At 39.0% G+C, this 208,517-nt stretch overlaps 19 protein-coding genes and 1 pseudogene across 25 annotated transcripts; 10 read left to right on the top strand and 10 right to left on the bottom strand.

The window, feature by feature from the left end:
- Nucleotides 1-2,382: 2,382 nt before the first annotated feature.
- LOC145895884 (excitatory amino acid transporter-like) lies at nucleotides 2,383-11,085 on the bottom strand. The gene is made up of 17 exons (XM_082984664.1): nucleotides 10,941-11,085; nucleotides 10,634-10,783; nucleotides 10,222-10,438; nucleotides 9,184-9,226; nucleotides 9,010-9,127; nucleotides 8,825-8,954; nucleotides 8,573-8,666; nucleotides 8,381-8,520; nucleotides 7,901-8,095; nucleotides 7,393-7,527; nucleotides 7,191-7,327; nucleotides 4,762-5,025; nucleotides 4,508-4,618; nucleotides 3,740-3,862; nucleotides 3,560-3,682; nucleotides 2,945-3,067; nucleotides 2,383-2,531 (listed from the first exon to the last, which is right to left on the bottom strand). Exons 1-17 carry the CDS (start codon nucleotides 11,083-11,085, stop codon nucleotides 2,383-2,385), a joined length of 2,397 nt encoding a protein of 798 aa, XP_082840790.1.
- Nucleotides 11,086-13,226: 2,141 nt separating this feature from the next.
- LOC145896186 (NADPH oxidase 2-like) lies at nucleotides 13,227-21,741 on the top strand. Its single transcript, XM_082985067.1, has 13 exons — nucleotides 13,227-13,345; nucleotides 13,641-13,847; nucleotides 14,198-14,282; nucleotides 14,351-14,526; nucleotides 15,147-15,328; nucleotides 15,583-15,712; nucleotides 15,770-15,862; nucleotides 16,184-16,318; nucleotides 16,608-16,709; nucleotides 17,244-17,389; nucleotides 17,791-17,983; nucleotides 18,823-18,996; nucleotides 19,690-21,741. Exons 1-13 carry the CDS (start codon nucleotides 13,286-13,288, stop codon nucleotides 19,756-19,758), a joined length of 1,752 nt encoding a protein of 583 aa, XP_082841193.1. The 5' UTR covers nucleotides 13,227-13,285; the 3' UTR covers nucleotides 19,759-21,741.
- A 4-nt stretch (nucleotides 21,742-21,745) lies between these two features.
- Nucleotides 21,746-26,715, top strand: LOC145896187 (putative serine protease K12H4.7). Its single transcript, XM_082985068.1, has 8 exons — nucleotides 21,746-21,958; nucleotides 22,553-22,734; nucleotides 22,937-23,073; nucleotides 23,289-23,384; nucleotides 23,703-23,943; nucleotides 24,617-24,772; nucleotides 25,212-25,559; nucleotides 25,756-26,715. The coding sequence occupies exons 1-8, from the start codon at nucleotides 21,767-21,769 to the stop codon at nucleotides 25,934-25,936; spliced, it is 1,533 nt and encodes a 510-aa protein (XP_082841194.1). The 5' UTR covers nucleotides 21,746-21,766; the 3' UTR covers nucleotides 25,937-26,715.
- Nucleotides 26,716-27,020: 305 nt separating this feature from the next.
- LOC145896121 (kelch-like protein 12) lies at nucleotides 27,021-34,252 on the bottom strand. Of its 2 annotated transcripts, none has more exons than XM_082984976.1 (12): nucleotides 33,723-34,252; nucleotides 33,486-33,609; nucleotides 33,067-33,220; nucleotides 32,528-32,745; nucleotides 31,884-32,027; nucleotides 31,401-31,515; nucleotides 30,726-30,838; nucleotides 29,967-30,168; nucleotides 29,165-29,308; nucleotides 28,931-29,095; nucleotides 28,284-28,428; nucleotides 27,021-27,693 (listed from the first exon to the last, which is right to left on the bottom strand). In XM_082984976.1, exons 1-12 carry the CDS (start codon nucleotides 33,806-33,808, stop codon nucleotides 27,570-27,572), a joined length of 1,734 nt encoding a protein of 577 aa, XP_082841102.1. In that variant the 5' UTR covers nucleotides 33,809-34,252; the 3' UTR covers nucleotides 27,021-27,569. The 2 variants fall into 2 exon arrangements, with proteins under 2 accessions (XP_082841102.1, XP_082841103.1); XM_082984977.1 differs by having other exon boundaries at nucleotides 31,410-31,515.
- A 533-nt stretch (nucleotides 34,253-34,785) lies between these two features.
- On the bottom strand, nucleotides 34,786-36,219 carry LOC145895882 (putative MFS-type transporter C09D4.1). Its single transcript, XM_082984663.1, has one exon. It carries the CDS (start codon nucleotides 36,217-36,219, stop codon nucleotides 34,786-34,788), a length of 1,434 nt encoding a protein of 477 aa, XP_082840789.1.
- A 2,732-nt stretch (nucleotides 36,220-38,951) lies between these two features.
- LOC145895881 (choline/ethanolamine transporter flvcr2a-like) lies at nucleotides 38,952-40,888 on the top strand (annotated as a pseudogene).
- A 1,888-nt stretch (nucleotides 40,889-42,776) lies between these two features.
- On the bottom strand, nucleotides 42,777-43,784 carry LOC145895880 (choline/ethanolamine transporter FLVCR1-like). The gene has a single exon (XM_082984662.1). The coding sequence runs from the start codon at nucleotides 43,782-43,784 to the stop codon at nucleotides 42,777-42,779; it is 1,008 nt and encodes a 335-aa protein (XP_082840788.1).
- Nucleotides 43,785-45,424: 1,640 nt separating this feature from the next.
- On the bottom strand, nucleotides 45,425-48,465 carry LOC145895133 (akirin-2-like). Of its 2 annotated transcripts, none has more exons than XM_082983895.1 (6): nucleotides 48,082-48,465; nucleotides 47,537-47,638; nucleotides 47,041-47,132; nucleotides 46,420-46,507; nucleotides 46,072-46,143; nucleotides 45,425-45,806 (listed from the first exon to the last, which is right to left on the bottom strand). In XM_082983895.1, exons 1-6 carry the CDS (start codon nucleotides 48,353-48,355, stop codon nucleotides 45,796-45,798), a joined length of 639 nt encoding a protein of 212 aa, XP_082840021.1. In that variant the 5' UTR covers nucleotides 48,356-48,465; the 3' UTR covers nucleotides 45,425-45,795. The 2 variants fall into 2 exon arrangements, with proteins under 2 accessions (XP_082840021.1, XP_082840022.1); XM_082983896.1 differs by having other exon boundaries at nucleotides 47,041-47,120.
- A 5,981-nt stretch (nucleotides 48,466-54,446) lies between these two features.
- On the top strand, nucleotides 54,447-61,033 carry LOC145894663 (uncharacterized). 3 transcript variants are annotated; one of them, XM_082983295.1, is made up of 19 exons: nucleotides 54,447-54,583; nucleotides 54,760-54,929; nucleotides 55,431-56,164; nucleotides 56,618-56,704; nucleotides 56,882-57,100; nucleotides 57,170-57,238; nucleotides 57,310-57,340; nucleotides 57,562-57,617; nucleotides 57,680-57,716; nucleotides 57,846-57,936; nucleotides 58,001-58,034; nucleotides 58,184-58,223; nucleotides 58,375-58,430; nucleotides 58,509-58,548; nucleotides 58,740-58,788; nucleotides 58,844-58,898; nucleotides 59,094-59,162; nucleotides 59,387-59,458; nucleotides 59,825-61,033. In XM_082983295.1, exons 1-19 carry the CDS (start codon nucleotides 54,566-54,568, stop codon nucleotides 60,622-60,624), a joined length of 2,727 nt encoding a protein of 908 aa, XP_082839421.1. In that variant the 5' UTR covers nucleotides 54,447-54,565; the 3' UTR covers nucleotides 60,625-61,033. The 3 variants fall into 3 exon arrangements, with proteins under 3 accessions (XP_082839421.1, XP_082839420.1, XP_082839422.1); XM_082983294.1 differs by having other exon boundaries at nucleotides 57,307-57,340; XM_082983296.1 differs by lacking the exon at nucleotides 54,447-54,583 and having other exon boundaries at nucleotides 54,766-54,929; nucleotides 55,431-55,668; nucleotides 56,019-56,164; nucleotides 57,307-57,340.
- Nucleotides 61,034-61,265: 232 nt separating this feature from the next.
- LOC145894664 (uncharacterized) lies at nucleotides 61,266-67,954 on the bottom strand. Its single transcript, XM_082983297.1, has 16 exons — nucleotides 67,563-67,954; nucleotides 67,332-67,439; nucleotides 67,057-67,171; nucleotides 66,370-66,471; nucleotides 65,963-65,996; nucleotides 65,788-65,896; nucleotides 65,688-65,728; nucleotides 65,045-65,167; nucleotides 64,778-64,866; nucleotides 64,422-64,611; nucleotides 64,171-64,296; nucleotides 63,608-63,826; nucleotides 63,063-63,293; nucleotides 62,673-62,779; nucleotides 62,130-62,279; nucleotides 61,266-61,955 (listed from the first exon to the last, which is right to left on the bottom strand). Exons 1-16 carry the CDS (start codon nucleotides 67,745-67,747, stop codon nucleotides 61,722-61,724), a joined length of 2,163 nt encoding a protein of 720 aa, XP_082839423.1. The 5' UTR covers nucleotides 67,748-67,954; the 3' UTR covers nucleotides 61,266-61,721.
- A 5,715-nt stretch (nucleotides 67,955-73,669) lies between these two features.
- LOC145895365 (uncharacterized) lies at nucleotides 73,670-74,718 on the top strand. The gene is made up of 3 exons (XM_082984161.1): nucleotides 73,670-73,788; nucleotides 73,850-73,998; nucleotides 74,355-74,718. The coding sequence occupies exons 1-3, from the start codon at nucleotides 73,720-73,722 to the stop codon at nucleotides 74,629-74,631; spliced, it is 495 nt and encodes a 164-aa protein (XP_082840287.1). The 5' UTR covers nucleotides 73,670-73,719; the 3' UTR covers nucleotides 74,632-74,718.
- Nucleotides 74,719-79,621: 4,903 nt separating this feature from the next.
- On the top strand, nucleotides 79,622-81,628 carry LOC145896137 (uncharacterized). The gene is made up of 4 exons (XM_082984997.1): nucleotides 79,622-80,047; nucleotides 80,210-80,337; nucleotides 80,399-80,547; nucleotides 80,903-81,628. The coding sequence occupies exons 2-4, from the start codon at nucleotides 80,269-80,271 to the stop codon at nucleotides 81,177-81,179; spliced, it is 495 nt and encodes a 164-aa protein (XP_082841123.1). The 5' UTR covers nucleotides 79,622-80,047; nucleotides 80,210-80,268; the 3' UTR covers nucleotides 81,180-81,628.
- A 4,791-nt stretch (nucleotides 81,629-86,419) lies between these two features.
- LOC145896135 (baculoviral IAP repeat-containing protein 7-like) lies at nucleotides 86,420-96,301 on the top strand. The gene is made up of 17 exons (XM_082984996.1): nucleotides 86,420-86,795; nucleotides 86,860-86,992; nucleotides 87,428-87,604; nucleotides 88,315-88,427; nucleotides 88,519-88,562; nucleotides 88,874-88,934; nucleotides 89,021-89,061; nucleotides 89,398-89,483; nucleotides 89,841-90,026; nucleotides 90,381-90,495; nucleotides 90,901-91,054; nucleotides 91,971-92,070; nucleotides 92,724-92,913; nucleotides 93,141-93,253; nucleotides 93,936-94,060; nucleotides 94,560-94,592; nucleotides 94,896-96,301. Exons 1-17 carry the CDS (start codon nucleotides 86,636-86,638, stop codon nucleotides 95,087-95,089), a joined length of 2,025 nt encoding a protein of 674 aa, XP_082841122.1. The 5' UTR covers nucleotides 86,420-86,635; the 3' UTR covers nucleotides 95,090-96,301.
- Nucleotides 96,302-96,725: 424 nt separating this feature from the next.
- Nucleotides 96,726-100,377, bottom strand: LOC145896134 (uncharacterized). 2 transcript variants are annotated; one of them, XM_082984994.1, is made up of 3 exons: nucleotides 100,296-100,377; nucleotides 99,971-100,036; nucleotides 96,726-99,760 (listed from the first exon to the last, which is right to left on the bottom strand). In XM_082984994.1, the coding sequence occupies exons 1-3, from the start codon at nucleotides 100,312-100,314 to the stop codon at nucleotides 97,206-97,208; spliced, it is 2,640 nt and encodes an 879-aa protein (XP_082841120.1). In that variant the 5' UTR covers nucleotides 100,315-100,377; the 3' UTR covers nucleotides 96,726-97,205. The 2 variants fall into 2 exon arrangements, with proteins under 2 accessions (XP_082841120.1, XP_082841121.1); XM_082984995.1 differs by lacking the exons at nucleotides 99,971-100,036; nucleotides 100,296-100,377 and having other exon boundaries at nucleotides 96,726-99,436; nucleotides 99,583-99,707.
- Nucleotides 100,378-103,614: 3,237 nt separating this feature from the next.
- On the top strand, nucleotides 103,615-110,202 carry LOC145895879 (sodium- and chloride-dependent betaine transporter-like). Its single transcript, XM_082984661.1, has 14 exons — nucleotides 103,615-103,673; nucleotides 103,736-103,842; nucleotides 104,412-104,542; nucleotides 104,675-104,801; nucleotides 104,948-105,101; nucleotides 105,250-105,385; nucleotides 105,784-105,918; nucleotides 106,208-106,311; nucleotides 106,768-106,892; nucleotides 107,095-107,207; nucleotides 108,467-108,604; nucleotides 108,961-109,164; nucleotides 109,498-109,665; nucleotides 110,113-110,202. Exons 1-14 carry the CDS (start codon nucleotides 103,615-103,617, stop codon nucleotides 110,200-110,202), a joined length of 1,791 nt encoding a protein of 596 aa, XP_082840787.1.
- A 2,707-nt stretch (nucleotides 110,203-112,909) lies between these two features.
- LOC145894183 (uncharacterized) lies at nucleotides 112,910-116,326 on the top strand. Its single transcript, XM_082982674.1, has one exon. It carries the CDS (start codon nucleotides 112,923-112,925, stop codon nucleotides 116,109-116,111), a length of 3,189 nt encoding a protein of 1,062 aa, XP_082838800.1. The 5' UTR covers nucleotides 112,910-112,922; the 3' UTR covers nucleotides 116,112-116,326.
- A 25-nt stretch (nucleotides 116,327-116,351) lies between these two features.
- On the bottom strand, nucleotides 116,352-151,429 carry LOC145894182 (voltage-dependent T-type calcium channel subunit alpha-1H-like). Of its 2 annotated transcripts, XM_082982672.1 has the most exons (45): nucleotides 151,322-151,429; nucleotides 142,417-142,712; nucleotides 140,929-141,047; nucleotides 140,544-140,677; nucleotides 139,533-139,633; nucleotides 139,022-139,223; nucleotides 137,196-137,401; nucleotides 136,911-137,032; nucleotides 136,622-136,714; nucleotides 135,108-135,325; nucleotides 134,053-134,406; nucleotides 132,794-133,011; nucleotides 132,199-132,398; nucleotides 131,817-131,960; nucleotides 130,509-130,660; nucleotides 130,089-130,280; nucleotides 129,713-129,830; nucleotides 129,017-129,172; nucleotides 128,428-128,577; nucleotides 128,017-128,122; nucleotides 127,592-127,890; nucleotides 127,287-127,392; nucleotides 126,913-127,020; nucleotides 126,704-126,777; nucleotides 126,521-126,633; nucleotides 126,109-126,232; nucleotides 125,929-126,044; nucleotides 125,514-125,651; nucleotides 124,965-125,091; nucleotides 124,394-124,497; nucleotides 123,839-123,953; nucleotides 123,328-123,483; nucleotides 122,673-122,862; nucleotides 122,387-122,532; nucleotides 122,037-122,146; nucleotides 121,642-121,781; nucleotides 121,297-121,446; nucleotides 120,835-120,956; nucleotides 119,284-119,430; nucleotides 118,590-118,706; nucleotides 118,410-118,532; nucleotides 118,266-118,344; nucleotides 117,773-117,837; nucleotides 117,090-117,526; nucleotides 116,352-116,882 (listed from the first exon to the last, which is right to left on the bottom strand). In XM_082982672.1, the coding sequence occupies exons 1-45, from the start codon at nucleotides 151,381-151,383 to the stop codon at nucleotides 116,807-116,809; spliced, it is 6,825 nt and encodes a 2,274-aa protein (XP_082838798.1). In that variant the 5' UTR covers nucleotides 151,384-151,429; the 3' UTR covers nucleotides 116,352-116,806. The 2 variants fall into 2 exon arrangements, with proteins under 2 accessions (XP_082838798.1, XP_082838799.1); XM_082982673.1 differs by lacking the exon at nucleotides 128,428-128,577.
- An 11,758-nt stretch (nucleotides 151,430-163,187) lies between these two features.
- LOC145894824 (uncharacterized) lies at nucleotides 163,188-174,010 on the top strand. Its single transcript, XM_082983474.1, has 21 exons — nucleotides 163,188-163,324; nucleotides 165,469-165,514; nucleotides 166,157-166,260; nucleotides 166,503-166,676; nucleotides 166,881-166,991; nucleotides 167,300-167,521; nucleotides 167,673-167,888; nucleotides 168,505-168,663; nucleotides 169,029-169,160; nucleotides 169,455-169,560; nucleotides 170,202-170,233; nucleotides 170,631-170,756; nucleotides 170,820-171,125; nucleotides 171,367-171,666; nucleotides 171,758-171,875; nucleotides 172,028-172,359; nucleotides 172,479-172,604; nucleotides 173,103-173,165; nucleotides 173,225-173,344; nucleotides 173,715-173,750; nucleotides 173,811-174,010. The coding sequence occupies exons 1-20, from the start codon at nucleotides 163,261-163,263 to the stop codon at nucleotides 173,717-173,719; spliced, it is 2,862 nt and encodes a 953-aa protein (XP_082839600.1). The 5' UTR covers nucleotides 163,188-163,260; the 3' UTR covers nucleotides 173,720-173,750; nucleotides 173,811-174,010.
- A 2,898-nt stretch (nucleotides 174,011-176,908) lies between these two features.
- LOC145895297 (cathepsin D-like) lies at nucleotides 176,909-179,559 on the bottom strand. The gene is made up of 9 exons (XM_082984085.1): nucleotides 179,438-179,559; nucleotides 179,086-179,230; nucleotides 178,902-179,025; nucleotides 178,734-178,840; nucleotides 178,494-178,678; nucleotides 178,219-178,315; nucleotides 177,888-178,061; nucleotides 177,709-177,813; nucleotides 176,909-177,252 (listed from the first exon to the last, which is right to left on the bottom strand). The coding sequence occupies exons 1-9, from the start codon at nucleotides 179,491-179,493 to the stop codon at nucleotides 177,091-177,093; spliced, it is 1,155 nt and encodes a 384-aa protein (XP_082840211.1). The 5' UTR covers nucleotides 179,494-179,559; the 3' UTR covers nucleotides 176,909-177,090.
- Nucleotides 179,560-182,783: 3,224 nt separating this feature from the next.
- Nucleotides 182,784-186,321, bottom strand: LOC145895878 (uncharacterized). The gene is made up of 5 exons (XM_082984660.1): nucleotides 184,972-186,321; nucleotides 184,400-184,599; nucleotides 184,293-184,329; nucleotides 183,015-183,687; nucleotides 182,784-182,860 (listed from the first exon to the last, which is right to left on the bottom strand). The coding sequence occupies exons 1-5, from the start codon at nucleotides 186,319-186,321 to the stop codon at nucleotides 182,784-182,786; spliced, it is 2,337 nt and encodes a 778-aa protein (XP_082840786.1).
- Nucleotides 186,322-208,517: the final 22,196 nt, after the last annotated feature.

Here is a 208,517-nt window from a genome sequence, read left to right as displayed (position 1 = left end):
GCGTGATCGGTTTTTAAATGCTCGTGCAACTATGTGCCGCTATGTGGAGCTATGTGCAACTATGTGGAACTATGTGTCGATATGTGCAACTATGTGGAGCTATGTGCAAGTGGAGCTATGTGCAACTATGTGGAGCTATGTGCAACTATGTGAAGCTATGTGGAGCTATGTGTAACTATGTGTCGCTATGTGCAACTATGTGGAGCTATGTGTCGCTATGTGCAAGTATGTGGAGCTATGTGCAACTATGTGGAGCTATGTGGAGCTATGTGCAACTATGTGGAGCTATGTGGAGCTATGTGCAACTATGTGGAGCTATGTACTCGTTGCCTCCAACCCTACTTTACATCAACTGCTAATTATTTGATTATATTGGATAAGAAAATTACTTTCGCTTCAGGCTGTACTTCAGCAGTTGATGTAAAGTAGGGTTGGAGGCAACGAGTACATAGCTCCACATACTTGCACATAGCTCCACGTAGCTTCACGTAGCGACACATAGCTTCACGTAGCGACACATAGCTTCACATAGTTGCACATAGCGACACATAGCTTCACATAGTTGCACATAGCTCCACATTGTTGCACATAGCGACACATAGCGACACATAGCTCCACATAGTTGCACATAGCGACACATAACTTAACATGCTTACACATAGCGACACATAGCTCCACATAGTTGCACATAGCGACACATAACTTCACACGCTTACACATAGCGACACATAGCTCCACATAGTTGCACATAGCGACACATAACTTCACATGCTTACACATAGCGACACATAGCTCCACATAGTTGCACATAGCGACACATAACTTCACATGCTTGCACATAGCGACACATAGCTCCACATAGTTGTACATAGCGACACATAACTTCACATGCTTACACATAGCGACACATAGTTGCACGAGCACATTTTAGAAGGACCGTACTTTCAGCGGAAGATACTTTTACACCGGGTCACAAAGTTTTTCCAAACTTGATCCACACATAAGCCTATGTAACATAGAAATCTGTGCGAATATTAACGCTACGATTTCGTGTAGTATTTCAACTCAAATTTATAAACAAAAGTAACAGGTGGTGGCTCTGTTTACGCCTAATCATTAAAATTCTCACATATTTCTGTTTTACACAGACTTATATGTGGGTCAAGTTTAGAAAAACTTTGTGACCCGGTGAAGTAGTATTTTCCCGGCATGTTCGACAACCTAGTTTTTCCGTACTTTGTTGGGAAGTTTGCGATTATTATCATTATTTCTGATCATGGACATAGAGTCACGAATACAATGCGCAAAGCTCATAGCATTGTAACGTAATGAAAAATGTCACCAATGCAAAAATTCATAGTAGGAAAACATCAAGGCTTATGTGTGGCTCTAACCAGAGCCTAACTGCACATAGGTTACAATTAAAGACCATAAAACTTAATCAAATACCCTCTACATATTGCTATAGTATCTTGTTGATTGCAAAAAATCTTTCGTAATACTGTTATATGAGGTTGTCATCTTTTCTCTTTTGGCATTTTGACATTTTGGTCGAAGCTCTTGACCGACGTTGACAGTAGCCACGCAGACGACCACTTTGATTCAAAAGTCTCTGTAATTTTGTGCTTGTACTTTTTCGCAAATGTCAAACTGCTATTTTGCCCGTTTGCTGTTGATTCAGTCAACTATACAAACAACACCTGTAGGCGAATTGGCAACACCAGTACCAGTCTTTTTGTGATAAAGATTGCCAGTAAATGTGGTTGTTAAGAAAATTATCACATGAAACGGTGGCGTCACATCATCAGTCTCGCGTTCGTCATAGAGAGGTTTTTGGTGGTTGATATCTGTCGTCTCACCGTAGCAGTTATGCCCGTCTCCAAGCTGTCCTTGGTAGCAGGAGAATCGGAATCTTCCTTATAGGTTCAGGCAAGTTGCGTTAGCATGGCAAGTGTGCGATTGTCAGTCAAATTCCATTCACGTCCATAGCACAAGTTATTGCACACGTTGGTAAAATATTCGGTTAGTTGTATGGAATTTGTGTGCAAAGTCTGATAAGTTTGGTGTATATTTGCCAACTCATATAATTTATTTTTATAATTTTAAATGTGTTTGATGCATATGGACACCATCAATTCCTGATCCAGGACTCAGAAGAGTGTACCAGGATTCAGATTCATTGAATCACAGTGACAAATTAAAGACAGTGACAAATTTAACTGCATGAAGGATAAACAAAAGTCCCCTTGGCATCCGTGGTGTATCCGGTATAATATTTGTGGCAAAATGGCGTCACCACATATACCAATGCCCACACCAACCTCACAAGGACCACTTTTTATTTCGTTAGTTCAATTTAATGAAAAACTTCGCCCAAATTCCTCAGTTAGTTGCAAAACCCTTCCCACCTTCACAGTATGTTCCATTTCCTGCAAAGCCGTCAAGGCAGACGCAAGTGTAGTTTCCTTGTGTGTTGACGCATGTGGCGTTATCGTGACAACCGTGGTTGTTCATTATGCATTCGTTTAAGTCTGAAAGACACGCAATATCAGGGTTTACATGCTATGTCCGCGCTTGACTTAATAACAACCCCATTTCAATCAATCGATGACATTTGCTAATAGCCTCATTTCGCTTCAAATGTTATTGCAATTTCAATTCAACGGATAACACCACATGGTGTTAATAAGTCTCTATTAAAGTCAGGGCAATCGAGGAGGGGTATCGTATTGCATGGTCCCATTTAAATTATGATATAATTTTACAGCGTGGAAGTTAATTTATCGTGAAAAGAGTACACAGCCATGCAAGTGCATTTTTTAAAAATCGTTTAGGCACCTTACATCTATACCTATACATTGAATAGTCAAGTAAATTTTTTTGGATAAACGCAAATTTGCTTGCTTTAGTTCAAGCCTTATCGGGATATTTTGTAATGTCTTACCACTGCAGTCGCGACCATTTCCTGTAAAGCCGGACTTGCAATAACAGGAGTATGTACCGAGTTCATTGGTACACGCAGCGTGTTGATGACAGTTGTGCGATCCATCTGAGCATTCGTCAATATCTGAAACGTATAAGACTGATTGTACAAAATTTACAATGATACGATTATTTTTTCGTTTTGCAACTGGTCCCCTGTCAATACAGACACCTTTCACCATTTTTGGTGAGGACTAAACCTTGAAAACAATTAAATGAATTGTCAACGTTTTTTTTAGGCAATACAAAATAAGGTCAAAATTTAAGTTTTCATCTTGAATTGCAGGCAAAGCAGTAATTATTTGCGTTATCGCATAACGTTACCGCAGCGCGAAACCAGTAGTGTGTCGCATCGATACCATTTTACCCACTAAAATCATACAATTTCAATTTTTTTAGTAAATTTGGGCATGAAGGCATAGTAAGCATTTCCGTTTACATAAGCACAGAGAAAGAGTTTCAACGCATACTAAACTACATTTAAAACCCATGAAACATAATAGTCAGAAAACGTTATAATTACGCAAAGGTAAAATATATAAAATATCGCTGCGGCCTTAATATAAATAGTTTGTACCTGTGCACTGAGATCCCATTTTAGTGAAACCAGTTTGACACTGGCAAGAATAACTCCCGACGGTGTTGGAGCATGTCGCATGCAATTGACAAATGCTTGGTGAGTTTTGGCACTCGTTAATGTCTATAGAAAACCAACACGTTGATATACAGTGATATGCAAATCTATGCAGGGACTTACCAACACAAGCGACACCGTCCCCACTGAAGCCAGTCTTGCATGAACAGGAAAACGAACCTATACGATTTGTGCATGTGGCGTTTTCGTTGCAAATGTGAGTACCTGATGAGCACTCGTTGATATCTGTGAAAGAACGTATTGGATAAAGTGACTATTGAATAAATTGTTTTGATAAAACATGAAATATTTGGCTACAGACAGTGAGCAAAACAATAACATTATTGAAATCACTAAACGGAAGGTCAAGAAAGTTAAATTTTTACACTCATAACAACGTTGTTGTATATGTATGTGTGATTAGGCCATCGCACCAACGTCAGAACGTAACGCTACTACATTATGATGATTTCCCTATTATGGTCTCAACCGCAACGGTGCAGTTTCACATTCCTTCGTATGAAGTAATGGGGACTGTGACTTGCTGTAGGGGATGAATCTTATATGTGGACTTGACGAAATCATAAAGTTGTCTCTCCACGTAATTCCTTACAACTTTATCATTGTTTTCTATCAGAATGACAACAGAACACAAAACAAATTACAGGCATTGAAGACCTATGTGCGCATGTACATCTATTCCTTATTTCCCCTTGTGTGTTTATTAGAATTGACGGGATTTAGAACCTCAATTCTCTCCTATGTCAGGATTGTCGAGTCCAAATATTAACCCATACATATTTTAAAAGGATTAACACAAAATTGATGTTAATTCAGCAAGCACAAAACCTCTAAGGCTGGACATTTGTTTTCTGCTGTTTTAAATGTTACCTTGGCACGTTGAACCGTTCATGGCAAATCCTGAAAGACAAACACAGGCTGAACTGTTCCACGACGAGTTCTCGGGACATCCACGTTGCTTTGCCTCGCAAACTAGACCGTCTAAAATTAGTTCAAACCATTACAAATCATCGCTATTTCTTCATGCCGCGGGCAAAAAAAAAACCCGTTTTCAACAGCAGGCAACTCTGTAAACGCGTAAACCCTTAAAACCAAACCGTCTATTTAACGCATAAGTTACTCACCAAACCTAGCAGTCCAGTTAAGAACCACCCCTGTTTGCCACCAGGTCGGCGGAAGTTCGCCTTTGGTCACCACTGCAGCAAAGCCGCATTTGCCAGTGGTGTTTACTTCAGCTTGAAAAGTGTCTGAAAACATAGGTTCCCCCAAAACTGCCGTCTCAATTAGCGAGGGAATTTGACAGAACGCTTTCTCGAAAATGACCGTGATGTATTTTGAATCGCTCCGTTTGTTGTCGCCCACATTTACGCTGCCGCTGCATGTCCCTGCTAAAAGTAAAATATTTATTTGTGCAATTATTCAAAGCGGCAAAAAATAAGCATCCTTATATCTTGGAATCCACTAAAAAAGACGAACGAAACGAAACCGTTTTCGCACTAAAGCGTTTTGTTTTAATACCCACAGTTCATAAAAACATTTTATTTATTTCGGTTTTCTATTCTCAAGATTTCTCTGTAATAGTCCATCAAATATTAAGAACGAATTTTAATCACAGGTACTTCCTGTGTAGAGCTGTATCCCTCACATTGCGGTTGCCATATAACTGAAAGGATGAAAAAAAAACATTTAAGTTCAACCCGCACAAATTTGCAGTCCCGCGAAATAATTTGAACACAGTTTGCGGTGCACAACTTTGAGACACAATAATTGGCGCCATTGTGGGATTAAGTGCAACTTACCTAGAGCAAAATTGCGGTTGTCCAGCAGGAAATACACGACAAAAAAACACAAGATTTTCATGACTCGGCAACAATCAATCGACTTTAAGTTAACGTTGTACCTGTGCTAACATTCAAGAAAATCAAAAAATGTAACGGGAAACAAAATTTTCTTCGAGATACAAAGCATCTATCAACAAGTAAGTTTGCCCATTTCAACACATGTTTCTCAATTTTTCAATCCAATTGCCACAAGTACAAAACAATCTTGAGTCGGTTGCTGTATTAAACGGGCAAATATTACAATGCTTTGTTCTATTGGAAAAGATTTACTTACACGATCGTTGATATTTACACGAGATATGCAAAGCAGCGGTTTGTGGTGATCTATCGATCTATTTAAGTACGCAAGCAGGTCACATGCAGTGCTGTATGGAGCCAAGACATTAGTAACTACACCTGGCCAATGACCGCCCGTTTTCTGTTAATTATAATGATGCACTTCTTTTTAAAAAGTTGTTGCTGCCGCTGCATCTCACGTTTCGGTGAATATTACTACCTTTTACTTCGATCGGCAACCGCTCTGGTCTAACTGCGTTCCTATGGTAAGTCCCATATTAACCATTCTGACCAGCGTTTTACGCAACCATCAATAAGTTACTTGTTTCTTAGGAGAAAGCTCGTGGTTGCCTCGGATAAGGGTGACATACGCGAATTTAGAAGACAAAAGCTGGTGGGTTCACTTTTCATAAAGTTGGCTGCGTCTCGGATGCACGTTCAATACCGTACGTGACGTATATATGTATGGTGCAAATACATCCGTAACGTGACATGACAAATTTTCGGTTCTGCTGTTCACGCTGGTTTCGGGATATTACACTTTGCACGCTAGCGATCATCCGGTACTTAATCACTCAAATTTTAGAAACGAAATCGTTTTGTTTTTAAACCCATATTTTGTAAAACGTTTTGTTTCACCTCCGTTTTTTCAAAAAAAAGGACGAGTTTCATTCACAAGTACTTCATGTGTAGCGGTATCCCAACGACGGTTTCGGCCTATTACATTTTGTGCTTAAGCGATCACACGGCATTTAAAGCATCTACATTTGTCACTTCATTAAGGTTAAGCTTTCAGAAAAAAAACGAATCACTCAAACTTCCTCCTGATCTTGATATCGAATATGCTGTGCGAGATAAAGTTCCGGTGTCTTAGCAAAACTTAAAACTATGACTTAACATAGGCCGGTTTGTCACCAAACGCTAAAACAATCTTGTTGGCTGCCATTCTTGATGCAAGATCGCATTTTACGCATTTTTGTTACATTGTTTGTGTTATGTCACCAGATGAATGAAGCCAGGAAACACTTCATTACGTATATATTTCAAACGGGGCCTAATGTAAAAGTTAGTTCTGAAGGAAACTCTGGAATTAACAATAAAACCACTAGCGCGATAAAAAACAGTATGCAGGGCATAAAGTGAGATATGAGTGTCATTAAGGCGAAATAAACACTTCTGTTGAAAGATCTCCATGACGCTGATCGTCTGCCACAAGTATTTTTGGATATCCGACAAGTAAGCATATGTACGATCGGTCGCCACAATAGCGGAACTGACATATTCCTGTAGGTTTATGACATTTTTTCCGATACACAGTAATTTAGATATGAAGAACAAAATACATTTATGTTGGCTGTGGAATTTCACCACACGTTAAAACAGAGACAAAATAACCAAACACCCATTCTTCCTTGAACAGGTTTTTGGTCACAAACCACCCTCTCGATCCTCATCTTCACCCAATGCTTCAAGCAGCTCATTGTTGACGTCAGCAATGTCCCGATTTAGATGAGAAATGACGCAAACTCCAGTGACGTCACCGAGAATGTTTACAATGCCACGAATCCGTTCTCTTATAACAATGACGAAAAAACGTATAGAATTGTATACTAACACTTTAACGAGTAAAATACTTACAAAAACCAGTCGATTGTATAAAGTAACCCGATGGTTTCCACCGGTAACCCGACTGATTGAAGGACGAAGAGCACGACCACAATACCGCTACCTGGAATGGTCGCTGCACCAACCGACGCCAATGAACCTGTGATGCTTAAAGATAGGACAACTGAGTGAGGATTTCGCCGCGGAAACATTAACACCAGTATTACGGACTCTGTGTAAGCTGCAAACAGATGGCCAATGTTTCGACCTAAACGGTTTTCAGACGACTTTGCCGAAACAAACGACCAAGCAAAGACTTCCACTTTGTGGTGACTATACAATCACCGTCATCAGTATTATGGACGTAAATGAGTTAGACGTGCACTTTAGTCAATATTGTCAGTTAATCAGCACCACGCGTTTAAATCAAACGACCGAATTTCTGCTTGCATTAATTGTTTGTTTCTTGTGCCGTTTTTCACAGTTAATGTCGGGAAAATAATCATAATGAAGCATGTATTTCGCGTGTAAACACACGTACCAGACGGTGAGGATTTGACCCACTGATAGTGAAATCCCGTTAAGTTGAGCTACGGTAACTGCCACAACGCTTTGGAACAGAGCTGTCCCGTCCATGTTAATTGTGGCTCCGAGAGGAAGAACAAGACGAGTGAATCGCTTGTCGATCTTCAGGTTTTCTTCCGTGCAATGCATGGTGACAGGTAAGGTTGCGGCACTGTTGTTACAAGAAAACCTAGTATAAGGGGGGTTTGCAACTGTACACGAAAGAAACTGGTGCCATAAAAAATCGCTTCACGAATGTAAGGTTAACAGTAATGCATTGATACATTCCAATTATTTTAAGAGTTGATGAAGGAAAAATTTGCCGACAAACGGTTATAATATCAACACAAATAATATCGACATCTCAACAATAATATCAAAATGTCTTCAAGTTAATTCAATCACAGCAAGATTTCACGACATTTTATGTTTTTAATTTCTATGATCGCATTCTCACCTTGAGGTTGTCCCGATCATGGTTAGAATTGCTTGAAGAGAGCCTGTATACAATCTAAGTGGATTTTGTCTGGTAGCAATCCAGTATATAGCGGAATAAACCAACATGGATTGTATCAAAAGGCCGATGATAACAGTGGTCTGAAAAGCAAAAAAGTTGAGGAGTGCGTTCAACAGAGGACGGCATCCTCACCATGTAGAGACCGAGGGTCCTCATTGTGAAAAGCATGTCACCAACTTGGAGTAAGTTTCCAGCTATAAGACTGCAAATTCCAATCGGTGCAAACCTAAGTTGTATTTAGATATTACTTTTCATCGACTTGAGCAGTCTGTTTGCTACCACTTTACTTCAATTACTGTTTTTCTATCATAAGGCAAAACTTGGTTGTTGCTTTTTGTGTAGCAACAGCCGATGAGCAATGATGAAACAGAATAGTTATCTTACCACATAATGTTCATCATAATGACCATGAAAACATTGAAAAGTTCGTTAAAGAAACGATTCAAAATTTCCCCTTCAGGTTTCTTTCGTTTTCCAAGCGCGATTCCCAACATGACGCAAAATGTTATCAAACCTTCAAAAACATGAGTAAATGTGTTTCATAATTTCATAGTTTTTTGTGGAAATACCCAAAGCATTTGATCCGTTTGTGGTTTCTAACGTTTTGATCGTTTTTGTGGTGAAATTTGATGAGGAATTGAAAGAACTGTTGGAAGATTGTTTGACCGAGGTTACTTTTGTCGTGTCCTGTAAATATTCTATTTTGTATTTTCTGATCAAAAACTTAGCTTGGAATTACTTACAACTCGAAACCACGCTTCCACCAAGTTTTTCGGAAACAAGTTCCTGAATAGAAAGAATTTCGGATATATTATTATGTTATAAGGTTCACAAGGCTCAGCCAAGCTGGATCAGCCACTTTTCCCGACAAGTCAGAGCGAGAAAAATCAAGCTCCCGATGAGGTTTGAACTCACGACCCTGGGCTAACCAGGCCCAACGCTCTACCGACTGAGCTACAGGAGCTCAGTGGCTTTACGGGGTATATTGTGGCCAGCGCAGTGGGGCGATCCTGCTTTGCTATGTGAAAGCATGGTATTAATTATTATCAAGTTATTAACGTTTTTGCGTGTGGCACAAACGATGAGGAAGTTAAAGCAGATGTCAAAGAAGTCATTAAACCTTAAAAAAATATTGCTGTTGACAGCAAAATGCTAAGTTCTCTGGATATCATTTTTTTCAATTGCTTTTAGCCTTCCGTTGTTTACAAAGTTTTTCTTGTTTCGTCCAAGTAGGTCCAGAATGTTTTTGTTTACCGCCCTATGTGCAGAAAACATCGCACGAATTTGTCAATCGGAAATGGAGATTCTGCGCATCCTGTTATTGTTCGACTGGTTTGTGCGGTGTTTTCGTCGTGGTCTATGCATAGGAGGCCCGGGTTTTTAGCGACTATAATGTTTTTGTTGCCGCCAGGTGGCATATTGTAACTTAATAATCTGTTCTTCTGGCATATATAAATCGTAACTTTATTCACCGAGGTTTCGCCTGTTATTCAACAAGGCTTCCTCAAGGTAATGAGTGATTTTAGCGACTGTTGACAAATGCTAAGTAACAAACTTGCGCAAGACACACGTGCTCCTTGACACCTTTTGTTCTATAATATTCACGGTATTAATGCTGTTGAAGGAGTCTTTATCCTTCGTATCATTGACTCCTACCACTAGAAGTGTGCTACGGCCAAGAATGCGATAAAATCTTTTATATTATGAAAATCACAACACAAAGAAACGTTTGCCTAGGGCGAGGATATGACATAGGCTACTGTTTATTTTACTAACATTACCTAATTAAATCCAACACTGTGTCCATGGCGGAAAATTTGGAGCTGGCATTCGTTTTTACCGAATTCTCCGTGTGAGTCGTTGAGTTTGTAACACCTGGCTGAATTGCCAACACCAAAGCAAGTCCAATGCTTACGGCGCAGAAGGTGGTGGAGAGGTAATAAATAATAATGTGCAGCCCAATCCGACCGCTCTTTCGTCCAGATAAATCAACTACTCCTGAATTTAACAATAAAGCAAAGATCATCTTTACACTGTCTTTGCTTCTAGTTACAAGTACCGTTACATGCTTTTAGCACTGGAATTTGCCTTACATTTTATCAGACTAAACTTCTATATTTTAGGTCAATTTGTGTTTAAAAATTTAGCTTCATACGGTTGCAATGTACCAATACGGTGTCAGATAAAGCTTACCCGTAATAACGCTGGTGGTTATAAGAGGTATGACCAGCATTTTCAACAACCGAAGAAATATTTCTCCCGGGAAAGCGATCAACGTTTTGGCGTCATTCGATAAATTTGCTTGCCGCAAACCAAGTCCAAAAACAACTCCCAAAAACACTCCTGTAAAATGAAATCACGTCAAACATTATTGAAACCATGAAAGATAGTTTCCAAAGCTAACCTGCTGTTAGGGTCATGGTTATTGCATTTTTAATAAAAGCTATTTGCTTTTACTGCATCCAATGTTATTAAATAATTTTTACAACAAAGCCCTCACCTGACATTGTAAGAGCCACAAGCAACGTGTTCTTTTTTATTTTTTCACGGAAACAAAAGAAACCACGATTGTTTTTGTCGTTTCTTTTAATCTCGCTCGGTGGTTCAAGACACATTACAACTTCATTGTTCCTTTTTGCTGCCATAGTAACGACGAAAAGTGAACAGACGTCCGATATTACAAAGTCCTATAGTCTTAAGCCTAATCATACGCACGCAAAAAGTGTGTATAGTGGTTAATACGCAACGACCTGGTTCCTAGCAGGCAACTGTAACTCTTTTACGCACAAGGTAATGCTGCCTCATTTTCATTAACCGGGTTTTCTGCTTCACAACCACTTTGGGATTGCTTATCGCTACAAAGTTTCAAGATCCTTGCATCCTGCCGTCCACTGTAAACAGAAATGCGCACACCTCTATCTTCCAACCGCATGGCAAGCGCTAAATATTTTCTTGAATCTAAACAGGTTTTGTTTTCTCCGTAAGGTTGCACTTAGTTTGGTGCCCAACGGATAACGGTGATTGTAGGGGAGACCGGGGATAGCTCGGACGGTTTTGGGAAAATTGCTCATATTTTTTTTAAATTATGAACCACATTCTTAAATTTTATTTTGTTGTAAGTAGTAAAGCATTGCTCAAAAAACAAAAGGTTTTTTGTTCGTTTTTGCTCACAAAAATGTTTATTCAGCCCATTTTTTAAACAGGTCTCAAATGTCCGAAGTCACCCCGGTACCGGGGTAACATCGGACGTGACTGGGGATATCTCGGACAGCAAGTTTTTAATAGACGTTTTTTTTGTTTATTTAACAAATAACTGAAATCAAACTTGGCGCAATATCAGCATTGGGGCATTAGCGCATAAAATATCATTCAAGCTTTCAGGAATCGGGGCGTGGCCACTTATCGTTTCGACCCTTCCACACGTTCATGCTTTGGGTAAATCGTGTACGTTTAACGGCAGCACGGATATCATAGATTTTAGAGTCAACAAACGATTTTTTATCTTTGGGACTTTTTCTTACTGCCAAAATTCAATCATTTCATCCAGCCTCTGTGTATTCTCTTCTATGACCGATCATTTTTCATAAAACTCAAAAATTGTTGCCTTTTCGCGATATTTTGCCATGATGTCCGAAGTATCCCCGACCACGTGACGACATAGAAATTCTTAAACTATGGCCGTATTTTTAAAGGTTACACAAAATCATCATTGGCCTATCCAAGAATACATATTTGATTATGCAATCAACCCAAAATTACTGTATTTTGATTAACTGTGACAGATATATAACCTTCCACATACAAATTGAAAAACTTGGTTTCACTGATAAATTGACTTTTTCGATTATAACTTTTTAGGCAGACATGATTTAATTCCAACGTTCCTGTTAACGTTTGATGGAGACATAAAGCTTTTGTTAAAGTGTCTTAACAATACCTAATTGTGACGTAAAATACCTGGTCCGAGGTATCCCCGTGTCCGAGGTATCCCCGGTCTCCCCTATATAGTCACCACAAAGTGGAAGTCTTTGCTTGGCCGTTTGGTCGGCAAAGTCGTCTTCTGATAGTCACACCAGCTGCACTGATAAGATCTTATAGGTCCAAACAGTGGCCATCTGCATGTAGCTTACACAATAAATAGGTTTCTACATTAAATTTATCAAGGTATTTAAGATAACTGCGGCGATTTATCGCAAGAAAATCGTCTAAATTATTTTTCCTTCACCATTGCATCACAAGATTTGCAATCTACCTCGAGCCTGTCCGAAAATTAAACCGAGTTATTAATATTTTCTCTGGATACCATTTTTTTTTTCAACTGCTCCTAGCCTAACATTGTTACAAAGGAAGCGCGTTTTTGTTCTTTCGCCCAAATAGGTCTAGCATGTTTTTGTTTACCGCCCTATGTGCAGAAAATATCGCACGAATTTGTCAATCGGAAATGGAGATTCTGCGCATCCTGTTTTTGTTTGACTGGTTTGTAGATCGCCTTTGATGTGGTCTGGACTCGGCAGCTATCCAAGTGATTGAAAACTGTATTCTTTGCCCAATAAATATCTCTCAAACCAAATCATGCTTATTTTGTGAAAAAAAACAACTACGCAGATGTACAATATACAAAGAAATAAAACCACATAGGTTATCGAGTCAGCAGGCGCCCATAATATGCTATTCTCAAACTTGGCCTTGTCTTGTCTCAACCTATCGTTACGCATGAGTGAATAAAATACGAAAAACTTTTCAGTTTGTTTGTAAACTAGTGTGGGTTGAAAATCCAAACCCGCGATTTGCTTAGTTGTTGGCAAGGGTTGGACATAACTTTTTTGCTTCAAGTTTACTGTAAAAATGGTTGGTGGAAGAGTTAGTGGATATATCGTCAATGAACTGCCGAAAAACATCGTTTTCGTAAGTTACATATTGTGCGAAATACAATCAACTAACTTATACATTAGCTTAGTCTATGTTTATTGAAGTCCAGTTAAAAATAAGTTGAATGAAAAACAAAGGTTTATGGAAACAATGCCAATGCCACTGCCTCCTACTACCTGAGTATGCCTTTATGACATGCATAATGAATAAACAATTTTAAAGGGCAAACTGACCATAGAGATTGGGTGGGGCAGGGACATCTGTCCAAATGCCCCCTGGGTATTTTAATGGAACAGATCTATACAGCATGAAACTGATTTTTTTATTGCAGCTGATATGGCTTGGAATAAACATCTTTCTGTTTGTGTACTTCTACCAAGTGTACAATAACACCATAAAGTTTCATTACACGTTCATATTACTTGGACCGGCTTTGCCTCTTGCTCGGGCTCCAGCTGCTGTATTGAATTTCAACTGCCTCCTTGTGCTCTTGCCAATCTGCAGAAACCTGCTTTCTCTTTCAAGAAAGGCATGCATGGTACGTTAAATAAAATATGTGTTTTGTGTAGCCACATGCATGCCACTTACGTATCATGTCGTTAAAACGAATACAAAAGAAACTGTAATACGTTTAGAAATTAGTTTAGCACTGTAGTTATTAGCTGCACTGTTATGACCTTACAGATCAAAGTAGCTTGTATACTACTGTATTGTCATTTTCTACTTGGCTATTGAGTACAATACATTATATGCATCACAAGCTGCTGCACCAATAGTTGTTTCTGTGGCAATGTAATAAATTTGTACAAATTTATAAAGCAACTCTTCAGTTGAATCAGTTTATTTAGTTTGGTATGTAAATCATCAGTGCATAACATTTTTTTTTAGTGTTGTCCCAGAAGGATTCGCAGAATTTTGGACAAAAACATCAAGTTTCATAGACTTTGTGCCTACATGATTGTTCTCATGACAAGTAAACATGAATTAGTTCATTTTGCAAATACTGCTTGCTTACTAACACTGTACATATATACATTGCAGTGGTTCACTACTATGCACACTGTTTCAATGTTGAGTACATGTCAACAGTGTATGACATCACAATCCATGTTAATGACACTCCAGCAGTAAAGCAATTAAAGCTTCTCAAACAACACTTGAACACTCTTGGTAATAAACCAAACGAGAGTTACCTCAATCCCATTCGAAGCAGAGTGGTAGGTTGATGTGGACTGTTTGGCATATTGGCTTTGTTTGTATACTGGTGGGTGATCACAAATAGTTGAGGGTAGTAGTAATGTTGCCATGTTATTCATTGTACACAATGTTTACATTTATGTGCCTTGCTTTAATTTAAATTTTCTTGCAACTTTTAATTATGTAACTTTGTAACACACTGTGCAACAATACAAATTACTACTGATGCTGCCAGTCAAGTTTTATTGCTGTCAAATGGCTCTTCTGGCAATAGTTTTGTTATATCAACGTTTTATCCTGCTGCATGGTGACTGAAACTCTGATATAACAAAATTATTGCCAGAAGAGCCATATTGCAGCAACAACAAAACGAGAAAAGTTTTAAGCGAGATTAAGCTCGCGAAAGCTCGTGCAAATAAAGTTTTTCATAAGTTAGTCTGTCCAAAACAGTGCACCAGTAATTACTAAAGTTATAGACCTGAAACTGACACGGCGCATTGAAGAAATTGAATTATTTCTTTTCTGTAACTAAAACTGAACATCTGACTCTCTTAAGATTAACTATATATGTATATTTTTTTGCAAAACGGACGAGAAAACTATCGCTTCTTGCCTATTTATAAACAAACTTTGGTTGTAGTGGCCAGTTGGTGCAGTGTTCTTACTAACCGGCGGGTGGACTGGAGTTGTCATCACACTTAGTTTATTCTTCATGGTCACGTCGTCAGTTGAGTTTATTCGGAGGTCCTACTTTGAGGTATTTTGGTACACCCACCACCTCTTCATCATCTTCTATGCATTTCTAGTTATCCATGGCATTGGGTAAGCCTCACCTACACTGTTATTTATTATTTTATATGTGACTTAATTAAAGCATGTTTAAGCTTTTATAAGTGATTTTTTTATATATTATAATTCTTTTATCAAACTGCAGTAGGTCACTGTGTTGTCATCGCAGTAAATTACTGTACATAAAAACTAGATAGGAATGCTGAAAAAGTTTATAGTTTGATTTGTTGTAATATGTTACACAATGATTTACTGCATCTTAACTTCTACAATTGTTTGTGGTTTAGGATGCAAGTACGAGGTCAAGTCAACACAAACGCACACGATCCGCGCTTTTGTTCCACCGTTCCTCCACAAAACTGGTTGAATTATAAAAACTGTACCACAACTCCCCAGTTTGCTGGCAGTTCCCCAATGGTAAACACCTTGTTTTGCTGCCCAGTTAACCATTAGTCATGTGTTGTGATTTTATAGACTTGGAAATGGGTTATTGCTGGAATGGTGTTGTATATTATTGAGCGAATTATCAGACTTGTCAGATACTCCCAGGAAGTTAAAATTCTGAAGGTAAATTTGTCAAACAGTCTTTAGAAATTTTATCTTACAAAAAAGGTTGTTTTCCTTGCAAACATAATTGCAACCCAAGAGGCACATCAGGGCAAGTTTTTATTATTCCATCTGTTTTTCATGTGTCTGATGGCAAAATATTTAATGTCATAAATTCACTTATGTCAATAATCACAAACAATATATATGTAGGTGACTTATAAACATGTGGTTTAAATAATTTAGATTTTAACATTTATTGAGATTTTTCATTGGTGTAGTTTCATAGAAAACTATAATACTATTGCTTTATGTAAAGTTCCAACTTGATTTTACTTTTAGGTCATAAAACATCCTTCGAAAGTTATAGAAATTCAAATGCGTAAGAAGGGTTTCTTTGCCGAAGTGGGACAGTATGTGTTTGTTATGTGCCCTGATCTATCCAAGCTGGAGTGGCATCCGTTTACCCTCACGTCTGTAAGTTATCGTACAAAATAGACATTAGTAATGTCCATTGCAGAGCAAACAATGTTACATCCGTCGAAATTAGCATTAGAAAGCTTGTAAAAAAAAATTGATTTTAAGAAATTCAAAAAATCTCACTGGCCTGCTCAGCTTACCATGTCAAATTACTAATGCACATTTTCCCTTTTTCACCCACGCAAATTATCATACCATTTCCATCCTGCAGTTGAAAAACATTTGCCACAGCCCAAATACTAAACTGACCACGTTAGTTAACCTGCTTTTGTTGTTACTTCAACAGGCACCAGAAGAAGATTACTTCAGTGTTCACGTTCGTATTGTTGGGGATTGGACTCGAGGATTGAATTCAGTGGTCGGTGCCGATAGTTCTGACGGAAGTGAGGTTAGGAAATGGACTGTTATGATGTTCGCACGCTGTTTAAAATGTCAGATTCCGAAGTCACGTTGTTGGCAATGGTTGTTAAGTTGGCTCGACCAAAGTTCGGTTCGGTGCTGCACGCTTATTTGATGCTTGGTGTTTAAAATGCTTTGCTATGTAAATCATTTGGAGCGAATAATTGAAGAGAGAAAAAAGTTCTTTTCAGGCTAATATGCTGTTATTAACAATCGAAACCTAATGTTGTTTATAAGCCACCTCCTGGTATATTTTTTTTGCTGTTTTTTTGTTTTTCGTTTGCAACTTTTAAACGTTACCTATAGTCTGACTTGTCGGAAAAGTGGCTGATCCAGCTTGGCTGCAATGCCTTGGCTGCGAAGCCTGTGAACCTTATGATCAGAATATTAGAGCTGTGATCGCCTAATATAAAGGGCCTGCACAATGGGGCGATCCTGCCTTGCAATGCGAAAGCATGGTATTATTTCAAAGTAACGTATTTATACTTTTCAACGCTATAACAAACCTATACAAACACTGCAGGTGCTGCCGTCTTGGAAAATGCCTCGTATAGCAATAGACGGTCCGTTTGGTACAGCCAGTGAGGACGTGTTCACCTATCCTGTTGCCGTATGCGTTGGGTCGGGAATTGGAGTTACTCCATTCGCCTCTCTGCTTAAATCAGTGTGGTAGGTTCACATATTGTTTAGGTTTGTTTGCATATGTGTTTGCTGTACGTTAATGTTTGGATCCTTGTTAAAACCTTGATTTGTGATCCTGGAAATCATTCCCCGTTCTGTTGCGATTGATCTGACAATTTCCACCTTATGTATAATTATATCTCAATCACGGGAACGTTTATTTGTATTTGAAAAGGACAATGACAATGCTTTTCAAAGCAAAATAAATTGGTCTTAAAATTAAACACCAAGCTGACTGATTATAACCTGGACGAACATTTTCGTAATTGTTTTATCCTTAGTAAAATGTACAGATACCTGCTATTATCGGATCACCGTTGCTCAAACAATATCTATAGCTAACTATTGTCCAATAAATACAATTAATTTCCCCATTTATCTTCCTAAAGGTACAAAAACCTCGACCCTGAGAAAGAATTGACGTTGAAAAAAGTTTACTTTTTCTGGATTTGTCCCGAGACTCACGCGTTTGAATGGTTCGGAGATATGCTCTCACACTTAGAACACCAGCTGTCGGAAACAGGACGGCAAGACTTGATCGAATACAACATTTATCTTACTAGAGGATGGGACGCCAAGCAGGTGAGTGATGACGCACTTTCCGGTCTGTGCTGCAGTATACACTTCCCCTATAGCCGGCGCTGTGCTAAAGTAAACTTTGTGTTTATTGGATGTAAATTACTCCAATGTATGAAAGACTACAACACTGCCGATACGGGTACAAGGCTATGGAAATTCTATTTATGTTAAGGAATCGCTGGTGCACTGTTTTGGACAGACTGACTTATAAAAAAACTTTATTTGCACGAGCTTTGGCGAGCTTAATCTCGCTTCATCACCATTTGCAGCACCTGATGAAGCGAGATTAAGCTCGCGAAAGCTCGTGCAAATAAAGTTTTTCATAAGTCAGTCTGTCCAAAACAGTGCACCAGCAATTACTAAAGTTATAGACCTGAAACTGACACGGCGCATTGAAGAAATTGAATTATTTCTTTTCTGTAACTAAAACTGAACATCTGACTCTCTTAAGATTAACTATATATGTATATTTTTTTTGCAAAACGGACGATCTTCAAGGCATTTTCGTTTCTGTTTAATAGTAACAAGTTAACATAGATGACGTTCATGTGTTCCGTAATTGTGACAGTGGAAATCGTCTGTACTCTTTCCAACGTGGAAACTTCAAAACAATAAGCTTGTTGGAAGATGGACTTTTATAGAACAGATATGCCAACATAGATGTGGGATGGGATAGCAGACAAAACAAAACAGTGAAACTTTCTAAACCCGCTGTTCAATGATCCTGATTTTGGCGCTTTGCAAACTAAGGGTTTCCGGCCTCTGTCTTAAACAAAGAAGTAGCGACCCACCCAACCCAAAACTTCCTCCTAATTTAACATCCTTCCTTCGATTCTACCAAGGCGAAAGCGATTGCCGCTCATGAAGAGGACGAACGTGACGTCATTACCGGTTTGGAGCAAAAAACACACTTCGGTCGACCAAACTGGGACGAATTGTTCGGGAAAATAGCCCGAGATCATCCGAATCAACACATTGGAGTGTTTTTCTGTGGAGTTGCAGCCCTTTCAGGACAGGTCGGTTTGCTTGTGCGGCGTATGAAGGAGTTACTCATTCTATTTATTCTTACCTAGTAATCTTAAGGCGTTATCTTTGATTGTTTCGCTTCTGTGAACACTGATTTTAACCAGGTTTGGGTACGAAAATATATGAAAAGTTTGGTTAGTATAAGTGGTTCTGCGTTCGTTTTAGTGGCCGCTTTATCATACAGTTGTCAAGAAAACACAGATAGCCCGCGAAGTGTAGCATTTCAACTCGGCCAACTAGGGTGTTTGCGTTGCTTTATTGCGCTTGTAGTTGATGCTGGAAGTTGATGCCGTTTGTCAAAACTGCCTTCACAAAGACAGTGCGTGGTTTCAAACATTGAAACCAGATAACTCTCGCGAACAAAGGCTGTTTTCTGTTAAAGTCAATGCTGTAACACATCGGTACCCAAAGCCAGCTTCGCGTAACCCCCTAATAACAAAACATTTTGGGTTCCATGAGCTACTATCTGTTTGTAATCCAAAACTTTTGGAAATGCCCCTTGAGGGGTTTCTTGTTAGTTTGAAGTACCCTTAAACAGGGTCCCGCCTACAAAGTAGTTCGAAAATTACTGTTTTAACACAAACGCATTTGAAGAACAGTCGGTTTCCACATGGTGGCATTATTTTTTTGTGACATGAAGATGTTTTTTTATTTTAAGATGTAAAATCAAGCTTTTTTCACAGTTGCACAAGATGTCTAACAAGCATTCCGGCAACGGTGTCTACTTCCACTATAACAAGGAAAACTTCTAACATTTTGAAAGTTTACCCACAGTGCACCTGGAGAAAAATCCAAATATCGGTTGGTTGAGTTTATCTGAATCCATTGTTTTTGGCCCAAAGCCGCCGAAAGAAGCGTCATGTATCCCCCCCCCCCAAAAAGAAATATTTTAAAATTTCTATGATGCATATTTTGAATGTTCCAGGTGGCGTGGTTTCGTGCCTTTTCCCTCCACAATTCGTAACTAACGCAGGTACTCGTTTCTCTCTTACCGATTTCAACGTACTTCTGTATGCAGATCTCATATTTATATCAACGTATTTACCCAACTGTGCAGTTTCGCTTTCTCTTTGCACTTGTACTTACCCCGTTTCAACGTTCCAGCCATAATGGGCAACTAAAACTTGCGTCAATGTGACATCCAAACATATAAAAAACAGGAAACCTTATACCCAGGGCTCACTGATATTGCAGCCAAACTAGATTAAAAACCACTGGCATCTAGTCGCCCGATACAGTCTTGTAGTGCGAAGACATGAAATAATTCTGCTTTTCCTCGCGCTTACAGCATAAATCAGGAATTAACATTGCATTTTAAGTGTTTTAAACTCACAGCGAAAAGCATGAATTGTCTATTTCAATCCATCAGTATGTTATTATTTTTTTGTCCTGCACGTTGTAGCTTAATCGATTACCTGCACTTTCCAATCAGTGTGATTACCAACCCTGCCGTTAAGTTTCCCAACATATCGTCTGTTAAAACCGAAAAAAAAATTCTTCAGGCCCCCCCAAAAAAACCATATTCGATTACGACCCCCTATTCAACTTCCGTGTTTATGCACGAATTGTTTCTGTAGGGTTTTTCCACGTGAAGCGCTAAAAGACGCGCGATGATTAATTGCCGCATCCGCAACCGCTTCCATGCCGACCGTTCCCAACTTGTGTCGTGATTAACTGCAACCTGTGTGTGTTGAATTCCAACGCGCTATTCTGCCATCTCCTTGTTTGTCCTTAGTTCTGACTGATGTTTAATTCAACGTGTTTCGGAAACGATTACCGTGCAGTTCCTAACGGTTTTTAATGGTTATTTATTTCATAAACCTGCCATGGTTCCTGCGCATAGTAAAACTTCTTTGTATTCTGTTACCGTGTGCATTCTTTCAAACCCTAGTGGGAAAACCTGGTGACAAACAAGCGCATATTAACCCGCTTTTAGATTGTGTATTATAAAGCCAAACCAAGCATTTTAATCCAATCAATGTCACCATAGTCGGTAAGAAGCTTTCCTAGCACTTATAATCATGCAAATATATAATTTATATTTCAGTATCTTTGTAGCATGAATAATTTGCGTTAACCACACATCACGCAAACGTTGCTTGGTTGTCTGCATAAAAACCAGACTCATAACTCGACGAGTATTTCCTCGAGGTAAAATATATTCACACAGCATTATTTCGTTGTAAATTGCCACCAAAACACTGTTTTATTGCGTTTGTTCTGTATCAAGTGTTGACGTTATTTTAGTCATTCCACCGTTCAGGAAGTCTGAAGCACCGAACAATTTCATCTTTTCCTCGTACAGTAATTTTTTGAGATTTGTTTCATTTTAACATTTTCCGACCACTTCCTTGTGCGAATCCAAGTGTTCAACGTGATGTCCGTTCCCTCGACGCCCACGCATCACCACAGTGCACTCTCTTGCCGAATTGCCGACAGTGTATTTGCAAACTCATTAGTGACATTTAACGACTTTGGATCCAGTTGTAAAGCGTTCCCTGTGTCGCTGTTACGTAATGGTACGAATATCACATGATGTGTGCCCCTTTTTCCTTTATTGCCTTGTTTTTTCAAATCACTGTATCTCGTATTATCATTGAAACATGGCGTCGTTGTTGTACGAACAAGGCGGTTTATGGTTATTAGTTAAGCATTTGTTGTAAATGAAACTGGCATACGATGGTCGTGCTTATACGTAAACGCCATATATAACTTTTTCGAATGTGTTATTCCAGGATAGTAGGGTTTGGTAATAAAGCCATGAGATCCTTTGCAATACTGCTGCTTGCCGCCTGTGCATTTGTTGAGCAAAGTGAATGTCTCTCTAATATTCGTTTGAGGCGGTTTGAAGAAAGTTTAAAGACGATGACGCAGCAAGGTTCTTCGTATGATCTGTGGATTGAACAAAGGTTGGACAACTTCCACAGCACAGATTATCGGACTTGGATGCAGGCAAGTAGATTACTCACATTTCAATATTTTTATTCTTTTCTAGTATTTTTTGTCTTGAAGGAAGTTTGTTTTGCATAAACTTTCACGGTTAGCTACATATAAAAGTACCTATTTGGTGCTTGAAAGTGTGATTGTTTGGAAAATACCCTCTCAGTTTCGCTTGTTACGTCCTGTTTAGTGTGATTCTTGTTGTGACGGTCATATTTTATATTCGGTCGGTAAACATATTTCCCCCACGAAATCACGCACAAGTTAGGTATCGCTGTAGAGGGGTTTTAAAGGGCTTTCCAACGGTGGTAGGATTATTTTTACTGTCGGCCTATGAAAAAAGTTATAGCTGATTTGTGACAATGCTTAATAATATCCGTTAAAAAAATCGTTTTTTACATTTTTATAAATTTTATGTCAATCTATGCATCTTTCCCAAACATTATCGAAATCCCACGAGTAACGGCAGAATTAAGTGCGTCTGAAGTTTTGTCAGCTGGAAAAAATAAATAAAACGATAGTGCAACAAATTTCGACTTACTGAAAACAGCTCCTGTTGGCTTGCTGAAAACTGCTTCTCCCAAAACAACCTATTTTGTCCGGCAGAGATATTTCATGGGAGACCAGTATTCGCAGTCGAACGGGCCGGTATTTTTAAATATCGGGGGAGAGGGACCGGCAAACCCAATTTGGATGAGTGAGGGTCATTGGATTGTTATGGCACAACAGGTAAAGGCGTTGTGCTTCATGATAGAACATCGCTACTACGGAAAAAGTCAGCCGACATTGTAAGTGCGAAGTTTACGTTCATTATTAAAAGTTAAATTAGAAAATTCCAAACGGTTTTGGACAGCAAGTTTGATTTTGCAATACACAATTTCAGTAGTGGTATTTCTTTTACTGTTGTAACTTTACAAAAACACTGATGTAACTGCCATCAAATAATGCAGTATTTGATTCCTTATAATAATAACAGTGATTTTGTCATAGCGACGTGAGTTCGGACAACTTGTCGTACTTGAGCAGTGAACAAGCATTGGCAGATATTTCAAATTTCATCGTTAAAATGACAGAAAAACATAACCTTCAAGGCAGAAAGTGGATCGTGTTTGGCGGATCTTATTCCGGTAATTTATTGGTTCTGTTACCATTAAAACTCGGTTAGTCCGTACCTTTGCCTAATTTTGTGCTTCCTTAACAAACAGCTAATATTTCATTCTTCGCCAATTCCGACTGAAAGTCGATTTTATTAAAATTTGTATCCGGATTTTGGCGGATTTCCCTGCTTTAGATCTGCTGCAATCGGTTGAAAGTTTCTGACAGTCAACATTTTATTTTCCAGGCGCTCTGGCGATTTGGGCACGACTGAAGTATCCACACCTTATATCAGGAGCTGTATCTGCCAGTGCTCCTCTTCATGCCTTGGTCGACTTCTCTGGTAAGATTTGCCCTCTACTATGGTCCTCCATAGAGCCAAAGGTTAACTAGAAAACGTAGGGGAAAGGCTCGCCATGATACTGGTTAAAAGTTGCTCATTAAGTACAGTTAGCACTGATGATGAACACAGCGTTGTTTGAAACGTCTGCTCTATGTTTAGCATACTAGGCTTTAGCTTTCTTGTTCAAATTACTTAACTCCTAAATTGTTTGCACCAAAAAAAAATATTTTCCGTAAGATGCAAAAGTGGCAAAAAAATATATTGTATCCTGTAGAATATGGTAAAAAAAAGGTGTATAAGCATTCATCCACTTTGCAGGTTATTTGGAAGTGGTTGAAGACTCATTAGCACACATGGGCAACCAGGAATGTGTTGATAATCTTGCACGAGCTTCAGCACTTATAGCAACACACCTGAAGAGCCCAGCAGGGCGCAAGGTGCTCGGTACATCCTTCCGTCTCTGTTCTACCCTCCCTGATGATGAAAGAGATGACGCTTTCCTGCATGAATCGTTGGCTGGCAATGTTATGGATGTGGTGCAGTATAACAGAGACAACAGGTGATGCATACTGCTATGGGTAATATGTAAAATGGAAAAAAATGTTTTATGACTTTCATTTAGCGTTTTTTACGGCCCTTTTAGTTGATAATGAATGCTGTAACGCAAAAAGAGTAATAAAAAATAAACATGCAATCTGTTGTAGCACTAAGTTTGAAACACTCTAATTCCGGACCCCCTTACTGAAAGCGGCACATTTTTGTTTCACTCGGTATATTGCACATTTATCAAACAAATATACTACACAGCGATGCCGATTCTCACCATTATGTTACAACAACTGCTGCGCTGCGTAACAATCCACGAGACGCTTGTGTTTGTCATGGCATAGTATAATGTGTGTCGTTTTTCTGACAATACTTTTTAATTTAAACGAAATCCAGTTTGCCCCTGTTTGTTTGTGAGGGGCGACATGTCACCCCTAAATCGACGCCTATGAAACAGAGGAATGAAAAATAAACATGCAATCTTTGGGTCTTATTCAAATCGTTACAACCCTTTTCCTATAACTTCATACTACCCCTCTTCACTAAAAACATCTTTGCTGGGACAAACACATTCACAATATTCGCGTTGTAAATTTGTCAACCTTTTTACTCAACTCTTTAACATTGGTTTTAGTATATTATACATTTTTATGCTTACGTGTGACAATCTTATACATTTCAAACAGACGATTTGAAGGTGGTGGAAAAAGTCTGACGATAAAGGATGTTTGTTCAATTATGAATGATGCCAGCACGGGTGACGAAATGGCTCGGTATGCCGCACTTAACTCTAAACAACTGGATATGTCCGGATCACCGTGCCTAGATGCAAGCTACGATCAGTGAGTCCAACTGCTCCTGTAGTGAATATTTGAAAAGCATTTGGGACCCAATAACGAATTTAGCGAGCTGCAGACAGGACCACTGTTACGACATAATATAAGTCTCATTAGTGCTTGACCCAAGTGGAAATCTTGCTTGGCTATTTACGTGGCAAGATCGTCGTAAGTCATCATGGCTGCACTGGTAAGACTTATTGGGGCGAAAGAGTTGCCCTTTCTGCAGCGCACTAAACAAGTGAATATTTGTGTTGTTTAAAAATACCTTGTGATGTTATGGCAACAATTAGACAGAAAGTATTCACACGAAAAGAGCAATTGTAACACGCTTCACGACCATCACAATAGAACTTTAACTGGTTTGGAAGCGCTGTTTCAAACCTTTGTAACAATGAATTTGTTTAAGCGCCCAATACGTAATTATGTACATCTTTTTTAACAGTTATATCACATCAATGAGGAATACCACTTGGGCGTCTGCATCAGGGGCGAGACAGTGGGTTTATCAAACCTGCTCCGAATTCGGATGGTATCAAACCACAGACTCCAACCACCAACCCTTTGTCGGCTTCAACATCAAGTACTCCCTCGAACAATGTCAGGCAATATACGGCATCTCGGCTGATCACGTGACAGAAGCAGTGAACCGTAGCAATGAAATGTACGGTGGTCGTGCGGTGGCTGAGGTCGTAACCAACGTAACTTTGTACAACGGGGGAGTGGATCCTTGGAGCAATGTAAGCTTCGTGGAACGTGAGGGAGTGAAATCAGTCAGGGAACAGCCGATGAGGTTTGTGAAACTGTCGTTGAGAAAGAAATTTAGATCAGCTTTAAAACTAGCAGTTTATTTTTTGTAACAGTTGGTATTCGCATCTTGAAACCTGTTACTAGAATCAAGCACCAAGCTCTTATATGGAGCCATAAACAGTTTTCCCAGCAATAGTTACGCTAGATTATTTCCTAACTACCTTTTTTGATGTCTCTAGATTCGGAAAAGTTCTGGTCATGCAGAAATCGGTCAAGGAGCCTTTGCCAAGCTTCATCCCCCTGTTTGTTCCTGGTACAGCTCACTGTGCAATTATGTACCCATCATCTGAGGACGACCCACAACAACTGACCACGGCTAGGTTGGAAGTGGAGAAAGCAGTGCGCGATTGGATTTCCTAAACGTCCGCATCGCAAATACACACCCATGTGCAATAATATCAATGTAAAATTTTCAAACAATTCTCTTCAGACCGTTCTATTCCACGTATTCATGACGCAAATTCAATTGACCGTTGACCATAGGCGCCTAGTTTATATTTTTCCAGGGGACCCCCCGGACTAGGCGCCTATGCCGGTGACGCTTTCCTTTGATGAAAGCAGTGCGCGATTGGGTTTCCTAAACTTTTTAATTCCGACAAGTTCGTGTCGCAAAAACACATTCCAGTGCAATAATATGCTAAAGCGTATAATCTAAAATAAGCGTATAATCCTTTCAGACCTTTCTGGACCTCGTCACGTATACAGTAGCAATTAACCCGTGACCGTTTTTTCGTCGAATTATACAGCGTGTGATGCTGTAGCAATTCGGCCAGACCTTTTGAGAACTTTTATGTCGTAAACATACTTGTACAATTTTTTTATGAACAACATCGTGTCACTAAACTAAACGTATTTTTTTACTCCAATGAAAGTGTAGCAAATGATAACAAGCGAGCTACAGTGGCGATTATTAATTATTCTTTGTAATTGATATTGGAAATCGTTCCCCACTCTGTTACAACCGCTGACGATTTCCACCTCTTACACTTTATATTACGAGAAATATACGTTTTCATGTTGCTTGTGACATGGTTATCATTATTGCACTTTCCGACCAGTGCATCTTCTTCTTTGCCAAACTTTCATCATAATTTTGGTCACTGTTTGTTCAACGATCGCCATCAAATAAAACACTGTCCATCAAAACATTCTTGTAAAATCTGCAGCACTATGTTTTGTATAGGATGTTGTTTGACAAACTCACCTCCGAAGTCGATCACTTAGAACCGCGACGAATTTGGCTTTCTGCAATATTGTTCTAATTTGCTTCCGCTAGTGGGCGCTCATGTATTAGTTTTTTGTGCCATAATACGGCTTGGTCAAATAAGGAATTTTTATGGCAGCGAGCCTTAGTCGGAGAAGTACAACAATATATATATTTCAAAGATCTTGCCTCGCCCGGCAATAAAACGGTGTGGACAGAATGACGCAGTGAATGTTTACGGAGATCAAATCAAACCATTTGTATTTTGCGCACAAAGCAACTACGCGGAGAAAAAATAAATACAAGAACAAAAAGGCATGGACACCGATAAAACCGTAAAGGTTATCGAGTCAGGTGCCCAAGTGAGTGTGTCACATCGAGTCAGTGAAGCTTCTTTGCATTAGTAACAGTGCAAGAAACGCATGTATTGTGGTTAAACAGAAGGCACATCACTACGACTGAACATTTCCCCGTTTCAACAGTTCGCAGGTAAGTGCATGGAACTTATAGTTCTCTTGTAAAAAAATAAAAAATGCAAAACATACATGAAGACGTCGTAAAAAACTCAATCAAGTGAAACTGGTTAGGTTTATATCACAGAAGGTTTTGTGTACCGTGCAAAATGTGCTTTAACGTTGCAATGTGTCATTGTCTCGAACGTGTTCGCATTTGCTTCTTGCTCAAGGAAACACAAACTGTCAAGCTAAAGGTTTATTGGAAGCAATCCAAGATGTTGGCACTGGTATTGAGATCTGATTGGTGGTATTGAGACAAACAGTTTACTTGGCATCAAGTTGCGACAAAGGAAAAAAGGCAGTTTGCTTTGCGAAGGTCGAAGTCGGCAACCGACCAATCAGATGTCCGAGGATCGTAAACTTCAACCGACTTGATCGCGTTTGACTTTTCTTGAACGCTGACAAAGACAAAAAATAAATATAAACACAAATATATTAAATAAAAACTAAATAAATCCAAACAACAATAAGAATTCTGTAAGCTGCAGACCGATGGCCACTGTTTCTTACTGTTAAAAAACACTTCACGATTTTGCGTGTCATCCTATAAGGTCTCGTCAGTGCAGCTTGGTGTGACTTTTCTAGACGACTTTGCCGACCAAATGGTCAGGCAAAGACTTCCATTTTGTGGTGACTACAATCACCATCATCGGTTGGGCACCAAATTTCATTTGCTTAACGATGAGGTGCTCCTTACGCGATTCGGGGAATTATTTCCCATTCTGTTACAATGCCCCTGACGGTTTCCACCCTTTGTATAATTATACCACAATCACGAACATTTTCATGCTAAAAGCAGTCGGACTTTGTATATAAAACAAATTCTATATCTTGCTTTTAAAAGAAAATGTCCTTTACAGAAAAATATATTAGTCTTTTAGACCAAGACTGACTGATTTTAGCCTGGAAATTAACAATTCCGTGATTGTGATATAAAGATAATCATATTGTGTACTTTTAATACACACGTTTTGTTGGAGAAACTCACCCGCCCGCCACGTAAATCTTCCCATTCACAACACAAGCTGAGTGTCGTGACCTTGGAATGTTCAAAGGGGCGACGAACGTCCAATCGTCGGTATTGGGGTCGTACGATTCCACTGTTGCGAGCTGTTTGCTTCCATTGAAACCTCCTTTAAAATCACCGAGGTTTTAGTTTAAGCTTGTGTGAAGAAAAGACCAAGTTTCACCGCATGGAAAACTAACAAGGGAGAGAGTTAAACGTCATTTCGTTCGCCAAGCAAGTTTTAATCGCTACAATCCTGATGAAACCCCACTATATGACAGGAGAAATTTATGTAGAATTCACGTGGATTTTGTGTATGGTCAGTTCCTCAATATTATAGAAGAACACCCCTCAGATTAAGTAAGTGGCGTTTAAATTAAAGATATTGATCGGCAAGGTAGCGGTACTTAATTCTCTTGTTTGATTAAAAACTGATGATGCCGATGAAGGCGAAATTGGTGTTTATATTTTTAGTGATAAATTAGCTCACTTCAATTTGAAACATTTAGTTCAAACAACTTATTTCTCCTATTATATCATTTTATCCTATCAATATTATACGTTAATTTTATATTCAATTAACTTGACACATTAAGGTTGGTAACAATCCGTCAAGAACAACAGCTTACCGATGGCAAAAATGCGGCCTTCGAGTTCAACGGCCGCCAGTCCGTCTCTCTTCTCATTCATGCAGGAAAATTCGCACCATTCCTCCTTGCCTTCGTCGTACTTCTCGCAGCTCGAATAAGGGGATTTCCCGTTACTACCACTACCGCCGATGCAGCATATATCCCCTAAAGAGATACAGTACCATTAGCCAATGTACAAAAAACTCGTAAGGTTCTGGTGGTAGTTTAATTTACCGTTGAGGTTTACAGCTGCGTGATATGCTCTTTTCTTCGTCATGTTCGTTGGCAAATTGCTCCACTTGTCAGCAAACAAGTCGTATCTCTCGCACGAAGAATAGAAGTTGTTGTAACTTCTTCCACCGCACACGTACAACGAATCTATCCGAATAAGGTTACATAAAAACTCAAGCAACGATCTTGTCTGGTGATGGCTAACTCAATCATTTCGTTCAGAAGGGATCCTGATGTGGTTTTGTTTGTTGAGATGCGTATGATGAAGTGGAAACTTCTCCGGCAAAAGGTATTGCCACGTATTCTTGCTTTTACGTATTTCAATACAAACTATAAGTTGCGGCATTTTTTTAGTTTATTTAGTTTTGTTCAACAATATAAAGATCAGCAAAGTGGAGCCAATAATATGAATTGTGCAGACAGACAAGGTGGAAGTCTTTGCTTGGCCGTTTAGTCAGCAACGTCGTCTGAAAGTCACACCAGCTGCACTGATGAGACCTTTTAGGTCGAAACAGTGGCCATCTGTCTGCAGCTTACACAATATAAAGATTATATCAACGTTGTCTTAAAATGAAACGATGCTTCTAGAAACCAATATTTTGCATTAAAGACCAAATATTAACAATTTTAAAGAACTGTTCCTCTGGCATAAAGTTGCGAGATTTTTATCACAACCGATGTTTCGTCAACCATCCGGTGAGACTTCTCCAGGGTTGTGTGGCAACAAGTTATCATGTACATAGACATATGCCAGAAGAACTGTTCATTAAATTCACCTCTCAGCAAGAATAGCACTACTACTTACCGTCAACGACAGTGGCCGTACAAGCTCTTCTTGGTTCGTTCAAATTTTCCAAAGACATCCAAGAGTTCGGGTGTTCCAAGTCGATCGTCTCCACTTGTTTGTGGGATGCGGTGAAGAATGTATGATAGTAGGAACCACCGACAGCGTAAATCTTCCTTCCGTGTTTCACAGCCGATCCAGAGTATCTTGGGTGGGAGAAGCCCTAAAAATATATGTATAATAAAGTCGGATTGCAGGTAACTGATTTGACCATTATTTGTTCTTGATTCGTGGCTGGCTTATAAAAGAAGGTATACAAAGTAGATGATGTGTTTGTAAACCAAAATATTACTCTAACTGAGGAGTTTACAACTGAGGAGTTGATAGCACAAGTAGAAGAAGAGGGCTGGAATAACAAGATTCGTGAGTGTGAATCTCAAGCCCATCCGTTACTCGGGTGGTTGTCTGGATCATTCCATGGCTACGAAGTCACCATAACCAACTATTGACCACCAAATTTCAGCAAATGAAGACATTTTGGGAAAAAGAACCATAATAATCGTTGTAAGTTGCAGACGGATCGACGTTGACCAAAAGGTACCACAAATTGGAAATCTGTGTGACTGCTACTGTTAAAGCTAGCGCAGCGCCAAAGTCAGCAGCTGCACTGGTGAGACCTTAGGTCGAAACAGTGTGTACATCCTGTCTGCAGCTCTCCAGATATTTTCGTTTACTTTTGTGAGAGTGGAACGCAAAATTTGACAAAATAAACACACTAACCGGTAAAGAGCGATCCAGACCAGATTGTGGGTCGTAAATACGACATTCCGAGCTGCCTTCCCTTCCTCCGATCAGGACAAAGCTCGGTTGATCTATGATCCCGTCAAACACATCTGTAATATCAAATTTTTAGTTACGTTTCTTTTCTGGAACAGAATGACTTATCTGGGCAGTTGGACAATATAACAATGACAAGTGATCTAAGATGAAAAAAAAACGGTTTTTACACCAGCATTTATGGTTTAGTTTAGGCATTAATTTGCTTGCAGTTAAAGGGCTGATACTGTACTTTTCACACTTTTGAAACGCAACCACTAGGTTTACAGGCTACCTTGGCCACAAAATACCCCGTAAAACCGAGCTTGTCGCTCCTACTTCTTGGGGGGAAAGTGGCTTATCCGGCTAGGCTGCATTTGCCTGGGCTGCGAAGCCTGTCTAAACCTAATGATCTTAATACGACAGCTGTGATCGCCAAGTAAGGACATGCGCAATGGGGCGATCCTTATCCTGCCAATAATGCCATTGCATGAAACATTACTGTGTTCTACAACACAATATACATGCTAAAACAAACATGCTAAAATATACATGCTAAAATTGATGCTAAAACAAACAGTACAGCTTTCAAACAAGTCCGAGTTAACGCCATACACACAGCTATACTCATACAAATACCTGTTGGGCTTGGAGATGGTTTGTTTACGATTTTGCCTCTTTCCAAATGCTGGATTCTCTCTCCCAATGAGTCAACCAACCTGTTTGAACAATCGATGTTGTTTCGCACAAGATCCTGTGTGGAAAACAACCGTATCCTATTACCTCATTTCCATGTAAATGCGAAAAACTTCACGCCTGGCTATGTTCTGTTCACCGAAACCTTATTAAGACTAATGTAGCACACAAACTGTATGTTACATTGGTTATTTCATGTAAAACATCTACGCAGCTAAAAAAATTTACTTTTCCGCTCTTAATTCGCTTTAACCAACATGGTCTTGTACAGAAATCACTTTTTATCACAAATAAATTCGGAAAAGTTTTTATTGTTATTATAATATAGGACAAAACAGCACCTGTTACATTGAATGTTTGCCAAATTTGGCAGTGCTCTGGCTGTTAAGTAACGCGTTCAACAATAAGTGGATACTTGACTTTTACCTCGACTCTTATATCATTGAGCTCCTCGTCAGTGACCAGAGACAATTCAATAAGTTCAAAGAGACTCGGAAAAAGTTCTTCCCTAGCGGAAAGATCCTCTTGGACCCAACGTACTATTCCCGTGAACATATCGTACTCAGAACACTGCGAACCACAGAATCACATAGCGACTTTACCACACTGCTAAGGTAATTAGTGTTTCAAATTTTGTGAAGTTGCAATAGAATTGTCGCAAATTCTAATGTTTTAATACAGTACAGGTGACATGGGCTATGGTATTAAATCAGGCAAGAACTAACTAGGGGCGCGCCGGCCAAATAAATCTTGCATTCGGGTCAGGTGTTGGGATAAACAAAACACTGTTCATACTGGCGTTGAATATTATTTTGGGGCACATTTTTGCAGCTTTTCGGTTACAACTTTTGAACGTTAATTACTGCCAATAGATTAGAGCTCACATTGCCTTATTCGATAATTTGTGGCCAATGAGGCGAAAAGTTTGCCCTCTCTAGTAATAAACGTATGTCGTTCAACCTCACAAATGTGTATAATTGGAAAACTCGTGTACTTCTGACACAAACTTGTCACCCTTCTACAACCTGGTGCAAATGCAACAGCTTCAGTGCAGCATAAAATAAACAAACCTCTCTGTTTTCGTCCTTTATGAATGCGGCGATATCGTCTACTTCGAGGTTTCCGAAATCGTCATGGTTGAACAGTGACACCAAGTCGTCAGAAAAGGCACGAGTGCATTTTTCCAAAACCTCAGGAAGGTTATAGCGTTTGGCGTAGGAGCGAATCCTCAAGGAGTTCTCAACCGTTACTATGCCAAGCAGAAACTCAGTGCAATCAAATTTTAGGTCTGTGAAATAAGGTTAACTTTATCGGCTTGCTCGATACCACAGTACTTTCGTGTTGTTATGATGATGGCTATTTTAGTGGTATATGTGTATATCTTAAGTAAGGACTGATTTTAGCCAGCATAAATAAACGTTTCCGTGCTGCTTGTGATTTTTCCGTGCTGCAGAGTGAACCATTTGTTCAGAATGGGCTTTATAAAAGAACGGGAAATGACTCCCAGAATCAACTAACAAGATTATATGTATACAGATATGATGACTATGCTGTAATCGTGAAATCGTTTGATATGGAAGAAGCAGTTAGTTGCTAGTTACATAAATACCATCAATTTGTGTGTATTCGGCGTCTTCCAGTAGATAGAAAACGTTTTCTTCCGTGATTTTGACGTACCCTGTGTAGATGTACTCGAGAATATTTGCCATGCGTTCATGAGATATGTGATCCATCACTACAACGTCAGCATATCTTTCGCGCATCTGTTTTAATGCAATTTACATGACTGCATTAGGCCTACTTAAATCTTTTGTAAAGAGGTTTTACGACACTAATCATCCTTTATGTTAAAGAATCGACTATTCGACACTTGATACCGTACACATTGTGTTTTCTACAAAAAAGCAAGACATAAGTGCTCAATTGGATGTGCTGTCTAACACTCTTAAATAAAAAAATTCAGTATTTGCGATGATTATCGAACGAAGGCACAGGCAGAATATTTGAGATATAAACACAGTTGCGTACCTCCGCGCGAAACATCGTTTTGAAGTATTCGGAAAATGTGCTCAGCAGGCATTTATGCACAGGATAATCCTTTCCTTTGCACCGAAGTTTGCCGTCGCATAAAATCTGTCGGGTTTTACGATCACTGCAAGATCATTTAAACACTCATTTACAGCCAGAATGAAGGTCGTATATTGGTTTAACGGGGCATGATAAATGACTGTGGGTGTGGCGATGCTTATGACTGGGTATACTTACTCATTGAGGTAGTCAAGAAATTTGACCCCTCTTTCCCGTTTTACGGCTTGTTTGTATTCCACAATATCTTCGTCGTCTTCAAACATCTTGCTCTGTGAATTTTTGTTCTGGCTTAGGTTACACACAGTGCCTTTACTCCATTAAACATGCTATATTATCAAACATTATTACAGTTAAATGCTCCTAGGGTAGTAGTATGTTGTTCACAAAAAGGGTTGTGATATGGAAAGGATATTCAAAACCATTCTAGTAAATGTATTAAGTATTCAGAACGCAACGGCGTACCAATAGGTCGTTTTCAGTGCAAAGCAGCATAAGGACATTGAAAGACATTGTTATAAAATGCCTGCAGCCTACACCACCATGATGAACCATGCACTTGATTGCTGATTTATTGTAAATATACAGCTGCCAGACTTTCAGTAAACTACCGTATTCCGTAATTATTCACATTTAATGAAACCACTGCAATCTTTACAAAAATCTTACTTACATATGCTGCCCATAAACTGTATAACTTGACAAAATGTGCGGAACCACTTTTTGCAGCGAACTGAGTGTTTATCAGAAAATACACCGAGAAGCGTTTTTCCCTTCGCATCGAAGCTGTTCCGCAAGAGCGCTCAAGCGAACTTTTCAGGTGGCAAATGAGCACAATGGAAATGTTATCACAGCAATAAACTATTTTGCAAATATCTATCATAGATAGGAGAATTTTGACAGAAACTATTTCTAGCTAGTTTAAAACTGAATTTTTTAGAAAGAAGAAACGACACCATGTCTATTTCTCCACGAAATGAGCAACGAGTATTTGCAAAATACATTTTGTATATATCCGCGTGGGTAGCGCATACCACGCCTCACAAATATTTACACAAAAAACACGAAATTGGAAACGTTGTGCAAGAAAAAATAATATGACGAGTAAACATGGTGAGGATGGTAGATGAAACGACCGTTAAAATACAATCTACGTAAGCCAGAGGGATAGTTCTTTCATAATTACAATTCCTGACAGCAACCGTAGCACTGCCCCCATCAGAATGGATGATATGACAGTATTTTAATTATCAGAAGCGGACGAAGATGATTGGATGAGCCTTCGTGACTCGTCAACTTCTTCCAACGAATTGTTATTGTTCCTGTTATTGTTTTTTTCACCCCACGATTGAGATTTCGGTTCTTTTAAAAAGCACGACAACACGGCCCCCATGAGCATACAGGCAGCCTGGAACAATATCGTGGCGTTGCTTCCCAAATGCTTGAACACGACCCTCCCCACCTCTCCGTATATGATTCCGATCGGTATCATGACCCCGGCGAACCAAAGAGTGACGAATGTTTCATCCATAGGCTGGGTACTCTCAGTGGTCAGCCCGTACAACGAAACCATGGCAAGCTGTGAGAACGCACCCATGGCAACATTGCAAACGTAGACGGGGACGAGATTGCCGAAAATTACTCCCATGGCCGTTCCGCTGGCGGAAAGGAATACAAGCCAAGATGCGATGATGCCAAATAACCTGAACTTTTTGTATCGGTTTATCAACATGGCGGCGGGAACGGTTCCCAATATGCAGCCAGACCCGTAAAAAGCTATTACGTTACCACCTATTATGTCGCGATCGACATGAAGCATCATCGCTATCTTCTTCAAGATCTCGGACATTAAGGTAAATTGGATCGTTTGCGCCTGGAATATTGCACTGAAGACTACACAGACGACTAGGAAGTTTTTTGAACTCAATACCCTGTAACTTTGAGACCAATACTTGTTCGATTCTTCAGCCTTGTCGTGTCGTTTTAGGTGTTGCGAAGTACTGGGAGGGTTTGGCGGCGTATCGCTTGCTATGAGACACAGAGTGAGGCATATAACGAGCGAAATAACGAAGCAAGCGCTGAACATTGTCAGTAGCGTGTCTCTGTTCATTTTCACACTTTGTGTATCACTCTTGGATATATGGAAAGTCAGGAGGTTAGTCGGCAAGGTCGCACCGAAAATGTACCCTGTGAAAAGACCCATCAGGTTAAGACTCATGGCTGTTCCCAATTCATTCTCCGGGAACCACACCACGGCAAAGATGGACGGCGTGGCCATTAAAATATTAGCTGATAATCCGGTCAACGTTTGGCCAACAACGCTCAGCCAAAATAACTTCGTGTTCATCAAGGAAATTGCGATGCAGGCGAAAGCACCGTTGAAAGAGAGGGCGCACAATAGAGCTAAAGTTCTGAACCTTACGATTCGACGGAAGGTCAGCCATGTTAGGGGCAGTGCAAAGGCAACGGGTGCCACGTCATACGCCACAGTCATCCAATCAACCTGCGCGTACGACTCATCGAAGAAGTTTACGTAAAAGTTGCTGATTTGACCGAAACAGGCGAAACACAGACCGGAGAGCATTTGCAGCAGGGTAAGTAGAACCAGGATCACCCATCTCCGCTGGGAAAGCTTTGGGTTGCTCGACTTGCATTGCTCCAAATCCTCAGAATTCATATTACAAAATTTTCGAAAAAATCTTACTGGTATCGTCACTGCAAAAATAACAGCATTTATATTAAGTTGTTGTGAAAAGACAAGCTTAAAGGGGGAAGTAATGATTAAAGATTATTTCAATTGCCAGCCTTGGTGAATTAAATAAGCACATCGGGTATACAGTAAAGATACGGTTACTGATGAAACACCGCCAGCGAGATTCTGGAAAATGGAACTTCTCTTGCCCATAAAATTTTTCTCCAAACTGTTACTAATATTTTCAAGCCCCATACAAAACGAACAAGGAGCTCTTTTGAAGAGAGTCACCTTTTATTGAGAACGTAACTCGTATAGCCGACAGGGTCAACCAAACTACAACTTAAACGCTCACTTTATCACAGCCAACATCAAATAACTGCCATTTCAAATTGACCAAACATGCAAAAATCAACTTCAGCAGTCCTTCATTAGCTACTGCCATGTTGTCAATGGTGGGGGTGACAGTGTCCTGTCCATACTTGAACCAAAACCCCGTCTATATCTGTCCGAGAGATCGTGCTATTTTGTGGCTATCCATTATATGACGAAAATCGACGTGTGGCACTTGGTGAACCCCCAGTGTTATTCGAGAACCAAACACGATAATTTTTACTTCGCTAGTCAGCGACTGAAAACGTAATTACAGAACGGTTGTCCTACATGTTTAAATCTCAACCGTCCATTAATGTTTCCAGGTATTCGATATTGCATACATTCGATTTACACCCTTATTGTAGTTTCTACGAATTTTACTATGTTTATGTACATGATATCTTGTTGCCACATAACTCTGAAGAAGTCTCACCGGATGGTTGACGAAACGTCGGTTGTGATGAAAATCTCGTAACTTTATGCCAGAGGAACAGTTCCTGAACATTACAATGCCTGGCAGCAAGAACAGCACTATAACAAAAAATCAGTAATTTCAACTTTACTGGATCATGAAACCAAGCTATAGGGTATACCCTGGCAGGCTGTCGACCTATTATATGTATAGTTGCTTAGTATAAACAGAAAAATTCAACCTGGCAGACAGCTCTTACGATGATAAGCAATGTGGAGCCAATAATATGAATTGTGTATAAGCTGCTCTTCCGATGTTTAAAATCAGAAAAATATATTTCGCCCTGAAAAGCCATCATTTTGTTGATATGTCGGCCAGATTATTTTTTTTTTCTGTTTATGCGTAGCATTATAAAGTTAGGTACTTTGTACATATATGTGTGTTTTGCGTTAACGATGATGTCGATTCACGATCACACGACGTGGCAAGTTCGTGGGTCACGACGACCGATAACCTCGGGGGCAGAGTGGTTTGCGTGGCCGAAATCCGTGTCAGTTCGCAGTTTTATGAACGAAATCGGTTTGAAACGATCTATTTGCGGAGTTGCCTGTTGTACTCATATAGGCCGAAAGTTCGTTTTGATCGCACGTTTTGATTACCTAACATGTAATCCAATGCAGGGGGGTAATTTCAAATAATAATGCAGTTACTGGCTTCGAAAAACATAACGCAAGTCCTAAAGTTATTGAAATGTCAACCAAAATAAGAAGCTGTAATTTGCAGTGGCATCCAAACGTTGACTTAAACGCCACGAAAACACAGTAACCACCCTTGTATTGCTCGGTGATGCTCGGTGATGCTCGGTGATCCTCGGTGATGCTCGGTGATGCTCGGTGATGCTCGGTGATGCCGGTGATGCTAGGTGATGCTAGGTGATGCTCGGTGATGCTCGGTGATGCTCGGTGATGCTCGGTGATGCCGGTGATGCTAGGTGATGCTAGGTGATGCTCGGTGATTCTCGGTGATGCTCGGTGATTCTCGGTGATGCTCGGTGATACTCGGTGATTTTCGGTGATGAGTTTGGCTCTTTTTACAATATTCGTACAATCGTATGACGAAGGACATTCGAGATTACGTGACACAATTAAATAAAGGAGAATCGGATAAAATATTTTTTTGATTTACAAACAACAACTAAAATTAAAAAACAGCGCAACAGCGAGTAAAACATCTTTGCGATTTGATATTTCAGTCTTACCCTCACGGCGGATCGTTTTTTTCAAATGTACGCAAATTTTGACACGAATTTCGTGCGGAAAATCTACGTGCGGAAAATCTTCGTGCGATGCTTTGATAATTTCCGCATGTAAAAAAAGCCCGAGAAAGGTTTACACGGTGTTGTAAAGATTGAAGCTTTCAGCTTTACGCTGCAAATGTTAGCTTTACGCTGCAAAATGCGTCACAGGTATGTTACATAGGTATTCCCAAAAGTGTAATAGGTTTAGCAAGTCTGGGGGATTACACGAAGCAAATGGAAATGATTTTATAGGACAGTGAAAATACAACTTAACGCGTCATGAATCAGTCAGAAAAGCCGGTGTTTATTTGTACTTGTTGCTTGCAATGAGTTTACGAAGAAATATTCGCCGCATGCGCGTTACACAAGACAACATATTCGCTAAGGTTACTATGCAAACAACATTGGTCTTCCACGCAATCACGAGTTCTATACCGAATCCATTTGCATTGTTGTTCCTTGCAGCTTAAATGACATCTATGACATTTCTCGAATCGTAAATAATGAACAAATACTTGTAGTTCATCATGAAGAAAGAATGCATTTCTGGGCAACACTTGCATGCAATAGTGACGTATATTTCTATGAATGTAAATATAATCGTATGTAAAGGGTGCTTCAGAAAACGACATTATGGAGCATATCTGTGCAGTGACGGAGTGTAAGGTAGTATGTTTCCGAACAAGTGTCGACAGTTATTAAGTAACGAACAGGTTATACACGATTACCGCATATAAATTTTAGGCCGATCGAAGTGTCGATAAATTGGGTTAATAAGGATATAACTTGTTTGTAAACTCTTGGCATGGTGCAGGACGTGCGTAATTTTGCATTGTTTTGTCAGCGATGCAATTAGCAAAAAATCAAAACAAATCCAAGCGTGAGTAAAAATATGCTGTAATAATTTTTATCGCCTATTTCATATTCTTGTATACAAGAGATTAAATACGGATGGTCATATATAATAAATAACCACGTTTTTATTTATAACCTGTGGCGTGCTTAAGTACATTTCATCACAAAAGACCCGTTTACTTGTACAGAAAAGGCCGGAAGTAGGTTATTTATATTTCAGTTTGCACCCGTCGTCAGCCACAGTAAATCGTGCTGAAACTATATAGGTCACCATGCTTGCCGAAGAATCAAATTTCGAGGAAAACAGCAACATCCGATTGTCAATGAGACGATGGATTATCTTGGTACTACTCACTCTGCTACAAATATTATCCGGAATAGCATTCACGTGTTTCGGACAAATCAACAACTTCTTTGTCCTATTTTTCCACGTGACCTATACCCAAGTTGATTGGATGACAATTGCGTATGACGTGGCCCCGATCGCCTTTGCATTGCCTTTTACTTGGATCACCCACCGCCGAATTGTCGGCTTTAGAAACCTATCCTTGGTATGCGTTCTTTCTTTCAACACTGCGTTTGCTTGCTTTGCCATTTCTTTGATGGATACTAATTTGTTTTGGCTAAGCGTAGTTGGCCAAACACTCACCGGGTTGGGGGCATTCATTTTAATGTCAACACCGTCTATTTTCGCCACAGTTTGGTTTGCTGAAAACGAGGTTGGAACGGCTATTAGCTTCAACTTGATGGGGCTTTTTGCAGGTTATGCCATCGGGGGCGTCCTACCCACATCTGTGTTAACATTATCTACAAACAACAGCAACGGGAGGCAAACAATTACTTCCGATAAAGACGCTCTTCTGTTAATATTTAGTACTTGTTTTGTGCTCTCAGTCGTAATAAGCCTGGCGTTGTGTCTAACTACCAAAGATGTCCCACCCAACCCCCCAAACGCACTGCAGCGTCTGAAGAGACTCGAAAGTACAGTGAACACCAGCAGTTATTGGTCAAACACAAAACGGCTGCTGAGCCAAAAAAACTTCCTTCTCGTGTGTGTCGTTTTCGGGGCTGTCTTCCAAGGCACCACAGTTGAGATCACAATGATGTCCGAGATATTGGAGCATTCCGGGAAATATCACACAAACACAGACCTGGTCGGTGGTTACGTCGTAGGCCTGTATTCTTTGGGTAACATATTAGGGACAATTCCCGCCGCAATGTTAATCAATCGGTACAAACAGTTCGGGATTATCAGCATCATATCCGTTTGGTTGGTCTTTTTGTCCGCACTTGGAATAGCTTTGGGTGTGATTTTCGGCAGTCTCGCTACCGCGTACGTCTGCAACGTTGCCATGGGAGCAGTTTCACAATTGGCCATGGTGGCGTTGTATGGAATCCTCACCGAAGCCACGCAACCACTGGACGAAACTTTCGTAACACTTTGGTTTGCTGGAATTATTGTGCCCATGGGAATCATATACGGCGAAGGGGGGAGGTTTGTGTTTGAGTACTTGGGAAGCAACGCGGCGATTTTGTTTCAGGCTGCCTCTATGCTGCTGGGGGCTGTTTGTACTTGCTTCTTCGTAACTCCGCAAGTTGATGACAACAGCGTGTGTGAAGATGACGAGGAAACCAAACTCATCAGTGAATCTTCATCGGAAACTACTGATGATGACAATGTACGTCACCCAATTAACCAAGGGAGAATCAGATAAAATATTTTTTTCAGCATGACTGATTTACAAACATAAACGAAAATTAAAAAACAGCGCAACAGCGAGTAAAACATATTTGTTATTGGAAATTTCAGTCTTATCGTCACGGTAGGACGCTTTTTACAACTGTAAGAAAATTTTAACACGAATTTCGCTTGGAAAATCTTTGTGCTCGGCTTTGATAACTTTCGCAAACATAAAGCCCGAGATAGGTTTGCAAGATGTTATAAAGATTGAAGCTTTCGGTTTTACGCTGCAAATGTTTGCAATGCAGCACTATGACTGTATGGGCGTCACAGCTATGTTACATAGGTATTCCCAAAAGTGTAATAGGTTTAGCAAGTCTGGGGGTTTACAGGACGCAAATGAAAATGATTTTATAGAACAGTAAAAATACAACTTAACACGTAATGAATCAATCAGGAAAGCCGGTGTTTATTTGTACTTCTTGCTTACAATGAGTGTACGAACAAATTTTAGCCGCATGTACGTCACGCAGACAACATATTCGCAAAGGTCACTATGCAAACAATTTTGGTCTTGCACGTCATCACGTTTTGTGCCGGATCCATTTGCATTGATGTTTCTTGCAGCTTAACTGACACTTATGACATTTCTTATGAATCGCAAGTGATGAACAATTACTTGTGGTTCATCACGATGGAGGAATGCATTTCTGGGCAGCACTTTGCATGCAATATTGACGAATATTTCTATGGAAGTAAACATAGACGTCGGTGAATCGCAAGATGACATTATGGAGAATGTCCATGTGGTTACGTGGTTTTAGGTGATGTGTTTAAGGCGTACATAGTGAATATTGGAATAAATTTACTGATCGAGTGAAGATCGTGGCACAAACTTAAATGTCCCTGATTTTACGTACAAAACATTTAAAAATCTTGTAGAGAATTGGAAAGCAGTAAAAACAATCCGCATTGCTGTGAGATGTGATTAATCGCCCTGATGTCCGGTGTTGTCAACGGAATGTTTCATGTGTATATAGTACATGTATTTGCTTCACCCGAAAATTGCCTGTTTTTGTACAAGAGATTAAATACAGATGTTAGCATTTCCCTTGCACCAAACTCCTAACAAGCAAAAGAGTTTTAAATATTTACATGTTATAAATAAACCCGGTTTTTAGCTGTAGCCTTAAGTATATTTCAGTTTGCACCCGTCGTCAGCCACAGTAAATCGTGCTGAAACTATATAGGTCACCATGCTTGCCGAAGAATCAAATTTCGAGGAAAACAGCAACATCCGATTATCAATGAGACGATGGATTGTCTTGGTACTACTCACTCATTTGCTGGAATCGCATTGTGCCCATGGGAATCATATACGGCGAAGGGGGGAGGCTTGTGTTTGACTACTTGGGAAGCACCGAAACATGTTTTCTTTAAAATAAAACCGAGTTTTTTATGTTGTTATTTTATATGTGAAGTTTCCGTCTGTGTCACGCACAACAAGTGGCGTTGGACAAAGGTCGATCACAGCAAGGAAATAATAAATGTTGAAACTTTAAGCTGGATCTGATAAGTTTATATTAGCTACACTACAGCGTGATGCCAAATCTCTTCGTTCCTTTAGGTGACTCTAGCTCGGCGGCTGGATGAACTAGCCTTGTGGGCGGATCCGGGCCACGGGCCGTAGTTTAGCGACCCCCGGATTAAATCTGCGGTCAGAAGCAAAACCTTTTGTTCATATTTTACGAGAACGAAAGCTGACGAAAAAAGATTTAAAACAGTATCAAACTAGCCCAAAAATTCATAGTCCCGTTGTGAACATGGTTTAAAAGGTGGTGCGACACAACAAACTTTAATCCAATGGCCCTGAGTTACTGACTCTCCTTAACCAAAAAAGTTCTCGTGTTATAATATGTTGTTTAGTCGGTATCAGTTGTATCCGGTGACGATTCACTGATGAGTTTGGTTTCCTCGTCATCTTCACACACGCTGTTGTCGTCCACTTGCGAAGTTACGAAAAAGCAAGAACAAACCGCCCCCATCAGCATAGAGGCAGCCTGGAACAAAATCGCCGCGTTGCTTCCCAAGTAGTCAAACACAAGCCTCCCCCCTTCGCCGTATATGATTCCCATGGGAACTATGATTCCAGCAAACCAAAGTGTTACGAAAGTTTCGTCCAATGGTTGCGTGGCTTCGGTGAGGATGCCATACAGCGCCACCATAGCCAGTTGTGAAACTGCTCCCATGGCAACGTTGCAGACGTACGCGGTTGCGAGACTGCCGAAAATCACACCCAAAGCTATTCCAAGTGCGGACAAAAAGACCAACCAAACGGATATGATGCTGATAATCCCGAACTGTTTGTACCGATTGATTAACATTGCGGCGGGAATTGTCCCTAATATGTCACCCAAAGAATACAGGGCTATGACGTAACCACCGACCAGATCTGTGTTTGTGTGAAATTTCCCGGAATGCTTCAATATGTCAGACATCATTGTGAACTCAATTGTGGAAGCTTGGAAGACAGCCCCAAACACGACACACACGAGAAGGAAAGTTTTTTGGCTCACCAGCCGTTTCGTGTTTGACCAATAACTACTTGTGTTCGCTGCACTTTCGAGTCTCTTGAGTCGCTGCAAGGCGTTTGGGGGGTTGGGTGGGACATCTTTGGTAGTTAGACACAACGCCAGGCTTATTACGACTGAGAGCACAAAACAAGTACCAAATATTAACAGAAGGGCGTCTTTATCGGAAATAATTGTCTGCCTCCAGTTGCTGTTGTTTGTAGATAATGTTAACACAGATGTGGGTAGGACGCCCCCGATGGCATAACCTGCAAAAAGCCCCATCAAGTTGAAGCTTATAGCCGTTCCAACTTCGTTTTCAGCAAACCAAACTGTGGCGAAAATAGACGGTGTTGACATTAAAATGAATGCCCCCAACCCGGTTAGTGTTTGACCAACGATGCATAACCAAAACAAATTACTATTCATCAATGAAATGGCAAAGCAAGCAAACGCAGTGTTGAAAGAAAGAACGCATACCACGGATAGGTTTTTAAACCCGACAATTCGGCGGTGGGTGATCCAAGTAAAAGGCAATACAAAGGCGATCGGGGCCACGTCATACGCAATTGTCATCCAATCAACTTGGGTGTAGGTCACGTGGAAAAAATGGACAAAAAAGTTGTTGATTTGTCCGAAACACGCGTATGCTATTCCGGATAATATTTGAAGCAGAGTGAGTTGTACCAAGATAATCCATCGTCTCATTGACAATCGGATGTTGCTGTTTTCTTCGATATTTAATTCTTCTGCAAACATAGTGACCTATATAGTTTCAGCACGATCTACTATGCGGCTGACGACGGGTGCAAACTGAAATATAAATTACCTACAAGTAAACGGGTATTTTGTCATAAAATGCATACTGAACACTAAATTTATTACATGTAAAATTTAATAATTCTTTTGTTAGTTTGGAGTTTTGTGCATGGAAAGGCTAGCATCCGTATTTAATCTCTTGCACAAAAGCAGGCCATTCTCGGGTGAAGCAAAAGCATGCAAGAAATACACCGGACATCAGAGCAATCAATCATATTTCACAGCAATGCGGATTGTGGTTACTGCCTTCCAATTTTCTACAAGATTTTTAGTTTTTTTCTACGTAAAATCAGGGACATTTAAGTTTGTGCCACGATCTTCTCTCGATCAGTGAATTTATTCGAATATTCACTATGTAGGCGATAAACGTTATTGCCACATATTTTTATTCATGCTTGGATTTATTTGTTTTCTTTTTGCTTCATTGTTGAAAATCTAAGGCAAAATTGCGCACGTCCTGCACCAAGCCAAGAGTTTACAATCAAGTTATATCCTTCGTAGACCAATTTCTCGACACTTTGTTCAGCCTAAAATTTATAAGCGTCAATCGTTTACAACCTGTTCGTTATTATCTTTTAAAACCGACCACACTTGTTAACCTGCCAGACTTGCTAACCTGTTACACTTTTGGAATACCTGCGTAATATACCTATTACGTCCTTGCCTGTGCCGATAGTCTTACTGCTGTGTTGCAAATATTTGCAGTGTGAAGCTGAATGCTTAAGTAACATCGTGCAAACGTTTCTTAGGCTTTTTTGCTCGCGGAAATGATCTAAGCCGTGCACGAAGATTTTCCACTTGCAATTCGTGTCCAAATTTGCGTTTAGTTTTCAAAAACGTCCTTCCGTGACGATAACAATGTGGTGACGAACAAACTTAAACCGAATTACAATACAAAATGACCCCGTGTCAAACGCTGTTTTATTTTGAAAACGAGCAAAACTGGTGATGCTCTTTATAGAGAAACATGGTTATGAAAGCTTGTTTTGTATTGGTATTTTGTTCATTACAGTTGAGGATTTCATTAAATAGTCGGGCCGCAGGAAGTTGTTTCAAAATGTCAAAGCTGTGATTGAAAACAAACTATATGTTAGGACCATTACCAAACATTTCGGAACCCTAATTTATATTTTAATTGTTCAAAAAAATCCCCACCTCGGCTGCAAGAAAACCCCTTAAAACTCCCAATACATTTATTGTGGTTGCAGGGCAACGTTCTGCACAACGGAAAGAAATTCACATCAAGCGAAAAGAAAAGGTATTACTGGCTGTTAAAGTAGACGGGTATGGTGTGATGGAAAAACATATTTGTCATAACCAAGGCCTTAAAAAAAATCAGCCTAAGTAAAATAAAATGACCCCAGTTGGTGAAGTGAACACACACACACACACACACAAGGACGCACAAATACACGAAAGAACAAGATTGGTGACAATAATTCACCAAGAACAAGCAGTGTTTTTTTTTATTTATGTTCATGGGCAAAAAACAGAACTATTAACAGTTATTTGTTGGAAAGAGCAGCATCCAGGTGCGTCATGATTTGGCCGGTCAAGAAACATCTGCAGAAAAGACAAAAAATTGCCATTAAAACATTGCTTTGATACTGGTTTAAATAAATTGTAATTTAGTTTGCTTTTTGATTAAGTTTTTTCAAATATCAGGCCTTATAACGATAAGTAAATTGAATCAGAGCAATTTTGTTTTATAATTTAAAATGTATACATTTGAAAGTGAGGTGAACAACATGTTTTGCAAGAACACCATGTTCACAAGCTACAAATGACCTGTTTGTACAAGGTTTGGTAAAATTTTTATAAAACTTACAGCTCATTGCATGACTTTCATAAAGCTTTTTTAATTGGTCCTGGTTGAATTTGACAAAGGTCTCATATTGTTCTGAAAGAAACATAGACGTTAATTAGTATCTAAAACCCCTTTATGTTAAACAAAAAACACAACATAAGATAAAAAAGCATTAAAAAAACTGCTCTCTTTGTAATGATAAAGCTACAAGCACTGCAATGTAAACATTCAATATGTTTGTCAAAAGTACCAACATACCAGAGAAGAGCAGTTACACACAAATAGTTCACCATTTTTTCATACAATGGTCAGTTTTTACCAGAAAAGTGGGATGCTTGTTGGCATCAGTTCGAAAAGGAAAAAACGTACCAGACAGTTTGTTGAGAAGAACACTTTCATATTCAGCTCTTATTGAATCTTCCTGTTCTTTCAGAAGTTGTTGACATATTAAGGTGACCTTCAAAATGAGCCAAAAGTTTAAAAGTGAGAGGAAAAAATATGTTTTTGAACTGAAGTCTTGAGCATTTCACACTTGCGTTTTCTTAATGCTTTATAATTATGATAAATTTTATTTACCAAGGAATGACTAGAGGCATCTTTAAAGGTAAAATTTTACATCCTCCATTGTACAATGCAGCCAGACCCCATTGATCGGAAATTTTAAGACTGCTTGGTTTTAAAACCTCATGTCATTAATTACAGTATCCAAACAAAAAAGTCCAAGTTTATGCAACAACATTGCAATTTATGTTATTTATCATGTTAGCTCTAATCTGATGTCAACCACTAAATTGAAAGCAATATATAATCAGCTTCATTCTATAACTTTTTTGCTTTACACGTCGTGCCAAAATAATTAAAATTGACACTTTTATTCCTTTTTCATGGTGATGATTTCATTGAACATATCTACCCTACAGAGGTTTTACATATCAGTCAATTGCCTTTGGTCAAGTGGTAGTTAAGCTTACAATGCCACTTTGTATTTACCTGCTTTACAGTTAAAAGCGGTTGTTCGGAAGAGCTCTTTGCATCGTTGATATCCATGCTTGGCAAGTTGGATGTGGAGGCTACGAGTTGTCCTGAAAAAGCAAAGAAGTAAACAGATACAGGTTTATATGCATACACACCAATTATGAGCTGTGCTCAAATCAATGATAAAATATATCAGAGGTTGTTAACAATACGGCAAGTTGATATGTAGACTTGGGGTAAAGACCCTGCATGAGGTAGCACAGCAAATTTTATTGAAAAGGGTCAACATCATACAGAGACAGAGTATATATACAACATTTAGTTGTAGTACAATGGCAAAAAAGTATTTATTATATCTTAAGATTACAGTAAAGTAATAATTAGTGGAAACAGTAACCTGTTAAAAGGGGTTGTGAGCGAAAAGCATGAAAGTGAGCACGAAAATAATTTGAGAAACCGGCTTGCTTAGCAGCCACTAAAATAAAATGAACATGATGCTTTGCACATTTACCTAAATTGCTGCTTTGCGATAATTCAGCTTTTGCATTTGCCTCAACAACTGCTTGTCGTCTTTTCATTTGTCGATATTTTTTGTAAATTCCATTGACTACATCTATAAAATAGCATAATTATATATAAAAGAGTTAAGTTTAGAAGAATATAGATATGTCACATAGATTGTTAAAGTATATATACATGGTCCAGTCTGCAGAATGTGGCAGTTCCCGACGAGATCTCAGATGTGCAAGACTATCTTTTCATGTGCGCGCATGCACGACCCCTAAGCCCGCATGCAACGAAAACGATAAAGCGTCCTACTTTTAATGGTTTTATGTTTGGACATTCGCATGCAGTCGAAAAAATTTGGCGTGCAAACAAAAAAAGTGAAAGAAAATCTTGCGCATTCAGATGCCATACTCTGCAGACTGGTACATGGTAGTTGTTTTGGTGTGAATATTTTTAATTAAAGGAATAATTTCTCTAGAGGTTAAGAGGAATTGCTTCTGCTCATAATTCCAGACTGACAGTCGAGTTGAATTTATTTAATCCCCATACCGGTTGTAGAAATTCCAGCAGCACCCTGTCTGGCTGAGAAAGGGGAACCTTCTACCAACGGCTTAAGATCTTTTTCGAATTTCTGCCATGCTGCCAAAGGATTTTTCCACGTTTCCTTGCACGGTGGTCGCCCGGAATTGGCAGAAAATGCTGGTCTTAAAAATCGTTTTTTACAGATCGGCGCACATCCGGTTTCTGGACCAACTGATGAGTTCACACCACCATCATGCAGAGGGGACAAATCCAATCTTCTTTTGAGGGTTACGCAAGCCATTGTTCCAAATGATTTAAGTAATTTAGCCTACTTAATTTGTGTGTAGCACCGATGAATTAATTTTAAATGACCAAAATTTACAAATGCCCAAACCCAATTAATTAAATAAATTGGCTACAAACAAAAACATATTATCTTAAAATCCAATTTTTTAGCCAGAAACGTGAATTTCCGTTTTTACGTTTGTCCTTTGTTACGTCACAATTTGTTAACTAAGAGTTACGACTCAATGGAAACAAACATTTTTCCACAACCTTATGTTATTTTTTTTCGCCCAACAAGTTTTTGGTATAAAATCAACACGAAACACTACATAATAACTTCTATATTCAAACTTTTTACAAGCTCTGTCTGAAGTCAGTATCAGGAGTTGGCAGGGCTCCTTGGATTTAATTTTATTTCCAGTGTTTCCAAAACGTTTTGGTATAATTATTTATTTTTTCAGCATGATGATGTTTTTTTGTTAATGGATTTTTAGTTTTTAATTTGGAATTACAAAATGTTCATACCCATGATAGATTTGTAGATGTTATAATATGACAAAATATGTATACTTTTACCCCAAAAAACACTTAGTCAAGTACTAACTCCAGTTACGAATAAAAATCTGTGATCAAAAATTGAAAAAAAATGATGAGGTAGAAACAGGCATAATTTTTTAAACTCTTCGCAGAATTTTAAAATTTGTTTCACAATTTGCAACTTAACCATGCAACTCTCTGTCTTACGCGCACTTATCTGCGTTCGTCGATCGATTTGCCAAAGCTTATGTAATCGGTGGCTAACTTTGCTACAACGATCGAGCTGCGAGGCAACAGAAATGTCATGTTAGAAAGTTACCAGATGCATAAACTTATTAAAAGGAACAATTTTAGGTGCATATCTCGTTTATCACTCGCACAAGATGTTTTGATGGCGATGGCAGCGCTGGACTAAACCAGTCAAACCCATGACTGCAGTCAAGCGTGACCGCGAGGCTTTCTACGCGCTGGTTACGAGAGTTTAAATATTAGTTTTAAGCTCCGAAGGGTAATTTTATTCCTTTGTTAAACCGTCTTATGGTTACCTTGTTCACGTCATTCAGAATTTATCGAAATAACTACTTCACAGTATTTGTTTCATGCTCTGAAATGGAACTCTTGCAAAATATATTGGCAAGTATAAGTGTTGAATGTTGATTATTACCACTGTGCTTTGTATGTACTGACTTCTCTTCTCTACCGGAACCGGAACAAAAAGTTATAAAAGGGACGAGTTGCCGGCTTCTTCTGGTCCAGTGTGAAATGACAAACTATCTGTATTGTGTAAAATGCAAAATAAAAACCTCGCCCAACGCAAGCGAGGCTGAATTGCAATCAATGTGTAAGGAATATGTTCACCCAATTCCAGGTAAAATCTGACAAACAAAATGTGGTTAAGATGCCGCCAGTCGTAAAAGGACACGAAATCAACTTTCCGTTAATTGGATGTGAATTTTATTATGTGCGAAAACTGCATTTGACTGGCTATATGTGCCTCTGTGCATGAGTTGAACCTTCAAATACCGTTTAGGGTTTTATTGTCATTATTTTTGAAAAGAGTCAGAATTTGTTGGGGACGCTTTAACGCCTAAACCTTGGATTTCAAGAACAGGATGCAACAAATTAGCCAGGGATCGTAGAATTATGTTTCATTGTTAACACTAGCCGATTTCCAAAGGTTCCAACTATGTAGATCAGAGGCACAATGTCTTCAACAGTTTTCAGCAAAACCCATTTGTGTCTTTACACTGAGCAAATCATCCACCTTATATGTTCTAACCCTAGTAATCACCACAAGAGTCATTCCCCCACAAGAGTCATTGCCCCGTTTGGTGGTGTCTCTAACGTGTGTAAACATAAGTTTAGAGATGAGCTTGTTCCTTTATTGAGTTAAGTCGGGATTTATGCAGATAAACATATTTACAATAACTTCGAAAGTCGCGATCTTTTAACACACTGCAAAACGAAGAAAATTTATGAAATGTGTCGCAATCGGTTTTATTAAACCCGAGCTTGGAAACAAAGTAGTTCGTAGTCCGCTGATAAACCCCACTGAATGCCGAAAGGGGATTTGCCACAAGGTGCTACGCGATTGAACGGGTGAGGTTTTGTATTTGCACTTTTATGCAATCAAAGCTTTAATAACGCAACGCCGCACCGATTTTATTTCATTGCCAAATGTTTATCGTCTGTCCTAGCAACCTGAGCAATCGTCTTCTTTTGATGTTTTGGAGAACTTTGCTGGAGGAAGACATGAAAAAACAAAGAGTTGACCCCTGGGGGTTATGCACTTCAGGCCAACTACAAGAATTATGCCGATGGATTGAAGTAATAATGACGGGGAAAGTACTTCGCATTTGATCCATTTGACAAAATCTTGCCCCGTGATTGAAATACAACGCCTAAACTTTATTTACATAAAAAAACTGCTTTTTGACCCCAGAACAACTAAAGGTGAATTTTTTACAAAAAGCCTCAAAAGGGTTTTTGCAATTGGGCCCTGAATTTTAAACAATCGCTCCCGAATGTTGATATTTTTAACAAATGCAGACAAACGCTCCGGAAAGTTCAGCTTGGCCTGGTTGATTTTATTCCTATGTTGAGGTATGATGGGCCATTTACCGTTATCTTTCTTATATCATTTAGAAATTATCCAAATCATAGCTTGATAACCGAGGAGAAATACCTATCAGTGTCGCCATCAGACTTGTTATCAACCGAGTGGTTGGTAACGCAATGATTCGCAGTTTGTTCAGAAAGTCCCTCCGGATACCCAAGGGGATTTCCCGCCATACCACTGGCTGTCACGCGATTAAACTGCTGCGGCTCCGTCTATTACAAGGGACTGGGTGAGGTTCTGCATTCAAACTTGTTCAAACAAATCCTTAACAATTGCCGCCGCGCCTTTATTTGCGGAGCTGTAAAATTGAAAAAGTAAACCCTTCACGATATCTTAACTTACGGCGAATTTTATGACGTCAACTTTCCAATGCTTGTTATTGCGTCACGGAAAAATTTTTTTTTGTTTCTTTGGTATCCGGTATTTGTACTAACGAAACAATTGAAGCATTGAAGTCGGCTCCGCAAAGGTAAATTTCCATACTGATACAAACTTGCAAAGTCACGGATGTTGTTAACCCAATGCCTTACAGTAAAACAGTCCAGAGTCCGTCCAGAGTCCGTCCTGAACCCCCGCTGGACACCCAGAGGGGCTTTACCTCCAGGTGATATGCGATTGATATTCTGTCGTTTGGTGTTGCAATTTAAACTTATTTGGTATCATCCTGACTCATATACCAAGTAGAAAACCTGTTCGGGATTGCCCTGGCTGGGTTCGAATTCCCGGTGACGCAAACGAAAACGTTAAACTTGTTCAAAACGACACAGGTCCTGATATTTCCAAACATATTTGGACTTAAAACTGTTCTACAATACCACAAGCGATTTAACCGAGTAAATTGCGATAATTTTTAATAAAGACAACGTTTTGGTGCTTGTTTTTGTGTTAAAGAAAAATATTTTGCCGTTGCTGACAGTAAAATCATCTGGTACTTGCTTGAGCAAGTTAGATCATACCAACCAATAGAAATGCAATGGTAGTAACATTTTTAATTTGTAAACTTAAACCAATGTATAAATTGAAGGGGCGAATTTGGAAGTTAGATAAATTCATTGTTTTATGCTTACCCTAGCATTCACAAAATCGGCCACTTAACAATGAAGACGCAAAATGGTTGAAAAGTGTCGCCATCCGACTTGTTGTTTAAAGTGGGGCTCAGTACTTGGTTCGTCTGAACCCCCTCTTGGTACCCTGGGGATTAACCGCCAGGGGTCACGCTATCGATCTCGCAGGTTCGCGGTCTTCAACTCTTTAATCAAGGCGGGTGATTGGCAGCATTAACCAAGCGCCCGACCCGTATACCAAGCAAAAACCTTACCGGGATTCGTACCCAGGACATCTAGGGTTCAAATCCCGGTGTGGTAAAAAAACAAAAAACTCTTTAATTAAAACCTAAACGACCTGTGATTTCTTCCGTTGTTCAGATAAGTGAAAAGTTTCGTGTGAAAATTCTGTCGCCACCAGACTTGTTGTTACTCAGTCCACAGTCCGTCTAAAAACTCAGTGGTTACCCAGGGTATTTACCACTAGGTGTCACGCATTTATGCTTGTGCAATTAAATGTTTGCAGACATAGCATTAGCAGTATAGCGGGTAATGCCGCGCCAACTTTATACGCACAGCAGTAAAAGCCCAAAGCAAACATCTTTAATGCAGTGCCAGACAAATTGAAGAATAAAGTTGCGACCATCATTGTTTGCATTAAAACTAAGGGATTTCTCTCGTAAGGCAAAGGTTCCACCGAAAATGTCATGTGATCTCCATTAAAAAAGGTCCTCGCACCAGCACATTTTCTCTCTTAAGGGCCCTGGATTGCCACATATTTTTTGTCCCCAATGTCGCTGCTTTTGCAGCAGTGGAAATTCTGGGCCACTTTACACTAATTACTGCCTTTCCAACGTGTGCACAGACCGTAAACACCAGAGGGGAAACCACCAGTCGAGAACCCTGGCTGTGGAAATCACCTCGGGCAAACTGTCTGCACCTCACGTGCCCCATTCTTCTACGTACGTTGGTGAGTAAATGCATTGTTTAATGGTTATCCATTGTTCATTGTTTTATCCTAGCATTATAAAAAATGGTTCCCTTTAAAGGCAAAGGCGAAAATGATTGAAAAGTGTCGCCATTCGACTTGTTGTTTAAAGCGGGGCGTTAGAATAAAGTTCGTCTGAACTCCCACTTGGTACCCAGGTCGGGGATTTACCCCTGAGGTCAAATAATCGAACACGCAAGGTCGCAGTTTTTAACTCCTCAATCAAAACCTAAACCACCTATGGTGTGTACCGTTGTTCAAATAAACACTTACGAAAATATTTGTTTCATTTTTATTGTGAAAAATTATTTCTTTTAATTTTGAGAATAAAGACTGGCCCTATCTGTTGTTAACATTGTCCACGTCTTTTTATTTTTAGAATTATGAGTAAATCCGTTAATACGGTTCCTATATTTTATTCAAGTTTTGGGAAGTCTGTCGCCACCAGACTTGTTGTTACCCATTCCACAGTTCGTCTGAAAAATCAGTTGTTACCCAGGGGTATTTACCACTAGATGTCACGCATTTAAGCTTGTGCAATTCTATGTTTGCTGACAAAACCTTAGCATTATAGCAGGTTATGCCGCGCCAACATTATACGCATAGCAGTAAAAGCCCAAAGTTTTCTCCTCGCATAAAGAACATGATGACTGACATAGCTGCGAACTTGTACAAACAAATCTTGAACAATATCAACCAAAGGCCATTTAATGAAATTGCGAGGGAGCGTGGCAGAATAAAGCAGTAAAATGCAATAGTTTTTCCTAACGTACATCATATGTTTTTATAATCCAAACACCACTGTCATATTTATTTACTGGATTACAATGTTCAATACAGGTACATTTATTAGCGTGAAAAATTAACATGAAAACGTAACAACCTGCACATTATCGTAAAAAATTGGTGCTGGTGTTGATATATTTAACTTGCTCAAGCAAATGGGTGCCTATTGGTGATGTCTTCCGTTATTCAGACAAGTTAAGTTTTGGGAAGTCCGTCGTCACCAGACTTGTTGTTACCCAAAGTTCGTCTGGAAACTTACTGGTTACCCATGGGAATTTACCACTAGGTGTCACGCATTTGTGCTTATGCAATTCCATGTTTGCAGAAGAACTTGTTCAAACATAACCTTAGCAGTATAGCAGGTAATGTCGCGCAAACCTTAACCGCAAAGCAGAAAAATCCATAAGTAAACATTTTGAAAGCAGTAGCTAGGGCGAAATGACCAATAAAGTTGCGACAAATTTAAAGACCCCAGCGTCGCGGTTATGCGTCATCCGAAAGGATTCTGGGCCACTTCACACTAACTACTGCCTTTCCAACGTGGGCGCAGACTACCAGAGAGGGAACCACCAGTCGAGAACCCGGGCTGTGGAAACCACCTCGGGCAAACTGTCTGCACGTGCTCCACTCGTTAACGTATGTCAGTATTTAAGGGGACGACAGAAACAGCAATGCTCAGTTTGTATGTTAGTGTAACAGTGCGATCAATTCACAAACGAAGTTCAAAGTTAAATTGTATTTGCTTGAGCAAAGATGTCGCAATTGTTGGAGGTAATATTACCAAAATATAAACGTATTTGTATTGGGTAGCAAATGAAGATGATAGTTGAACGTGATAAATTATGCGGTGTTACATTTTTATTATAAACTTTAATTTAGTCCAATGCGCAGACAAACTTGCTTTCAACCTCTAAATTAAATTGTACTTTACAATCTACTTGCTTCAGGCCAGAAAACTGGATCCCCAACAATTTTGGAGCGTTCCGTCTGGCGTCGGAAAAATTGCGTCTGATTCGTCTGGAATCGTGAGATTGTGTTACCACGACACGTTGGACTTTGTGGCAGTTAAATGTATTGCATTGAATGAGGACGAAAGTCTCCAGGAGCGAAAGATCAGGTAAGGGGCATTATAGTTGCCTGGTCTGTTACAAAACTGCTGCTCTTCACTAAGCCTAAACACGTTAATTGCAAGATGCAGAACTTGATTCTTATGACACTGGCTAACATTATGAGGTTTGGCCTAATGTATGCCTGTGGCTTATGTACACACAGCACGCACATAGGTTTCACTTTAATCATTACACTAAACAAATAGAACTATTTGATAAAGCATCAGATTCACTAAACATTCTTATGAGTAACAATGACTTGGTACCTGATATTATGACAAGTTTAATGGCTATATTCAAATATTTAGCGCAGCAATAAAACATCTGCCAGAAATATTTTTTTTAAACCGTCGGAGTTTATTTTACAAAAGCAAAAGTGAATTCTATTTATTTTTTTTGTGTTGTTAAAACTTTTAACCAAGTGGCGAATATTCAATCCGAATGATGACTGCAATTTTCCTGTCAAAATTTTGTGATAATCGCCGAAAACAACTGTTTTGCATGTTTAGGATATTACAAGATATCGGGGTTGTCCAACAAGCTGGTAACGATCGTATCGTCCGCATCCACGGCTACTCCGTGTGGAACTCATCGATCGGAGTCATCATGGAGCATTTGCCACGTGGCAGTTTGGGGTCTCTCATCTCCAACTACGGTTTTCAAATCGATGACGTTGTGCTACTGCGGTTTGCGCGGGACATTTCAGAAGGTCTTGCTGAATTGCACGAGTTCGGAAGCTATTATGAGGTCAGTAGGCGTAATTTGACGCCTTATGATATTCAGCTCACCGAAGACCTGCGATGCAAAATCGCATTTTTTGGTATCGGGGCGCGGAATTCGCGAGAGAGAACAACTTGTTCTGGCTGTGAGTGGAGGCAAAGAAGCTGTAGTTTTACTAACGTTGACAATGCTGGAAAGCTCAGCGACGTTCACAGCTTCGGTCAAATTTTGCAATTCTTAACCGAGCTTCCGCCCTCTGCGTCACAAACCGCCATAAGAGCTGCAATGCATTCCATGGTCGAAGAATGCACGAGTGACAATCTAAACCAACGCCCGAAAATGGCCGATCTGAAGAGTCATATCACTCGCTTGCTCAGAAAGTTCGACGTTCGTGCAATTCACAAAGCCGTCGGCAAACTATTGTGCAACTTATCCGAACCCGAACTGCCCCAGATTTGCACGGAAATTTGGCCCACGCTTGCCAACTTTTCCGTCCAGGAAAATCTTCTCCAGTCCACCCCAGGTAATTTTTGCGCGGGGACGTAAATTTGCGCCACTTCGCAAAGCGCACACCCACATATGCACAAACACCCCGGGATCACGTGCTTAAGCGCCGTTACTCAAACACAACTTGTTGAATTCTTGGTACCGAAGCGTCTGTGTCGCAATATTTACTCACCGTAAAGGATTTGTCCCATTACCTCATGCCACAGAAGAGGAACTGGTGGTAAAGTTTTATCCGTGGCCTAAGGTCATATACCTTGGTTCACATGACAGTGGTAAACATCCCTCAAGTAAATACGATTTATCATAAGATTACAGCAGAGAGATAGTGAAAGAAACATTGTATGTGAGCAACCAGCTATAATATCATATAACGTATGTCAGTTTACACCGTGTTGATCAAAACATTAAAATGTTGCCTTTCTTCTACATGAAATTAGGATTAACAGAATATCTTTAATTGACATTCCAGAAAAAATGTGTTTAAACCGATGCTACAACGACGAAACGACACCGAAGCTTCCAATAGGACGATATGGATCCCCTTACTCTGACCAAGGTGCTTTGCAAGTTTCATTTGTGGAAAACGGCAGAACATCCCAAAGCAAAACAATGTTAACAAAAATATAATAGCTTCTCAAAACCGAACATCTCCGCTATTTGAGATAATTTATTGTGTTATTTTCCAGTTAATTTTTTTAATATGTTACCCAATCTAAACTCCTCCCATTGACAGAGAAAAGAGCATTTTCGGACGAGACTTCGATGAAAGAAGTAACAGCATCCCGAAGTGGTCCGAAAGAGCACTCAACCCTGTGCCGTAAAAATGCGCTAAATCCGAAATGTCAGCATGTTCCTGTCAAGGCACCGCGTTCGGTCAAGCGTTCCAAACAATACGTCACAGGTTCTTACCCACCAGACGATGACGAACATTACAACGACGTTTGCTCGGAAGGTAAAGATGTCGGTTATTATAAATGGTATCAGTGCGGTATAGACAGTTGCCAACTCTGTGTGTTTTTAGATGAGACGACAGTGGGTCACACCAATCAAAATAAATTGAATCCGCTCTATCACGCAGGACACGACCAAGGTATGCCGCTTATTTTATATTGTATAGTTTTATGCAGATCATTTATTATCAAAACAATCTGCTTTCAGAAGACCCATACGAGTCATACGACACATCGGATAGGTAAATATGCCCTTTTTACTGTAAATAAGTTTGTTTGTGAAAATTAGAATACGGATTTGTTACCATCACGACTTCCAACGAGACAATTGTGTAAATACAGCTTTGTTGAACCACATTGCAGTTGCCAGTATAACAAAGCCCACATCGCAATATGTTTACACTATAATAAGTCCACGAGTTGTGGGGTATTGGTGTAACAAATTTATCTCTTTTCGTTACAGCGAATATGTTGCGAAGCAGCACAAATATGAAACAATAAATAACGAATCTACCCAAGGTAAGCCTGAATGTTTTCTAACAACCCACATTTTAATAATGCGATTAATTATCTTTCGACAGGAGATTTTTACGAAACGCCCATTACCAGTAGTCCAAGGTAAGTTTATGTCTCTGCCCACAAGACACAATTTTTGCAGGGAACCACAGTGTTTTGAACTGTCTGAAACAAGGCGTTATTTTTGAATTAGGCCTGTAGACTACTGCACTGAACGACCGTATTTTACAGATATTCCAACTGCAAACCACGGACAAGCCAGTTGTCGCAGAATATTAACATAAGACCAAAGGTACCGCCAAGAACCAAAAGACCCCTTGGCGTAAGTATTTCATGTTGGCCAGTATGAGCGGAATTTTTTCTAAATATTGATTTCTATGTTTCAGATTTCGTACAGCGATCCATGCCAAACACAAAGAGGTATTTTTTTTAAATAATCACACAATACAGCAAATAAGTCATTATCATGTCCAAACCTTCAGTTAAACACATCATGGCAATGCGTTTACAAGCATAATGAACCGACTTTACACCTATTTTCAATACCTGAACTATAATGTCTCTTTCAGATTATGAACCTCTGACAAACTTCTGCCAGAACCGCTATTCGTAAGTCATCTGCACCTTTTTCAATTGACTTTGACTCATTTTCCACAAACTCGGCTTTGGTTTTGTGGGTTGTAATAACTTTTGTAAATAAGAAGCAATAACCACTCGTGGTTGATACCAAAGTTTAATTTTTTACCGCTTTTAATTTCAGGACGGGAGCAAACAAAGCAGTTTATTTGCAGCCACTTCCACCTCGAAATCAACTAGGTTTGTGCCTTAATTTTCCGTGTTTAAAAATTTTACGGACAAATTTGTGATTAATTACTTTAATTACTATTTTTGTAGATCACGTGTATGACGACGATATACAGGAACACAGTAAAAGGTGAGAGACTGCACTTTATTTTGATTTACTAAAACCACAACTTTTAACAAACGTTACATAAACAGAAAGCAAGGCTGTGATAAGCAGATTTGTGATAAAGTACAACAAGGCTTTGCATGGAAAATACAATTTGCAAACAAACGATCGACTGCCATCGCAGCATATTTTGTAAAAATGAATTTTGTTTACAGCGAATGCGACAACGTTCCACCACCAAGGCCGCCAAAGTGTCAACTTGTGGTAAGATCCGCCTTACTGTCAAAAATACATGTAGAACGACATAACTTTTGTGCAGAAATCTTCAAGTTCGCCGGAAAGTTTCGCGCGATCTTCTTCCGGAAAACAATCAGGTACAACAACAAACTAGTTGGCGATGTGTCAATATAAATATATTACATTAAAGTCGAGGTGGTGCCAATTACACCAAACGAAGCAAGGAATGCTGGTAGCATTAATAAAAATGCACAACGCACATTAAATAGCACAATCGTCCCCTGCCAACTGCATCGATTTTTTTAAATGCAAAATTTCATTCATCCGCACAGATCCATCCCATTCCACCCGCTGGATGGAGCTGTTGGGCAACAGAACTCATAACCTTAACCCTTCTGAAGGTAAGCTGGCAGCAGAATTTTTATTGATTGCTTAATTACGACGAATCCACCTCTTTACTGACTAGACGGCAAAACATGCTTTATAAATGTCATTTTTAAAGTTTTGTAAACCGCTTTTGTTTTCCAGTCGTAATAAAACTTACCTCCAATTTAGGCAATGAGTTAAATTTATCCTTATTCCAGTTTGTCAAAAACAACCTGTCTTACACGTTTTTAATAAACAGAACATCAGTCAAAGCACATTGGAGGAAAGGCATCCTCGTTCAAGCAATCGATCCAACATTTGAAAGACAAAGGTTTGTAAGTTTTGCCACATTTGCCGCTAACGTGCACAGAGACGTTTTTTTCTGTTTAATGAATTTACAGCACATAAGATTGGTAATTTTAACCTTAAAACTTTACTATGTTGACTTCCATATCATTTTAAAACAACAGAACGAAAGCTTAGGGCGTACATTTTTAGACATTCTATTTTGGCAAATTATTTTGACGAATGCTGAATTATTGAAATAAACATTCTAATAAGCAATGACATGCAATATTTGTGAATGAGAATAACAAATTAAGATTTCTTTTTTAGGAGAAAACCGCTTTCCTCAACGCCTGTCTAAATTAATAAGATAATAAAGAAACCCTAATTCTGTCAATAAATCGTGTTGCAGATTCCAAACTTTTCAACTGCGTCAAGACGGACGCATTTCACGACGCATACAGGAAGGCTAAAGACGCCTGTATCAAAGGCCAGTACGCGGAGATGGTTAAGTGGATACCATGCATGTACGCGCAAATATCAGAAACCGATGAGTCAGTTTGGAATTGTTTGATCAACTTTGCGGAAGAAGAGAAATTAAAAGGAAACCATATTCGCTCTCTTCTGTTTCTTTTTCTCGCGTCGTACGGTTACGAAAAACTGAACGATCCAAACGGAATTTCTCAATGCGTTTGCGAGGTCTACCAGCTGGCCAGAAACCTCATGCAACAGAAACCAATCTTGCGCTATGTCGTTCTACCGTACTTAAAAGAAACATGCTTTAAGTTGGAACGCGCCACGCCATGCAACATCCATGTGAAAAGCTACAACAAGATGATCTGCGAGCTCTCCATGAGCAGAGTTGAAATCTCGTTGTGCGAGGTGGCAAACGCTGAAGCCACCTTGAGCTTTGCCATCACCGACGCCTCGTCTGGAGCAAAGAGATCTAGTGTCTATGCCTTCTGTCTTCTTGAGCTTGGTAAAATTTACGAAGACGGATTTCTTGACACCGAAGGTCAACATAGAGGCAAGTCGCGAACGAATCGTGGCGTCCACAGTCGAGATGAATGTTTGAATAAAGCTCGTCACTTCGTCTCGCAAGCGGTTGAAGCTTTCGACGAATCAGGCGATCTGTTGCCGCAAGATCGTCGCAAATATGTTGAAAAATGCAAAGAAAAACTGAGAAACTACAACGGTTATCGCCGATCCTGAAACTGCGTACTTACGTTGCCAAACAACCAGTTGCGATATTTGTTTGTTTTATATTTTTGTAAAGAATTGACATATTATGGTTTATTGCTTGTTATATATTTTCTACATGATTATATCTTACTTCGTGTTCAACTTATTGCCTCGAGTTTCTTCCTCTAACTGTTGACTTTATTGCGGCAATTCGGTCAATTTTCTTTTCTTTAACACTTATTCTTAGTAATGTGTTGTATGTACACTGCTGTAGCTGCCCAAACCAACTGAAACAAATTTCAGAGTGCAATTCCTTATATTTTTTACACTTGCTCATATCTACTATGTTTGCTTTTACATGTAATGAAATAAAATTTTGCTTTTTAAAAAAATATATTTTGCAATGCATGTTTTTCAGTTCAACCTGTCCAAGTATGTGCGTTTTCATTCGCGCTACTTCGCCCCAAAGCATTCACGCCAAGTTGGAGAAAAACACAAAAACATAAATGTATCCATCATGTTTCCAATTACTACTTATTACACAAATCCAAAATAGCTTCGTAGTTCATAAACTCTTTGTTTGACAAACTTTATTCCGCTGTTTTACTTGAATTGCCAACGACTATGTACAATGATGAAGAGAAAGTATTTTAAATCTCGTAACCCGATGTAATAAAAAACTCGTAAACCTTTAAAATTATAATGCCTGGTAGTAAGAATAGCACTAGAAAGTGTTTAATTATGCAACGCAACATCACAACCATACAATAATTACTATAACGTTTGTGTAATACTTCAAATGAAACATGTTTTTCAAAACTATAAACCGCACTGTTAAAAATACTACTGAGATGTTGTGGATATGTACAAAAAAGTTTCGTGTAGATGCAAAATAAAAGCATACAAAGGAAATGCCAAGTGGAAGAATATGCTGAGGAACATTGTTTATTTATGCAGACGTTGCAAACAAAACTGCAATACATTAATAATGGGCACAGTTGAGTTTCGAAGGTTTGAATAATTGCTAAATAATAGCATAATAATGTTGTTCAGCATATCCTGGGGTTTATTGATTCTCTTTAAAGATGTTTTTTACATCAACCTCCGATTTCTGTGTGTACGAAATATTAACAGCCAGTTTGAAGTTGTCCTCCTTCGTTGCAATTTTTCGGCCATTCTCCGGAAGCTATTTTTCTACGAATTAACTCGGCCAGTGAATGCTCACAAGACCCTCCCGCGCCTTGATATGTTCCACAGCTTAAACTTGTTCCATTGGCGCTGCATTCGCATCTGTATTTGACTTGAAACCCTTGTATGATGCGTCTGCTTTTGCACACTATATCATGGCCGGCGTAATTCACCTGCAAAATTCATCAAACTGTTGGAGCCAAAAACATTGACAACATTGGTATCTTTTTTATGTTAAAACCACATTTAAGACAAGCGTTTTGGGATTTCCCATGTTTACAGACTCAAGGCCAATATTAAAGGCCTTCATTAACAGCTTCAGGTTCTTACATCGAAGACGTGTTTACCTGGTTTTCTGATCCAAGGTGACCGGATATACTTTGCCAATTTGTTGTGTACTGACAGTTTGGACCGGTTTTGCATCGCGGACATTCACAACTTGGCAAGTTTTTTTCTGACCACGTGAGACTTTTCTGACATGTAGCAGAAGGCGGTCCCTTTCAAAGTTAAACTGATTAAACTTATATCAAACACAAACTGTATCACAAGGAAATTGAGGTTTTAATTTGGTGAACAGAGTTAGGAAACATTGTAAAACACATTTAAAAAGTCTTCCTAAAACTGTTTGTTGTTGACGCCGCCAGGCATATTGTTGCATTAACTCGGAAAAACTCATTGTCAAAAAAAAATTATTATGTTTCAATCGTGATTCAAAGAGCTTTTTCCTAAAATTGCTTGGAAAGGGGTTCTCAAATTGAAACAAAAGAGAAAAGAATTGACTTGCAAAAGCCATGTTGCACTCTTTTACTCTTCGCAAATTAGATCAAGCAGAAAAGTAGTGAAGATCACCTATTATTGCAAAGTAAATATCAATCTTCCTCTTCACTTACCGTCATAACCCTTCCGCCCGTACAGGAAAACTCACACAGAGATCCAACCACATTGTTTTCAGTACATTTCGCGGATACGAAGTTGCTAAGTTTTAGATGAGGGCACACTAGAAAACACGAAGTTTTGTTACACAACTAATGGCAAAACCTTGGGAACGCTGCTGTACTCTGAAGATCAAAGCGTCATTTGGTGTGTTTACTGGATAGCAAAAAAGTAAAAAACGACATTTAAATCTGTTTGATATTTTTCAGTGTAGATTCGAGAAATTCCAAATAGACATCATGGTTTGAAGATCACCCTGGATAAGGTTGCAACTCGCCAATGTAAAAACTTCCAAACATTCATTTCACTGCAAGTTTGACATAACAATAAATCAGAAATATTCACACCTGGTTTTTCACATTTAAGTTGTCCATAATCCCAGTCTCCATTGTTCATACAGGACACGGTGGCCACAGGTTCAGGGTTATAACCGGAAAGGCAGTGAACGAAGCAGCTGGTTCCATTTTTGAAGTCCGAGTATGTTTGTCCAGGAAACAACTTCCACTTGGCGTCGCCGTTAGCACAATACGAAGTTTGCTCTATTTCGGTGGGCGCCATGAACGGATTACAGTTTATTTCTGCAATGCAAAGCACAAACTTGTAATGCATGAAAAACTCCTAGCAATATAAGGTCACACCTATATTAAATCAAACATATTTTTTGAACAATTTTACGTCACTTTCCAAGTGTGCTGAAGAGGAGAACAAAAGACCGTAGTAGTTAACATATATAAGTGGCTATTTGACCAGTAAGATCACCTACAGCCACACCAAGCTGAACTGATGAGACCTTGTAGGTCTAAATTTAGTTCACAGAATACGCAGACTTATTCACCATTTTTCTGGAACACGTTTTTGTTACTGGAGAAACAGATTAATGGTAGCCACCAACCTTTCTGGCAGTATGGTACGTCCATACTCCAGACGTTTTCTTCAAGACAATATGCAGTGATCGGTGGTTCGAGATCGAGACAATTTCCAGTCCCGCAGTTTGCTTTGACGCCAGAATCTTTGGGACAAAAGTACTCACAAACTTGCACGTTGCGTTCATCCAAATAGCAGTTTGCACTTCCTTCGTTAGCAGGCGGTTGTCGTCTTCCGCACGTGGGCGCTGTGGAGTATAAATTTAAACTTGCAATAGGGGCAAGTGAGATTTGTGTTGCGGGTGATTGGCAACATCGATTAGGTTTCCTGGTGTGGAAAAAAATAAAACAGAAAAGTATCATTTGTGCAATGCGAAGAGCAACTGAGGACGTAAAAATGCCACTGCAATTAATATTTTTCTATGGAACTTGAATGCGGAATAGAACATGGATGCGGTCAAAATCTGCCTGGAAAATCTTCATTTTGTTTTTGTAGTGAGATTAGAACTAAAATTGTATGCTGTCATTGGCTTTAGGAAGTAATTGACAAGAAACAACTTGAAAACGAATAATTTTTTCAACTTCTCCTTACGTTTAAATCCGAAGCCGAAATAAACAAAGGAAACTCCGACAACAATCGACAAAAGGACAAGAAACACCAACACTGGGTGGCGCCTTGCAACGTCGTCGAGTCTCCAATAAAATCCAAGTCCTCTGTCTGTAAACGAATGTGCAATGAACAAATGAAACGAAATATTAGTTTTCAGATGCAAAAATTGTTGCCAGAAATGAGGTTTACTTTATTATAAAAACCAATAGTTTTTAAACGACTACAAAACGTACCCCCGACAGCCATGTTTGGTCTTTCCACCACAGCGTTGTTACCATCTCTGACTGTAGCAGGAACTCCATGATCTGGTTCCCCAGGGTTACGTTGTCTTCGTCGAAGTACAGGGGTATCACCCTCACCATTGCTTTGTGAACTTTCCTTCTCTTTAACAGAAACTTTCTTCGACCTCAGAATTTCCTCCTCCTGTCCAAGTAAGTTGATCAGAAAGGTTTCAACAAGTAAGTTACTGAGATTTTTAGTTCAAATGATAAAGATAATAAAACATCGTATTTATTCAAACAAATTAGCTCGATATCAGGGACCTTAGTATAAAACATTCGTATTTGACGTTCATTTCATTCAGGGTTACCTTTATGGGCAGTTTATCACCAATGTCTTTGAGTTCTTTATCGTTAAGCTTACATTCCATTCGATGGAGTCCAAACATCTCTTGCAAATCTACAAACAAAATACCACCGGTTCTTAGACCATGTTATAGCATGTCAAAAAGGGTCATAAATTCCTAGACTACAATGTGTAAACAATACTCAACACTACCAATAGCGAACACAAACCTGCAAACTGCTACCAATAACGAACACAAACCTGCAAACTGCTACCAATAACGAACACAAACCTGCAAAGCTTGGTCTGAGATGGGGTTCAAGTTGCAAACAATCTTCGGAAACATTTCGCAGGTCTTTAATAACTGCAAATATTCCTGTGTCTTGATCGTCGGCAAGCTTGGGATCCTTGCTATCTGTTATTAACATAATGTTTATCAAGTCAGTGCATATAAATGCACATGAATCTGACCTAGAATGATAAGAGGAAAACCTTTTTTCCTCCTGTTTATCGTAATATGATAAACGGTCTGCGCGACACGCCCCTGATTAAACCCGATGTCAGCACCTCAGGGCGCTGTGCGTTAGACCCCTGTATCGTTCCTTGTTGGTGCGCGTTGTCAATTCTTTTTGCCCGCCTCCACGTTTTTTTGCGCTCTTTTAGCTTTTTCGTGCTTCTTTCGCCCTTTTTTACTTTTTCACTCCTGACTATTTATCGCCGTGTTATGCGTTGTACTTCATTTGTCCTGATGAAGGTCAGTTGGATAACGACCGAAACGTCGTCCGAACTAGTTTTTCTTTTTTGCCAGAAGAGCCTTTAATTATTATGTATCAGTCATATACCCTTTCCCACCAGCTAGCGAAACCAATAATCTAATCTTTTTGGTTTAGAACCTTTGCATTTCGGCCTTACTCATGTAGACTTTGAACACTTACCTTCTTGTTGGCCGCAAAATTGTTCCCAAACTTTTCCAAAGCTGCAATCAAATCGTTTTACTTTTGACAAAAGCTTTATATGTGCAAAGTTTAACAACACCTGTACACGTCCCACTTTTGTGAGGGTTTTGCTTCTTCTTCACCGCTTTCAGGAGGTAAGTGTCCCTCGAATTCCTTCGGCAGATTCAGTTTTTTTAAATTTTCCGTACCTGTGTTTTTCGCAAAAAAATTTTTCGTTTAAAGGACGAAAACCAGTGTGTCTTGCAAGGTTTTACCTGATACATACACTGAGTGTTCAAAGGACGAAATCTGAAAATAAACAGCAACTTTTTTTGGTTTTTACTGATGCATTTGATTACATTAAATGGCCCAATTATGCCTTGACTTGTCCACAACACATAAAGTGCTCAAAATGCAGATGTAAAAAATTAAAATATTTTTCTGCTCACAGAAAAAACACAAAACAAGTCTCTCAGAACCATTGACGACAATATTTAACTTAATGCACATTAAGCGTAAGAAACAACTGTGAGAGATAAATAAAATCTATTGATGAAATGCTGCTCCTTTCTTGGTATTCGTTTTATCAAAATTAGTAGGTGCATACACTAACACGGTATTGAAATTTTACTACTGGAGGCATACAAAATTTTAATGAAAGGGTTTGGTGCTCTTTTCATACTTTCACATCATAGTCTTTGGTGACAATGAGACTCTCCGTAGTAAGATGTAAATGAACTATTGATGGTGTCAGTCCATGAAGGTATTCCATTCCATCAACCACCTGTGAAAAATATAAACAATAGGAAAAATGACTTCTGCACCCAACCGTTCATATATAACAATACCAATGAAAGCTGCTGTGATAGCCAAGTGTGGAACTACGCAGTGGTGCTGCATGAAATATTGCTACTATTAAAGGACTATTGAATTTCGTGCATATACTTTAACTGGTGTAACCAATTCAGTACAAACCATAATTAACTATTTTCGCAATGAAACATTTTGGAGTTTGAAGCAGGTTGATGTTGCACAGGCAACGAATTTTTAAAATAGTTTCTTGACATTTCTGTCACGCTCCACTGCTTCAGCTATTCATCGGGTTCCTCATAACGCTGTGACGTCATGTAACGCTACCCGACGGCGAAACTAAAGTTTCCTTGCGTTCTGCTTTAACGCGCTGCGCAGCAATACATTGGCTATACAAATATCTAACCGCTACACACAGATGCGAAGTGACGATTAATTAACTGTTGTTTGCAAAGCTCACTATTACGTTATATGCCAATGGACACACCTTAACAAAGCTGTCAAACTTTAGGTTGTAATGAACAAATACAACAAACATGAGCTGATCTTTAGTAATTACCTGTAAAGCCGTTTTACATTTCAGCTTATCGACTGTCGCGCCATCTACGCTTGACGTCATCACTTCCTCGAGGAAAACGTCACATGTTCCTCTGATGCCATGTTCTAGTATAATGCTGCAACATAATGTCGTTTAGCGAAAACTTTTTGTCGAGAACTATGGTTTAGAGACATACAAAGCTAGGATTCGCAGTGGATGTGAGACACATGCGCCCAGGTAAAAGTTGGTTCCCCTTTTCAACGCAACCTAGTCGTTAACGCCCCAGTACAGATTACCTGAACGTTGTTCCACTGCAATGTGCACCGTAGAATCTCTGTATATTCTGGTGATGAGTTTTCGAAAGTTTTCTTCCAGCATTGCGGAGTTCTTTCCATCGACATGATCTGCAAATGTAAACTAACACTAAGCACAACAAATGTGCACAATGAGGACACAGTTAACTTAGGAATACCAACGTCCCAAACAAGCAAAACACTATGCAATTATTTTTCTTAGGGTGCACTTACACTGCAGGTAAGTCTTCTTCCTCCACGTATTCTTGCACACACAAATCCTCCCGTTTTCCGACAGTTACGCTGCAAAGACGACTTCCACCCTTATTTCGAACACTCCCCACCCAATGTATTTGACCTTCCGTTATCAAGGGCAAACCATTGGTGAAAGCTTCCATCGCGCTTTTCGGATCTTGCATTTCGTATGTAAGTTCTCCTAATGCCAATAAGAATTGCTTCAGCCTGTATTTTCGAGCGGCTTGTGGTAGTTCGCCTACCTCGTGGTACAACGTTACTTTATGGCTGCGTATAACACTTCAAGCGTGACGAGTTCCCAGGTTCAGCCCCTTGTGGGAAAACACCTAAAATTTTTTGATTTTTATGTCTAGGACACGGGCCGTTTTAGTGAACTTCAAGCAAAAAGATATTTCTTTCGTTATTAAACATCATACACTATTAGATTCCATAGCAGTTGCTTGGCCACAATGGCATCCACCATTGCTTTATCCACAAGTATTAGTACATATAGTGTGGTGCCAAACCGGATAGACAGTCACCACCACGTGGAATGTTTGTCTGTTCTGAGATGATAACAACCACTGAAACTTCGTGGTGAAAGATGCGACAATTTTCAGCAAGTGGCGCAATTTTCATCCTAAAGATGTCAGTATGTTTACAAGTTGCAAAGGGCTAACAAACCATGTTCAATACGTGAGGTCTGGTATATTTCGAAAATATTCTGCTAGAGAAGTCGCTGTGCTAATAATGTAAATTTTGTGTGGACAGCAGGCCAGTCTAGCCGCGGAAATGCACTAGCTGAAATGATGAGACCCGACACATCGAAACAGTGAGCATTATCTTAATCTCTAACAGAACCGAATTCCCCTACAAACAACGGGTTGCAAAACGCCTCCGAAAGGAGGGAAAGAGAGTGTAATAAACTGCAGTGGAAATTTTGTGGAGGTTAACCTAGCTTGGGTCGATGATTCAAACATCCTAATTATATTTCCTGTAACTATATATTCCTGTCTCTAACCATATAATAGTTTACGAACGGGTAAAAGCTTACTAAGGAAACCAACTTTTCTCTATTTTCCGGACATCATTGTTGACCCCAGGGATGTAACAAAGACTCACTGTGACTGGAGACGTGGCACAAAAGTTAATCAAATGATTGAGCGACTGACGTTCGTGCGAATGACGCAGCTGATCATATTACTACCGTTGCGACAACTTTTTGTTTGTGGAAATCAACCACTATAAGGTTCCGTACGGTGCAAACCAGGGCCCTTCAGGGAGGGAAAATGTGCTTGTGCGAGGACATTTTTTTAATGAGACCTCATGACATTTTCGGTGGAACCCAAAGTTTATGATAGAAATCACTTGGTTTTAAAACAAACAATGGTGTTCGGGGAACTCTTTTTGCCAACCGATATATTCAGTCAAATAAAACCTTGACAAGTGCTTATGTTTACCACATTGCCTGTTTATTTGTGGCCATATAGCATTTTGATATTCAAAAGGTGATTTGCTCAAGTAAATGCACTGCTATTGCAACATTTTATTTGCAAATGCAAGGATTTGGTAACAATATCATAAAGGTGCGCAAAACAGTCACAATGTCACGTCACTATCAATGACAGTGTTAAACTTAGTTTAAGTAGAATCTCTGTATATTCTGACGGTGATGAGTTTCTGAAGTTTTCTTCCAGCATTGCGATGTTCGTTCCAGAAGATCAGCAAACGTAACTGCAAAAATAACACAACAAATGTGCCACAATGAGGAAACGGGTAACATAGGAATACCAACGTCCCAAACAAGCAAAACACCACGAAATAGTTTTTCTTTTAGTCAACGAAGCGAAACAAAGAAAAAGGGGGAAATTTATTGGCTTGTACAGAGCTATTCTACAAACCGAGTCGCAAGTTCTTCTTTTGAATAAAAAATCCTATACCATACTAGTATCGAATGAAATCAAACTTTAATCAATTCGCTATTTTAAGCCGTTTAAGCATGTTAATGATTAACAAAAATCGGTCGAAACATGGGTTTTCGTGAAACAGGGAAGGATATACTTTTATCTTCCTAATTTGCTGCCGAATACATTTCGTTTGCTGAGTTGGCAGCCATGGCGCTCACCGACTCACAACAAGACGCTTTATTGATTTACATGTTAATTACATTTTTAACTGTCAACGCTTCCATGACAAGAGATGCAACTCAACGTGCGAAATATTCAACCAAGTTTGAAATCCTTGAGGGCCTTGTTGGTCACCATAAATTACACGGTAAAATAAGTTCGGTTTAAATGGTTCATAATAAATTTACTACACAGAAGTCTTACACGCTCACAAATGTTTGAAGAGTGATGTCATCACGCCCGAGCGTAACAGTATCCAAGAACAAAGACATGTTTTAAACGCGAGTACAACGGAATTAATTTGTAGCGACGGTGTTGTTTATGACAGGTACCTTTATTGCAAAACAAATACATCAAACCCTTATTAATCAGAATTGCTCTTCGGGCACTTAGTTTCTAAAGTGTTTATTTGAAACCAACGTTTCGTCTGCCATCCGGCGAGACTTCTTCGGGGTTATGTCAACAGTGAAGCATCACGCGCACAAAACACTAAAAACGCAGGAAAAAAGCAGGAAAAACGCAAGAAAAAAGGAATAGATATCGTCACGTGAACCAGGTGTGTAGCGGTGCGTAACATTTACAACAAGTTGTTGTATACAGCAGGAAAATACACACATTGCTCCTTATCGTTTATACAATGGTCGTTTTTGTGGATATGGAGTAGACTACCTTTATTGCTGACCAAATACATCACAACATATTTTCAAAACGGACCACAAAGTGTAAAAAATATGACGTGGCTTTCGACCGATTTTTATTGATCATTAACTTGCTTAAACGGCTTAAAATAGCGACGAGCGACGGTCGGGTTGGCGTGAGTTATCGTTGAATTTCGCATATAGCATCCTCAAGCGAATTGATTAAATTTTGATTTCATTCGTTACTAGTATGGTATAGGATTATTTATTCAAAAGAAGGACTTGCGACTCGATTTGTACGAACATTTATCGAAAGTTATCAAAGAAAAATCGATATTTTTTCAGGTTTTCAAAATATAAATTCATATTTCTGCACTTGTCTGTTCGAATTTTTCAGATATTTTAATATCGTTTGAAAGGGTTAAGAGCGTAAAATACTCTGCTGTAACATTTTTGCCAGCGAATCTTGTTGTTGCAACCGTTGTCATAATACGCATATCATATTCATAAACTAATATAAATATGTATTTTAAATAATTTTGGTGAGTTTATAAAGTTCAGTCTATGAACTTTTACGTGTTAAAAAATCATGCTGTCACCTCGTAAGGTGGCCGGAGAACCCGCGTTCAAAGTTTTGTTAAGTGACGATTTTTTTTTGTCAAGTGGCTTACAGTTTTTTTTCCGTTTCTTGGCTTTTGAGTAAATTTAGGGTATTTGTTTTTAGTTGATTCACAAAATTGTTTCATAATGTTGTTGTAAGTTCTGAGTAAGGTAAGTACGGACAAGACAAACAGGCCCTTCTGGTGCGATAACTCCAAAATCTGTCCATCTCCCAACAAGTGAATTAGGCACAGGAATGCTGAAAAATAAACATCAAGGATTTCACGTTTAAAGAATGATTTGATGTGAATTTCGAGATTGTTCAGTAAAGGCAACAGAAAATTCGGGAAACTTTCAGGGGATTTCCCTGCACGATGTTTATGAGCAGTCTCAGCGTCGCGTTTGTTTCATTGATTGTACATCGCATATTTCGTACAATTATTAATTTAAATTTCATGAAGTTCTCACTTGAATGTTTATCAAGTGTAACCGATAGAAATTGCGGTAGCATTGACGTGTTTTAAGCATGTTCATTTCTGTCAGTGACATTATCAGAGAACTTTTGTGTTTCGGGCTTCTGTCCTGCTCAGTTGTTTAGTTAAATGGTGGATTAATTGTTTGATGGTATCTTTAGAAAGGTCAGTCTGTGAACTTTTACGTGTTAAAAAATCATGCTGCTACCTCGTAAGGTGGCCGAGTATCCCGCTTTCAAAATTTTGTTAACTGACGATTTTTTTTGTCAACTATCATCCCTCTGGTCTATACTGCCATTAGTAAGGCAGTAACTACTCAGTAGTCTAATGTTTTTAAATTTGTTGTGTCCAAGATTTAAAATCAAACGTCAACTGCGTTTACTGAAGTTATAACAAATCAATGTGGTATGTTTGTTTCGGCTAAAGGTTTTGATGCAGTTTCAAAGGAACACTGTGTTCACACGATGCAATGTCTATGTTTGCCAGCAACTTATGAATGTGTGTCGAGTGACACAGCTCAATTGGACATTGACCTGCATGAGAAAAGGAACTTGTATGGCGTAACACCGGCATTAAGACAGTGTCAGTTTTTGGCGTTGGCACACGTGTTTATCCAGCATAACATCTTGTGATTGTGAGTTGCCTGTGATTTCATTAAATAACAACTTTTAGCAAAGTTCGTCATGATTTTATGAAAACCTGTGGTTACAAATATCAAGTTGCCCGTATCGGAAATACTTGCGCAACTTTCTCACTCTTCCAATGATTCATACCGTATTTACTCAAACAAAAAGCGGTGAGTTACATTTTTTTCGCCGTTTGTGGGTTTTTTAGTAAATTTACGGTATATTTGTTTTTAGTGATTCACAAAATTATTTCATACTGTTGTTGTAAGTTCTAAGTAAGGTATGTATGGACAAACCAAACAGCCCCTCCTGGTGCGATAACTTCAAATTCTGTCCATCACCGTCTCCCAACAAGTGAATTAGGCACAAGAATGCTGAAAAATAAACATAATGGATTTCACGTTTTGAAGAATAAATTGACGGAGTTGCCGTAGTTTTCGATCTCGATGAATTTCGAGATTGTTCAACGAAGGCAACAGAACATTCGGGAAACTTTCAGGGGGTTTCCCTACACGATGTGTATAAGCAGTCTCAGCGTTTTAAGCATGACGTGTTTTAAGCATGTTCATTTCTGTCAGTGACATTATCAGAGAACTTTTGTATTTCGGGCTTCTGGCCTTCTCAGTTGTCAAATAGTGGATAAATTGTTTGATTGGTGGCAGTGGAATCAAAGGGCTACAATTGTTACGCAGCTTTAGTGATCAGAAAAGTTAGCTTGACAACGGTGCTTGTTCGCTTGCGCCCCTATTGCGTCACTGGGTCACATCAGAAAACCCTACGGGTGAATTTAATCAATTCTCTCGTATATTTTGACGAGAAAATATTAACATGATTTGTGTGTCATGAATCATAGTCATGGTCATAAATCCTTGTTTGAATATTACGTAGACAATAAAAATATACAAAAATTTCAGTAAATATTTTAGACCCTTTTCTCATTTCAGCATCTAATAGCATAGAAAAAGCATTTTTTTTAGCTATGTATGGAAGTGAGCTATGTATGGCGATGTTTAGGATGATTCAAACCAAACAAAGACGTTCGTTTGTCAAACATTAAACATGAAGCCAGGTTTATTCATCAATGATCAACAACCGGCCGCCATCTCGTCAAGCTTTTGTGTCAATGTTGACTCTTTTCCATTAATGGCCTGACTGGGTTTGACTGCAAAAGTCAGCGTGCAAAAAGGACAAACATTTCGCAAATTACTCGTTTTGGGACCCAGTCTGTGATCATCGCCCACTTTCGATTTTTCTGTTGTTTGTTATGAAGGATTTTCGTGACGTGTTATACCATATTAATAAATGCACACGTTTATTTGTTCCACTCATGATAAGCTAACCTTAACATAGCATTCTGTTTGGCAATTAAACATATTGCCATACCGATAAAAATACACGAATCGGTGTTAGCAAACTGCCGGATCCAAATCATCCGGTCGGATTTGATTAATAACTATCCGGATCTGGCCGGGCCGGATAATTTGGAACTGGGAACATCACTAGGAAATACAGAGTTTAATTCGTAGAAAATTGTAAACATGACCACATTAAGAGTTATGCCTGTTATAACTGAAAACAAGTTTTGTAGTAATATTTTGTCCATAACCTACTTGTTAATCACTTTACATTTCGCAGATAACGATTTAGGACAGTTTGCAAACTTTGCAACCTTTGAAACATCAACCAGTTAAGTTATGCCCTCGAAGAAATTTATTCTGTTTGTCTTAATCGCTCTCTACAGTTTCCAATTGTGCGGAACACAGGTATACAGTGGAGAGTTTTAATAGTTTTAAATGATTACATGAAATACCAACTTTTGTGTAGAAGCCTGCTAGGATTAAGACAGATGAAGGGTTTGAGAGTGGATTGTGCGAAGCAAACGAATATTTGAACAACCACATGTGTAAACCTTGTCCTAATGGTCACACCAACTGCGAAAGAAACACAAGAAAAAAATGCATTTATTACATCGGGTGAGATTGTTTTTTCCTGTGGAAAACTTTTTTGATAAACAACACATAGCTTTAATTCCAAATGGGTAAAACGAGCGTAAGGAGCCAGGGATTTTATATAATTTATTATACCAGGAACACTCCGTTTTATGAGTCCAACTGTACACTTTTTGATTATTTTGTGATCGGTGAAGCGTAATATTTTTCGTGCTCTGTGTTATTTCATTTCGCATCCTGTTAATCATTCCAATGCTGATTGTATAGGAATCTGATCAGCCTCTTTCCCTATTTAATTACAGTTGGCCTCTCTAATGGGCAGTCTTAATTTGTACATGTTGTAACAAATACAAGAACACAACATTATTACTTCTTTGCAGACGTTGCGAACATGGATCCACAGAAAGTGACAAAGAATCCAACAGCAAAAACAATACAAAAGAAACGAATTCGAACAACGAAAAGAAGGAAAACCTTAAAAATAAAACAATTCAAAAGGACAACACAACCAAATATGAAACCATTGCAATTAGAAATTCAACCGAACCTGCTATTGTATTGAATTTGCAGACAATTCCATCAACAAATGGAGGCCACCACCCGAAGGAATTTTTGTTGCTGTTATCGTTGTTGGTGGCATATTTATTTTTAATTTAGTTTATCGTCTTATTGCAAACTTTGTTCAGCGCCGCACTAAGTCTACAGCTCGGAATTCTACCACGGCATTAGTTCCGTACACTTCTACTCCACAAGATGATCCTGCTGATTTTCACCAATAACCTTATAGGGTTTTAGTTATGTCCGTGGGAGCACTTTAAACTCTTTGCCCGACATATTTGAACGTTTAGGGTGCTTTGACTATCAGGAGAAAATGTTTGGTATATATTTGAAACCTATTGTAAGTTAGCAATCTCATAAATGCATAAAAAGGTTCGTGTTGCTACTTTCTACTTCCAGTAGGAAACCACCCCAGTGGTTTTACCTTTCTTCCCAAGCTCGGGGACGATTAAAAGAAATGGGTCAAATATCCTAATGGCCGGCATACTATATTTGAATTATTGTACTTCCCGTTTCGTATCGGTCTATGTTTTTTACGCTACATTCTCCTTGTCCTTCTATTCGTGATATATTTTCACATTTACTACTCGAAAATACGGAATAACTTGTTCACAACAAATAATGAAATACTTATCATACACATTTTTTAGTTCACTTGTTGCGGAGACAATGTCGACATCGGGTGGGAGCCTTGTAAGAAGAAACATAAATTCAGAAAATGAACATTAAAACACCATTTATTATATTGGCGCTTGTATATGATTTTGGCAATATGTAAACTTGCCACATTGCAATCAACCGTGTCACGTTTATGAAACGTTTCAGGCGAATCTCGTAAACTGTTATACCTAAATGTATAAGCACAAAATGTCCTGGTTTTTAATCTTAACTATGTTCTTTATGAACGAGCAAAGCACCCGTACAGTTTTTACAGTGTTTGTAGTTGTATAGTTGTGGTATTTAATAACTCCAAACCATAAATTATTTCCTCCAACAAACCGAAATCCAGTAAACACCGTAAATACTCACGGTCAAACAAAACGTTGATTAAAAAGTGCTCGATGACGCAACAATACTGGCCAACAACGCAGTTAAACATTTAGCTCGTAAACCAGAGTAGACTTTGCTGTCATGTAAAAAGAATTCCAGACATTTTGTCTGCGTCACTCACGCGTGACTGTTGCAATCACAATGCTTGTCTCTGATGGTATAACATGACATATGTCACGTGCAACATTAAAGACGTTACTCAATACATGGATACCGGACAAGGTGCTCTAGTCAATTGGTCGACATAGTGGACGATTTTGTTGAAGGCGGTTGATTACTTACACCCACGTGAGTAAGGATTTTTAATCGGAAGACACTGAAGAAACGAGTATCCAAAGCTTTTTCTTGTGCAGAAGCTAATTGGTGTAATCTTTGAATTAATGCCAATATGTGTAAATTGCTTCCACCATTAATAAAACTTTAACAGGTAGAAGCCTCGTGCAACGTTAGCATGAAAGCTTTTCACGAAGGCAAATGTATCTAATTTTAGGTACTAATAATCTAGCTGTAACTTCAACAAACCTACTTTTGCTAATTATAAACGCTTCACATAAGTATCAGACAAGTCTTGTTGATAAAAATTTGTGAGAGGATTGAGAAAAGGCTAAGACGGGTACGAATATGCATCGTAGTATATCTCCCTTAACGTGCATTTGACCTTAAATCCCTGTTTTGATTTAGAACACAAATATTTTTTTATTATTACCTGGTACAATTACTTGAGTATTGCCAGCATCACTCAACTTTGGTAAAAGTTTTTATCGCGCCTTTCGGATCTTGCATTTCCCAATTAAGACTTGCTTTAGCTTCTACTTTCGAACGGTTTCGGTATCTCACCTGCCTTGTAATAGCAATGCTGGCGGTTAAGCGTGACGAGTTTTCAGGAGCATCACTTTTTGGGAAATCAACTAATTGTTTTTCCAACATAAACGTTATAAAACCGATGAAAAAGTTCAGGTAACTTAAGGGACCATGTTTTCTCCATTTACCAGTCACCATTTGTTAGCCTCAGGGGTGTAAGGCCGGTTCCACACTCACGCTTTGCGCCGGCGGACTCTTTGTTTGTTTCATTATACGCCGGCTACGGGCGTACGCTCGGGTGCGTGTTTGCGGCTGCGTGTTTTTCTTAGCAAATCATCGCAAATAAGAGTAAAATGTTTAGAAAGCCAGGAACAAAAAAGAAAATGTGTATAAGCTGCAGACAGATGGCCACTGTTTCGACCTAAAAAGGTCTCATCAGTGCAGCTGGTGTGACTGTCAGACGACTTTGCTGACCAAACGGCTAAAAAAGAAAATGTTTTGACACTTGCGCAGTGGCACTGAATTTCATTCATGTGTGACTGTAGTGCCCCGAAAAAAAAGGCATAGACTTCACGTCACGGTTGGTCAACCAAGCGAAAACATAGGAAAAGGGGGAAATTTATTGGAAGAATTGTTCTGCTTTTGCACTCTTTACTTCATTAAGCACAACTCTCGCTTCATCAAGTGTAAATGTAAATAAACATTTCCCCCTGATGAAGCGGAGTTTACTCGCGAAAGCTCGTGTACTTTACTCAATAAGTGCCAAATCAGGACAATTCAGTTGTAGACATAAGACTGATACGGCACATTTCGTAATTTGTTTAGGAATGTGTGTCGAGTGACTCAGGTCAAATGGACTTTGACTTGCATGATAAATGGCACTTGTATTGCGACACGCAGCAACAAGACAGTGCCAGTTTTTGGCCTGGAACACATGTTCTTCGTCATAACATCTTGTGATTGTAAGTTTTTCGCCTGTGATTTCATCAAACTTGTTTATCAAACAATAACATTTTCGCGAAGTTCGTCATGATTTTGTAAAAATGTGTTAACTCCATTGAAACAATGTCAAGTTGCCCATGACGGAAAAAACGCAACTTTTCATGCTCGTTACATATTGCGCAACAACCTTGACACACGTTTTGTCATCGTGACGAAATGGAATTTAGTGGAAAGTTACCGAAGAGAGGAATGTTGGTAGAATGAGAACGGTCTCTGTGGGGGGTCTCTGTGGATAAAGTAGCTTAATTTATGTGGCAGTGTTCTAGCAAATAAGTTTGTGTTGTAATGGATTTTGCTGATATGCGGAAACTGGAAAATGTTGTGCCTTATTTGCTGTTTTTTGACAAAGAAGACCATTATTTATTTTGATGTAACAGTAAGAAACAGTCTCGGTGTTCTTTTGAAAGATTCTGAGACGAGTTCATATTGAAAAACGAACATCGAACGAGATAACGAGCAAAGGCCTCTAAAGGTCTGTGTATAAATTAGATGGTGCGAAAAGCGATTTCATCAGACATTTATAACAAATAATGAATGAATTTGATTCATAGGAAGCCGAATTTGCTACACTTCCACTTCCTATGATGCATTAGATCAAATTGAAAAGTTTGGCAATAAAAGGTAGCACAGAGGAATGATTCACACCGTACACACTCTAACAAAAGCCGTGGCTTACAGTTTTTTTTCCGTTTCTTGGCTTTTGAGTAAATTTAGGGTATTTGTTTTTAGTGATTCACAAAATTATTTCATAATGTTGTTGTAAGTTCTGAGTAAGGTATGTACGGACAAACCAAACAGCCCCTTCTGGTGCGATAACTCCAAAATCTGTCCATCTCCCAACAAGTGAATTAGGCACAGCGAAGGGAACACAATATTCGGGAAACTTTCAGGGGGTCTCCCTGCACGATGTTTACAAGCAGTCTCAGCGTCGCGTTTGTTTCATTGATTGTACATCGCATATTTCGTACAATTATTAATTTAAATTTCATAAAGTTCTTACTTTAATGTTTATCAAGTGTAACCGGTAGAAATTGCGGTAGCACTGACTTGTTTTAAGCATGTTTATTTCTGTCAGTGACTTAATTAGAGAATTTTTGTGTTTCGGGCTTCTGTCCTGCTCAGTTGTTTAGTTAAATGGTGGATTAATTGTTTGATGGTATCTTTAGAAAGGTCAGTCTATGAACTTTTACGTGTTAAAAAATCATGCTGCTACCTCGTAAGGTGGCCGAGTAACCCGCGTTCAAAATTTTGTTTACTGACGATTTCTTTTGTCAACTAAAATCCCTCTGGTCTATACTGCCATTAGTAAGACAGTAACTACTCAGTGGTCTAATGTTGGTAAATTTGTTGTGTCAAAGATTTAAAATCAAACGTCAACTGCGTTTACTGAACTTGTAACACTACAATGTGGTATGTTTGTTTCGGCTAAAGGAACACTGTGTTCGCACGATGCGATGTCCATGTTTGCCCAGGCGCACCTTTCGCAATGTGTGTCGAATGATCAGCAACTTATGAATGTGTGTCAAGTGACACAGCTCCATTGGATATTGACTTGCATGAGAAAGGCACTTGTATGGCGTAACACCGGCAGTAAGACAGTGTCAGTTTTTGGCGTTGGCGCACGTGTTTATCCAGCATAACATATTGTGATTATGAGTTTTTCGCCTGTGATTACATCAAACTTGTTCATTAAACAACAACTTTTCGCAACGTTCGTCATGATTTTATGAAAACCTGTGGTTACAAACATAAAGTTGCCCGTATCGGAAATACTTGCGCAACTTTCTCACTCTTCCAATGATTCATACCGTATTTACTCAAACAAAAAGCGGTGACTTAAATTCTTACGGTATATTTGTTTTTAGTGATTCACAAAATTATTTCATACTGTTGTTGTAAGTTCTGAGTAAGGTATGTACGGACAAACCAAACAGCCCCTTCTGTTGCGATAACTCCAAAATCTGTCCATCTCCCAACAAGTGAATTAGGCACAAGAATGCTGAAAAATAAACATAATGGATTTCACGTTTGAAGAATAAATTGACGGAGTTGCCGTAGTTTTCGATCTCGATGAATTTCGAGATTGTTCAGCGAAGGCAACAGAACATTCGGGAAACTTTCAGGGGGTTTCCCTACACGATGTGTATAAGCACTCTCAGCGTTGTAAGCATGACGTGTTTTAACCTTGTTCATTTCTGTCAGTGACTTTATCAGAGAACTTTTGTATTTCGGGCTTCTGGCCTTCTCAGTTGTCAAATAGTGGATAAATTGTTTGGTGGCAGTGGAATCAATTGTTACGCATCTTTGGTGATCAAAACAGTTAGTTCGACTAAGGGGTTGTTTGCTTGCGCCCCTGTTACGTGACTGGGCCAGATTAGAAACCATACGAGTGATGTTAATCAATATTTTGACGAGAAAATAGTAACATGATTTGTGTGTCATGAGTCATGGTCATAAATATTTGTTTGAATATTATGTAGACAATAAAAAATATACCAAAATATCAGTAAATATTTTAGACCCTTTTCTCATTTCAGCATCTAATAGCACGGAAATAGCATTTTCTCTGGATATTCGACAAAAAACGTATTTGCTTACTTGTGTTATATCAGAAAACCCGAATAAAAAAAATTCTCGGGCAAAGATTCAATGTGGCCAGAAGGTAAATAAAGATCTTTTGTTGACACAACGATCATACGCTTTTATAGTTATGTCAGCTTAACTTACAGCTTTGATGAAATGAAATGTGCAAGTGTTTGCTTAATTAAGTTTTGTAGTAATATTTTGTCCATAACCTACATGTTAATCAATTTACATTTCGCAGATAACGATTTAGGACAGTTTACAAACTTTGCAACCTTTGAAACAACAACCAGTTAAGTTATGCCCTCGAAGAAATTTATTCTGTTTGTCTTAATCGCATTCTGCAGTTTCCAATTGTGCGGAACACAGGTATACAGTGGAGAGTTTTAATAGTTTTAAATAATTAAATGAAATACCAACTTTTGTGTAGAAGCCTGCCAAGATTAAGACAGATGAAGGGTTTGAGAGTGGATTGTGCGAAGCAAACGAATATTTGAACAACCACATGTGCAAACCTTGTCCTGGTGGTCACACAAACTGCGAAAGAAACACAAGAAAAAAATGTTTTTATTCAATCGGGTGAGATTGTGTTTTCCTGTGGAAACTTTTTTGATAAACAACAAATAGCTTTAATTCCAAATCGGTAAAATGAGCGTAAGGAGCCAGGGATTTTATATAATTTATTATACCAGGAACACTCCGTTTTATGAGTCCAACTGTACACTTTTTGATTATTTTGTGATCGGTGAAGCGTAACATTTTTCGTGCTCTGTGTTATTTCATTTCGCATCCTGTTAATCATTCCAATGCTGATTGTATAGGAATCTGATCAGCCTCTTTCCCTATTTAATTACAGTTGGCCTCTCTAATGGGCAGTCTTAATTTGTACATGTTGTAACAAATACAAGAACACAACATTATTACTTCTTTGCAGACGTTGCGAACATGGATCCACAGAAAGTGACAAAGAATCCAACAGCAAAAACAATACAAAAGAAACGAATTCGAACAATGAAAAGAAGGAAAACCTTAAAAATAAAACAATTCAAAAGGACAACACAACCAAATATGAAACCATTGCAATTAGAAATTCAACCGAACCTGCTATTGTATTGAATTTGCAGACAATTCCATCAACAAATGGAGGCCACCACCCGAAGGAATGTTTGTTGCTGTTATCGTTATTGCTGGCATATTTATTTTTAATTTAGTTTATCGTCTTGTTGCAAACTTTGTTCAGGGCTGCATTAAGTCTACAGCTCGGAATTCTACCACGGCATTAGTTTCGTACACTTCTACACCACAAGATGATCCTGCTGATTTTGACCAATAACCTTAGGGTTTTAGTTATGTCCGTGGGAGCACTTTAAACTCTTTGCCCGACATATTAAAGCGTTTAGGGTGCTTTGATTATAAGGAGTAAATGTTTGGTATATATTTGAAACCTATTGTAAGTTAGCAATCTCATAAATGCATAAAAAGGTTCGTGTTGCTACTTTCTACTTCCAGTAGGAAACCACCCCAGTGGTTTTATCTTTCTTCCCAAGCTCGGGGACGATTAAAAGAAATGGGTCAAATATGCTAACGGCCGGCATACTATATTTGAATTATTGTACTTACCGTTTCGTATCGGTCTATGTTTTTTACGCAACATTCTCCTTGTCCTTCTATTCATGATATACTTTCACATTTACTACTCGAAAATACGGAATAACTTCTTCACAACAAGGAATGAAATCATTATCATGGACATTTTTTGAGTTCACTTGTTGCGGAGACAATGTCGACATCGGGTGGGAGTCTTGTAAGAAGAAACATAAATTCAGAAAATAAACATTAAAACACCATTTATTATATTGGCGCTTGTATATGATTTTGGCAATATGTAAACTTGCCATATTGCAATCAACCGTGTCATGTTTATGAAACGTTTCGGGCGAATCTCGTAAACTGTTATACCTAAATGTATAAGCACAAAATGTCCTGGTTTTTAATCTTAACTATGTTCTTTATGGGCATTTGCATTAGCCGCGGTATGAATAGTAATCATTATGCGCGACACGTAACAGAACGAGCAAAGCACCCGTACAGTTTTTACAGTGTTTGTAGTTGTATAGTTGTAGTATTTAATAACTCCAAACCATGAATTATTTCCTCCAACAAACCGAAATCCAGTAAACACCGTAAATACTCACGGTCAAACAAAACGTTGATTAAAAAGTGCTAGATGACGCAACAACACTGGCCAACAACGCAGTTGAACATTTAGCTCGTAAACCAGAGTAAACTTTGCTGTCATGTAAGAAGAATTCCAGACATTTTGTCTGCGTCACTCACACGTGACTGTTGCAATCACAATGCTTGTCTCTGATGGTATAACATGACATATGTCACGTGCAACATTAAAGACGTTACTCAATACATGGATACCGGACAAGGTGCTCTAGTCATTTGGTCCAACTAGTGGTCGATTTTGTTAAAGGTTATTTACACCCACTTGAGTAAGGATTTTTAATCAGAAGACACTAGAGAAACGAGTATCCAAAGATTTTTCTTGTACAGAAGCTAATTAGTGTGATCTTTGAATTAATGCCTATATGTGTAAATTGCTTCCACCATTGATAAAACTTTGACAGGTAGCAGCCTCGTGCAACGTTAGCATGAAAGCTATTTACGAAGGCAAATGTATCTAATTTTAGGTACTAATCATCAAGCTGTAACTTCAAGTTGCAGGGGGCTAACAAACCATGTTCAATGCGTGAGTTCTGGTTTATTTCCAAAATGTTCTGCTAGAGAAGTCGCTGTGCTAATAATGCAAATTTTGTGTGGACAGCAGTCCAGTTTAACCGCGGAAATTCACTAGCTGAACTAATGCGACAACTTTTTGTTCGTGTAAATCAACCACTATAAGGTTCCGTACGGTGCAAACCAGGGCCCTTAAGGGAGGGAAAATGTGCTTGTGCGGGGACCTTTTTTTAATGGAGACCACATGACATTTTCGGTGGAACCCAAAGTGTATGATAGAAATCACTTGGTTTTAAAACAAACAATGGTGTTCGCAGAACTCTTTTTGCTATTCAAACTTTTGAACTGCAGTCAGTTGTGTTTATTGTTTCTACAGTCGATGTCGATTCGTTTGCAGTGGTAAACCTTTATCTTTAAATTAAATATATAACCTTATGTTGTTGTTTTGACATAAATGTGGGTGGTGGATGAGCTTCGGGTGACATAAATCATTTCCTTGTCTACTTTGCTAAGTTCACAAAGATAAGTCTTATTATAAAGTTATAATCAAACCGATATATTCAGTCGAATAAAACCTTGACAAGTGCTTATGTTTACCACATTGCCTGTTTATTTGTGGCCATATAACATTTTTCTATTCAAAAGGTGATTTGCTAAAAAAAGTAAATGCACAGTTATTGCAACATTTTATTTGCAAATGCAAGGATTTGGTAAATATTACCGTAAAGGTGCGCAAAACAGCCATAATGTCACGTCACTAGCAATGACAGTCTTAAACTTATTTTAAGTAGAACCTCTGTATATTCTGACGGTGATGAGTTTCTGAAGTTTTTTTCCAACATGGCGATGTTCGTTCCAGTAGATCTGCAAACGTAACTGCAAAATTAACACAACAAATGTGCCACAATGAGGACACGGGTAACATAGGAATACCAACGTCCCAAACAAGCAAAACACCATGAAATAGTTTTTCTTAGGTTGTACTTACACTGCAGTCTTCTTCTTCTTCCACGTATTTTTACAAATCCTCCCGTTTTTTCGACAATAACGCTGCAAAGACGACTTCCACCATCGTTTCAAACACCTCCGACCCATTGTATTTGACCTTCAGTTATCAAGGGCAAACTTTTCGTGAAAGCTTTCATCGCGTTTGTTTCCAAATGCTAATAAGAATTGCTTTAGCCTGTGTCTTCGAGCGGTTTTGCCTGCTTTGTGATAGAAATTATATTACATTTTTAAGCGCGACGAATTCCCAGGTGCAGCACCTTTTGGGAAATCACCCATACTTATTACCAATTTTGCAGTATTTTGGTCGCTCTATAATAACGTCACATCACAATACTAATTTGTTGACACTAGCGCAGGGGCACTTTATTTCATTTCGGTGTGACTGTAGTGCCTCGGATAAAAGGCACAGAATTTCACGTCACGGTTGGTCAACCAAGCGAAACAAAGAAAAAGGGGGAAATTCATTGGCTTGTACAGAGCTATTCTCTGTCATTAGTAAGGCAGCAACTAATCAGTAGTCTAATGTTGGTAAATTTGTTATATTAAAGATTCAAAATCAAACGTCAACTGCGTTTACTGAACTTGTAACACTGCAATGTGGTATGTTTGTTTGTTTCGGCTAAAGGAACACTGTGTTCGCACGATGCGATGTCCATGTTTGCCAAGGCGCACCTTTCGCAATGTGTGTCGAGTGATCAGCAACTTATGAATGTGTGTCAAATGACACAGCTCAATTGGACATTGACCTGCATGAAAAAAGGCACTTGTATGGCGTAACACCGGCAGTAAGACAGTGTCAGTTTTTGGCGTTGGCGCACGTGTTTATCTAGCATAACATCTTGTGATTATGAGTTTTTCGCCTGTGATTTCATAAAACTTGTTCATTAAACAACAACTTTTCGCAAAGTTTGTCATGATTTTATGAAAACCTGTTGTTACAAACATCAAGTTGCCCGGATCGGAAATACTTGGGCAACTTTCCACACTCGTTACATATTGCGCAACAAGTCATCGTGACGAAATGGAATTCGGTGCAAAGTTACCGAAGAGAAGAAAGTTGGTAGATCGAGAACGGTCGCCCCTCTCTGTGGATAAAGTAGCTTAATTTATGTGGCAGTGTTCTAGCAAATAAGTTTGTGTTGGGATGGATTTTGCTGATATGCGGAAACTGGAAAATGTTGTGCCTTATTTGCTGTTTTTTGACAAAGAAGACCATTATTTATTTTGATGTAACAGTAAGAAACAGTCTCGGTGTTCTTTCGAAAGATTCTGAGACGAGTCCATATCTGAGTCTCCCAGGTCTTTGTTCAAGATCCGAGGCCCTGAAATCTGCCCAGAAACCAAGTCTGGGTTCTCTTTTATTTGCCGAAAGAATCACAATATATAGGACGATACAAAAGATGCTGCAGAAAAGAAATAATTAGGTGACGAATGAGGCGTAGAAGAGGTCAATTGAAAAACGAACATCGAACGAGATAACGAGCAAAGGCGTCTAAAGGTCAGTGTTTGAATTAGAAGGAGTGGAAAGCGATTTCATCAGGCATTTAAAACAAATAATGAATGAATTTAACTCATGGGAAGCCGAATTTGCTACACTTCCACTTCCAATGATGCATTAGAACAAATTTAAAAGTTTGGCAATAAAGTAGCACAGAGGAATGATTCACACCGTATATACTAGAACAAAAGCCGCAGCTTTTTCCGTTTGTTGGCTTTTGAGTAAATTTACGGTATTTGTTTTTAGTGACTCACAAAATTGTTTCATAATGTTGTTGTAAGTTCTGAGTAAGGTATGTATGGACAAACCAAACAGGCTCTTCTGGTGCGATAACTCCAAAATCTGTCCATCTCCCAACAAGTGAATTAGGCACAGGAATGCTGAAAAATGAACATGATGGATTTCACGTTTGAAGAATGATTTGACGGAGTAGCTTTCGATCGTGGTGAATTTCGAGATTGTTCAGCGAAGGCAACAGAAAGTTCGGGAAACTTTCAGGGGGTTTCCCTACACGATGTATATGAGCAGTCTCAGCGTCGCGTTTGCTTCATTGATTGCGATCGCGAATTTAACAACAAGTGTAGAAATTGCGGTAGCATTGACGTGTTTTAACCTTGTTCATTTCTGTCAGTGACATTATCAGAGAACTTTTGTGTTTCGGGCTTCTGGCCTTCTCAGTTGTCAAGTAGTGGATAAATTGTTTGATTGGTGGCAGTGGAATCAATTGTTACGCATCTTTGGTGATCAGAAAAGTTAGCTGGACAAAGGGGCTTGTTCGCTTGCGCCCCTATTATGTGACTGGGCCAGCAGATTAGAAACCATACGAGTGAATGTAATCAATATTTTGACGAGAAAATAGTAACATGATTTGTGTGTCACGAGTCATAGTCATGGTCATAAATATTTGTTTGAATATTATGTAGACAATAAAAATATACCAAAATTTCAGTAAATATTTTAGACCCATATTCTTATTTCAGCATCTAATAGCATAGAAATATCATTTTCTCTGGATATTTGTCAAGCAAACTTACTTGCTTACTTTGTGTTATGTCAAAAAACCCGAATAAAAACATCTCGGGCAAAGATTTAATGTGGCCAGAAGGTAAATGAAAGATCTTTTATTGACACAACGATCATACGCTTTTTTAGTTATGTCTGCAGCTTAACTTACAGCTTTGATGAAAATAAATGTGCAAGTGTTTATTTTTTGTTCTGTGGCTTCAAATTAATGAAAATGTTTTCGTCCACCCAGTTCACAAAGAGTACGAAGAAGTTTTACGGGAATCATTTCCTCTCACACGAAACAGAAAAGTTCTAAAACAAGCGTTTCACAGCAAACGTGAAACACGGAAGGATATCCTTTTATCTTCCTACTTTGCTGCCGAATACATTTCACTTGCTGAGTTCGCGGTCATGGCGCTCACCGACTCACAACAAGACGCTTTATTGATTTACATCCTAATTACATTTTTAACTGTCAACACTTCCATGACAAGAGATGCAACTCAACGTGCGAAATATTCAACCAAGTTTGAAATCCTTGAGGACCTTGTTGGTCACCATAAATTCCACGGTAAAATAAACTCAATTCAAATGGTTAATGTAAAAAATCTAACCCTAATAAATTTACTACACAGAAATCTTACACGCTCACAAATGTTTGAAGAGTGATGTCATCACGCCCGAGCGTCACAGTATCCAACAACAAAGACTTGTTTTGAACGCGAATACTATGGAATTCATTTGTAGCGACGGTGCTGTTTATGACAGGTACCTTTATTGTCGACCAACTATTTACAAAAAGGACCATTAGGGGGGAAAATATGATGTCGCTTTCCACCGATTTTTATCAATTATTAACTTGAGCGTTGAAAACCGAGTGTGCAGAGCGCGCTTGACTACAAGTATGGAGTAAAGCAGGCGGGGAAACACAATTGGATGACGTGCGACTTCGCGCAGACGCCTCACTTACATTGAAAACATGTTTTGTTCGCTTTCATTGGACCACTGGCTTGTAATTTATTTAAGCTGGTAAACATATTGTGTTGATGTCGAAAGGGTTTAGGGTTGTACTTGCAAAATAACACGTCAGCACATTAAATCCATTTTTGTTGTTGCGAAGCACAAGCACACTGATTTATACTTGCAGTACGTATATGAATACCAATGCTTACAAAACGTGTTCAATTTTTTTTTTGTGTACAGAGCGCGCGACCCTCCAGGTCAGAGAAGTGTTTACATTCCACCGGGAAACACACAGTTAGAATCCTACAGACTCTCAACTTACATCAAATATCCCCAAGAAGTTCCGGTTAATCCTAGACATTTGGCTTCCGCAGGGTTTTACTACGTTGGATTTAAAGACAGAGTCAAGTGCTTCAGGTTGGATTAAAGTCTTGGTTTTGCAAATTACTCGATCACATCAGATGTTCAAGAATACGAAAACCAAAAACCAACTGAAGATGTATTTCATTTGGTTTCCGCCTTTTGATCGCCTAATGTTTTGGTTGCAGGCTGTCACATGCTGCATTGCAAGTTTATAGCCACGTAGGCTATCAAAAACAAATGACGTTATTTTTTCATTGCGCATGCTTGAGAAATGGCTTACACAAAGACTTTGTGCGACCACATCTTTTATCACGTGATTACCTCGTGCTATTGTTCTCGAACCCTCATGCTCGTAGTCACGTGGCGCTATGACCGCGTGATGTTCGCCACGCATTACTAGGCAGTGTAATACGTCAACAAGTAACGTCATCAAATTCAGTTGCTATAGCTTGCGCTTTGCCACGGGTATTTTCCGAGCAACTAACTTGCACATATTTGTCTCAATATATTAATGAATAGCCTATTTCACCATGCTCTCAAATATGCACACGAAAATGAAAGACGTTTGAAAAACTTGACAGCTATGTCACACTCATCGCTTTAGCGGCGTTGTTCAAGTCTGCATTTATTAAAATGTGTTTATGCTCGGAAATAACAGCAGTACGACTGAATCTTCAAAATAATTGATCAAATAATAACTCAGTTTTTAACCCGCAGTGTATTTTCTTACGTGTCATCATTTATAAATGTTTATATTCTTATAGCTGTGGATTGTGTGTTGAGGACTGGGCTTACGGCGATGACGTCAAATCGGCAAAATGGCACAGAATCGATTGTTCGTTTACAAAAGGCCTTAATTCTGGAAATGTTCCAATTGGTAAATTTTCTTTCCTGTAATACAAATATCTCAACCAAGATTACCCCTAAAAGTAACGCAACGTAAAATTCTTTTTTTTTAATCAAACAAGGTGGTGGCGGACTGGCCCGACTCGTACAAGCACAGCCAACACAGGTAAGAAATAATTCATACATCAGTGAAATCTAAGTGAATACTTATCACTTTAACAATAAGGATCACTAACTAAATTGTTTAAAACATGATGTTTGAAAATGAAGTCAGCTGGTTGATTGCAAACAATAAAAATCAATTTCATCTTCGTAACATGTTCTTTGTAACAATTTATTTCGTATTACGATATATTGATGTCGCTAGAATTAAAACAATGCCTAATCGAGGGCTAGATTGTGCCAAAATGAACCAATCAGTTTAAAATTCCATTACTTTCGAGTTGCAAAAACAATACCAGTTTATTTATTACCCAGGGACCACGTGACACGACTGCATCGCCACATGGAGGCGCAAGATACAATGACCAAGAAAGAGGTTAGAAATGAGATATGAGTTGATCCATATTTGCTAAATGTTATCTAAAGCTGACACGACATTCAACGTAACGTTATATGCTTCAGGAATAACGCAGACAGCCAGTCAAATTTCCACGCCTCCAACAGTAAGCTTTGTAGGATGAATTAACATAGGCTTTTGCTTTGTATGCTTTTCCTTTTTCTAATGCTTTGTTTTCGATAACGGTCGTTGCATAAAAGGAAACTAATAACGTTTATTGGATTGTAGTTTTTGTTTGAATAAACTATTTCCTTCATTTGTAGCAAGAAATAGTTGTTTAAAGTAGATGGTGAGAAAGTATTCGTTTGTAGCCAGCTTCCTGTAGTTAACATCTTACGAAAAGGAATGCAACTAAGATATTATATTATAGGCTGCACAGTTTAGCATTATCGAAAGCTGATAGCTCTTTTACAGGGCGTTTCAAAGTTTGTTTGTTTTTCAGAACACTCTGGAATTTGCGACGATCCCTTCAGCTTATCACGAGAACTTTCTGAAAAACCTCGACCTGAGGAAAGAGTCAGAAAGACTGTAAGTACTTTCTTGAACAATGAACTTAAAAAAACAGCCTGAATAACAAAATAAGAAAAAGCTTGGGTTAATTTTGGCGTTTAAAGGCGTTTAATTTTTGAAACGTTGACATCCTAAAGAGAAAAACGCATATTTGGGGGAAACTGGGTGTACAAGAATGTATTAAAACTTGCAGTAACGTATTATGCTTCAGGGGATTTCTCAGTGCGCTTTATGTCCCAACTTAAACATAAGTAAACACTAAGGGTTGGGTTCCTTTTAATGGAAACCACTGTGAAATTATTGATTTTCAGAATGTTTTCGCCAAAAAATAAAGTTATTTTTTTTAAAATTGGTAACAAATGCATTTTTTTCCAGTCGGACGTATGAGTACTGGCCGACAGAAAGACCGACGGTGATTCCGAACGATCTTGCAAGATCCGGTTTCTTCTATCTTGGAAACCTCGATCGAGTTCAATGTTTTTCTTGTGCTGGTGTTTTGAGAAATTGGAATTACGGAGATGTTGTCAACAACGAACACAGGAGACATTTTCCACACTGCAGGTAAAATATCGAAGAAGCAACTCCGTGTTGCCCTGCACAATGGGTGCAGAACACAGGGCATACGAGCCAAACTTGACACGCGATTGTTCAAAAAAATGCTTGCTGGTGTCTTTCATCAAGAATGCTCGAAAATGTTTTCCAAGTTTCGTCCTTAATTGCATGTTTAAGATCAAGCAATGTAAACAATTGTTGGACACGTGATAAATAATATGCAACAAGTATGTCACGCAAAAACCCTATGATTTGTGCACCCCAGCCCAATACAGTGTTCAATGTATCTCTCCTGGTGTTAACAAAAGGCAGAGAAAAATGCAATATACTTTTACCCAGGGTTTGCTTATTACATTTTAACAGATTGGTTCAAGGTGCTGAACAAAGAAACATTCCTATGACGTCAGATGAACGAGCTGCAGCTCCACAACAACAAATAGTTTTTCACGAACCTCCGGACCCTTCGGAAAACGAAAAGGTAATGTGGCAAATTTTTACCTATTATTCCTCTCTTCGATCGAAACCTGCATTTAGAATACTACTAATGCTAATAAGACCATTGCGTTTTACGCCGTTTCGACCTTCATGGTATCATCAGTGCAGCTCATAACTATCTACGGTTTGGTCTGCTGACAACGAATCCTCCACGTTGTGATGACTTTGTAGTGGATGTCAACCAGTTGGTCACGGCGTGCACTGATAAAACCTAATAGCGAGTTTAAATAATGTCTGCGGATTATCAGCACATGTCTCCCTTGCATTCTGTGGTTTAGTGAAAGAGTCAACTCGGTACAAAAACCACAGGGTATCGAAACCTGCATGGAATGTTTGTTGCTTTATCACCACTTGACAAGTTGCTAAAATTACCGGAATGTTTCAATAGAGAGACCTTCAGAACATGTTCCAATGTCGCCACCCCGTAAGTCCTCACATGAGAAATGTAGATGCAAGACTTCAAACCTTCGATAGACGTTGGGAAATAAACAACATCAACGCAACACCAAGACAAATCGCCAGAGCTGGATTCTTTTACTTAGGTGAGATACGCAATTTCATGTCGCACTAATATGCTGTTATTGCAGCCGTTTACCAGTTGAGAAAATATTTGCGTTCTTCCCAAATTGTTTCATATCAGAAGTTACAGCAAGTATTGTTAAACTGCATTACATAGTTTTCGGTAAAAAAAACAACAGAATTTGTCGTGGGAAATTTTTCGTAAACGTGATTCGTGTCAAGTTTAATGAGGTGTGCTAAACAAGCCCGGGGTTACTAATCGGGGGAAAGTCCCAACCCAGGGGGAAAGAGTCTAAAACGTTTTTCAATTGTAAGATAATTTTTGTCTTGATATTACTGACTACTTACGAACTGAATGTACAGTGTGGGGATTTTATCTGTGAATATTAAAGGGTCACTGAATGAAAAGAAACCACTTCTGCGAAACACTTCTATAACAGGCCGTTTCTCTTTACGCACATTCGTGGAAACTGTAGAGGGCTCTTTCAATAAAGGGAAATTCAAAATGTTGGGCATTCACGTCGGGAAATATCTAGTTTCGATTTCGGTAGATAGGGGAAAACTTGCATCACAAACCTGCCATTCTCTGTTGGTTTAGTGGTGGTTCCCTTACCTTAGTAGTTTCAGAAACCGTTTCAGAAACCTTACTCACTTACGGCAACTCTGTTGATTTAATAGCGGTATGCCGGCAACCAATGGCTACAAACCAATGAGGGACCGATACAAATGCTACAATCAACCTTTCCGTCTGATTATAGCTGGAGGGTTTTTAGTCATATTAAATTTATGCCGTCGATATGGCATTAAAATACCGACAAACCGCATGATGAAAAATTGCCAGATTGAGTATGAAGTAAAGTTTAGATGTAAAACTACGCAACAGGAGCTTTTTAGGTGTTATTCAAAGAAAATTACACCATGACTTTTTACATTTCACAGGAGAAAGAGATCGGGTGAAATGCTGGTATTGCAACGGTGGATTGCAAAACTTCGATCAGGAAGATGAGCCGTGGACTGAACATGCGAAGTGGTTCCCAACGTGAGTAAATTAATCGATTTAGTTGTGGAAGGGTGTACCCATAACCCATTGCAACAACGTTTGTCAACCAAACGGTTGACTAGCTTTAATTTCATGGTGAACTGAATTCCTTTAAAAGTTGCGGACATGAAACATATCTGAGCAACCAAGTCGCGTCAATATATAGACGTAGGCAAATAATTGACTTGCGAAGCAACCACCTTCTTGTTGAAACAACTTCAAAGAATTCAGTTCGCTGTAACACGAAACGTTCGTCACATATTTGTTTCCTGAGCGCATTTCCTCCCACTGTTTACCAGGGAAATTTCCTTTCATTAATACCAGCGTGAGATCGACAAAGAATAAATGTAAATTTCCGCTCCATAGTGCCGGTATTTTATTGGTGATTCCCCTGGTAATTTTAAACTCCGCACCGAACGAGGTAAGGTTTTTAGCGGTACCAAGGAATCGAAATTAGTTAAATGTACTTGAGAACATTTTCTGTCCATGATTTGTCTGTCCACTAATCATAGCACAATCTGAGACACTATGGAAAATTTTTTAAACCTTGTGATAGATCAACAAACTATATTAGTTTAAGTTTCCTGTTTAACGCAGTCGTATTTCCCATATTGCGGGATGTGATCGAGGAACAAAAACGTTTTTATTCACAGATGTGAGTTTCTGCTCCAAAAGAAAGGTCCGGATTTCGTCCATCGAATGGTTTCAATGTTCCCCAACCTCCCACGTCCACTCCTGCGTGGAGGAATGGATGTTCCTCCGCAAGAAAGAAATAATAGTGGACACCGTGGAGCAGGTGAAACTGAAGGAAACAGTCATCCCGTTCAGATAATTGATCCTCAGGTAAAACAACATAATAAAAACACCCAAATCATATACAGCACGTTCCTTTCAGTAATTGTTTCGCATTCCGTATATGACTGTCTTTGTCATGATTTACATTCACTTCACACCAAAGAATTTTTACAGTTTAGGCTTACACAAGGGTTGTTTGTGACATTAAGTCCTTGTGTATCCTGTTTAATTTTGACCTATGCAGGTTTACTACAAATAATAATAATGATTTTTAGGAGGATTTGCGACGAGAGGAGCAACGTTTGGACGAATTGATGCAGTCGGATGTTGCCCAAGCCGCAGTTGAAATGGGATTCGACCGTCGGCTTGTACGAAGACTTATTAAACGGTAATAGCGATAACATGTTTTCCATGTTAAGTCACAACAGCTGTTGTATTGCTATGCTGTAGTTGGGGGTAATGCAGTCCATTCTTTCGGACAATTCATTAACTGAACTAATGCGAAAACTAACACACCTCCCTCTCCCCCCCACACACACATATATATATTACAATTCTGGCCAGACTAAACTGTTTGCAATGTTGGCTATGCACCAGTACCGTGGTGAAATCTCTTCACAAAATGTGACCCCAATAACAAGACGGGAAATTGCAACAACCTTTTTCCTGTGTAAGGAAACAATAAGAACGGTGGAGTGCTATGTGAACGTTACGCCACTATATTGCCTGTCAACAAGGATTGTGTTTGCGTCTGGTATTTGGCGTATTGCTTGTTCCGCTGTACGGTTTCACTAGAGTCCACAAGGTACATAGAGGTGCCTAAATAGTGTAAACCACATTTCATATTCGTTCACTATATTATAAGTAAGTTGATTCATTGTATGTAACAAAGTCAAAGCTAATATGCCGACTATAGTTGATCAGGGGTTTCGAACACAGCTGTGCTCATCATTAGTCCTGCGAAGTAACTAAGTTGCGGGGGCCCCACAACAGACAGATGTAAAGACAAGCAAAACAAAAACAGGAAGTTTTAACTTTTCACGTTCAACATCTTCTCGATTCCATCACAGGCGGATCCAACAGAGCGATATGTACACAAGGGTTGCTAGCATCATTGATGACGTCATGGCCGAAGGAACACTTGCTCCTGGGAGTGAAGCTGAGGATGAAATGGAAACAATCACCGGCGAAGAAGGTATGGGGGTTTGTCTGAGAATGGGAATTGTCAAACCATCATTATTTACATGAATCAAAGCAACCGGCATAGATCCAGTATAGTTTCTATTGTCCTTTTTGTCCATGATGTAAGAACGTACAAAATCAATATAGTTTGATCTCGTGTATTTATATGTTTAGGATCAGATCAACCAGCATACTTTTACATTGATGCTAATACCTTTAGATTTCGACAAAATATATATGTTTTATTGATAGCAAACAAGGGAGTAGTCTATACTTCCGTCTAGATTCGTGGTTAAATTACCTCATGCACAAGCACTTCCCACACAGTTCCCCAATTAAACTCCCGGGTTCGAAAAGTTGCAACACGTTCCTTGCATTCCAAAGTTAAGACGTAATGTGCTCTGTCGGCCAACGTGGGGTTTTTGTGGGTATGAGTAAGTCTGTCGCAACAGATTGCTTAGATAAGTGAGAAATGTGTTGCTTTCTTCATTAAATTGAACATATTTTTTTAGATTTGCGATCGCAAGTGGAATCTATCGATGAAGGTATATCATATTTTTTTTACTAACTGTTTTCGAAATTATGTTTTACAACCTGTTAGGTTTCATTTGAAAGACGAGTTATCGGAAAAAATAAATATTGCCCGTTTCAATCTAGACACAATAGAATAAAGAATTACCAATGATTTAGGACCGAAAGGCATTTTTCCATACGCTGCAACCATGAATTGTTACGTTAAGTTTTTCCACTTATATAGACACCCAAAACTGCAGTATCGAGGAGAAATTGTCTTTTATACGAGCTTTGACAAGCATCAAAATTATTCTCGTTATTCTGTGCTTGTTTAGAAACGTCACCTTCAATGCAAAATCGCATCGAGGAGTTACGGGCAGAGAGAATGTGCAGGATATGTCGTCGCAACCCATCAGACCTTGTCCTGGTTCCGTGCGGGCATCTGTGCAGTTGTGCAAACTGCAACCCGCAAAGATGTCCATTATGCAACAGAAAAGTGGAAAAAGCGATCCGCGCTTTTATCACGTGAATGAGGAAAATATTTGCTTCTTCAGACAACGAGCTGATATCCAGTGATAAAACAATACCTGAAGTGCATGAATTTGTCCTTCGTACCACCATCATTTTATATCATTTTGTAAAGCAAATTATGCCAAATGTAATCACCAATAAACTGCAAATGTAAACGTCTTTTTCGTTTTGTTTTTCGCACGCTTTATTTCCTTTTGTATTTTCACTTCACATTCACTTTTTTTCATTCACTTCTTTGTTTATTTTCGCACTCACCTTTGTCATATGGTTGTGATTATTTCGCCTTTTTGCTAGTTTTTATACGCTCGAGCAGTGATGCTTGCGTGGCAAACGTAGGCTGCAATTATAGGGAAAACGCTAAAAACTGCAGTGCGCGTGCGTTTTTTGGTCTCTTCACTGAAGTAAAGGTGCAACCGCTTTATGCAAGAACAATGATATATTATACTGTGTTTCTATAAAAAAGGGTTACAAATTTCTGCTATGCAATTTAAACATTTGTCGCAGATATTTTTATCCACTGCTTATTTTTGGAAATGTTAGTTTTTGTTAAGTTTGAAATTGCGTGCCTTACTGGCAGTCATGGGAGGGTGTTCTGAAAAGTTGATACAATGTGGCGAATTCAGTTAAACACCCATTGTAGAGGTTACGCACTCGGTCACTGAATCCTTTCATTGGATAGAGCATTGTTTCATGAAATTTTGTTGCATTTTTGTTTGATTTTTCTTTTTTCTTCAAACAATTTTTCTTCAGAACAAAAATATATTGCCCAATAAATAGTATTTTTGGAAATTTTGCCCGATTGAAGCTAAATGTTATTTTTTGAAATTTTGCCCGATTGAAGCACTGGACCTCAATTTTATGCAATGCGACTTTTGCTTTATAATTGCTGTAGCACCGTGCTTCCCTTTTTTGTAATTGTAGTTATTTTTACTGTATAAGTGCAGAGTACGTCAGTAGTGCATTGTCACCATAACCTAGTCTTGTTTGGCTTTTTGACTGCCTATACCGTAGCACAGTAATTCACCAAAGTCGCACGCATGAAACCATGTTACGTCGAAACAGTGCACTTCTCACAGAAAAGATTATCCGCTCTATTGCCTATACACGTCTATTGACACGTTTAGTGTAAAAAATACAAATGCCTTTCACCGCTTCGAGTGCTATATTTCGCCAAAGTGATGTAATTGGATCTTTCGATAATAAAGGTCGCAGGCCCAATTGGTAAATCGACGCCGGCCGAAGTGGTGAACTCAAAAAGTGTCAGGCATTCGGAAGCATAACAGAGAGTTATTTTCTCCTGTTTTCTCACCCTTGTGGAACAATCATGGCTTGCGCAAGATAAAAGTTTAGCAAAATGTGATGACTATTCAGAAGTTCAGTTACCTTTACTGTCACTACATGGTACTCAGCCTCTTTTTATTTGATAAGTGATAGTAAATAACTAATACTGGTAGTGCATGTTTAATGTTGCAGTGTTTAAACGATTGCCTCAAACAAAATCAACAGAAAGAAAAGTCAATAGCAAACAAAAATTGCAATAAGCAAACAAACATCTTTTCGCGGCAATTGCAATAAGCAAACAAAAAACATCTATAAACGATTTCTTATTTCCTGTGGCTCATGTTTTCTAACCGGTGACCGAAAAGAGACATAAGCCGCGAAACAGAAACACACAACCGCTCGTTTGAGATTAATTTTAACGGAAACATATTCATATGTTGGTGGACGCTACAAATAAATCGTAAAAATGTGTATTACATGTCGAAATGGAAATGTCACTTAAGGGCAAACACATGTAGAGCTGTGGGACGTTTTTCGGGCTCCCTGACAGGAAACATGTGGACCCATGCGTGTAACGGATAGCCGAATACGTAACAGACATACTGAGACAGGGATATGCCAGAAGGTGCGAGTGTTGGGAGCGACAAGAATAATGATAGAATAATCACTGGTTTGTGGTTGGAATCAGTGGTTGAGACCACCACGAGAGGTCATCAGTGAGCAATTAACGCATCACTGCGATATTTGTACACATTTTTACAAATCAGTGCCATAAAGCAAGTTGTAATTCGAGCAAGTTCTGCAGCATATCCGACACTGTCCATTGTACAAATTTACAGAATTTGATTAAGGTGGCTCAAGTAGTCAATCAACTTGTCAACAAGATCATTTGCTATTTGATTTCTGTGTTGGAGAGCTTCTTCGCAGTGAGCTTTACTTTCCGCAACCCGATGCGAAATTTTTCCGCCCACTACTGCCCTCGCGTGGTTGTAACAACCCCATGGAAACAACTTCACAATTTCAACAGGAGTTTTGAACTCTGCACACTGCAATGCCATCTCGAAAAGTTCCAGGGCTTGTCCGTAGTCCTTTTTGGCAGCCCAGTACTTTCCACAGTAAATCAAGCTAATATTTGAAGCAACCCACTCTCGGTTATTCCTGGCTAGGTCTTGCAACACTTTGCAAACGTCATCATCTCTTTGATTGTCAGAATCATCTCGAGGTCTCAGTTTCGTATTGATGCGGACAATAAGTCCCTTGTGTCGTAAAACGTCAAACTCATCTTGTGCAAGTTTGATTAAAATCCCGTGCTCGTAAAGCAGAGTGCTGCAAGACTCCCTGCTGAGCAGATTCTGTTCAACAAACTCTTTCGTTTCCAGTAAATGGGCACGTTTTTGTTCCGCAGGAAGGGTTTTAAGGCTTTTTAACTTGATGCTTGCCAAGCTTGTTGCGTTGATTCGTAAAAACAGCGGCGCAATTTTAAATCTTTTGCGAACCTCGTCACAAATTGCAAGGCAGAGTTTGGAAAACCATTCATATCTGATTTTCTCCTCGGATGTGACTTCGTTTTTCTTGTAGGTCACTAACCGACTCAAGCTGTGTAAAATAGATGCAACTCTTTCCACCAAGTAGGTTTTTCGAAGTGTTTTGTCTTCAAGAAGGAGGATCACATTCCTCTTTCGAAATTCCCGAAGCTTTTGTGGTTGTAATGTGGTTTGTTTAGTCAGCGAGTCATTGAAATAGTCAGCAACCTCTTGATCGGAGTGATTGGCGTAGTAATGCATGTTATCTTCCTTGGGGTGAAAGACAATGGAAATAAAGGTTTCAATGTCCAACTTTTTCGAGAAAAATATGTTTGCTGCCTGAGTTAGTCGTTTAAGTATAAGCGCTGCCTTTTTCTGGGCGATATCATTTGATAAACATTCCGTTACAAACTCTGGTGTAAGATCCGAATCGGACACCACCTCCAACAAAATTCGCAAAGCTTCGTTTAGATTACGTTCCGCTTCGGATGGTCCGTCCCAAAACATTTCCTTGGTTCCCATGACTACACCAGCCACCTCAGAAATATGAGCACGACACAACGTGGTTAAAATACTAGTGGGTTTGGCTGGTTGCCTTTTAAGTATAGATATCATGTGTGAATGCATTTCATGCATGAAGTTTGTATTTTTGCGTTGCCTTAAATCCTTGTGGACGATGCTTGCCAAAGCTTTAATTCCTACTGAATAAAAGAGTTGACATTGATCATTTTCGAAGCAGTTGACGGCTCGGAACACAACTTCGTGAAAAGAAACATATGCTTTGTCTGCACTAATCTTGCACATGCCATAGTCGCAAAACTTTTCAACAAATTCTTTCGTTTGAATTTCGTTGAGGTAGTGACATTGATTCATATCTTGCTCCTCGTCTCGCATATATTGCATTACTCTGCATACAAGTATCTTTGGTACGTTTCTGTGGTGGAAAAAAGCCATGCAACGTATTGCTGTCCATAGTCTTTGGAGCTCTTCATTTTGTGCATTGGTTGGTTTGAGCAAATACAGAATAGCTTCGTATACGTGCATTTGTCCGGCGTCTTTCATCTTTTTGGACTCATTTGCTAAAATCATTGAATGCAACGAATCGTTCTCTAAATGTTCCAAGTACATTTCGTAACTGTTGGGATCAGTTGCTTTTACAGCCACCAAACCTAATGGAGAATATGACAAACGTTCCAGAATACGTATTGCAGCTTCTTTTTCGTCTTGGGACCAAGTACGTGACCCTCGAAGAAATTCAAGCCCTTCTTCTTGGGTAAAACCATTAACCTCCACAAAATAGAAATGTTCAGCCATGGGGATATCACATGTTTTCTTCGATGTCGATGTGACATAAATATGAAGAACCGGAACACGACCTTCGATGCAACCAACACAGGATAGAAAGTTATGCAACAATTTCCTGTCTTTTTTTGTTGGTTCCTCGATGATGATTAGAATGGGAAACTGGCAATCAGCTAGTATATTGACGAATTGCTGACAACGATCGTTCATTAGATTGTCCACAGCTGTATGTGCTGCACCTGTTTCAACAATTACGATATCATTTTTAACCATCTGCTCCAAAAATATTTTGAATTGCGATTGAATAGTATCAGAATCATCGTCGCACTCGATTTGCCACTTTGCCACTGGACAGCCTGACGCATACGGAAAGTCGTGACCTAACCTTAGCGCAATTTCGGACTTTCCAGTACCGGGCATCCCTTGTAGGTGCACCACCGCAATTCTTTTTCCCTCAACTTTTTGCTTCGTTTGTAAATAGGTCTGACTCCCAATGAACCTTGGTGTCCCTCTCTCGATGTTGTCAACCGTCGTTGGATTTGCTCTTCTTCTCGGATAAGGCTCTGATAAAGATTGTATTTTGATGATTTAAAAATTCGAATGAACCAAAGTAAAGGTGGTAATATCAATGGAATGCTTGTCATTTGTTAATTTCAGTAAGCTGGCTTATGGGAAACACGATTGTTCGAGAACCGACTATAATAACGAGGTTAATACAAGTCCCATTGTTTCCGTTTAAACAATTCAGTGTAAACTGAAACCGTTCGGCATACCTGAAGGTAGGCTGGCGCAGTCGCCTGTGTTGAAGGTGATCTGGCTGTTGTCTATTGTCACTTGCACTGCATGAATTTCACAGTTCAATTAGATAAAGGTTAAATGCATGCAATTTAAAACTATTCATACATTTTATGACTTAATGTGGGCGGAAACTTTACATAACAAAACATTATGCACCTACGCAATACCACGTATGCAAAAATTTTCGCCCAAAATCAAATTAGAAAGGGATGTTTCGTAATTTATGCTGTAATGAATGCGGTATTCACAGCAAAACAGAATGTCTACTTATAATTACAAATTTTATGTCATAAAACTTACGTGCGTTTTTTTCCGCCATGCTTTTTACAAACACACAAGTAGCTTGTTATACAGTATAGACACAAAACAATACCAAATCAGTGTAGTCTTTTTTCATCACCTGACTGTAATCTGTTTATGATCGTAACAACACTGTGACTTGTTCAGCGCAACAGTAATGACTTGTTCAGCACAGTACCTAAAGTCTCTACATAACACTGCAGGGATATAGGAAAGCAGCTGAATACTGTTATGCTATTGGAATCCTGAAATACTATCCGGCAGGAAGTTACAAGAATACAATTGAACAAAGCGCGGAAATCGCCTTTACAAAGTCATTCCTAAATTCAATAGGAGCGATGTTATGCCGGCGCGGTCATAGTGTATATTTTATATTGTGTATGATTCGAATGTGTTTTCCCAAAGAATGCACACCAATAGACCTACATGCCTATATATATATATTTTAGAACTGTTTACCAAAGCGTACCAGATGTTGGGTTTCGGCAACAGAATTCAAGATAACGTGCTGGATTCTGAATTTTGCCGATTGTCAAAAATAGTTTAACTATCTTTGAAAATCGTTTACTCGCATTGCAGTCAAACTAGGTCAAAGCCAATTTTTATAACATTTTGGAATAAGATAAGAGCAAACGCCCTTCTGGTGAGACTTGAACTCACAACCTTGCCCACTGCGGGAGTTGGTTGGAACATTCAAGTTGCGCTGTTACGTTGTTTAAACTTGCTGGGTGGCATTCACTATAACCCACACAGAAATAATATATGCATTTGCATTACTTGTCAGAAAAAGTGAATTTCGCTCGCTTGGCATCAATGTCATACTCACGATGGTAGATGTTGTATTCTTCTATTCAAAAGAAGAATCAGGCAATATCACGTTCAAATTAAGACTGCACAATAGGTAAGACAACCGTGGTTATATAGAAAATGCGGCTAATCACATTCCTATGCAATCAACGTTAGAATATTTCACAGGGTGCGAAATGATACGATACAGGGTACAAAAAATGTCACACTTCACTGATCACAACAGTAGTGAATCTTATGATCAATGAGATCTCTCAAAGTTTCGGTAGCCGGCCTGTCCCGTCATTGCCTTCCTGGGGCATGCGTTGCTTAAAAAAAGTCAGTTTGGGTGAAATTTGTCTGAAAAAGAACCGACCAGAAAAACACCAACACAAAAAGGAACGGAAGGTTATACAATACGTGCCAAGCGCAATGTGCCATAAGTTCACTGTGCGTAAGAGATGAATGAAGTTACTTCATGTGCTGTGTTAAATTCTTCGCTTATTTCAGATAAAACCACAACTGTCACGTCAAAATATTCCAATTTATTTTTGTTTATCTCCTGAAACGAAACAATACCAAACAAGGAAATAAATCCTAACAAATCGAAAGAAAAATGTCAGATCGATGACAGAATCTGCATAAATAAACAAATAATAATTTAACAAATGTTGTATTCTTTAAAATTAAGAAAATTTAGGTATATCAACTTATGAATATTGGCTTTGTGGCAAAATACACAAACACATATAGTTATAAACATTTTCTACGGATTCAGATTAAAAAATATGAAAATATGCCCGCAAATAAAAGAAAAGCATTCAAATGCAAATCAAAGTTAAATATATTTTGCCAGGAAAGCACAGGATCTGTGTACAAGAATGGATATAACACTGTTGCTGTAATGAGTCAGGTTGCGGCAGATTTGGGTCAACCGTGTGGCTTCTTTCATCTAAAATTTAGTGTCAAAACATATCTGTAACACAGTAAAAACACGTCTGGCAAATCTTCCTCAGTTCACTCACGTTTTGCAAAACTTATGTGCTGAGATCACAACAGAGCAAAAAAAAAAAATCAGTCGCAAGAAATGCGCAGTTTACTTGAAATTCCTTGTCTTTTCATTATCATTCCGTTGAACTTTCGCCCTTTAAATCTTGAGAAACCATGTATACAATAAAGCACTAAAGCTACCTTGCTTCCGTTAAGCAATGCACGTTTCGCAGCAGATTGTTAGATGTACATTAACCAGAACAGCGTGGTTTGAAACGACTGCTCTATGCCTAGCATTCTATCTTTGGCTTCCTTGTCCAAATTACTATTGCCCAGTTTCACCTTTACAACTACCTTTTAAAAATAATGCAAAACCTTATACTTATTGTTACTTTATAAGTTTCGTTTCATTCCACATGAGGAATAGACTTTCTGCAGAAGTTGACAACCTTAGTCTGAGCAGATAATAAATGACCGCCCACAGATGTCGGGGCCGACAAGTAGATGTTTCCTGTTTAGGAAGCGAGGCGCTCAACGTTTAATCATCTTCTCTTCAGTGCGACATCTGCAATGCATTGACGCTACGCAAACCCGGGAAGTTGTTTTCTGGGCTCCAAGCGCCGTGTGAAATGCTGTATTTCATGAATGCACCGTTTCCCCTTTTCCATTTTTTCTCTCAGCCTCTTCTGTGAACACAAGTGTGCAGCAGGGAAAATACCAATGCGCCAAATGTGAAAAATTAAAGCTGATCTCGCCTGCTTGACACCGAGGTGTTCGCATCAGCACCATGTCAACGCTTTCTGCGAGGAACACCAGTGTTATCTGACAGTTTAGTGGGAAATTTGTGTTATTAAGTTGTGATGTGTTGTGACAACTTGTGAGGAAGCTGTGTTATGCGACCCTACAGAGCTTTACTCTGCTTTAGAATATTTACAACATTCTTTGCCTACATTCAGATTTGTGAAAGTTGTTTATCATGACGGTTGTTGTATGTCTGTAACATTGACATCACAAATACAAGTTTAGATGAGAAGATATTTTCGTTATCGGTGTTATTTGTTTACATGAAGCTGCAGTGATGACGGTCTACGAGATCGAACAATTTATTGTTTCCCATAATGCTGTGGTGATTCGCTTATCAGTTTTCCCACGACAAGCTAAGATAAGGGACGCGTAGAAAGGATGGTGTAAGTTAATGCATTCAATGGCAAGAATGGCAATTTAAAGTAAACTTGCTAAAATAGTGAAATTTGTTGAAGCATAACAGTTGTTGTTTTTAATTTTCACGGTGACTTAGTCTCAAGGTTTTTTTACACCTGATGAAGCGAGAGGTACTCGCGAAAACTTGTGTAAATTTTTCAATACAAAAGTCAGTCTTCTCAAAGAGTGTCAAACCAAGAGAATCCTGTTCGTATACATAAGACTGATATACTACACATATAATAATTTGTCTTAATCGCCAACCTAACTTTTGATTGTAACCTTTCCGCAGGTTCCTCACTTTTATCAGTGTAAATTTTAACTCAATTTTTTATAAACGACTATGAATTCCTTCGAAATGATCAACACTAAGGCTGACGTTGATGTAAATACAAGACGCAGGTTGGTAAACATGCATCTGTGTTTCATGGAGAGAATGGATATTTCGCAACTATAATGTTCAGATTAACATGGGGTCGTCCATCAGAGTTTTTGTTCGCTTTGATCGGGTACAACGTGGGACTCGGAATGCTGTGGAGATTTCCTTATCTTTGTTACAGAAACGGCGGAGGTAATTGTTTTGATTGATTTAAACTCCTTCAAGAACTTACAACACAGTAATTCAACAGGTATAGACTGCTCTTTGCAATGTGGTAATTGAGTTTTGGCTTAAACTTAATGCTTCATTGTCTGTTGCTGCACACGCTATGTGATTCACGGGCAGAGTTTTTGACTTAAAATCCCATTAATCAAACAATTTCGGGCAGGTAACTGCAGGTTTAATAACACTTCGCGTGAAGGAAAACGATTTCCATTACAAGCACATTAAATCCGATGCAATGAACTATCGCGCTCCAATCACTAAACGAATGCACGAAACTGACAACGAACTTTACCACGACGCACGTAATATAATTTGGTCAAAAGATTCTTTTAATTAAACTTACTATTATACAAAAACATAAAGATGTGCTTTAGGGTGGTTTGCAGAAACCTCGCTAACTTTAAACTAGGCATAAAACCGCGCTTAAAACTTCAAAAATTTAGGGGTTTCTGCATTCCACCAAAGGTTGTATTGTTTTTTCATGCTTATGTTTTGTATATATCTGCTGCTTGGCCAACCGGGTATTTTCTTTGCAGGGGCGTTTCTTATCCCGTACTTTCTGTCCTGTATATTTATCGTCATTCCAATGTACACATTTGAAATTGGTCTTGGTCACTTTACGAAGCTTGGAAGGGTCGCTGCTTGGGACAGAATACCCCTCATGCGAGTAAGTTATTTACAACCTGATGTAAATTTCGATCACACCAGCACGTATATGACGACCTCAAGCGTACAAATATGCTGTGAGGAGGTTACCAACATTACGACTTACTTTTAAATATTGAAATTTTACGCAAAGGGAATTGGATTGGGAAGCATTCTCATTGCGGTCTACTCAACCATTCCGTACAAGTTAATTATGGGTTGGTGCATTTTCTATTTTGTCAGTTCGTTGACTACTGGCGACCTCCCGTGGACAACTTGCGGTAAGCCAGCACGTCGCCAGAATCTATTTCTATGCACAAGAAAATTTTGTATTTATCAGGTTGCACTGAAATGGATTGTCGAATTAGCTGCTTAAAAGTGTCTTATACTTTAAATAACACTGTATTGCTTTTATATAAATGCTCAGATAACCCGTGGAACACCAAGTCATGCGTGCAACTATTTCCTTCCTCGTCAACAACCTTTAACATGTCGGCACTCAACAACTCCAGTCACTACGATCATTTAAATGCAACAAACGGTGGTCAGCAAAACAGTTTGTCCCAATTTGAATTTTGGAGGTAATACGAAGTTTAGTAGCAATATTTGGTAAATTTTGATGCCATGTTGTGATAGTGAGATTTTCAGAAAATATAGTTGGTAAATTTTCATTGTAAGGTTTTAGCAAGAAGTTTATTTTCACAACAAATAACGTGATGTCCTTTTTAGGTATAAAGTGTTGCAAGTAACTTCGGGTATTGGAGATTTCTCTGGAGGTTACAACCTCACCATGTCGTTGTACATGTTCATCGCTATTTCCAGTGTTTATATCATGACCGTTAAAGGAGTCAAAACGAGTGGAAAGGTTTGATATTTATCCCAAATTTGTGACCACTTTTAATGGCTTTACAAGTTTGTAACAAAATACATTTATCGATTGCTTGCTAAGCACCAATCAGAGCAATATTCTTGTGTTGAAAAATAACTCCTAAATCAAACATTTTTTGGTAAATATTATCATTGATGTTTCTTAACTAATTCTGATAATCATTTCCCATTCTGTTACAACTGGCCCTGACGATTTGATAAGGACACTGCGGATGCGTTTCTCAAAAGCGAAACATATATTTCTTATATACCAACTGACAGATTTTGCCTGGAATTGTTTCTGTAATTGTGGTATCGTTATCTTTGACACGTGATATTCACTTCGATCATTGACCTTTTCATTGAAGGTCGTGTGACCATGTACATATGTTTCAGGTCGTTTATTTCACCGCTACTTTTCCATACGTTATGTTGCTGATATTGCTGGTCCGTGGACTGACGCTAGATGGCGCATGGAAGGGAATCAAAGTTTTTCTTTTTCCGGACATGGAGAGACTTAAAGATCCTTCGGTTAGTTGACATAATATTGTCAAACATTGTATAAGAATGTAAGTGTATGGTTAATAAAAAACAATATCTTAATAATTTTAGGAAGAAAAGCTCATGGCCAAGTCGTTATTTTCATCGGCCAGGCACTTAACTGCACAGCATGAGACTTCACTGCTAGATTTCGTAGCCGGCCCGCCAAAATATGTAATATACGAGGCCCATATTTTGTTCAACTGATTATGCGCAAAATCTAGGGTTAAAACAAAGCATCATGCAACTATAACAGAAATTAATTCTACATTAACCTCAGCTATGGGTTGAGGGAATGACTCAAGCTCTCTACTCATATGGAGTCGGATATCTTGGTCTAACGGCATTCGGAAGCTACAACAGACCGAAGCAAGACTATCTGAAGTAAGTTGACTTGTAGATTTGATGGTAGGCAAAGGTTCTGAAGTGGCAAAATCAAGTTTGTTCAGGTATTTCGACTGACGGGACGTACATTATTAAACAAATTCAGGCGGGGCAATGGACAAGTGTAAGGGGACAAGCGAATTTACACTACAATGTAAAAATTAAACCGAATAATACTGTTTTGGCTTGTAGGTTACTTGTTATAAAATTACAATGGGCCGCAGAATGAATATCAGTGCTTTTAAGCGACACTAATGTTTCCCAACCTTTATCAGTGGGAATAAAAAACTCAAATGGTCGTTTACCTAGGTCTGATGGGATAAATTATTGCTTTCGAAAAAAAATACTTTCTCACACATCACTGCTATTTTTTCGGTAACATTTCGTCAAGTATACATTCAAATTTAAGTTAGAAGGTAAACAATGTCTTTGTCCAGAACTTTCGTTTCTTTACAGACACGCTCTGTTTGTTGTTGGTGGAGGGGTGGTAACTGCTCTGGTCATGGGGGTCATGACCTTCAGCATCACTGGGTTTCTTGCCCATGTCAACAATGCTGATGTCAGCGATGTTGTTCAGTCTGGTAAATATGATTGCTCCGCCACGCATAAGAGATGCCTCTTACGCAAAAGTTTTGTGGTTTGCGAAAGTAACACATTAAAACAATGAAAAATATTTCGCTCTAAACAATTTAAAGCAAATCACCACTACAAGCCAATAAACATAACCAGCTATTTTCCCAATGCGGAAAAAGGTAAAATAACAGGGATTGTATGATTTCGAAGGTCCTGGGTTGGTATTCCAAGTAATACCAACTGCTCTGGCACTGATGCCTCTCCCACAATTGTGGTCGGTTCTCTTTTTCCTGATGCTCTTTTTCGTCGCCATAGATTCCATGGTAAGAACATTTTTTACCTTACTGTTAAAGTGCATATGACACGGCCATGACAACTTTGCGTAAAACTAAAGGTACATCTACAACAAACATATATCCAAAGTTTCACGGTTCTACGTCAACTAAAAAATGTAAAAAAACTGCACGAAAAGTAACGGCGACCAAAAATCGTAAACCTTTTGCGCTAAGGAGAAAATGACATCACATAAGGCACTCGCGTTGAAAAAATGCATTGTTTACATAGGATAAGGCGCCTTTTTTTGCAGATATCGAATAGTTTCAAACATGGGAGAATCCACAGATTACGTTACCGTAAAGGTCAGGACAGGGTTTTGCATCGCACAAAAATTTGTCATTGTGACGTCACGAATCAAAGGCTTATTTGTCTCTAATTAGCGGAAGACCATAGGGTATAGCAGAAACGACATAACTGTGAGTGGACAAAACGACAATGCTAAACTAACGGTTTGTCTCTGTCGTGTTTTCAAAAGTTCATGTATCACGTTAGCGATCATAAATGCTGTAACAACTAGAACACCCTGTCCCAGTAACTGTTTTATTATTACACAACTAAATAGGACATAATGGGTCGAACAGCGGCCATCTGTCTTCAGCTTAAATTAACATCAAAATCCGTTTATTTCACTTGTTTCCTTTTTGTCCCCTGTTTAATGCAATATTATGCTTAAACCGGTTTTACAATGTTTTCCATTCCTAAGCATAAGGCTTGCTGCCAGCACTCGCGCACGACCGAAGCGCCTTCTATGACGTCACGCAACAATATCTCGCTTTCGCACGATTTCGTTCGCAGCGGCAAAAGTGCGACTTTGATCAGCTGTATCTCAGAAATCAGTCGTCGTATCAAGCTACTTTTTTTGTCAAAAATGTTCTAAAGTTATGAACATCTCTTAGTTTGATTAATAACATGTTTTATTTTTCTGTGTCATATGCACTTTAACACAATAAAATAAAATAAAAATCACTAGTGACTTAGACAGAAATTTGTACGCATTTGACATGTTGCCTGTTGTTAATTACGGATCCAAATTAGTTAATATATCTTTTTGCAAAGTGTTCAGAATAATCCAGTCGAAATGTAACCGCAACCACGAAAATGGTAATTTTGTCCTATAGGACATTACAATGTCGTAATTTTGCACAGGAAGTTAGGTGTTTACGGCTTGAGTACAAGTGATGGAAACTCTGTTTAAATTCTGGTGGTTGAACATGATACTTTGCTTACCTTCGACAGTCAACATTAGTTTGCAGATTTCGAAGGTTTGTCGACAGTGTTAGGAGATGCCTTTCCTTCTTGCATTGCGAACTCAAAACGACGAGCTCTCACCAACTTTTCACTGGCTGTGGGATATTTTATCTTGGGACAGATACAACTAACCGGGGTAAGAAATGTTTTGTTATTCAGGATACAGCTGATTTTGTTTTGTGGGATAAAAGACGCTGTTAGGTGCAAAAAACATGGAGTTAAGTCATTTGGAAAAGAAAACCAAAGCTAATATGCTAGACGTAGGGCAGACGCTGTACGGTTAAAAAATGCTAGATGTTATTACATTTGTCTGCGATATTAAAAAGCACGTTTAAGTTTAGTTTAGTTTAGTCCAATAACATAAAAAATTAAATGAATAACAAGAGAAAATATATTTTGCCACTAAATAATCTGAGCCAATGTGTTTTGCACTGAATTCGGTTTCGTTTCGAAATTCTACTAAAACACGATAACCTTGTTGCAATATTTCAGTCCGGAATCTACTGGTTTGAGTTGTTCAACTACTACGGTGCGACGGGACTCAGCTTGTTGGTGCTTGTCACAAGCGAGTCTCTTACTGTGGGTTGGTTGTGGAATGCTGAACAATACCGGGATGATGTGAAGACAATGGTCGGTCGAACTCTACCCAAAGTGTTCGATTACTGTTTCAAGTTCATCATTCCACTCTTCGCATTTGTACGATTTTAAATATTAAAATTACTTTCTAAAATTAAGTTAGATGACTTGGTAAATTTTGATCACTTATTAAGACAACGATGAAGATTTGTTTGGCAAATTTTATTTACATATTAATTAATGAGCTCTCATTGAAGTAATAATTTAGCACATTCAACAAGACCGGGCAAAAGTCATGAAGTTACAGCTCAAGCTTATTGTTCATGTTTACCAATTACTAGAGCGTCGCATAATTTATTCAAACTTGACAGCTACACGTTCTTTGTCACAACATTAAAATAAAAGCTCGAATGTTGTAAGTATTAGTATGGGAATAAACGAAACTTTTTTCAGTCTGCCTTCTTCTTTTTCTGCATCGAATGGAAACCGCTCACAATCAGTGGTTACATTTATCCAGCGTGGGCAAACGTCATCGGTTGGATGATGTCACTCTCGTCTATGTTATGTGTCCCAGGAGTGATGATCTACGTCATGTGTCAAGAAAAAGGAAATCTACGAAAGGTTTGTGGTCAATTTTAAATTTAGTCGTTTATCAGCAAATCTTCTAACTTAGGAACATAACTCACGGTTTTTTAAATCTTTAAAACAAACAGTAAAGGCCATGAAACTGCAAAGAAATTCATTTTTCGGACGCTTTGATTGTAACTGCATTTCACATTGAGAATGATTGTAGTTATAATCAAATAGTCTGAAATGAATTTCTCAGCAATTACATGGGCTTCACTGTTTATTTTGAATTTTTTTTAGAAAACAGTAGATGTACTTGTCCAATATCACAAGGTGTAAGCCACGTATATGTGGAACATATTTCAGGCATCTTACGATAGAAGTATACTAAAAGCCTTTAACCAAACTTTCAACGACAAATCTCATATTGATCAGGCTTAGTAAACTTCTTGATTCTGCAGCACAGGCATTATGACTTTTTAACATAAAGCTGTTTTCCAGAGATGGTCAAATGCAATCAAATCAAGAAAAGATTTCGCTGCTGTGTTCCGAAACAACGAATATGGCGATAAGAAAGATTCTCTTGTTTAATATGAAGTAATTTACACAAAATTACTATCACAATATACCGTGTTTCTATATTGAATATCACATCTTGTGCATCTTGTTTGTATTTACATAGTGTAACAATACCATGTTGTTATCAACGTTGCCAATATACGTTTGAATTGGCATAATAGTGCTTGCTTAGAAGAGAACGAATTTTGTTGTAGGTGCTTAAATAACAAAAAAATGTGTGTATAAGCTGCAGACAGATGGCCACTGTTTCGACCTAAAAGGTCTCATCAGTGCAGCTTCATATTATTGGCTCCACATTGCTTATCATATGATTATTGTGACACGGGGCCTGACGGCACTATCGGTTGAGCTTGCTTGGCCGTAGTGTTTCCACCTTGTTTGCTCCGTAAGGTTGCACCTAGTTTGGTGCCCAACGGATGACGGTGACTGTATAGTCACCACAAAGTGGAAGTCTTTGCTTGGCCGTTTGGTCAGCAAAGTCGTCTTATAGTCACACCAGCTGCACTGATGAGACCTTTTAGGTCGAAACAGTGGCCATCTGTCTGCAGCTTATACACAAATTCATATTATTGGCTCCACATTGCTTAACAAAAAAATGTGTCAATCCATTCGAAAAAACTGTGGGATGTAAAAACGGCAAGAAATTTGTGAGTAAGTATACTCAGAATGCACTTATTCAGTGGGAAGTTGTCAAAATGAAATGTAGTGACCGTAACATTTCGAGTCTTTGTCAAGTCGTTGGTATAGGTTAAACATTTAAAACTAATCTGAACAACTTGGTTATAGCGGCCACTAGTCGAGGTGAAGCTCGCAATTTCACAGGCTACATTCACAGAAGTTATGTTTTGACTGAGTTGTGTTTATCCTTTTACAACCTTTACATAAAGAAGATCACAGGGATGTTTCGATTCACCTTCGGTTTCTTACGGTTTTAGACTAACGTCGACTCACAATAGACAACTACGAAATTATCATTATTCAACACATTTATGACACATGAGGTCGCCAGTGAGCAAGTAAGGATATGACATGTATTTTTTACCTAATAGTTTCCAAATAAATTGTATCTTTTCTTTCTGAAGGTAGCAGCGCACAAAAATTGTAATTTTTGTACTGGTAAACACATGTAGTAGGTTACAACGTGTAAAGCAAATATGTGTTAGGAATGTATTGTAGGCATTTAAGCCTAGCCCTTTGGTAAGAGTCTAAAGAAAATAGAAACGTCTCTACATTCAGCCTAAAATTTTGAACAAAATTGACAAAACTTAGTAAACTTTTCAATCCTAAAATTGTTTTCCAGACATGTTCAAATGCAATGATGTAACCGAAATTAGTGCAACTCGGTAAACGCCCCTGCATTGACGGCCTACGCAAAGACCTGGAGTCGCGCAACCACATTGATGGCTACTTTTGTATTGATAAGAACAGACGATAATACGTATAATGAAGGCTAAAAACGAATAAAGCGTTTGTTTTACCGCTTACATACAACAGTACAGCACTTCATCTAGAGCCCAACACCCAATCTCTATCTAACCACAGCGCTACAAACCCAGTCCATCACACAACGGCGCCTCACAAAAACAACCGGCCCTCACCGTGCGCCACCACCAGAGAACTGTCCGGCTTGCCACCGTGCGCCACCAGAAAACTGTCCGGCATGTAGTATCAAAATATTGTGTTTACATAGTATAACAATAACGTGTTGCTTGCTTTTGTTGCAAGTGAGTAAAACAACAAACAAATCAGTCCAACGATTTAAATACGTCTTCGAGAGTTTGTGAAAGAACGGCAAAACGGCCTGAGACAAAGCAATTTTTGTGCAAGAAGCGCAGATAACTTTACCCCACTGGTTTCAGGAACACAATGTGCAGGAAATTTGGTAAACATATACGTTGAGTCTTTGGGCAATAAAAGCAAGAGAAAAAACCGGAATATAAAAAACAAAAACGACGATTTGACGTTTTGGGGAGTTCGTTGTTAACATCCGTTGACAATCTCTTTTTTAACATCCCAGTTTTGGGCACTCACGCACGAGTAGGGGAAAAAGGTAAAATGAAGCGATTTGACGTTTTGTCGTCGGTTGGTTCAAAATTATGATCTAAATCTCTAAAAAAACACAGTATTCTGTGCAACTTGTTTATAGTGGCAACCAGACAAGCCGCGGATTGTTTTAACTTACAAAATGTCACAGTGCACATGAGGTTTGAACATGGATTTGGTTATTCCTGACCGTGTTCTACTGGCTAAGCTTCAGGGGCACCAGGGGCGTCTGTTTATCATTGCACTAATGTGCAAGCTCACGATTTGTCAGGCTACGTTCGTATTTGGGCATTTGGTCATTACCACTACAATTAGGCAACCTGGGACAGATTTATAACAGAGCACCAAAGCTAACAACGTATATTTCAGGAGTTGGAATGAACAAGTATCGTGTATTGGATAATTTCACAGCACACGAATTACCTTCTAAACCTAGAATGTTCATTTCTTTGTCCACCAAACAAACGTTGATGCTACGTTCAATAGTGGGATCCGCCGAAAACTACCATGTGTGACACAAATGGCTTCGTGACATTGAAAGTCTCTTCACGCGTCAGGTGAGTTTACGCTCCGCCAACTCTCAGCCATTTTTCTTTACTGAAACGTGGAAGTGATAAGCTGATGAATAGGCAACTGTCGAAGTTATATTACTTACAACTGCGTATCATGAGATAGCTTGAATTTAAAAAATGGATGATCACATCAAAAATCTAGCTAGCGATTTAAAATCGTCATGTGTCAGTTGTGGGTTGGACAAGCTAAAGGAACAGGATCCCAAGAAGTCGTCTATTATTTTGCACTCTATGGGTATCGCTTACATGGTTAAGGCTAATAAATGTGCTGATATGTACGAAAAACGACTGTGCCTCATAAGAAGCGCGGTGCTTCTGAACGCATGTTTGGTAAGAGATCCAGAGGGGGCAGCATTGGTAAAAGAAGACATTGATAAATTATGTTCACTCGTTCTTAGTCTCGCTAAAGCAAAAAGATCGACGATAACACTAAAAGAAATTGCCCAAGAAACAGCGACTAAAATAAAAGATATGAGGAAAATGGTAACCAAAGAAATAAATTCAGAATGGATGAGTATTGCTGAAGATAAACACGTGAGGCAGCACAATTTTGTTGCAAATGTATCCAAACTGCAAAGTGCCATACAGGAGAAGTACATTTCCATCATGGATGAAATAATGTTAAAATGTATAAAACTGAAGGGCGATCCCCCTTGCGAATACGCTTTGGTGGGGATGGGGTCGCTAGCTCGGAATGAAATCACCCCATATTCCGATTTTGAACATATTTACGTTTTGGAGGAAGGCGAACAGTTTAAACCGAGCTACGAAGAAACACTTAAATACTTCAGGTGGACGGCGGTGATATTTCAAATTATTCTTATCAACTTGGGAGAAACCATAATTCCCCATGTGTGTCTGCCACACATGAATGAGTACGGAAGCGACACGGATGACTGGTTCTTCGACGCCTACACAGTAAAGGGAATTTGTTTTGACGGAATGGTGCCGTTTGCCTGCAAACATCCTTTGGGAAGGCCGAAAATCAAGTCTAAACCTTGGAATATTGAGCTGATCAAGCCTGTGTCCAAAATGGTGAAGTACTTAAGCCAAGACGAGGATCTCAAAAACGGTTACCACCTTGCTGATATGTTGACAAGAACTTGTTTTGTTTCTGGTTCTTTGAACATTTATGAGGATTTCGAATATGCGGCAAAATCAATTTATCTGTGGGAGTGGACATCTGGACAGATTCAAGAAATTGTGAAGCAGGACCTGAAAAACTTTGATTCCCTGTTCAATATTAGCGTCATGACGTACTCTGCGAATTTCAACGTGAAGAAGGTGGTTTACCGAAGTGTGTCTATTTTCATTGCAGCTCTTGGCAGAATCAATCGCATAAAACCGAGTTCATCCTTTGAAATCGTTGAAGAGCTTATGAGGGAGAAAGTGTTTGACGTAGATTTCGGTGAAGAACTTTTGGTTGCTGTTGCAGCATCTTGTGTAGTAAGACTTCGACTGTACGCAGACTCCGAAATCCGAAGAGGAGAGAGTAATTCAGCATTAGACGACCTTACCCAAGAAGACCTGTTGCATCTTATGGGTGCAGAGAACGGAAGCTCATTTTTCGCAACGATGACCCAACTCCAACACATTTTACGCGAAATTCTTGGTGTCGCCGACAAAAATGGAGCCCATAGAGTAACCTGCATTAAGATCCTCTTTAACCTTGCATTCGACTTGCCTGGTAAAGCGCTTGCACTGTGTCAACAGTGGTACAAGCTGGAAGATAGGTGGTTGCTTTGGCTTTCGGACATCCATCAAAAACAATTGGTTGGAGAAATAATAGCTTACGTATCATGTCTTGCAGCGGCAAAGGATTTTAGTAGAAGTGAGCATCAATCACTAACGACCTTGCTATGCTTGAGAATAGCCGGACGTTATGCTAAACTCGGCTTGTTTCAGAGCGCTGAAACCTTCTTCAAATTTATGACGGTTCAAGTTCCACCTAGTGGTGGAAATTTTGGCGGCCAACTCCACCTGCAGAACTCCCCGGAATTAAAAATGGAATACGCCTTCGCTTGTTGTGAAATGGGGATCTGTCTTTACAAAAAAGGAAAATTAGATAAAGCTCAACTGTACTTAACGCTAGCCGTCAATGCATTTCGTTCGTTAAAAAATCCAAACGCTGCGAAGAATCTGGCGCAGGGTTGCTTTTACTTGGCCCACTGTTGTTTCAAAAACGAGGATTACGTCAGAGCGTTGGGGTATTTTGACTCCTGCAGACCTCTTGTGGTGGAACCAAACCGATGCCTACATTTTGAAACTTGCTTACATAAGGTCACAAGCGCTACACAGCACTTACCGTTTGAGAAAATCTATGCATGCGGCAAGCTGCCAATTGAAAGCATTTACCACAATAAAGATGCAGACAGTTTTCTAAAAGCATTTCTGATTATAGTCCTGTGCATATCCACTTCATTTGTACTACTTGCAAGTATCTCAGCTTTGTGCAATGTTGATAAGCACATAAGCAGATATGACGTGTTTTGCGTCAATAGCTTTCTAATGTGTTTGCTAATATATTTTCTGAAACAACACGCAACGAACCGTGAATTTTTCCGCTTATCAATTGTCACAGTTTTGTGGTTATTGTTTTGTTTCGATTTTCTGTTTCTTCTTTTTTTTGTATTCGCTCCTTCGTATTGTGCCTTGGCCAAAGCGACCAAACTGGATAGACTGCTACCAGTGCAAGTAACGTACGTCATCGTGGACGTGGAAATGCCACAAATTAAATGGTTTCTTACTGTTTTCGCCATCGTTTCTGTACGAAAATCGTTCTACTTGTTTTGTAAATATTTCATTGACAGTTTCACTGCAAAAAATTCCTTCGGTTACGAGGTTTTTATTAATTTGTACGCTGGGATGTCATACTATATGCCAGTGGTGACTAAAACGAACCTTGCTAATTTTAGTCTTACTGCTTCTGCACTTCTAGTATCGTCTTTTGTGGAAAGAATATTCAGTGGTGTATTTCCACAGGGTCACGGGATGGCTTTAATGTTTTACAACATGCATTCGGTGCTGTGGGTCTCCTGGTTGTCTTTTAAATCGTTCAATAATCCATGCCTTTTTCCATTAGAATGTGCTGATTTTTACAGTCCTACCCACGGCGCTTTGCGGGAGAACGTTGTGATACAAATTATCAAGACAGTTTCCTATGTACTTTTCGTGATTGGCTTTGCTTACCTTCTCTGTCCAACTGTGGTCGATGTTTTGCTGTTTATTATTTATCTCTTTATCTACAAGTTGTGTGAAATAGTTCTTGTGTTGGCGTTCGATGGAATGTCTGCATCACCTTTTTAAGCGATGAAATCAAAATCTACGCAAACCGAAAACGGGAAATTTTCCAATTGGGATTTTTCTTTGGCAAAGTTTTAACTGCGCTTTTCGTGAAATTTATTTCGCTTGTGTATTACAACTGTTAGCAAACAACAAAACCTGTTGTTGGTTTGGTTTCTGCAAGAAATCGTAAACAAACTTCTGGGTCGTTATCTCTTTCCTTCTCAACCCTTTTGTGAACGAGCACAAACTTGATTAACAAGATTTTTTCTTGTAATTTGTCTCAGGAAAATAATCAGCTTTTCTGAGGTGAGGAAGGTTAAATCGTTCTTGAACCAACGACGCAACAACCAAATCAAAAACCCTAAGCACCCTACATAACACTGATTGTAAACAGGAGCACTAATCACATTCAAGTAGTATGGCGTCAAATAGACGCAGTATGACGTAGCAGGTGACGTCAGGGAAACAACGCAAAATAAAACGATTTCAGGAGCAGTTTTAAAGAAAGAAATAAATTGTGTTGAACACAAAAACGAGCAAAGAAAAGTTTCGAGTCCCCCATGAAAACAGCGCACGTCAGACGAATGCACAATATGACGTATGTGTGGCATCGCGCGTGCAGTTTGTTCATTTTAAATAAATACTAAAAACGAATTCTTCAGTCGGCAAAGGAATGAAAAAGATATTAAAAAACGCTGAAAATCTTTCACGCTTGATTAGTCGGGACGATCACCGTCAAAAGAAAGCCACACGTCACTGGTAGAATCCGCATTTGTCGGAAGTTGGATGCTTCTGAAACGGAAACATTAACTTTTGAAGCACAAAACTTGGAGTACTATTTTCTATAGAATCACAATAAAAACGCCGATTTAATAACTTTCAATACATTGTTAGGAGAGATGTAACAAATTTGCGGTCTATTCCATGTTAGGTTCAAATCAAAAATACTATTCAAGTTCCCAATACATATTTACGTTTAAACTAGTGGGTAAAACTCACTTGGAAACAAAAAGATTGTCTTTTAGTTTTTCCGAAGGCAACGGCAGCTGAGGAAAGCTCTTATTTTGTTCTCCCGCCACTTGGTGGCGTGGTACAGTGAGGAGGTGCTGCTTGTTGTCGCCCTCTGGTGGTTTATTTTCCGTTGAAATGGATTGGGCCCCGTTTCCTTGGCAACATTCGCACGTTGTACAGTAGTCGCTCAGCCGCCTCTCTAGCGGCGGATGGTGGTTGTTATTGTACGAACGACGCAGCATCAAGTCGCCACGATGCGGCGCAGTAGAGTCAAGAGGGAGACTACGTGAAGCGGTGAGACGAGGCTTTGAAGGAACCGATAGACGGTCGGGAGATGGGGTGATGGGGTTTAGGGAGTTTGAAGTGGGGATGTCTGGGGCCGTACTGCGCCGTGTTGGTATAATTGGTGCCCGGGGAAGTTGAGTCTGCGCAAATAAACGGATTACTGGCGGAAAATCCAACATGAGCATAAATGTTTCCATGAAACTTACAGATTTAAATGTTACGTAATGGAATTTAAAAAAAAAAAAAAAAACGATAAAAACAAAGTTAGTAATAAGTGAAAATTCAATAGTTTCTGCACAGTTTCATAAAAAAGGCTATCCGCAAATCGCTTTTCATGTTCGAAGTTGTATTCTGTAACTATCACAAATAAGGCGGGTGATGGCTACCTTCGGAGAGTCAGGGAGCTGTTGCACAACTTTTAACTCTTGCATCGAATTTCCGGATGTTATACCTAAAAATCATGAAAACTGTCAAGCGGATTCACAAAAGTTTTTCACTCAAATCTAATCCGTCCTTTACACAATAAATAAAAATGTTAAAACAAGTTGATGTAAAAAAGAGCCACCCGATCATGAAGAATTAGTTCGGTAAGGTTTAGCTAATTTACTTGCCAGGAATCGCGACTATACTTTTCAGACAATAAATACAAAAAAATAGCCATAATAATCATTGAGCTACAGACAATACTGCGCGGGGAACCAAAATTATGTGCCTGATTGGTTTAACAGCCAGGTCAGAACTACAATAACCAGCTGCACTGATGAAACCTAAAAGGTCGAAATGGTGTGCACTACTGACTACAGTTCAATGGTTACTTTTATTTCAGACAAATAAACAGCTACTCGGTACAATGTACATTTAAATGAATGACACACTTACTGTTACTCCTCGTGCTTTGGGAAGTGGAACTCTTCCCAGTTGAAATTGACGATAAGCTTGACTTGTCATCCAAAGAGTTCTGTTAAAAGTTTTACTCAGTTTGACGTTTTGATTTTTAAAGACCACATACACAATATGTCTCACCTCATTGGAATCGTCACCGCGTTGCAACTCATGCATGACAACCAATTGCCGGGCAGATCCGATCAGCGAATCGCGTTCGTCCGTTTCGTCGTAAAGCTTGTCCGAATCGTTGTGAAGATCGTCCTGTAAAGGTTTTTCAAAGTCCTATTTGTGGTACGAAGGAATATTTTTAATGCTCACTTTGTCACAAACTTCAATGTCGTCGTCGGACATTGCGTCAAAGTCGTCCACGTCATTTGCAAACACGTCATCGTCCGTACCCCCGCTAGAACTTTCAAGGCGGCTGTCCTCCAATTGCTGATTAACAAACAGTTTTTACTTATGTATGCTTGTCGTATGGTTGAATGGCAACACAGACAGTATTTGGCAGAATATGGTAATTGTTCAGTTTAAATTGCAAAAAAAAGTTCGTGCATTTAATTGGAAATTAATCCGGTTAACTTAAAAGTTAAATTATCAGTCGTTTCAAAGGTGGAATTTGAAACGAATTTTACACCTTGCCGAGGCGAATGTCAGATGTTCTGTTAGTTACGATGCCATTACGACCGCATGATAACAAGTGGTTCGAAAATGCACCAAAAGTATCCCACGAAGAAGAGAAAAATTCTTGCGGAACTCAGTCATTTTCGTAATATGCCTCGATTGATGAAACAATATATTTGTTGAAAGTGGACTTACTGTTAAGTTTTGTTGTTTTAGTTGTGTTTTTTTAATCTTTTATTGCTATTCTTTTAGATAGAAACTGAGGATGCCAATTTTAATATTTATGTTAATAAATGAAGGTCATACACTGGCGCTGATCGTCCTTTACTCCTTTTGCAGTCTCAGGAATATAATATTTATTTAAAATATTGTTATTCCAGTTAGCGCTTACCTTCATTAAGACCGCCACAACGACGTTGACGAGAACAAATTGGGCCATCATGACGAAAAGAACGAAGTAAATTGGGGAGATGATGGCGCTCACGCAGCAATTCTCTCTGCAGTCCGCAGAAGGGTCGCAGGTTTCACGTAATGTGTCCTATTGTGACGAAACAAACTGTTTTATACAAGGAGATATTTCAGAAGGGATTTTACAATGGTGGTCGAAATACATTTCAAGCGAAAACCAATTCAAGCCACACAAAATTGTTTTTATATCCTTTTTTATGGTTGAATCACAACAAGCAGCTCTCATGACCAATTTCCAAAAGGGAAAAGCATGCAAAGCATCACAAATGCAAATAAAAGGCATTTCCAAAATTCAGTCCATTTAAATCTGCCAAGCAATTGCATCGCCCAAACGCATGCTCCCATGCATAAAACAAGGCGCAAAAACACATACGAAAATAAAAATCCAAAATACGCAACAGCTGTTTGCGAAAATCCCTATTCCAGTATTTACTGAAATTGGAAGGCTGTTCTCTTGTTTAAGCGTGATATACTTTTGATGGACAAACGTAACAAACACGTCATAAAATCGTCATCAAGCTGTGCTTACGTCATCACTGGATTTCTGCTGACGTTTCATCACATCCTTACGCACAGAAAGGATGGAAATTATGCTACGAGTTTCTATGACTTATTGAATTTATTTTTATTCGATTAATTTTAGTTGAATTTATTTTTATTGAATTCTAAACGGACAAAAGTTGCAAAATTTAAGGCAGTCTATTAGATTGGTTAAAATATTAGAAAATAGCATGCCTTGGGAAAACAAAATTGCATGGTTAATATTGAATCTGAGCAATATTCAACTCCAACAAGTTAATCAATGAAATCAATTGCTTCAAACAATTTGCATATTAGCCCAAATGTTAAGTAGTAAAATTAACTGAAAATTGTGGGTTAGGATCGTTTGTAAGATATAATGAACCAAACATAATATAGTTGGGAAACTAGTTTCTTAATTTTAGCTTCTATGGCCAACATAAGTTGTTTTAACGTAGTTTGTGTTATACTGCTGGTCATAGACACAAGAGGGGAAACATAGCCCCAGCACGAAATTGTAACCAACGGCAGAAACTCAGTGCAAAGCAACGCACACCGAAAGCAAATAAGTAAAACTAAAAATTGCAATGTTAATATTGATGCATTGCAAGGACAATAAATGCAGAGGTACTGTATATTATTTCGAAATATACAAAACGGATAAAAGTTGGACATATACGTTTGCCTTGAATTCGGCATCACCAGCTAGCTACACTTACGCTCTATCTACCTAGCTACATTAAAATGGGGGATTACAGTCATTTCAATTTTTAGGTGTTGTTCCAAATTATGTTAAATTATTTAAATATTTTTACGACGTTAAGTCACCATATCCTTACAAGAATATTCGAACAAATTTTAACAACTTGGTCAGGTTATGTTGTATTGTGTCCTGCTGCGTTAGGCCAAATTAGTTTACCTCCTAAAATTGTAAATAACACGTTAAAGCGCATACCTTCATTATTCCATTCCAATTATCCCCGGTCGATATTCGGAACAAGGTTAGGAGAGCGATACCAAAATTGTGAAACGATGCGTGACGATTCAGTCCATCGCATGGATGCTCGGCATCACAAGCTGGAAAGAATGTTTAAATTTCGATCACACTCTTAAGTCATGATAAAGCTATGGTTTTATCAGCTTAATTTCATTTCTGATTTTTATTGTCATATGAGTAACAAGAAAAACTGGTTTGATTTAATTTGTTTGACTTTTTATGTTGGCATCTGTTTGTATTGCTTGAAAGATTGCACAAGTTGCCAATAATAGTATAGAAATATAGAAAAGTCTTGCATATGTCATAAAAATGTTTTCATTAAACGTGCTTAACATTGAAAAAAATAATAAAGTCGTGTTTGTTTACCAAATGTTCGACAAATTGCGATAGATTAATTAATATTTATATTAAAATACTCACTTAGAGTTCCAAATAGTTCAACTCCCAGAGCGGCAAAAATGAAAAACAGGAGAATGAAAAGCATTCCCAGGTTGCCCACTTGAGGGAGCGCGCAAGCTACAGTTTCCAAAAGTGATCGAATTCCTTTCGAAATTTTCAACAACTTCAAGACTGCAAATATATATTTAGTATGTTTAATGAAAATAGGAGCGATACCTTTTAATCGATGCAACATGCATATAGATTTCAAAATAAACTATTGTGAAGCAAGACACATAAAAAGAAAGATTATATATTCAAAGTATGTTTGTTTCGCTGTTGTATTACTTGGCTCAGTCGACTTAATTGTTAATTCAGAGAATTTACCTCGTGCAATCCGAAGTACTCTCATCACCCTTATAATGGTTGGGTTGATGAACAGACTTCGGTCTCCAGCACTCCCCATATCCTCAATGACGATACCGACTATCGATAAAATGACGATCAACATGTCAAGCTGATTCCATCTGAATAAAAAATTCGCAAACGTTGTGCTATTTTTTTGTTGTTGTTTATACCACAAGCATCTGTGTATAATTTACTGGTAAGTTACTGACTTGTACAATATGAAAAGTTTACATATGTTAGCATTTTTTGATATGACCTACGCAAACTGTATTTTTGTCATAATAAACCGTACGAAATGCAATTAAATGCCGTCAAAAAAGTCACAAAAGCTCTAAACGTGTACCGGCAAATACGAATAATATTCTTTCACTCACTTGTCTGCAAAATATCGGCAGATTCCGAGCGCGATCAGTTTCAGTATCGCCTCCAGGACAAACACGGCGGTGAAAACGTAGTTGGCGTATTTCAATGCAATGCCAAGTTCCTATAAACATACAAACACATGTGGAATTGTAACAACCAGCAGCGGAGTGGGATTCACGATTGTTGGCATCAGTGTTTGCGCACAAACGATAAAAACACGTTCCAAAAATACAAATAGGAAAAATCTCAATGTTCGTTGCAACACAACACATTTTGGTCAACACAATCACTAACTCGAAAATTGCGCCAATCACTATAGTCTTTAGATCTTAAATGCCAAAAACATTGTTTGGTGTTGTACCTCAGGTTGCTGGTAGTGTTCCGTGGCCATGGTAAGTATATTTATGCCAATCACCAGAGAGATTCCGGCTTCGAAATACTTGCTCATGCAGAAGGAATGAATAGCTTGTCTTGCCTTTCCATATCTCTCGTGGTATTTTACATCATCTGCACATAAGTCACAGGATGTTTTACTATCTTTAATAGAACACCTGATGATAACCTAATTTGGTACGCACAGCCTTGGCTCGTGCGCTTAAAAGACGATGAGCGTAGCCAAACATAACATATATACCGATGCGTCCTACCTTTTTGATAATATCGGTAGCAACAATTGAACGTTAGTCTCATCCACATTCTTCGTACAACGCCCATGCAGTCATCCACTCCGGTTCGAGCACGTGACATAGTCTTCTTTCGGAAGTTGGCCTTTCCCCCCTTGGAACTCTGTCTGGATTGTTTCAGGAGGAGCCGCTCTTCTTTCTTCTTGCGAATCTCCTGCACAAAGATCTCATATATTTGCAAAGGCGGCGACATTTGTGATCGCAAATATGGTGCAGTGGCTTCCACGTTGGTTCAGTGGCTCCATGTCTTACGATACAACTTTGTGGAATCAAACACAAACGTAATTCCCACAGGAGTCATTGCGTTACCATCAACCCTAATCAAAAAACGAGAACGCTACTCTCCAATGAACTATTCTAGTCATTTTGTCCGATTTTGGAGGCTATTTTTAATTGCGTCATTATGATTTCGTTTTTTTTTTTCAGTAACGTACAACGACATTTTGTTTTTGTCAGTCATATTCGCCCAATTTCGTCTCAAAACGTGTAACACTTATAACTAACAATCCACATTTACACAAAACTAAGTGCGTATAAATAAAAAGATTTGGCACCCAAATATCCCCTTTTATACAAACAAGGACATATATATATAACCAGCCATAGCATGAGCTCATACCTCCTTCCTTTTGATCTCTTCCAGCTCGTGTTGCTCCCTGCATCTGTGAAAATTCTCCACCACAACTCCAACAAACATGTTGAGGACAAAGAAGCCAACGATGAGGAGGAAAGAGATGAAGTAGAGCAACATCCAGGGATTGTAGTTCTCAATCGGCTGCAAGGAGGACGATAATGATTGTATTCTTGTGTGTTTATCAAACTTCGTACTGTGGTATTCAATACGGATAATTGCTAGAACAAGGGCAGAAAAATGTAGCTTCATCAATGCACGTTTACAATGGTGTGAAATATAGGGACGCATATTGGAGAAATACATCATAAGCAACCGAAAAGGGATTGATTGACATTTTCGGTTGCTTTGGACGAAATAAACTGCAAAATTGGTTGAAAAAAGGACACTATTAGATGCTGCTTTGGTCACCATCAATTGACCAGAAATATATTTTGCAAAACCAGGTTTTAGTGACTTATTTCTGTTCTAAAACTTCAATTGGACATTTATGTTTCACCTGTTGATCGACTCCAACTGCGTCGATCCCGTGATACATGATTTCTACCCATCCGTCTTTTGACGAGAGAACAAACAAAGACATGAGAGCCTGCCCCAAGTCGTCGAAATTGTACCTAGAAAATAGAATACAACATTAGGAACACAACTCACGGGTTTTCTCATAATTCTGAATATAAAGAGACTGGCCCATATTGTTATTAACACTGTCATGTTAAAATAAGACGTTTCGGCAAAAGCTTATGCCATTATCAGTTTGACTGAAGTTTTTGTCGAAACGTCTTATTTTAACATGACAGTGTTAATAACAATATGGGCCAGTCTCTTTATCCTCAGAAGAATACAACATGTTTGAGGATAATCTATCATGGACAGAGTTGCTATACTGAACGTAAGACCAGTGCCTTACGAAAAACGTATGTGCTTATGCTTGTTATACCAGGACAAAAACTCAAATATTTGCATGAAAGTGTTAATACTTTAGTGTTTGTTTGTAGTACAGAAGGGTTTTAAGAATTCATCGCAATGTTATCGAGCGATTTGCGGTTGTCGTCACCTGTGGTTGGTCCAAGTGTTTTCTGCATCTTCCACACATTGAGTTCGGTTGATGACGTAACGAATATCGGGTCCTTCACAGTGATAAAACTTACCCTTGAAAACCTGAAGCATAGACACTTATGTTCACCATCGTTCTAAAAGCGATTGGTTAAGCGACTAAGAAAAACAATAAACTGATACCTTAGATGGCAATGCAACGAGCGATAACCTGTTGTAAAGCTTACTGAGAAATTGGACCCATTTTTTATTCTACATCGCTCAATTCAAAGACAAAATCAAAGACGATTGACCGAAAAGTACCACAAAGTGGAAATCTGTGTGCCTGCTAGTCTACCAGCTAGCATGTGCCATGGTCACCAGCTGCACTGATGAGACCTTACAGGTCGAAACAGTGTGTACACCTGTCTGCAGCTCTCATTGACTATTATGGCTCTTTTGCGCATATAAAATCAAAGACTTATTGTATTTAAATTTTCTTTGTAAATATTTTCTAATAGATCACTTTAGGCATTAAAATCTCCTATAAGCAACACGCGACTTGCTCATAAACACTAAAGGAGTTTACTTACTTGCACTCCAAGAATACCGAATATGATAAAGAAGGCACAACAGATAAGAACGATATTGCCGATAGGTTTCAGGGACGAAAGTAAAGTTTGAACAACCACCTTTAACCCAGGGGCACGACTGATCACCCTGAAATAAGTTGAGAGGAAAATGTGACTGAAAAGTCAGATTCCAACTGTCTCAGAAATGATGTAAATTGTGTAGGAATGTGAATACTATGGAAGATCTAGTTTGATACAAACTTTAAAACAATTATAATACGTCTTTGTGGGCATTATTAACGAAATTTTGTTTTAAATTTGAAATCTGTTGTCCATCATAATAGTTAAATGTATTGCGCTAAATTGCATCGTCAGTGTCTTAATCAAATATAATGTGACAAAACGAAAAAGAAAACGTTGTGATGTTAGGGCTAGAAAGAGGAGTGATCACCGGAATCGTTTAACAGGAATCTTTGTAGGCATTTTACTATCTCAGTTGCAACTGCTTGTTCCACAGACGCTATGTGTTCGTTAAATTGATTGACTTTCAGTTGACAACCTTCGTCATACCTGAGCGGACGCAAGGCGCGGAGTAATCTCAAAACGCGAAGAATGCCGAACAACTTTGATCCGCCGCTCGAGGCCAACGTCATCAAGACGTCAATCAATGACGTCACGACGAGAATAAAATCGAGAACGTTCCAGCCGCTGAAAGTCAAATTGATTGGATTACGACAGAATTAACGTTGACAAACCATTTGCTTTGGGAGGTGCCAGACACGATACCCCATATGGTTTATTCGGTGTCCATGCCATTTTGTTTTGCATATTTATTCATGTTCAAGTTTTTTATGTGCATAATTGAATTGAATTATTGCTGTCACTGCTCGGCAAAAGTAATACAATGCCTGAAGACCCTTTAGAAACTATTTAAATCGTTGTTGAAACTGCAATTGTGAGAAAGTAGAATATGAAATGCGTTCACCTCTTGAGGTAGGTCGAATCTCCACAGCACAATCCATTGGCGAGAACTTTTAACATGAGTTCGAGAGTGAAAACAACGGTAAAAATGTAGTTCATAACATCGATGACGAAACGTTCCTACGTCACAAGATACGTTTAAATACGTCATCGGTAAATCGTTTACGACGTCATCACAACTTACGTTACCCCCCTCTCGCAGGGAGGGCCTCTCCATAGCGATTGTGATGCAATTTCCGAAGATAAATAGTAGAATGACGTAATCAAACCACTTGTTCGAGACAGTTCGTTGCAGCAATTTTCTGAGCCTACAAAAGCATAAAGGTTTGAAAAAGCCTTATTAACGGTTAAACGCACTTGAAAATATGGATACACTACATAAGAATTGATAAGAATTGTTCTTCTGGCATTTAAGTTTCTAAAGTTTTATTCGAAACCAAAGTTTCGTCTGCCATCCGGTGAGACTTTTTCAGGGTCTTACTACATAAGAAATTCGTTTTTACTATGCTGCGATTCGAAACCGCGATATCCTGATCATGAATCCAGTAGGTTTTCTACTCACACAAGGCCTTGACCTTGACCAATGTTATTAGTACCTGCTTTCTGGAGAAAGAATGTATAGCGACCACGCGCGGCGTTTCGTCACAAATTTGTTTATTCGCTCGACGACGCAACACGACGTGAAAGCTCGACAGCAGCGACAGAACACCTGTACAAAATAAGAACACCTGTATGCCAAAAAAAAAGTAGCCACGCTGAATCTGTTTTGGTGAACTTACGTTCGTCGGCAAGTGGTCGTGTTCGCAAGACTTCGCACGTCGCGAGGTGGAGGTAGAGAAACTTGAGTTTCCGGCTGAGTAAAAACAAATCCTTGTTTTGTGAAATGGAATAATTGTAACAGTAGTACGAGCTACTATGTTGATTGCTACACTACAGACACCTTACGGTTACATAAAGCTGCAAAAATGAAGTCATATTTTAATCTTACTTCCTCTTTCCATTAAAAATTCATCTTTCTCAACGTCATCCGGGAAATTCCCCTCGGGACACATATTGAAGCTGGAGTTACTGTACGCGTCATCGTCCTCTGAATACTCTGCAGTAAAACAAACTTTAGTGTGGCATAATGAAGATTTTTTTGTTAAAATATCTAAAAGATTTTAGATCAACCCAGCAAGGAAAAGTGTCACATTGTTCTCAATATTGTCACAAATTTATTTTAAAACAATAAAACATATTTTTGCACTTGTACGAAAGCGAACAGTGAAATAATAGAAAATAGAATATAGAAAACATTGGTATCAAAATGCCACAAAATTTACATACAAATCGATCCATCCTGACCACCACTGGGTAACCCACCTTCGTTACATTCATCCATTCCTGACACCAGAGATTGTTGATCAGATGGGAGTTCTCGGTTTTTCGACCGAAATGACGACCGCAGGCTTGAAACGCTGAGTCTCGACTGGGCAAAGAAACGCAAATTATTGACTCAGTGGCTTACATGTGGCTGAAAAGTACGTTGTAGCTCCAAACATGATTGACAAAACCACATGTGACTTCAATGGGCAAAAATAAATTGTTTGTTGAAATCAAACTGTGGCGACACAGCATTGTAAACATCACAATAAAAATAATTTGGCAGGAAAAAAAGTCAGACCAACCACGACACTTGATTTTCTTGAGTCGGATGAGAGCGTCCCTGGGTGTCCGTTACTGGAGTCACTGCGTCTACGATCAATGCTGATGATGCTTCCACCCTCTGCCCCCTTCAACAGTTTGCACCTTTCAACATCCAGTCCAGCTTCTTCAATATGTAATGACGTATGTGAGGTCAAAGGAGTGGGCGTGGGAAGGGGCGTGGCCGCTGTGCGAGTTATGATTGGTACGTCACGCCCGAATGATTCCTCGTCATCGTCGCTGGTGCCACTTGATTCGCATGAGCTGCAGGAAAGCGACCGCTCTGCAAAACGGTAAAAATTGTAAGGGCGAATAACTCAGCCTTCATTTTCGTGGCTTTAACGACGTATAAACAATGTATATACATATATATATATATATATATATAAAAATAGAATACCAAGTTCACCTTTAATGGAATCTTTGCGACTTGTGCTAAAAACTATGGCCACGTCATCACCAACTTCATCATCGCTCGAGCACAATGATGACGCAGTGCTTTCGGTATCCCCGCGCTGTGTGTAATTCATATTTAATCCGTTGATATAATGTGTTGATGCCGTAAGTATCTTAGGTAAAGCAGACAGGTATTTTATTTGAATAACTTATGACTATTTGGTTGATTTGACGCAATACCTTCGCTAAAGCAGAATGCGCAAATCGCTACTATTACTTAGTTTACTACTTTTAGAGCGGCGTTGAGATCATCTCAGAGAGCTACCATGATCACGAAACACCATCTACGAATCAACAACGACAATGAGACATGGAGCAATAAGCAAATGAAGCTGTGGGGAAAATGATCGGCGCAACAACATACATGCATTGTTCTGCTTGTGGGAAGGGGTTGACGCAGGCCAAGCGCGTGCGCAACCTTCCGCGTGTATTCATCAGCCAGCACTACGTCTTTCATGGAGTCATCTTCATCATCGTCTATTTCGTCATCAGTCTGCAAGCGCTCTGGGTAGCACTAACGGAAAGAAACATGCATTGTGTGCGCAATGAAGCGTTAAGGAGCACGTCACTGCGAGAAGTGTTACGTCATGAGGTGATTTGATACGTTACAGAGAGCTATGAATGATCTTTTGAATGATAATAACTTTGGTCGTATGAAGTTGAACATCAAGCAGTTTGACTTAATATATAGATGGCATCCTCAAAGTGATTCGTACCTCGTTTGGGTCAGGGTAATTTTACAGTTATTGCCGATTTAAGGTTGGCGGTTTATTGACTTATACACTTGCATTACAGAAAAAAGGAAAGTTTCGGACATGGGAATTCCGGGCATGAATAATGGAGGTGACCTTTTTGTGGAATGATACACATTACGGACGATCTACACTAACTCTATGTACAGACGTGATTGGTTACTACTAGTCACGTGACAGACACTGGGCGACAAATTTTACCTCCGCTTGGAAACCTTCGACAAGGATTGCAACTAGGAGGTTGAAAAGAACGTAGTTTCCTATGGTCATGAGTGTTATGAAGTAAATTGCGGCCGCTGGTCGGGTTGCGGCCATTCCGTTGTAAAGAACGATATTCCAATCTTCTTGTGTGAGAATCTGCATGAAAGAAAAAATATCTTCATCAAGAATGCTTTGCTCTTGTCAAGGGAACGCCCATCTGGTTACGGCGGTGGAGACCCCCCACGTATATGTAAATGTCGCCTGGCAAATTGTGCGTTTAGACACCAGTGTACCTTGACCACAATATACCCGTGAAACCGTGGGTAGAACGTTGGGTCTGGTTGTCCCAGAATCGTGCGTTCAACCCTCACAAACAGCTCAGCAAAGCGAAATATGACAAATAAAAGGAATTTTTTTTTTAATATGGCACCGTCAAAATGGCCATGGATGATCGCATACCAATAATTATATCACAAGTCACAAAAATTTTAATAAACGGAATTGTCTGTGAACATTAGATTTTTGTGGTTTGACCTGTGTTGTTTATCCTTGAAATAAACAGGATAACGATGTTCTTAATTATCCATATCTTGCAATATTACCCAGCTGTATAAACAGATTTTGTGGATCTTGGGGTTTAAAACAACAAGCCATAACACAACTTGAGATTTGAGGCAGATTTAAATAACTCTTTACCTGGAAAACTGTAACGAACGCCCAGAGCAAAGAGTCGAAATTCTTTCTGTCACATTCAGTTTCACCGTAACTGTTCAGCTTGCAGAATTCGCATCCGAACAAGTGCATCCCGAGTATGCTGTAAGTAACACATTCCTATCGTCACAAACAGGCGAAAGCCAATCACAAAATAAAGACTGCAATCTGTGCAATGCTTCCGAAGTAAAGAGAAAGAGCAAGATTTTAAATTCGTTGCAGACGGATTTGTTGTATATTGGATCAAAAGATCATCAAAATATGAAATACTTTGTTTTTTCATTTCTATCGTCTGGGTTGTTTATTTATGTTATTGGCAAGATTATTGCGGCTGATTTACGTCCGTGTTTAAACCACTCACCTGAAGATGAAAATGAACAAGGTCAAAAGCATCATGAAGGTCGCCACGTTGTCCATCGTGCGCATAAGCACCACTAGTTGGCGACGGAGAGCGGGAAGAAACCGAACAAGTTTGAGAACTCGAAGAAGTCGGAACGTCCTCAACACTGAAAGACCTCCTCCACTCTGTGTTCCCGCCGCTATCTCCCACACGCTGTTCAATTACAAACTGGTTTGCCATATTTGCAAGATTTGCGCTTATGTTGAAAAGCAGTGTCTTGGAAAATGTAAATGTGCTCATTTGTAAGAAACGTGGTTAGCTTTTATCAGTTTTCGCCCCCAAGCGTGTTTATTTGGCGATATTTTGAATGATGTCACATCTTCCAACTATATATCCCAAGAGCACAAAGACATTCAAAATCTGGTCAGTATTTCCACCCACCTTATAATGACAATTACGGCGTCAAACACGTTGTAAAGGTTCTTCAAGTATCCAACAATGCCGAACGCTATTAATTTCGCGCCCATTTCGAGGACAAACAAAGTTGCGAAAACCACGTTGCTTATTTCCAGCACATTCGTCAGAGCTTGAGGCTGAAATGCAAAATAATCATCTTAAATCTGCATGAAGTTTAGAACTTTCGAGGACGTGTTTTTACGTAATGCCACCATGTGCAAATTATTATCATAGAAATAAAGACCAAGGTTTGGTAAATCGAAGATACGCTTTCGTTATCTCGAAAAGCTATTACCACAGATTTAGAGAAAATTATTTTTCTTCACTGAGATATTACCTAAGAAAATACCATCGAAACCATTTAATAAACAATCGTCATATCCTATATTGCACTGCAATAAGTCGCAGTGTTATTGCACAGGCCACCATAGCAGGTTAAAGCAATATGTCGCTGTGGTTTTGTCAAGTACCAAGAACTGATGGCCTTTCAGTGCTCGCAAACAAATTACCGATGTTTGTTTTGCGAAGAACTTTGAAAGTCTCGTTTGCAAAGAAAATAGCAATGTCGGACGCTAATGGATTTCTTGTGTAACGTCAAACATCTTAATTAGGTTATGAACGTTTCCAGAAAAGCAAATTAGTAGTGAAGTCTCGGAATATCACGTGACAGAGGAACAAATTCCCAGAAAAAAACGAATGCGGTTTACAGCGTAACTTAAAAGTGACGTTTATGTTGTTTGTCCAAACTATAGATGCGCAACAGCATATACGCAATACCCGGTTAGCACGCGAGGTGTTCAAGTGTTTTACAAGTTCATATTACAAAACTGTTTAATGTAGTTGAACATGACACATTGTTTGTGCCTTTTACATGAGTTGTAAACATTTATATTTACAATAAAAATTGATCTTTGTGTCAAAACGAAGTTTCATTTCAAAGAAAACACGTTATGATAAACAGCATCATCAGTTCTACAATATATAAACAAGTGGCGCCAGAAAAAGGTTCATTTTAGCAAGAAAATATTAAATGTTGTTAGTTTATAAACAGACACACTAAGTTTAAAAGGTCGCAAACCCTTGCTTTATGACTGTATGTTTTGTCAAAAACGCAGACAACTCTCAATGGAAAATCCCGGAATTTCATGCGTCAAAGCAAACACTTAAGTCAGTTCGGAGTGACACAAGTTAGTTGGTAAACTTTGACCCTGAACTTTTGAATTTAAGTCTCCAAAACATGTAAAAAGGTTTAGACAACACGGGGTCTACGTGATCATCATACGTGGAAAGTACCTGGTTGTGATGTTCAATCCCCATGCTCATAGTGTTGATAAGGATGGCGATCATGATGCCACGGTTGAAATACTTGCTTTCCACCACCTTCCTTACGTTGCTCCGGAATTCCGTCCACAATTCGCAAACCTTCTTCCACTTGGACTGAAAATAAATTTGAACTCGTCAAGTTTTACGATGGGAAAGTGGGTAAGATTATAAATGCCAAATAATTGCAACTAAAATTACATCAGTTCGAATCAATTATAAAAATATTCTAATCTAACCCGAACCTCGTCGTATTTTCTCAAATCAAAATCGCGAAAAAGGTTAAGACTGTTAATAGTCTGAGAAACGTCACAAAAGTTATATGAAATGGGCATTTCCATTTTTTTCCATTCACCTTTACACTTATAACACAACAACACTTTTCGGGTGCCCCCGTGTCGTCGAAAACCACTTCCTCGGCTTTTGATTCGAAACATTCGGGATCGTAAAGGGAACAAGAGCAATTAAGGTCGGAAGTGATGATTGTTGGACGTTTTGACGGAGAAGAAGAAGCCGATCGTACGTAGAAGCTCCCTTTGGGGCTCGGCTGTCTGTCTGCAGATAAATGTGTTGTTTTCATTTAAGTATGGCACAGTTCTGCCTGTCTTTCCGAGATTTGAAAGAAACTTGAGTCACATGCATATAATTTTGCTGTATTGCGTTACGAAAACGTTCGCTAGCGTTTTTGGCAGTTAAATTCCAAAATGTCTTTCAGGGAAACTTTTATTCAAAAAAGTTACTGCTGGTTTTTGTAATGCCCACATTTTTTCTCAATCTGAAGCTACAATTTCAGATCAACTTATCCGACCCAAGTCAACTCTATCGTTTCTGTACAGTACAACGCAGCATTTAAACCATACGCATGAGCAGACGAATTATCGAAAATAAGAAAAATAAAATGAACAAACTAAAGCATGGTAAAATCAGACGAATTAATAGGATTAACATACCAGGGACGGGAGAGGAAAGATACCCATCGACCCTCCCCGATTTCTTGCGGGGCGTTTCCTGTGCGGGACTAAAGTAAATTGTTCCAGCAGGGGTGATTGTAAGGTCACCGGAAGTGCGTCGATCTGGCGTCACGCTGTGACGTGATTCTGGCGTCAGAGATCCGGTGAGAGAGCGGGCGGAGGTATTGAAAGTGGGGGAAACCCGTGGAAGAGTGAGTCTGAGAAGTAACAACGCACTTTAGATTGAGATGCAGTAAAAACGTGTTATTTATGTGATGTTTGGTCTTATCTGGCGATCACTCTTACAGAGTCAGCAGAAATTCGGCATATTTTATTTCACCGTGCACAAAATCAAATACACAGCGCCCGAATAAATTTAGTACAAGTCACATATGCATCACACAAAAGCCGGGGTAAAGTCAATAAAAATAATTGGATTCAAATTTATTTCAGAGATCCTTCTTCGCAGAGGCAAGGGGAATTCAAACAGGGTAAATGCGGTTACTTTAACAAATTGCGTCTGCAAAAGTGCGGTCGGAAATTCCCTGAAATACCGAAACTTAACTACAGCTACTTCAGTATGTCTAGAACAGTGAGTAATCGTTGCGTGGTTTTTCGTTTTATTGCGAACAATATGTAAAACGTGCTTAATAAACTACCCAGACACTGCAGGTCAGTATTGAGAGGCGTTAAAATGCCACAATCAAGTAAAAGGTCAGACGGGTCAATGCTATTATCGTGACTAACGTTGTAAGATGCATAAAATCTGTGAGCGAGCATTACTTTGTTTTGCGGTAGCTGTAAAGCCTTGTTCACGCCAACGCCATCAATTATTCATGCGACTTTCGCCAATCAACAATCATCGGCATGTCTAATAACTTTATTGAAACCATCTCAGACAAGTTCAGTCAAGTATTAAAACAATTAACGATAATTAATTTTAAACGCTCAAGATATTTTTCATCCATCCTAAAACGCATTCAAATTCGTTGAGTTGTACAACTGTATATTAGCAAATCACGTGATGTAAGGGCAATCACGTGTTTCAAAATAAACAAGACGTAGAAAAGGTTTAGACCCAACATACGGGTAAGTATTATAAATTTGACTTAAGTTGTTGTAATTGGTGTGAGCTGCATACAGATGGCCACTGTTTCGACATATTAGTCAAACGTTTCGACCTATAGTGGCCATCTGCATGCAGCTTACTGCTTTTGTGCGACACCTCTTCACACCATCCAAGAAAAACCGCAACTCACCTGAAAGAGTTTTTCACCGTCGGTACGTCCAACTTGTCGGAACAAGCGTCACCCAACATGAGTTTCCCTGGTAACGGGGAAGCCCCGGGTTCAAATGGGGGCGCGTCGTGAAGGTCTATCTCGACCCCTACTTTCACAAGTCTCTCGCCCCTCTCGATGGAGTCGGCGATATGGTAATGGTGGTGGTGATGATGGTGATGGTGATGCAAGTGGATGGGATTCGGTCCGCGCTTGGCATTTTTCTTCTTGTTCCCTGATGTTGGTTTTGGGCAGGATGTTGGGAGCGTGGATGAGGAGTCGCCAAGCTTCTTCATCTTTTCACGTTGACGTTCTTGATTCCGTCGTCTCCACCACCTAATTGGGCAAAATTAGAGCTTGTTTCAATAATGATTCAATCACATCTTGGTTATCACAATAAAGAATAGCCTTTTTACCTTTACATGAGAGAAACAACATCCCACAAGCTTAAATGGAAATATCACAAATCCTGGCATACATTAGGTATTGTTTGTTAATTCAATCACGACACTGTGTACAGATGTATTGTCGGTATATTTCCACAAACAAGTACGCAGAAACATTGTAAAGCTGGATTGCCAACGAAGACATTTACTTGGCGATATTAGTTATGACATAGCGATCATAAGTTCCAATGGCACCAGAGCAATGCTTGGTCAAACCCAACCTTCTTTGAAAATCATTGCTCTGGTGGTTGAGCCACGGGTGATCACCGGCTTCGGATAAGTCGCTACGATTTAACTTTGAGTATTTTTATGTCGGCCTACTCGTAATTTCGCTCGCACTGAGTTTGGCCTATTTAAAAAATTGATGTTGTTTTAATAAAAAAAAAAAAAAGTTTTTATGTGGTTTTTATAGATGATTTTTGTGAGTTCCGCAACATACAAGTACTGAACTTTAAAAGGGTCAAAAAAATTATTCGATTGATCTCATTGCACTCTAACCAAACACGCTTTCCAAGAACCCTGGCTTCGATCGACGCAAATGATTTTGGAAACTCTTAATTCCCGCTTATGAGTTTCACAGCGCCAAAGTACCTTTTAATCCTTCGTTTTCTCTTCCTGTAAATATGCGAGATGTATTTCAGTAGTTCCTCGTAACAATTCCCCGGGGGCGAGTAGCTGGCTAAGGTGCTGTCGTTCGATTTAAACCTCAGTCGTTGTTCCTCCATCAAACGCTGCTCGCGCTGCTTAGTCTCCGAGAACTGCGTCGCTATGACGACCAGGCAGAGATTGATCATGAAAAAGGAGCCGATCTGTTGTACACGCTTCATTAGAACTCTTATTAGAAGGGCAGCAAATGCACTTTTTATTTATCAACAATTTGTACATGCGTCACATTAAGAATAAAATTAAAAAAGTAGGGGTATGATTGTATACTGGTAATGTGACTAGGCGAATTACTTGGTGGAATATTGATGCCTTTTTGAAATGTAATTTAGGAAAACCACCGACGAATACAATTGATTACTGTCAATGAACTGACATCAGTAGATAAATTTTATTAAAATACAGCTGACCATCCAGATTTAGTTTGTTTACAATAAGGTAGAACTTTTCCTACGTGGAATGTGGCTGGTTTGTCTTGGAGAACAAGTTAAACAAAAGCAGTGATATAACTACAAGTACATGTGCAAACGTTTCGACCACGACTGCGTCCATCATCAGTGCAATTTGAGAATGAGCTCCAACCAAGAGAGCTCTCTTGGTTGCAGCTCACTCTCAAATTACCACAAGCAAGTAAGTTGTTATGAATCAACACGTAACTGAAACGTAACTGAGGAAACCTTAAACCCCCAGGTCTAAAGTCTAAAACCTAGGGCTTAAAGGGGGGTAGAAGTCGGTTTAATGCTACAAAACCACAAGTTTTCCATTACGCATAGTTGCCTGGTTTTAGTTTAGAATCGCATTTTGACAGTAAGTTCGTGTTAGTGTGTTAACGAGTATTGAACAAAAAGTTCCGGTTGCAACAGAAACCAAAATGTGATGCTGATGCACCCGAGGCAAACTTTACCACACATGTCACGAGTCTGGCAGAAACGCTCCATTAAAGATGTCTGCAACGTCTAGGCGTGTGCAGTTATATTGATTCTGGTTAAGGAGGTATTAGTCCGCTCTTGATAAATCAGAGAAGATTGGGAATTTCGGTCGATACATGAAAGGTGGTGGAGCTCATGAGGCAGACATAATGACACTTCGTGTAATTAACCTTACCCTGGGGGTGGTGTTTGTGTTTTTGTAGGACGTCTGAGTAAATTTGCGTGACCGATAACATCCCGTCACTAATTCGCATTTAAAGTAATCGCGAGACATATTGATGAAAAAAATCAAAGTAAAATACACGGCGCACGACACGAATGCAAACAAGTAGTTGCAGATATGCAGGGATAGAGGAATTTTTTGTCAGGAATGGTTTATATGCGTTACTGGAGATATGATCAGTGGAAATAAAAGCACAAAAGCATCTAAAATATGTTTTGTATACATAGCATTCTTTCCTTCGCGTATATGGGAATATATTATAACAAGTGTTGCAACAGGCTGATACTTACCACAATTAGAAGAATAAAATAAACAAAACTGTACAGGGAATAACCGTCCATTACGAAGTACATGATGTCCACCCAACCTTCCAAACTGATTACCTGATAGTAAAACGAATTTGTTGGTGTTTCAGCTGTTTTCCCAATTAGCATTTGAAAGGGTACAATTTCCCTTCACTGATTTTTAACTTACATTAGTTCAGTCGTTTACTTTCAAGATTTTACAGCATGCACAAGCGCTTTTATATTGCGCAATTATTCAATTTACTGAAAGCACTTTTGAAAGACGTGAACTTACTTGGAATATTGCGACCCATGCGTACAGGATATTATCAAAGCTAATCGCTCCCAGGAAAGGATTGCTATCTCCTGCTTGGCAAGTGTTGTAATACTGATTCCAGTTTATGCAGTTTAAGTTTCCTGGCGACATAGAAGCGATTTTAGATGTTGTGGTGACCGTTTCAGTCATGTATTGCATGACATTATCAAAATGTTACCACATGTTTAAAAAACTTTAGAATCTTTCTTTCAGTATACTCAGCTCCGTTGTCCGCAAAGATATTGTTGCAGTGTATATTCTTACCATAGCTATCGTTCAAAAGTTGATGCGTCGTCTGACCGCTGACGTAATAACTGGCGTTTAATGTACATGTGACGTTATCGACTTGTGACGGCAGCACGAGGCTTGGATCACCGCAACGAAACTCGCCACTAAAGGTCGGTAATGAGCAAATCTGCGCGTTGCCATCGTCGCTTTCTTCTTGTCCGTAAAACGCCGGCAAATCGGTACTGAAATATACAAAAAATGTATATTTTTCTTGGGCATCCCGTTGATATATTTCAACATAGATGATGAAAACAGTAATGTTTCATGCAATCGCATAATTGTCAGGATCGCCCCACAGCGCAGGTCCTTTTACATGGCGATCACAGCTATCGTATCGCGATCATTAGGTTTACAGGCCGGAATGTCTGGGCTGCAAAGCGTGGAAACGTAGATGATAAAAGTTGTTTTATCGCCAGGGGATTTTGTTCGGGTATTTAACAATATTGTTCACTTGTGACGAATTGTTTCTTACTAAAAAGATTTCGATGATCGCGATACGACACGAAATCAACTGGCATTAGACGCCACTAAATCTGTGGCAATAAAGTGTTTGTCATTGCTACAACTGATAAAATAGTTGCAGAAATTTTCTTTCGGATGAAGTCACGTAAGTAACCAACTGTATAAATTTTATATCTTCCCTATCCACTAGTCCAATAAAACTATATGTGAAATAGCGTAAGTCGGCTGCTACTGGCATTCGAAAATGTGTGACACAATTTGAGTTGCGTTAAGGTCGTAGCATTTCTTAACGGCAAACCGCACGCCAACTCCCCTAAATGCAGGGTTACCAAAAATAGAAACATGCCCAATACGCCCACGTTGACATTCCCAACACGGATAAAATCGACTCGAGCGCCCGTTCTTGCATTTCAACGACGGAAACACGAACAAACACGTTCGCTGAACTTGAAACGGAGGAAATGCTCTCGGTTGGCTTGTTTGCTTCCACAAAGCGATCGACAGGCTTAGAATTTCAGGTGGACCGGAAATTAGAGAATGTGACTAAGAACAGGTGCGCGCTAACAGAGCTGCAATTTGCTGAAGCGCATCTCGATGCATCGAAACGATCGCGTCTGTTTTCTTACAAACTTCTGTGTTAACCGCTTTGTTGGTTTAGCAAAAATCGAATCAGTCAACCAAGTAAGTTCGCAACAACGAATTATTGGCTGCTGTAACTTTTACCTGTATAAATTTACTGGTTTAGCGAATAACTTTTGGATTACCAGCGGAAACTAAGATAGCGTTCATTTGTGACCAACAAGAAGTATTTAATAGTGACCTGAGAAGAAAATTGCCATCACAATGTTATAGCAACAATGCCAATAGATTATACACGTAAAGCAAATACAAGTCGGTCAGTAAAAATGCAAAACTTGCTGATTAAGAAGTCGCATATTTCTCAGGCAGCGAAATAGTTAAAAGCGTTCTCAAGCGTTACGGATTATTAAACACGCAATGACACAAAATAACCTCTTGACAATGACACAGAGTAACCTCCACCGAAACAGTACAGGACGACCCCATGTTACAATAACAAAAGTCAGTAAACTGTCATAACACTTTTTAAGCCTCATACATCAATTCAGTGTTTTAGGTTTTATTTTTAACCTTTTCGAAGAAAATATCATCGCATACCGTAACAAGGACTACACAACATTACTACAACTGAATTTAATCAAGTTTCGTGCTAAAAATGCATGGTCACATACGCCTAGTAAAGAAACCAGCGCCAAATATACATCTGCATCATACCAACGTGTGCAACTCACAATGCTTAAAATTTCTCTGCGGCATCTCACCTGAAATTTTTGTAGAAAATGGCTGAGGCTTGATCATCGAAGCGGAACATATCGGGGTCGGGGAAGCACCTCTGACGTAGAGTTCCGGCCCAAAGTTGAACAGCGACAACTCCGAAAATGAAAAAGACGAACGAGCAAAGCATGAGGACGTTCCCCAGCATAGGAAGTGTATCGAGAAGCAGCATCACAAGAATTCGCATACCTGATGACGTAATAACAAGACGTGACGTCATACATTGTTTTTCGGCAGAAAATATGATTAAATAGAAGAGGGAATTAATTACCGTCGATTTTGCGACTGTTTAAGTTGTTTATAAAAATTCAGTTAAAAATTTCTTGAAAGCTAAAAATTTTCTTTCAATTTTCTTCTTAAAAGATAAACCACATTTGTCCACAAGTGGGCATCTTTAGTATCAACAAAATTCCACTAATATTGACTGATTACTACAACTTATACGTGAAAAGATCCAGCTATCTAATGCGACCACACCTTGGTGCTGTTCACACTTACTGGGTACACGGTTGATCGCTCGCAGTGGACGAAGAACTCTCACAGTACGAACTGAAGTGAAGTTAACCATTTCATCGATTTGCAAAGTGTATTCCAGCATACTAGAAACAAAAAGACATTCAAAATCCTGTTAACATACGACTGTTTAATCCAATTCATTCTAAAACCATTTTTGCGTATACGACTTTGTGAATAAGATAGAAGCGGATACCAATGGCTTAATTATTAATTATGTTATGTACAGTATAGCTTCAGAGTAGTGGAATAAAATTAGTTTTTGCGCTTTGGCATGTGAAAATTAATTTACCCACCGGAAAATTAAAAAAGGCACGTCTAATGAAGAGACAATTGCAGCATTCGATTTTCATTCACACGAATGCCGCAAAACAAAGGGATCAATATTGCGTAATAATAGACAGCTGGGTCTATTTGACCCGACGAATCGTGTAATTACAAGTCTTGGGGTCGTTTCTCAGGCAATAAGCCGGTGTTTTAATGCAAATAACTGACAGCAGGATCGCATATCGTATCAACACAGTCGGTTGAACCGAGAAACATACAGGACAACATTGTGAACCACTGCTTGGGTTGGTATACAGACGATCTAAGCTCACGAGCTTATCCGATGTGTGTCAAATGCACCAACATGTTGTAATACGTCATTTTCTATGGCGATTTTTCAATGTGATTTATTCTCGTCAAAAGCAATCCTTTTTTTGGTTAAAACTCTTACACATTAGACCAACGGTCATCGCAAGCCACGTGTTTCAGCTACATGAGAATCCAGGTTAGGTAAATATTTGAACGTTGTAAAGCCTCAACGTGCTGAAGATGTTAGTTTCGCCTGTGGCCAATTTTGAGATGTCAAACAACACTGGTTTGAACACAAGTAACATGACAAACAATTTTTTCACTGGAAAATATACTATAATGGAAAACAGACTCTACACAGACTATAATGCTGATGTAAATTCACTTTGCTTATATACGTATGTAGGAATGAAATCTTACCCGCACAAGACAATGAAGAAATCCAGTCTGTTCCAAGCTTCCCCGAGATAGCCCAGCTTGCCCCATATTCCCATTGCTAACATCTTGATCAGCATCTCAACAGCGAAAAAGGCAAACACCAGGTGATCGCACAACTGCAACCAACAGAATACCACTTATGGTCCGCAACCATATCAACAGCACGCTGCTACAGCGGCCTTATAACACAAAATAACAATACTTTATTATTTTTAATCGCTTTATTTTACAAGACTTTATTGGATATCGGCTCTTGACAGTTTAATTAAAAAAATTTTTATCTTATTTTACCAGCATATAGTACGGATATGGAGTATGTTCAATGGCAAAGAAAATCTCAGAAGTTTTATGTCTGGTTAAAACTCACCGCTAAGACTTTGCATCTGTCCGATTCACAGTGAATGGTGTTGTGTTCGCATGGTTCATACAAACCCAACGTAATACAGTTAATTAGGATGACGAACATGCTAACGCGCTCAAACCACGTGATATAAGCAAGTCAAGGAATATTAACCGTAAGACGTGGTTGTAAATTAACAAACAAGTATACGTAAAATTTAAAACAATATATAATTAAGCAGTTATACTTGTTTAGATGTGTCACTGCAATATTTATGTGACAATCTGTATGCTATTGATGCAATTTCAAGTAAATTATACTTTTTTTTAGTATAGAACCTTTTTACATATATGGTTTAAAATATGCTTGTTACAAAAATTCTGGACCGAACAAAAAAAATTCAAATTTTCCGCTTAGCAAAGCCCTGCGACTTGCTTTCCAAGTAAATCGGTTTACGGCGGTGTAGAAATACACGTGAGGACGTTGATTAAAGTCAGTGGATTACAACAGAATGTTAAGGTTACAAAATATCTCCAGGCACCGTTTACAGCTCGCCAAACCTGCCAAATGCCGGCAAGTTTAACCACACACAACTGCGGTCACAATATGCCACCGAGCTTCAGCTTCACCGACCAATAAGTTCAATACGCCTAATTTGGATCAACTGAGCATCATTAATATCTTTCTTTGCAAAAGTTATTGAATAGTTTGAAAAAATTAAATCTATTGGGCTTATCGAGTTAAATGATCGAAAATTGACTTTACTTTAAAACCCATATGTAGAGTATTGTGAGCGGTGACATTTTGGTGGAACGCCTGTTCTGTTTCATTGACAATTCCAGTTTCATTCTATATTTTTAAGCTCCAAGGCCAGTCGAAGGGTTATTGTTATTTTGTCATGGTTTTGCAGACGATAATCCTTATTTACCAGCAATTTATACTAAAAGCAGAGCGCTTCTCCTTTGGTTAGAGTTACGCAGTTCTACCAGTTTTGACGCCACGACGCAAAGGTTACAGTAGGTTGCGGCGAACTTAACGGAAAGAAATCCTTTTCTCCTTTTCTATTTACGTCAAGGCGCAAAACCTTCGTCTCAAGCAAGTCACCAATATAGAAACCACGTGGCTTCTCAAGGCGTGTGCAACGTTGCATGACGCGTTTATCCGCATGCGGGCCGATTTAGAAGCACTTGAAACTATCCGCAATTGTAGTAAACATGTGTATATGTTTAGCATGTAATCTTGTAATTGTTCACGTCGCCATTGTTAGGTGACCCATGTCTGCTGAAAAAAGTCCTATTTATGGCCATGCTTTGTATTCATGGTGAAAACAATGAAACCTTTTATACAAAAAAAAGGCAGTTGTTTATGCGTCTTGTGGCAAATCAGTATTTCATTTGCAGGTTCAAGTTAATGAACCATATCTATGCCTAAATTGCTTATTAATATGTAAAAAAAATCATGGCTTTTTCGTATTTTTATATCTAAAAAACACAACGTCAGATAGAAAAGGATATGGATTGGCGACAATCTTCAAGCACCAAATCCGGGGCACCGTGGTCTGGTTAAGACGTAGGAAAACAACGGGGTAGAGGCCCGGAAACATTGGCTCGCCACTATCCTCGCATTCCGTGTCGTCAGAGTGATGACGCGGCAATGACGTAACACCTTCCGGGGAATCCCCTTGGCTGTCATTGCCCTCGTCGGGGAGGAAGGCGACCGTCTTGGGGTAGTGGGACATCCCCTTTTTACGTCGCGGCGGGGGTCGAGGGGGACTTATGACGTCATCGTTTGAGAGTGATTCCTCTGCTTTCCTAGGGTCACGTGATTGTTATGCATTAACTTTCAGTTACTTTAATTGAATTACTGAAAAGCAAAAATTTCACATCAACAGGTGTTGCGCAAGAAGCGAAGGTAAATATTTGTATTAATCTTAATGGATGAAAGTAAGTGCAGGAGTGTTGAGGAAATATCTTGCACAACACCGGCACACCTACTTTAATTTAAAACAACTTTGGTTCAGAACAAAAAAAATGCCCATGCAGTTCATCATCTGCAAACCGACCATCACATATCAAAAGTTTAGTATTTTATTGTAAATAATCAAAAACGTATGGGTTATTGAAAAAGACCACGTGTTTTTGCCAAATATTTTTTTTCTTATCCTTTAGCGGATCACGTGGAACCGATTGCAGGTTCATAAACGAGCTAACAAACAATTTGATTCTGTATGGCAAACATATAAAATGCAGTTTTAGGCAGTACAGCGAACCAATACATAGTCCGAAGTGTGTTAGCGCGCGGCGTATTTGTGACGTCACTATATAGGTCAGACTTGGAAACAGGAAACCTCTTAAACCCGTTTGCCCGTGGCAAGTTTTACTGGAGAGTCGAGTTTAGCTGAGAATATTGTCAATTGCATTAGTGAGGGTTTGGACATGAATTGTTCTTATTTGTGCAAAAAAGAGAAAATAATCATTTAGAGTTGCATTGTTCTTAATTGGCAAATATGTCACAACTCAAAAAAACTTCTTTTACTCATCTATCTTGCTCTGTAACAACTTTCCTGGCTTTGAAAAGTCTCTGAAATCATCGCAAACCTGACTTCAGTTACGCAAACTTTTTAGAAATAATGTCTACTACCGCATGTTGAAACCCACACAACCATCAAAGCCTTAAATTAAACAGTAATCCCGCTATTCTTTAAATCTAAGACAGCAAGTGGTTTCTTGCTTCGTGCATGTACAAATGCAAACCGCATCTAAGCGTAACACGAATGAAGGGCAATTCCCTCTTATACGCTATCACCCACCAGAAATAACTGAAGCTTAAGCTACGGAAAACCACGGCAACCTTCGGATGGATTGATCCGCTCGTCTGCGATAGTAGCACGTGTGCCTCTCAACCGTCCACCTCCCCTACACGCATGACCGACTCGAGGCCGGTGATTCTACAGCTGAAGTAAATGGAGGCTAGATATGCCCTGGGGCCTGAATTCTTCTGAACTACGGGATGAGTCGGGTCGGTACCGGATAATCTCCACCTAACATTGGCGCTTCTGAAAAAATTGCCCTTGGATGCATTGAAGATTTTCAGAATTAGTCGCCGTTAAATCGTCGAGCACTTTGCAGCTTAATGAGGATAACTAGGGCCGTTTTAACTGTTTCTAGCCGCACTGTTACGTTCTCTCTGAAGGAAATAAGTACAGCTTAACTTAAGGCAAATAGCGAGCAACGTATATCAGACAATGCTTGTTCATACTGTTTTGAATAAGATACGTGGAAATAAACTTGCGGATTGCACCAGTTTTTGCCAAGTCATCGCTAAATAAATGTGCACAGTCACGTCACGGTAAAAAAAAGTGACGTGGGCTTACAATACAAGTTTCGCAACAACTTTACTCCGAAACAATTTACACATGCAGCTGATATCTGGTAACCGACCCGTACACACACAAAATGTTGTATTTGACCACAAAAGATCGTTGAGCTGGCATACGACGGGCACATACAACAGCATGCTATCGCGTATCCAAATACAAGCAAAACATCAATTGCATCGTGCCAGACGCCATCTCTCTTGAGAAGAGTCTAATAATCAAGTGTGAATCATGAAATAACAGCTGGCTGTCGGTGATCAGGTGACTCAGATAAGCCTTAGGGATCGTTTTGAGAGGCGCATTTATTAAACAGTTGTTATGAGAAATTAACGCACCACAAAGAAGTTTCACGCTTTCAAATCAGAAGCTATATGAGATTACAAACCAAACTATCGTTAAAATCTATTTGTACTTCATACAGCAATGGTTCTCAACTATATCGAAACAACAAACTAAAACTTTTCCTAAAACGCGCATCTTAAATCCATCAAATACATTTCTTAAAGCACTGAACAGCATGAATTTAGAGTCATATCTCCGACTTCATTCACATGTTTAACCTCATGTTTTCCGAGGGTTCATTACATACCACGATTTCCGTATGCCCGCAAGCAAAACCTCGTAATAACCACATTAAAAGTTCTCCTGTCTGATTTAAAGCCAACTCTGGTTCCGCATTTCTGTACGAGCCGCGAGCACAAAACAATTGGAAAAAAATCAATAGATAGGTAATTGGCACGACACGCCACCGAATCAAATTAGCTTCAACTTAGTTGAAGGAATTGCTTAGCACTCTTAAAGGGAAGAATAATTAGTTAACTGTCAACGTGCATGTGATTCGGTGATAAACTGAAAGCAAACAAATTAACGAATTTAATGACGATCATGACATTGGAAACTTTCTGCTTTATCGAGACTGCTGCCCAGATAAAAAACGAGATTTCCCCCGTGGAGAATCAAGCCTTCATGGCTTGAAGGTCACGCATGGAGGTCATAGTTTGTAATCTACTGACTACCGGAAAGATGGCATTGTACAGAAAGGAATTTGACAAAAATGAGCATTAAAAATTTTTCCCTCATTACGGAGAAACTCGCCATGCATTAAGACCTGACCTGCGCCATCGGTTTTAGGATCAACCAATATCAACAAACCGACACAGTACGAAGTACAATGAAATAAATTACTGTAATTTATGTTCACAATAGTATATTTTGTCGCAACAAACCATTACAACTTCTCTTATACCTCATTTACGCAAACCCCAAAGGTCATGACCACATAAATGGACAGGAAACCGAATAATGGCGGTTCAACTCTTAAATTGCCGACCCAAAAGATAAAAGCGGCTTTGCGCATTGTCTTGAAATTCAGAAAATATTTCTTTCAATTTTATTTGATGTCTATTTACGTACAAAGGTGAAACTCAAAACAATATCACCAACTATAGCTGACGATAAGTTTTAATAATTTTTTATTTGACAAGTTTTCTCCGTCGCTTTCTCGTTTTACATACACGGTCGCCAACGTACCAGCAACAACTCATCGAACAGGTTTTTAGTACCCAAAGCTGAACTAAGCAGTTGTACTTCATGCTAGTATTAGTTGTGTTTAAAATGCGTTGCTGCCCTGTAACTTAAAACCATCCAATTTTACGTATGATTACACCCTTTGCATGTACGCCATCAGCAGGTCAGGGTTTGCAACCAACTACCACGCACACATCACTGTCTTAAGTTCGCAGAATGGTGGCAGGCATCTAATAACACCCTGTTATACTTGGGCAATGTAATTACTTGTGATGTCACAGTAGAGTTTGTGACGCACAGCCGGGAAGGCACCGTCGGTTCCTTATCCCAAGGGCGGTTGGTTCAACTTCACGACAAACACGATCAAGCATCAATTTGTTTGTTGTTGGCCTTGTTTGCGGGAAAGCATGGTTCGAGCAATGACCCGTGGGGATCAAAGTGTTTTTCTCTGTGATATCAGTGGGCGTACTTCGCATTATGCAACCGATGGCACTACAGTAAGTTGACGTAAACTGACAACATGGGAAAGCCCGAACCATTTAAGGAAAGGAAATGCTTCTGCCACCTGGTCTGTGTTGCAAATATGGTAAATTTACCATGAAAAGAATGGTGCCCGACCCACAAAATGTTTTATGGCGAATAATTGTCATCCGGCTACATTTGCGTGCAGGTAATTGTTTTTGCAAAAAAAAAAACGAAATAATAGATTAGCGTTAAACAAAAAAACGTCAACTTGCGACCAGTTTAATTGTTCCGAAAATTAATACTGCAACTTTTGCAGTTGATCAGTAAAAACGTAAAATCATTTGTATTCCATGATATTTGCTCCATTTGAGACGATCACAAAAAAGAACATTTAGAAAGCACGTGACACCAGTCCAGAGTTCATCGTCATTGATCCGTGACGTACCGCCCAATGACGCGTGATGGTTGCATGGCAACATTTGACAATGTAAAGGATATTTTTGCTGACAAAAGCGACGATTTCGCCCGTGCTGACGTAATCTTCCCTGTGGTTAACAAGTAGCATCAATGTCGTTTCAAAACAATCTTTGATGTGACACCGCACTCCGTACAACATAACCCACCGACCGGTAAAAACCCTTGACCATTCATTCACAACACATAGGCTTATGACGACATAGTGTATATTGTTATGTTAGGAATCAAACATATATAATAATACAATAGATTGGACAAGACATGGAAATAGAAAGAAAGTGGTGTGGTTCACCCGCCCTGCGATCAACACAGTTTGGACGACGTTTCTTCAATCAGAAAAATAAGTGGCGGAAACACGCTTCGTTCCAGATTGCCTGTCGCGCTCAAGTCTGACAACAGCTCCGCGACAGAATAATAGAAAAACAAATATCACCAAACCCTTCCTTACGTTGAATGGTTTGACGAACAAGCGAAGTCTAGTGTGTGGGCGTCCGTGGTGCACGTGTAGGGACACCTGCAACTCATTACAAAACCACTACATTGCGGTAAAAACTGACAACGTATCTTTACATGTTGTGGGAAACCTGACGTGATTCGTTGAATCAAGACTCGATGTGTGTTGTTGCTTCATTCGCACGCGAGAACCAGTTAAAGTACACAGTGTTTCAAATAGGCTTTCGCAAACTGGTCTGTCGAAAAACCAACACTATTGCAATGCAGCGGGGTAATGTTTACCTTTCAAAACCTTGGTGTGTGATTTTCCTGATTTACCTTTCAAAGACAGCGCTTATTATCCACAATCGGGGTATGAATTTGTCGTTGATAATCTATTTCGATACTTCATATAACAACGCACAAGCCACAAGTTAATCAACAATGACTGCACTGTTGTTTCGACTTTTCACGTATGTTGTGTTTTGTTCGACTGGTTTTCACTTTCGTTCGGCGCCGTAACTAAGCCCCTCGCAAACTTTCCCGGGCTAAGGTCAAGTTGAAACGAAAACAACTTTTAATTAAAGACATTTGAGCTTGGCCATATAAAATCATAGGAAACATGTAAGTTGTTGCTTTGAGGATCGGTCGTTACTCACAAACAAACAAACAAGAAAAAATTATCGACTAAATTTCCAGAACTTTGAGTATTTGATCACAACTCAGACCTAAACCATCGGATTTCGCACTTACAGGCACCAACTATACACCAAGTAGTACCAGATGGCAGAAACCGGTGTGACGCAAGGTTTATTTGTACAAGACGAGAAGCTGTTAAACGCCCCGCCGCATCCGATACCACGCTAGCGCGACGTTTCACGGAAATGTACGAGTTATGAGGTTTTCAAAATCCAACCTTGCTTCGTTCAAACGATTTAAAGCGGTTTCCGTACATGAAACTTTGTGCAGTAACATTAGGACGAACTTACGTCTAAATGACAACGACTTATTCAAAAAATTAAGCAGATACACTGTGTCCCGTGTTTTTTTTTATTCATATTGAATGCTGATTTGGTCATGCTAAAGCTTCGAATGTAAATCGCAATGTTACAACAAGCCCGCGGATTTTATATTAAATCGTAACAACTCGCATGCGCATCAGACCGTGAACGATTTTCACGAAGATATCATATCTAGTTCAACTGCGTAACGACGAGATGAATTTTGAATTAAAACAGGGTTGGGGTTTAGCCTTAACTACGGTCTACCCGACTTTCTGATTATAGCCAATGTTTACCTTGGTTACACCATACAGTTTCACTCCGTACTTTCCGCAAATATTTGGAAATGATAATTTGCGTACAGTGAACAGATGGAGGGTACCTTAATACTGAGGAATAAACCTTCACACTGAATAACAAGTCGCAGGTGTCTATATGTTTCCTGTCTTAAGAGTTTAAACCACTAATCCTTTGTTAATATTGTAAGCAAACAATGCCAAACAATATCGCCAAGAAGACACCCATTATCTTCAACAATCACTAATCTCACATGGCACAATGTATAGGTGGCAATACACAGCCAATCCGAAATAACCCGGATATAAGAGTTTGAGCTTTCCACTGCACTTCTCTACTCTCTGAACAATAAGAATGATAGAAAGCAGGTACCGGCACCGAGGCGCGTAGTCTGCGGCCTTGTGACATAACAATGCCGATTTTCTAGTCACAATCGCGACGCTCTACTATGTTCGCTTTCTTTTTTCTTTCCTTAGGTAGGCAAACGTGCTCGTCGCGTTTTCGCGTAAAACGCGAGAAGCACCGGGATCGGTGTTGCCTTATTACCCGCAGATCGATAAAAAGGGCACGCGCGCGCGAGGCTAGAGGTGTCGTAGCGAGTGTAATTTATTGTGTGGTGTTTCACGGCGATGTGTCATAAGATTGGTTCCGGATAGGTTGACAGTTTCCCCCTCCATGTCTGTGACCTCCCTGTTTGGGTGTAAGTGGTGTGGGAAAATATTACTAATACGTTTGGTAAACGATGATCTTTGTCGTGACCCATAAATATAGTTGCACTGCATGTGGAAGTGGGAGTTTATTCAAAGTATACATCCTGGATTTAATCGAGCAACATTTACGATGCTACTAAGTCATAACGATCGATACGGTGGCTGGAACTACTAGAGAGCTTGACAGTGCGGCAATTCTGCTTTGTACTTTCTAAAGCTTCCATAAAAACAACATTACCTTTTGTGAAACTATTTTGTCACAAAATTAAAACGAAATGAACAGAGGTAGAACCAAATACAGGCTAAAATTATTGAATTTGTAGGTCATACATCTCACATCTCACCTTTTCATAATATAAGACAAAACCCTATTAGTAAGAATAGTACGAAGAATCTGATGAAAGGTGCTCAACGATTTACAAAACCTTAAAACACTACAGAACCTGCCTTGACATGGCAACACACAAGGGGTAACCTGCAGGAAGCTTCCGTAATCACTCTCTGTCGTGTTTAGGAGTCGCATTCAAAGGTTATTGATCCCATGACAAATTAACACAACTTCTCCAATGCACGGGGCACGTATTAATTAACTGCGGTTTCATAATTTATCGAACAGCGGATTAGGGTAATTCAGACTATCCTTTGTGTCCTCACAATGGCATATGTCCTGGATTTGTCATGATCTTTGAAATGGATATTAGTCCCTAATACAGGTGTGTCCAAATTTCTCCTTCATACAGTTTGCATCGAATTAATAAATCCGAACAGCAATATCAACTTGTAATAATTTCTGCCGCTATAGTCTATAAAAAATGCGAAGTGAGCCATAGTGTAATTCGGTTGGGTGAATTTGGCCCGGCTTGTCCTATAATGGCTTTGCATTTATCTATGGCGTATAGTCCCACTGAATTCACGCTGCATGCAAATGTCTTACGATGCGTTACAAAATGATTAAATCTTGGTTCGTTCAAGGATCGGATATAACTTTTTGTTAAACCACACCGGGATTTAAATCAAGAATGTCCTGGCCACGTATCTCGATAAGTTTTTTTTTGGTAAATGGGTCGGGCATTTGACTAATGCTGCCAATCACCCTCCCAGGACTGGATGTAAATCCGCATCTCTCAACTACGAGGCAACGCTCTAGCGCCCACCAACGATACTTTGTTTTGTCCCTCCAATATGCAAGACAGTTGCATTCATTTTACCTTTTCATAACCTGAATTAACTAAAACTAAATAAACACTTTTACACGAAAGCGAAGAGTGGATAAAGTTAAGTGACGCAGACGCCGTGGCAAAATTAAAGCCAAAAGAACTAAAAATAATATGTAAAGTCCGCAATTCTAGGCCGAGTTTATGTATTTAGCAGTTTTTACATCATATTAATGTTTAACTACAAAGGTTAAGCAAAACTAAAAGTAGACATTGCCGGAGTACAATATCTGCACCTGGTCGAAACAAGAAAGAAGCGGTTTTAAATAATTTACATGCGAATAAATGCACTGGGATGAATTATTTAGTCCGTACATGTAGACGGCGGACTTAAATTCAGAAAAATATGAGCGAAATTAATCAACGACCTGACTTTGTTTGTGATGTGCGCATCATTTTAATCCATATTGATTGAATAAATTATTTTCCTTGACAATTACAATTCATTCGTACATTGAGTTCCGAAGTCACACATAAATCAAATGCAGTGACTCACATTAATCTATTGCTTTGAAACAATCTTTTATCTCTGCCGCTATCTGGGAAAAATGCCTTAACAGCCCTTCTAACATTGAAACGCGATAAAAGAATTAATAAACTACATTTGTTACATGGGTTTCGGGTAATACTGTTTCCTGACAATTGTGAGTTAGTTATCCATATTGCTGGTCGGAACCAAGCCACCACCACAACACACTTCAGAAGCGTTTTTTGCATCTTAGGCCTATTTTTGGTTAAAATTGATTGCCTATGAGGGTTATTAAGTCAGGTGCTCATGTGAAGGTGATTTCCTTACGGAGAATCGCACTGGGAGGTGGTGGTTTCGACAAGTCGCATATGACATTATAGGTAGCCATCCGGCCGTGTTGGCCAAAAACGCAAACGTCAACTCGTTTTACAAAACGTTTAGACAACTCCTACCTCGATATTTCACCATCTTTTGCCATATCCTGCATCTCGACGCTTTCCCCTTCGTCCTTCATTATCTCGTTGCAGGTGTATCCAAATTTGGTGCCATTTTCCGGAAAAAATCACATTCAAGTGGGGAAAATACCAGGATTTTTAAATGTGCATTTCAGTTCACTGACTAAAAACTCTAAAACGAGAAAAGGGTTGGATCACAAGAAAAATACCTCGACAAGGGATTATGTCAGAAACAACACGACTCTCAACATATCATAATACTATAATAAACTATAGAATAATTGGTCGTTATGTGGCACTCTTGTTGCACCATTCACACCATTCAGCGGTATTTGCTGCGGTCGAATATACGACACACGTAAGTCCAAAGTGCTTTCGTTACATCAACACCTGATCAAGCGAAGACATCCGAAAGCTCGTGTTATAATTTTTTTGAAAAGAATCAGTCTGCCCCAAGTGCCAAGAGCTCGCAAAAGACGAATCACATCAACAGTTTAACGTAATATCAGCTAGTACAAATCCTAATTACGTCAGCAAAGAGATTTGACAGCTGACTGATTCATGCCGGTTGAACCTCTTTCGAAAACATACACACATTAACGACAGGATTCCAATGCTCGCCGCCGCTAAGTGTACAATGTTTGTACAGACCAGAAGCTAAGACATCAGCCACCCAATGACAATGTCAACGTTAAAGCAACAACGTTTCGTCTACCTGAAAGCACTCAAGACAGCACGTGTTTCGCGTTCCTGTGAGTAATTTTTGTTCATGGTGAAAAGATCATATGGATTGAAAAGTTTACCAGACCCAACACAAAATGCAATCAATAACCACGGTAAAGAGCAAGACCCATAATGACGCGAGCTCGGTAATTGTTGCAAAGTCCAACATTTTAGATTATAAATACAAAAATACGAATCCTAAATAAAATAAGTATTATAATTACCTTTAGCAACTCAGAGCTCAGGAAATAAAAGCACAGTTTAAGTATTTATAGAACTTTACAAAAGTGCGAACGTGTGATGTTTGCATTTCGAGCAGTAATTTTTCTTCCTGTAATCGCAAATTCACGTTTGGCCAAATTACTCCCCCAGGACAAAGTCTTTTGCCTACAGTACTGCAAATGGAATGGGTATTTACTTAAATCCTAGATTATAATAAGGTCAAGAATATCCAAGTCGTAACCGCAAAATTCATAACCAGAAGTTAATAATCTCAAGTTCAAAGCTTCAAAGGCGACCGATAACAATAACTGGAGCGGGATTTAAACAACTCACGACAGCGACACGGGGTTGTATCGCTGGAGGAATGGGTCGCAATCACAACATAAGAAAAACAGGTAACGACAAATAATAATATTGATGTAGGCTTTTGTGTGGCGACCAGTTGCGATGGAACTCGCTCCATTCCAACCAACCTCTTGCGGCCTCAAGTCAAGCTTTATCTTTTTCTCTGAGCCGACAAGGGACAATGTGAACCACTGTTGACGGAGTTGTTGGGAAAACACTCGGCGAGTCACGATATGTTGTTACTACCCTTGTGTCATATCGACTACTGTGCATCCTGTTTTCGCAAACCACTGTTCAAGCACTTCAAACTTTTAAGCTGTGTATGGGAACACTGGTCATTGCTGACCGGAAAATCACATTGAGTGAACTGTGAATCAAACCGCCTTTTTACGTTATATGTGTGACACGCCTATTTTTACTGATAAATCCGATATAAGGCTAAATTTGCTTAAGTACAGAATACCAGAATACCGTCTACGTTGAAGTGTCTGTAAGTGAAAATTTGGTAATGCTATTTTACTAATTGAACTTAAATATGCTGCGTTCGCAATCTCAAAATCAATATTTCTTTACACTTATCAATGCTTACAATTCGCAAGAAATATAGTAGAAAGTTGTACTACAACAAATTATAAGTTACTACGTTTTGGTTGTATTGTTCACCGTCTGGAACGGATGATTTTGAAAACAATACTCAAGACGCTCTGACTGCACACAGTAAGCACAAAAAAGTGTCTGCGTAGCTAGCACCGTTGATATGAAAACCTCCACAAGCTCGTTAGTTTATCACTATCGCCCTATTTGCCCTAACGCACGCATTCCTCTGGTTAAGTATTAAACGAAAAACTGCTATTTAAAACTGAGCACAGACGAAACCGTTCTCAAGTTGGTAATGTAAGTGACCCGCAACACGCACTTACTCGGAGAGGACGACGAAAGGCCGTGGAATCACTGCATTTATAATTCATACGCTCGTCTCGTCGTCTGCACGCTATACACAACACCCAGCGGGTTACAATAATATTAAAGTTGATTTAGCGCCAATCGCCATTACTTCCCTTCCTGTGATAAACGGATAAATATAATACAATGGTTGCGAATGGAATAGGTTTTTTATCTTTAAACTTAATAGCACTAGGGTTATGACACCTAGCAGGCGTTAAATTTCGATAATGCACACCGACAACACGTACAAAGCAAGGATTTTTTAAACTAGGTGACAGACAGTCTTCGATTTGGACAATCGTACAGACCGGCAGATTTGTATGTCGTCACCATCTAACAAAATTGATGACGTAAATTTCAAAACCAAACTCTTTATTATGGTGAAAAATGTCCGAGTCAAAAGTTTGTCCAAGCAAGTTTCAAAACCCAAAAAGAACATCACAGTAATCACTAAATCAAAACCACATTTTATTGTAGGTTACATTATGTGTCACCTGTAACCATTAACCAGATTTCTTGCTTAATCCAAGCAAAAAATGCAACATTTTACATAGAATTGGATGATTATGCCTTCAAAAATTTACCTTACTAATTGTATGTTCTGTAGCATTTCATTCCACAGGCAATTGACCCTAAACGCTTTAATTTCGATCAAAAAAACAAACAATTTCGTGCGAAGGAATGCCTTCGCATTTTGTTCTTCAATAATTTACGGGAGAGTGAATGCATGGGAAGGAAGCGGAAAACCTCTATGCTCGTCTTGCGTCATTCCGAATCATATTTTTAGTTACGTCGAACATCTGAAATTCATTGAAGCAGCCAAAATAAACTATTGTGACGCAACAATAGAAAATCATCGTTGTATAAACTTTCTTTCGACTAAAATTTAAATTTAGTCCAAATTTTTGTAATTTTTAAATTGAAATTTAAGAACTTATTTTTCGAAAGATGATAGCCAAAGCTATAAGTCAGCCGGCAAGCACGTACGTAGCGAATGATTTAAACTCTGCGTTCGTCATTATAGTGCTATCCGTTGAACGTTATCGTTTGTGTGCACAGACGCAAAATCTTGTTCTGGCTCAAATTAACAACAGCAATGCACTAAAATACGAACGTTTGTCTTCTTACAAAACGGAAATTCATTTTCTAAATCGTTTTTTCAACGTTGAACAAGCATTTTGTAATTTCAATGAAAGGTTAAGACAAATACTTCCAATGCGACTGCTATAATACAATTTTTTTCTTGGAGTTCAACGAAGCTACAGGATGTAGTGATCCCCACTTTATCATAAATCCTGCATGCTATCATGTTCTTTAGGATAATAACCAGTCCTGCATTATTCAATCATCGCCTCACAGCGCGATACTAATGTATTTGCTCCTTTTTAATACACATGTGTTGAAATTGTGGCTCAGGTCGTTGATACAGAAGCACTTCCCCAAACATTATTCTACGCATTTGCAAAACAACATTTTACTTCTGTGAGCTGCATACAGACGGCCATCGAAACAGTGGCCATATGTATGCAGAAATCGTATATTGGTGGCCATCTGTATGCAGAAATCGTATATTGGCTCCACCTGCATCTATATAACACTTAACTTGTAAAGCCGCAAATTGAATCGTCCTAACCCTGCCCACCGCACGACATGTGTATCGGCCATACCGTTCCACTACTTTAATGATCCATCAATGAGTGGACGGCTTTTCCGATTACGATATACGGGACCAGACGATCGATCAAAACTCCAACGGTCGTTTGGTCGATTAAAAATTAATCAAAGTGTATAGAGTTGGTTGATGGAACAATCAACCCTAGTTGCTCGTCCGTGATGAGGGGAATGTGATTACACGGAGCTCCCCGACAAGTCAAGTCCATTTATGCGCCCGCTAATTGGAACGAACCTTTCTGCGTGTGCCATGTCAAAAAAATTTAATATTGCACCCATTTATAAATATTTTGCTGGAAAGCCAAGTCTCAGCTTTGTTTGAGGATTGCGATTTTGATTTACGGAATAAGGAATCTGAGGGATCTATGGAAACTCACTCTAATTACAGAGATATGGAACGGAAATAGTTTAAATTAGCAGCACGAGTTGAATCTACCCGAGAACAAGCATTGAGCAAGCTTTCTTACGGGGTTGAACAAAATTTGGCAAAAAAGGGACCCAAATTATATATCCAATGATTCATACACATATTAAAGTAATATGATGAGTGTTTCGCATGGGTGCTTGTAAAAAAAGTGTCACGTTACCTTTTCCTATATAAGTGATCCTTTGTGCCGTCAAGGATACAACCTATACGTTCGGGTGTATCGCCGTTACGTTCCATTTATGCTGTGAATAAACCACAACAATACAGAAACCAACTACACGGTTGACTTCCTAATCTAAATCCATTTCCCAATCACAATTTCACAAAAGTTACCTAATCGATACGAAAATCCACCTTCGAAGCTTCTCGTACAATTGTAAAACACAATTCCGACAATTTCACATAGCAATAATATTCTTAGAACAATCCGAGGAGATTGCAAAATAGGCTAAAGCTGCGTAAGATCTTCAGCTAAAAGTTTTTATTCAAAGGCGCAACCTGTAGCATGTAGTAGGTTTGCGTGATAGATAAAATTGTGAGGACCAAGCTCAGAGCAGTTTGAATATTCCGGGTAACTCGCAAGACAAACACAGCATCGTATCAACGTAATTGACCCCACGAGAAACCTTCGTTGAACACACGTTGTGACGAAAGTCTGCCGCCTTCCAGCGCTCGACGCTGTTTATCATTGTTTATCATCATCTACCGCATCTTATTCTCGGGGTACTGTTGACAAAACGCCTATCGGAAGCGATATCGATTACAAGATGTTGTCCCACAAACAACATACAACTGACACGTGTTCGCCATCGCCTACTCGTCATCTTATTATTGATCAGAAATTTTGTCGCGCGCTAACGGCCAAATGTACATTGGTATAAACTCACGTTCATAGTAGTCGTATTATACACGGTATTTCTTCAGAAATTACCTCGGATTTAACTCACTCGTCCCACAAAATGCAACCTGGTATGATCAAACTATAACAGGTACAGACTACAATACAATTTACCGCTAACCGATGTTCTGACTATCGTTACAATGCCGACAAGATTGAATTCATCCATCGCAATTTGAGCGCCCACACAAAAGTCTTGCCGATATGAAACCACTCTGATGTGCTCAATATTCGTGACACCAAACAGACACCAAAATTTATCAAGAAGTTCGTGGGTCTAGTAAAACTGCTTCTGGAGAAAGCAGCGCTTCCCATGGTACATATAACAACGTGCACAAAAGATTGTGAACCCAAGAGCTTTTTGTAACGAAAATATATAACCAAGATTCTGCGTCGTTGCACAAAGGACGATATCTCTACCGCTAAATCGACAACCGTATGTTTTAACCTGTCTGTTAATTACTGTCAAAAACGTATATATAGGTGAGAACTTACCTTGAAACATAGAGTAATAAATAAGCCAAAATTACAGTTCTCAGAATCTCATAGTGATTGGCTGTGCTATCATTTGTTTTTCTGAGATATTGAATACTTATACTTTGCTTGGTTGTATCTGTAGAGTTTTAATGAGTTTTAATGCGGTGCTTAAAGCTTATAGTAACGCTTAACTTGTATCGTATGCGTTGAAGTGTCAATCCCTGCCAACCTGAATTAATTCATTTTGGTTCTGCGCACTCCAATTTTGCTTTTGCGCAATTTTCCCCATATAAAAGTCACACACCCCTATCTTTGCTGGAAAATTAAGCACACGTCACAAGGCAAAATCTTGCTTATATCATTAACATTCTATTTCTTTAAATTAGCTCGGAAGCCGAAGCTGAAATCCCACAGGATAAAACTTGGAAGTCAGAGTTAATAACTTGCAGCGAACTTGTTCGATCAATCAATGCATTGCCACAATTTCCTATTAATGTTTATAAATTAGCCACTTCCGAAATCTCAAGGGAGCAATCGTTGCTACTTACATTTGTGAGGCTGCTAGATGTTTAAATTATAAATTACAACGAATATTGGGGACATACATTCTGCTGTATTTCAATCAACACGACATGATTTACTTGAGAGATAGCAAAAAAATATTTTTTACACGGAGATACGATTTTTTGTTTAAATTTTGCAGCGGTTGGTTGTCAAAGATTTGACCGCGCATCTTTCTTTCACAACCTCTCTCTCTCTATATATATAAGTAATCTGTTTACTAACTATGCGTTTCAGCGGATCCGCTGTATAACACTTAGTAATATTGACTTCATTCAGCGCGAGTGAGACGCCTTTTCAGTGGCATTGCATCAAATTCTAATTCATGATCAACTCTTTCCTACAATGTAACCTTTTTGCTGGAATGCGAACCAAACGTTTTCCCTTCATAGCTTGCTCGACAACAAGCAGGAATACCGTATGTTCCTTTTTGCCCCTACTCACAATCCAATTACTGCAAGGTCCAGCAGCTTAGTGGATATCCGTTCATCTGTTTTGAGGACAGGAGTTCGCCAGTCAGGATCAAAGGTTACCTCTAAGGGCGCATGGCTGCATTGCGACAAAGGGATGGTCCACAAACGATCAATAACACTGATGTGAAACAGGTAGTGCCTTTTTTTCTGCGGGTAAATTTCAAGGAACGAATTATGCTGCTGCAAACGCCTGCACCAATTGGTTATAATACGCACCCGTAATTAACTTCACAAAGGCAGAAACGCGCATGATACGCTTAAACTAGAGGGGAAAAAATCCAGGTTATTTCCATTTAAATTGACGAAAATTTGCTGGGGGTTTCCTGTTATCGACATTAAAGGCAGAATAACGAAGCATTCACTTTGGTATTTTCAGTAACTCCAGGTTGTAAATGGACCTCAAGTTATCGACTAAAGTGAAATGGAAATTCCAAGTATGATGGAAAACCTTTTGAAATCATCTTTAAGTTAAAATTTTGTTATATACAACAGATTTTGTTGAATATTTTCTCTGAGGGAATTTGTTACGTACCGCAAGTAAACGTGCATGCAATAAATAAGCGTCAGTGGTGTCAAGTTGCCTGGTGTCTACGTTGTGCATAGCGTACAAGATGGTCAATTTTTTTCCCTTAGTTCAATCTATTCCGTTTGACGCAACGCGGCAAATGGGAGTGAAAGATTAAATCGACGATGACTGTGACAGACTAATTTCAAACCGCAGCTCCCTTTTGAAATCGGGGTCAAGCAAATGTGTCCCTGCTGCAGATTAATTGACATTAAATCTGTAATAATCTCCTTAGCACTACTTTCTAAACCTACGCAACCGACCTAAAACAGCTCTGTCAGTCCAAAAAAGTAAAGCGCTCTGAGGTATTCATGATATCGAATCATTTGTAACTTAAAACACGTGTTTCCACAAACAAAACTCTGCTCGACGATCAAACACAAAACGAGATAATCAAGTGCTTTTAATACATATATGGTTCGCGACAAATCTGTTTACTTGAGTATAATTACATAACTCTCACTTGAGGCTGCACCAAATCGCGATAATCATTCTTTAAACACATACCTCGAAGCTTCGACAGACCCGAATTCACAAAATATCCCCGGATGAATTCCAACTCGAATTTCGGTGCATAAATTGGCAACCCATTACCGCCCTATTATTACACAACAATCGATTTCATCGCCCTTGCCAAGCATCAATGTCGCTATTTCGTCACTGTGTAAGAAGGAAGAGACGAGCGTTCGAAGCGCCGGCCCTTTGTTTTGTCATAAATAATTAATTGTATGCGCACAAGGGCGACGAGAAGGGTTAGGGGAATAGCGGTATCTATTAATTTGCAATAATCGCTGGCGTTTGAGAAATCGGTCTGAGAAAAGGAGTCGTCTATGACAACGTCAAAAGAACATAAAACAGTATCGCTACATAATTTCAGCGGTCAACCTTAATACAAGCGTTGCCATGCCTTCATAACATTCAACTCTGCTTTTAGATAACTTTTTTTGCGACGGATTCTCAGCCTGGTGGACGCCAACTCATAAACTATCCTGTAAACTTAACCTAAAACGGACTGAGTGCCAGCACGGCTATTGCTTCAGAACCACCACAAGACGAGTATTTTGCAAAAACGACAAAGTTAACACATTTTTTTGATCGCATTCACTGTTCACTGTCAAACTGTAGCAAGAGGTGCCGAAACCCTACGACTTGTACAACTTTAATTAACTGGAATTTCCCGTGACAACATTCTCACATTACACAAAACGCGCCCTTGTTTGAAAGCAAACACGAAAGCATCAAATGTTCGCTGTAGCTATCGCACTTCATATACGTGTGTACATCATGCTGCTCTTCCAAGCTATCTGGGCGTAATACTATACTGTCGCTCCTCAGCTGACAGAACGGAGAAATGCCTTCAAACCCGAATTAAAACAACCTATAACACGTTCAATCGAACCCGCAACAATTTATAAGGGGAAGTATAATTGAACCTACAAGAGCGGTTAGAATGCATGCAAGATCACTTAGCGTTCTGTAACTGCATGTTGATCCCGGTTATTTTAAAGCTACACAAAAATATGCTAAAGTTCATGTTGTTAAGCTGTACCAAGCAGTGCCATTCAGGCGACAGTAGTGAAGGTACAAAGGACGAGCTACCGTAAACTTCATCCGATCTTGCCACAAGAAAATACAACTAAAAATGATTTCCTTTGTTGCATGGTTTATCTGCTTACGTCTCATTTAGAAGACAAATACCTTGAAAACAGACTCCAACTGCTGCCCACAAGAATGTCTTCACCGCTTTCGGTTACCCTGGCAATTCTGAACACGATCGCAATATTTTTTACAATACCTATTCTAAAGGATGTCACGTTTACTACATAGTACAGGCGTCATTAACCAATACCGCGACAGAGCAACAGCCGATCACTGTTGTGGCATGATTCGCTAACACGAAACACCAATCGTTTCAAGTGACAGAAAAACGCCGCGCGGTTATCGTTGTGACAACCGACTTTGGCAGACGAGAACATTCACAAAGAAACCAGAACATGCTTCAAATAGCTTGCATGCAATCTGCAAGATTTTGCAGTCGTCAGTCATATTTCTAGGAGAATGGCGAACGAATACTGTACATATATTCCAAGGAGAAATGTAAGAAAAGGCGCTTATTCAAGGGTGAAATGATTAAGCCCTGTTATGAAATTTAATATGATGAAGATACCGCCAATGGTCAACGTGGTTTATGTCCGTTTTATCGTGGCGAAAAAGCTCAGTACAACCACAAATGTTAACAGCATGGAAAGGCGCGAAATAAACCGAGATATTCGTGATAACGCTTCACGTAGAGAGGAGAAATTGATTTTTCTTGGCGAGGAAAACGAACCATATGGACGCAGACCTCGACTCGTGTTCTCAGAAATGGTCGATTCTTGCGAAGAAGGTGATATCAGTTCCCTTGAGAGATAAAAACAAACAAATGAGTGTTAACACTTGCTTTTTGATTTGTAATAAACACAATTTGAAAAAACTAAACATTTCAATTCCATGTTTATCATAACTATATGCTACTTCATTGCAAAACTCGGAGGCAATTTTTAGCCAAATGCTGTGACGATAATGTTAAAAATGATGTTCTTCTCTCGATCAGTTATGTCAGTTTTCATAGCTATGCGCATAGCGGGCTAACATTGCAGTGGAAAGCGCTTGGAAAATTTAGTTTTTTTCATTGTTGCTTTTATACCGAAATTTTTTCTTCTGCAGACAGGAACTTCCCCACTTAAACTTGCATTCGTACAAACCACGACGTTTAAGTTGTATGTTCATTCATAACAGCTAATTCTACTTAGATTCTTGCTTAACAGAATTGTTCTCTTTCACATCTTCGATTGACCATTATTATTGCACGTATGTTTTTTGGCGAATTAGTGATTTAGGTCAAAAACAGGCAACTCGAACAGGTTTAGTTGTTGTTTCAATGCATGTGAGCCCGGTTTTGGCAAAAACAAGCATGGCTAACATCTACTATTTTGCAACTTAGCCTTTTGCCGTCCTGGGCATTGGTAAATCCAACACATTTAATTTACGCACAGACTATTTTAACCCGTAAAACGCAATTTGTTTGATGAGGTTTGAAGAAAATGTATCAGGATTGAAATGCACGCAACACGTGATATTTTATTTTTAAAGTTCTTTCAATGAAATTGGTCCCTTTGAAAGGCTTTTTTTTTCAGGTTATTCCAGATAACAGCGGCCTGTCGCTACAAATCACTGCCTCTAAATCAGTTTTTTATTGACTCTGGGAAAATGCCATTAATTACGAATGGAAGAAAGAAAGAAAATAAATACATAAAAACAAGAAATGAACAGAAAATAAAATTACATAGGTAAACTTCAAGTGGCGAACGACCAATTTTCGCATACAAGTAGTTTGTTTTTCTGGCGAGAAATGTGCACTTTTGTGGTGTGAAATGTGCGAACAAAGTCCATCGTAGTTAGTCACAAAATTCTTTTTTTTAACCACACCGCGATACCTCTTGTAACAGGGGCTCACGTCAGACATTGCGACACGCGTGGTGGTACTCGTAAAACCATACTGCTCGCAAGGTGTCAGCAGAGGTTCGAACCACAGCATTGGCCAAATTACGTGACATTAACGCGCAGAGGTAGCCCAAGGTTACAGTATAGTGTAGTTTAAAAAAGTCAAAAAAGTAGAGTTGTTCTACCCTTAATAATAAGCTTGTTGGTGGATGAATCATGTTTCGCAACGTCATTCTCTTCACCCCATGGAAGATAACGCGAGACGCGTTCAATTAAAAGCCCGAGGCGTTCGGCGCTGACGCGAAATAATAGAAGGGGAATGAGTCGTTGCAGTGCAAAGTTACAACATAAACACGCAATTATCAACTGTATTAGAACCTACATATATTCATGACGTCACCTAGTTTGTTTCTCTTGTGAAATACGTCATCACAAGAATATCTTGCATGAGTGAACATAGGCCAACACTTACACACATTAAACATTGCTTTGGAGCTTGTCAAAATTAATTATGCAAACTGTTATGACGAACTGTATATATAGTGTACATGCACTATTTTCGCATGACGCGTTTAAAATCCCTTTATGTCAGTAATTTTTTATTCTTTCTCGACTAGGAACGGAAAATACCGTAAATAATCCTGAGTCGTCTGTTCAACGTTTTTTATATTTCTATATATATATATATATCTATATTTCGCCTGTGTTTGCAGGCATCATCAGTAACGAACTTTCAATGAGGAACGTTTTTACTTATGTTGTTTAACGAGAATATACTCAAAAGGCGAAAAAAACTAACCAAGCTTGCCTTCAACGAAAATGGATGCGGAAGCAAATATTTTTCCGGAAAACTATATAGAGCGAACCACAGAATATAAATGGGCAACGACACGAAGGTTATTTCTGTCTCTTCGTGTCGTCTCACAAATCCCGACCTTCTCCCCTACGTGAGCCCGGAGACAGGTAGTGATCGCCTTTTCGTACCGGAACGGGCCATTATTACGCCCGGGGCCCCGAAGGCCAACTACGCGTAAAATAGCAGCGGTTCGAGAATATTTGTGCATTCAGTTTAGCAAGCGTGAGAAGACCTGGTCGTTTATTGAATCCTGCGTTGCTTCGTTTTCAAGTTGTGAAAATAAATTGAACATGTCTGCTGCTCAACTTCCGACGATCTTGCTGATTTCCTGCTGCATTCTGGCCTTGGGAATAAGTAAGTTAGCGTTGTGTTGTAATTTTAAAAATAAAATCTTAAGTGTTTTACTACTATAGGTCTAGTGCTTTACGTGTAGTGTTACATACATGTTCTAAAGGAATTTTATCCGCGAAACATTGCACAGTTATTGGCAAGGAACCCCCAACACGTAAATCCAAACGTATTTACCAAAATTGTCAAATTTTTTACATCTTTTTGGCAATGTTTCCATGCTTGTATTACCAAAATGCTTAATAGGCATGTTCAGTACTTTTTGCTTACAAGCTTTGAAGGACCCGTAAGATTTTGTCATGGAATCCTAGCTTCCGCGCAATCTACTTTGCAAAATCTAGTTTAAATGAATAAATGTTTTATAGAAACACTCAAATACTGATTTTCCTGTCGACATTTCTGGGTTACAAAGTTCATTACAAAGTTTTGTTTCTTGATCTTGGGCACACAAAATAGAATCTTTCGTCATCTATTCGACACAAATTATTGCAACATCAATTGGGTAATAGCGCTTGGAGAACTTTATTGGTACTGAGTATAGGCCAGAAACTGATTTATATTTGATAACTAACCGTCAGAATCATACTTTGTTGTATATTGTGTCTAAAAAAATCAGATCGCACTAACGCATATCGTCTGTGTTTGGGATATTTTGGATAAGGACAGACCCTCGGTCATGTTCAAGCAGAGCAGACTGCATTCCTGTATTTTCACAATATTTTCCCTTGTTATTATGTGTATTAGATATCTACATTATTGTATTGTTTGCAAAAAGCTGTTTGGCGAAACTTCAAATTAACATCTAAGAAAGTTTGATATAAGTGAAAACACCAGATTCGAGTGACGTATTACGACCATGGGAAAAATCGGCGCGAGGTGATTGTTGCGTCATAAAGGCATGCGCATTGGACGTTTTTATTGCCTGTCGTAAACAAACACGCACTGCCACGTGTGTTTATTCTTCCGTGCATGGCGATGTATTGAGGGGAACACGTGGAAGACCGTCGGCGCGACGGGAAAACGTGGCAAAGTGTCATCCCTTCGAACGTAGTTTATATTAAACACTGAATTGAAAGAACCCCTGCGTCCAGAGGTAACACCCCGTCTCTTTAAGTGCCACATTGGAAGAAGAATATGCGTAAAACTATGACTTGGATAATAAAGACGACACAATAATACAATGTAGTCAACTGAGTCCAAATATCAGAAATTAAAAAGTTCCCTCTTCAGTGTTTTTAGTTTTGTTTTAATGTTCCACTTTGTGATCGTGTTTCAAGCATTTGCAATTTGTTCGAACCGCCTTGTTGCGTAATCTAATCTTTAAGCAACTAGCGTCGTATTAGATATCATAAAGTCAATCCGGTAATACTTAAATTGATATAATTCGTAGAACGATGATCCTTATAAGATGTCAAGTGCGGTTTTGGCAACAGGACACTTGGCAAACCGCCTCGATCGCAATTTCAAAGGTCACCGCGAAACACGTCCGTAACGTCATAAACGCCACTTTTTGTTTGGTTAACGTAACGGATGTCGACCCACAATTATCGGTGTAAACCAAGGCGAGGCGCTTCTTTGCATGGCAACGTTGCCTGGGGCGCGGACATCCGCGTAAAATACGAGTGGAACCCTTGTTAAATCTTCATTTACACGAGCAACGTTCAATTCACGCCGATCTTCCGGTTTGACAACTTGTCAAAACATCAAAGCTATTCAAACCGGTGTTCCCTAATTATAGCGCGGCTCAATGCCAAGTTTTGGGTGGAAATATGCGACGGCCTGACAAATCGTGTTAACGAACAAGTATTAAATCTCAATTCCGCAACACATTAGAAATTTAGCCACGTAAAAATCAGATCCATGGTCATTTTTACCGGGAATCAACATCTTCCTTTTTTGTGCGGAACATACAATGACATTGTCTCCATAGTATTTACTCCCACATTTTCACGCAAAATATTTCACACCTCACTTGCGCCCGATGTCAAGTTTTTCATCGAAAAATCGCAACCAGTCGAATTCAACATGTAAGTTTTGTTCGGTTAAGAGAGCTAACCTATAACTCTCTCAGCACTAAAGGAAATCCAACAAATACAGAATGTCTGTTATTCATCAACCAATTCTCAATTTCAATCAAATGTAATTTTCAGGTTCAACGACGGCACAGAAACAATGCACACTGCTGCTGAATGAAAGGTATGTTTCGGACGGTAATCGTGATTTTTACATTATTAACTCACCCAGTATAACCAGCATGACGTTGAGTGTTTCACAAGTAAATGCCCCAGGGAGTACAAAAATATCACAACTCTGAAATTCTGTATCAGATAAGCGATATCTCAACTGCAAGCATCAAAAACATTAGTTGGTTTATGTTGGGCTAACAGAGCTATGGTTTTCATATAAGACCATCACCACATGTCTCCTAATATTTAAATTCTCACAGGTTTTCGTATTTGGTCGTGTTAACAATAAACCACAATTCTAAATAAACCCCAGCTAGCAGGGGAGTGGCGTCGTGAAAAAACTTCTCCGATTTTAGTTTGACTCCGACTTCTTTTGTTTAAAAATGTCGTTTAACTGGGGTAATATGGTCGCGATTAAGACAGCACAAATATTCGGATTTGGCCGAATACCTGAAAGCAATTATTCGAATTCGAATCCTAGTCATTCCGTTTTGTTGCTTCCTTAACAATTTACCCAAGACGCTGAAAGTAATTTACAGCAGTTGGTAAAAGTCCCCTATACCCTTCCAGGTAGATTGCAAATATTTGAACTCGAATTGTTATCGGACGTCCACCATATTCAAACAAAATATTAGGTCTGTATTTGTTCCAGGGTTCAATGTGCGTATCCAGGAATATCCCAAGCCGCTTGCGAAGGGCAAGGATGTTGTTTCAACGGTGCAGCCAAACCAAACTGTTACTTTACCAGAGAAAACAGTAAGACAAGTCATTGTTAGTAGGCCTAGTTATTGTTATAAAATGAGTCTGGGTTAAGAATATTTATTTGTTTAGATGCTTTTTTAACAGTTAATGTGTCTTTACCAACGCAAGGTTCGATAATTACAATGACACAATTAAACTAGCGGAAAAGGGCTACCACAGCGGTTCATCCAAATTGGAAGTTCCATTAAAACTTGTAGCAAATCGGCAACACTTAACGCATTTACATTTATGTACAGTTCCAAAATATTCGGAATGGGACAACTGGTCACAATGTTCAAAAACCTGCGGTAAAGGGGAGAAAACACGAAGAAGATTTTGTTTGTACAGCGATCTACGACCCGCTCCGCCCAGCCTTTGCGAAGGGGAGAATGAGGAAACTGAGGATTGCAACCGACGAGATTGTGGAGACCGTACGTTCCGCTTTATACCTGATTAAAAAATTTAGCTTTGACGAAATGAACTAATGACTAAAAATTCATTCCAAAACCACTTTTTTTTCAACCTACCTTTCAAACGAATAGGCTGTATTTAATATACGATATTAAAATTAATTCCAGGGATTTTAAGCAAATTTAGGTTTCATACGAAAAGACAAAAATATTTTTTTCTTTTAGCATCATCGTGCGTGGAGCGTTACAGTGCGATATGTCAGGCAAGGAAAGCATCGTGTGAATCCGAAAGAATTGTGAGACAACAATGCCCGATTACTTGCGGATATTGCGAAAGTGAGGATATATAAAAAAAAACACAAATTTAAAATTGAAACAAAAATACCTTTCTGAAGCTTCGAAATCATGTGACATTTCTCAGAACTTTTCAGGGAACGCTGAAATGAGTAACAAACATTCAGCTGCAGTATGAACTTTATTTAAAACAAAAATACACATAAACTGACGAAATTGGTATATAGCCTACTGTCTGTTACCTTTTATGAGAATGGACTTATGAAATGGACGTCGGTCAACACCGGTCTGCGCAGATAAATCCCTGATAATTTCTCTCGTAAGTTTTGTAATATTTTGTATTTCATCAGACACAGGTTCTACAGGCCCCGGAGAATGCAAGAACGACTTGACTGACTCCGTATGCAAACGAGCAATTGACCTAACGTCATGTGATCGAGATGTAAATGGCGTGAAGTTATCCAGCCTATGCAGCAAAGCTTGCAATGCATGCGACCAAACAAACATTGTCACAGCAACTACAACTGCTGCGCCGACCACCGCAAGCCTTCCCGTGTTAACATATCCTATCAGTAAGAACCCAGTAGGAATTTATTGATTTTAATCGCAAACCAAATGACATTTGATGTAATTTTCGTGAAAAAACGTCACTTTTGTGATAAAGACAAAGTGTTAACTCAACGCAATCCGTTCAATCAAATCTCTTGACTTAATCATTTACAGCCGCTTGCATCGACGAGTATCCCACCTGCCCCAGAATCCGACAACTTTGCAACGATCAGAGCAGATTCAACGATCTCTACCTGTACTGCCGACGAACATGCAACTTTTGCGCGATGCCGATTCCTGCCATATATCTGGCCTACTTACCTACAACCACTCCCACTACCACCACGACTACAACGACCACAACGACGACACCAGTGCCAACTACAACAGGTTGAAGCAAATTTATTGTTAGTTAACCTGGTATATTTTTAATTTACTGCAGCGTATTTGTTGGTGTTGTAGATAAACATTTTCTCATGGCACAGAAATTGTTAATGTTGTTTACATTACATACATAGGCCTACTTATTTGTGTTATAGGCCTACAATAACAGAAAACTAGACATCTCTTTTCCCAACAATACCATTTAAAATGTAGTCTTTAGAACAATATCAAGTGTACTACTAAAAAACAGTGCAATAATTTCAATAACACAAATATTAAGCTTAGATGTATTTAAATTTTCATATCAATGTTGACAATTTGTGTCCTAACAACAAGACCTATACCAGTGGTGGGATTCAAATATCTTAGCATCTGGTTTTCTAGCTAGAAGCATAAAACATAGGCCTGCACATACAGTTGTTAACAACCGGTTCGCATAGTTTATTAAATTCCAAGATCCAGTAACCAGTTTCTCGCGAACCAGCTGAATCCGACCACTGACCTGTACTAAATAACACAACAAGTTTTAAAAAACTAACCACTGGTTTAATTCCTAAGACTGGTATGAATATCACAACTGTACACAAGTAAAAGTAGTGAAATAAGATGTTGTTTGCAACAGCACAGCCAGAGTGCAAGGATGGACTGGGCAGGCAAATTTGCCAGCAAGCGATATCAATTGCATCATGCAGTTCCCTTGTGGAAAACGTGACACTTGCAAGCTTGTGCAAGGAAACTTGTGGAGTGTGTAGACCAACAACAACCGTTGTTCCTACCACAAGTATGTGTTTGTGAAGATTGTCGATTCACTCACACGGTCAGCACAAGGTGTCCCAGAAGTGGTTCTTCAATATATTTCGAACAATCATACATGTTTTTAACAAAGTATTTTTTTCACCAAACCTGAAGACATCAAGTATAAATGTCTTGCATACAAACTGTCAATGTCATCTTTTCCTGTACTGACTTTTGGGACACCCTGTGTTTTGACAAAAACACTTTTAAATTTAACAACTGCATATTTTTCAAATTTAAAAATACAACTTTTTTATTTAGAGTGCCAACTGTAATATTAAAAATATTGGGTTGTATTTATTTTAATACATTCAAGAAAGAGTTATGCTCACAGCTGTCCAATTTTTACAGGGACCACCACAGCTACAATTCCAACAACAACTATTACAACAACCACTGCAACAACCACTACAACAGCACCAACTACAACAGCACCAACTACAACAACCGCTACAACCACACCAAGCACTATTCCACAAACCGGTGAGCCACAAATAATTTATTTATTGAAAGGTCGAAAGTGGTTGTTCCAACAGTTTATTCGAGTTTTAAAAATTTCAGAAAATATGACCAGTTTTTGAAGTAAACAAAAATTTTGTAAGCTGCATACAGATGGCCACTGTTTCGGGCTATAAGGTCTTATCATTGATCAACAAAAATTACTAAATAGACAAGGCAAAAAATCAAATTCGTGTTTTTTTGGCATAGTTTTGGTCAAATTGTGAAAATGATTAGATAACTCAACCACAATTATTTTTTTTTTAATTTTGTTTGCAGATTGTTTTGATGTGCACACTTACTGCAAAGATATAACAACCCTCTGCCAAGATCCTGCCTATTCCACAATAATGGCAGGATGTAAAAAAAGTTGTAACAGCTGCAGGTAAATCTTGCACACACGAAAGCGTAATGCATTTTTACTGGACAAGGAAAATAAATGCCAATGCATACATCATGCATGGCAGCAATAATATGGAACGCTTGCCTCCGCTGCCACTGTATTTCTGCATGAACTTGATCAGTCAACACCATTGCAAATGAAAACTTCTTCTCTTGCTGTTACTTGTATATAACCTTTTCAGATTTTGCATGTCATTGAATAAAGTGTTTTCTAGCATTTGCTTTGCACATTTTACATTGATTCAGTGTCAGACAATAAATTTTCAATTCTTTTACCTCTGCTTGCCAATTTTTTCCTTGTTCAACTTTACTAGGCATGCTTTCTAAAACTGCTTTGCAAAAAACATCATCTATCATTTCTTTAATTTTCCTATACTAATAAATCATGACACATTTTTTTTTTAATTTTCCAAATTGATTTCTGGAGAAATAAACATTTTCTTTGTGAGATTATCTTTGCTTTGTCACGTGTATATTGATTACCAACTTGCTAATTGGTAAGTTCGTTGCAAACAACTTAACATAACTTGACATTGGACCTTAAAAAGAAGATTGTTGTGTTTAACAATAAAGTACAAGATATAGATGTACATTTACTGCTCTAAAAACACATTTTTATTTTAGACCAGATTCCAATGAAGGAAGGCTTTCAACTGGTAACTAGTTTATTGAAGTTGTAGCATGTGGTGGCAACAATTGATTTTAGAAACAAAACTGCCAAGTAATATTAACATCATATGCTGTATAAATTTGTTGAAATAAATTTTATAATAATCTACTGTACAAACAGTGATTATCCGTTTTAGCTAAAATATGCATTTGCTTTGTTACAGTAAACTTGGTCATGTTCCTAGGCATGATTGTACCAATAACAAAGATTACTTCTGTTTAGTTTAAACTAACTAATAACCCAAATTAAATGAGACATGTTCTTTTTCCATGTACTCACTAACATTGACAATTGATTGACAAAAACTCACTTAGTGTGCTTTGTATAATGAAAGAACATATACTTTGAAAAAAGTTTTAAAATAGTTTAATTTTGATTGTAAGCACAAGAGTGTGTTGACAAGCTTTCTAACTGTCATGAGTTGGCAATCCACTGCCAAGATCCTTCATACAACCATATTACAACATTCTGCAATGACACCTGTGGAAGGTGCAAAAAACCAAGTCAAGGTAAAAAAAAAGTCAAGTCTAATCGAAAGTAAAAATAATCAAAATGAAATATGCTTTTGCCAGGCACGGTGGGAAAACCTACTAATGTCCAAATTTCTGTGAACTCCAATGCACCAATCACAATTACAGTTACATGGGAAATGCCACAGGGTGATACAACAACATTGTTTCAAGTGGTCCTGACACCTCAAGATTACATGGGGTCACCCGTGACCATTGACGTTGTGGTCACAAACAGTGATTACACAACAGCAGTTGTAATTAAGGTTTCTGGTTTAATTCCTGGAGTAACATACACAGTAGTTGTAATTGCCAAGAGGGGTTCATTGGATACAAAAACTTCACTTCCTTCTGATCCAGTTCATTTACGTACGTTTATCAAAAAAATATTGAATAATTGAATAATGATATATAAAAATAAAAAGCAAACTATGTTGTTATTGCATATTATAATTATCTAGTTATTTACAATGCATTTGTTGGAAAAGGTAAACAGCATAGGTTCATGTTTAAACAACAAAGAGTCACTTAAAGTATATTTAAAAAATATATTAAACAAGCAAAGAAGTGTTCGTTTTTTTTTCATTAGACGTTTTTTTTCATTTTACAGCACCACCAATTCCTTCCAATGTGATGATGTACCACAACAATCCCAATAATGTCACAACATTAAGAATTACGTGGAACATGCCACAAGAACCATATGTAGCAACAAAGTTTATGATCAATTTGCACAATCTAAAATCTGGGCAAAATATGAACACCACATACGACATCGACTTTGTTCAGCAACAATATGAATATGTCATGAGAGGTTTGGAGCCAGGCTCTCACTATGTGGCTAGAGTTTACTCCAGTGCAGGTGTTAGTAGAAGTGCACCGTCTCTTCCATCTACTCCACAGCAAACAGGTCAGTTGTAATGAACTATTTTTCTAATGTTAACCAATATCAACATTTTAAACAGAATCTTATTAAACATTTTAACACTTTTACTGTTTAGTATGTGGCGATACATATGGACAATGTGATCAATTATCGCAATTCTGTAGTGATGATAATTACAAAACACTTCTGATGAAAACATGTTCCCTCACATGCAATTTTTGCCAAGAAGGAATGTAAGTATGATGTTGTAACAATAAGCATTAATTTTGTCCAATAATGGGGTTTTGTCAATGTATTGCATCATGCAATTCTCTTGTCTAATTAAAATCAAGCAAAAATAAACCTTTTGCCAAGCAAGGCCCAGAAATTGTTGTGCTATCAACAGACTTCCACGGGACTTTGACATTACAATTTTGGCAACAACAAAACAGACCACCACCATATTACCAACAAACATGGCACCAACCACAACTACCATGGCACCAACCACAACTACCATGACACCAACTACAACTACCATGGCACCAACTACAACTACCATGGCATCAACTACAACAACAATGGCACCAACTACAACAACCATGGCACCAACTACAACAATCATGGCACTAACTACAACAACCATGGAACCAACAACAACTCAAAAACAAACCATAACAACCAGTGAAGTTGTTACCATTTTGACCACTTTGATACCAACAACAAAACAACCAGATGGTGAGTTTTGTAATAACAAAAGTTAACCTTAAAAGTTAATTACCAACCATTTTGTTACATCAAATGATTACATTCATTCAAGTCAAAAGTTAAAGTTTTGTATTCATAAATTTGTACAGGCTGCCAGGATATTTCAAATCTGTGTCGGAGATTTCAAAACACAGATTATTGCATTGAGCAATTCAGACTACAAATCAATTGTGCAGTATCATGCAACTCCTGTGACATCCGTGCAGCATATTTGGGTAAACAGGCTTTGTTAAAGCAAGCTGTGTACAATTTGTATTAAATTTGCAAGCCACGCTCTTGGGTATGTAGGCAAAACTATCATTTAGCTGAATTATATTTTTAATCATATCACTTCATAGATGTATGTACTCTGCATACACTTTATCATAACACAGTCAAATCAAAAAAAAAATGCTTATGACGGATCCTTTAAATTTAGTTATTTGGCTAGTCCAAAGGAAATGGCATGAGAAAGTGTATGTACATTTTCCTTGTATGTGAAGCATTTAATCCCTGTGAATCACTGTGCTTATTTAGGCATCACTTCTTGTGATATTCCCTGGTGTAATGTCATATTTTTTAAAGACCGTAGATTGCCAAATTTTACATGGGTTCACATCTTATTTTCCAACAAACACAAATATCCTACATACATAACCTGTTTGTATGTCTATGCATGTGTAGTAGAGCATACATTTATAACATTTTATAAAAACATTCATTTTTGAAAACAGCTACAACAACAACAGCTGCTCCCACAACAACTGCTCCCACAACAACTGCCACCACAACCACAGGTATAAGTTAAACTGCATGTGCATTTATTTACAATTTAAACAAAACTGCAAACTTACAGATAGTGGAGTGTGTGAGGACAAGTTCCCATCCACTTGTGGCCGTGTGAGAAACAGCAATTTGTGCAACAGGTTTAAGGCTTTCAAAGCAAATTGCAGGAAAAGCTGTGGAGTATGTGAAGGTAAGTAAAAAGTGTCATAAGTATCCAGAGTAGCCGTCCGCCTATATCCCAGAAAAGACAATAAGCATGCTGCTTTGTGATGGGATACGCACAAGGGAATCACTAACATTTTTTTGTAACAACCATGCCAATATCTTAAATTATTGAATATTCTTAAAAGGCTGATGGTATTGTCTTGATCATAGATAAAATATTACATACAACACAGTTTTGTTACTTTTCAACAGTAATTATAAAAACATGTAACTGAAAAAATAAAAACAGTATACTGCCAATGTTAAGGAAAGTGTGTATGTGTGTATTCCTAAAAGCACAAATCAACTACTTTTGGAGTACACCATGTTTTACAAATACTCTTAATGTTTTTCAGAATAGACAGGTAATTAAAGCTGGACAAGTATATAAGGTAATACAATCTCTTGACAGTTTTGAAAACCTATGTTTTATCTACCAAACCTCTTTACAGAATTTCTGTTTCTGACAACATCAACGTGATGCTGATTGCTGTTACTGCACTTCCACAAATATTGCATATTTGTGCCAGTTTTTAGGCATATTCAATCATGAAATAGTAAAACAAAACCTAAATGTAGATCACATACAGCAAAAAAATAAAAAACGATCAATAGTTTTACATTAATTTTTGTACATAACTATTACTTTTTCACCACCTGTTTTGTTTATTTGTGTTTTTCTATTTGTTTTTTTAAATAAATATCACACTCTGTCTCAACATGCAAAATGAGTTGTACATTAGTAGAAAACAAGTGGAAGCGTGGGATATATTTTTCAAGAACTTGATTAAAAAACTTTTTTTGAAAATTGTAATTCCTGACCAAAGCCATGGTGCGTCGTTCGTACTAGGGCAAAAAGCAATCACAAAATTTTGTTTCTTCGAATAATACAAACCGGATTGACGCAACTCTTTCTTCAAATGACATCTTTGCGAGATTCGTGCATTTAGTTGAGACACGCAAATTCAAATTCGTGGTTGCAACTATGCGTCATCAATGAGTATGACGTCACAATGCTGCAGGTAAAAATTGGCGGAAAATGCATTGGTTTAGATAGCAGTTCTCCAATTAAACGCGTGTAATGCCGCGGTAAATTAATTTGTGCAGAAACTTTCGAACAATATGATGTAGATTCCTTCATAGTGTGATTAAAAGTTTTATTTTGCACAACCCCTTACTTGGCCACTTGACGGAATGTAGCTTATGGGTGGAGTTTTTATATGCGCAACCATCGAAGCAAAGAGCCCTGGTATCGTTGCTTGGTTACAAAATAGGTCGAATTTATTGTGACTATTGATATGAGGTTGTCTGCGATTATAAGCTACCTAATTGCTTTCCAACGGCCGAGAGCGGCAGTGTTTGCACATGTTGCCACACAGGTAAGGGAAAAATATATCAGTTTGCTAAAAGCTTTTTTGTATCCTAAGGCAGTAACAAAGTGCAGTAATGTTTCATGCAATGGCATGAGCATTTGTGACAAATCGCAGTATGATATCAAAAATGTTTTTATGCACACCAAACAAGACTACAAGACATTTTTGGTGTCGGTCAGGCTTACGACCCCGGACATATCACTGATATATTTTCGATACATACAGCAATTGAAGACAGGATTATAAAGATTTAAAGTGATTGAGTGGGTGAGTAGGTGAGTGGGTGAGGTACTATGAATGCTTAAGTGATGCTACAAGTACGACGAAGTGGAAATCTGTGTGCTTTTGTGCGAGTGCAAAGGGGGCGCGGTGCCATAGTCAACTGCTGCAATGAAGATTTCTTTCTTCATCTTTCCAATCTCGTTAAAAACCGTTTGAAACTTTCATAAGAAAGCAACTGACTATCGACAACCCCGCAAAAGTGAAGAGCAGCGAAACTTAGTAGAATGAATAAGACATGATAGGAGTCCGGAAAGATGGCGTCACGCAATAGTTGATTGTGTAAAGTTTCGCATCTATACAATTTCGAAGAGGCCTTTTACAACAACAGAACGTTTTTGGGGAAGTTTGTCATCTGCAACTTTATTTACTGTGCTAATATTCTGATAACACGACAGCCCTGCAAACCGCACCAAGTGATTTGACGCACTTTGTTCCAACCGAAACGTCAACGTATTAACCTGCTGGAAATCTCAAACCACGATTTTCTTGCAACATTTGCTTGTTGATTGAGGCATTTTTCGGTAAAGTTTTGATTGTGCTGTTTTCCAAATGCGGGCGTCAAAAGTGCTTTGAGGAGTTGCAAACTCCAAGTTACAAATTTCTGGTACAGTTAGCATGCGTTCTAAGCACTGGTCTAGAAGTGGCCAACCTTCTGTTAATCATGCAGCAGCCTTTTTTTTTCCTTTTTAACACAATTCGTTATGACTTCAACACAATTCGTTATGACTTAAATGATCTGTGTTAAGCGGACAATGTTGATAAATTCGCACGGTTGTTAAAGAAATGGTATGTCGTGTAGTATTATAATGCGGGCATCATTGTACAGCGTTTCCGAAACAAAGTTTACTGAGGGTTATAAACACCACAACTAAGTTAGATTCGGTCAGTTGCTTATTACTTGAGTTATGTAATTCACTGCAATGTCCACGAAATATAATGTAAAAACAAATTCGTCAAATGTTATAATATATCTGACAATTGTAGCATATCTTCGCAATCTTTATGCTACAACGTAAGAGATCGTAAGAATAGGTTCAGTTTAAATATTGAGAGGAAGGGTTTTCAATGCTCCAACCGCAAACCCGGTAATTTCTATTTCATCCGCTACAATTAAAGTAATTACACTATCTCTTTGGGTTGGAATGAAAACTAATAATTTTTGATACCACCTTGGTTAAAGATTTGTCAAAACATGGGTGTATAAGTTATAATCAGTGTATATCAATCACATTACTCCAGCCATACGTTCTACACTAAAATAAACACTTCATTTTGATGCAAGACTTCACACAATTAAAAATGCGTGACGTCGTTTTCCCAACATCCTTCTTTCATCCGACCATAGTCACAAGTAGTTTCGTTATTCGTTTCATAGTTAAATTTAAGCGTTGTCTGAAACATGTTGTTCACCAGGGTTTAGCCGTTAGTTGGCTATTACTTTATATCAGGCATTGATTCTTTGCCCTTTACCCATCAAAATCACAGATCAGATGTCGCATTCCCTTCTGTTATACTTTGGATTTAGTCATGCCGAGGCCCAGGATATCCTGGGTTCAAATTACGATGTGGTCAAAAAAAAAAATATATATATATTTATATAATCAACCCTTAAGATTTGGCTTCCGTACACCACCTAATTTTACTACATTACTACATTTTACCACATTCAAAAAACTAATACATATTTTTCAACCTTTTCTTGGTTAGGTATATTTTTAAACAGATCACATAATCAGCGAAACAGAAAAAATACTTGCAATAGAAATCTATTATTTACACTTGATTAATGAGAGTTTGATTTCTTGGAATCGCCTGTATGGTCTCTATGGCTGACAGAGACTCAGTAACGGATTACTACAATATATTATAAATAATCCTGAGTCGTCCGTCAGTTTAAAGTTTCTACGACATATATATTTCGCCTGTGTTTGCAGGCATCATCGGTATCGCAAAAAACAACACAACAACGCAGTAAACCAGCAGTAATACAAATACACTTGATTATATATTTCTTTTCATGTGTATATCAACGACACAGCTTTTTAATAATTGCTGCTCAAGTTGGGCTTGATAACCATCACTTTGAAACCGGCGCCAATGTTGCGAATCCAACACGGTTGTTGGCGATATCGAAAGTTGTGTAGTAATTTCTCATAAACATGACACCAAAGATCCACAATGGACCATCTTCTGACATCATGTTATTGCCGTAAAACCCGAAGAAGCAATCCTCCGCAAACTGTTACAAAGGAATAAAATGTTTACTCAATAATACCGTATAGGCACAGTTTAACAATAGAAAAAATGGCTAAAATAAACACCAGATTTTAGCGGTCGATGTTATAAACAAATCAGCAGTTTCAAATTGCAACTGAGGATGCCCGTGCAGACGAAATCGATTTTTCAAGATTGCTCATAAATCAGACAATGGCGATGGGCGGTACAGGAAGTTCAGCATTTAGTCATTACAGCTTTTATCAGACCTATGATGTAGGGTTGGAACAATGGTATACTTCATACATTTAAGAGTAAATCAAAGTTTAAAAAACCGGTGTTGTTGCAACAGTCTCGTACGTCCAATTGATATTGTCCAAAAAAAATCGAATTAAATTTCTCATTTTTTTCGCCGATTCGGGGGTTGTTATTGAATTACCAACTCTCTTAGGAACCGAAAAATATACTGGTTTGAACGAACCGTCACGACGTACTCCTCGGGTGTGAGAACGTATTTGATGCCGGAGAGAGTGAATGCAATATTCGGCATTAGATGCTTGTCTCCACAATTCAATTCATATCGATTCTACAACGAACAATATAGATTAGATAAACACATAAAGCGCAGGTAGCAAGTTTTAATATTTTTAACGTGATCACCTTCGTGGAGGTTTCCATAGCTCCAACAGCATGGGCCATCATCGCAACTTCATCTGTAGGGCCAATAAAATTGTTAAAACCCGAACCAATCATTGCCAGACAACCACCGACACAAGCTTTGGTACCAGCCTTATCTCCAACACTAATACCATCCACGGAAATTTGCCAGTTATTCTGAAAGTCAACATAATTGATGATCAAATTGAACGACACGGTGCTACAAATCCGCTTGCGTGCGCCAAGGGGATTAGTAACAAACAAAAATTCTGTCGTTGGTTTATTTTGAATTGCAGACATTTTAGTGATGTGCAAATGGACTACTATAGGTTACCTTTCCAACAACTTTATGGTAGTTAAACTTTCCAGTGAATCGTGCAGGGTTCACACCACCCAGATATAACTCTCCACCATCTGGTTGTGACAAATCTCTAAATTATGATAGGTTCAATAGGACAGACAGGAAAAGATATAGGTAATATTTCGCAGGTTCGAATAACAAGACAAATATTGTGTTTCAAAAAACCAACTTTGAAAAATGATTTCTGACCGCGACGAACGCGTCTTTTTTGTTTAAATAATACATGCACCATTTTACAACTAATTTACTTGTTAAGATAGAATGAGAACTGATTTTTTGTCACTATCCCCTTTTGAAACATGTGATTGAACATAGGTGTATAGTTGAAAGCTGGGAAATTCATTCCAACTATTCCGTCAAACAAATCATATCGAAGACCATCGGGAGTTTCAATTAACTCAACAAAGGTCTGATTCACACTCAAACCCCCAACCTGAAGAAATATTATGGTTTTCCTTCAATGATAAGGAAATTACCAAGTGTCTTACAGAGATCACATCTTGACTATAAATTCCTGTGTAACCTCCATACGAGTAATTCTTTCCTGTTTCAACATATGTTGAAGACTCAGCACTATTATATTTGTGATGCTTGGCTGAAATAAAAATGTGCAATTTTCAGACAACGCAAAAGCGTGTCGGCCATGTTATACTCACAGCATGCAACCCTGTTTGTGTCACATTTAACCGAGGGAACCCAAACGAATTCCTTTAGAGTATCAAAAAGGACGATAAATATTTGTGGAGGGGTTCCTATTCCAATTTCTCCCAAGTAAAACAACTAATATAGAATATTCTGGTAAGTTACGATATGTTTTTATGGATGTTTTGGTGAGGTTACATTATAATAGTTTACAAGAGGCACGGAAACAGCGGCCTTGCTGGAAGCAAATACACGTTTGTCGTGACGTTTCTGGAATTCGTTGATAATTGATTTTCTTTCCATTGAAGTTTGGCTCAAAGTCTCATGGGGTGGAAGATTTATTCTTCACCAAAAAGAACATATATTACACTTAGAGATAGAAATGGCATAATAAATATTTAATCTTGTAGTTTCACACATGCACTAGTAAATGGGTTTCCTGGATAATCTGACCCACAAAAAGTTAAAAAGATCAATGAGTTTTGCTGTTGCATCAAAACTGTAAACATGTAAAACATAGTTAACTGATTTCAAGATGGCACACACTCACATGTGAGCACTGCAAAGTGTTGTCAACAAAAATAACATCAAGACATCTTTCTTCATCTCTCCAATCCTGTTGAAAACTGTATCAAACTTACACTATAGAAACCAACTAACTACCGAACAACCCTGCAAAAGTGAAGAGCAGCGAAACTAAGTAGAATGCTTTGGACATGATAGGAGTCCGGAAAGATGGCGTCACGCAATAGTTGTTTGCGCGAAGTTTCGCATCTATACAATTTCGAAGAGGTCTTTTACAACAATAGAACGAACGATTTTGAAGAATTGTATGAGCTGCAGGCAGATGGCCTCTGTTACGACCTAAAAGGTCTCATCAGTGCAGCCGATGTGACTTTCAGACGACTTTGCTGACCAAACGGCCAAGCAAAGACTTCCACTTTGTGGTGACTATACAATCACTGTCATCCGTTGGGCACCAAACCAGGTGCAACCTTGTGGAGAAAACAAGGTGACTTTGAAGGAGTTTGTCATCTGCAACCTTAATTACTGTGGTAATATTCTAATAACACGCCGGCCCTGCAAACGCACGAAGTGCATTTGAAGCACTTTGTTCCAATGGAAACGTCAACGTATTAACCTGAAGGAAATCTCAAACCACGATTTTCTTGCAACATTCACTTTTTGGTTGTGGCCATTTTCGGTGAAGTTTTTGATTGTGCTGTTTACCTAATGCGGTCATCAAAGTGCTTCGGGGATTAATACGAGTTCCAAACTGCTAATAAGAAATTCTGGTACTGTTAGCTTTGGTTTCAGAATGATCTTGTTTAGACTGTAAAAGTATCCCTGAATTGTAGAGATTTGTCACTACCAGATCATGGAGAGTTATATCTGTGTGGTGTGAACCCTTCAAGATTCACTGGAAAGTTGAACTACCATAAAGTTGTCGTAAAGGCATGTTTGTTTCCCATTAGTAGGTGCAGTAATGTCCACAATTTGGAACAAAAGTTTCCAAACAAATGTAACTCTTTGATTACATCAATTTACGTGCGCAAATAATTTCTTTGCACTACACGGATGAGTTTGACAAACAATTATGTTTCCTTCTTGGTTATAAATGTTGGACGTCTTGGCTAATTACTGTGGATTGTATAAGTGTTGGAGATAAAGGCAGTGACAGAGCTGGTGTGGTTACTATGTTTACATCTATAAAATCGTTTACCGTCAATAATCACACCAAGCTGCACTGATCACTTTATTGGTCGAAACAGTGGCCATCTGTGTGCAGCTCTCAAAATTCACATTGTCTCAATGCGTATTGGTATAATACTCATGTACCTTCATCCTTCATAATACTCATGTACCTTTATCCTTTTTCGTGCTTCTTTCGCCTTTTTGCCTTTTTCACGTTTGACTATTTATCGCCGTGTTGGCGTTTCGCTTCACTTGTCCTGATGAAGGTCTGTTGAATAACGACCGAAACGTCGTTTAAACAAGTTTTCATTTTGCCAGAAGAGCCTTAAATTACTAAGTCATATGTGTTACGGAATTATTTCGGCAGCTTTGCAATTCGGCGGTCAGATGTTTTTGGGTGGCGATGTTATCCCCCAATTAACCCTTCTACCTAATTCGGTACTTTTCACAAAGCTGCCTCCCTAATTCTGATACTGCCCAGAACCCTGCAATAACGGCTCACCACAAAGCCAAAGTAACCCAGGCTGATTTAACTTATTGGACGTCGTGTTAAACTAAAACGATTAAAAACAATACAAAACGCCAGTAATCAAGTTCCCAATAACTCACAACACTGTAACAGAGATGCTAACCACGCGACGCCCAGAAGAAGACTCGCCCGTTTTAGGGAAATCGTTCGTTACATGCAATCGCCAACCAATCAGGATGCGCCTTGCCGACACGCGGCACATCCGGGGCATACAAAAATAAACGGAGCGTGAAATAATAGGAAAGGGGAGACGAATGTAATAAACTAGTGTGGTGAAAGTGAAGTGAGAGAAGCGATATACGTGCGTAAAACAATATAATAAATAAGTGGTTACAACGAAAGAAAACAGTGAAATTACAAGGTGCCAGCAAGAGAGGTGAAAACAATGAAATAGATACAATGACTAACCAAAGTGAAAGGTGACGTGAAGGAAAGAAAATTCGTAACACTCCCTCAACCCAAGAATTGTCCTACTCCTGTTGGACATTGGTCTGCACGTGTGTCTCCGACGAGAATCGAACTGGCCGGCGCCGGGTCCGTGTAGACCTTCTGCATCCGCCCGAATTATCCGGTGAACTCGATACCTCTCCATTGTCCGCTCGGGTTGTATTTGGCCTAAATACATACACCAACGTAGGTTGTTGATCTTCAGCCTGCGGAGGTTCCGCCGTTTGCTCAGCGGGCATTGGGAATGTATCTGTGGTCGGTTTCAGCCGATTGAAATGGACAGTCTGTTGTTTACCAGTCCCATCTTCAATGACATAGTTCACAGGCCCGCGTACTTCGACCACTCGGTACGGACCTTTGTAGGGATACTGCAATTTCTTGCACCGACCTACGGGAACGACCGGGTTCGTTAACAGCACATAGTCTCCCATCGAGTATGGCTTTCCCCGTTGTCGCAAGTTGTAGCGGTCTTCCATACGCTTGCGCTGTGTCATAAGATTTTCCCTGACAATTTCTTCGGCCAGCTCTAGGCCGTCGCGTAACTGGTCGATCTCCACTCCGTAAGATCGTCTTGAATCTTCTCGGAGGGATCCCAATAAATCTGCCGGAAGGCGCAACGGTCGGCCGGTCAGAAGGGTGTGCGGAGCTTCTCCCGTTGCTTCATGGGCGCTTGCGTTGTAAGCCGCGACTACTCCTGGTAACGCCTCGTCCCATCGTCGTTCGTCTTTCTGTATGTAATTTCTTATCATTGTTATTATGGTCTTATTATTACGTTCGACACCGCCATTTCCGGGCGCGTGATGTGACGTGGTTCGGCTTTTCTTACAGCCCATCAGGCGCAGCAGCTCGGAAAACAGGTGACTTTCAAAATTTGTCCCTCTATCGGAATGGACCGTTTCCGGGACGCCGTGCACCGTAAACCAATTGCGGTAAAGCAAGCTAGCGGTCTCATTTGCGGTTTGGTGTCGCATCGGCCACGCTCTAACGTATTTCGTGAAAAGGTCGCAGGCTACCAGTATAAATTGGTAACCCGAACGGGTAAGTGGTAGTGGCCCAATAACATCTACTTCAATCCTTTGCATGGGTTTATCTTCATGCGAAGGTATAAGCGGCGCTTGAAAATGTTGTGTTGGCTTTTTGTTGTATTGGCACGTTATACAGTTGCGACAAAACGTCTCGACAGATTCGCGCCATTTATGCCAATAAAACCGCTCGGAAACTTTGGCTAACGTTTTGGCAATGCCCAAATGTCCCCCTCCATGTACATCACCATGTAAGGTGGACGTCGCTTCCCCGACAAGGCTTGTCGGCAAAACGATTTTTAAATCATCCTCCCAAGAGGAGTTTCCGCGGCAGCAAAGAATGTCCGCCTTCAGTAACAAGCCACTATAGCGGGACCAGTAGTGGCGAATCGCGGCGGATTCTCGCTTGATCGCTTTAAATTTCGGGCGTATACCTCTCTTGACCCATTCTCTTACGGCAGCTAGCTCCGGGTCGTTACTCTGCCGCTCCAGCAGCTCGTTCTGTTCATATCCGATGGTTGCTTTCAAGTCCACGGCGTTAACCTGTTCAATCCCTCGGCCTTCATCCACTATCTTGTATGGACATTCTGGATCATCCTCCAGGGAGTCTAGACGGGAAAGTGCGTCCGCGTTACGGTGTTTGCTTCCCTCCCTGTGATGTATATCAAAATCATAAGCGGAGAGATGTTCGACCCAGCGCGCGCATTGCCCGTATAATTCTTTTGACTTCCACAGCCACCTCAACGAGGAATGGTCAGTCCGTAACATAAATTTTTGACCAAGGAGATAGCAACGGTAAAGCTTGGTCGCAAATATTACGGCGAGCAGCTCTTTTCGCGTGGTCGAGTAGTTGCGCTCTGACCTATTTAGGGTACGGCTGCCATAAGCCACAACACACTCCTTACCGTCAACTTCCTGGGAAAGGGCGCATCCCACGGCCGTATCGGATGCGTCCGTGTCAAGTATGAATGACTTATTGAAGTTAGGGTAACAAAGGATCGGAGCGGTCGTAAGGTACCGTTTCAATTGAGCGAGGGCCTCCTGGCATTGGTCGTCCCACTGGAACCGCTTTCCTTTTTCTGTCTGCCTGTGGAGGGGACCTGCGATCTTCGCATAGTCACGAATAAATTTGCGATAGTAAGATGTTAGGCCTAAAAACTGCCGGATCTCTTTCACATTACGCGGTGTTGGCCATTCGGAAACCGACTGTACTTTGTTGGGGTCGCATCGTATTCCGTCCTTCGACAACACGTGACCTAAAAAAGCCACCTCCTCTTTGAAAAGCGAACACTTAGACGGCTTTAACGTCAGCCCCGCGGTTTGAATTCTCTCTAGGACGTCAGCTAGTCGATTTAAGTGTTGCTCGAAAGTATTGGAGTAAACAATAATGTCATCCAGATACGCTAAGGCACCCCGCCACTCGATCCCGCTTAATACCATGCGCATTAAGCGTTGAAAGGTCGCTGCCGAATTGCATAGACCCATAGGCATTACTTTAAATTCAAACAGGCCGACGTGACTGGTAAACGCAGTTTTCTCTTGCGAAGAGGCATCCATAGCGACCTGCCAATAGCCAGATTTCAGGTCTAGCGTAGAAAAATACGCCGCGTTCGACATTTGGTCAAGGCTGTCGTCTATCCGGGGGATCGGGTAACTGTTCTTTTTAGTTAGCTCGTTTAGCTTGCGATAATCGACACAAAAACGAGTCTCACCGGATTTCTTCCGAACCAACACGATCGGACTGCTCCACGGCGATTTAGACGGCCGAATCAGTCCTTGTTTGTCCATTTCTGCCAAAATCTCTTCCACTTTCGCCTTGTTGTGGTGGGGCATGCGGCGGGGTGGCTGTCGCACTGGAGCGTTATTTCCTGTGTCGATCACGTGACGCACCACATCCGTGCGTCCAAGGTCAACGTCAGATGTTGAGAAGGCGTCCTGGTTGGCGCGAAGAAGGGCAAACAGCTCTCCTCTTTGTTCTTCAGTTAGGTGGTTTCCGATCTGAGCTTGCTCTATAATGCACTTAAACGGGTCACGGTTATCCGCTGTTTCGTGTGGTGACACCGAACAAATTTCTGCGCAGCCGCCAAAACAATCCGGGTGTTTACATTTCGCCGACGATCCATCGACTACCACACAGGCGCCAGACATTGGACATTCGACATTGCCAAAGGCATAAACAGGCGATGTCTGGGCGATCCTTGAGCCGCTTGGTATTTCTACCGCTTCGTCCCCCAAATTCGCGACATAGACCCCAACAGTGTTACTCTGCGCCATTGTTATACTCGTAGCCGTCAACAACCCATATTTTTCCACAAACCCGTCTATCTTCTCAGTTAGAAAAGGGGTTTCCCTGGTGTGCGGCTTTTGGCAAAAGTTTGCTGTTACACATACCTCGGTAAATGCGGGGACGGTGACATCGTCGACGACGTACACCTCGGAAGGTTGTGGCAACGGCACCGGAGAATGCGAGAGTGGCACGCTTGCATCCCCTGCTGTTAGCACGTTGGCTTCGTAGCAGATCTGGCATTTGTTTGACTGGAGGAAATCTAATCCTAGAATAAGGTCGTGTGTAAGATTGTCCACAATGTAAAAACTCGCGTGAGTCATCAATCCTCCCACTCGGAGGGGAAGCTCGACGCAGCCTTTTACCGCCAATTGGTGTCCGCCAGCCCCGACCAAGTTCTTCTTTGAGCACCTCTTTACCCGGTCGTGATGCTCGGCGCTTAAGGAATGCCACTTTAGGGTATTAATCAAGCAGACACTGGACCCGGTGTCCAACAACGCACACATCCTCGTCCGGTCGACCAGTAGGTTGACAAACCGCAACGGCGCTGCGGGTGTAGCGGGTTTTTGTACCGACTTTGGCGCCAAACATTTGGGTGCATCTCGAGTTACACGTTTTTGGTCGAAGTGACATTTTATCTCCGGTGCGCGACGAATCGATCTGGGAAACGCAGGTGTACATGGTATGTTTTGACGTCTCCTGTCGACGTCCTTTGTGCGCATACCCGTATGCGGGCAGTCGCGCCGCATATGGCCCAGTCCACCGCAACCATAGCAAGTCCGTGCTCGCACGCGCTTTATGGCATCCACTTGAGCTTGTAACGCCGCCAAGGTGTCCTCGAGTTGTGTGTTCTTTTCCTTGGACCGTTTCTCCATGTCTTCTAACTTTTTTAGTACTAATTCCATCTCTGATGCTCTTGTGTTCACTGCAGCGACTTGGACAAAGCTCGGTGTTTGTGTATTGACTACGACTTGAGCTGCGGCTCTGAATGATCGCTCATACTTGATGGTGATCGGGATAGTGTCCGCGAGGCGCCGGTCTTGCAAGCCTCGCAATAAGGTAATGTACAGAACCTCATTTTTAAGGGCAGCTTCAGCGGAGTTGCTGTAGGCGCCATCGCCCAGTGCCTGTAGGGCGTAAACGAATTCACGTGCTGATTCGCCAGGTAATTGCACGCGCCTTATCAACTCGGCGCGTTGACGCTCTGCGTGTTGACCAGTAGCCCTTTGGCGCAATGCGCGTTCTTTGAGGTCCTTGTAGGAAACCTCGAACAAGTTTGCGTCTTTTTCTTGTATTGTCCATTTCAAGTCGTTGTCAATGCTTGCCAGGAACAGGTGTCGTTTCATTTCTTCTGAGGCCTCGACGCTCGTACAATATGACTCAAATACATTAAAATACTGTCCTAGGTCAGCTCCCGGCCGTAAAGGCGGAGGTTGCATTAAAACATTAAAAGCCATTGTTAAGAAAAACCAACCTTTAAAATATCATAAAACCAAAATACACGTGGGAGTCTTCCCAGTAAAACCAGCCGGGTGTGGTGACAGGGTCCTGGCGTGCTCGCCAAGTTGTTACGGAATTATTTCGGCAGCTTTGCAATTCGGCGGTCAGATGTTTTTGGGTGGCGATGTTATCCCCCAATTAACCCTTCTACCTAATTCGGTACTTTTCACAAAGCTGCCTCCCTAATTCTGATACTGCCCAGAACCCTGCAATAACGGCTCACCACAAAGCCAAAGTAACCCAGGCTGATTTAACTTATTGGACGTCGTGTTAAACTAAAACGATTAAAAACAATACAAAACGCCAGTAATCAAGTTCCCAATAACTCACAACACTGTAACAGAGATGCTAACCACGCGACGCCCAGAAGAAGACTCGCCCGTTTTAGGGAAATCGTTCGTTACATGCAATCGCCAACCAATCAGGATGCGCCTTGCCGACACGCGGCACATCCGGGGCATACAAAAATAAACGGAGCGTGAAATAATAGGAAAGGGGAGACGAATGTAATAAACTAGTGTGGTGAAAGTGAAGTGAGAGAAGCGATATACGTGCGTAAAACAATATAATAAATAAGTGGTTACAACGAAAGAAAACAGTGAAATTACAAGGTGCCAGCAAGAGAGGTGAAAACAATGAAATAGATACAATGACTAACCAAAGTGAAAGGTGACGTGAAGGAAAGAAAATTCGTAACATATGCCTGGCAATATCAACAACAAACTGTTTTAATACCTTAGTACTAATTTCGCCTGGTGGATCGCGGCATCTCCAGTCTAGAACCTGCATCCCCTCGTGATGGGTTTGTGATCAGTGGTTCGACTTCCCGTCAGTGTCTTAACCACGTCATAATCGTGAACGTGATAAGCGCGATATATATTTCTATGCAAAGTCAACAAACCGATCATGCAGACAATTCAGTTAAATCAATTAATAAGAAACTAATGATGACTTCAGGCGAAATGTATTTTCCGAAATACACATGTCATGGTACGGTACCCAGGGGGCCTTGGTTAGAACGGATCAAAATTAAATTAATATTCTGCAAACACTTTTGTGATTAGCACGCAGATCTGCTGAGGTTTGCTGTGTAACGTGCGACGGTTATGTTATCCACCCTGTAAAATGCTGTAATCAGAGGATTCCATGTCTGAAATCGTTATGTCTCTGGACTGGCTTTAAATGTAGGTGATACAACATTAATTAGTCCTCTTAAGATTTTGTTGTCCTGTAAGTGAATAAACGTTTAAAGTCAACGATGTCACGAACAACAGAAAACTCCAGAGAATCTTGTTCTCGGTAATGTTTTAATTGATGACGCTGTGACCTATTTTCTTATTCACTGTGCTACATGTGCTGGTGTGTAGATATACAGTGGACACGTCACATCGGTAACTATTAGACCGCCAATGGAACGTTTAAAATGTTGCAGCCACACTACGAAAGTGTAGATCCAAAAAATTTGGAATTATTATCGAATGAAGTAACAACATTCATAACGAAACAATGAGGTAACAACGAATTAAGTAACAACAACGTGGGTGTATAAGTTGTAATCAGTGTATATCATTCACACTACTCCTGCCATGCGTTCTATACTGAAAAAAACGGTTTCTTTCGATGCAAAACTTCACACAATTAAAATGCGTGACGCCGTCTTTCCCAACATCCTGCTTTCATCCGACCATAGTTACAAGTAGTTTCGTTACTCGTTTCATAGTTATATTTAAGCGTTGCCGGAAACATGTTGCTCACCAGGGTTTAGCCGTTAGTCGGCTATTGCTATATGTCAGGCATTGATTCTTTGCCTTTTTCCATGTTGACACTCTTTAAAATCACCAACCAGTTATCGCATTCCCCTCTGTTATACTATTGATTTATTCAATTAATTATATGATCAACCATTACGATTTGGGCCTCCGTACACCACCCAATTTTACTACATTACTGCATTTTACCACATTCAAAAAATTAATACGTATTTTTCAACCTTTTTTTGGTTAAGTATATTTTTAAACCGATCACATAATCAGCGAAACAGAAAAAATACTTGCAATGAAAATCTATTATTTACACTTGATTAATGACAGTTTGATTTCTTTGAATCGCCTGTATACTCTATATGGCTGACAGAGACTCAGTAACGGATTACTACAATATATTATAAATAATCCTGAGTCGTCCGTCTGTTTAAAGTTTCTACGACATATATATTTCGCCTGTGTTTGCGGGCATCATCGGTATCGATAGAAACAACACAACAGCGCAGTTAACCAACAGTAATACAAATACACTTGATTATATATTTCTTTTCATGTGTATATCAACGACACAGCTTTCAAGTGGTTACTGCTGCTCATGTTAGGCTTGATCACTTTGAAACCGGCGCCAATGTTGCGAATCCAACACGGCTGTTGGCGATATCGAAAGTTGTGTAGTAATTTCTCATAAACATGACACCAAAGAACCACAATGGACCATCTTCTGACATTATTTTATCGCCGAAAAACCCGAAGACGCAATCCTCCTTACACTGTTATAAAGGAATAAAATGTTTACTCAATAATACCGTATAGGCACAGTTTAACAACAGAAAAAATTACTAAAATAAAGACCAGATTTTAGCGGTCAATGTTATAAAAATATCAGCAGTTCCAAATTGCAACTGAGGATGCCCGTGCAGACGAAATCGATTTTTCAAGATTGCTCATAAATCAGACAATGGCGGTGGGCGTTACAGGAAGTTCAGCATTTAGTCGTTACAGCTTTTATCAGGCCTATGATGTAGGGTTGGAATAATGGTATACTTTATACGTTTAAGAGTAAATCAAAGTTTAAAAAACCAGTGTTGTTGCAACAGTCTCGTACGTCGAATTGATATTGTTCAAAAAAATCGAATTAAATTTCTCATTTTTTTTCGCCGATTCGGGGGTTGTTATTCAATTACCAACTTTCTTAGAGAGTTTGTTGGAAGACTGGTTTAAACGAACCGTTATGACGTACTCCTCGGGTGTGAGAACGTATTTGATGCCGGAGAGAGTGAATGTAATATTCGGCATTTGAGGCATGTCTCCACAATTAAATGCATATCGATTCTGCAACAAACAGTTTAGATTAGATAAACACATAAAGCGCAGGAAGCAAGTTTTAATGTTTAAAAAGTGACCACCTTTGTGGAGGTTTCCACAGCTCCAACAGCATGGGCGATCATCGCGACTTCATCTGTAGGGCCAACAAATTGGTTACCTCCTGAACTGATCATTGCCAGACAACCACCGACACAAACTTTGGTACCAGCCTTATCTCCAACACTTATACCATCCACGGAAATTTGCCAGTTATTCTGAAAGTCAACATAATTGATGATCAAATTGAACGACACGGTGCTACAATTCCGCTTGCGTGCGCCGAGTGGATTGGTAACAAACAAAAAAATTGTTTCGTTGGTTTATTTTGAATTGCAGACATTTTAGTATGGTGCAAATGGACTACTATAGGTTACCTTTCCAACAACTTGATGGTAGTTAAACTTTCCAGTGAATCTTGCAGGGTTCACACCGCCCAGATATAACTCTCCACCATCTGGTAGTGACAAATCCCTAAATTATGATAGGTTCAATAGGAAAGACAGGAAAAGATATAGGTAATATTTCGCAGGTTCGAATAACAAGACAAATATTGTTTTTCAAAAAAACAACTTTGAAAAACGATTTCTGAACGCGACGAACGCGTCTTTTTTGTTGAAATAATTCATGCACAATTTTACAACTAATTTACCTGTTAAGATAGAATGAGAACTGATTTTTGTTCACTATCCCCTTTTGAAACATGTGATTGAACATAGGTGTATAGTTCAAAGTTGAGAAATTCATTCCAACTACTCCGTCATACCGATCGTCTTGAAGACCATATGGAGTTTCAATCATCTCAACAAAGGTCTGATTCACACTCAAACCCCCAACCTGAAAATATATTAATGTTTACCTTCAATGATAAGGAAATTACCAAGTGTCTTACAGAGATCACATCTGACTATAAATTCCTGTGTAATCTTCAAACGAGTAATTCGTTCCGGTTTTAACATATGTTGAAGAGTCAGCACTGTTATAATTGTGATGGTCGGCTGCGATAAAAACCTGCAATTTTAAGACAAAGCAAAAGCGTGTCGGCCATGTTATACTCACAGCATGCAACCCTGTTTGTATCACATTTAACCGAGGGCACCGAAGCGATTTCCACCCCAGTATCAAAAAGGACGATAAATATTTGTTGAGGGGTTCCAATTCCAATTTCTCCCAAGTAAAACAACTAATATAGAATATTCTGGTAATTTAAGTTATGTTTTTATAGATGTTTGGGTGAGGTTACGTTATTAAAGTTTACAAGAGGCACGGAAACAGCGGCCTTGCTGGAAGCAAATAGACGTTTGTCGTGACGTTTCTGGAATTCGTTGACAATTGATTTTCTTTCCATTGAAGTTTGGCTCAAAGTCTCATGGGGTGGAAGATTTATTCTTCACCAAAAAGAACATACATTACACTTAGAGATAAAAATGGCATAATAAATAATTAATATTGTAGTTTCACACATGCACTAGTAAATGGGTTTCCTGGATAATCTGACCCACAAAAAGTTAAAAAGATTAATGAGTTTTGCTGTTGCGTCAAAATTGTCAGCATGTCAAACATAGTTAACTGATTTCAAGATGGCACACACTCACATGTGAGCACTGCAAAGTGTTGCCAACAAAAATAACATCAACATTTTTTTCTTCATCTTTCCAATCTTGTTGAAAACTGTTTTAAACTTACACAAGAAACCAACTAACTACCGAACAACCCTGCAAAAGTGAAGAGCAGTGAAACTGAGTAGAATTCTTTAGACATGATAGGAGTCCGGAAAGATGCCGTCACGCAATATTTGTTGGTGAGAAGTTTCGCATCTATACAATTTCGAAGAGGCCTTTTACAACAATAGAAAGAACGATTTTGTAGAAGTTTGTCCTCTGCAACTTCACTGACTATAGTAATATTCTGATAACAAGCCGACCCTGCAATCCGCACAAAGTGCATTTGACGCACTTTGTTCCAACCGAAACGTCAACGTATTAACCTGATGGAAATCTCTTTATTGCAACATTTACTTTTTGATTGTGGCCATTTTCGGTGAAGTTTTTGATCGAGTTGTTTTCCCAATGCGGGCGAAAAACTGCTTTGAGGATCAATACGACCTGCAAACATCTAATAAAAAATTCTGGTACTGTTAGTGTTGGTTTCAGGGTAATCAACTCGTTTAGATTCTAATAAGTATCCCTAAATTATGGACATTTGTCACTACCAGATTGTGGAGAGTTATATCTATGCGGTGTGAACCCTGCAAGATTCACTGGAAAGTTGTCGATAAGGCAGGTTTGTTTCCCACCTGTAGGTGCAGTAATGTCCACAATTTGAAACGAAAGTTTCCAAACAAATTTAACTCTTTGATTACATCAATTTAAGTGCGCAGTTAATTTCTTTGCACTCTATGGATGAGTTTGACAAACAATTATGTTTCCTTCATGGTTATAAGTGTTGGACGTCTTGGCTAATTACTATGGATTGTATAAGTGTTGGAGATAAAGGTAGTCACAGAGCTGGTGTGGTTACTATGTTTACATCTATAAAATCGTTTACCGTCAATAATCACACCAAGCTGCACTGATCACTTTATTGGTCGATACAGTGGCCATCTGTGTGTAGCTCTCAAAATTCATATGATTGTCTCAATGCGTATTTGTATAATACTCATGTACATTTATCCTTCATAAAGGTCTTCAATTGTCACACGCTTTTTCGTGCTTCATTCGCCTTTTTGCCTTTTTCACGTTTGACTATTTATCGCCGTGTTGGCGTTTCGCTTCACTTGTCCTGATGAAGGTCTGTTGAATAACGACCGAAACGTCGTTTAAACAAGTTTTCTTTTTGCCAGAAGAGCCATCAATTACTAAGTAATATGCCTGGCATTATCAACAACAAACTGTTTTAATACCTTAGTACTAATTCCGCCTGGTGGATCGCGGCATCTCCAGTCTAGAACATGTATCCCCTCGTGATGGGTTTGTGATCAGTGGTTCGACTCCCCGTGAGTGTCTTTACCACGTCATAATCATGAATGTGATAAGCGCGATATATATTTCTATGCAAAGTCAACAAACCGATCTTGCAGACAGTTCAGTTAAATCAATTAATAAGAAACTAATGATGACTTCAGGCGAAATATATATTCCGAAATACACATATCATGGTACGGTACCAAGGGAGCCTTGGTTAGAACGGATCAAAATTAAATTAATATTCTGCAAACACTTTTGTGATTAGCACGCAGATCTGCGAAGGTTTGCTGTGTATCGTGCGACGGTTTTGTTATCCACCCTGTAAAAGACCGTAATCAGAGGATTTCATGTCTGAAATCGTTATGTCTCTGGACTAGCTTTAATTTTAGGTGATACAACATTGATTAGTCCTCTTTAGATTTTGTTGTCCTGTAAGTGAATAAACCTTTGATATCAACGATGTCACGCACAACAGAAAAGACTCCAGAGAATCTTGTTCTCGGTAATGTTTTAATTGATGACGCTGTGACCCATTTTCTTATTCACTGGGCTATACATGTGCTGGTGTGTAGATATACAGTGGACAAGTCACATCGGTAACTATTAGACCGCCAATGAAACGTTTAAAATGTTGCAGCCACACTACGAAGTGCAGATACAAATAATTTGGAATTGTTATCGAATGAAGTAACAACATTCATAACGAAACAATGAGGGAACAACGAATTAAGTAACATCAACGTGGGTGTATAAGTTGTAATCAGTGTATATTATTCACACTACTCCTGCCATGCGTTCTATACTGAAATAAACGGTTTCTTTCGATGCAAAACTTCACACAATTAAAAATGCGTGACGCCGTCTTTCCCAACGTCCTGCTTTCATCCGACCATAGTTACAAGTAGTTTCGTTACTCGTTTCATAGTTGAATTTAAGCGTTGCTTCAAACATGTTGTTCACTAGGGTTTAGCCGTTACTCGGCTATTGCTTTATTGAGGAATTGATTCTTTGCCTTTTTCCATGTAGACACCCTTTTAAAATCACCAACCAGTTGTCGCATTCCCTTCTGTTATACTTTGGATTCAATCAAGTATTTATATGATCAGCCGTTACGATTTGACCTCCGTACACCACCCAATTTTACTACATTACTACATTTTACCACATTCAAAAAACTACTACATATTTTTCAACCTTTTGTTGGTTAGGTATATTTTTAAACATACACATAATCGGCGAAACAGAAAAAATACTTGCAATGAAAATCTATTATTTACACTCGATTAATGAGAGTTTGATTTCTTTGAATCGCCTGTATAGTCTCTACATGGCTGACAGAGACTCAGTAACGGATTAGTACAATATATGATAAATAATCCTGAGTCGTCTGTCAGTTTAAAGTTTCTACGACATATATATTTCGCCTGTGTTTGCAGGCATCATCGGTATCGCAAAAAACAACACAACAACGCAGTTAACCAACAGTAATACAAATACACTTGATTATATATTTCTTTTCATGTGTATATCAACGACACAGCTTTCAAGTGGTTACTGCTGCTCATGTTAGGCTTGATCACTTTGAAACCGGCGCCAATGTTGCGAATCCAACACGGCTGTTGGCGATATCGAAAGTTGTGTAGTAATTTCTCATAAACATGACACCAAAGAACCACAATGGACCATCTTCTGACATTATGTTATCGCCGAAAAACCCGAAGATGCAATCCTCCTTACACTGTTATAAAGGAATAAAATGTTTACTCAATAATACCGTATAGGCACAGTTTAACAACAGAAAAAATTACTAAAATAAAGACCAGATTTTAGCGGTCAATGTTATAAAAATATCAGCAGTTCCAAATTGCAACTGAGGATGCCCGTGCAGACGAAATCGATTTTTCAAGATTGCTCATAAATCAGACAATGGCGGTGGGCGTTACAGGAAGTTCAGCATTTAGTCGTTAAAGCTTTTATCAGGCCTATGATGTAGGGTTGGAATAATGGTATACTTTATACGTTTAAGAGTAAATCAAAGTTTAAAAAACCAGTGTTGTTGCAACAGTCTCGTACGTCGAATTGATATTGTTCAAAAAAATCGAATTAAATTTCTCATTTTTTTTCGCCGATTCGGGGGTTGTTATTCAATTACCAACTTTCTTAGAGAGTTTGTTGGAAGACTGGTTTAAACGAACCGTTATGACGTACTCCTCGGGTGTGAGAACGTATTTGATGCCGGAGAGAGTGAATGTAATATTCGGCATTTGAGGCATGTCTCCACAATTAAATGCATATCGATTCTGCAACAAACAGTTTAGATTAGATAAACACATAAAGCGCAGGAAGCAAGTTTTAATGTTTAAAAAGTGACCACCTTTGTGGAGGTTTCCATAGCTCCAACAGCATGGGCCATCATCGCGACTTCATCTGTAGGGCCAATAAATTGGTTACATCCTGAACTGATCATTGCCAGACAACCACCGACACAAACTTTGGCACCAGCCTTATCTCCAACACTTATACCATCCACGGAAATTTGCCAGTTATTCTGAAAGTCAACATAATTGATGATCAAATTGAAAGACACGGTGCTACAATTCCGCTTGCGTGCGCCGAGTGGATTGGTAACAAACAAAAAAATTGTTTCGTTGGTTTATTTTGAATTGCAGACATTTTAGTATGGTGCAAATGGACTACTATAGGTTACCTTTCCAACAACTTGATGGTAGTTAAACTTTCCAGTGAATCTTGCAGGGTTCACACCGCCCAGATATAACTCTCCACCATCTGGTAGTGACAAATCTCTAAATTATGATAGGTTCAATAGGACAGACAGGAAAAGATATAGGTAATATTTCGCAGGTTCGAATAACAAGACAAATATTGTTTTTCAAAAAAACAACTTTGAAAAACGATTTCTGACCGCGACGAACGCGTCTTTTTTGTTGAAATAATTCATGCACAATTTTACAACTAATTTACCTGTTAAGATAGAATGAGAACTGATTTTTGTTCACTATCCCCTTTTGAAACATGTGATTGAACATAGGTGTATAGTTCAAAGTTGGAAAATTCATTCCAACTACTCCGTCATACCAATCGTCTTGAAGACCATATGGAGTTTCAATCATCTCAACAAAGGTCTGATTCACACTCAAACCCCCAACCTGAAAATATATTAATGTTTACCTTCAATGATAAGGAAATTACCAAGTGTCTTACAGAGATCACATCTTGACTATAAATTCCTGTGTAACCTTCAAACGAGTAATTCTTTCCGGTTTTAACATATGTTGAAGAGTCAGCACTGTTATATTTGTGATGGTCGGCTGCGATAAAAACCTGCAATTTTAAGACAAAGCAAAAGCGTGTCGACCATGTTATACTCACAGCATGCAACCCTGTTTGTATCACATTTAACCGAGGGCACCGAAGCGATTTCCACCCCAGTATTAAAAAGGACGATAAATATTTGTTGAGGGGTTCCAATTCCAATTTCTCCCAAGTAAAACAACTAATATAGAATATTCTGGTAAGTCAAGTTGTGTTTTTATAGATGTTTGGGTGAGGTTACGTTATTAAAGTTTACAAGAGGCACGGAAACAGCGGCCTTGCTGGAAGCAAATAGACGTTTGTCGTGACGTTTCTGGAATTCGTTGACAATTGATTTTCTTTCCATTGAAGTTTGGCTCAAAGTCTCATGGGGTGGAAGATTTATTCTTCACCAAAAAGAACATATATTACACTTAGAGATAAAAATGGCATAATAAATAATTGATATTGTAGTTTCACACATGCACTAGTAAATGGGTTTCCTGGATAATCTGACCCACAAAAAGTTAAAAAGATTAATGAGTTTTGCTGTTGCGTCAAAATTGTCAGCATGTCAAACATAGTTAACTGATTTCAAGATGGCACACACTCACATGTGAGCACTGCAAAGTGTTGCCAACAAAAATAACATCAACATTTTTTTCTTCATCTTTCCAATCTTGTTGAAAACTGTTTTAAACTTACACAAGAAACCAACTAACTACCGAACAACCCTGCAAAAGTGAAGAGCAGTGAAACTGAGTAGAATTCTTTAGACATGATAGGAGTCCGGAAAGATGGCGTCACGCAATATTTGTTGGTGAGAAGTTTCGCATCTATACAATTTCGAAGAGGCCTTTTACAACAATAGAAAGAACGATTTTGTAGAAGTTTGTCCTCTGCAACTTCACTGACTATAGTAATATTCTGATAACAAGCCGACCCTGCAATCCGCACAAAGTGCATTTGACGCACTTTGTTCCAACCGAAACGTCAACGTATTAACCTGATGGAAATCTCTTTATTGCAACATTTACTTTTTGATTGTGGCCATTTTCGGTGAAGTTTTTGATCGAGTTGTTTTCCCAATGCGGGCGAAAAACTGCTTTGAGGATCAATACGACCTGCAAACATCTAATAAAAAATTCTGGTACTGTTAGTGTTGGTTTCAGGGTAATCAACTCGTTTAGATTCTAATAAGTATCCCTAAATTATGGACATTTGTCACTACCAGATTGTGGAGAGTTATATCTAGGCGGTGTGAACCCTTCAAGATTCACTGGAAAGTTGAACTACCGTAAAGTTGTCGATAAGGCAGGTTTGTTTCCCACCAGTAGGTGCAGTAATGTTCACAATTTGAAACGAAAATTTCCAAACAAATTTAACTCTTTGATTACATCAATTTAAGTGCGCAGTTAATTTCTTTGCACTCTATGGACGAGTTTGACAAACAATTATGTTTCCTTCATGGTTATAAGTGTTGGACGTATTCGCTAATTACTATGGATGGTATAAGTGTTGGAGATAAAGGTAGTCACAGAGCTGGTGTGGTTACTATGTTTACATCTATAAAATCCTTTACCGTCAATAATCACACCAAGCTGCACTGATCACTTTATTGGTCGATACAGTGGCCATCTGTGTGTAGCTCTCAAAATTCATATTATTGTCTCAATGCGTATTTGCATAATACTCATGTACATTTATCCTTCATAAAGGTCTTCAATTGTCACACGCTTTTTCGTGCTTCATTCGCCTTTTTGCCTTTTTCACGTTTGACTATTTATCGCCGTGTTGGCGTTTCGCTTCACTTGTCCTGATGAAGGTCTGTTGAATAACGACCGAAACGTCGTTTAAACAAGTTTTCTTTTTGCCAGAAGAGCCTTAAATTACTAAGTAATATGCCTGGCAATATCAACAACAAACTGTTTTAAGACCTTAGTACTAATTTCGCCTGGTGGATCGCGAATCTCCAGTCTAGAACATGTATCCTCTCGTGATGGGTTTGTGATCAGTGGCTCGACTTCCCGTGTGTGTCTTAACCATATCATAATCATGAACGTGATAAGCGCGATATATATTTCTATGCAAAGTCAACAAACCGATCTTGCAGACAGTTCAGTTAAATCAATTAATAAGAAACTAATGATGACTTTAGGCGAAATATATTTTCCGAAATACACATATCATGGTACGGTACCCAGGGGGCCTTGGTTAGAACGGATCAAAATTAAATTAATATTCTGCAAACACTTTTGTGATTAGCACGCAGATCTGCGAAGGTTTGCTGTGTATCGTGCGTTGGTTATGTTATCCACCCTGTAAAATGCCGTAATCAGAGGATTCCATGTCTGAAATCGTTATGTCTCTGGACTGGCTTTAAATTTAGGTGATACAACATTGATTAGTCCTCTTTAGATTTTGTTGTCCTGTAAGTGAATAAACCTTTGATATCAACGATGTCCCGCACAACAGACAAGACTCCAGAGAATCTTGCTCTCGGTAATGTTTTAATTGATGACGCTGTGACCTATTTTCTTATTCACTGGGCTACATGTGCTGGTGTGTAGATATACAGTGGACAAGTCACATCGGTAACTATTAGAGCGCCAATGGAACGTTTAAAATGTTGCAGCCACACTACGAAAGTGTAGATCCAAAAAAAATGGAATTACTATCGAATGAAGTAACAACATTCATAACGAAACAATGAGGTAACAACGAATTAAGTAACAACAACGTGGGTGTATAAGTTGTAATCAGTGTATATCATTCACACTACTCCTGCCATGCGTTCTATACTGAAATAAACGGTTTCTTTCGTTGCAAAACTTCACACAATTAAAAATGCGTGACGCCGTCTTTCCCAACATCCTGCTTTCATCCGACCATAGTTACAAGTAGTTTCGTTACTCGTTTCATAGTTATATTTAAACGTTGCCTGAAACATGTTGTTCACCAGGGTTTAACCGTTAGTCGGCTATTGCTTCATGTCAGGCATTGATTCTTTGCCTTTTTCCATGTAGACACCCTTTTAAAATCACCAACCAGTAGTCGCATTCCCTTCTGTTATGCTTTGGATTTAATCAACTATTTATATAATCAACCATTACGATTTGGGCCTCCGTACACCACCCAATTTTACTACATTACTGCATTTTACCACATTCAAAAAACTAATACATATTTTTCAACCTTTTCTTGGTATTTTTTTTTTAAACCAATCACATAATCAGCGAAACAGAAAAAATACTTGCAATGAAATTCATTATTTACACTTGATTAATGAGAGTTTGATTTCTTTGAATCGCCTGTATAGTCTCTATATGGCTGACAGAGACTCAGTAACGGATTACTACAAGATATTATGAATAATCCTGAGTCGTCCGTCAGTTTAAAGTTTCTACGACATATATATTTCGCCTATGTTTGCAGGCATCATCGGTATCGCCAAAAACAACACAACAACGCAGTTAACCAACGGCAATACAAATACACTTGATTATATATTTCGTTTCATGTGTATATCAACGACACAGCTTTCAAGTGGTTACTGCTGCTCATTTTGGGTTTGATTACGATCATTTAGAAACCGGTGCCAATGTTGCGAATCCAACACGGTTGTTGGCGATATCGAAAGTTGTGTAGTAATTTCTCATAAACATGACACCAAAGATCCACAATGGACCATCTTCTGACATAATGTTTTCGCCGTAAAACCCGAAGATGCAATGCTCCAAAAACTGTTACAAAGGAATAAAATGTTTACTCAACAAAAATGTATAGACACAGTTTAACAATAGAAAAAAATGGCTAAAATAAACACCAGATTTTAGCGGTCAATGTTATAAACAAATCAGCAGTTTCAAATTGCAACTGAGGATGCCAGTGCAGACGAAATCGATTTTTTAAGATTGCTCATAAATCAGACAATCGCGGTGGGCGGTACAGGAAGTTTAGCATTTAGTACGACCAATTGATATTGTCCAAAAAAAATCGAATTAAATATCTTATTTTTTTCGCCGATTCGGGGGTTGTTATTGAATTACCAACTCTTTTAGGAACCGAAAAATATACTGGTTTGAACGAACCGTCACGACGTACTCCTCGGGTGTGAGAACGTATTTGATGCCGGAGAGAGTGAATGTAATATTCGGCATTCGATGCTTGTCGCCACAATTCACCGAATATTGATTCTACAACGAACAATATAGATTAGATAAACACATAAAGCGCAGGTAGCAAGTTTTAATATTTTTAACGTTATCACCTTCGTGGAGGTTTCCATAGCTCCAACGGCATGGGCCATCATCGCGACTTCATCTGTAGGGCCAACAAATTGGTTATTTCCTGAACCAATAATTGCCAGACAACCACCGACACAAGCTTTGGTACCAGCCTTATCTCCAACACTTATACCATCTACGGAAATTTGCCAGTTATTCTGAAAGTCAACATAATTGATGATCAAATTGAACGACACGGTGCTACAAATCCGCTTGCGTGCGCCGAGAGGATTAGTAACAAACAAAAATTCTTTCGTTGGTTTATTTTGAATTGCAGACATTTTAGTGATGTGCAAATGGACTACTATAGGTTACCTTTCCGACAACTTTATGGTAGTTAAACTTTCCAGTGAATCTTGCAGGGTTCACACCGCCCAGATATAATTCTCCACCATCTGGTAGTGACAAATCTCTAAATCATGATAGGTTCAATAGGAAAGACAGGAAAAGATATAAGTAATATTTCGCAGGTTCGAATAACAAGACAAATATTGTTTTTCAAAAAAACAACTTTGAAAACGATTTCTGACCGTGACGAACGCGTTTTTTTTGTTGAAATATTACATGCACAATTTTACAACTAATTTACCTGTTAAGATAGAATGAGAACTGATATTTGTTCACTATCCCCTTTTGAAACATGTGATTGAACATAGGTGTATAGTTCCCACGTGGAAAATTCATTCCAACTACTCCGTCATACCAATCGTCTCGAAGACCACATGGAGTTTCAATCATCTCAACAAAGGTCTGATTCACACTCAAACCCCCAACCTGAAAATATATTAATGTTTACCTTCAATGATAAGGAAATTAACAAGTGTCTTACAGAGATCACATCTTGACTATAAATTCCTGTGCAACCTTCAAACGAGTAATTCTTTCCGGTTTTAACATATGTTGAAGAGTCAGCACTGTTATATTTGTGATGGTCGGCTGCGATAAAAACCTGCAATTTTAAGACAAAGCAAAAGCGTGTCGACCATGTTATACTCACAGCATGCAACCCTGTTTGTGTCACATTTAACCGCGGGCACCCAAGCGATTTCCTTCCGAGTATCAAAAAGGACGATAAATATTTGTTGAGGGGTTCCTATTCCAATTTCTCCCAAGTAAAACAACTAATATAGAATATTCTGGTAAGTTAAGATATGTTTTTATGGATGTTTGGGTGAGGTTACATTATGATAGTTTACAAGAGGTACGGAAACAGCGGCCTTGCTGGAAGCAAATACACGTTTGTCGTGACGTTTCTGGAATTCGTTGACAATTGATTTTCTTTCCATTGAAGTTTGGCTCAAAGTCTCATGGGGTGTAAGATTTATTCTTCACCAAAAAGAACATATATTACACTTAGAGATAAAAGTGGCATAACAAATAATTAATATTGTAGTTTCACACATGCACTAGTAAATGGGTTTCCTGGTTAATCTGACCAACAAAAAGTTAAAAAGATCAATCAGTTTTGCTGTTGCGTCAAAATTGTCAGCATGTAAAACATAGTTAACTGATTTGAAGATGACACACACTCACATGTGAGCACTGCAAAGTGTTGCCAACAAAAATAACATCAACATTTCTTTCTTCATCTTTCCAATCTTGTTGAAAACTGTTTTAAACTTACACAAGAAACCAACTAACTACCGAACAACCCTGCAAAAGTGAAGAGCAGTGAAACTGAGTAGAATTCTTTAGACATGATAGGAGTCCGGAAAGATGGCGTCACGCAATATTTGTTGGTGAGAAGTTTCGCATCTATACAATTTCGAAGAGGCCTTTTACAACAATAGAAAGAACGATTTTGTAGAAGTTTGTCCTCTGCAACTTTACGGACCATAGTAATATTCTGATAACAAGCCGACCCTGCAAACCACACAAAGTGCATTTGACGCACTTTGTTCCAACCGAAACGTCAACGTATTAACCTGATGGAAATCTCTTTATTGCAACATTTACTTTTTGATTGTGGCCATTTTCGGTGAAGTTTTTGATCGAGTTGTTTTCCCAATGCGGGCGTAAAACTGCTTTGAGGATCAATACGACCTGCAAACATCTAATAAAAAATTCTGGTACTGTTAGTGTTGGTTTCAGGGTAATCAACTCGTTTAGATTCTAATAAGTATCCCTAAATTATGGACATTTGTCACTACCAGATTGTGGAGAGTTATATCTAGGCGGTGTGAACCCTTCATATAAGTGTTGGACGTCTTGGCTAATTACTGTGGATTGTATAAGTGTTGGAGATAAAGGCAGTCACAGAGCTGGTGTGGTTACTATGTTTACATCTATAAAATCCTATACCGTCAATAATCACACCAAGCTACACTGATCACTTTATTGGTCGAAACAGTGGCCATCTGTGTGCAGCTCTCAAAATTCACATTGTCTCAATGCGTATTGGTATAATACCTTTATCCTTTTTCGTGCTTCTTTCGCCTTTTTGCCTTTTTCACGTTTGACTATTTATCGCCGTGTTGGCGTTTCGCTTCACTTGTCCTGATGAAGGTCTGTTGAATAACGACCGAAACGTCGTTTAAACAAGTTTTCTTTTTGCCAGAAGAGCCTTAAATTACTAAGTCATATGCCTGGCAATATCAACAACAAACTGTTTTAATACCTTAGTACTAATTTCGCCTGGTGGATCGCGGCATCTCCAGTCTAGAATAGGTATTCCCTCGTAATGGGTTTGTGATCAGTGGTTCGACTTCCCGTGAGTGTCTTAACCACGTCATAATCCTGAACGTGATAAGCGCGATATATATTTCTATGCAAAGTCAACAAACCGATCTTGCAGACAGTTCAGTTAAATCAATTAATAAGAAACTAATGATGACTTCAGGCGAAATGTATTTTCCGAAATACACATATCATGGTACGGTACCCAGGGGGCCTTGGTTAGAACGGATCAAAATTAAATTAATATTCTGCAAACACTTTTGTGATTAGCACGCAGATCTGCGAAGGTTTGCTGTGTATCGTGCGACGGTTTTGTTATCCACCCTGTTAAATGCCGTAATCAGAGGATTCCATGTCTGAAATCGTTATGTCTCTGGACTGGCTTTAAATTTAGGTGATACAACATTAATTCGTCCTCTTTAGATTTTGTTGTCCTGTAAGTGAATAAACCATTGATACCAACGATTTCACGCACAACAGACAAGACTCCAGAGAATCTTGCTCTCGGTAATGTTTTAATTGATGACGCTGTGACCTATTTTCTTATTCACTGGGCTACATGTACTGGTGTGTAGATATACAGTGGACAAGTCACATCGGTAACTATTAGACCGCCAATGGAACGTTTAAAATGTTGCAACCACACTACGAAACTGTAGATCCAAAAAATGTGGAATTATTATCGAATGAAGTAACAACATTCATAACGAAACAATGAGGTAACAACGAATTAAGTAACAACAACGTGGGTGTATAAGTTGTAATCAGTGTATATCATTCACACTACTCCTGCCATGCGTTCTATACTGAAAAAAACGGTTTCTTTCGATGCAAAACTTCACACAATTAAAAATGCGTGACGCCGTCTTTCCCAACATCCTGCTTTCATCCGACCATAGTTACAAGTAGTTTCGTTCCTCGTTTCATAGTTGAATTTAAGCGTTGCTTCAAACATGTTGTTCACTAGGGTTTAGCCGTTACTCGGCTATTGCTTTATTGAGGAATTGATTCTTTGCCTTTTTCCATGTAGGCACCCTTTTAAAATCACCAACCAGTTGTCGCATTCCCTTCTGTTATACTTTGGATTCAATCAAGTATTTATATGATCAGCCGTTACGATTTGACCTCCGTACACCACCCAATTTTACTACATTACTACATTTTACCACATTCAAAAAACTACTACATATTTTTCAACCTTTTGTTGGTTAGGTATATTTTTAAACATACACATAATAGGCGAAACAGAAAAAATACTTGCAATGGAAATCTATTATTTACACTTGATTAATGAGAGTTTGATTTCTTTAACTCGTCTGTATAGTCTCTATATGGCTGACAGAGACTCAGTAACGGATTACTACAATATATTATAAATAATCCTGAGTCGTCCGTCAGTTTAAAGTTTCTACGACATATATATTTCGCCTGTGTTTGCGGGCATCATCGGCATCGCAAAAAAACAACAAAACAACGCAGTTAACCAACAGTAATACAAATACACTTGATTATATATTTCTTTTCATGTGTATATCAACGACACAGCTTTCAAGTGGTTGCTGCTGCTCATGTTGGGTTTGATTACGATCACTTTGAAACCGGTGCCAATGTTGCGAATCCAACACGGTTGTTGGCGATATCGAAAGTTGTGTAGTAATTTCTCATAAACATGACACCAAGGATCCACAATGGACCATCTTCTGACATCATGTTATTGCCGTAAAACCCGAAGAGGCAATCCTCCGAAAACTGTTACAAAGGAATAAAATGTTTACTCAATAATACCGTATAGGCACAGTTTAACAATAGAAAAAATGGCTTAAATAAACACCAGATTTTAGCGGTCAATGTTATAAACACATCAGCAGTTTCAAATTGCAACTGAGGATGCCAGTGCAGACGAAATCGATTTTTCAAGATTGCTCATAAATCAGACAATGGCGGTGGGCGGTACAGGAAGTTCAGCATTTAGTCATTACAGCTTTTATCAGACCTATGATGTGGGGTTGGAATGAAAGTATACTTTATACTTTTAAGAGTAAATCATGGTTTAAGAAAGAAGTGTTGTTGCAACAGTCTAGTACGTCGAATTGATATTGTCTTAAAAAAATGGAATTAAATTTTTCATTTTTTTCGCAGATTAGGGACCTGTTATCAAATTACCAACTTTCTTAGAGAGCGGTTTGTTCGAAGACTGGTTTAAACGAACCTGTATGACGTACTCGTCGGGTGTGAGAACGTATTGGATACCGGAGAGAGTGAATGTAATATTCGGCATTTGAGGCTTGTCTCCACAATTCAATGCATATGTATTCTACAACGAACAATATACATTAGATTAACACATAAAGCGCAGGTAGCAAGTTTTAATATTTTTAACGTGATCACCTTCGTGGTGGTTTCCATAGCTCCAACAGCATGGGCCATCATCGCGACTTCATCTGTAGGGCCAATAAAATTGTTAAAACCCGAACCAATCATTGCCAGACAACCACCGACACAAGCTTTGGTACCAGCCTTGTCTCCAACACTTATGCCATCCACGGAAATTTGCCAGTTATTCTGAAAGTCAACATAATTGATGATCAAATTGAACGACACGGTGCTACAAATCCGCTTGCGTGCGCCGAGGGGATTAGTAACAAACAAAAATTCTTTCGTTGGTTTATTTTGAATTGCAGACATTTTTGTGATGTGCAAATGGACTACTATAGGTTACCTTGCCGACAACTTTATGGTAGTTAAACTTTCCAGTGAATCTTGCCGGGTTCACGCCACCCAGATATAACTCTCCACCATCTGGTAGTGACAAATCTCTAAATTATGATAGGTTCAATAGGAAGGACAGGAAAAGATATAGCTAATGTTTCGCAGGTTCGAATAACAAGACAAATATTGTGTTTCAAAAAAACAACTTTGAAAAATGATTTCTGACCGCGACGAACGCGTCTTTTTTGTTTAAATAATACATGCACCATTTTACAAATAATTTACTTGTTAAGATAGAATGAGAACTGATTTTTTGTCACTATCCCCTTTTGAAACATGTGATTGAACATAGGTGTATAGTTGAAAGCTGGGAAACTCATTCCAACTATTCCGTCATACCATTCATCTCGAAGACCATCGGGAGTTTCAATCATCTCAAGGAAGGTCTGATTCACACTCAAACCCCCAACCTGAAGAAATATTATGGTTTTCCTTCAATGATAAGGAAATTACCAAGTGTCTTACAGAGATCACATCTTGACTATAAATTCCTGTGCAACCTTCAAACGAGTAATTCTTTCCGGTTTTAACATATGTTGAAGAGAAAGCACTGTTGTATTTGTGATGGTCGGCTGCGATAAAAACCTGCAATTTTGACACAACGCAAAAGCGTGTCGACCATGTTATACTCACAGCATGCAACTTTGCTTCTGTCACATTTAACCGAGGGCACCCAAGCTATTTCCGCCAAAGTAGCAAAAAGGACGATAAATATTTGTGGAGGGGTTCCAATTCCAATTTCTCCCAAGTAAAACAACTAATATAGAATATTCTGGTAAGTTACGATATGTTTTTATGGATGTTTTGGTGAGGTTACATTATAATAGTTTACAAGAGGCACGGAAACAGCGGCCTTGCTGGAAGCAAGTAGAAGTTTGTCGTGACGTTTCTGGAATTCGTTCACAATTGATTTTCTTTCCATTGAAGTTTGGCTCAAAGTCTCATGGGGTGGAAGATTTATTCTTCACCAAAAAAAACATATATTACACTTAGAGATAGGAATGGAATAATAAATAATTAATATTGTAGTTTCACACATGCACTAGTAAATGGGTTTCCTGGATAATCTGACCAACAAAAAGTTAAAAAGATCAATCAGTTTTGCTGTTGCGTCAAAATTGTCAGCATGTAAAACATAGTTAACTGATTTCAAAATGGCACACACTCACATGTGAGCACTGCAAAGAGTTGCCAACAAAAATAACATCAACATTTCTTTCTTCATCTTTCCAATCTTGTTGAAAATTGTTATAAACTTACACAAGAAACCAACTAACTACCAAACAACCCTGCAAAAGTGAAGAGCAGTGAAACTGAGTAGAATTCTTTAGACATGATAGGAGTCCGGAAAGATGGCGTCACGCAATAGTTGTTGGTGAGAAGTTTCGCATCTATACAATTTCGAAGAGGCCTTTTACAACAATAGAAAGAACGATTTTAAATAAGTTTGTCCTCTGCAACTTCACTGACTATAGTAATATTCTGATAACAAGCCGACCCTGCAAACCGCACAGAGTGCATTTGACGCACTGTGTTCCAACCGAAACGTCAACGTATTAACCTGATGGAAATCTCTTTATTGCAACATTTACTTTTTGATTGTGGCCATTTTCGGTGAAGTTTATGATCGAGTTGTTTTCCCAATGCGGGCTTAAAACTGCTTTGAGGATCAATACGACCTGCAAACATCTAAAAAAAAATTCTGGTACTGTTAGTGTTGGTTTCAGGGTAATCAACTCGTTTAGATTCTAATAAGTATCCCTAAATTATGGACATTTGTCACTACCAGATTGTGGAGAGTTATATCTAGGCGGTGTGAACCCTTCAAGATTCACTGGAAAGTTGAACTACCGCAAAGTTGTCGACAAGGCAGGTTTGTTTCCCACCAGTAGGTGCAGTAATGTCCACAATTTGAAACGAAAATTTCCAAACAAATTTAACTCTTTGATTACATCAATTTAAGTGCGCAATTAATTTCTTTGCACTCTATGGATGAGTTTGACAAACAATTATGTTTCCTTCATGGTTATAAGTGTTGGACGTCTTGGCTAATTACTATGGATGGTATAAGTGTTGGAGATCAAGGCAGTCACAAAGCTGGTGTGGTTACTATGTTTACATCTATAAAATCGTTTACCGTCAATAATCACACCAAGCTGCACTGATCACTTTATTGGTCGAAACAGTGGCCATCTGTGTGTAGCTCTCAAAATTCATATGATTGTCTCAATGCGTATTTGTATAATACTCATGTACATTTATCCTTCATAAAGGTCTTCAATTGTCACACGCTTTTTCGTGCTTCATTCGCCTTTTTGCCTTTTTCACGTTTGACTATTTATCGCCGTGTTGGCGTTTCGCTTCACTTGTCCTGATGAAGGTCTGTTGAATAACGACCGAAACGTCGTTTAAACAAGTTTTCTTTTTGCCAGAAGAGCCATCAATTACTAAGTAATATGCCTGGCAATATCAACAACAAACTGTTTTAATAACTTAGTACTAATTCCGCCTGGTGGATCGCGGCATCTCCAGTCTAGAACATGTATCCCCTCGTGATGGGTTTGTGATCAGTGGTTCGACTCCCCGTGAGTGTCTTTACCACGTCATAATTATGAACGTGATAAGCGCGATATATATTTCTATGCAAAGTCAACAAACCAATCTTGCAGACAGTTCAGTTAAATCAATTAATAAGAAACTCGTGATGACTTTAGGCGAAATATATATTCCGAAATACACATATCATGGTACGGTACCCAGGGGGCCTTGGTTAGAACGGATCAAAATTAAATTAATATTCTGCAAACACTTTAGTGATTAGCACGCAGATCTGCGAAGGTTTGCTGTGTATCGCGCGACGGTTATGTTATCCACCCTGTAAAAGACCGTAATCAGAGGATTCCATGTCTGAAATCGTTATGTCTCTGGACTGGCTTTAAATTTAGGTGATACAACATTAATTAGTCCTCTTTAGATTTTGTTGTCCTGTAAGTGAATAAACCTTTGATATCAACGATGT

The sequence above is a fragment of the Ascidia mentula genome, chromosome 3 (assembly GCF_947561715.1).
Source record: "Ascidia mentula chromosome 3, kaAscMent1.1, whole genome shotgun sequence".
Classification (NCBI taxonomy): domain Eukaryota; kingdom Metazoa; phylum Chordata; class Ascidiacea; order Phlebobranchia; family Ascidiidae; genus Ascidia; species Ascidia mentula.
Note: the sequence above shows the minus strand (reverse complement) of the source record. Positions and strands in the feature narration are given on the sequence as shown.

What these genes read in the sequence shown, in the direction of transcription:
- LOC145894183 (XM_082982674.1), top strand. Translation starts at nt 112,923, where the DNA reads ATGGATGATCACATCAAAAATCTAGCTAGCGATTTAAAATCGTCATGT.
- LOC145894664 (XM_082983297.1), bottom strand. Translation starts at nt 67,747, where the DNA reads ATGCAAGATCCGAAAAGCGCGATGGAAGCTTTCACCAATGGTTTGCCC. An exon ending in TCTCAGACCAAGCTTTGCAG is followed by an intron (nt 64,867 to 65,044) that starts GTTTGTGTTCGT and finishes TTTTGTTTGTAG; the next exon opens with ATTTGCAAGAGATGTTTGGA. An exon ending in CGTACCATACTGCCAGAAAG is followed by an intron (nt 63,294 to 63,607) that starts GTTGGTGGCTAC and finishes TTTGCATTGCAG; the next exon opens with AAATAAACTGTAATCCGTTC.
- LOC145894663 (XM_082983294.1), top strand. An exon ending in AAATAACGAATCTACCCAAG is followed by an intron (nt 57,618 to 57,679) that starts GTAAGCCTGAAT and finishes ATCTTTCGACAG; the next exon opens with GAGATTTTTACGAAACGCCC. An exon ending in TTCTTCCGGAAAACAATCAG is followed by an intron (nt 58,899 to 59,093) that starts GTACAACAACAA and finishes TCATCCGCACAG; the next exon opens with ATCCATCCCATTCCACCCGC.
- LOC145894182 (XM_082982672.1), bottom strand. Translation starts at nt 151,383, where the DNA reads ATGAAGGACGAAGGGGAAAGCGTCGAGATGCAGGATATGGCAAAAGAT. An exon ending in GCGGTGACGATTCCAATGAG is followed by an intron (nt 118,345 to 118,409) that starts GTGAGACATATT and finishes AACTTTTAACAG; the next exon opens with AACTCTTTGGATGACAAGTC. An exon ending in CCAAAGCACGAGGAGTAACA is followed by an intron (nt 117,838 to 118,265) that starts GTAAGTGTGTCA and finishes CATGATTTTTAG; the next exon opens with GTATAACATCCGGAAATTCG.
- LOC145895884 (XM_082984664.1), bottom strand. Translation starts at nt 11,085, where the DNA reads ATGGCAGCAAAAAGGAACAATGAAGTTGTAATGTGTCTTGAACCACCG. An exon ending in AAACGGATCAAATGCTTTGG is followed by an intron (nt 8,955 to 9,009) that starts GTATTTCCACAA and finishes ATGTTTTTGAAG; the next exon opens with GTTTGATAACATTTTGCGTC. An exon ending in GAACGGTTCAACGTGCCAAG is followed by an intron (nt 3,863 to 4,507) that starts GTAACATTTAAA and finishes GTTCTTTCACAG; the next exon opens with ATATCAACGAGTGCTCATCA.
- LOC145896137 (XM_082984997.1), top strand. Translation starts at nt 80,269, where the DNA reads ATGCCCTCGAAGAAATTTATTCTGTTTGTCTTAATCGCATTCTGCAGT. An exon ending in TCCAATTGTGCGGAACACAG is followed by an intron (nt 80,338 to 80,398) that starts GTATACAGTGGA and finishes ACTTTTGTGTAG; the next exon opens with AAGCCTGCCAAGATTAAGAC. An exon ending in AAATGTTTTTATTCAATCGG is followed by an intron (nt 80,548 to 80,902) that starts GTGAGATTGTGT and finishes ACTTCTTTGCAG; the next exon opens with ACGTTGCGAACATGGATCCA.
- LOC145896121 (XM_082984976.1), bottom strand. Translation starts at nt 33,808, where the DNA reads ATGTTTGAAGACGACGAAGATATTGTGGAATACAAACAAGCCGTAAAA. An exon ending in CGCAGCTGTAAACCTCAACG is followed by an intron (nt 29,096 to 29,164) that starts GTAAATTAAACT and finishes GTATCTCTTTAG; the next exon opens with GGGATATATGCTGCATCGGC. An exon ending in AAGATTTACGTGGCGGGCGG is followed by an intron (nt 27,694 to 28,283) that starts GTGAGTTTCTCC and finishes TGTCTTTGTCAG; the next exon opens with CGTTCAAGAAAAGTCAAACG.
- LOC145894824 (XM_082983474.1), top strand. Translation starts at nt 163,261, where the DNA reads ATGTCTGCTGCTCAACTTCCGACGATCTTGCTGATTTCCTGCTGCATT. An exon ending in ACACTGCTGCTGAATGAAAG is followed by an intron (nt 165,515 to 166,156) that starts GTATGTTTCGGA and finishes TATTTGTTCCAG; the next exon opens with GGTTCAATGTGCGTATCCAG. An exon ending in TTACTTTACCAGAGAAAACA is followed by an intron (nt 166,261 to 166,502) that starts GTAAGACAAGTC and finishes ATTTATGTACAG; the next exon opens with TTCCAAAATATTCGGAATGG.
- LOC145895365 (XM_082984161.1), top strand. Translation starts at nt 73,720, where the DNA reads ATGCCCTCGAAGAAATTTATTCTGTTTGTCTTAATCGCTCTCTACAGT. An exon ending in TCCAATTGTGCGGAACACAG is followed by an intron (nt 73,789 to 73,849) that starts GTATACAGTGGA and finishes ACTTTTGTGTAG; the next exon opens with AAGCCTGCTAGGATTAAGAC. An exon ending in AAATGCATTTATTACATCGG is followed by an intron (nt 73,999 to 74,354) that starts GTGAGATTGTTT and finishes ACTTCTTTGCAG; the next exon opens with ACGTTGCGAACATGGATCCA.
- LOC145895878 (XM_082984660.1), bottom strand. Translation starts at nt 186,321, where the DNA reads ATGGCTTTTAATGTTTTAATGCAACCTCCGCCTTTACGGCCGGGAGCT. An exon ending in CGCCGCATGCCCCACCACAA is followed by an intron (nt 184,330 to 184,399) that starts CAAGGCGAAAGT and finishes TCTAAATCGCCG; the next exon opens with TGGAGCAGTCCGATCGTGTT. An exon ending in GTTGGTTCGGAAGAAATCCG is followed by an intron (nt 183,688 to 184,292) that starts GTGAGACTCGTT and finishes GACTATGCGAAG; the next exon opens with ATCGCAGGTCCCCTCCACAG.
- LOC145895297 (XM_082984085.1), bottom strand. Translation starts at nt 179,493, where the DNA reads ATGAAGAAAGATGTCTTGATGTTATTTTTGTTGACAACACTTTGCAGT. An exon ending in CTCTTGTAAACTATTATAAT is followed by an intron (nt 179,026 to 179,085) that starts GTAACCTCACCA and finishes ATTCTATATTAG; the next exon opens with TTGTTTTACTTGGGAGAAAT. An exon ending in TTCTCATTCTATCTTAACAA is followed by an intron (nt 178,316 to 178,493) that starts GTAAATTAGTTG and finishes ATCATAATTTAG; the next exon opens with AGATTTGTCACAACCAGATG.
- LOC145896187 (XM_082985068.1), top strand. Translation starts at nt 21,767, where the DNA reads ATGAGATCCTTTGCAATACTGCTGCTTGCCGCCTGTGCATTTGTTGAG. An exon ending in ATTATCGGACTTGGATGCAG is followed by an intron (nt 21,959 to 22,552) that starts GCAAGTAGATTA and finishes TTTGTCCGGCAG; the next exon opens with AGATATTTCATGGGAGACCA. An exon ending in GGAAAAAGTCAGCCGACATT is followed by an intron (nt 22,735 to 22,936) that starts GTAAGTGCGAAG and finishes ATTTTGTCATAG; the next exon opens with CGACGTGAGTTCGGACAACT.
- LOC145895882 (XM_082984663.1), bottom strand. Translation starts at nt 36,219, where the DNA reads ATGAATTCTGAGGATTTGGAGCAATGCAAGTCGAGCAACCCAAAGCTT.
- LOC145895879 (XM_082984661.1), top strand. Translation starts at nt 103,615, where the DNA reads ATGAATTCCTTCGAAATGATCAACACTAAGGCTGACGTTGATGTAAAT. An exon ending in CCTCCCGTGGACAACTTGCG is followed by an intron (nt 104,802 to 104,947) that starts GTAAGCCAGCAC and finishes ATAAATGCTCAG; the next exon opens with ATAACCCGTGGAACACCAAG. An exon ending in TCGTCGCCATAGATTCCATG is followed by an intron (nt 107,208 to 108,466) that starts GTAAGAACATTT and finishes AGTCAACATTAG; the next exon opens with TTTGCAGATTTCGAAGGTTT.
- LOC145896135 (XM_082984996.1), top strand. Translation starts at nt 86,636, where the DNA reads ATGGCGCTCACCGACTCACAACAAGACGCTTTATTGATTTACATCCTA. An exon ending in TGGTCACCATAAATTCCACG is followed by an intron (nt 86,796 to 86,859) that starts GTAAAATAAACT and finishes TTTACTACACAG; the next exon opens with AAATCTTACACGCTCACAAA. An exon ending in GTACGAAGACTTATTAAACG is followed by an intron (nt 93,254 to 93,935) that starts GTAATAGCGATA and finishes ATTCCATCACAG; the next exon opens with GCGGATCCAACAGAGCGATA.
- LOC145895880 (XM_082984662.1), bottom strand. Translation starts at nt 43,784, where the DNA reads ATGTCAACACCGTCTATTTTCGCCACAGTTTGGTTTGCTGAAAACGAA.
- LOC145896134 (XM_082984994.1), bottom strand. An exon ending in CTGCGCCAGCCTACCTTCAG is followed by an intron (nt 99,761 to 99,970) that starts GTATGCCGAACG and finishes AATCTTTATCAG; the next exon opens with AGCCTTATCCGAGAAGAAGA.
- LOC145896186 (XM_082985067.1), top strand. Translation starts at nt 13,286, where the DNA reads ATGGTTGGTGGAAGAGTTAGTGGATATATCGTCAATGAACTGCCGAAA. An exon ending in TGCCGAAAAACATCGTTTTC is followed by an intron (nt 13,346 to 13,640) that starts GTAAGTTACATA and finishes TTTTTATTGCAG; the next exon opens with CTGATATGGCTTGGAATAAA. An exon ending in CATGATTGTTCTCATGACAA is followed by an intron (nt 14,283 to 14,350) that starts GTAAACATGAAT and finishes TATACATTGCAG; the next exon opens with TGGTTCACTACTATGCACAC.
- LOC145895133 (XM_082983895.1), bottom strand. Translation starts at nt 48,355, where the DNA reads ATGGCTTGCGTAACCCTCAAAAGAAGATTGGATTTGTCCCCTCTGCAT. An exon ending in ATCGCAAAGCAGCAATTTAG is followed by an intron (nt 47,133 to 47,536) that starts GTAAATGTGCAA and finishes TTGCTTTTTCAG; the next exon opens with GACAACTCGTAGCCTCCACA. An exon ending in CGCTTTTAACTGTAAAGCAG is followed by an intron (nt 46,508 to 47,040) that starts GTAAATACAAAG and finishes CTCATTTTGAAG; the next exon opens with GTCACCTTAATATGTCAACA.